This window comes from Arctopsyche grandis, chromosome 9 (assembly GCF_051622035.1).
Source record: "Arctopsyche grandis isolate Sample6627 chromosome 9, ASM5162203v2, whole genome shotgun sequence".
NCBI lineage: Eukaryota > Metazoa > Arthropoda > Insecta > Trichoptera > Hydropsychidae > Arctopsyche > Arctopsyche grandis.
Genome location: NC_135363.1, coordinates 4910501 through 5182500, shown reverse-complemented (window position 1 = coordinate 5182500; position 272000 = coordinate 4910501). Strand labels below are relative to the sequence as shown.

Sequence of the window (272000 nt, the reverse complement as noted above, 5' to 3'; positions counted from 1 at the left end):
AATAAAACCACAGAAACATGCCAATGGCAGATATCCATTGCATATTAAAAAATAATTTCTCTAGTGCCATTATTGAGAAAGAGAGAAGTGTAATACGTTTTTATGGACAAGGCGCTGGTGTACAGCCCTTCTTTGGAACCTTCTGGTATTTTGAAAATATAATTTTTTAGAGGAAAAAATGGCAGTTTCGTAAAGTTCGTAAAATATAGCAGATCCAAATAGATGCTCTCATTCCAAAATCAAGCCAAAAAGCCAAACACAGAGAGTTGAAAACAAAGATCGACTGGTTTGTGCAGAGACACGTCAAAGAAAGCGAGTTGGCCACAGCACGCATACCGATATACATTATAATAAATATGAATATATGTACATTTCACAATTAATTATATGTATAGTTAAAATATGTGAAGTTAAAATATACATGAGATATAATGAGAGCCTATAATGTAAATTTTATAAAATAACGTGAGAAAATGATACAGTTATAGGGGTTTAAGCAATTAAAATCTGACAATACGAGTGGGGGGGGGGGGGGGGGCGGAAATTCAAACAAACAAACAAAATTCTTAAAACGAGTTTATTACCATTATATTTCACCATAGAATTAGCAGAAATAATTGAAATCTCTAAAGGTGGCCAAACCTCGCAAAATGGCAAAGTTTCAAAACGATCGGAAGAATATAGGAAGTTCGTCAGACCGATTGGTGACGTGAAAAACAAGTCAGAAAAATCAGTTGTTCGTCGTTATAAATAGTCTACGAGCAACTAATTTCTCAAGAAATTGAACAATTTGCTTCGCAACAAATTGACAAATTGTTTCATTACCCTAGAAGTGTGTCTACTATATCTACTAAGCGTTAATTTTTCAGGAGGTCATCAAACTCCAATTAGCACTTCCGTGCCAAAGATAAAAAGGCTAACGATCACTGCACCAATAGTCATTTTCCCACGGTTCTAAGCAAAAATGCAACTGCACTAAAGGTCGGTTGAAACGGAAAGCCGCGGGGCTCGTGACCTCAAACAGTACCATTATTGAACTAAGCGATGCTTACAATATAATATATTAGACGTGGACAACTTCTGCTTAATTCAATCGATTACTACAGACAGCACTACTATTATTACTACTGCTGCCAGTTTTTACAAGTTTCGCAACTGTCGAACCTTGACATCTGGCGAATTTTAATTTAGGACGTTGGGTTTGATTGAACGAGCGTCAATCAACACATACCTCTACCGGTGATTAGTCATGATGCACCTGAGCATCCCATAGTCGTTGGCTCGAGAGGACCCCAGGTTTCGAAACTTCGCAGGTCACACGGCTCAGATCGTGATGGTGCAGACGCCATTATGGAAAACATGGCGTCTCGTATGGCACAACTAGGAGGACCCTAGCGGGATTGACCTGCGTCACTTTGAGTACCACTTGATTGACGATGACGGAAGGTTTTGAATATGTTATTCCATTTACAGTCAATTGGAAATAAACTTCGTATGTTAACATTGTTACATTGTTTGCATTGATTATTTTCATTAATGCGCATTTTGTCAAAGGATTTCAGTATTATACTAGAATTCAAATTGGAGTTTACATTAGTAGGTATGTATGTAGGTGGTATATGCACATGTATTACATAAACATTAAGGAATTTATAGTCTATGTACATGGTACACATAAAATGGTAGATTTATGCTTTCAACAGCTCGTTTTGTGGATGATTTTTTAGTAGGCAGTTGCTCATTTTGATCGTTCACATATGTATATTTAAACTACAGAGGTATGTTCTTAACTCGAAATTAATAAAATACTTAATTTTTAGGTGTATTAATGTTAAAGCGTATGGAGATTCCTGGATATAGAGTTTTTCTGGTAAGTGCTCTTATCGATTGAAGGGAATAAACCTGGATCAAAGAAAATATGAAAATGTCGTGGGTATCATGAATATTTGTCAGTTCAAATTTTTTAATAGAGTTGTGTGATATTTGAATATATAAATCGACAGTAATTAGTTGGTTGAACCTATATATCACCTAATTTGTATTAGTAAAAAAATATCCTACTCTTATTATCAGTCTGATAGAATTGATAGCAATCGAAATTCCAGCATAAAGAAAATGAGAACAAGTTCAAACATTAAAAAATATACATAATATTTCGTGATATCAGGATTTTAGACATAAATCTTTCATCGTGTCATCAAAAAATATCATCTTCATAATGAATAAATATTTGAAACCTAGTATGGAGAAAAAATAAAACTATCAAGACGAAGAATTATTGAATAGTCAGCATATAATAGTCCTATTCTTTATCTAATTGGAATATTTAATAAATTTCTGGATTGGACCATGATTAAAGCTTTTACCTAGTAATTTATATCTCTATGGCTTAACCCAAGGATATTCAATGAAAACACTAGCCTTCGGAAAGGAGGACAACTTTAAACCTGAGATCGAATAAATAGTAGAATATCTAATCATTGAGTCAATAGATTCTAATCAACATGCCAAGGGAACATTCAAAAACCAAACTTCTCGATTAGATTACATTTTTAGCTTCTTTTTTTGTTAGTTTAGTCAAATAAAGGACTGTCCTTCTGAAAGGAGGAGAGCTGAAAACTTGAACCAGAGTAAAAGGAGAATGATCAGATGAAGGAATCTGGGCGAATAATTTTTCGTTCGTATCAGGATTTTAATCTCAAATATTTCGCCGTGTCATCAAAAGATCTCAATCTTCTAAAGGAAAAAAAAACTAGAAATCCAGAATGGACTAAAAATAAATCTATCAAGATGAAGAATTCTTGAATAGTCAGCAGATGACAGTCTTATTCTTAAAGTAATAGGAATTTATTTTATTTTTACATAGATATATACCAGGAACCCTTGACAGGAAGACCCCAATGCGCCTTCCTGGGCAATTAATTATAAGCAATGCAACATTTTATTATTAGATAAATCACTGTACTTCCAGAAGCTGAAGAACACTAAATAACAATTAATTAATTAATCACAGAATTAATCCATTGAGACATCTATGGATTTAGATTTTGTACATAATTTTTACAAATTATACACACAATAAATACAGAAGATTTTTGACAACAGGAAAGATGATTTTTTCCAATTTTGAGGAACCATTTCAACAATGATCAAATAAAATTGGCAAACTCTGATAAGAAACGATCGATTTGGAGTTACAATAGCCCCCAAATCTAACCAGCAGTATGGGGGATCGAACCCACTGATCACTTGGTGCTTAAAATATACGCTACCATTAAGCCATACTGCTGACTATTTAATAAATTTCTCGATTGGACCATGATTTAAGCTTTTACCTAGTAATTTATATCTCTGTGGCTTAACCCAAGGATATTCAAAGAAAATACTGGCCTTTGGAAAGGAGGACAACTTTAAACCTGAGATCGAATAAATAGTAGAGCATCTAATCATTGAGTCAATAAATTCTAATCAGCATGCCAAGGGAACGTATAAAAATCAAACTTCTCGATTAGACTACGATTTTAACTTCCGTTTTTCTTAGTTTAGTCAAATAAAAGGCTGTCATTTTGAAAGGAGGACAGCTGAAAACAAGAGCCAGAGTAAAAGGGAAATGACCGGACGAAGGACAATGGGCGAGTCGATAATCCCTTTCGACAAGCAATCAGTGCATTGTTGCACGCTCACACGTTTCGTCACGCGTCATGTAATTCGAGTAAAAGTGTTCATTTATTTATTTACTTTTTGTCACCACAATTAGCAAGTCAAAATGCGAACGCGCACACCTATTTTAAATACCAAATTGGCGCGAAATGGGGTCGTACGTGTTCCGCGTCTAGAACTTTTCTTTCTTCACGGCGAGTCCATCTTCACGACATCTCCTCGGTGACATCTGACGACGTATCTGGGAACTCGCACACAGGAACTTACGCAATTCAAGACAATAATAATGGCATGCAACACACGTGTGTGGGACGTGGGATCGAACAACGACTTGGAGAAATGTATGTACATCTACGCTGTAATGGTGGTAGATTGAATTGTTTCTGCGTGGGTTGTATCTTGTATTATTAAGAGTGTATTGTAAAGAGGCATAAGCACGACGTGTGTAAATAGAGATGTCAAGTTGAAAGTGAAAGTGAAAGTGAAAGCCAAGTCAAGTAGATGTATTCGCGCGCTATATACTTGCACGTGACTCCCACTTTGAACTTGCAGAGCAGTTTTTTGTGCATGAAAGTTCAGTTTTGTAATCATACAAAATTCTCATTTTCATGATTTGAGCTCAGATTCTATCACTGATAACATTAACATGGTTTATACTCACACTGTAAATAATAAACCATTTTTTGTAATGACTTATGAATGTGAAACTTGGACATTCAACCCTAAGATGCTACACAAAGTCCAATACACTCAAAGAAGTATGCAATGCTGTACGCTTGGTATAACGAAGAAAGTAAGGAAGTATAATACGTGGGTGAGAAGTATGACAAGTTTAGTGAATATAGTGAATATATTGAATATATAGAAAGGTGGATGAAAAAAGTGATAGAATGGTACCCCAGAAAATGGGTAAAAGGGTAAAAAGAAGACCACAACGAAGATGACTAGACGAAATTAGGATAATGTGTGGGGTGAGATGAATGAAAGCGTGTTGGAAAGGCCTTCATCCAGCAGTGGATGGTGAATGGCTGTAAATCATGATGATGATGATATGTTCTGTAAATGCAGAATTAATATAATAGCCATTGTGTAAATTTTTCATGGATAACTGTTAATTTTGTTGATTTTTAGCGTATATGTTACATGTAATAATAGTAAATTAAATAATTAGTTGTAATAAATACATATCGTCTTTTGTTATCGAATTCATTTAATTTTTATTTGCCTATTTTATTTTATTAGCTAGTTATATATATTAAAGGCAACGGGAAATCAATATTGAAACCTTCCTCCATAGAACTTTATTATTTAGCAAAATGTAATGAAACAGCTCGAAACCCACCATGATTCTATAAAAAGAAGATTTTTCAGTGTTTGCGAAATCATGTTATAATAAGTTTCGGTAGTTTTCTATTGATTTTTAAAATAGCAGTAATTTGGTGATCTTAAATTTTGACCGGAACTGTATGAAATCTCTTTATTATAAGTCAAAATTCTTTTGTTATGATCTTATTAAGTAAAAATTTTTGAAAAGTATCTTTAGAATAAAATTAGGACATTATATTATACATGTGTACATTCCACATCTACATATTTATTATCTACTGTTAAAAAATATGAAATAAATTAAAACAATTATTCTCATAATATTTTACACTGAAAATCAGTATATATTTCCCAGCCCCATTCAGTTTATTAATTTTGTTACGAACAGTAAATATGTGGGTGTTATGGTTGCAGATTTAATCCACTAATGACTCGTAGATAATTTTGCTAATTGTCTTTATCAGTATTTCATTGTCTGGAATGGTTTTCAATGGTAATTGAGCACATGTTAAATCAAGAATGTTTTCAATAGTGTAATTATTACGTTTCATCATTGGCAATACATACAATAGTGTGATAGTGCAATTCATTATATTAGAAATTACAAATAGCGTGTGTGTGTATGTGAGCTTGTCGGAATTTAAAAGGTTAACAGTTTAAAATGCAATTTAAGTATATGTTTGGAATTTGATTTATGGTGGTAAGTAAATATAAACAGATTGGCGATTTGTAATTTTTGTCGATTCAAGGATTTTTTTGTATTGGTTTATGTGTCAAATAATGATTTTGTTTTTGGATGAATTTGATTTACTTTGTTGACCGATATTGTAGTGAATGAAATGCACATATTGTATAACAAAACGATTTTATTTATTTTCATAACAAACAAGTACAATATATAAAACAATACATAGAAATACGTATACAAAAGAATAAAAAAATGCATTACAAAAACTTCGATGCAAATTTTGTCGTTTTTTTAGGATCAAACAAAAAAAAATAGACAAAACTTTCCAATCGAAAATAATAACAATAAATTTCACCTTAAACATGTCAAGTATTTTTAAACGAATTTGAACAAATTGACATTTAAATTAAATTAGGTTATACGTATATAAAAATGTTTCGATCGAGCGATACGATCGATCGCACTAATGTCAGACATATTGAATGTATTTTATTGCCGAATTAAAAGGTCAACGTTTATAGAGCATACGATCAACTAGAATTTGGCAAAATGCAGCAGTCTCATTACTCAACTACAAAACTAATAACACGGACAGTTGCACCCGTCCAACTAGATTAAAAATTGACATGTTTAATAGTAAGCAGAAGGACCAAACTTGGCTACGGGTGCTCCCAGAGCTATCGGAGCTGGAGCTAAAACCTTAGCTATGGGTGAGGTGAAAGCAACTGGAGGAGGTAGTACTTTCGGAGCATAAGATACTGGAGCGACTTTGACAGTAAGTGGTTCTCGGCTTACTACTGCATTAAATCCGTTGACAGGATCTGCTGTGTAGTCGACAGTGCGTTTGACACCATCAGGATCTACAACGGTGTAAGATCCTTGGACCACATCTCCAGATCTGACCTCTTGTTGGCTCTTGGAGTCTCCTGTAAGGGTGTCTTGAACGTCATATGCAAAGGAGTATTGAGGATTTGGGTCATAGTCGTCGACTGCTTTGACTACTGGAGCAGCATAAGCTAACTTGGCTAAAGGAGCAGAGTAAGCTACGGGTGGTGCATAAGCAAGTTGTTGCCCGATGATTCCAGCTCTAGCTACAGCCACTAGACAGGTCAAGATCAAGAGCTGAAAATAATACAAGATAATACAGATCATTTGGAACTTTAATGCTTGTAATCCGAAACTACAAAAGGTTGACCCATCACATTTGCGACATGTTTGTTTTGGGATACAATACAAAGGGTATTTGCCTACCTTCATCGTCATGTCTTCAGCTGACTTTACTTCTTGTTCTTCTGTGTTTTACTGATGTAACTTTTTCGGCGTTTCGGCTATTTATATACCCCGTTGACTATGCAGAATAAGAAGACGCAACACTTGACATTGCTACTGATTGCATGTTGTGATGTAAATTGGTTGTAATTTGTCAATCGGCGAGTTCTTTCAGACAGAGTGAGTGCTTTCTCGGTCGCGTTCTTTTCTCATTTTGTTTGAATATTTCATGTGAAAATGCAACCGTGCTCCAAATCCTCTGTGTGGTGTTACCCAATTGCACATGAACTCGAAGTCTCGCAATTTTTTTCGGCATACTTTTAATTGTGATTAAAATCTTCGATGACGTCAGTCGCGCGATAGATAAATGGTTATAGAATAACGGATGTGTTTTAATACGTGTTGCTTAATTTGAATTTGCTTAGTATGTTTATTGTCAATTAGTTTTATAGTTTGTCGTTAGAAAGAGTGACTTTTTCTCAGCTTGTCGCCTTGTTTTCACTTTTGTATGTTGTGCAACTTTTTTTGGTGTTATCGAGCGATATTTATAACTTTTTAATGGCTCACGCGTTGTGTTTTATTGGAGAAGATTTCGGTGATTTTTTATTTGGCTGTGTGTGTTTAGGAATCCAAAAGAATGTACATATTCTGAAAAAGTATTAAATTTAATATCTAGGTGTCGAAGTTTAATGACAGCCCTTAGTTTGTTTAAATATAAGTATTAATCAAAATAGGCTTCAGTTCAATTGGGAAAGCATTCTAAAGATGGTTCAAGACATTCATACACACTAAGAAAATGTGACAGAACTACAAAACAGATCACACGAGACAATGAAAAATATTGGATGAGATGAGTGCCCATTATATACATATGTATATATTATGTATATTTCAAAAAGTTATGAATCAATTTCATATCATGCAAACTTCAAGATCTTGAGGAATAAAGTTATTCCTCAAGTTGCAGTCTTCTTCTATTTTTATTTATATTTAAATGATTATATTGCATTTTTCTTTTCATATATCATGAAAGCATTTTTTTTCTCTCTTGCTTTCAACTCAATTATGAGAAGCAAGCTAAAGTACATGCATATAATACGATTGTGTGGAATCCGCATGATGCAAATTACTCTCTAGTGCAAATTATTATTACTCTAAAAAGTGCCAAAAGCATTTCTTCGCTTCCTATATATGAAATAGTATGGGTATTATCCATATATCTACCATACTCCTTTCCTTTGGTGCATGCTTGAGTATAGTTCCCTTGAATTTTGGAGAAACTTCTCAATCATTCGTGTTGTCTTACAGCTTCTACGTGGTAATACGTCATGCCCATCGTTACTGGAACAGTTGGGAGTTTATGTTCCTAATAATTATGTGCGTGGTAGAAATCATCATTTGCTGGTTGTACCTCCTGCCCGCGCAGTTCTTTATCGGATGGTTCCTATTCCTAGACCTATCAGATTTTTTAATGAAATCGTTGCTGCCGTGCTGGAATGTGATAATTTTTAACCTCAGTGAGCGTAAATTATCGGAGATAATATAAGCATATTTGTCTGGTAGCCTGCGTTCATCATTATTTTCATAATTGAATGTGATGTATGAGTGGAATTTTGACTTTCTTTCTTCCATTTGGACCTCCCAGGGATGTTTTGTAATTGCGGCTGATTCTTATTTATTGGTGATGGCTAAAGATGCATGTCATTACTTACTATGAAATTTGTTATTTGATATTTTTAATTTATCTGCTTTTATTATAATGCTATTGTCTTTTTTATGATTTTGTATAAATTTATTATTTTTGTATATATCGGAATATATCGGAAATAAATAAATTATTTCCAATGCTGGTCAGGATGATTTTTTTATTTCTGTTATTCAGTTTTATCTTTAGTAATATCAGAATTAAAAATAGTTAACAATATACTCAGACGGAAACAAGTCAATGTGCTCATAAAGAACTCGGGTGTATATTGATATTTTTCTTGAATTTGATCACGGCGTGATTGATTTTAATGACTCTCAGAATGAGTCAGCATGTAATCATTTATCCATGTAGAAAAAGATTAAAAGAAAACTTAAATTTGTCAAATTTCCTCAGACGGTCATTGATCATAACAAGGTTGTCAGTACCAAGTTCAACGTATCTCAAGTCCTCTCGTTTTTTGTTCAATCAAGGTCTACCTATGTACTTCAAATGACATAAAATTTGAAATGGATCGTTTTTTGAGTACACGCACACCTTTTCCGTACGTCATTGACATATTATTGACGTGACTCAGCTCAAGAAACACACAAAGTGTTGAGATTCCCTAAAAGTTTGCAGTTTTAAGTGTTGAAATATATTGTTTTCTTACTATAACTAAAGCATTTAGAACCATATATATAGAATAAAATAGATAGGGCCTGACGCTCTAACTTTGTCTACCTGGTTTGGCATGCACACAAAAGAAATTGCATGCATGCTGTCAGTTAAGTAAGAAGGTTGATTGACATATTTCGAAAATGTCAACGTGTTCAATGAAATTGTGTTACAATTACTCAAGAAAACATAAAAAGGAGGTTGTCATTACATATCGATAAGAATAAATATATTTTATTCAATTATAATAGTATTTTGACATTATTGAATATCAAAATCTATCTATGATTTAGAACAGATTTAAACATGGCGATCTGAAATGTTCTGTAAAAAACGAAACTGAAATGTTCATATGACTACATACATGGCTTTGAGATAAATAGTGGAGGATCAGAAGGAATAGTTATTATCGAATCTAATCTTGATTTATTTATTTTTTTTATATATACCAGGAAAGCTTTACAAGTAAGCTCAATGCGCCTCCCTGGCCAATTACAAACATTGCAGCATTTTTTTTATTATACAAGTCGCTGAATTACGAGGCATTGAAAAACTGCGCGCGCACATTAATTCGGGAGGAAAAGCCTGTTCCTCTTGTTCCTGTTGTATCCTGCTCGCGCAAATTAAGTAAGGATGATTTTTTGATCTTTCGACTTAAGATCTTTCGATTTTCGATCTTTGCCTTCCGATATTTGTTTTTTCGTGCATTTCTAATTCGATCCCGTGGGGTAGACCCAGTATACATACAGTTTATTAAGGTGTAGAATATATGTATGTGCCAATAATAAATCAAACTAAGTGGTAGGATTTTCAATAATTTATTGCATCTTATAATCTAAGCATAAATTAATTTCGGGTGGTGTTTATTTAATAGTATGGAGATGCGATTTTGGCAATGGGAGCAGAGTAGCCCAATGGGGAGGCGATTCTGGCAACTGGAGCAGAGTAGGCCAAAGGAGAGGCATACTTGGCAATGGGGGCAGAATAGGCCAAGGGAGAGGCATACTTGGCAATGGGGGCAGAATAGGCAAGAGGAGCGGCGATCTTGGCAACTGGGGCAGCATAGGCAAGAGGAGCAGCTACTTTAACGGCCAAAGGTTCACGTCTTACGACGGCGTTGAATCCGTTGTGAGGATCAGCAGTGTAGTCGACGGTACGCCTGGTGCCATCAGGATCGACCAAGGAGTAAGATCCTTGAACTACGTCTCCGGAGCGAGATTCGTGTTGGCTCTTGGAGTCTCCGGTGAGTTGGTCTTGCACTTCGTAGGAGTAGCTGTATTGTGGGTTGGGGTCGTAGTCGGCATCGATGGATTTGACTACTGGGGAAGCATAGGCGAGGGGGGCGGCGATCTTAGCTACTGGGGCGGCATAGGCGAGGGGGGCGGCGATTTTGGCTACTGGAGCAGAGTAGGCCAAAGGAGAAGCGAGTCCGGAGTATCCAGAGTAGCCGGAGTAGGCAGGCTGGGCGATGAGTCCAGCTTGGGCTACAGCCACCACAGCGGCGAAGAACAAGAACTGAAAATCAAATATCGATTTTTAAACCACCATTTGTTAATTAATCTTAAGACCGTTTCAATTTACTCGTTTAAAATCAAAATGAACGTTGATGTTTATTGGGTTATGTGATTCAAAATTGCGACTCCAACTTATGTATACCTAAATTAATATGAGTATTTGGTGAATACTATCTCTTTTCTACGCATTTAACTATCATAGAAATTGGTCAAGGCATTATCAGGGGTACAGCAATATATGTAATGTGAATATAAATATGTATACAAATTATAATTATATAAAAAAAATACGTAAAAAAATCACACTAGCAGTTTTAATCGTAATATAAATTTAATATTTAATTAAAAAATTAAAATAAAATATACAAAATTTTTAATTAAATGGTGGAAAATAATTATATAATTGTCATTTTATGTTATTTTTTACGAATATGTATGTATGTAGAAGTAATACAAAAAACGAAATCGATGATTATAACTAAAAACCCAATTTTTTTCAGAAAGCTAATAAGAGGCTTGTAAAAAAATCGCTTAGTCTGGTTTGGATAACATTATTTTAAACACATCTCGCAAGTTTAATTAAAAAATATGTGGATGTATTTTCTATTTATCACTACTTCAATAACGAAATTTTATCAATAATCCAATAGAAAATAGAATCCAATCTTCGACATTCAGGATTACAAAAACTAAGTGGGACGTCTTTAAAATGGCTTATGAAATCTAGTATGTTATAGGTTCGTAAAATATCACAGTATAAATATACAAAATCAAGCTATAAATACGATATCAGTTCGAGCTGTCAGAATGAAGCTTTTAAAATTTGGCCATAACACGTACTATAATATAAACATTTTAACATTCATTATATAACCTATTAGTGAAGTAAAAGTATATATGATAATAAGAGCCTATAATGCAAATTTTATAATATGTAGTGTGAAAAAGATAATGTTATATGCATTTAATCAATTAAAATCTCACAAAACGAGTGGCGGGCGGAAAGTTAAACAAACAAGGCTACTGGACACGAAATGCCATCGTCTCCAAAATTTTTGCATTTTTAAACGTGTTTATTACGATTATTTTTCACCATCAAACTATCGGAATTGATTTAAATTTCTATTGGTGACCAAACCACGCAAAATGACAAAGTTTCAAATATGATAAATCATTGGCAAACTTCAATTGAAATAATTCAAATAAAAATTGTGTGGATTAAAACTGGAACTAAATACTGTTTTAATGTGGGAGCTCAGACTATCAGAAAATGTAAAAATTGATTGCATATTGTTAGATTTTAGTTCATAAAAAATAATAAATTTCAAATTGCTTATCAATTTGAATGTTCAATTAAAATTTAAAAGATAATCTAATTATTGTAATTTTAATATATCAGAAAAATATGGAATAATTGAGTACAAATACTGTAACAATAATTAGCTCAATACATACATACATAGTTATTAGTACAAAATCGTACGAGGAAATGCAATTTGCAAACTTTAATTGCAAAAGCTGAATTAAATATATATTAAATTTAAGAGTTGAAGCTATTATAAAATATAAAATTTAATTGTTTAATATTAAATTTTAATTAACAAAAAAATTAAAACAATCAAAATTTAATTTTTGACTTCGTACGACAACGACCACCTCAGGGGGGTGATTTTTGCTTACTTTGAATGCCATTTTGTTTTGCTAGGGCAGTCGACTTGGAACAACTGATATCCAATGGTTGACCACCACCAGTATTTATACGACTTGTCCTGTTGGCACCCGAAAACTTGACATTGTGTGCCACTGGACACTCGCTCGGTATAGCATGATGCAACTTTCGGCAAAACGTACGCATTCGCCAAATCGGTTCGAGGTTTCTCAATCTCAATTTATGTAGTGCAAAAATCGTTCAGTCAATATCATTGTCATACTGTGACGATTGCGAGAGCAGAAAACGGTCAGCTGAATGTGGCCAGCTTCTGATGTAATGTCATTCGGATTGATATAGTTTCAATCTATCCGTTCGAGTGGAAGCTTTCGTAAAGTGCCATGCTTAATGTTCAGTTTTGATTAGGAATTATGGCTGATGCAAGTTTTTCATTTTAGTTTAGAACTTTCTGGGTGGGTCGTTAGAAACGTGCCTTATTGCAGTCGTTATAAAATAAACTAGATTTTCCGTTATCAGTAATCTACGCCAATTTTATTCCTTTCTACAAGATTTTACATGGTTTTATTTAGCTTGACATTTATATTTGTGTAATTCAATTCATATAATCAATTGTTGACCTACATCTAAAGAACTGATTGTCTTGAAACTTTGCACTAATACACTCAGTATTTATTTTATTTTACATAGATATATGTATGTATATACCAGGAAGGCTTGACAGGAAGACCCATATGCGCCTTTCTGGACAATTAATTACAAACAATGCAGCATTTTTATTGAAGAACACTGAAGAGAAACTGAAGAACACGAAATAAAAAATTAATTAATTAATCCATTGAGACATCTATAGATTTAGATTTCTACATAATTTTTACAAATTGTATATACATTAAATACAGAAGATTTGTGACAGCAGGTAGGATGATTTTTTTTCCAATTTTGAGGAACCGTTTCAACAATGATCAGATAAAATTGGGAAATTCTGATAAGAAACGATCGACTTGGAGTCACAAATATCCAAGTTTAACCAGCAGTATAGCGGGATCGATTCCAATAATCACTTGGTGCTAAACATATACGCTACCACTTAGCCTAACAGGTAAACCCCAATGAGCCTTCCTGGCCAATTAAAAACATCGATATACAATTTTTAGAATAATTTTAATAAAGCATCATAGACACATCTATGAATAAATTTTGACATATTTTTGATAAACTTATTTTTCCGGAGCATTTTTTTTTATATAAATCATCAAATTACGAGGTGCTTAGAAAATTGAAAATTGCGAAACATTTATGGATAAATTTGCAGCATTTTTATATGAATCAGCGAAATTCTAAAAACTCTAAAATTGCGAGAAATGGGTAAAGGTAACCAATTTGTTGGAACATTTTCAATGAAAATCAGATAAATTGGCAAACTCTGATAGAAAACGATCGACCTGGAGTCACAAACCAAGATCTGTCTGCCAGCAGCAACCAGTGGGACTCGGACCCGTGACTACTATGTTCAAAAGCTTATATGCTAACCACCATTTCACACTGCGTTTAATTGATCAGTAATTGTAAATGATTTTCCTCAATAAATAAATGGTAAGTAGACTAAACAGTCAGTTTGGCTACGTGAAAACTGATATGACTGACTAATGAAATGATTTTATGAAAAGATGAACCGAATAAAAGTATTTGACTGATAAAATGACTGAAAAAAAGTTATCGAGCAACTGTGATAAATTGCCAAAATTTTAGTTGTCCAAATACTTAAGTAGCAATTTGGTTACCTTATCAATATCGTGTCCTTCCAATAGTCGAAAGATCGAAAATGAAACTATATAAACCATGTAGTTTAAAAAGTGTTTTTACACATGATTTTTTTTGTAAGTAAGGTTCACTGTTGGTTTACAATAGGATAAAATATTGTGTAAGTAAAGTTGTAAATCAATCAAGTTGCAATTTGTCAGTTAATTATATGAACTCGGATTTCCTGTTTTACAAAGATGGTTGTTTGATGAAAAAAATTGTATTCAATTATCTCTACGTTTCAATATAATTGGACAAAATATCGTACTAGTGCGAATTCCAAGCGCTTGTTAAAATATATATGTATGTATGTACAACCTAGCCCAAGGCAAGGCTGTACTATATTGCAATTAAACGTTACGAAATCAAGCATGGTCCATAATCAAGGTCGTACAACCTAAGATTTCAATAATTTTATCCGAAACCGATTTAGAGAAAAGTAGAAATATCCGCCTCTGTGGATAATTACTCATTTCCATGGGTCAATCGATTGTAATTAATTGTTTTCTTTGCCGTGCATGAACGTATTAAATGGTGTCAATATTTTTAGCATCGATTCCATTGATAAGGTTGAAATTTTAATCAATATTATTTAATATTAATTGAATAATATCTTTTGAATAGGTTGTTGTAGTTTTTAGAAAATATGGTAATACTACAGATAAACCCTTTGCTCAGCAGTAGCTTTCGCGGTGCTTTTTTTAGGAATTTGCAAATCGAAATTTCGATTATAAATATATATTGTAAAATAATCAAGTGACCGAATTTGTCAATTGACACCTCAATTGATTTAATTGAAGTATTTTTTTACACGGGGAATGACGTCATCCGCGGTACTGGCGTTTAAAGTATGACTCCTATACCAGTCATACGCGGAGAAAGGGCCAAAAAGATAACCGAATCATCATTGATCAATATCAAATTTATTTAGTTATTTATATTATAATAGCAATAAATTAATATAACCAAATAAATATTTTGTAAAAATATATTCCTTTTCTATTTTTTTTTACTTTTTCTACATTCTATCATTTCGATTTGTCTTTGTGCAAATAGTTTTTTGAGCTCTTTTTCCTATTATGCTGTACATTAACATTAGAATAATATAATACTATGATTACTAACAAAATTAAATTAAAATTGTAAAATAGAAAATGATCAGTAGATCAGTAGGTATTAAAATAGATATTAGATGTATTGTGAACACAATTTAGTAATAATAAAAAGCATTTAAAAATCAAAATCAATTTGTCTTTGCAATATTTTTTTTGCTCAAAGCTTATTTTATGAATCTTCATATTGTATTGATAACCTACATATATAATCCTTTTACCAATTATTTGTAGCTGAGAGAAATCAAAGATTTTAGTTCAAAGACTTCTTCATTTGTGTAGCCATGGTATGTCTTATTATGATTGTGTTGATATTATATAATTTTATAAATGAAATAATTGATTTTCCGCAAAAATCATTTCGTTTAACAATTCAAACGTATTGTATAATCCGGTAATAAAACAATATGAGTCAAAGGTATTGATTTTCTTTTCATCTAACGATTACGGCATAACATTATGTATTAATGTTTAGAAACGAATAGTAAATCAAACAATGGATTGTAATAGAATTTTTAACTATTTATTGCATCTTATTATATAAACATAAATACATTTTCGTTCGATCTTAACTTAATAGTAGGCGGGAGAGCCATAAGAGAGGGGAGATCCGTAAGAAAGGGGAGAGGCGATTTTGTTGATTTGGGAAGAGTAGCCCAATGGGGAAGAGTATGCCAAGGGAGAGGCAATCTTAGCAACTGGGGAAGCGTAAGCCAAAGGAGAGGCGATCTTGGCAATTGGGGCAGCATAGGCGACTGGGGCAGCTACTTTGTAACCCAAGGGTTCACGTCTTACGACGGCGTTGAATCCGTTGTGAGGATCAGCAGTGTAGTCAACGGTACGCCTGAGACCATCAGGATCGACCAAGGAGTAAGATCCTTGAACTACGTCTCCGGAGCGCGATTCGTGTTGGCTCTTGGAGTCTCCGGTGAGTTGGTCTTGCACGTCGTAGGAGTAGCTGTATTGTGGGTTGGGGTCGTAGTCGGCATCGATGGATTTAACCAATGGGGAAGCATAGGCGAGGGGGGCGGCGATCTTGGCTACTGGGGCGGCATATGCGAGGGGGGCGGCGTACTTGGCCACTGGTGCAGAGTAGGCCAATGGAGAACCGATTCCAGAGTAGCCTGAGAGTCCAGAGAGTCCAGAGTATCCGGAGATTCCAGAGTAGCCGGAGTAGGCAGGCTGGGCGATAAGTCCAGCTTGGGCTACGGCCACCACAGCGGCGAAGAACAGGAACTGAAAGTTTTAATTAATAATTAGTATTTAGTTTGTCGATAGACCATTGAATGAACAAATATACATTTATTTAATGAAAAGAAATTGAAATAAAAAATATGAGTTTTAAACAAGGAGGAAAAAGTATGGAACAGTTTTATATGAAGAAAGTATGTTATATGAAAAATTCGCCTTAAAAAGGTTACCCAGTAATTTAAAGGCGTTATAGGAGTGAGAGGCCTTCATATATTCGTTAAAAAGACTTTTTATGTAATAGGAACCCCTACTGTTCTGATATTGTAAGGAAAAATGCATTTGATTTTAACGAGTACAATAATTCTTTTCGATACTTAGTTTTGGATGAATAAATAAAGGATTTAAATTGAAACAATTGAAAAGTTTTGAAGTATTTTTTTTCCATAAGGGTTTGATGAAGTTAACTGGAATGATTAGCTGTTGGACTTAAAGCATCCATTGACATCATCTATTTTAAGTGGTGTGCTGTTTTGCTTACTTTGAATGCCATTTTCGATTAGCTAGAGCAGTGGACTTGAGACTACTGATATCCAGTGGTTGTCTTCCACCTGTATTTATACAACTTATTAAGATCTGAAAACGACATTTTGTGGCACTGTACTGGCTCGTGGTATAATATGAAGCTGACGCAACTTTCGCCAAAATATGCGAATTCTCTAACAGTGTCAAGTTTCCCAATTTAATCTACATAGTACAAAATCTGTTGAATCATTGTCACTGTATCAATAAAACAACGATACGTACTCCAACTATGTATGTATGTACATCAAAAACTAATATGAATATAGTAAAGTAAATAAATCTGGAAGATTTACTCCAATAAAATTATTTGATTCTATGCAGTCGAAATTATAATTTACTATTGAAATTAATTTCGGTATTTAATGCTCAATAAGTTATAGGGTGATAAATTACAGTTGCCGCTCGTGCCGAGGTCGTTGGCAACTCGAATACTAAAATTAAGAAATAAGTACCCAGTAATATTACTGAGTACCATGACTGTAGAGGTAGGACCGGAAGCGCGTCGTCTATTGTTCCATTATTGTAAATGCTTTGTAAAAAAGGTTCGGCAAACCGTTAGCAATGCATTTACAACATGTGAACAATGAACAGCGCGCTCTGGGTCCGCTCTTTGTCCATTAGTTCCCTCAATGGTTCCAATGTTTACAACTAACTAATAAAAGTATAAAGGAGTTTTAAGTCAATAGGTGTTTATGTTTTATTTAAATCCAAATTCCCAACGACTGCCATGTTTCTTCTAGTTACTTGAACAACATATGTATGTACATACGAGTATATGTATATGTAGGTATACAAAATTGTTAAACAATGTATATGTATGTACATCTAATATATAATTTCGAAAGAGACTTTGTATGTTAGTATGTATATATGTAAGTATCTTTAGTTGGGAACTTCGTAAGCAAAACAAAGTTTCTATGACGACAATTCAATTGGTCGAATATTATATTTTTTTCGATTCAATAAATTTAAAAAAAATCAAATAAAAAGTATATACAATTCATAGATGTCTCCTTAATTACGAGATTTCAGTGTCTCGTAATTCATTGACTTGTTTAATAAAAATGCTGCATTGTTTGTAATTGGCCAGGAAGGCGCATTGGGGCTTACCAACATATGTATAACGCCTTCCTGGTATATATGTATGTATGTATGTAAAAAAAAATATATTATATATTAGTTGTTTTACCCGGCTTCGCTCAGTATTTGTAATATAAACAGCTTAAACATGGCGAATCTAATAGTAAACATTTTATTAAATTTATTTGAAAAGTTTTATTTTATATAAATTTATTTGAATACTCATTTGTATTTTTATAAAATCGGTCTGTTCTTATCGCACAGCTTTACTTACTTGTTTGCAAGCAGGATTCAAGAGGACTCGGTATAAATTCACCATCTTCAAAGCTTGTTTTTTCAACCTTAATATTGATTGTAATTGAAATGTTAGACATGATGATCTTCTCTATCTTCATAATAATTTTACGTTATAGCCAATACAGAAATTATTTGTACCTTAAGGAAATCAAAGTCTTAAATCTTCTTCGTATTCATTTGTGTAGTCATCGCAAGATTTAGGTTATTTTGAGGTTAATTAATATATTATAAATAAACATATTAGTTTAATTGTAAGGCACAGTCCGAGGGTATATGGCGCCCCTAGGCAGATTGCTTCAAAAGTCACATTTTAGGTTCAATATTTCATATTTATGTAAATTAAAACAAAAAAAATTGCAAACAGAATATGTTATTCTAGAAAAAATAAAAAAAAAACATGAAATTAAATTTCTAAACTATCATTCATTCGATTTTAAGTTGAATTTTGATTTTTTACATTATGATACAGTATTAATGTGCATAATAATAAACATATATATGTATGTAGGTACATACTATACATATACATTTATAATAAAGAATTATATACATTTATAAGTAATAATAAATTATTATATTTATAATATATAATAATAATATATTTATATTATATGAGATAAACATTTATAATAAAGTACATGTATGTACATACATTTATATTAAGTAATAATAAAGTATTCAAAAACTATCAAAAAAGTTTTCCTGACTTTTGCTGATTAAAAATTTTCAATCAATTCTTCCATATCGAGTTGTTTAAAAAGGTCTCGTTCAATGGTTATCAATTATCATAGCCTAACCGTCTAATTGCTCTTGATTCATAAATGATCTTGGTGAACTTGGTGATGGACTGGTTTGTATTAACTTAATTCAGCAATTAAAACATTATTTAATATTCAACAATGAATTCACAAATACCATCGACTGACATATCTTCATTCAACTATGATTGGTTAAATATTTCAATAATTGGTTAAATATTTCAAACCGCTCGTTTACATACCTCTTCTTAGCTTGCAAACGATTTGGTCGTGTGACAAAGTTTGGGCTTTTATCCGATCGTTTTCAAACTTTTTTAAATTCTTTTTGGTGTCAATGTTAAATACGTTGTAATGCTGTTTATGTAAATAAGTAAAAGGTATGGATTTTCTTATTATATGAAATTTGTGACATAAGATTGTGTATTAATGTTTAGAAATTAAAAGTAAATCAAACAATGGATTGTAATAGAATTTTTAACTATTTATTGCATCTTATTATATAAACATAAATAAATATTCGCTCGATCTTAACTTAATAGTAGGCGGGAGAACCATAAGAGAGGGGAGATCCGTAAGAAAGGGGAGAGGCGATTTTGTTGATTTGGGAAGAGTAGCCCAATGGAGAAGAGTAAGCCAAGGGAGAGGCAATCTTGGCAATTGGGGAAGCGTAAGCCAAAGGAGAGGCGATCTTGGCAATTGGAGCAGCATAGGCGACTGGGGCAGCTACTTTGTAACCTAAGGGTTCACGTCTTACGACGGCGTTGAATCCGTTGTGAGGATCAGCAGTGTAGTCAACGGTACGTCTGAGACCATCAGGATCGACCAAGGAGTAAGATCCTTGAACTACGTCTCCGGAGCGCGATTCATGTTGGCTCTTGGAGTCTCCGGTGAGTTGGTCTTGCACGTCGTAGGAGTAGCTGTATTGTGGGTTGGGGTCGTAGTCGGCATCGATGGATTTAACCAATGGGGAAGCATAGGCGAGGGGGGTGGCGATTTTGGCTACTGGGGCGGCATATGCGAGGGGGGCGGCGTACTTGGCTACTGGAGCAGAGTAGGCCAATGGAGAACCGATTCCAGAGTAGCCTGAGAGTCCAGAGAGTCCAGAGTATCCGGAGATTCCAGAGTAGCCGGAGTAGGCAGGCTGGGCGATAAGTCCAGCTTGGGCTACAGCCACCACAGCGGCGAAGAACAGGAACTGAAAGTTGAAATTGATAATTAGTATGGAGTTTTTCGATAGACCATTGAATGAACTTACATACATAAATTTAATTAAAAGAAATTTAAATAAAAATGTGAAGTTCATACAAGGAGGAAAAAGTTTTAAAAACAGTTTTAAATGCTATATGAAAAATTCACCCAGTAATGTTTCGAAAAATGTAACCCAGTAATTTAATGACGTGATATGATGCCTTCATGTATTCGTTAAAATGACTTTTTTTTGTAATAGCATCCCTTACTTTTTTTTCGATCGTTAGTTTTCGATGAATAAATAAAGCATTTAAATTGAAACAATTGAAATGTCTTGAAGTATTTTTTTCCATAAAGGCTTGAATTTGATTGATTACGTTAGCTGGAATGATTAGCTGTAGGATTTAAAACATCCATTTCAAGTGGTGTGTTGTTTTGCTTACTTTGAATGCCATTTTCGATTAGCTAGAGCAGTGGACTTGAGACTACTGATATCCAGTGGTTGTCTACCACCTGTATTTATACAACTTATTAAGATCTGAAAACGACATTTTGTGGCAATGAACAGGCTCGTGGTATAATATAAAGCTGACGCAACTTTCGCCAAAATTTGCGAATTCGCTAACAGTGTCAGGTTTCCCAATTTTATCTACATAGTACAGAAATCTGCTTAGTTAAAGCATTTTCATTGTGTCAATAAAATTACGATTCATACTCTGTACTAACTAAATAATTGTGGAACATTTACTTCAATAAAATGATTTGATTCGATGCAGTCGAAATTATAACTTACGATTGAAAATAATTTTTATATTTAATGCTTAATAAGCTAGAGGTGGAAACACTATAGTGCTTGCTCCTGACGAAGTCGTTGGCGACTTGGGTCTACCTCACAGACCGAAAGTGAAAAGCCCGAAAACGCAAATATCGGAAGGCAAAGATCCAAAATCGAAAGATCTTAAGTCGAAAGATAAAAAAAGGGTGCATGGTAAACGGTAATATGTATATATAATATACATAGTACCGTTTACCATGCACCCTTTTTTTAATATATAATTTTTTATATATATATAATATACATACATAGTACCGTTTGTAATATACATAGAATGCCACTCATATATATATATATATATATATATATATATATATATATATATATATATATATACATATATATGAGTGGCATGCAGTGAAATTATCTCTCTTTTTGTCATACAGCCTTGTTTATGTGCGCGCGCAGAATACGGGAGGAAAAGCCTGTTCCTCTTGTTCCTGTTGTATCCTGCTCGCGTAAATTAAGTGAGGATGTACGACGGGGGGAGAGAGACTTTTACCGCACGCCACTGATATGTATACTAACCGTTTTTCATATGTATGCATGGTAAACGAACATTTTCGACTTTTTAACATTCGGTGCGGTGACGGTCACCACAGCCTAAATGCCGAGCCACTAGATCATAGCCTTGGTCAGCCCCACCCCCCTAAAGCAGGGACATGATAAAATGATATTTGGCTGATATTAATTTCACACTAATTGTTGTTTAAAATACATAATTCAAAACACTAGAATGTAAAATCGAATAACAAATATAAAAAAAGTATCAGGTATGTTAATATTTATTTATTTATTTATTTTATTCTAAACAGACCATTAACAGGAATTCCTAAAGCGCCACAATGGTCAAAAAATATAACACAAAAAAAAACAAAATAACAATTAAACATAAATTAATACATAATGAAAATAATATACTCATCAATTATACATAAAAAAATACATTTGAACATAAACATAAATACATCCATACATAAACATAAAAAATAGCATTTAATAATAACAGATAAAGTAAAAATATCAAAAAAAATATAGCATAAGGAATGCCTTGCACCTACAGCCAGTTTCAATAAATAGTATCCTACCATAAAAATACTCGGCTAACTATAAACCACACAAACTAGTGACGAGAAAACATTATTTTACTTTTGAAACGAAAATTCACGTGTTCATATTTGCCTTAGCGGAAATATTTCGGCGAGTGCTATTGTATTTAAGTTGAAGTTTCTACCTGTACGTACGCCCATTAGTGAGATGCTCAATCGCGACATATTCCAAGAGTGCAACTGTCCGCTGGAGGTATCCCCTCTCGGTATACCTCGCTTAGGCGAGTTTTGCTACAGTGCGTCACAATAGGAGACCTATCAAGGGTGCATACTAGGGTTTCTGATTTCCCGGACTTTTTCAATTCCCGGGACACGGGACGGAGCCCGGGATCGTTCCCGGGATTCCCGGGATCCCGGGACAAATGTAAAAAAACTTTTTTTTTTCAATTTAATATAATTCTTATTAATAAAAAAATATTTATTTATTTAAAAAACAATGCATAATATATCTATTAACTCGAAAAAATGTAATTATAATAGTAAACTTATTTAAAGTAGCTTCTTAAGAATACTAAAATATTTAAATGAGAATCCGAAAGTTTAATTCTAGATTACTAATTACTAAGTCTAATTCTAGGTACAAAAATTTCCAACAATGGAAAAAACTCTTTCAGTTTCGGTCGAAGTTGGTTTTATTGTTAAAAGGGACGAAAACATTTTTTTTAAATTAACAGTTTTTTCTCTTGTCAGTATGTATATTTTAATTTATTTTTTAAATTCGAGGCTATTTTTACATACCTCCTTTATTATTTACGTTATTTTGTATATTCGTCTTTGATAACTCCTTATTTAATTCTTCATTCATCGTCAAACACACAATTGTTTCATCTTCATCCGAATTTAAAAAAGTTTCTTCCATTGTGGAATCATCAATACAAGAAATATATAATCGCTTCATAATAGTTTCATTCGCTTTCATTACAATATTTAAAGAATGTTTTGTTTGGTAAAAAATCAGAATTATTTAAAATTTGTGTTAAAAAAATCAGTTTAAGCTTCTTCTTTCTTCTATTTTACGATTCTTTGTGTATTTGATTTATTATTTCCCTTCGTGCAGTCGTGAAAATGGTGTATATTTTCAAGATTTTTTTTAATCCAATTCCCGGGATTCGAGATAAAATTCCCGGGACACGGGACAACAAAAATTCCGTGAATTCCCGGGAATGTCTGTCCCGGGTCGACCCGGGTCAGAAACCCTAGTGCATACCTGGCTTAGGCCACCTTTCCGGTCACCACTTGCGTTAGCGTCGCGTGCTTGTGAAGAGTACATACATATATCCAAATATGTGTGCGGATATTCGGATATAATAACACGCACGACTTATTGTCTAATCGCTCTTGATTCATAGATGATCTTAAACTGGTATTTAATAACTTTATTTTAAAAACCTCCATTCCACACTCGCCACAGAAACGGGTAAGGTTAGAAAAATACGGATACCCATGAAGAAATTCGGCAATTAAGACATTCATTTATATTCAACAATCAATTGAAGAATATTATCGCGTCATGCGAATATATATATATATATATATATATATATATATATATATATATATATATTTTTTTTATTTCTTTAATTTATACCAGGAAGGCCTGACAGGTAACCCCAATGCGTCTTCCAGGCCAGAAACATTGTAAATTTGATACAAATACTATCACTGTCATAGAAAGTATATAAATACATATCAATTAATATCCAGAGAGGTCATCAAATTTGCATCGTTTTAAATAATTCAGTGAAATTCAGTAAATATACATACATATATCAATTAACATCCACAGAGACATTTATGGTCAAATTTGTAAATCTACAGCATTTTATACAATTCAGCGAAATTCGAGATCGCTGAAAACTCGAGATTTTGCGAGAAAATGGGTAAAGCTGCCAATTAGTTGGAACGGTTTCAATGAAAATCACATAAATTGGCAAACTCTGATAGGAAACGATCGACCTGCAGTCACAAATCCAAGGTCTGGACAGCAGAAACCAGTTAGATTTGAACCCATGACCGATCTCCTCAATGCATTTTATGCTAACCAATGGTCTATTCTGCTGGTAGATGATTGGTTACGCAAATCTATATTTAGTTATATTTTTATATATTTTTTAAGTAACCATTTGTACCGACGGCAGCATAGATCTAGAATAGACTAGATATGGCATTACAACAAATTTCGTTGGAGATCTTGTCGCTACTAACTGAGGGGTGCGGGGGGTTTAACTAGCGGGGGGGGAAGTTGGGAAAAAAAAGGTTTTTTTCCCTACGACGCAGCGGTCGGCGTTTTTTTCGCTTCCCCCCGCTAGTTAAACCCCCCGCACCTCCCAGTTACTGACGAAAAGATGAAAAAACCTCCGCATACCTATCGACAAGATCTCCGCAATCGACTTTTCCTATTTAGAAGCTACTAACCTACTGAGAGAAAAGTGTGCATGCGCCATGTATTTTGCATGCGCCAAAAGGGAGACCAGTATAAACCGTGAGGGCGGATCTATGTATTATACATCTATGGACGGCAGTTTAATGTGTATTCATGAGCCGTTGATATTTGACGTCCTGCGATCCTTTTTTATTATTATGTTTACAATCAGAATTGTAACTTTGAATAGAAAAATGATGTCGACTATAAAATGTTTTCGTATTTCCTTTTTTTTTAAATTTCATAATAAAAAAATATAATAAAATAGAGGCGACTCATGGCGCCCTTTCAATATAGCGTCTAGTCTTCTGCCTTTAGGAGACAGCCCTGATAATTGTATATATGTACATACATACATATGTGTATATTATATATAATTTTATGAATATAATATTAGATTTTCTGGAATTTCATCTAAAAATGCAAATGTATTGCATGTATATACTAGTAATAAATAATATAACTTCATTAAATATCTTTTTTTCATTTTTGTTATTAATCCTTAAAAACTTTTTTGGCGTCAATGTTAAATTCATTCTAATGATGTTTGTTTCTGTTTTTAAAATAAATAAATAAGTAGAACATATCGATTTTCTTATTATATGAGATTTGTGGCATAAAATTGTGTATTAATGTTTAGAAATGAAAAGTAAATCAAACAATGGATTGTAATAGAATTTTTAACTATTTATTGCATCTTATTATATAAACATAAATACATTATCGTTCGATCCTAACTTAATAGTAGGCGGGAGAGCCATAAGAGAGGGGAGATCCGTAAGAAAGGGGAGAGGCGATTTTGTTGATTTGGGAAGAGTAGCCCAATGGGGAAGAGTAAGCCAAGGGAGAGGCAATCTTGGCAATTGGGGAAGCGTAAGCCAAAGGAGAGGCGATCTTGGCAATTGGTGCAGCATAGGCGACTGGGGCAGCTACTTTGTAACCCAAGGGTTCACGTCTTACGACGGCGTTGAATCCGTTGTGAGGATCAGCAGTGTAGTCAACGGTACGCCTGAGACCATCAGGATCGACCAAGGAGTAAGATCCTTGAACTACGTCTCCGGAGCGCGATTCATGTTGGCTCTTGGAGTCTCCGGTGAGTTGGTCTTGCACGTCGTAGGAGTAGCTGTATTGTGGGTTGGGGTCGTAGTCGGCATCGATGGATTTAACCAATGGGGAAGCATAGGCGAGGGGGGCGGCGATCTTGGCTACTGGGGCGGCATATGCGAGGGGGGCGGCGTACTTGGCTACTGGAGCAGAGTAGCCCAATGGAGAACCGATTCCAGAGTAGCCTGAGAGTCCAGAGAGTCCAGAGTATCCGGAGATTCCAGAGTAGCCGGAGTAGGCAGGCTGGGCGATAAGTCCAGCTTGGGCTACGGCCACCACAGCGGCAAAGAACAGGAACTGAAAGTTGAAATTGATAATTAGTATGGATTTTGTTGATCGACGATTGAATAGAACATACATACATACATGCATATATTTAATTAAAAGAATTTGAAATAAAAATATGATTTATATACAAGAAGGAAAAAGTAAGGAACAGTTTAACGGCAAATGTTATATGAAAAATTCGCTCTAATGTGATTTAATGGCGTGATATAATGCCTTCATATGTATTCTTTGATGTATGTATGTATTCGTTAAACTGACTTTTTTATGTAATAGCAACCTCTACTGTTCTCGATTTCAACGAGTACAATTATTTTTTTCGAAAATTAGTTTTCGATGAATAAATAAAGCATTTAAATTTAAATAATAAAAAAGTTTTGAAATATTTTTTTTCCATAAGGGTTTGATGAAGTTAACTGGAATGATAAGCTGTTGGACTTAAAGCATCCATTGACATCATCTATTTCAAGTGGTGTGCTGTTTTGCTTACTTTGAATGCCATTTTCGATTAGCTAGAGCAGTGGACTTGAGACTACTGATATCCAGTGGTTGTCTACTACCTGTATTTATACAACTTATTAAGATCTGAAAACGACATTTTGTGGCAATGAACAGGCTCGTGGTATAATATAAAGCTGACGCAACTTTCGCCAAAATATGCGAATTCGCTAACAGTGTCAGGTTTCCCAATTTTATCTACATAGTACAGAAATCTGCTTAGTTGAAGCATTGTCACTGTATCAATAAAACAACGATACGTACTCCTACTATGTATGTATGTACATCAAAAACTAATATGAATATAGTAAAGTAAATAAATCTGGAAGATTTACTCCAATAAAATTATTTGATTCTATGCGGTCGAAATTATATTTTACTATTGAAATTAATTTCAGTATTTAATGCTCAATAAGTTATAGGGTGAAAAACAACAGTTGCCGCTCGTGCCAACTTGAATACTAAAATTAAGAAATAAGTACCCAGTAATATTACTGAGTACCCATAAGTTCCTTCAATGGTTCCACTGTTTACAACTAAGTAATATAAATGTATAGGAGTTTTAAATCAATATGTGTTTATGTTTTATTTACATCCAAATTCCCAACGACTGTCATGTTTCTTCTAGTTACTTGAACAACATATGTACATATATGTTTATGTATGTAGGTACAAAAATTCGTTTATTGTATCGAGGTAAGCCAGTTATCAATATAATATTTGTTATTAATCCACAAGAATAGTCGAAATATGATTTTTCTAAGTGGAATTTTATTTAATTCTCATATAAAGACAATTTAATATATTATCTCTATTAATTCAATTCAGGTTCGTGTAAATACGAGTAAATACTAGTACGAGCTTTTAGCTCGAAATTTTACCGATTTAAAATTCAGCACACTTCCAAATTAACTCTTTTAAACGAAAACAAAAAACAAACATGTTTCAATATAAAATAGTATTAAGAGGGCTGGACAGCAGCGCCTTGTCCATACAAACGTACTATACTTCTCCCTACCTCAATTATGGCACTAGAGAAATTATTTTTTAATATGCTATAATTAATTATTTTTTATAGGAGCTAGGAGCCGCCAAACATCTATAAAATCGCCTCTTTTTTACACCCACGAAAAGAGTCTAGCGTGGTTATTTAACGATGAGTCGATTTTTAAAAAAATACGCCAATAGATGCACATAAAATATCTTTCTCATACTGATGATGAAATTTTTTTAAAAATTGGTTCAGTTTTGGAGGAGAAAATAGTAGAATATGAACCCTCGATTTTGTCAATTTAAAACACGTTTTATCTGGTCAAAGCGCAACTGTCGCATTCACTCAATATATATATATATATATATTGATATATATTGTCGCATTCACTCAATATATACATACACTCAATATATATATCGAAGAAAGGAACGGTAACAAAATTAAGGTTTCGGGTGTACAGCCCTCTTAGCAGTGAGAAAAAATTCCAAGTGAAAATACGTACTTTGACTTTTGATTTGAACTGGACGACTACTTAGAGAGATTTGAAAGCTGAAAACTACTAAAAATGAAAGATAAAATACCCGACTATAGATTTCTATATTCATTTTGAACAGGAAATTGACAGATTTTGAGACATCGACAGAACAACACCAAGATATAGAAAAATCGCGCGATTTAAAAAACACATATACATATGTATCTCCGAATCTTGAGCCAATCAACATTTTTTATTACCTGATTTGTGTTTACTGGGCATAGATCTACAAGAAAAATCATATCTCGTCTCTGAACCATTTTTCGTGTCGATCAGTGTAATCGAACTCTAACGATATATTTTAATCAGTCTGGGTACACCCAGACACCCCAAATGCCGAGCCACTGGACCAGAGCCTTGGTCAGCCCCACCCCCCTAAAGGAGGGGCATGATAAGATGATATTTGGCTGATATTAATTTTACCACTAATTGTTGTTTAAAATACGAAATTGAAAATCGAATAACAAATATAAAAAATATAAGTATAAGTATAAGGTATGTGAATATTGGGTCTACGTGACGAGACAGAATGTTAAATTACAGAAAACGCAAATATCGGAAGGCAAAGATCAAAAAAAAATGGTGCATGATAAACGGTACATACTCACGTACATACTTACTTAATTTGCGCGAGCAGGATACAACAGGAACAAGAGGAACATGCTTTTCCTCCCGTATTCTGCGCGCGCACATTAATACGGGAGGAAAAGCCTGTTCCTCTTGTTCCTGTTGTATCCTGCTCGCGCAATTTAAGTGAGTATGTACCGTTTATCATGCACCATTTTTTTTTGATCTTTCGACTTAAGCTCATTCGATTTTCGATCTTTGCCTTCCGATATTTGCGTTTTCTGTAATTTAACATTCTGTCTCGTCACGGAGACCGGTTAATATTGTAGTATCCTACCATAAAAATACTCGGCTAACTATAAATCACTCGAACGAGTGACGAGAAAACATTATTTTATTTTTGAAACTCACGTGTTCATATTTGCCTTAGGGAAAAATTTCGGCGAGAGCTATTGTATTTAAGTTGAAGTTGTCTATTTTTGTTAATTGTTTACTAATTAAGTTTAAAACTGAATTATTAAACAATAAAGGCTGGAAATCCTTAATGTAGTTTTTATTTCCTACAACCATATTATTTCGACAAGTTTTGCTATATTTTTTTGTAAATATGGGATACACCGTTATCGATCACTGTCAAGCAATGATCCGGAGGGTCGAATTGGTATATATCACCGTCAAGCAAGGATAAACAATACTATAGAATTTCAACGAGACCGCTCCAATGAATAGACGGTCCCATGTATATACCACACGTTACCGCGTATATGACCGCCGTCTAACATATTTTTTCTGTATGTTTAAAACTATCTAAAAAAAATGTCCCTCGTACAACATCCCGCATCCCGCGCTGTGTGTTTGCGCCCTAACTGTCCGTTGGTGGTATCCGCTTGGGCGAGTTTTGCTACAGTGCGATCACAATAGGCGACCTATTGAGGGTGCATACCTGGCTTAGGCCACCTTTCCGGTCACCACTTTCGTTAGAGTCGCGTGTTTTCAAGAGTATATCCAAATATGTGTGCGGATATTCGGATATACTAACCCGCACGACTTACTGTCTAATTGCTCCTGATTCATAGATGATCATAAACAGGTTTTTAATAACTTTAGTTTAAAAAGCTCCTTTCCACGGGTAAGGTTAGAAAAATACGGATACCCATGAAGAAATTCGGCAATTAAGACATTAATTTATATTCAACAGTGAATTGATCGACTGATATAGCTTCATGCGAATATTTTGTTTTTTTATATCTTTAATTTATACCAGGAAGGCCTAACAGGTATCCCCAATGCGCCTTCCAGACCAGAAACATTGTAAATTTGATAAAAATATTATCACTGTCATAGAAAGTATGTATATAAATTTGTTGGAACCGTTTCAACGAAAATCACAATAAATTGGCAAACTCTGATAGGAAACGATCGACCTGGAGTCACAAATCCAAGGTCTGTCTAGAAGAAACCAGTGGGATTTGAACCTGTGACCACTGTTCAAAGCATTATATGCTAACCATTGGTCTATTCTGCTTGATTGGTTAAGTATTTTATATATTTTTTATAAAAATACAATTCCAAGAAACCATTTGTACCAACGACAGTTTATTGTTTATTCATAAGCGGTTGATATTTGACTTTGAATAGAAAAATTAAGTTGAATATAAAATGTTTTAAATTTCCTAATAAAATAATGGTGACTCGTGGCGCCCTTTCAATATAGCGCCCCTAGACACGGTCTTGTCTTCTGCCTTTAGGAGAACGCCCTGATAATTGTATATACATATGTACATATGTATGTGTATATAATATATAATTTTATGAATATAATATTAGATTTTCTGTAATTTCATCTAACAATGCAAACGTATTGTATAATCCAGTAATAAACAATTTATAATATAACTTCGTTATATATATATATATATATATATATATATATATATATATATATATATATATATATATATATATATATATATATATGTATATATATATATTTTTTTTTTTTTTAATTTTTGTTATTAATCATTAGAAACTTTTTTGGCGTCAATCTTAAATACGTTGTAATAAATAAATAGGTAAAAGGTATGAATTTTCTTATTAAATGAGATTTGTGACATAGGATTATGTATTAATGTTTAGAAATGAATAGTAAATCAAACAATGGATTGTAATAGAATTTTAACTATTTATTGCATCTTATTATATAAACATAAATAAATATTCGTTCGATCTTAACTTAATAGTAGGCGGGAGAGCCATAAGAGAGGGGAGATCCGTAAGAAAGGGGAGAGGCGATTTTGTTGATTTGGGAAGAGTAGCCCAATGGGGAAGAGTATGCCAAGGGAGAGGCAATCTTAGCAACTGGGGAAGCGTAAGCCAAAGGAGAGGCGATCTTAGCAATTGGGGCAGCATAGGCGACTGGGGCAGCTACTTTGTAACCCAAGGGTTCACGTCTTACGACGGCGTTGAATCCGTTGTGAGGATCAGCAGTGTAGTCAACGGTACGCCTGAGACCATCAGGATCGACCAAGGAGTAAGATCCTTGAACGACGTCTCCGGAGCGCGATTCGTGTTGGCTCTTGGAGTCTCCGGTGAGTTGGTCTTGCACGTCGTAGGAGTAGCTGTATTGTGGGTTGGGGTCGTAGTCGGCATCGATGGATTTAACCAATGGGGAAGCATAGGCGAGGGGGGCGGCGATTTTGGCTACTGGGGCGGCATATGCGAGGGGGGCGGCGTACTTGGCTACTGGAGCAGAGTAGCCTAATGGAGAACCGATTCCAGAGTAGCCTGAGAGTCCAGAGAGTCCAGAGTATCCGGAGATTCCAGAGTAGCCGGAGTAGGCAGGCTGGGCGATAAGTCCAGCTTGGGCTACGGCCACCACAGCGGCGAAGAACAGGAACTGAAAGTTGAAATTGATAATTAGTATGGAGTTTTTCGATGAACCATTGAATGAACATACATAAATGCATATATTTAATTAAAAGAATTTGAAATAAAAATATGATTTATATACAAGAAGGAAAAAGTAAGGAACAGTTTAACGGCAAATGTTATATGAAAAATTCGCCCTAAAAATGTGATCCAGTAATTTAAAGGCGTGATATAATGCCTTCATATGTATTCTTTGATGTATGTATGTATTCGTTAAACTGACTTTTTTATGTAATAGCAACCTCTACTGTTCTCGATTTCAACGAGTCCAATTATTTTTTTCGAAAATTAGTTTTCGATGAATAAATAAAGCATTTAAATTTAAATAATAAAAAAGTTTTGAAATATTTTTTTTCCATAAGGGTTTGATGAAGTTAACTGGAATGATAAGCTGTTGGACTTAAAGCATCCATTGACATCATCTATTTTAAGTGGTGTGCTGTTTTGCTTACTTTGAATGCCATTTTCGATTAGCTAGAGCAGTGGACTTGAGACTACTGATATCCAGTGGTTGTCTACCACTTGTATTTATACAACTTACTAAGATCTGAAAACGACATGTTGTGGCACTGTACAGGCTCGTGGTATAATATAAAGCTGACGCAACTTTCGCCAAAATGTGCGAATTCGCTAACAGTGTCAAGTTTCCCAATTAAATCTAGTACAAAAATCTGTACAGTCGAATCATTGTCACTGTTTCGATTACGATACGTACTCCTACGATCCATAAACGATTGTACATCCAAAACTAAACTGAATATATTAATTTTAATAGATCTCAGAGATTTACTTCAATAAAATGATTTTATTCGATACAGACGAAATTATAATTTACTAGCTATAGGATCAACACTACAGTTGTTGCTCGTGCCGAGGTCGCTTACAACTTGTGTTCTAAAGTTAAGAAATTAATACCCAGTGATATTACAGAGTGTTTTTTTTTTTTACCTCAATGGCTCTTTTCTTTACAACTTACCAATAAAAATATATAGTTGTTTTAAGTCGATAGGTGTTTAGCTATTATTTAGATTTAAATTCCCAACAACTGTAATGTATCTTCTTATTACTAGTCTTTTTTTTATGTATGTATATGTACACACATACATACGTATATAAAATTTGCCAAATGTACATATATTAGATGCCATTAGTAATTGGCGTTTGGAATTTAATCACTCAAATACTAATATTAATATTTAAGTATTAAAAATAAAATAAAAACCGGTTTCATTATTAAATTAATGCTTTCATCTCTCTCAATCACAATTATGTTTGTATTATTATATCAGGAATCTACTTCTTAAATCAAGTCTTTGCTTTTGAGCTTTTCTTCATTGCTTAGTAAATGCTCACTTTTCGGAAGTTGCATTGTTGTTATGTATGAGTATATGTATGTTTAGAAAAATTAAAAGCTTAAAATAAATTATTCTTATATTTAATAAATCAATATATTACCAACCATATTATTTCTGTCATTATCGAGAATCCAAAATTCTAAGTATAATGTACATATATAATGAATACATATTATGTAGTGAAAAATTTATGATAATTGATAGTCCTTATTTACTAAGCAAAATCCTATTCTAATGTCCAATCATATCCCATCGTAATTTTTTCTTTATTTCACTTTCATCCTCGTTCTACCAAATATTCCTGTATTTCATCTTGTTCTTCTTTTTACAATATTCCCCCTCATATTGATCCATTTTGTTGTTACTTTTTTTGCTTCAAATTTATATTATTTGCTCATTATTCTCAGTGTTCCATATATCCTATATCTCCCACTATTCAAATTTTTATTTTATTTCATAGCTACAATTTACTTTTAGAAACTTTTTAGGTATCAATGTGTACATTTACGTGTCAAAATTTGTTACATAAAAATAAAAAAGACATTCAGCAACTGTAATATATGGATCAATATTTTTTGTACAAAGAAGTTTACAGCAGATTTAAAATGTGATTTGCAAATGGTGGCTTCTATGTACTATACATATTTACATATATACTGCTTCTACATATGTTTATATTCCGTAAATTCTATTGAGAAATAAAGTGTATTTCTCTTTTTCAGGCAGTTTCTAAAGTTTTAAATTGGTGGACATGAAAAAATTTTCATGTAAAAATTAAAATCAAATTATATGTAAATATTTTATAAAGACATAAAATTGACATATTTTCATAACAATCAAAAACCAAAAGTAGTAACATATTATTTATACTTCATATATGTTTCCGAGTTCTTTTCAGACTCAAAATGATGTTTCAATCTGCCTTTTACACTAGTTATTATATTATGATAAAATTAATTTCAATGAATAATTATTATTAATAAGGCAATACCCTATCATTTATTGTTTATAATAATTTAAATAGGTAATTTTATTTATCATACGCCTTGTACATACCTATAATCCAGAGTGTGTATGTACATGAGTGTGTATGACCGGAAAAATGCACTCGAGATAGTTGAACTCTCGAGACATCTAAACGTTCAAAGTTGCTCAAGGAGAACTAACGCAATTCCACAAAAAAGCGTGAAGGGTGTATTTGTATGTTATCCGAGGGTGCTAGCCTTTTTTTGTGGAATTCTATTGCGTAAATACTTTTTGAGCCCCTTTGAGAAATAGTTCTTCTCGAAGCTGCGTTACTTTTCAGTGCAATTTAGTGCATCTTTCTGGGAGCCGTACATACATTCAGGTTTACTTGCGCCATACGAAGTGTTAAATGTTCAAAAATTTTTCAATATATGTTTGTACAAACATACATACTATAAATTGCTTTTGGTGTATAGTTTTTATCACACGAACAATTTGATTTGACTAAAATTATAACCCGAATTTCATAAAGGGATGTGTATGAATGCATATTTTTATAAGAATGTTGTATTTTATGTACATATATTATAATACTTAAAAATCAAACATGGAATAGGATTTTCAATAATTTATTGCTTCTTATAATCTAAATATAAATAAATTTTTGGCAGGTATTTACATAAGTATTCATTTAATAGTATGCGGAGGAGCTGTAAGAGAGGGGAGAAGCGATCTTGTTGATTTGGGAAGAGTAACCCAAAGGAGAAGCGATCCTGGCGACTGGGGAAGAGTAAGCTAAGGGAGAGGCAATCTTGGCAATGGGGGCAGAGTAAGCAAGAGGGGCAGCGATCTTGGCAACTGGGGCAGCATAAGCAAGAGGAGCAGCTACTTTGACGGCCAAGGGTTGTCTGCTTACTACAGCATTGAATCCATTGTGAGGATCAGCAGTGTATTCAACGATACGCTTGGTGCCATCAGGTTCGACCAAGGAGTAAGATCCTTGAACTACATCTCCAGAGCGAGTTTCCTGTTGGCTCTTGGAGTCACCGGTGAGTTGGTCTTGCACTTCGTAAGAGTAGCTGTATTGTGGGTTGGGGTCGTAGTCGGCATCGATGGATTTGACTACTGGGGAAGCATAGGCGAGGGGAGCGGCAATTTTGGCTACTGGAGCAGAGTAGGACAAAGGGGAGCCGATGCCAGAGTAGCCTGAAAGTCCAGAGAGTCCAGAGTAACCAGAGTAGGCAGGCTGGGCGATAAGTCCAGCTTGGGCTACAGCCACTACGGCGGCGAAGAACAGGAACTGGAAGCGGAAAATAAAATTTTACACTAAAGTATGCATGTTTAAAATTAGCATCTTCAAATAAAAAAAAACTATTTACATATATCGTTTAATGATAACCGCCAATCCTTAGACAAAGGGGTAGGTTTTTACTCACTTTGAATGCCATTTTTGTTTTGCTAGAGCAGTTGACTTGGAAGAACTGATATTCAGTAGTTGACTACCATCGATATTTATACAACTTGTCATGTTCGGACCAGAAAACTTTGACATTGTGGGTCACTACATTCTAGTGGTATAATAGCTGATGCAACTTTCGGCAAAATGTGCGTGTTCGCCTACGCGTGCGAAATTTCTTAATTGTAGATTATGAGATGCAAAAATCTTTCACTTAGTTCAATCAGACCATTGTCAGACTGCTTTTAATAAATTAGAGACACCTGCTCTTTTAACATGAATAATATAATATAAGGTAGCGCGTTTACATATTAATGGATATCATCTTAGATTTAATAATAACTTTTTTGTTTTATTTTTTTTTAAATACTACCTATGTACTTTAAATACTACTAATATTTTTTTACTATTCAACTTACCCAAAAGTGATGCAATGATTCGTTTTTCTATGGTCAGCGTTAAATAGAATATTAGAGAGTTTTTACATTAGGATGAGACAAATGTAACCAAAAATATGATAAAGTACAATATATGTATGTATATTGTGTATATTATTTTTTTTGGATTTAAATTAGTTTCCTCATTTGGATGTTTTTTATTGGCTTCCAATTTTTTCTTAAAGCATACCTTTTCAGCAACATTAGACCAACATTCGATATTACATTCAGACTTCGGGATTCTAACAAAAATTTTCTCCAAATATTGTGATAAATTTTAGAAAAAGAAACAGAAAAAAATATAAATTATTAAGACAAATAGTAATTGTTTTGGATTTCCATTGGTTTCTGATTTAAATAAATTTTATTGGCCTACAATTTTTTCTTAAAGGAAAATTGATATATTTACATATGTATGTGAATGAACCATTACGTTTTCAGCAGCATTAGACCAACATTACATATGACAATCAGACATTGGGATCCTAACAAAAGTTTTTTCCAAATATTGTGATAAATTTTAGAAAAAGAAACAGAAAAATTCCACAATTTTAATTGTGCCTCCTCTATATTTAACCTCAAACAAAATTCCATCTTAGAACAATAAAAAAGTGAACGGATATCATCTGTTTTAGGTATTACATCTGCATCACTAACAGGTGGTTGAATTCAGTCTTCTCTAAATAAGCTTTTCTTTAAATGGAATCAACATATTATAATCAATTCATTGTGATAATAATGTAAAAATAATAAATTTCATTACGATTCAGTTAGCGATTTGGGAGATAATTTAATTCAAAAACTTGAAAAAAAGAGGACACCTACATATAAGGGGACGTACCATTTCCGGTCAACTTAAAAATTTGAAAAAAAACTTACGTCCTGTCGATAAGAATTTCAGTAACCGATACTAAGTTTCAGTTCGATGGGACTAACGGTGTTCAAAAAATCCCCAAAATACACAGACACACACACATTTTTTCTAGATCATGTAATCGTGATCAGTAATCAATTCTGAGTTCCAATCAGTCAAAATCTCGAGTTCAAATTTTCGCATTATCACAAAATTTCATATATTGTTACGACTTCTTCTTCTTCTTCATGTGCCATGTCCTACTAGAACGTCGGCAACTAGATGTCCCATTCTTATTTTGTCCATTGCTGCCCGTAATAGAGCTCGGGTGCTTAGGCCGTACCACTGCCGAAGATTCTATGGCCATGATGTTTTCCGCCTGTTGTTATTGTTACTACGTACATAGGTAAAGTAAAAAGGACAAATTCAAAACAAATTATATGTAAATATTTTATTCAGACATAAAATTGACATATTTTCATAACAATCAAAGACGTAGCATATTATTTATACTTCATATATATATACATAACAAAAAAAGTAGTAGCATATTATTTATACTTCATATATTTTTCCTTCATATATTTCATATATAAGTTCTTTTCAGACTCAAAATGCTGTTTTAATCTGCCATCTACACTAGATATTATACTACGAGTGGGGTCATAGATTTTCCGATGAAGAGAAGAGAAAAAATCTATTTTGAAAAAAAAATTATTTAAAATTAATTTCATTGAATAAGTTTTTTTAATAAGGCAATACCCTATCATTTATTGTTTATAATGATTTAAATAGGTAATTTTATTTATCATAAGCCTTTTAAATACATATAATCTACTCTCTTCCATTTGGGCCTCGCTGTGATTTTATTTTTTATTCATATTTTGTTTTATTTATTTTACTTTTTCTTTTTCCTTTGTACATTTTTATGTACTATTTTAATTGTATTGTTATTTTTCTTTAGTTACTTTTTTATTATTATTTTATTTTACCATATTTTCTTCTTTTTAATTTTTCTGTTTTTTTACTAATTTTACTTGTATTTATATCTTTGTTAAATGTAGGCCATTGTGGCGCATTAGGTTCTTCCTGTAGTGCCACAATGGTCCAAAACTATTAATAAATAAATAATCCAGAGTGTGTATGTACATACATTCAGGTTTACTTGCACAATACGAAGTGCTTAATCTTCAAATATTTTTCAATATATATCTGTACAAACATACATACTATATGTATATTGCTTTTGGTGTATAGTTTTATCACACGAACAATTTGATTTGATAAAAATTATAAACTGAATTTCATAATCGGATGTGTATGTATGCATATTTTTATATGAATGTCGCATTTTATGTATATTATAATACTAAAAAATCAAACGGCGGAATAGGATTTTCAATCATTTATTGCATCTTATAATCTAAATATAAATTAATTTTCGGCAGGTATTTACATAAGTATTCATTTAATAGTAGGCGGAGGAGCTGTACGAGAGGGGAGAAGCTATCTTGTTGATTTGGGAAGAGTAACCCAAAGGAGAAGCGATCCTGGCGACTGGGGAAGAGTAAGCCAAAGGAGAAGCGATCCTGGCAACTGGGGAAGAGTAAGCTAAGGGAGAGGCAATCTTGGCAATGGGGGCAGAGTAAGCAAGAGGGGCAGCGATCTTGGCAACTGGGGCAGCATAAGCAAGAGGAGCAGCTACTTTGACGGCCAAGGGTTGTCTGCTTACTACAGCATTGAATCCATTCTGAGGATCAGCAGTGTATTCAACGATACGTTTGGTGCCATCAGGTTCGACCAAGGAGTAAGATCCTTGAACTACGTCTCCAGAGCGAGTTTCCTGTTGGCTCTTGGAGTCTCCTGTAAGTTGGTCTTGGACTTCGTAGGAGTAGCTGTATTGTGGGTTGGGGTCGTAGTCGGCATCGATGGATTTAACTAATGGGGAGGCATAGGCGAGGGGGGCGGCGATCTTGGCAACTGGGGCGGTATAAGCAAGGGGGGCGGCAATTTTGGCTACTGGAGTAGAGTAGGCCAAAGGGGAGCCGATGCTAGAGTAGCCTGAAAGTCCAGAGAGTCCAGAGTAACCAGAGTAGGCAGGCTGGGCGATAAGTCCAGCTTGGGCTACAGCCACTACGGCGGCGAAGAACAAGAACTGGAAGTGGAAAATAAAATTTTACACTAAAGTATACATGTTTAAAATTAACATCTTTAAATAAAAAAAAAACTATTTATATCGTTTAATGATAACCACCAACCCTTAGACAAAGGATTAGGATTTTACTCACTTTGAATGCCATTTTTGTTTTGCTAGAGCAGTTGACTTGGAAGAACTGATATTCAGTAGTTGAATACCATCGATATTTATACAACTTGTTATGTTCGGACCCGAAAACTTTGACATTGTGGGTCACTACATTCTAGTGGTATAATAGCTGATGCAACTTTCGGCAAAATGTGCGTGTTCGCTAACGCGTGCGAAATTTCTTAATTGTAGATTATGTGATACAAAAATCTTTCACTTCGTTCAGTCAGACCATTGTCAAACTGCTTTTAATAAATTAGAGACACCTGCCCTTTTATGAACATGAATAATATAATATAAGGTAGCGCGTTTACATATTAATGAATATCATCGTAGATTTAATATTAACTTTTTTGTTTTATTTTTTTTAAATACTACCTACTTTAAATACTACTAAATTTTTTTTACTATTCAACTTACCCAAAATTGATGCAATGATTTGTTTTTCTATGGTCAGCGTTAAATGGAATATTAGAGAGTTTTTACATTGGGATGAGACAAATGTAACCAAAAATATGATGAAGTACAATATATGTACCTATGAATATATGTATGTATGTATGTATGTTGTGTATAGTATTTTTTTTGGATTTCCTTTGTTTTCTTATTTAAATAAATTTTATTGGCCTACAATTTTTTCTTAAAGGAAAATTGATATATTTACATATGTGAATGAACCATTACGTTTTCAGCAGCATTAGACCAAAATTACATATGACACTCAGACATTGGGATCCTAACAAAAGTTTTTTCCAAATATTGTGATAAATTTTAGAAAAAGAAACAGAAAAATTCCACAATTTTAATTGTGCCTCCTCTATATTTAACCTCAAACAAAATTCTATCTTAGAACAATAAAAAAGTGAACGGATATCATCTGTTTTAGGTATTACATCTGCATCACTAACAGATGGTTGAATTCAGTCTTCTCTAAATAAGCTTTCAGTCTTCTCTTTCAATGGAATCAACATATCATAATCAATTCATTGTAATAATAATGTCGATCAACGATCGCATTGCGTAATTAAAATTGAGACACTTTGGACATGTTAGCGAACGCGTACATTTTGCCGAAAGTTGCATCAGAAATATACCACGAGCATTTCGAATGTCCAGTGGAATACAATGTCAAGTTTTCGGGTGAACAGGACAAGTTGTATATATACGGTAGTGGTCGACCACTGGATATCAGTTGTTTCAAGTCTTCTAATCAAGCAAAACAGAAATGGCATTCAAAGTAAGCTAAACCAACCCCTATCTAGAGGTTGTAGTTTTCTTTGCACAAAAAATAAAAATATATAATTTCAATATAAGTTATTATTTTTGGAAGATTTCTAATTTTATTTTTAACTTCTAGTTCTTGTTCTTCGCCGCTGTGGTGGTTGTAGCCCAAGCTGGACTCATCGCCCAGCCTGCCTACTCGGGCTACTCTGGAATCTCCGGATACTCCGGACTCTCTGGACTTTCAGGCTACTCTGGCATCGGCTCCTCATTGGCTTACTCTGCTCCAGTAGCCAAAATCGCCGCCCCTCTCGCCTATGCCGCCCCAGTTGCCAAGATTGCCGCCCCCCTCGCCTATGCCTCCCCATTAGTTAAGTCCATCGATGCCGACTACGACCCCAACCCACAATACAGCTTCGCCTACGAAGTCCAAGACCAACTTACTGGAGACTCCAAGAGCCAACAGGAAACTCGCTCAGGAGACGTAGTTCAAGGATCTTACTCCTTGGTCGAACCTGATGGCACCAAGCGTATCGTTGAATACACTGCTGATCCTCACAATGGATTCAATGCTGTAGTAAGCAGACAACCCTTGGCCGTCAAAGTAGCTGCTCCCCTTGCTTATGCTGCCCCAGTTGCCAAGATCGCTGCCCCTCTTGCCTACTCTGCCCCTATTGCCAAGATTGCCTCTCCTTTGGCTTACTCTTCCCCAGTCGCCAGGATCGCTTCTCCTTTGGGTTACTCTTCCCAAATCAACAAGATCGCTTCTCCCCTCTCTTACAGCTCCTCCGCATACTATTAAATGAATACCACCGGGATTAATTTATTATTAGATTATGAAATATTTATCGACAATTAATGTATAGGTATATTGTAAATATATATAATATGTATATTTAAGACATAATAAACAACTGAAAGTTAAAGTACTTTTTTAATTTCATTTTTAATAACAAGAAAGATATACATTTATTTATTATTAAAATAATTTTTTAACAAACATTTAAACAACAAAAAAATCATACGAAAAAGAAAAAATACGCAAATAAGAAAAAAAACATTTTTAAATTATAACAAATAATCAAATTTTAAAATTGGAAAGGTTAACTGAAAAGACGTCAACATGATTCGTTATTAGGTTGAGGCAGTGAGTAGCTCGAGCAGTGGATGTATCAGCCAGGATCCTAGTTCTGAACAGTACACGAAATTTAGATTTAATTAGTTGTTTACATTTGATACAATATATTATTTAATAGAATCTTACAATTCCTTACAACTAGCTGAATTATATTGCGTTGATCGGGAAAGAAAACAATTTTAAGTAAAAAAATGTACTTCTTTTGGAAATTTTGTGTGGGGCGTTTAGTCCCTTGGATCTGATCCCTTCCAAACATCTACATATATGGTTTAAGATTGAAAACTTTAAATTTGCCAAGTGTGAAGTTAATCAAACAAAAATATTGTAAAGTTGTTGTCCCGAAGCGGATGGACTGCTACTAATAGAAGTCCCCCAGTCACCGTTGCTAGTGAAATAAGGATTATATCATCATCATGATTAACGGCCTCTATAACACACATCTACTCGTCTCTGTTTTAGGGCCGGTCCGCACCGTGCGACTTGTGAGCGACTTGGTTGAGGGCGACCAGACCAATGCATGCAGGTAGATGGGACATGCCACACCCGTCAACTTGTTTGTCGCACACATTTCCATATATTTTTTCGTATCGCGCAACTAGTCGGCCGACAAAGTTGCACGGTGCGGCCCGGCCCTTATGCAACTCTAATCCATCTCCCCCAAATATTTTTCTAATTACTTCCATCCATTTTTCTTTCACCCATTTAAATTCTCTCGGGTACCATTCCAGCACTTATTTTGTCCGTCTTTCGTCTATTATTCTAGCCACGTCATCCATTATCATTTTAATCTTTTCACTCTTAAATAATAACGAATTAAGAATAGCATACTGATGATGATATCCTCTTTTTTTTATTATTTTTACCAATAAAGTAAATACATATAATGCAGAAAATAAAATAATAGTAGATTTTATATACATTTAAAAATTAACAACAATTATCCAAAAACAACAAAAATATATGTAAAATTATATTTATTTTGTTTTATGACTACAATTATTCGTTGTAGATTTTGAAAATAAATAAATATTTTCATAAATAGGAATTGCTATTTTTTTTCCAATACTTCAATATCCAACCAATAGTTTCTTAAACTTTTATGCTACATAGGTTTGCATATAAATAACGAGTACTTAAGAGGGCTGTACACCCGAAACCTTAATTTTGTTACCGTTCCTTTCTTCGATATATATATTGAGTGTATGTATATATTGAGTGAATGCGACAATATATATCAATATATATATTGAGTGATTGCGACAGTTGCGCTTCGACCAGATAAAACGTATTTTAAATTGACAAAATCGAGGTTTCGTATTCTCCTATTTTCTTCTCCAAAACTGGACCAATTTTTAAAAAAATTTCATCATCGGTATGAGAAAGATACTTTCTGTGCATGTATCTGCGTATTTTTTTTTAAATCGACCGTTAAACAAGCACGTTGGAGTCGTTTCGTGGGTGTAAAAAAGAGGCGATTTTATAGATGTTTGGCGGCTCTTAGCTCCTATAAAAAATAATTAATCAAAAAAATAAAACGATAGATGCACCCCGATGGTAGATATCCATACCATATTAAAAAATAATTTCTCTAGTGCCATAATTGAGGAAGGGAGAAGTATAGTACGTTTGTGTACGGCTGTGCTGTCCAGCCTTCTTAAGCAGGTGTCTTTTGAACCTTGATATTTATTCTAAAATCTATTTTATAATGTACTTACATTTCCTATTCATATGTACATACATATGTAAAATCTCTGCAGGAGTGATTTAGCCGTATTTAATTTCATGCTTTAATAATAATAGTCAGCTGTTTTTACAATATATAAGAATATCTTGAAAATTGCTTGGAATGAATTTGAATGATTTTAATGTTTACATATATGTATATCGATTCAAATTCGTATTAAATTAGATATATACATGTATAGTTTTGTATGGGAACAAATATGACCAATGAAATGAAAGGATTTGAATTTGGTGTGAATAATTTATTTTTTATTCATATTGCACATGATAAATAAGTGGTTTTATTATAAATTATTTAATGATAATAGGCGGGAGCGCTGTAGGCGACTGGGGCGGCGATTTTGGCAATTGGGGAAGCATAAGAGATGGGAGAAGAGTAGGCCAATGGGGAGGCGATCTTGGTGATTGGGGAAGCATAAGAGATGGGAGAAGAGTAGGCCAATGGGGAGGCGATCTTGGCAATTGGGGAAGCATAAGAGATGGGAGAAGAGTAGGCCAATGGGGAGGCGATCTTGGTGATTGGGGCAGCATAAGAGATGGGAGAAGAGTAGGCTACTGGAGCTGCGAACTTGGCAATTGGGGCAGCATAAGAGATAGGAGAAGAGTAGGCTACTGGAGCTGAGATCTTGGCGATTGGGGCAGCATAAGAGATGGGAGAAGAGTAGGCTACTGGGGCGGCGATCTTGGCAATTGGGGCAGCATAGGCAACTGGGGCAGCTACTTTAACGGCCAAGGGTTCTTTGCTCACGACGGCGTTGAATCCGTTGTGAGGATCAGCGGTGTAATCGACAGTACGCTTGGTGCCATCGGGGTCTACGAGGGAGTAAGATCCATGGACTACATCTCCGGAGCGAGTTTCGTGTTGGCTCTTGGAGTCTCCGGTGAGGTGGTCTTGGACATCGTAGGCGAAGCTGTATTGTGGGTTGGGGTCGTAGTCAGCATCGATGGATTTCACAATTGGGCTGGCATAGGCTACTGGGGCGGCAATCTTGGCGATTGGGGCGGCGTAGGCCAATGGAGCAGCGATCTTGGCTACTGGAGCGTAGGCCAAGGGAGATGAGTAAGCAGCGTAGGCGGGCTGGGCAATGATGCCAGCACGAGCTACGGCTACTACTGCGGCGAAGGTCAAAAACTGTAACAATTTAAACATGAAATGAAATCTGTTTTTTTTAAATCCTTTAATTTTGTACTTTTTAGTTTGGACCTCCTTCACTTTTTGGATAACTATTTCTGGGATACCTACAATTTATTTGGGTGCAAAAGGACTTTTATCTTTTAGATAACTATCATAGCATTTATTTGTATGTCTTAAAATCTATATAATAAGTATCAATATATAAAATAACTATGTACATATATGTTCCCATATATGAATATTTAGAAAATCAATTGAAAAATGCTTCAGCTATTATAATTTATTTTTACTTTGATCTCGAAAATTAATAAATATTATACTTTTTCTCCATACAATGCAAAATTTTATAAATTAATTTAAAAAATTGGATTTCGTACCAGATAAATGATTTGAAATATACTATTAAAAATAACATATTTACTGTAGCTTGTGTGTCTGAAACATTACTAATCAATATCAAAATAAGAATTTACATTAATAATCTTCAAAATTGCTAACTTCTATACTGTAAGTAGGCGAACTCCTATGACTTTTCCCCTAGTATTGTATAACATACTTTTCATATACAAAATTGGAATATTTAATATTGAAAGTTTTAGTCCAGAGTGGAAGGGTTTGAGAACCAAATATTTTACAAACTAATTTTAATACTGAGTAGTACATGATTTGTATAATTGGTGATTTATGTAAATCTTTAAAAAAATTGAATATTCAGAGTGTTTTACTGAAAAATGAACTATTGGAAAAACCAGGTTTACGTTTTGTATATTTAAATGATTAGTTATTAGGGGTGGGTGGTTGGTCAAGTGTGTAGGTATTTATACCTTGAAAGCCATGTCTGCTGCTTGTACTGTCTGGGTACCAACTGATGGTGACCAATCTTGGTTCCATCTATTTATACGCGTCCTGCTTTAGGACACTACCGGTACCGGTATCGAGTTTGACATTGCTCTCTGATTTAATTTCTTGCAATTAAATTACCAATTCGCGTCAGGGCTGTGCTATACGAAATTCACACTCGAGTGAGGCAATTTTTTTATGTACATTTCATACGTAGGTAGATGGATAATCGTCGTATGAGAATGTACATTTTTTTTAGATTGTTATAATTGGTGATTATGTGTCAATCATATTATTTTTTAATGTAAATTAAGACTTGTACATGGATTAGTTTATCCGTACTCTTTTTTTTTTTTAGTTTCCGAGTTTGTATTAAACTAAAACTTACTAAGTAACAGTTAATGAAATGTCTACGTTGTGTTTAATTTTTTTTAATATTATAAGTTGACCGGAAGTTGTACTTACCCTTATAGGTTTCTTCGAAAATGTTTGGATTCAATCATCTCTCAAACTGCTCGACGAATTGGACTGAAACTTTTTTACATGTCATAGGTATGAGGAACTTCATACATTATTTTTTTACCTCAACCAAAAGTAGTACTTTTAGTCTAAGATTTTTTGAGTTTTTCTCTGAAACCTTTCAGCGTATTTAATCGAAATTTCATAGTTAAAAGGTTTAAGTTAATAACAAGTAAAACTTTGTGAAGATCCGTTAACCGGATATGAAAGTTAAATTTTGTCCGCTATTTTTTCTACTACCATTTCAACTCTTTAAATATAGTGAGACAATAGTTTTGTCATTCAATACAGTATACTTTAAGAACTAAAATAGGATTTTAACTGAATACAGATAGTGGCAATCTGCACCTAACGTAATTTACAATAACTCCAAGAAACTTCCAAGCTATTTCTATGATAGAGGACTTATCGCTGATCAGCACATGCAAGTAAAAGAGGTAAAGCTATCAAAACTTTTATTAAAAAAATGTTAATTTTTCGTGCTTTTTTTATCGACAAATTTGTCATAAATCTGCATCACTAGAGACGAAATATGCGGTTGGAAAACTAAAAATTTCTATTAAAGAAAAAAAGTTGTACGATCAAAAATTTTATATACATAATATTCATCAATTAAACACTCATTCATTAGTTATTAACTATACTAGTTTTATGCTTGTTAAAATTTCAACGGGTGCTTTCGGATTGATACATGATTTAAAATAAAGTTACATTATGAATAGCAATAATTAATCGGCATCGGAACTGAAACAGAAATCGGGAATCAGTTATGCCAATTAAAATATGCAATAAAAAATAATAATAAAATTAAAAACCCGAAGTCAACATCAAATTCGAAATCGGAATCGGATAATATGAAAAGTACGTATTTTTAAATCGCGTGACGTAAGCAAAAATGTATCTTTAATTTACAAAACCCAATACCCACAATTATGTATAAACAAACACCGGTCATTGACCTCACAACCTTGAATCTTATAAATTTCATACTTAATTCACCCAAATTAATTTTTTATACATTTTATGTTTTGGTAAATTAACTAAATATTAAACAATCAAAATCTTTAGTGCTAAAACACTTAAATATTATATTAATCAATATAAAGTGCCTGAAAAAGGATTATTCTGATTTAATAAATTATATAAATTTCAAATTTATCTTAAATATATTAATATTTAAGTAAATTAAATCAATTTTAATCGAGAATATTAAACATTGAAATGTTAAACTTAAACATTGAACTGAAGCCCTAATTAAGAAAAAAGTCGGCGTGTAGATACAAAGTAGTTCTTAACTCGTTAACTTTGAAACGAATTAAAGGGCTGCAAATAAATATAAAAAAAATCAACCACCATTGTCCAGCACGGAAAGGGCAACATTTGCCATTTCAACAAAAAAAAGTGACCAAACAACCCTACCAGCATTGCTCTGCAAACGTCACGGCTAACATGTCTCGGGCACAATTCAAGGCGTGCAATTCGACAGCACTTCTTGCTCATCTTGCATTCAAAACGGACTCGATTCTTCGTCGAAACAGGAAACCGATTGACAATGATGCGATGGCGTTAGTGTCGACACCCAATATTGGGTAAGAGATCCATTTTCGATGGAAATTTCGACCCAATTTCGACCGAAATGCTGGGCCAATTTATGTACGTATGTATATGCGTCTCGGTAACTCGTTAAAATTAACGACTAATAAATATACATATTACTATTTACATATGGAAGTTAAGGACGACATTTGTCGTAATCTGGGTAGTATTGGTCTCGTTAAAGTTGATTGTGGCTCAATAATGCAAGTTCACGATACACTTAGCCACTGGCTATGTGTACATACATACATATGTATATGCGAGCTGTCGAATATTTCAAATCAAGGGAAATTTGTCATGTAAATTTTTCGTGTTCTTGAATGATTGGATTGTGATATTCAAATGTTTAAAATAAAACAAAATATTTTGATTTTTTATTAAATTGAAAATATAAGGAATCGATTCAAAAATGAAAATGATTGAAATTTTACAAATATATATATTTTTTTGAATATTTGAGAAGTGATAGCATATTTATAATTACAAAAAATGAATGTACATACGTATGTAAATTGTAAAACGTTTGCGTAATTTTAAAATATTATTTTAAAAATATTTCGAAACCAACTAATCAAGTCACAATCAACTAGCCAGCAGTATAGCTCAGTCGTTGCGATAATGATAACCACTGAGAGATTTCCGGGCTCAAGCCCTGGCTTGATGTCTACTGAAGAGAATCTATTTGGAGTATTTCTGCAGTGCTGCTAATCAGACTTGGATATATCTGTGACTCCAAGTCAATCGTTTCCTAGAAGAGTTTGCGAATTTATCTGATTTAATTGTCAAAACGGTTCCTCATCAAATTGGCAAAAACCATTTTACCTACTATTAGTCACCACTATTTGAATATGATTTCAAATTCATAATCTATAAATTTATTTATTTAAGTTTAAGTTTGGACTATTGCGACATTACAGGAGTCCCTAATGCGCCTAAAAATTCAGAGAGATGAGAAAAATAAAAATATATACAAACATATACACAGACAAAAATACATTTAAGCATAATCATAAAAAATAATAGCATAATAGTTGCAGATAAAGTAAAAATATCAAATAATAAAATACAAAGTTGGGAATGTTTTGCACCTACATATAGCCAGCACCAATATGTATATATGTAAGAACCAGCCGCAAATACAAAAAATCCCTGCGAGGCCCAAATGGAAGAGAGAAGATCAAAATTCCACTCATACATCACATTCAATTATGAAAATAATGATGAGCGCAGGCTACCAGGTTCAAATAATCTCTGATAGCAACGATTTCTGATCAACAACGATTTCATTGAGAAGTCGGATAGCTCTTGGAATAGGAGCCATTCGATAAAGAACTGTATATTTATATTGTAAAGAATTTATATATAGTTATAATATGTATGGACAAGTTTAATACTACAATTTAATACCTTTTGTAAATCCATACCGAGATGTCAACTGAAGGCTTCTGAAGGTCGTTTGAATTGTCAAAGTAATAAATAAGTTTAAGTCATAACTACACATCGGATAGTCATTAGAACATTTTGCGTTTGATTCGTTATGGTTAATATCAACTTTGTAGAAGAACTTTTTTTATTAATCTCTTGCATTCAAAACAGTTGAAACGTTTATTGATATTTTCCTATACCCTAATAACTATCCGTCCTGTAGTTATGACAGTCAATCACGGTTATTATATCTAGAAAAACAGCAAATGTTGAAAGGAAACTGAAGGTAGCTATAGTGTCAGCAATTATTTAGATATAACGGCAGATCATAACATTTCACACTGATTGAATTGCCAGGTGTTGCTCGGAAACGTGAAAGTTGAAATTTTTCAGTAAATTTAATAGTATACATACTTCGAGATAGTATACCAAATTTGATGCTGCTTAATTAATTTTTTTGAACAAACAAACAATTTATTTAAATATAAATTTAATATCAAGTAACCAATTATAAAATTCTACAATAATTAAAATAAATTCTTCAATAATGCCACACATTTATATTATCAATCAAATATTATCTCTCATTATACATATGTACATATATGTATATTTAACCTGCTATTTTTACAATAATTATGACAGATATTTAATACATCGGACGCGTTCAAGGGGATCTACTCTGAGCAAACCAAACACCCTGTACAATTTAAATAATCATATCCGTCGAATGACTATAAATTCCGCATTTTAACATTTCGAATATTAATTAACGTACTCATGCAGATCGAATGACGCGGAATCATTTTTTATCAGCACACACGCCCGAATATCTTTTTAAGATCTCATTAAGCAAAAGTACTTACTTGAATGACTGGTAAAAAATATGTAAGTAGTGTTCGCATTGAAAATTACCGGTTACCAGGCGGAAGATCGAAGCATCCGGTCGAGCTGGTAAGTGTATCGAGGTGAAGGTCACTCGGGGAAAATAAATTGCTCTGCGAGTCGATACGGTAACCTTTCTCTCTCGGTTTGTGTGCTCCACCTGTTTTCGGTCATGTGGTAATGTCGCGAATTACATAAATGAAATGTAAGTAATGTCAGGCCGATTGGGAATCGTTGATACGGGCCAGTTGCATCAGTCTTTATCGAACGCACGTGGTGCAATTATTTTTGGAACTGTATCATCGTTAAAATTATCCTTATTAAGGTAAATTATATCATGAAGTTATCTAATGTTGAAAAAAAATATGTCAATTGAGTTGTATTTGAAAGATTGTTCTACTATTATAAAAAGATTGCAAAGTAAGTAAGCTGGATGCAATCAAACGTTAAATGAAAAAAGATTCTGTTCTCAGTGGGATTCCCCAGGGATCAATCTTAGGTCAATTTTTTTCCTATTTGATTTTTATTTTGATCTCGCTATCACGAAAATGGAAAAGTCGTGTATGTACATATGTACATTAGATCAGAGTTAAAAATGCAAATTTTTGCGTCATATGACTTTTTAGACCTCCTTATATTTCATAAAATTCGTAAATTTTGTCGCTATTTTTTTGTAATTAAAATAAAGATAGGTACCCAATTAAGTTCTCAAAAACTTTTGTAATCAAAATATTGATGGATGCTGGACGATTTTCTGAAATTTCTGCTTCCGCCATACAAATGGCCGTTGCCAGCGAGGCGCGCTTCGTATAAGAGTTTCTGTCAAAACAGCGACTTTGAATTCTCGTTCGTCAGTCATATCTAATCATAATGATTCAAATAAACTGAAATAGGTAACTATTTAACTATTTAAAATTAGTATGAAAATCGAAACTTTTCTAAAAAAAAATACATGAAAAAAAATCAATTTTTAGAAACTTTTATCCGGATTAATAAATTGGTTGAAGGTACAGAACATTTTTTTAAAATTGATGAGCTTTTTTATTTAAAGTTCACTTGATACGACAGATATTGTCCACTAGGTTCATCTTGAGAGACCCAAATTTTTGCATTTTTTGCTCCCACCTATACATACATTCATATGTGTGTATGTACATCAGTAGCGTCTCGTCCATAAGGGCTGCGGATTGCAGCCCTCCCAATATAGTACATATGCATGCTATTTTTGTTTAAATTTGCTCACCGGTATGGTCATCAAGCTACTATGACCGATTCATCTCTGCAGCCCCCCACTGTGAATTTTCACGAGCCGCCACTGATGTACATAAATACATATAGAAACTATTGATATGTGGTGAAAAAGCAATTATAAGGATATATTGTACATATCTTTGATAAATGTAGAATCCTCCAAAATTACAAAATTTTATTAATAGCGTACGTACATATGCAGATTTGAAGTCCATACAAATTAGTAAATGCATAATTACAGAAAAAATATGGATTTTATTTAATAGAATGGAAGGGAATACGAATTATATCATTGCAGATCTTCAAATTTTGGAATGCAAGAAAAATGACCACCTTTTTGATCAATGTATAAAATTTTGTTCAAATTTCATATCTACATATATTTGGATCCATCGGCTTTGCCGCATTTCCCAAGTATTTTTAAATGAAAAAATATATCTCAATTTTACCATAAATAATTATGTATATGTCGTTTTAAAATTAGGTCCTTCCTGTAATCCCACAATGGTCCAAAACTATAAATGAATGAAATTCTAGAGTGACCTTGTGTGATATGTCCTATGACTGTAATTCGTATCGAATTCCAGTAATTCATTGTTCTAGATTAGTAGTATTTCGCGTGCACGAAATTAGCAATTTGCTCTAGCTCCACATTGGTATTCAGCGAACACAGAGCGTTCGAATCAGCATTAAAAAATGTGGAGAAATATCCGGTTTCTCAATTCAAAATTAGGCTATTTATATAATATACATAATATAACAAATGATACGGCATAGCTATATTATGCATAATCCTAGTCCTAGGAAGTGTTTTATATTATATTATAGTATTCTTGATTAGTTTCACACTGAATTCAGAATCAAAACAACTTATAATATATCATATTTATAGAAAACAAGTTTTTGCTGTACCAATATGTGTTATGTAATATACATATATATATATACATACATATATTAACACTTTATTGAAAATATTATTAGTTTGACCAAGTTAAAACAAGTCTGAGACATTAAACTTGCTTTAAAATATCGATTGTGTGTAAAAATCAACATATGTACTATAAATTATTAGACATTTCATAACGTCACAAGAAAAATGATCACAAAACTTCATCTACTAATACTTCGTACATATGTACATATGTATGTACATAAATAAAGTAAAAATGCAATCAATGAAAAATTATAAATAATACTACATTTAAAAATAAATTAAGAATTTGATAATCATGAAAACCAAACTAAGATATAAATACATATGTAGAAAAGCTTCATGGCATGTTATATTTATATAATACTGGGTCGTTTAAACAAGACATTAAATAAATTACAGCTTATTTTATAGACTTACACCCAGTATAATTTCCTTCTTAGACTTGCAAAAGTAAAAATTATGCATTTTTTACACCCCTCCACAATATTACGTACATGATCCGCATTACTAGCTTTTTATTAGTTTCAATGACTGTGTGTACATGGCGCAGTATTTGTGAGATGATTTTGAACTATTTTTTGATATTTCACCGACCTACGTTGATTATCTTGAATTAAAGAAAGCAAATGTTTCCAACATTGAGGAATTGAGGAACAACGCTTGAGGAATTTAATAATTAACGAAATCATCAAAATCGGTTGTCAGATCGAAGCGATGACAGCTGGCTATCAGAAGCTCTTGTTCACCGCCATTGGTTAGCTTCACAGGTTATATACAGTTATAAAAGTTACTTATCTTATTTAATACTTACAGTTTAGATGTTTTATTATTCTCATAAGTCCTGAAATTCACTGGAACACAAGTGAAGTCCTCAGTGCTGTTTTTCATTTAGCACCATGGTGCCAAAAACTTGCACTTATTTAATGATTTTCATTTATTAAGAGAAGCAATCAATAAAAATGTTCATCAACGTCCTGGGAGCACAATACATACAATGATATAATGTTGATTAATTAGTTTCCATTTAACTTGTAATTTTTAGTATTTTAATTTTTAAATAAATTTTCGTATTAAGCACAATTGTATGTCATGTAGTTTTCTTTGGAAATTTTTACCTCCAATTATTTCCCGTTGCCTTATGGACGGCAGATATACTGAAAAGTGTGAATGTAGAATTTTTGGCATGAATGAATTATAAGGTCAGTAAATCAGCAAACTCTGTAAAGAGTCTGTCATTTTTGGTTTGAATTTTATAATCATCTATATCTTGCCAGCAATTATAGATGTGTTCATGATTTTAGCTAGGATTTGACCTTTCAATTGGTAAGGGAATGTTTGTCAGTGAAAATTTTTGTTGTATGATTTTTTTTGTTAAACCATAGCATGTGTAATGTGGTGTAAAATATTGCATAAAATGAATTGAAACAAAGTCGAATTATTTTGAAAATAATTTATTCAATAAATTAATTTAAACAACTAGAGATGGGGGGTTTGACTACTTAATGGTAATAAGATGGGGCGCCATAGGCGAGGGGGGCGGCGATCTTGGCAACGGGGGCGGCATAGGCGAGGGGGGAGATGACTTTAGTGATTGGGGCGGCTACTTTGACGGCCAAAGGTTCACGACGGACTACGGCATTGAATCCATTGTGGGGATCAGCGGTGTAGTCTACGGTCCTCTTGGTGCCATCGGGGTCTACGACGGAGTAAGATCCTTGGACTACATCTCCGGAGCGAGTTTCGTGTTGGCTCTTGGAGTCTCCGGTGAGGTGGTCTTGGACATCATATCCGTAGCTGTATTGTGGGTTGGGGTCGTAGTCAGCATCGATGGAGGCTACCTTGGCGTAGGCTACTGGAGCGGCGATCTTGGCTACGGCTGGGGCGTAGGCGGAGTAGGCAGGTTGGGCATATCCGGAATATCCGGCATATCCGGTTTGGTAAGCAGGCTGGGCGATGAGTCCAGCGCTAGCTACGGCTACTACGGCAGCCAAGACGAAGAACTGTAATTAGAAAAGGGTGGATTTAGTATTTGGATTACGTTGGTCGGTTCGATTCGGTGGTTGTTGGTGGTATGTACTTTGAGAGCCATTTTTGAGTGGTTTCAGTGGAGCTGGCGAAGTGCAACTGTGCCTAATGCAGCCACCCCCTCGTGTATTTATGCGATTTTGGTTGTACGCTTATCACACTAAAATCACCTTGGCTATAATCTATCAATCAGTACCAGATTGGTCGTGGTCAAACCAGTTGTGTTTCGTTTCGTTTGTAGAATGAATGCTCAATGAAAGCTTTCGGTGAGGGGCGCACTGAAAGTGGAAAACAGTTTTATACGATTTTTATTTGATATTGAATAAATTTCAAATGGATATATTCTCTGCCTTTTGTTTTTGATTGTCTTTGTGTTTAGGTGAATTTTAATATTATCATTAGTTTGAGGAATCTTTAAATGTCTGCAAATAATAGTAAATTTCAAAACAGAACGTAGACACGTAAACACTTCTTATAGTCCATATAGTATGGCTTTTTTAAATTAAGACACATGGAGGCATAAGACGCGCGCGAAGACACATTAGACGTGTGAACAGACACACTGAGACACCCAGAGATATATACGGTAATTGGATTATTAGTCACATCACGATCGCCCAAAAGACAAGCCATGAAAATCGCGAATATGGAATATTTGGCACTCGAGTTCTCGTTAGTATGATAGTTATCATTAGTATGATGGACTTTTCAGCTGCCAGATGTTCCGTTATAGAGATTTTAGTGACTTTTGGGCGAGCACTTTGTGACCAATAATCACCGAACCGATATGTACATAGCGCTCATGGAGACACATGTATGTACATATGTACAACCAGCGGCGTGGACGAATAATTTAATGAAGTATGACATAATAAAATAAGATGATAAACATATATAACCATTGGCGTGGACTCTAGTGGTTAGCATATTATGCTTTCGAGCAGGGTAGTCACGGGTTCGAGTCCCACTTGAGTCCCGCTGCTGGCCAGCCCTTAGTTTGTGAATCCAGATCGATCGCTTCTCACCAAAGTTTGCCAATTTATCTGATTTTCATTGAAATGGTTCCTGTAAAATTGGCATCTCCTTTATTTATTCGGCGTCTTGAGGTTCGCCAATTTCTATAATAAAATGCTGCAAAAATGTCTCCATAGATATCACTGTGGATGATGTTTGAAGGAATTCGCATCGTATAAAAATGCTTGTATTGATTGTATAATTGTATTCTATCTGTACTAGTACACTCGTCGCTTTGGAGCAATCTATAAAGGCGAATGTATATGTTCGATTTTATTTAATTTAAATTGGTTGTGGCGCAACCATTATGGCGCATTAGGGACTCCTGTGATGCCACAACTGTACAAACTTAAACTTAAATAAATAAATATATTTATTAAATTAAATAAAAACTTTTGGAAGGAAATAACTGCAATGAATACTAGTGGTATTTTAGTACTTTCTCTGGCTGTTCATTGATACTATTTTTGTGTGAAATTACTGTTGAAAAAATACTTTTTCTCTAAGCGAGACATTATTTAGCTGCCAGCAGGGATGTTTATTTTATATAAAAATAATACTCTCAAATGAGTAGAATGCTTAAAAACAGGAAATAATGTTCATTACGGACTGACACACACACTGGATGAAATTGATAATCTATGTGTGCAAAAGTCCAAAACGAAGTAGATGTGTAAATCCCAATAATTGTTATATATCTCAGTATAGAATAAACAAGTGGTTCCTGAGAAAGCATAATTTTTATGTCTGCTCAATAAACAAAATACATATCGCTAACAAAAACAGTTTTTGTGACGGCAATATTTGTCACCTGAATTAGTCTCGTTTTAAACGTTAAAGTGAACGCATTGCTTTCAAAGTTCTTTATTATGTTTTTTTGTTTTAAAACTATGGAGTTTTCGTCTACAGGTATGTACTATTTTTTGCATAACTTTAGTTTAATATTAATACCTATTTAGTAGTAGTATTTTTACTACAAAGTTAGAGAGTCATTTTTATCAATAATTTTAGATATTTTGTATTTTATTAGGCCAAAACTTTCCAAATACACGTGTATGTCCGAGCTTGCATATTTTTTATATATTAATTATACATTAAAGTATACAACCCATACACAATTATTTTTAAAAAATCGCAACTTTGTAAAATATTTAATTATTTCAGGTGCTGTGTTTTGGACAAGTAAAACGATGACACGTTGTCCAATTTTAGGGCAACTTTGCTTTGGACCTTTTTCATTTCTTTGACATTCCTCATTGAGAAAATAAATCAATGAAAACGGTCATCAACGTTCTGGGAGTACAAAATATACAACGATAGAAAAGTTGATAATTATTTTCCACTTAAAATTTTAAGTATTTTGATTTTTTTATCCATCTGTTTCAAGCTTGAAACTTTATCATATTAAGTACAAATTTTTGCCATGTAGTTTTTGTAAGCTTTCTTTGGAAATTTTATCCTCCAATTATTTCCCGTTGCTTTATGGAAGGCAGATAGACTGGAACGTGTGAATGTTTTTCATGAATGAATTAATAAGTCAGTTTTAGTCAGAATTATTAAGTCAGTCTTTTATAATCAGCTTACCAGCAATTATAGATGTGTTCTTGATTTTAGCTAGGATTTGACCTTTCAACTGGTAAGGGAATGTTTGTCAGTGAAAATTTTTGTTGTATGATTTTTTTTTTGTTAAACCATAGCATGTGTAATGTGGTGTAAAATATTGCATAAAATGAATTGAAACAAAGTCGAATTATTTTGAAAATAATTTATTCAATAAATTAATTTAAACAACTAGAGATGGGAGGGTTGACTACTTAATGGTAATAAGATGGGGCGCCATAGGCGAGGGGGGCGGCGATCTTGGCAACGGGGGCGGCATAGGCGAGGGGGGAGATGACTTTAGTGATTGGGGCGGCTACTTTGACGGCCAAAGGTTCACGACGGACTACGGCATTGAATCCATTGTGGGGATCAGCGGTGTAGTCTACGGTCCTCCTGGTGCCATCGGGGTCTACGACGGAGTAAGATCCTTGGACTACATCTCCGGAGCGAGTTTCGTGTTGGCTCTTGGAGTCTCCGGTGAGGTGGTCTTGGACATCATATCCGTAGCTGTATTGTGGGTTGGGGTCGTAGTCGGCATCGATGGAGGCTACCTTGGCGTAGGCTACTGGAGCGGCGATCTTGGCTACGGCTGGGGCGTAGGCGGAGTAGGCAGGTTGGGCATATCCGGAATATCCGGCATATCCGGTTTGGTAAGCAGGCTGGGCGATGAGTCCAGCACTAGCTACGGCTACTACGGCAGCCAAGACGAAGAACTGTAAATAGAAAAGGGTGGATTTAGTATTTGGATTATGTTGGTCGGTTCGATTCGGTGGTTGTTGGTGGTATGTACTTTGAGAGCCATTTTTGAGTGGTTTCAGTGAAGCTGGCGAAGTGCAACTGTGCCTAATGCAGCCACCCCCTGGTGTATTTATGCGATTTTGGTCGTACACTTATCGCACCAAAATCAACTCGGCTATAGTCTATCAATCAGTACCCGATTGGTCGTGGTCAAACCAGTTGCGTTTCGTTTCGTATGTAAAATTAACGCTCAATGAAAGCTTTCGGCGAGGGGTGCACTGAAAGTCGAGAACAGTTTTCTACGATTTTTATTTATGTTTATCATATCACTATTATATGTGTCTGTGTGTATGTGTAATATAACGCTCGCTGTACTATAATAGTCGTTTAGATTCGACATACATACATATGTACGTCAAAACTAAAACACTGCGAACAAGACGTACGCACCTGATATACGAATATAATAACGAAAGAAAAAAACTTCCATTTATATGTACTGTTTGCTACCAATGTTAAGTCTCTGAGCATTTAGTGCCTATTGAAAATTTATTTGATTAACTAATTTTCTGTTGGTGTTTAATATTGTTTATATAAGGTATAAGTTATGAATAAAAAAAAGAAATAAAAGAAATGTGTCGGTCCAGTGTTCGATCCGAATTTTTTTCAGATACCTTATAAATATATATATATATATATATATATATATATATATATATATATATATATATATATATATATATATATATATATATATATATATATATATATATATATATAGTATTTAATTTATATTACATATTTAATTGTTTAATATGAATGAATGAATTAATTATTTAATTAAATAAATTTTCAATAAATGGCGGTAAATTCTCATAGATTTAGCGCTGTCTATTTGCCTAGTGGAAACATTGGTATTGAACAGTATACATGTAAGTTTTTTTCTTTTGTTATTATATTCGTATATACGTTTTGGCACTGGCTTAGCTGTGACGTACATATGGATGTCGAATCGAAACAACTATTATAGTACGGCGAGCGTTATCTCAGACAGACAGACAGAATAGCGATATTATTTTATTTATTTTTACATAGATATATACAAGGAAGGCTTGACAGGAAGACCCCAATGCGCCTTCCTGGACAATTAATTACAAACAATGCCGCATTTTTTTGGCAATTTTAAGGAACCGTTTCAACAATGATCAGATAAAATAAACTCTGATAAGAAACGATCGACTTGGACTCACAAACACCCAAGTCTGATTATACATATGTATGTATATAAATTTTTTTTCTGTGTAAAAATGTATGTATATATATATCGCTCTGTATTTTTTCGATTATTGTGGCACATTAGGGACTCCTGTAATGCCACAATTGTACATAATTTATTTTATTTTATTTTTACATAGATATGTATATACCAGGAAGGCTTGACAGGAAGACCCCAATGCGCCTTTCTGGACAATTAATTACAAACAATGCAGCATTTTATTACAGAAATCACTGTATTTGGAGAAACTGAAGAACACGAAATTAAAAATTAATTAATTAATCCATTGAGACATCTATGGATTTAGATTTTGTACATAATTTTTACAAATTATACCCACAATAAATACAGAAGATTTGTGACAACAGGAAAGACGATTTTTAGTCAATTTTGAGGATCCGTTTCAACAATGATCAGATAAAATTGGTAAACTCTTATAAGAAACGATCGATTTGGAGTCACAAATACCCCCAAATCTAACCAGCAGTATGGCGGATCGAACCCACTGATCACTTGGTGCTAAGCATACACACTACCAATAAGAGGGCTGGACCCCAGTGCCTTGTCCATACTAGGGTTTCTGACCCGGGTCGACCCGGGACAGACATTCCCGGGAATTCACTGAATTTTTGTTGTCCCGTGTCCCGGGAATTTTTATCTTGAATCCCGGGAATTGGTTTTAAAAAAATCTTGAAAACATACAACATTTTCACGACTGCACGAAGGGAAATAATAAATAAAGTACACAAAGAATCGTAAAAGATTCTCAAAAATTAAAATCGAAGAAAGAAGAAGCCTAAAACTGATTTTTTTATGACGAAATTTAAATAATTCTATACCGAACAAAACATTCTTTAAATGTTGTAATAAAAGCGAATGTATATCCTACGGTGAAACTATTATGAAACGAGTATATCCTTCTTGTATTGACGATTCCACAATGGAAGAAACACTTTTAAATTCGGATGAAGATGAAACAATTGTGTGTTTGATGATGAGTGAAGAATTAAATAAGGAGTTATCATACTTTAAAAAAGAAAATAAAATATACATGCCGACAGGAGAAAAAACCGTTAATTGTTTTCATCTCTTATAACAATAAAACAAACTTCGACCGAAACTGAAAGAGTTATTTCCATTGCTGGAAATTTTTGTACCAAATCTAGAATTAGACTTTCGAATTCTCATTTAAATATTTTAGTATTCTTAAGACGCTACTTTAAATAAGTTTAATTTTATAATTACCTTTTTTCGAGTTAATAGATATATTATGTATTGTTTTGTAAATAAATAAATATTTTTTTATTAATAAAAATATATTAAATTGAAAAAAAAAGTTTTTTTACATGTGTCTCGGGATCCCGGGAATCCCGGGAACGATCCCGGGCTCCATCCCGTGTCCCGGGAATTGAAAAAGTGCGGGAAATCAGAAACCCTAGTCCATACAAACGTATTAGACTTCTCCCTTCCTCAATTATGGCACTAGAGAAATTATTTTTTAATATGCTATTTATATCCACCATAGGCATGTTTCAATTTTTTTGATTTTTGATTTATTTGATTAATCAAAAAAATAAAAAATTTAAATATGCTTATGGTGGATATAAATAGCATATAAAAAAATAATTTCTCTAGTGCCATAATTGAGGAAGGGAGAAGTCTAATACGTTTGTATGGACAAGGCGCTGGGGTCCAGCCCTCTTAAGCCCCCACTAAGCCTTGCCAAGCTTAAGCTTAAATAAATGAATAAATATATTATATTATTAAATTTATGAATTCAAGATCAGGCTTGCATCACTAGATCAGACATTGAACTCGAGACCCATAGTGATTAGCATCATACGCTAGCCACTGTGTTGTATTGAGCTACATGTGTTGCTGATTATAAATCGTTTATTTCTTCAATAACTAACAAGGCGACCCTTGGATCATCTAGTGTGGCAAAGTGTCACCTTTCAGTCAGCGGCCACTTGATCATGACACGAGCGACTAAACTATTATTGGTGTCAGAGCAGGCGGTGTCTGTCTGTCTGTCGTTTTGCTGATATCACTGATGTAATTCAGATCGACCTTACGTGCCGCTGCGCTGTATGCAAATCGTGTGGGCTTTCTTACTCTGCTCGTAATTAATCCAATGTCGCCAACTGCCCAAAAATATTGACCCACTTTTTATTTGCCACCCATTTTTTTTCATTCAAACCTAATACCTAATGTCACAGCTATTGTAATCGAAATCTATCGATCAGTGCTTGACAAATTGATAGTGTGATTTCGCATTTTCGCAATGACTGATGTAATTGTGTACCTACGCCAAAATGTCATTCGCAGTTGGTGTGTTGCAGATAGTCATCATGATTGTTTGGATACGGTTAATTTGTTGAAGAAATTTGCCGAGTATTTTCGCCGGTATTGTGTTATATAACGCAATGTCGTTTTAACCGAAGTTTAATTTAATATCAAGATCGAGGTTATTCGGTTAAAATTTAAAGGCCTTGCTTCAAGGTGAAATATTTCGAATAATGATAATGCAATACGTTATATTTTGTGCTGAGCTGTCCTGACTGCTCCAATTCTTGACGAATGTTTCCAATTTACTGTTGGTAATGACCTAAAAATAATAAATCTCCAAATTCGAAATTCTAACGTATGCATATATGTAATGGACAAAAATATGTATCACAATTAGGGATTGTAATTTACAATCGAATTTCATAAACCGATAAACGGTAAATTATCGATTTAGATTTTAGATTTAGGTAGATTTTTCCTACTACTAGTATACCGGTACTGTATTTTATTTTAGTTTTTAATTTTAATCAATCATACACACTCACTATCACAGATCACTCCAATTTGACGAGTGTACCATACAGATCAAGAAACATCAATTAAAAATGCACAATTTGTATATATGTCACAGTGAAATTATACTTCAAGTGAAAATATATTTTCACTGACGTTTCAGTGAAATCGTAACCAGTACCATTTTCGGGGTTGGTTTTATTAATTTAAGATTGAATTGTTAGGGTTGATTTTGTTTAAGGGTTAGGATAGGTTGATGAAGTAAGGGTTGGCCTTATTCATTTAAGATTGTATTGTTAGGGTTAAATTTATAGAGTTAAACTTTGTACATTTTCACTGCTTGAATTGGTGACAATATATTTCCACTAGTAAAAATATATTTTCACTTGAAATATGCTTTCACTGTAACATATACATAGATATTTTATTTTAACATTAACTACGTCATATATGATCAAACATTGTACAGAAGCATTGTGAACATTATACAAAGCAAATTCAATCAACATCCACAGACACATCTATGGATGAATTTGCAGCATTTATATAAATCAAGAAAAACAAAGATACTGAATAACTCGAAATTTTTGTGAAATAGGACAGGGATGCCAATTTGCTGGAACCGTTTCAATGAAAATCGGATAAATTGGCAAATTTTGATAGGAAACGATCGACTTTGAAGTCACATATCCAAGGTCTGGCCAGCAGCAACCAGTGGGAATCGAACCCGTGACCACTTTGTTCGACAGCATTATATGATAACCACTAGTTCATGAAGCTTGTTACTTTTGTAACCAGTAACAAGTATGTATGTAGTAGCTTGTTACTTTTGTAACCAGTAACAAGTATGTATACTTTTTCTAAAAACGTTAATTTATATTGAATCGTAAATAATTAAAAATTAATTTCAAGCGAATAATATCATATATTAAATGCATTAAAATAAATTCGTAACGATAAATAGATTTTTTTTATTTTAACCAATAATATTATTATTATTTATTTATAGTTTGAACCAATTAAAAGTTTTGATCATAATTGAAACAACCGTTTGATCACATTTATTACGATTTAGTTAGTCTGTATTACCAGTGAATTTATCAATTTAAAATTACCACATTTAATAATGAAATAAACAAATTCCAGACAACCTAATCCGCAATACGGCATATATATATATATATATATATATATATATATATATATATATATATATATATATATATATATATATATATATATATATATATATATATATAAAAGTAAATGCGTGTATATGTACTTAATTTTACTAACGTACTTAGTTTCTGATAATTACCGGTAAATAAAAAAATATACTGATATTTACCGATGACGACATTTTGTCGATTTACCGGTAAACCGATATAGCAGTATACCGGCATTTGCAATCCCTAATCACAATTCAAAAGAAATAAAAAAAAAAATTACTATCACAAATTTATCACACACTTTATATAATTTGTGTGAACATTTCACGTTCAATTTGATTGCATATAAATATATTGTGTGTAAATAAATAAAAATATAAAAATGTGTCAAAGTTTAAACTATGATGAAAAAAGTCACCTGTAAATTTAAACATAAATTCTCCATATCAGTGCAAAAAATCTCAAAGCTAATCTAACCACGCCCAATTGCCAATATCATTATATTTATTAATCTGATATATTGTCCGCGTTTATGATCATTGGACAGGTGATAAATTTGACGCGAGCGTAGAGGTCAATTAAAACGCATATGTTGCAAGCTGTCAAAAGAAATTAAATTTTCGACATAAAAACGAGATGATATCTCCGCGAATTCCACCTAGGATTAAGTGGTTAGCATTCTACATAAAAAAAAAACACAAACCGAAGTTTAATTCGTATCGCATTCTTATGCAAATTCGCGATTGTTACGCGAAATGCGTAACCCGCAAAAATCCGTAATGATCTGGAGCAAAATATGTATGTGTATCTGCAGATGTCACAACATTTCTTTCGCATTGACATTGTGCAATTTCGACTTAATATTTACGGTGGCGTTAATGTCGCCTTGTGTCTGGTGCAAAGATGATGATGTCAACACGACCTGCCCACATGCAAGTCGAGATCTGAACTGAAAAAATAATTGCGTAAGTTGCGATATATTTGTAATTATAATTAACCCTAATTCGTGCTATGCGCGAAACGGGTCTCGTTTGACCGTATAGAGTACTGTGTCAACTGATATTGAATTCGACCAGTTCGGCACGTATATAAATGCACCCAAAGCTTCAGCTGCCTCACATTGACATTTAGTCTGTCCACTAGACAACAACAATCAACAAAATGGTGTCCAAGGTACTTTAATTATACGGTTTTGTTCATAGTGACGAAGTGCTACCCCGATTAGCATCTAATCAGTTCAAAAGTGCATCAATTTGTATAATATATAAGCTTCAGAACCTAAATCTATAAAAGCTCACTTTCAGGAACTTGAAATTTTACATTGTTTTATTCTTCTTCTAATTGATATGAATAGTTTTAATAGAAAATGTGCGACTTTAAGTACTTTTCAATTAAATATGAAATATTATGGAAGCATGAAATTCATATTTTGGAAATAATTTTTCATTCAAATTTCATTCTACATCTGTATGTGCATATGTACATACATATATAGGTACTTTGGGTAATATTTTTTGTGAATCTTAATTTAATTAGATCATAGTTTTCCAAACTAATTCTTCGCCGGACCAATTTAGTTACCTTGATAAGGTAACTAAATTGCTAATTCTGTATTTGGACAATCAAAATTTTGGTTATTTATCAATAATAGTTGCTCAATTACTTCTTTTCAGTAATTTTATCAGTCAAATACTTTTATTCGGTTCATATTTTCATAAAACCATTTCATTAGTCAGTCATATCAGTTTTCAAGTACCCAAACTGACTGTTAGTCTACTTACCATTTATTTATTGAGTAAAATTATTTAGAACTACTGATCAATTAAATGCTGTGTTAACTAGTTGTTAGCATATAAGCTTTTGAACATAGTAGTCACTGGTTGCTGCTGGCCAGACCTTGGTTTGTGACTCCAGGTCGATCATTACCTATCAATTTATCTGATTTTCATTGAAACGGTCTACTTATCATTTATTTATTGAGTAAAATCATTTACAATTACTAATCAATTAAACACAGTGTGGACTAGTTGTTAGCATATTATGCTTTCGTGCGGAGTGGTCACGCTTTGATTCCCACTAGTAGCTGTTGATCAGACCTTGGTTTGTGACTCCAGGTCGATCGTTTTCTTTCAGAGTTTGCCAATTTTTCTGATTTTCATTGAAATGGTTCCTGTAAATTAACATTTCCTTTCCAATTTCTCTTACAAATCTCAAATTATTCAGCGTCTTGATGTTCGCCATTTTCTATAATAAAATGCTGCAAAAATTTCTCCATAGATGTCACTGTGGATGATGTTTGTATGAATTTGCATTTTATAAAAATGCTTGTGTTATTGTACTGTATCTGTATTAGCACACTCATCGCTTTAGAGCGATCTGTAAAGGCGACGGTATATGTTCGATTGAAATAAAAATAAAAAGGCAGGTTGAATCTTTTTGAGTCACTGGATCGCAAATCAAATTTTGGCCATCTCGGGGGCTGCAAAATATTTTTTTTATTAGGGAGCAAGGGTTAGCTAATTTAATCTAAACAGGGACTATGGCTTATGGCTACTTATTGGTACTACTGGAATTTGAAAGAGTACTGCTTTCAATACATAAATTACGATAATCCGTGAAACGGACATTTTAAATTTCAAATAATAATAAATTGAAATTTTCTCAACCAGTGGTAGATCGTCAGATGCTGTATCTCTATCGCACAGTATATAGTTCTATGTGCGTGAGTGGTGTTTCCGAGAGGTGTTGGCATTTCTACAAAACACTCCTCGCACACACAAAAGATAATCTGTGTGATGGAGATCATCTGACGAGCACTGCTTCCAACTGAAGCCATGTATGTTCCTACATGACCCAAAACTTTAGTTCTAATATGATTCTTCTTCTCGTTGCAGTTCTTGTTCTTCGCCGCTGTAGTAGCTGTAGCACATGCTGGCCTCATCGCCCAGCCCACCTACTCCGCCTACTCAGCTCCCCTTTCTTATGCCGCCCCAGTGGCTAAGATCGCCGCCCCAATCGCCTATGCTGCTGGACCCGCCTACGCTAAAGTAGCCTCCATCGATGCCGACTACGACCCCAACCCACAATACAGCTTCGCCTACGATGTCCAAGACCACCTCACCGGAGACTCCAAGAGCCAACACGAAACTCGCTCCGGAGACGTAGTTCAAGGATCCTACTCCTTGGTCGACCCTGATGGTCACAAGCGTACCGTCGAATACACCGCTGATCCCCACAATGGTTTCAATGCCGTAGTCCACCGTGAACCTTTGGGCGTCAAAGTAGTCGCTCCAGTCGCTAAAGTCATCTCTCCTCTTGCCTACGCCGCCCCTGTTGCCAAGATCGGATATGCTGCCCCAGTTGCCAAACTTGCCTACTCTGCCCCCGCCTACTACCACTAAGAATGATAGACTTTTTAATTTAATAAATTATTTATTCTAGCATACTTTTTGCCTTTTTAATCAAACTTACCCCTTATATTCAAAAGTTTAAGATATGATGTAAACTACATGTGTTTAAAATTGGGTATTTACATACATACATATATCTAAAAAGCGGTTTATCTGGGGCAAACGAACATATGATCAAAAGGACAAAGCGAGGAAGAGGAATTATGTAGATCTTATGTACTACTGGTTACCAGATGCAGGAATTTGATAAAATGTCAAAAAAAACTGCACATTATCATTATATGAACAATTAGTGTGATGTTAATTGAGAGACTGCACATGTGCATTGACAGTGTAACGTCTGTTCGACCAGTGTGAAAAATTTACGTTTTATATATATTGATTATCATCATCTACAGCCACTAACTATCCACTATCGGATGAAGGCGTCTCCAATACACTTCCACTCGTCTCTGTTTTGCGCAACTCTCATCCATCTCACCCCACACATTTTCGTCTAACTTCGTCTACCTATCTTCCCTGCAGTCTTTCTTTCATCCTTTTGCAGTCTCTCGGGTACCTTTATAGCACTTCTTTTGTCCACCTTTCGTCCATTCTTCTAGACATGTGATCCGCCCATTGCCATTTCGATATCTTCACTTTACCCACTATATCCACAACACTCGTCATACTTCTCACCCACGTATTTTGATTCCTGCCCTTCCTCGTTATGACAAACATACAGCATTCCATACTTCTTTGAGTATATATTGATATAATGTAATGAAATTTCTTCCTTAGTGATACTTTGAAAGAATTTTTCAGATTAAGCTTTAGCTCATTTTAGATACCAAACTTGACACATTTTATATGGTTCGGTGATTACTGGTCACAAAATACTTGTCACAAAGTCACTAAAATCTCTATAACGGAACATCTGGCAGCCGAAAAGTCCATAATACTAACGATAACTATCATACTAATGAGAACTTGAGTGCCAAAGATTGTGTATTCGCGATTTTCAGGGCAAAAATTGTCTTTGTGACCACGGCAAAGTGACGAATAGTCCAATTACCATTTTATATACATGTAAGTATTATGTATGTATATCACATCCTTATATGATTTAAGTTTACTGCAATCGATTAAAAAGTCTTGACTTTGAAACCTGAGAATTTGAAGTGGTTTGCAAGACTATTTTCTGTCAAAATTTGCAGATTTATCTAGACCAATTTCTAGATACATATTTAAGATCGTTTGATATTAATCGCATTCATCATACTATGTACATGTGTATTGTCTTTTCATTATTTTTTTCCTATCCACTTCATAAGGCATAAGATGTTTTCTCAAAGAAAGCATTATTTTCAAGACATACTATTATCCCCTACTTAATATTATAATAGCAGCACGCAAAGTCCTCATATAAAAAATGAGTAAATATATAAGTTTCAAACACTGAATAAAATAAGACTAAACTTTTCAACTTTAACTTCGGTTAGAATATCGTTTTGAGTGGTGTCAATCAAGTCTGCATCAGCTGCAATAAATTACAATGTGTCTGCAATCCAATGAATGATAATTTAAGTGTTTGATTCGCCGATTGAATAAAACCACTCATGTATCATGATTGTATAATGTGTCAAACGTTGAATAGTATATATGTATGTAGTTTTTATGAATAATTTAATACGAAGTGAAGCGTGTAACAGACATATTGGCGTCCATTAATATCAAATAAGACAATCCTTTCGCTGGTATGATCGATAGTTTGAAACTTTATTTTGGGTCAAGACCTACCACAACACAGTAGTTTCATATGTAGACACTTTTGATAGACACTTTTATTAATTTCATCAAAACGACACTCCCAATGTAATACTGTCAACCTTGAATTAAAAAAAGTATTGAATTTATTCTATTAAAAGTAAACGTATTGATGACATCACATGAAAAATGAACTACTTAAGCTAATTGAAAATTAATATATACATAGGTAACTAAAAAGATTTTAGTAAAACTTGTGTATAAGATAACAACTTTAACTTTAACTTTAGCTACACTCAACATTAGAGTACAGCGACTATTGCTACACTCACTTAAGTGGCCTGAAACTTATTAATCCTCAATCTAAGTGACTTCCAACATTAAGGGTCTTCAACTACATGCATATTATGACACTTCAGTAACTTGAAACTAACAATTCTTCAACATTTCACATTAGTGACCCGGAACTCACTGACCTCCAACCATACATAGTAACATTTAACATTTATTTTCAGAATAGTTTCAATAACTTCAATCATTAAAAAGTATGGCAATCACATGAGAAATGAACTATTTAAGCTAAATGAAAACTAATATATACAAACTCGTATGTAGATAAAACTTGTGTATAAGATAAAAACTTACTTAAGTGACACTCAACATTAGAGTTCAGCAACTATTGTTACACTTACCTACATACATAAGTGTCTTGAAACTTATTAATCCTCAATCTAAGTGACTTTCAACATTAAGGATATATTACTACATACTTACTATGACATTTCAGTAGCTCGAAAGTATTCAGTTTCACATAAGTGACCCGAAACTCATTGACTGAGGGTCAATGAGTTTCGGGCCACTAACCCGAAACTCATTGACCCTCAACCATAAATTGACATGATATTTAACATTTATTTTGAGAATAGTTTTAGGGACTTCAATCATTAATTAAGATAATATATAAAAACAAACCTAATTAAGAAATCACCAATTCTCTCCGTAACTTTGATCATGAGTACGGCAAAGTGCTCAATATGCTATAGCGAGAGAGGGGCGAAAAGGGAAAAAATGATCAGAGCAGTGTGGACAAATGTGACAGTGTGGAAAAATGGGACAGTGTGGACAAATGGGACAGTGTGGACGACTGACGTCACCGTGAACGAAGATGCAGTATTTTAAAACGTGTCTATTACGATTATTTTTCACCATGGTAATGAGCGGACGTCATTTCCACTTATATTGATGACCAAACCGAGCAAAATGGCAAAGTTTGAAAACGATCAGATAAGAACCCAAACTTCGTCACACGACAAAATTGATTCTGAACTAAGAAGAGGTTAGTAATAATAATAAAAATTATGGTAATCCGTTATTTTTTAAATAAAATATCGCGACACTTTGCACTTGAGCCTTGAATAGTACAAGCTAGACTTAGTTAACTATCTTCTTCTTCTTATGGCATGTCCGATTCAAGCGTCAATTTTGGACAATTTGTTGAAATTCTTCCCGATTTCTTGAAACCTAAAATATCTTTTCCATACAAGCTACTCCTGTCCAGTTAATATGCCATATAGTTGGCTAGTATTGTCACCAAAAATGATCAAATTTGTATGTGTAAATCCTTCCAATAGTATATGAGTGAACTTATAAATTAAATAGGGCTCAAATTCAGAAAATAAAATTAAATAAAAATCGTATAGTTTTCAGTTCATGCCTTATATATTTAATAAAAAATAAATAATAATTCAAATTTATTTAAATGACTTAGTGGTAGTAGGATGGGGCGCTGTAGGCAACTGGGGCGGCGATCTTGGCAACTGGGGCGGCATAGGCAAGAGGGGCGGCAAACTTGGCAACAGGGGCGGCATAGGCGACTGGGGCAGCAGCGAATTTGGCAACTGGGGCAGCATAGGCGACTGGGGCAGCAGCATATTTGGCAACTGGGGCAGCATAGGCGACTGGAGCAGCAGCATATTTGGCAACTGGGGCAGCATAAGCTACTGGAGCAGCAGCGATGGCTTTGACGGCATGACCGATGGGTTCACGGTGGACTACGGCATTGAAACCATTGTGGGGATCAGCGGTGTATTCGACGGTACGCTTGACGCCATCAGGGTCGACAACAGAGTAAGATCCCTTGACTACGTCTCCTTCACGTACTTCAGATTGGCTCTTGGAGTCTCCGGTGAGGTGGTCTTGGATGTCGTAGGAGTAGCTGTATTGTGGGTTGGGGTCGTAGTCGGCATCTACGGTGGCTACTTTGGCGTAGGCGGGTCCAGCGGCATAAGCGGGTCCAGCGGCGTAGGCGACTGGGGCGGCGATTTTGGCTACTGGGGCGGCGTAAGCGAGAGGGGCGGCGATCTTGGCAACGGGGGCGGCATAAGCAAGAGGGGCGGCAATCTTAGCAACTGGGGCAGAGTAGGCCAATGGAGCGGCAGCATAAGCTGGGGCAGCAGCATAAGCTGGGGCGGCAGCATAAGCTGGTCCAGCAGAGTAGGCTGGTCCAGCAGCATATGCTGGTCCAGCAAGGATGCCAGCTCGGGCTACAGCCACGACAGCGGCAAAGATCAAGAACTGAAATATATTAAAATTTAAGATTTTATAAGCTAAATATAGAATATAATCTGATTAGAGGACTCAAATAAAGCTACCTATGTTACATATACAGTAGTTAAGCGCAAAGTATATATGTATATGTATATTGATTTGGAATGTCAATATTTAGCTGTCCGAAATATTTTAGTATAATACAACAAATATATGAAACATTTTCAGAATTCAATTAAAAAATACTATAAACTATAATATAATATAAATTTAACAGATATATATACCTGACTTATTCAATTACTATTCGTTAAGAAGTATATGTCAACTGCTTATAATCAAAATATAATACATACATATATAATAATGCCAAATGTAATATTTGAATAAAATATTATTTTATGCCATTATGTAACCTAATTTAATTTAAAATAATATAATATTTCAATTATTATTATTGTAGAGAAAGATTCAAATAAAATGTTTAAACCGTCATTTGTCATCGAAATAATCTATAAAGGCTGTATTGGAACACGTTCAAATTATTTTTAATTCGCATATTATAATCTGTATGTGAGTTTTTAAACTATAAATATTATTAAAATTAATATATTTTATATTACAATTTTTTTTCAAAGAAATACAAAGAAATAAAATTGGAGACTTTAATGCGTTAGGGTATACGAAACCCAGCACAGAAAAGTTAAAATGAATAAAAAAAACAAATGCATCGATTATTTAAATTTTATTTCAAACAAATTCGTTTTAAGCAAAAATTACATTTAGTATCAAAATTCAACCATTAAAAGATCGCATATAAAACTTTTGCTTTGAATTTAAATTCGAAAAAAATAATTAGCAACTACAGAGGGTATCTAAAGAGTGCGAGCGTACCTTGAAAGCCATTTCGGAGATCTTGGTGCTCGAATATCCACAAGTGAAATCCTAGTGTGTGGCTGTCGGCCGACTCTTTTTATACCGGGCGGCGTCCCGATACACTGACGTATGCATTGTTGGCGAAACTACTCAAGATGATTACTATTACTACCACAAAGACAGACCATGGTCGCCAAATGACGCCCCACGGCCAAAAACGAGAGCTCGCTCCTTTTCGCACACGCGAGTGCGCTTTCACGCCTGCGAAAGCGCCGTCTCGCTCGCACACTAGGTCAAAACTCGTATGAATTTATTTATTAGTAGTATATGTATGATATTACATATATGGAACATTACACATGCATTGCATAAAGCTGAAATTATAACCCCACTTACATAATGAGCCGCTAATAAATGGAAGCTGAATTTTTATGTGCATTTATTATATGCGCTTGACTTGGGTCGCTGGAAATTTAAAATATTAACTAAATTTTATTTATTGCTATTCTACAACACATTTCTGATGAAATTGCGTTTAATTTTTTTAAATACTAGCTGTATTACCGGCTTCACTCGGTATTTATAATATAAACCGCTTAAATACATATGACTAGTCTATGTATTTAATACTCATTTTTTTTTTATTAAATTGACTGTCACGAACAAACAAACATATATAGTAAGTCTCTTATAAAAAATTATATGTATACCAGAATCCGGCGCCTGCGCCCCCTAAGGCTCCCCCAGCACGAGGGGGGATTCGCCCTCGGCGCCCCCTTTGCCCCCGGCGCGAAGGGCTTCGTCCTCTGCGCCTTCGCCCCCGGGTACTTCGAATCTTTTCGAAAAAAATCGAATCGGCGCCTATGAATCGAAAAAAAAACTACGAACGAAGGTTACATACATACATATATGCAAAGTCTCTTTCCAAATTATATATTAGATTTGTAGTATAGAAATGAGAAATAATGTCACCAAAAATCGTCTTTGTATATATGTATGTATGTATATGTGAAAATATATTTTCACTGACGTTTCTTTGAAATCATAACCAGTTACATTTTCAGGGTTGGTTTTATTCATTTAAGATTAGCTTGTTAGGGTTGATATATTATTTAAGGGTTAGGATAGGTTAGGTTAAGTCAGTGTTGGCCTATTCATTTAAGATTGGGTTGTTAGGGTTAAGCTATAGAGTTAAACGTTGTAAATTCATTGTTTGATACATTTTCACTGCTTGAATTGGTGAAAATATATTTTCACTTGAAATATGCTTTCACTGTAACATATATTATATACTTTAGATGTGCTTTACTTTGGACTTAATTTTAATTAAAACTTATTTTTTTTCATTCCTGTACATATTCTTATATGCAACTAAGTATATCTATATTTATATAAATAAGTATACCTACATATATGTATATAGAATAATGTCCTGTTCTGTATTATCTTTATACTTTGAAACTATTTTGCCCGTAACACATAAAAGTTTTTTTTTTAATTATTGGAATATTATTATTAATAGTATTATTTAAATTAAATTTTTTTTAAATATTCAAAATAATTATAGTTTTTACATTATGAATATTTAGTCAAAAATTAGTCTATTCTATACTGGTACTCACATACACAATTTGACTATTTTTATTAATTATTTTAAATCAAAGGGTAGTAATAAAAAAAAAACATTAATTCTCATTCCGAGGTCGACTTGTTTGTGCTTTTATTTTAGTGATAAATTGTCCTTGCTCGGAGGGATCCAATCAGAAAATTATTGATCAACATCAGATAAGTGTTTGATCATGCATGTATTAGATTTCATAATCGTATACAGCACTATCAAAATTTCAACTTTTTTTTGTTGTAAAATACGTAGGATTGTATTAAAATTGGATCAGAATATGATACTGCAAAAAATATTGTGCGACCTTCTTGCTTAAAGTTCAAGAACTTAAGTAGATATCAATGTGAACGAAAGTTGCATTAATTAAAGAGCACGCGGGCTATAAACAATGGATGATAAATTATGAACTTTTTTATATATGAATAAAATATATTTTGAAAATCTACATATATTAAAAAATTAAATTAACTTTGTGCATGTTTGTTCAATTGTGAAATGAAGTTTGAATAATAGAAAAGAGAAAGTAAACATTAACATGAAATTAGAAAGGGTTAATATTGATTGTATTTTCTATTAATATCTTACTGCAAATTTTTTATTATCAAATGTGCTTGTAGTTACAACAAATGTTAAACTATAAAATACAACAGTATTGATTGATTTATCTGATTTAAAAATGAAACAATAAAATATCCTTAAATATCAAGTTCAACTGGCAACTATTCGACTGGTTCAATATTGAGCAAAGAGCACGTCACACGTCTCGGCAATCAAGTTCTATACCGAAAGTGAATTTTAAACTTTCGCTCCGACCTGTATACGAAACAATAATCATACTCTCGTGTTGTTTGATAGGTAAGAAAAAATAATGGATTAATCGCCCGCAGTGACGTTATAATTGTAACGAGTTTTATTAGCGAGAAATTAGGACAAAGTTTACACTCACACGGTCAATCAAATTTAGACACGTATGATTCTCAAGGTATATAAGAAAGTCGGTGGCCAAAACTCGAACTATTCGACGTTTGAGAAGCGAAAGGTTAACTAATCGTATTTGCCTTTTAAAAGCTTACAACTCCGACAGTTTAATTTTAAAAAATTGCGTACAATCTGTCAGATTTGGAAGCGTTAAAATTTGAGCAATTAGTCAATTCATAAAAACGCGGCAGAAAAATGTGATAATATATTGCATTTTTAGTATTTTTTAAATAATAATAATAGTATTAATTTAACTTGATTAAACATCTTTTTAAATATACACATGTTTTGATTTTTAAATGCTTTTTATTATTACAAAATTATGTTCACAGTACATCTTATATATATTTTAATAGCTACTGATCTACTGATCATTTTCTATTTTACAATTCTAATTTAATTTTGTTAGTAATCATAGTATTATATTATTTTAATGTTAATGTACAGCATAGTAGTAAAAGAGTTCAAAAACCTATTTACAATTCTAAATATGCATATGTATAAGGTTGAATCAATACTGAATTTATTTATTTATGTAGGAATATATAGAGAACTTACAGAAAAAAATCATACTTTGAAAAATTTTATAATATCGATCTAAAACGTAACCAAACTGAAATAAATCAACTTATTTGTAAGCTGCCAATTAAATACATATAATCAACTTTTTTAATAACATTCAATAAATCATATGTATCTTACAGATCGCTCCAATGTGACGAGTGTATGTACTATACATATGTATATACATAGATCAAGAAATATCAATTATAAATACATAATTATTATATATGTACATATTTTATATTTAAACACGACATTTATGATCAAACATTGCACAGAAGCATTGTTTGCATTATACAAGGCAAATACGATCAACATCCACATAGACAAAGTATTTGGATAAATTTGCAGTATTGATACAAATCGAATAATTCGAATTTTGTGGGAGAGATAGGACGGGTATGCCAATTTGTAGTTAACGTTCCAATGAAAATTAGTCAGCAGTATGGCTTAATGGTAGCGTGTTTAATGGTAGGTTAGCACCAAGTGATCAGTGGGTTCGATCCGCCATACTACTGCTTAGATTTGGGGGTATTTGTGACACCAAATCGATCGTTTTTTATCAGAGTTTGCCAATTTTATCTGATCATTGTTGAAACGGTTCCTCAAAATTGGCAAAAAATCATCTTTCCTGCCGTCACAAATCTTCTGTATTTATTGTGTGTATAATTTGTAAAAATTATGTACAAAATCTAAATCCATAGATGTCTCAATGGATTAATTCTGCTATTAATTAATTAATTAATTGTTATTTTGTGTTCTTCAGCTTCTGGAAATACAGTGATTTAAATAATAATGAAATGCTGCATTGTTTGCGATTAATTATCCAGGAAGGCGCATTGGGGTCTTCTTGTCAAGCCTTCCTGGTATATATCTATGTAAAAATAAAATAAAATAAAATAAATTGGCAAACTCTGATAGGAAACGATCGACCTGGTGTCTAACCAAGGTCTGGTCAGTAGCAACCAGTAGGATCGAACCCGTGACCAATTTGTTCGAAAGCATTATATGCTCATTACTAGTCTACGCTGCTGGTTATAATACATAATCCTTTGATTATAATAAACATCGACCTATATATCGAAATCGCCAATTTCTTGCAGCACTGCTTGTACGTACATATCTACATATATTGCGTCAAATTGCACGATGCCAATTTTTATTGCTTCTCCAAACTTTTTCTGCATTATAATTAAGGAAATCAATTTTATATTTAAAATAGACTACATTTTTATTGCACACATACATATATACATTAGTTTAGTTATTAAGGCCGAGCCGCGCCTTTGGCAGTGCAGCGAAGTCACGTAAAGTGACCGACTTTACGTGAGATAACCGGTGCGAGCTTCTGACACGTACAATACATCAAATAAATTTCTGATCTGATTTTAAAACGTCGATAAAAATTAATGACCACCATTCGCATTAATGGATTGCGGTATAACATGACCAGAGCGAAATCTATCTATAGTGCATCATAGGGCAAAGTTGAGCGAGTTTTACACAGAGCGCTAAAAGTCGAGCGATCGTTAATGACACTAAAAAGTATTTCAGTTTTTTTTAGATGCGTTCAGAAGATTCCGAGTGTCCTTCAGTATTATTTCGAGAAATAAAAGTTTGAATTATTCATTTCGTTGAATTTATTTCAGAGATATTGCTTGGAGGCGGCGTACTTTGAGATACACCGATAGCATTATTTGATACACTTACACTGGCCAACCTTTCACTTTCGTCTCGGAACAATGCAGACGTAAAGCACCGGTGTTTTACGACAATGCATGAACTCTGTCCGCCTGGGCTGGTCAGCCAGGAAAACCTTCGCAGCCTCCAAAGGGCCTCGAGTCGATAGGGCGGACAAAGACCTCTCGCCGGATCCTTAGAAAGTTGTGAAAGAAAATTCTACATGTAGCAAGTCGGTTCAAGGCTTCGATGACCATTATAAAATGAAATTAAAAAAAAAGAAAAACGAATGAAATAAATACGATAGCATTTGTACGACCTTTGACTTGCGAAATTAATTAATCGCGATATTGTAATTCGCTACGCTAAAAATGTAACGAGTTAGAAGCATTTAAAAAAAAAATAGCAAGTAGTTGGCCGTGAATGAATTTAGGACTTTGCGTACTTTGGGCAGTGGTTTTCAAGCTTCAACAAATAATATTTTAAGTGAAAAAACAGTTGATAATAGTTGCAGATCTATTCTACATACATATATATGTACACTATATTTTCACATACTTAAAAGTGTACAAAGTTTGTTTTGAAATAATATATTTAATTTTATGTGAAGCCGTTGAATGTATAATGTATATCCAATGTACCCCATTACTTCTAGGTAGAATGGAATCTGAAATTAAAATGTACATATATTGTTGATGGTTTAAGTACGTTAATATTTGATGGCCAGTTAAAAATATCTAAGTCAGATAAAATATATAATTTTGACAGAAAACTATTGATTTGGATCTACATACATATGTAGTGATGTATATGTAATATGATAATTCATATATTTCCAGATCGTATTAAACTACGCATGGAAAACTATTGATAAACTGAAATAAAGTTCTATGACTTGTACTAGGGTTTGAGCCAATCATAAATATGACTCACTTATAAATTAAACTTTGATTTAAATAAAATATGTACTATTATGTAATCGGAAAAATAAAAATATAGCTTTGAAAGCTCTTAGACCTTATTAAAGAGTTTTTCGGATAATGTATTGGGCAATTTTTTGCAAAAATGACTTACAAGGACTCAATATATAAATATATAAATAAATAAATAAATATATATTATATATGTCTAAACAACAAGCTATATGCTTAATTACTTTTAATCGACTACAATTTAAATGCGTATTTATCGTTAGCATGTCATAAAATTTGTGTCGATTAAAAAAATATTGTATCATTTAAAAATACAAATTTACAATTAAAAAATAATTTCTCATATCTATGTACATATATTAAAAAATAAGTAATAGAAAAAATATATAATTACGTTATAAAACAAAAGAACAAATAAAAGGTCTTATGTTTAAAAAATAAGCAATACACTTAAAAAAATAAAATAAGCAATACGATTAAATACCTCTAATGAATAAATAAAAAAATACTTGATTATTTGAAAAATTAAAAATCCACATATGTGTTAATAAGGTCAGTAATTTAATAGCAAATGCAAGCATGTGGTAAGTTACATTCACAATATAAAAAAAATATAAAGCAACCTAAAATGAATGAATTGCGCAATAACGCTGAGCATTAAATATACCACATATTAGATCGGCAACGTCTTAACCGGCAACCATCCAAGTTGCATTGTTTAATATTAACAACTTCCGAGTTAGCAATTTGTGAATTAAACTGTAAATTTTTTATAGAGTTTTTCAATTCCGCCTTTAACTGCACACTTTTTAATTGTTAAACGATCGAAACATTTTTTTTTATTTCTTACCAGAAATAAATATTGTTCAATGTTTTATTGATTAAAAATATATTTATTATATGCGCAATTTCGTTTTTTCAAATGCGCAAATGATTCGTTCTAATGATATATTTTATGCACTGTTAAGTCGTACCCCTTTACATATTCTGCTAATTTCCCAAGTTTTCGTTCGACAGGTATTCTCCGAAACCAAACCAAAAATCAGAATCACCATGCAAATATAGTAGGAAGCGATCTCTACGGCAGGCAAATGGTTCTCTTACATTATGTGAAGAAATATCACACTTCATTTGATGAGGACATAAATACACGCACTCTATTGAAAATCTTTATGAAAAGGAACAAAAGAACAATTCAAAAGACACCCAACTATTAACATAAACAAAATGAACTATTTCAAATGCAAATTTCAACATTGCCAACAATTGGAACGCGGAAAAATGCGTGTCACACTTGAACATCCCTGATTTGACACATCAAACGACTTAAACTAGACCTAGAGATTTTTTTCGATCACTCACTAATCATATGCATTTCCAATTCTATTATATTTGTTTTATAATAACGCTTCGAGCTAACTAACATACATACATACATACATATGTGAATACTCGCATTATTCAGTAACCAAAGGTGACCTAAAATTGTGACATGTAACTTTTTTTCTGCGGTGTAATTACCGCAAAAAATTGTTATGCTAACATCATCATAATATTTTATGGATCTCAATACATGTGACACTAATTTTCTATAATGATCGAATATATCGTACCACATTATATCACAACCGTAGAGCAAAGATGATAACTTCACAATTCTAACTTGCTAACCTTAATGTTATTAATGCAGTTTCGTTTCTGTTTTTATATTATATCTCAAAGATATTTAATGGGAAGATAATTGGCTGAAGTTAATTACGAAGATTTATCAATGTTGTATTCAATATCTCTGATTTATGACAATCTTAAGAAGTCTGTATAATTATGTAGTTCTTATGAACTCATCACCTTTAGGGCGAAAACACACTGAGTGGTACGTGGTACGTGTTTTTTTAGATACTTTTAAACGTGCAAAAGCACCCCTAGCCCATATACTTGATACACATTCCCAAAAACCACCCCCTGGAGTGTTTTCGGTGATATTTTATCCTTGTATTTATCCTTGCTTGATACTGATCGATGGCGGTGAATCCCATATTAAAAGAAATGTAGGAGAAACCTGGCGGTTGCATATGGATATGCATTAGGGATCCCAAATCCGAATATTCGAATACTTTTTATACGGACTTATTTTTAATCTACAGCACATTTAGTTCTATTTGATGTTACGGATAATGATTCTCTAAAAATTTTAATAATATCTTGAACCTCTTAAAACTACAAATAAATAATTCAAAGCTACTATTCGATATTCGATATTCGAATATATTTTAGAATATTTGGGATCCCTAATATGCATACACGTGCGACCTCCCAAATATATAGCCAGCAGTTTGGCTTAGTGGTAGCGTATATATTTAGCACCACTGAGGTCAAAGGTTCGAGTCCTCGCCACTGCTGGTTAGATTTGGGGGTTTTGTGACTCCAAATCGATCGTTTCTCTATCAGAGTTTGCCAGTTTTATCTGATAATTGCTGAAACGGTTCCTGAAAATTGGTATTAGATCTAATCCTGTTGTCACAAAATCTGCCTGTGTATAATTTGTAATATTTATACACAGTAATCTGAAATCTATAGATATCTCTATAGACATCTCTATAATTTCGTATTTATTATATGTATAAAAATTGTATACAAAAAAAAAAATCTAAAAATAATCCATAGATGTCTGTATGATTATTATTTCTGATTAATTGTTATATGCTATATATTCTGCTTGTATATGTATGTATTACTGTATTTCTGATTTCTGATTGTTTATGTATTCTGTATTTTCGTTAACGTACACCCGTCGCATTGGAGCAAATCTGTAATGGCGAGTGTGTATTGATTTGTAACAATAAAATAAAATAAATATATATGCATTCTGAACGTGCAACTACACCCGAATTCGGTTTGGGAAACATCCACTGTTTACTGTCACAGCGGGAAGCCAAGGAAACGTAACGTCCCATACCACTCAGTTAGTTTTTACCCTTATGCTCTAAGAATGTGATATTATCTGTGCAAATGGATGGATAATTAAATTGATTGATTTTTCGCGCATTGGATAGAATGTAAGGCGAGAAGATTTGTGTAGAATCCGAAGCATTTTGGCGGGAAAATCTATTAGAAATCAGTGCAAAATGGTGTGCAATGCGTACGAGGTCAACCTTCTTGTGTTTGAGATGCCGTTGTGCAACATATTATATTAGAAACGTGTGATGATTATCAGCGTCCGTATACGACCATTAATAAGCACTGTTTTATTCAAAACGGTCTATTCTAAATATACTCGACAATTATCCTGTGAGAATTTGTTTGATTTATGGGTGCAAGGGATATGGTGATGGGCTGGTGTGAATGGACCTTTGGTATTGTGGGTTGAACGGTTGATTGTTAGATGGATGATAAGACTGTGTGTGTGTGTGTGCACTACCTATAATGTTGTAAAAGTAGGTTAAGGTCTGGTTGAGACCTAAGAATAGTTCATTGAAGGTTTATGTTGTGTGGGGCGTGAGCAATCAATTCGGCGAGTGCAAAAGTCTGGCTGGCTTGTCTAGCTCGAAAGCAATGATAGTTGATTTTACGAATGAAAAAATTAGTTGAAAATTAATTTTAATATGTATAATAGTAGAAGATAAAATACGCATTAATAATTGTGTAATTCCAAGATTATATAATACTAGTGAATAGCCCGATGAAATATCATCGCATGGGTATAAAATCATATATATAAAGACGGTAATCTGTGTGTGTGTGTGTCCTAACTCTCGCCAAACATAATGAACGAATCGATAAAAATCGATAAGTTCATTTTTCGACGAGATGACTTTGTCGCGACTCAAACCGATCACCCCAAATAGCCTGAATATGGGTCTAAATTGAGCTAATGGTCACGTGCATCACGCCAAATCCAATTCTTCATTTCGCCTTTTTTTTTAAACATTAATTGAAATATTCCTTCTCGCCATATAAAATACGTAATTATAATAATTTTAATTTAGCGAGGTTTTGAACCATTTTTTATGTATTTATTTTCAATTAAATTATAATTTAAATTATTTATATTTTGACGATATTCGAGAAAAAAATTGATTTCATTCACCGCGGGCGCCGGGAATCGAACACACACACACACAGAATAACGTATGATTCCTAATTTTGAATTTAGTATTGGCATTAGTATCACTTAATTTAAAAAAAAATCCAATCAATTAAATCGTTTTTACCCCAATTTTTGGACATATTAAATACTTTCATAAACACAATAAACACACATTGTTTCTCTTTGGTGGACTTATCTATACAAAAAATGTAAATTGAAATCATGTTTTTGGCACATTATATACTCTATGGTGTTACTGATTTTAAAAATTGATTAGACTGAGCAACAAAAAAATTACTAGAGCGGAAATTTATCAATCTTTATTGAGTTTGACCCACTAAATTTGAATATGACAATGATTTTTGTTGGCTTTCTCTCGTTTAAGATATGATATGAGCATTAAAAAATGGGAAATTTAATTGAAAATCTAGTATTGCTGTGCCAAACATGAGTATTGAAATCAATAATTCAAGTTCAAATTCAATAAGTTCGAGACCCAGTGGAAAATTTTTTAATCATATATCATTTATTTTGTATCTCAAATTTTATTCCAATAATGCATATGATAATATTTCATCGAGTCTGTAAACTATAAATATAAATATTATGTAACGGTATTTTAACTGAAAAATTTTGTAGGACTCGTTAAATTCAAAATTCTGCTAATCAATTAGCACATTTTTTTGCAACAAATGTATTTTTATTCGTATTTAATTAATTAATTTAAGTTTTTAGCAGTTGTGTGAAGTTGAAAAAATTCAAGCAACTAAATTAAAATGTATTAACAGTACCCAAAAGTTCAATATAAAACAATAATAATAATAGTATGTATGTATATACAAAACTCATATAAAAAAATGTTTTACATGGTGAAATATTTATTTTACGCGATAGACATTAACTATTAAAAAATGTAGTAAGAATTGGTTTCTTTAAAATTTTTTAAAACATTTTAAAGGTGTGCTAATAACTTAAAAATCTACGAATGATCACAATATGTCTCTTATATTAAAGATATTACATATATGTATGTATAAAAAAAACATTTATGTGTAAAATATACAAACTCCTGTTTAAGCAGACGAAAAGTTGAGAAAACGAATCATCTCGATATTTTGCAAATTGGTAGAACGGAGGGCACCTTTCATTTTGTCCTTATTGCACAAAAGTTAAAAGATGTTTAACATTCTAATTAATGCAAACTAATTTTACATTTTAACAACAAAGTTGTCGTGTTATGCTTCGGCGCGTGACCAAAGCTCTGTATTTATTCACACATGCACGTCTAATTGTTCGCGGAAATTAAACAATACTATAAACGAATACAACATTAAAAAATAATAAAACAACAAAAACCTTCAAGTACGAAAGGAAATTGTTTGTGAATAATTGGTCTGCGATTTCAAACAGAATTACATACAAGTAAAAAAAGTAAGCATTACGCTATTACAGCGTTACCTATCACGCCCAGTTTATTATTTTGTTATCAATCACCGCATTAGCCTTATTTTTCATTGTTTCGATTGTTTGGGTATGGTATGATATAATACCTATATATCATTTTGATTCTTTTTTAATTCGCACGGTGTTGCGAGATGGTTCCCAATCAAGGGCATCACCTTTGCAGTGAGATCGGTTTCGATTTTCTTCTCGTACGTACATAATATTAGCTAACGAGTTCGATGACTCAATTATACGAGTTGACGATGAGGCAATCGCTCTTCAGGAAGACATAACAAATTAAATAAAATAAAGCAGCTCGTAGAACGAGAGAGCGAAAAAAAACGTGAGAAACAGTCGAACGCCGACGGGTAAGATAATTAAACGCATAATTTACTCGAGACGGACAGGTGAGGTGACCGATCGGAAAATGCGACCGCATTCTATTATACAATTTCACCTGTAGGCTGTTGGAAGCGTGCCCAAAAACGCTCACAGGTGAACGAAATCGTTCCTGGAATCGAACGAACCGACATCATAAATTACCGGTTAATTACCAACCCCAAATGCGTTTTCGTCGGTGGCTTTCTGGTGGAAAATTTCGAAATTGCACCTTTTAGAATGCACCTAGCAACCGCAATTATTAATATTAACACATATGTTGTGTAATTTTTTGAGTTTAAAATGAGTTACATACATCTCGTGAACAAATATATGCAAAAATGTACATACAAACACTTTGTATGATTATATTTTGAAGAAAAATCACGGTATACCTTTTGGTTATACTTAATTTTGACTTGTTTTGTCTATTTGTACATCATCACTGTTGCATGAAGGCCTCTCCAACTAGGGTTGCCAGATGGTATCCAAAAGGAGGACATATCCTCCTTTTCCATGTTTTGTCCTCCCGTCCTCCCTTACCTACTGTAAGTCCTCCTTTTTGCTAAACATCGGGCGGGACTGGCGGGAGGCAAAAAAGGGGACAGGGCATGATGATTTAGTTTCATGCATTGAGTTCTTGAGCATCAGAGGTGTAGAGATTGACGATGTTAAGCTACACGATCAATTTTGTAACTTGATTTAATTTCTTAAATCAAAATCAGATGAAGATGAAGCATATTATGATTTGAAGTTGCACGAACAGTGGACAATCTACTTCAAAAGTGTTAAAAACATTGAATGTTTCTCAGAGCTGCTCAAGATCTGCGAGTTTTATTTTTGTATAAGCGCACATAACGCAAATGTGGAAAGAGTTTTTTCACTGATTAATACTCAGTGGAGCAAAGAGAGGAATAGACTAAGTGTGCAGTCAGTTAAATCTTTAATTCTTACTCAATACAACTTTAAAAACATGACATGTGAAGATTTTTATAATTATTTGTTAAACAACCAAGAACTTCTTTCCAAAATTGGCAGCTCAGCTAAATATGATTAAAATAAAGTAAAATAATATAAAAAATTCGTTTAATTTCTGAATGTCCTCCTTTTTTACAGAAAATCCTCCTTTTTAGACCCATCTGCCCTCCTTTATCAAATTATCATCTGGCAACCCTATCTCCAACACGCTTCCACTCGTCTCTGTTTTGCGCAACTCTCATCCATCTCACTCCACACATTGTCCTAATTTCGTCTATTCATCTTTCCTGCTGTCTTCCTTTTACCCTTTTGCATTCTTTCAGGTACCGTTCTAGCACTTCTTTTTTCCACCTTTCGTTCATTCTTCTTGCCACGTGGCCCACCCATTGCCATTTCAATATCTTCACTCTATCCATTACTATATACTCTTCCTACCACTCTACTCTTGTCATACTACTCACCCACGTATTGCATTTCCTGTCTTTCCTCGTTATGCCAAACATACAAAGTTCCATATTTCTTTGAATGCATTGGACTTTGTGCTACAACTTGGCGTTCAATGTCCAAGTTTTACGTCCATACGTCATCACTGGCAAAACACATTGATCGAACATATTTTTTTTTTCTTCAGTCAAAGTGGCATTTTTTATTTAAAAACCGCATTAATTCGTCCAAATACACTCCATTTGTACATATTGGAAACTTATTTATATTGATTTTATTATTTATGTAATTACATAAATATTTTGCTATTTATTATGTTTATATTTTGAAGAAAAATCATAGTAGGTATACCTTAAAGTTAAACATAATTCCAATTTTATTTGTATATTTGTACATAATGAAAACTTGTTTAATTAAGATAACAAATAGACTTAATTTAGATATGGCGCTGAGATATTGTTGTTATTATTAATATCCTGAAAGAATAGATGAATCAAAATTTCTACCATTGGATAATTTTTATTTGGATGTTCCCTCAATCTTTGATTCTTTGGAATCCTTTAGATCCAGGGCGTTTTGCGATTTCTACGAAACCCGGGATTATTAAATGTAATCCCGAAAAACTCGGCATATTGAAATTGAAAAAATTCGTGACAATATTTTAAAGATCACCCACTAAAAATGATGCTAATCTACAAAAATATGCTAGAAACGAGCACGGAAAAGATCATTTACGAAGTGGAACAAATATCGTCGATAAACTTAAATGTCTATTAAATTCTAAATCATTTGATGACCATAAATCAGAGATAACGTCTTCGATAACCACTAGTAACACTATTAGAGAGACAATGTGAACCTAAAGTTCAAAATTGTACCGTCCATAATAAAAAAAAAATGGTGCTATATAAATTTATCTCTGTAAATTCTTAAGCTATTGAAAATAATCGCAATCCCAGAACTGGTTCCGGGATCCCGAAATCGTCTCATTGTAATCCCGAAATTCCGGGTTTGAAATTTTGGCTCCGAAATGGATTCCCTACTCTTGACTAAAAATCTGCTATTTTTATAGATGAGTATAAATGTATGTATGTAGGTGAAAACTGAGCTCTCAAATTTGGGATGCAAAATTACTCGACTTTTTTAGTAGGAGTACCTTCTACTGTAATACCAGGTACTAAAAAGTCCAGTAGTTTGGCATCCCTATCCCAATCCTAGTAGAGCTATTTTATACCAGTAGAGAGGTCGTGGGTTCAAATCCCAGCCAAATACGCTGCTGGCGAGATCTTGTAGTTATTGAAACAAAAGATCGACCGTCTCCTGTTGAAATTTTCCGAATTATCTAGCTTAATTATTGTGACGGATCCAATAAATCAGTATACTCCCCCTCAATCTCTAGTAAATTCGAGTTATTAGCATCTCTAATTTGTTTGATCTTATAAATGCTACCCACATAATGTATTTCTTGCAAATTTCCTGTATATCAACAAAAATTGTGGATTGTCCGTAGATGTAGATTCAATCAATGTGATACGAAATGTGGATTTGATATAATTCGATGAATGTATTTGATTTTGATTTTTAAATGCTTTTTATTATTACGAAATTATTTTCACAATACATTTTATATCTATTTTAATAGCTTCTGATCTACTGATCATTTTCTATTTTACAATTTTAATTTAATTTTGTCTAGTAGTCATAGTATTATATTATTCTAATGTATGTACAGCATATGTAATAGGAAAACAGGTCAAAAACCTATTTACAATTCTTATAAATGCTCATAATACATCTAATACATAATATTAATTAAAGACTCTATAAGGTCGATAACCTAAAGCAGATTGTGTTTAGGTAATCTGTGTGTTATATGTACCTGAAGGGTATAGACATTTTGTTGTAATCACCGAGACTCTTCACAAGTGTGTTAGTATGGTTATTAGTGATTCTGTCATAGAAACTACTGGTTAGTTTGCCAGTAATGTCTGTAACAAACAGAATATTATTTATGGCATGCAGTTTTTTCAAGTTAGTATATATGGGTGTATTATAAATTATTTTTAGGAATGCGATGAATGTATAAATAGTATGAAAGGTATGAAAGTTCGAAAAGTTTCTAAATGTGAGTCTCAAATTGATCGGAATAGTTCTAAATAATTGGGGATGAAAAGGAAATTTTCGTCTCTGTGTAGTGACAGCTGCTGTTACGTCAAAATCGCATCATTCAGAAAGACAGGATGATTAGATCAATTTTGTAAATATTTATTCAAGCCAAAGTGCGTCATTACAAAGTTATGCTGTTAAAATATTACTTCGTGATAGTTTTGCGTAACTACTTTCCCCTTCGATACTCACTTCACATACATACATAATATTAACGTACAAAGTTTATTATATTTGCGAAGAAAAATAATTCCGATCACGAAGTGGATTACATTAGCGGAACATGCCGTCAAATTTGAAAGCATTAAAAAATATTGTATAATTTCCAGAGCGAGTTCAATGCCGGCAACGCGTACACCAATAAAAGGGTAAAAACTCGTAGAGTTCGTGAAGGGGTGGTATAATTGCACTCGAAAAGTGCATGCATACGTTCGAAAATAAATTGTTACAGTTTTATTCGAATTTCGACACTCACGTCATATTCGAATTAAGCGGGTCAACCGCTTTTGCGAATTGTTATACGAGATTTTTTATATATATGTATGTACACTCCTTCTTTTCAACTTGCACATATATATTTATGTATTTACGCTGGTCCGATCGATTTCGACACTGTTGCGATATTAATTTGACGCAAATCTGAGAGATTCGGGATAACGAGGCATGGTCGTTAATGCGCGCGCTACGTTCCCGATCGGCCATTTGACGTTTGACGTTTGACGTTTGACATTAGCGCGGCCATTTGACACAGTGCGATCGTGCGATATTGTTGCGTTGCGCTATTTATTAGTACGATGCATCGTTTGCCTGCAGCTTTGAGCGAATCTCGAAACGATCCGATCTGATTAATGCCCGACTTTTCGTCGGTCTCACGGCCAAGGCGCGTCGTTCGCCGACCGCAAAAAATAAAGCGTCTCGTACACGGTGCGTACTTCTGTTTCACACTTTCAGCGCTGAAAAAATGATCGATAGTATAAGAGGCTATAATAATATGTATAAAAACGGACGCGATGTATGTATGTATGTGGCGAACGCGTGGACAAGTATGGAGATTTCAAAAAATACAAATTTTGTAATACCAGGAGTATACGTAGGGATGTGGATGCGCATAACATAGGGATGTGGCGGGAAAGTGGGGGTGGGAGGTGTGGAGCGTCTGACATATGCTCCTGATATTGAGCGAGTTGGAACGAGTGGCGTCAGCGTAGATGCGCGGGAGCATACGCACATACACACATCCACGAAGACACATGCACACATTCATTCATAATTTTGGACGAGTGAACAGGTTGGATAGGCGAGCATGTATGCATGTACTCAACTTTTTTACTTATGAATCCGTGCGCGCGGCTATAAATTACCTTACATTATATATGTATATTTATATATAACATACTTATATAAAAACTTTATTAATTCGTGTATCGATTCCTTTCCGAAATCAACGGGCACTAGTATAATATAAATAAAAACGGACGCGATGTATGTTTGTGGGTATGTGGCGGACGAGTCGACCAGTGTGGAGATTTCAAAAAAAAAAATTAGAATACCAGTATATGAGTACATGTTGTTCCTAGAGATATTTAATAAAATGAATACACGCGAACGAGGCGAACAACCAGTCAGCGTGAAGTGGTCCACGTGGACTAAAGCGTTTGACCAATTAGAGCAACGACGATACATTCTGATCAATGGGTGCATTTTGAGCATCCGATATACGCCACATGCGTGACGAGCGTGGAAGCGGGGTAGCGGGGACCTGAGTTTCTGACATGTGCTCCTGATATTGAGCACCGAGCGACGTCAGGCCGAGCGACGGGTGACGTCAGCGTTAGATGTGCATAAGCATAAGAATACACACATCTACGAAGACACACACACACACACACACACACACACATTAATTCATCATTTTGAGCAGGTGAACGAGTTGGATCGGTGAGGGTGTAATGCGCGCAGTTAACTTTTTCTATTATCTTAGATTATATTTATATATAAAACTAGTGGTTTTACCCGTTTTCGCTCGGTATTTGTAATACAATTTATAATATAATCCGCTTAAACATGGCTAATCTAACAGTAAACATTCATTTGTTTTTTTATTAAACTTATTTGAATCGAAAAAAAATAATATTCAACGATATCGATATCGTCGTCATAGAAACTTTTTTTTTGTACTTATTTGTTTTTGTTTTTATTTGTTTTCGATGCTCCCAACCAAACCTTACATATACATATACAAAGTCTATTTCGAAATTACATATTAGATAAAACTTTATTTTAATTCGTGTATCAATTCCTTTCCGAAACCACCCGTTGAAATCAACGGCCACAACACTAGTTAAGAAATAAAATAATATGGAAAAATTTTCCATTGTTTTTTTTTCTCTATAACGAATGTGCGACATTTGATTGATGTCCGAAATGAAATAAAATAATTCCGCACAATCGATTCGTTCACTTCAATGTTGCAAAATTGCAACATTGAAGTGAACGAGTCACTTCAATGTTCCAAATAAATAGCTAAATCGCAAAATAAAATGGCTAGGGTTACATAATTTGACAGGTTTATTTTAAATTGAAATTAGATTGGCAATGTGTGCCGTTTCGGTCATATCTCACTGTGAGGAATTTAAGCATTGAATGTATGTAGGTATAAAGTGGAAAATGCAGTTACACAGCTACACATGTCGTCTTATTTGCCACCGTTTAATTCAATGATTAATCATTTAAACATATAATGCAATATTTACAGTTGCAATATTGTATCACTCAGCGTATTGCTGATTCATCGAATGGTTTCTTTTACGCATTTTTACGAAGATCAAATTGAATGATTGAAAATAAAATGGACATTTAAAAAGAGCCCTAGTCCATTCGATTGATACATTTCATTTTGTATTAAAATGGGTCAAAATGTTTCATTGAAATTTACCATTATACTACATATTATTCCAGATTATTCCTGTTTGTGTGGGATGGTTAAAGGATTAATACTATGAAAATATAAAGCGAATGAATGTACATATGTTATTGCATATGAATTGATGTACATATGTTATTGCATATGAATTGATGTACATTATTATTGCATATGAAGGGATGTACATATGCGAAGGGGTGACCGTCACCGCACCGAATGTTAAAAAGTCGAAAATGTTCGTTTACCATGCATACATATGAAAAACGGTTAGTACATATATACATATATCAGTGGCGTGCGGTAAAAGTCTCTCTCCCCCTGTCGTACATCCTCACTTAATTTGCGCGAGCAGGATACAACAGGAACAAGAGGAACAGGCTTTTCCTCCCGAATCCTGCGCGCGCACATTAAACAAGGCTGTATGACAAAAAGAGAGATAGTACCGACTTAAGATCTTTCGATTTTCAAACTTTGCCTTCTGATATTTTCTTTTTCGGGCTTTTCACTTTCGGTCCCCTGAAATAGACCCATATACGAAGGAATGTATAGATTAACAAAATATAATTTGAATATAAGAATACTTGACATTTTTATATGTAACTAGAGGTTTTACACGGCTTCGCTCAGTGTCTGTAATATAAACCGCTTAAATATGGCTAATCTAATAGTAAACACGTAAATTAAAGTAAATCGAATTTATTTGAATGGTTTTATTGTATTTAAATTTATCTGTATATTTATTTGTTTTTTAATTAAATTTAACGTCACGGATTCTACGAACCAAAACTTACATATGTACATACAAAGTCTCTTCCGAAATTCTATATAAGATAGAAGATTAGTGGTTTAACCCGGCTTCGCTCGGTATTTGTAATATAAACCGCTTAAACAAGGCTAATCTAAAAGTAAACATTTTATTAAATTTATTTGAATATTCATTTGTTTTTTTATTAAATTTAACGTCACGGATTCTACTAACCAAAACTTACATGCATACAAAGTCTGTTTCGTGATTATATATTAGATTTTCTACGATATATACGACATTGTTCTAGCGATTCCTTTCGTTTCTACAAATATGAAATTCGAATAGCCTGTCGAATTTGCGAGGGGTACTTTTTTTCTATTTTTAATTGAGTGTCGATTCAAGGATACGATTAAAAAAACGGCGGGTAAGGGCACGGTGTGGTGTGCGTGCGCCGGCCTCCTTACTCTGATATAAGAGGAGTTCCCAACGAAAGTGAAAGGCCCCCGCCAGCTTTTGACCAATAAGTATAAAAGACAGCCGAAATCTGACCACTGCACAAGTTCACCAGCAGCATCAGCTAAACGAACACAATGGCATTCAAGGTACTATACCTTCACCTACCGCACAGCACCCAACAACCCCTGGGTAGACGCGAAACCGTTTAAGGGCCGGGAAACTCACAAATTTCCAACTTGGCAAAATTTTCAATTCCTTTTTCAAATCAGTAGTCTATAATCAACACAATGTAGAATTTTTGTAACTATATCACATATAATATTTAACTTTTTTGGTTAAAACGTGTATGGGTCAATTTTTTATTTTATACAAAAATTACATTTCTTCTTGATACTTTAAAGCATATAAAAGCCCTTCTATTTAGAATCATTTAACTTATGGTCTACCATTACAGTTCATTCTTAATGGTTATGTTTATTTTTAGTTTCATTTTTCTTGCTATACCTCTTTCCAATATTAAAAGTGTAATAATTTTAACCATAATATAATATAAAGTGAATCTAAAGAATTTAAATGTGCAAATCAGTGATCAGGATAGAAATTTTCTGTATAAGTTTGAAGTCCATGTTATGGCTTGTGAAAATAAAAAATTATAATACGCATAATAGTATTATGTACATTTAAATATTTCAAAAAAAGTTAAAAATTTAGTCAACAATATAATAGATTGAACTATAATCCTAAACAAAGGCAGTTACAAAAATAAAAACTATATATATTATATAAAACTTCAAAACCTAATATATATTAATATAAACATTTTAAATAGTTTTGGGTATAAAAATAATAAATCCTCAAAATTAGATTAAAAAATTTATTTAAACAAATAAAAACGGGTTCCGAAGAAAATTACTTTATATCAGATTATACCTTTTTTCAATTTCTTTTAACTAAATAATTTTATTAGAATGTAGAAGATCATTGTCGCGAAATTTGACCATATTGTAATAAATTTTCTCATGAATATGAAACTGTTTTAAAACTCTTAATCAAATCTTATATTCTCAATTGAAAATCAAAAATTATCATACTGATTAGAAACCTAGCATTCAAATGGTTCGTATTCGTAATTCATCTTCTCTCTTTACTATATTTTACCAAACCTATAATACTTCTCTCTAATCTAATCCTCTTCTAACCATCATAGTGATAACCCTTACCTATAGAAAAATATTACTCAGTTCATAGTATTTATACTACATATAACTTCTTCAATCGCTACTGATTTAATTTCACTTAATATATCGTCTTTATTAACAACACGTATTATTATTGAAAGTAGACGATCATCTATACATAGATGTATAATACTCAATTCCTACTACAACTCTCTATTTACTATCCCTCTTCAATAAATATAGCTTTAAATTGATTTTACACCCCCTCCTCCCTAACCATCTTCTCATTGAAAATACCTGTTCAACTTAACGATTACCTTCACTTTAAAAGCATAGTTTTCGCACTACAACTTATCTATATACTATCCTTCTTCAAACACTACACCATAAATTTGACTTTAGACATCCTCGTCTCAAAGCGTTTTCTCATTGGAAGAACCGGATCTTCTTACCGACTACCTTCACTTTAGAAGTACATATAGTATTCGTACTACAACTTATTTATTTACTATCTTTCTTCAAATACTACAGCATAAATTTAGCTTTAGATACCCTCGTCTCTAAGCGTTTTCTCATTGCCTTACCAACTACATTCACTAAGTATGGTATTCGTGCTACAACTTCTCTATTTACTATTCTTCTTTAAATACTACAGCATTAATTTGTCTTTAATCCTCCATTTAACGCTCTTCTTTAAGCGTTTTCTCTATTGAACACTACCAATCAATTTTTCTTTAGAAGCATATTACCCAACTCGTAGTATTCATACTGCAACTTCTCTCTAATTTTGGTATTATTCATAGTCTTTATTTACTTTTGTACAATTACTTAAACTTTTCCTCTTCCCTATACACCTTCTAAGAAGTCTCCTCCACTGAAAGCTGCCAATCAACATAATGATTGCCTTCGTTGAAATGTTTCTTAGCTACGAGTTTCTTCTTTCAAACTTTTTATTGGACCCAGAATTTTTCTCAAACCTCTACGAAGCTCTACGCCATACTAATAGTATCATTTTGTTCCAACAGTTCTTGACCTTCGCCGCCCTCGTGGCCGTAGCACACGCTGGAATCATCGCCCAGCCCGGACACTATGCCGGTTATGCATCAGCCCCATTGGCCTACGCAGCCCCAGTTGCCAAATACGCAGCAGCCCCCATCGCCTATGCTGCCCCAGTCGCCAAATACGCTGCTGCCCCATTAGCCTACGCCGCACCAGTCGCCAAATACGCCCAAGCTGTCGAAGAATACGATCCCCATCCCCAATACAACTTCGCTTATGATGTCCAAGACCATCTTACCGGAGACTCCAAGAGCCAACACGAAAGCCGCGACGGAGACGTAGTCCATGGATCTTACTCTTTGGTCGACCCTGATGGTCACAAGCGTACCGTAGAATACACCGCCGATCCCCATAATGGTTTCAATGCCGTAGTCCACCGTGAACCCATCGGTCATGCCATCAAAGCCATCGCTGCCCCAGTCGCCTATGCTGCCCCAATTGCCAAATATGCTGCTGCTCCAATCGCTTATGCTGCCCCAGTTGCCAAAGTAGCCTACGCTGCTGCCCCAGCCTACGCCACCGCCGCCTATGCTGCTCCAGCCTACGCCGGACACGGATACTCCGCCTACCATTAAGAATTTACTTTAAGAACTTGAGCCATTTAAGATAACAACTTATGAACGCAAAGTCGATTACATTCTACCGTTGTTGCGTATCTGACAACGGTTCAATGTGATGCCTCTTTGCGCCGTATGTAAATATTTTAATAAATTATAGTATTTATATAAATTACAAACCACATTTTTTTACCCCTATGTATGGACACCAAATTCGTCAAGGGACATCTTTACACCATGCTTATTTCTAGCAAACTGTCAATTGGTCACGGCATACCAACTTATCTAAACATACATACATACACTCGATCCAAATATTTATTTATTTATTGAAAAATAAACAGGCCTCAGATGTAGAAATTCATTATATATATATATATATATATATATATATATATATATATATATATATATATATATATATATATATATATATATATATATATATATATATATATATATATATATATATATATATATATATATATATATATATATATATATATATATATACATATATATGTATATATATATATATATATATATATATATATATATATATATATATATATATATATATATATATATAATGGAATGTTTGTCTGTCTATCTGTCTGTCTTGAATAGACTCCTAAACCAAAGAACCGATTACGATGGAACTTTCAGGATATTGTTGTATGCATGTCCGGGAAGATTACTGTGAAAAAAAAACCTCTTAACAATCATATTCGTAATTACGATTCATATTATCGACGCGAAAGTATGAAGCGCCATTGTGTAGTCAAGGAAATTTGTTTGTTGGCAATCACGATAACCAGTTGGTTTTTGACGACACGGCTTTGAAAAGACGTTGTTTGATCTCCAACCATCATTTGAAACGCGATATATGTACATACAAGTCCGTCAACTTCAACCGTTACTTGAAACGCGTCGTCTGCTAACTGAAGAAAGCAAATTCATATTAAGTCGCGTGCAACGGAAAGCTAGGAACATTAACAAATACAAAAACAAAGAAACATTTAAATTACCAGTGTTTTTATTGATAGGTAAAGTAGGAAACTACCATTTCATACATTTAAATAAAAGGCTCCTTAAACATTCAACCGATTACGATGTAATCTTCAGGATTTGTTGTATGCATGTCCGGGGAGCTGTAGCAGAACCAGATCAAATTAAATTAACAAGATACTTTGTAAAACTACATACACGCCACAAAAGAGATTCTGAAGGTTCCTTTATGACACTATTGGCGAAAGACATCAAGTCACTAGGCAAAACGAACATTTTGTCATTCGATCACAGTGCGGTGATAAGAGAAAATTATTTTATCTCTACCGCAAATTCTGCATATATTGGCGAAGCTATGGGAAGAGTATTGGCAGACATGTATTTCCGTGGGTGCAAATATTAAAGGTTACATTGTATTTACCTATTTACTTTAATTGGACATGTAACGAAAATTTAAGGTGGTGCTAGACATTTCCACTTGATTGGTAAAATAAAATTGTAAAATTGATTGGTAAAATAAAAAAGCGAACACGTTTGAAAAATTGTTGAATTATTTCAAATGTGTTCGCTGCCTGCGTTTTTCCGACAAATGGGATCGGGAACGAGAACGGGAACGGGAACGAGAACCGGAACTGGAACGGGAACGAGAACGGGAACGGGAATTGCAGGCATTGCAACGCATGCCGGGTTCAGCTAGTAAATAATAAATATAATAAAATAACATCTGAGCCCAATTATAGATTTTTGAAAAATATATAATATATGTATGTATCTAGTATGTACATGCATATAGACAAACAAATGAAAAAGAAAAGAGTAAAAACTAAAATATGACTAAATAGGACAATGTATAATTAAACATAAAGTGATATAATATGTATAATTGGATAAAGAATATATAATAGAAATAGAAATAGAATGGATCATTCAATCAAGACTCTCCTGATGGCAGTCCTGAACTGATGTAAAGAAATATCAGATACATAGATCAACCTCATTCAGCTCCCCGTTAAACATACGACAGACACGCTGTAGATAAGAATATTTTAGGGAATTGGTTTTGAAAGGATTAATTGAAAAGAGTGCAGCTTGTCTAGAATAACTAACTGGGATCTTGAAACCAACCTTACTCAGTAAATTGGAACAATCAAGGAAAACATTTACGTTTAGGAGTTTAAAAAAGAATGTAGCATCAGTTAGTCATCGCCTGACAGAAAGATTGTTAAAGGATAGGATTTTTAAAATATTGGGAACAATCGGGTAGCATAGGTAAATATGTCAACTTAATCACTATTTTGGGATTGAAAACTAAATTCTACACACATAGTATGTATGTATACATATACATAGGAATATACATTGTAGATACATGTATTTATACGGTTCCAATCTGGAAATCCGTTTTGTTTTTTGGAAAAATAATATGTCAAATATGTACATGCATACATAATATACATATACATACTGTATAATTATCCAGAAACCAGGTGCACGCATTCATGCACTTGATAAAATTAAAAAAAACTGCGCATTATCATTGTGACGTCTCTACGAACAAACAGTGATTTGCTTTGTGGGTACTGGAGAGGTCTATTGTTATTTTATGGCAGCATCCTCGGCCACCGATCTCTGGTTATAAGTAGTCTTCGGTGGTGGAGCGTGCTTTTTCCAGGAAAGAGGGCGTTTTAGGGCTATTTTCCATGAAGCAGGGCAAACTACAAAGCTAGAGAGTAAAAATAAAATGAACTATGGTGCGCAGGGTCGTGACGGCCTACGATTATAAGTTAAATAAGCCAGCAGTTTGGCTTAATGGTAGCGTGTATGTAAGGCACCGAGTGATCAGTGGGTTCGATCCGCTATACTGCTGGTTAGATTTGGAGGAATTTGTGACTCCAAATCGATCGTTTCTTATCAGAGTTTGCCAATTTTATCTTATCATTGTTGAAACGGTTCCTCAAATTAGCAAAAAATCATCTTTCCTGTTATCACAAATCTTCTGTATTAATTGTATGTACAATTTGTAAAAATTATGTACAAATCTAAATTCACAGATGTCTCAATGGTTTAATTCTTATTAATTAATTGCTATATCGTGTTTGTCAGCTTCTCGACATAGAGTGATTTATTTAATAATAAAATGCTGCATTGTTTGTAATTGATTGTCCAGGAAGGCGCATTGGGATCTTCCTGTCAAGCCTTCCTGGTATATATCTATGTAAAAATAAAATAAAATAAAAATAACCGTGTGATAAAAATAAAATAAAATATTTTTAATAATTAAGAGGGCTGTACACCTGAAACCTTAATTTTGTTACCGTTCCTTTCTTCGATATATATATTGAGTGTACGTATATATTGAGTGAATGCGACAATATATATCAATATATATATTGAGTGAATGCGACAGTTGCGCTTCGACCAGATAAAACGTATTTTAAATTGACAAAATCGAGGTTTCGTATTTTACTATTTTCTCCTCCAAAACTGGACCAATTTTTAAAAAAATTTCATCATTGGTATAAAAAAGATACTTTCTGTGCATCTATCGGCGTATTTTTTTTTAAATCGACCGTTAAATAAGCACGCTGGACTCGTTTCGTGGGTGTAAAAAAGAGGCGATTTTATAGATGTTTGGCGGCTCTTAGCTCATATAAAAAATAATTAATCAAAAAAATAAAACGATAGATGCACCTCAATGGTGGATATCCATAGCATATTAAAAAATAATTTCTCTAGTGCCATAATTGAGGAAGGGAGAAGTATAGTACGTTTGTATGGACAAGGCGCTGCTGTCAATTTTTGCAATTTTTTGCAAACATGCAATTTTTTTTAACGGTATATAATGTTTTCATAGCAAAAAAATCGATATATACGCGGCAGTAAGAACACAATTTGACGATACAAATACACGACGACGTAAGGAGGCACATGCACTTTTACAAACATCTACAACACGCTGCAACCTTTTGGTAGCTCAAAAAGAGTACGGTAGCAGTTGCTGTATTGTATCTTTATCCTCTTCATTGTCTCCTGCTTGTATCGTTATTACAAGGAAAATGCAGTTTTTTAAGCATTGAATGTAGGTATAAAGTGGAAAATGCAGTTACACAGCTACACATGTCGTCTTATTTGCCGTCGTTTAATTCAATGATTAATCATTTAAACATAGAATGCAATATTTACAGTTGCAATATTGTATCAGTCAACGTATTGCTGATTCGTCGAATAGTTAGCTTTATGCATTCTTACAGAGATCAAATTGAATCATTGAAAATAAAATGGAAATTTAAAAAAATCCCTAGTCCATTTGATTGATATATTTTAATTGTTATTAAAATGGGTCAAAATGTTTTATTGAAATTTACCATTTCACTACATATTATTCCAGATTATTCCTGTTTGTTGTTGGATGGGTAAAGGATTAATACTATGAAAAGATCAAGCGAAAGGATGTACATATGTTATAGCATATGAAGGGATGTACATTATTATTACATATGAAGGGATGTACATATGCGAAGGGATGTACAGATTAACAAAATATAATTTGAATATAAGAATACTTGACATTTTTATATGTAACTAGTAGTTTTACCCGGCTTCGCTTGGTATTTGGAATATAAACCGCTTAAACGTGGCTAATCTAATACTAAACACTTTAAAATGGGGTCAAAATGTTTTATTGAAATTTACCATTTTAGTATTATTCTAGATTATTCCTGTTTGTATGTGATAGTTAAAGGATTAATACTATGAAAATATAAAGCAAAGGGATGTACATACATATGTATAAACAAAATATAATTTGAATATAAGAATACTTGACATTTTTATATGTAACTCGTGGTTTTACCCGGCTTCGCTCGGTATTTGTAATATAAACCGCTTAAACATGACTCTTATAGTAAACATTTTATGAAATTTATTTGAATATTCATTTGTTTTTTTTTATTAAATTTAACGTCACGGATTCTACTAAACAAAACTTACATGCATACAAAGTCTGTTTCGAAATTATATATTAGATTTATACGACATTGTTCTAGCGATTCCTTTCGATTCTACAAATATGGAATTCGAGTAGCCTGTCGAATTAACGAGGGGTACTTTTTTTCCATTTTTAATTGTGTGCTGGTTCAAGGATACGATTCAAAAAACGGCGGGTAAGGGCACGGTGTGGTGTGCGTGCGCCGGCCTCCTTACTCTGATATAAGAGGAGTTCCCAACGAAAGTGAAAGGCCCCCGCCAGCTTTTGACCAATAAGTATAAAAGACAGCCGAAATCTGACCACTGCACAAGTTCACCAGCAGCATCAGCTAAACGAACACAATGGCATTCAAGGTACTATACCTTCACCTACCTTACCGCACCCAACAACCCCTGGGTAGACGCGAAACCATTTAAGGGCTGGGGAAACTCACAAATTTCCAACTTGGCAAAATTTTCAATTCATTTTTCAAATCAGTAGTCTATAATCAACACAATGTAGAATTTTTGTAACTATATCACATATAATATTTAACTTTTTTGGCTAAAACGTGTATGGGTCAATTTTTTATTTTATACAAAAATTACATTTCTTCTTGATACTTTAAAGTATATAAAAGCCCTTCTATTTAGAATCATTTAACTTATGGTCTACCATTACAGTTCATTCTTAATGGTTATGTTTATTTGTAGTTTCATTTTTCTTGCTATACCTCTTTCCGATATTAAAAGTGTAATAATTTTAACCATAAAATAATATAAAGTGAATCTAAAGTATTTAAATGTGTAAATAAGTGATTATAACAGATATTTTCTATATAAGTTTGAAGTCCATGTTATTGTTTGTGAAAATAAAAATCATAATACGCATAATATATATATATATATATATATATATATATATATATATATATATATATATATATATATATATATATATATATATATATATATATATATATATATATTAATATAAACATTTTAAATAGTTTTGGGTATAAAAATAATAAATCCTTAAAATTAAAGCAAAAAAATAAATTTAATAAAATAAAAACGGGTTTCGAAGAAAATTACATTATAGCAGATTATAATTTTTTTCAGTTTCTTTGTGACGAAACAATTTTATTAGACTTTAGAAGATCATTATTGCAAAATTTTACCATATTGTAGTAAATTTTCTCATGAATATGAAACTGTCCTAAAACTTCATCTTCTCAATTGACAATCAAAAAATATCATACTGATTAGAAACCTAGCATTCAAATCGTTCGTATTCGTAATACATCTTCTCTCTTTACTATATTTTTCCAATACTCTTATCCAAATCTCTAATCTAATCCTCTTCTCTAATCTAATCCTCTTCTCCACCATATTGTCTTGACAATCATCAGTGCCGGCTTTAATTTTTTTCTAAACGTCCTTAGAAAAATATTTAAAAATGGGGCTACCATCCTCCTTTTTCCGGGCTTGGGACCGGCAGAAAAGTGTTTCTCATCAAGGTTTCCAACCCCAGTGGTGGAGTTAAAAATAAATAGACTAATAAATAATATTAAATTTCATTAGTGAACTTTTCGAGCTATTTTTTCCGCAAAATCTTTAATTAAAGCTAAAAAATCGATTGAGTTCCCAAAATGAAAAGTCTATTTTGTGACATTGTAGACCGGGGATAAGTTTTAATAAATAAAAAAACTACGTTCACCACTTGCTACGGTTATAGGAAATGTCAACAAAATTCTCATACCCAAATATTCGGATATAATTCTTGCAAATGTAGTTTTATGAAATTTAATACAATGAGTGGATAAATTTTACCTTTTATTTGAAAGATAGGCTTTTTAACTAATAAGTTCATTAATAATGACCTCTAACTTTTTCTCAGGACAAATGATTAACTCGTTTTTTTTGTATTTTCGTCAAATTGCCGTTTCACTGTTTGATTGTTTAAATACCGACTCTATTTATAATGCCACTGCTAAATCTTTAGCTGAAACTTACTATTTTTGCTTCCCACCTTAATTATTTTTTTAAGGAATATAATTGCACGTGATCAGCTAGAATCTTCCAACGATATATTGAAGCTGAAAATAGGGTAAAAATCTTTAGAGAATACCGAATACGAGTCATATAGCACAAGATTTAAATTGTGGATGCCACAGTGAAATGTGAAACAATTTTTTTTTAATAAGCATAATATAATATGCGCCTTCGTTTGATAAGCATAATATATATAATATAAGGAATGCGCCTTCGCCCAATGAATAGAATTTCCTGAGTACAAATATTTGAACTTAGAACTTAGAGGCGCCTTTAGCACTCTGATCAAAAATTTTGCAGCGCCTCCGGAGCATGAAGTGGCGCCCTAAGTTACTCGGCGCTCTCGGGCGCCGCCCGACCCAGCCCCTAAAACCGACACTGACCATCAAAGTGACCCTTACCTATAGAAATATATTACTCGGTTCTTAGTATCTATACTAAATATTACTTCTTCTTCAATCACCACTAATTTAATATGACTCAATATATCGTCTTTATTAACAACCCATCTTATTATTGAAAGAAGACATCTTTAGATGTACATATAATACTCAATTCGTACTACAACTCTCTATTTTCTATACCCTTAACTTTAAAAGCATAGTATTCATACTACAACTTCTTTTTATACCTACATATATTATCCTTCTTCAAACACTACAGCATTAATATTCTCCTCTCTAAGCCTCTTCTCATTGGAAGAACCTTATATTTTCACCGATTACCTTCACTTCAAAAGTATAGTATTTGCACTACAAACTATTTATTTACTATCCTTCAAATACTACAGCATAAATTTGACTTTAAATATCCTCTTCTCTAAGCCTTTTCTCAATGGAAGAACCTTATCTTCTTACCGACTACCTTCACTTCAGAAGTATAGTATTCGTACTACAAATTCTTTATTTATGTACTATTTTTCTTAAAACACTACAGCATTAATTTGACTTAAGTCCTCTTCTTTAAGCGTTTTCTTTTTTGAACACTACCAATCATTTTTTCTTTAGACACCTATTACCCAACTCATAGTATTCATACTGCAACTTCTCTCTAATTTTAGTAGTATTCATAGTCTTTATTTACTTTTTTACAATTGCTCAAACTTTTCCTCTCCCCTATATACCTTCTAAGAAGTCTCCTCCACTGAAAGCTGCCAACCAACATAATGATTGCCTTCGTTGAAATGTTTCTTAGCTACGAGTTTCTTCTTTCAAACTTTTTATTGGACCCTGAACTTTTCTCAAACCTCTACGAAGCTCTACGCCATACTAATAGTATCAATTTGCTCCAACAGTTCTTGACCTTCGCCGCCCTCGTGGCCGTAGCACACGCTGGAATCATCGCCCAGCCCGGACACTATGCCGGTTATGCATCAGCCCCATTGGCCTACGCAGCCCCAGTTGCCAAATACGCAGCAGCCCCCATCGCCTATGCTGCCCCAGTCGCCAAATACGCTGCTGCCCCATTAGCCTATGCTGCACCAGTCGCCAAATACGCCCAAGCTGTCGAAGAATACGATCCCCATCCCCAATACAACTTCGCTTATGATGTCCAAGACCATCTTACCGGAGACTCCAAGAGCCAACACGAAAGCCGCGACGGAGATGTAGTCCATGGATCTTACTCTTTGGTCGACCCTGATGGTCACAAGCGTACCGTAGAATACACCGCCGATCCCCACAATGGTTTCAATGCCGTAGTCCACCGTGAACCCATCGGTCATGCCGTCAAAGCCATCGCTGCCCCAGTCGCCTATGCTGCCCCAATTGCCAAATATGCTGCTGCTCCAATCGCTTATGCTGCCCCAGTTGCCAAAGTAGCCTACGCTGCTGCCCCAGCCTACGCAACCGCCGCCTATGCTGCTCCAGCCTACGCCGGACACGGATACTCCGCCTACCATTAAGAATTTACGTTAAGAACTTGAGCCATTTAAGATAACAACTTATGAACGCAAAATCGATTACATTCTACCGTTGTTGCGTATCTGACAACGGTTCAATGTGATGCCTCTTTGCGCCGTATGTAAATATTTTAATAAATTATAGTATTTATATAAATTACAAACCATATTTTTTACCCCTATGTATGGACACTACATAAATTCGTGAAGGGACACGCAGTAAGGTGGCAGTGAGACTTGTCTAGCCTTTCCAACATGTTTATTTCAAGCAAACTGTCAATTGGTCACGGCATACCAACATAAACATACATACATACATACACTCGATCCAAATATTTATTTATTTATTGAAAAATCAACAGGCCTGAAATTCATAAAAAAATAAAGAATAAATATAAAAAAATAACATCTGAGCCCAATTATAGATTTTTACAAAATACATAATATATCTAGTACACATCGACAAACAAATGAAAAAGAAAAGAATTAAAAGTAAAAAATTAATAAATAGGACAATGCATAAATAAACATAAAGTGATATAATATAATTGGATAAAGAATATATAATAGAAATGGACTAATCAATCAAGACTCTGCTGATGGCAGTCCTAAATTGATGTAAGGAAATGCCGAATAGATCAATCTAATTCAGCTCCCCGTTAAGCATACGATAGAAACGCTGTAGATAGGAATATTTTAGAGAATTGGTTTTGAAAGAGTGAAACGTGTCTAGAATAACTAACTGGGGTCGTGAAATCAACCTTACTCAGTAAATCGGAACAATCAAGGAAACCATTTACGAGTAGGAGCTTAAAAAATAATGTAGCATCAGTGAATCGTCGCTTGATAGAAAGATTGTTAAAGGATAGCATTTTTAAAATGCACACATTCGCGCACTTTGATAAAATTAAAAAAAATTGCGCATTGTCATTGTGACGTCTCTACGAACAAACAGTGATGTTAGTTGACAAACTGCGCATGCGCATTGTCAACGTAACGTCTGTGCGAGCAGTTTAACGAAACAAACTCACGGGATCGAACTGGTGCTAGGCAAAAGCCCAACCACCGAGCCAAGCTGCTGGCTATGGCTAGAATTTAAGATATTTATGAAAAAATACAATTAATTATTGCAACAAGTTTTCAAATAATGAAATCTAATATATAATTTCGAAAGAGACTTTGTATGTACATAAGTAAATATTGTTGGTTGGAAAATGCTTGGGAACTTGCGAAAACAAATCAAAATTTCCATGACGACATGGGGACGGGGGATGGGGGGCGCCGGGGAGCCACCGGGTTCTGGTATAATATATAATACATCTAATATATAATTTCGAAAGAGACTTTGTAAGTTTGTAATGGTGACACGACAACTCGTTCACAGATTTTCCGTAAACCGAGGATGCGATCCAGGCATTACGTATACGGCCATCTCTTTCTTACCCCGTCTGTTCACCAAGATCTCGTTTACTCTGCCATTACGTATGCAGCCATCTCTTTCACAGACCGTCTGTTCACCGATAACCGTTTGTCAGGTAACCGTTTGTAACTACAGTTGGTTGGAAATCGAAAACAAGTCAGTTTATTTGACGATTCGATTGGTTGAATTTTTTTTTTCGATTAAAATAAATTAAATAAAAACACAAATGAATATTTTCTATTAGATTCGCCTTATTCCGCTAACTTTTTATTCCAGGCGAATAGTGCAATCCCCAACGCCCATATAAATAATATATAATATATACATATATAGATAATAAATACATTATTGAAAAATAGTTAAATAATAACAATGGTAATAAATGATAATAATAATAATAAGAATCAATTATCAATCAATCAATGTTTAAGCTGTTTATATTACAAACACTGAGCGAAGCCTGGTGAAACAACTAGTTGGATATAAACATGATAATAAAAATAAGGTACTGTTAAATTATACAAATAATTAATTTTCAATTGAATGGAATCAAAGAAAATAGTGACATCTATTGAAACATTTTCCAACTAATATGAAAAATTCAAATACGCCAACCATAATTTTCAATTGTTTTTTGCAAACATTAAGCACGAGTCATTCAATTTTAAATAAAAATCACCACTTTAAACCACCCAGCATAAGAACAAAATCCACCAACAAAGTCATACCATTCGAAACGAAAAGGTGTCGCACACTGCAAAGACATTCATTACATTTCACATTAGAAAATAAACAAACTAATCGAAACCAAATTCGAATTCAAACCATCGACCAAACAAAAGCACAATAAAAAGTAAACAACCCAATCAGCAGTCGCGCAAGATCAAAACGTGCACTCGCACTCACAGCTTTCGCCGTGTCATCTGGTGACATTGACCACAAAATCATCATATAATGATTGCGTGCCCGCACGTTATGGTTTGCCGTGGATGATGCGACACTAAACACAATGGTAAACGTAATGGACGGAACAGATCAGAAGTAAGTGGAAGACAGTGGATCGCCAACTAACCGTGACGGCAGTCGGGCCCGATCACGGCTATTATGGGCCCATATTTAATTAAAACATTACACACAAACAGACATATCATGATTATATCAATCACATGTTTGCATAATAATAGCTTGCACGTGAAAAAAAAAACGTTCGAAAGATTCCGAATTAATTTTCGTCGAGAATGTTGCGTGTTTTATATTAGTCTGTGGAGTAATTATCGAATTGATCTCATCTCATTCGTAATGATACGCTTCGTAGGAGTGCAGTGATTTGGTTAAATCGGCGTATGATTCGATTCAATTCCTAACCACAGTCCATTTATCAAAAATATACACATATCCATACTTTGAATATAAAGGTGATACTCATATTCTATCAGAGCACATTGGTAACTTTTCAAAATTAAGTCCCATTTTATTTTTATTGGTAATGACATGTACAAAAGTTAAGGGATTTAGCTTCACTTTTAAATCATTGATACACATAACCACATATATGTACATACATATACATATGTACTGATAAAAAAACAAGTATGTATAAAGACACAAAAAACAAGACATTGATTGAAAATCAAAATAAGAGATCTTAAGCTAATAACTAAACTAAATAACTAAAAAAAATAATCATTTTCATAAAATCATCATCTCTTACAGCTGTTTACCAACTACTGCTGGATGAAGGCCCCTCCGACACGATTCCATTCGTCTCTGTTTTCTCTCATCCATTTCATTCTACACACTTTTTTAATTTCATCCACCAATCTCCCTTACAAATATTATACATTCTCTTGGATGCCATTCGAGCACTTTTTTGGTCCTTTTTTTCCATTTTTACAAGGCTTTTACATGTTTCACTTCGATAATGTTTCAATCAATATTCCTACATTCTTCCGATCAGTTTGAAACTTTGCCATTTTGCGCGATTTGGTCAGCGATAGAAATTTAAATCGCTTCTGATAGTTCGATGGTGAAAAATAATCAGAATAAACACGTTTAAGAATGCAAAAACTTTGGAGACTTAACGTTTAGTGGTCAGTAGCCTTATACGCCTATAACTTTATATTTTTTTCACACTATATCAAATTCGTTACTCCCTGATGTTGGAACGAGTCCAAAGGAAATTCCTCAGATTTTTATATCTGAAGACATTCGGATTTTATCCATATATCTGTTCCCTAGTGCCTTTCTCTTGGGATCTTTGGGGTTCAACTCCTTGGCAAAGAGAAGAGATTTATTTCTTGGATAACATTTCGTAAAAGTATTAAGAGGAGAGATTCACAATCCCGCTATCCTGGAGAAGCTTAATTTTTGGACCCGGAAAATCATTGGGTATTGCGAAAGTAAGCTATATCGTTTTGCCAATTAGGGCTAAAACAAACGTGCTCATGAACTCCCTCTCTCGAAAGCTGTTCGACCCCTCAAATTATTATCACGCTCCTTGGATCTTTTCAATGCCAGTTATGTTGAGTTGGTCGAACACATTTTTCACATCTTTATTATTTATTTGTTTTTCACTTAACATACATATTTCTTAATTGCTTATTTTTTTACTATTTTTTTTATTCTTGTTTTATTTTTACTTATATTTGTAATGAAATCAGAGTGACACTTTGGGGCTACCTGTCAAGTCTCTGTTATAAAAGTCTCTGTCTTATTAAATTTGCATTATTAGCTCTCATTATCTCTTATATATTACATATATATTTTCATCTCACTCATAGGTTATTCTACATCATCTGCCCATTCCTATTTCAATATCTTTACTCTCTCCAATATACTAACTACCCTTGTCAAACTTCTCACCCACGAATTATGTATATATTTGTTTATATAGACGCATAGAGATTGTACTATCCTTCATTGATTGATTAATTTTCAACTAGTACTTTGCCCGTTGACATTTCAATAATGATATTAATAATATTTTTATTCCGGAAAATAGGAAGGACAGTACAATTTTTATGAGTATTATTTTATAAACAAATAAAAAAAATCACTGAAAAACGGCTCTTTGAAATAAAATACTTAAAATCACATAGTAACTAGGTGCACGCATTCGTGCGCTTGATAATAAGCGAGCACTGTTTAAGAAACTACGCATTGTCAATGTAACGTACATATGTACATATGTACGAACGATCAGTGTGACATTGTTGGTTTGGACTGTCATAAAAGTTGTAGATTACAATATATGACCTTGACTTACACTATCCTGAAAAATTTGGTTATGTAGAGTTATTACGTTTGTGCTCTGAGGATTTTACAAAAATTAATTAAATAAATACTAGTGGTTTTACCCGGCTTCGCTCAGTATTTGTAATATAAACCGCTTAAGCATGGCTAATCTAACAGTAACCATTTTATTACATTTATTTGATTTAATCTATTTGAATTTTCATGTGTTTTTTTATTAAATTTAACGTCACGGATTCTACGAACCAAAACTTACATACATACATAAATACAACGTCTCTATCAAAATTATATATTAGATAATACTATCACATATTTTTTTTTTTTTTTTTTTCTATAAAATAAATTATATGTGAAGTGCAACGGAGATATTTTTAATTTTAAAATTGAATATAATTAATATTATCGTATTTTTCTTTTGTTATAATTAAAATAATTACATATAGGTCAAGCGTAACAAAGATAATTTTTATTTTAAAATAATCTCCGTCTATATACTTTATGATAAAAATTGCATTTAAAAAAACGTCGCGGTAAATGTGATTGTGGACTATTAAAATTATAAATAAAATACTTTAAACAGTCGACTTTCGATTTTGTGACGTTTTGTTTACAACATTGGCAAATTTTTGTTCAAATAATTAAAATCAATGATGCTTTAATAAAATCTTTTGCCAAATGTATTTTTGGCCGCTGATTCTGTCTGACATTGAGCAGTGCAGAGATAAGTGTTGCATTAGTTTGTTTGTGAAAATCAATTAAATGCCGTTTAATGAAAGTTAAATAGCTTAAATTTTCGGATTTTATTTCGTTGGTCAAACTGTCAATGATTTTATTGTGTACCTACTTGATTTTTCGCCTAAAGTGATATAAATGATTGTGAAAATGAATAAACTCGCGCTATTTTCTGCTTGTATAGTGTAAATTCATATGTAAATCTTATCTTAAATCGACCGTAGAATTGACTATGTACTTATTTTTGATGATTTTTCAAAACCGAAGTAGTTTTAAAATATGCACGTTTATTTCGGAACGGCCTGTATATTAGAAGTCATGGGCGTCGCGTGGTGTTGTTACAGAAGCTTCAGTTGACAATCGGCATTTGTGGATTGCACGCCCTTTGCAAATGTACATTATATCATAAATTTTCGTGACTTTGTACAAACGGACTATTTCTTTATAGTTATATATAACTCGTTGTTGGCGATATAAACAAATTTAATATAAAAAGGTTTAAAAAATTACAGTTCTTTTCAATTGTATGCATATTTTTTTTCTTTTTTATACTTATGTATACACAATTGATTATGATAGTAGAGTGTATTAATGTGCATAGTATGTATACTTATATGTGTAATGAAAAATAGTAAAGTAAAGTGGATGAAAATCAAACGGAAATGTTTCCAGAATGAAACGCATTCTGGGATTTGTAAGTGCAAAAGTATCGTGGGTTGCGTTTCATATTGAACTGTGATGTTTACGGAAATAAAATCGGAAATTAAGTTTCTTCATGATTATTCAATTCGAGTCATGAACGATTTAAATCATAGGAGACAAAATTAATCGTCGTTATCTATATATGTATGTATGTATGTATGTATATATAAAATTGAATGTCTGTTTGTCTGTCTGTCTGTCTCGTATAGGCTCCTAAACCACTCAACTGATTACGATGGAACTTTCAGGATTTGTTGTATGTATGTCCGGGAAGATTACTGTGAAAAAAAATCGCCCAAAAATGGGAACGGAAACGGAAAAAAACGGGAATGAGTGTCATTGCAACGCAATAATTTCAAATGATTTCGCATCGCGGCCTGCGTTGTTAGGGTAAAATAAACAAACAATTGAATTATTTCAAATGTGTTCGCTGTCTGCGTTTTTCTAACAAATGGGAAAGGGAACGGGAACGGGAACGAGAACGGGAACGGGAACGGGAATTATAAACTAGTTATTATATAAAAAAAATGATTCCCATTGGCGAGCAATGTCCTTTAAAATTCAGAATTAATCGTAAAAATCGTCAATTCATTCAAAAAATTTAGTCAGAAAATGTTAAATACTATTACATATATATTAATATTATATCATACGTTAGCATTTTTATGTCCGGTTTAATTTTTTAAAAAGTCAAAATTTTGAAAAAAAATGTATTTTCAGGTAATGAAAACAACATCTGCAAAATTCAAATGAACGATCAATAAAATAGAAGATGTAGATTTTTATATGTGAAAAAATAAAACTGCAACTTTTATAACTTATTGTGATATTCAAAAAAAAAAAAAAAAACTGGTGTCAATTTTTTGATTGAAATATTTAAAAAAAATGGCAAACGTCGACATCGACACAATGCTGGAGAAGGCTGGAGATTTCGGACGCTACCAGGTGTTCCTCATGGTGCTCTTCTCGATCGTCAACCTGGTGTCAGCTTTCCATTACTTCTCGCAAACCTTCATCAGCGTCATACCGGAGCATTGGTGCAACATAACGGAATTGCAAGACTTCACCGAGATCAACGAAACCACCGCGATCGGCATCAGGGAGATGGTGATGCAGTTGAAAGATCCGAATTGCAACAGATTCGATCCATTTAACGAATCTATGAAATGCGACACCGGCTGGATATACAACAGGGACAATGGATTCGAGAGCATAGTAAGCGAGGTGAGTTTTTCAATTTAAAAAAATATAATCGTGCTGTGTTTAAACGTAGAACTATGTGCGTCCAGCTTTGGGTTTTGTGCAAAAATGAAAAAAAAAAAACAGTTTTTCTGTTTTCGAAAGATTCATTCGCTATTGCCTTGTAGGTAGGCACCTTTGATAAGTGAACATTATTGAAATTTATTGACTTAATTCAGAATTTCATACATTTTTGAAAGGCTTTGACGCAATGAGACATAATTTTTTTATCAACTATATATTATACATATGTACAGTACAAGTGTGAAATATTTGTCAATGTAAACACCCGCCGGTCAAAGTTTTAGTTAAAATTCACAACAGTAAATCTTAATTAGACAGTGTATGAATTAACTAGTAACCGTAAAATCCAGTATGAATAGTAAGTGCCCTATCAGCGTAATCGTGATTATTTTTATGTTCGTGAATACATTAACTACGTCTCGAAAATTATGCATTGACTCTTTTTCCCATGTAAATTCTAGCTGATAGTGTATATATTTACTAGCAAAAGTATAAATTTAAAAAATTCACACTTTTACTGTAACGTGTGCGTTATTAGATGTAAGATATGTCAAAATCGTAAAATCAATTGCATTATTATTAGAACAATCAGCTTTGTTAAAATCTTTGGAATTTCCATTATTATTTTAACCAGCAGCATGGACTAGTGGTTGGTAGATATTGCTTTCGAACATAGTGGTCACGGGTTTGAGTCCCACTGGTTACTGCTGGCCAGACTTTGGTTTTTGACTCCAGTTCGATCGTTTCCTATCAGAGTTTGCCAATTTATGTGATTTTCATTGAAACGGTTCCAACAAATTGGCAGCCTTTACCAATTTCTACTAATTTGCGAGTTTTCAGCATCTCAAATTTCACCGATTCGTATAAAAATGCTGCAAATTTTTCCATTAATGTCTCGCAGATTTCGAGTTTTTCAGCATTTCAAAATTTGACGATGTATGTACATACATATGTATATAAAAAAATACCCCGAGAAATGTAAGTTTATCAAATATTTATCAATAGATGTTTCTATGATGCTTTAAATTATTCTAAAAATTGTATGCGATGTTTGTAATTGGCCAGGAAGGCACATTGGCGTTTACCTGTAAGGCTTTCTTGGTATATGTATGTATGTAAAAATAACACATTCAATGCTAAGCCCAAATCTGTTGTTTTCGTACCTAAGAAGAGGCTAGTAAATAGCTCTGTCTTGCAAACATGTTTAATACCTGCGTACTTGCGTAAAGCAAGCTATACACTACATATACATATGTTTGTTTATTATTTTCGTAAAAAAAAATACTATTCGGTAATGCATATTCCCTCTAGAGTAGTATTCCCTCATGATCAATTTCTAAATTCCATGAATTTTTAGTATAACTTTGAAGCAATACTGCGGATTTACTATACATAAATCGCCGAACCAATTTACTATCAATCTTGCTCTATTCAAAGATTTAGGTATAATTTATTTTTTGGATTAAAGTTGATTTTAAAGGTGACAATTTTCGAGTTGTGGTTTTCTTCGATTATTTCATTACGTTTTTAGCGTCAGTATCAATGAAAGACAGCGTCTGAATATCATAAAATCATTTTTATTTAGTGCTTTGACGTGTTTGGTGGTTTCGTGATTGGCTTTTAAGTGAAATTGGTAGTTCCACGATATGACTATAAATTATAATGAACGTGCATATTACATATACATATGTATGTTCAAATACAATGATAAATTTGCAGTACGTGTGTGTATTTTGACAAATGCATAGTAATAATGTACGTTGTTGGTATTTATAATACATTATGCACATTTGTCGTCAACATTGATGTTATTATTTAATCATTTTCAAACAAACGGGCGATTATTGTTGAAATGGTCACGTTAGGGCTATTATTTATCATCACGTTCGGGGAGATGAGAGGAAAAAATCATTGTCAAGGTTTTCGAACGTGTTCTAGTGCTGCTTAAATTTGCTTTTTAGTTTGATAATTAATCATTTTATAATTAGTTAATGAGTAAACTTGCATATTTAAGCATACCTTTGTGTTAAATATACATATAAAATAAAATGAGTGTCAATTATGTAATGTATATGTATATACGTTGACCATAGGTCGTTTATTTAAGAGGACAGTCCTTTATTTCATCTCTGTGTCCTTAAGATTTTATTTTTACAATTTTCTCTTTTGTCCTTTATTTTGTAATATCGACTATGGCTAAGAATATTAGCGCCGAATTATTTAAAAATGTAATTTATAAATTTTATCAAACTTGTATTGATTTGATTACACTGAGAAATAAAAAAAAAGTACCGGAGCGAAGATCAATCTTTACCAAATTTGACCCACTAAATTCTAATATGACAATTATTTTTGTCGTTTTTTTATGAGATGTAAACGTTTAAAATAATGCCCAATTTTTGTAGTTTTTGTAGTTTCGGGTTTAACTAGAAATCTAGTATTGCTATGCTAAAAGTGAGTATTGAAATCAATAGTCATATGATCTTTTAAAAGTCAAAAATACACTTTTCCGTGAAGTAATGAGCTTATTTCGCTAATTTTTCATTTTCAAAAGCATTGGTTTTCTATCTTAATATTTTTTTATTAATACCTACTATTTCGAGCGGTAAATGTCTTTTAAATTTTAATAATGTGTAACAAATATGATTGTTTAAAATTCAAAATTTTGTGTGCTAATATGTTGTAATAAATGTTATAAAGCATTTTTAAAGTTCTAAAATGATTATTTACATGTCCTTCATTTTCTCCAAAATATGATCACCATATATATGTACATAATGTATGTACGTTGTATACAGGTACATACATATGCGTATGGAAAATTTTTAAATCATAGTTTATAATCTTTTTAATGAGTTTCGATAAGGTGTTGCACTGAATTATGAAGATGGGTATTAAAAAAAAGAAATGCTTTTAAATTATTACGAACAATGCGATTGATGTTCTTACATTACATACATTATTTGTACGGAAATACTTATTATAAGCGTTTTATTTCGTATCATCGCAATAATTATTGGTTTCAATGCACTTCGTGTTTCATTTGCTGGTATTAGATTTACTAATCTGCTTTTCATGGCTGATTAGTGTGTTTATGTAACACTTTTCCATACACGGAATCGTGAACGGTAACATGCCGAGGTATTTTTTTATATTGAACATATGTATATAGTACGAAAAAACAAAAAATAAAGTAGATTCCTTTTTATTAACATTTACATATGTATGTATGTATGTATGTATGTACATACACATATACATATGTACGGATAATAGCCTAATACGGAAATATGCCTAAGCACTTTCCTTTTAAACCTAAAAAATGAAAAGCATGAATATTATCAGAATAAACTTAAAATTTACGTTTATATGATCATATTTAAAACAACAATTAAAAAATGTTTTAAAAGAACATGAAAGCAAAAATGTTTAAAAGAGCATGTAAAATTAGATTAAGATTATGCACGTCCTCGGAAATTCCAGCTGGGAAGGGTGTTTCTTTAAGTCATTGTCAATTCTTTCGATCTCATTATTTCGGCAAGTTTCTCCTACATTTCTTCAAATATGGGAATCACCGTTGTGATCACTGTAAAATATACATATAAAATATCACCGAAAACACTCCAGGAGGTGATTTTTGGACTGAGTGCCATAGAAAAGATTATGCGTGCTAGAATTTTTTTTTCATGTGCAAATATATCTTTAAAAAAAGCGTTCTGCATGCTTCTCTGTGTGTTTTCGCCCTTACTCAACAGTAACGCGTTCGTGTTATCAGTAAGAGGCTCATGGGATGGAGACCCACTCAGCTGAATTTTTTTTTTCTGGTTTGTATTATATAAAACAATCATCATCATAAAAATCTCGTCTGTCTGCGATAACGCTCGCCGTACTGTAATGGTCCGTACGCACCAAACCAACGACGATTTTGGGCCAACTTTTAAAACCAGTAGCGTACAAAATATCGAAATAAAAAAATTGAAATTAAATATCAAAATTAAGCTAACGAGCGAGATTGAGCTAAAATTAGATCATCGTTGATGTTTTGAATTACAATAATGTTTTGAATTACGACGATGCGCATTACAACCAGAGAAATATTATAATTACGAGCGAAAAAACCTTGTTATTGTTTCTTTTAAGTCGTCACGATAACTACTGTGTTTCCCCCTTCGGAAATATTTAACCAACAACGATTTTGGGCCAACTTTTAAAACCAGTAGCGTACAAAATATCGAAATAAAAATTAAATAAAAAAATTGAAATTAAATATCAAAATTAAGCTAACGAGCGAGATTGAGCTAAAATTAGATCATCGTTGATGTTTTGAATTACAACAATGTTTTGAATTACGACGATATTTTTTTTATTTTTTATTTATTTATTTAACATATAAGCCACAGTGACATTACAGAGATCTCCAACGCGTCGCTGTGGCCGGTCATTCAGTAATAATAACATGATAACAGTAATAATAACTTATAATAATAACAATAGTAACACAACATCATTAAAATCATAAAATCATAAGAAAAAAGAAAAAACATAGATAAAGTAATAACAATCATTAATATTTATAATAGGCAAAATCAACCACTGGCATTCCTCAACAACCACTCAACCAGATTAGTATATTTTATATTGAAGAGGTCAATTTCACCAGAAATCCTGTTAAGCAGATATATCGCTCTAGATATAGGAGCCGTTGACAACATATTTGTGCGAGCCACAGAGGAACAAACAAATCACGATTTCTCAAGTCCCTGAATTTACAAGGTGCATTAAACCTAAATTCCTTTAGAACCTGAGGATTGTGTATTATCCCATTCAACAGCTTAAAAAAGTGTCTTCCCAGTAACATATTCCGACGAGACTCCAATGAGTTGAAACCTAACGCCCCTAATAGGAATGCACTAGGATATAGCCAAGGATAATAACCATACTGTTTCAGATAAAGATATCTGAAAAACCGTTTTTGGATTCTCTCAATCTTCAATGAATGAGTTATATGGGTAGGATTCCATATAATAGAAGAAAATTCTAGAATACTACGTACTAAAGATTCATAAAGAATTTTAAGCACCAACGTACTCTGGAAAGGTTTGCTAACTCATAGTAAGAATCCCAGCATTTTTGTTGCACGCAAACAAATATTGTCTATGTTTCGTTTAAATTGAAAATTATTCGAGAACAAGACCCCCAAATCACAATATTCATCTACAAACTTTAATTCAACACCACTTAGGCGATATGGATAAATCAAGCGATTTGAAGATCTTGTCACATTGAGAACACAGCATTTTTGAATGCTAAAATATAATTTATTATCGACAGACCAACTTGACAGCGCATCTAAGTCCAATTGGAGAAGGGCTGCGTCATTATGAGACTTAACTGTCTTAAAAAGCTAAAGGTCATCGGCGAATAAAAGATAGTCTGAATACTTAATTATTTTTGAGATGTCATTAATGTAAATTAAAAAGAATCATGCACAGAGTCGTCAAGCCAGGTTTCCGTTAGTACCAGGATGTCAGCACATTGAATAGCCGAGTTAGAACCTAATTCATCCAGTTTAGATTTAAGGCCTCGTACATTTTGATAGAAAATGCTTATATTATGCATTACAACCAGAGAAATATTATAATTACGAGCGAAAAAAACCTTGTTATTGTTTCTTATAAGTCGTCACGATACACCAATGTGTTTCGCCGTCGATGAAATATTTAACAAAAAAAATGTCGGTGATTTGTCAAAGGGTTTTTTTTTCTTTCGTCGAAATAAAATTAATAATCACACATTATCCGATAAATTTTACCTCTGAGATGGATTTAATTATTTGATTTATTTCGACGAGAGAAACAATTGAAGACATTATCCGATAAAATTTACCTCTGAAATGATTTAATTAATTGATTTATTTCGACGAGAGAAACAATTGAAGACAAAAAAATTTCCTTTGATAAAACCGACAACGTCTCGGGTTGAAACCATCACTCGGTCACCCATACTAACACATGATATATGCTCAGTAACTGCGCATTACGGGGAAGTAAAAATAATAATTCTTTGATTTTTTTTTCGATCTTAGTGCGTATCTAAGTCAAAACATCTTCGACAAACAAAAGTATGTGATTTTTGATGATCTAATTTTAGGTCAATCTCGAAAATTTATTTAAATTGGGCATGTTCTGTTTTAACTTTCAATATTTTATTTTAATTTTAATATATTGATTATAATTTTATTTTGATATTTGAATTTAATTTTTAAATTTAATTTGCTACTGGTTTATCCTGATGGTTAAATCGTTGGACCAAAATCGTCGTTGGTTTGGTCCGTACGCAGCATAATAGTCGTTTCGATTCGACATTCATATGTACGTCACAGCTAAGCCGCTGCGGACAAAACGTATACGAATATAATAACAAAAGAAAAAAACTTCTATATACATATACTATTCGATATAAATGTTTCCTCTAAGTAAATAGACGGCGCTAAATCTCTGAGAGTTTACCGCCCAATATTAAATCTAATATATAATTTCGAAATTTTTGTGTATATTTATAAACTAATGAGAAATGGAAACCAATTTATCACACCAAATTTTAAAACAACACAAATGCAAAACCATTATATTTTCCAAGCCATAAATAACTATAATAATCTCCCTTCTGAATTGCACTGTATCGTTAACCAAACAGAACAAGTAAAAAAAAATAAACACTTTTTCAAAAAAAACTTACACTGAAAAATTTTAATGTAATTTTTATATAAAAAATATTATAATAGATTTTAAGAATTTATAATAGAATCGTAGCTCCCTTATCAGGCACAAGAGCTACTCTTATCTGATAAGGAATACATGTCCAACTTTGAAATAAACATTATATCCTATAAATATATGTATATGAATAAATTAAATTAATAAAAAAAAATATATATATATTTATTTATATATATATATATATATATATATATATATATATATATATATATATATATATATATATATATATATATATATATATATATATATATATATATATATATATATATATATATATATATATATATATATATATATATATATATATATATATATATATATATATATATATGTATGTAACTGTCGTTGAGAACTTTGTAAATCCGTGACGTCGTCGAACAAATGATTCGATTTTTTCCAATTCAAAGGATTCGAAGTCCTCGGGGGCGAAAGCGCAGGCGCCGAGAGCAAAACCTTAGGGGTCGCAGGCGCAGAGGTCAAAGCCCTAGGGTCTGTGCCCCCGGGGGCGAATACATATAATTTCTAAAAAGACTTAGTATATACGTTTGTTTGTTCGTGACTGTTAATTTAATAAAAAAAAAAACAAATAAATATTCAAATAAATTAAATAAAATGTTTACTATTCGATTAGTCATGTTTAAGCGGTTTATATCATATACACCGAGCGAAGCCGGGTAATACAGTTCGACAGGACCGACACATTTCTTTTAATTTATTTATTTTATTTAATAACTTAATAACTAATCGCACTCATGCGATGCTATGTCATCGGGTACAACACTAGTATGTATATCATATATTATGTATTTATTTAATAGTGATACGACAAATCAACAAATAAACATACCGAGTTGGGCTAATCTAATATATAATTTCGAAAGATACTTTGTATGTTTGTATCTTTGGTTGGGAACTTTGGTTGAGCCGGGTAAAACAACTAGTATATTTATACATTTAAAAAAAGGTTCAACATATGGAACCAATCAAATGAAATATGCTTATGCATATTAAATTTAAATTTATTTAATTATTAATTAAAATACTGCATTTACGTTAGAAATGAAAATAATTAGAGGTATGTAAAAATAGTGGAAATCAATTTTAAGAAAATTATTGATTTAATCCTTGATTAAATTAACCTTTTAATCCTTGAGACTAAAAGTGTTAATGTCTGCTTTAAATATTTTTTATGTATAGTATTTATTTTTGACAATAAAAATTGTTCTTATAATATAACGAATTTGATTCATAAATACTTTTTATTATTACTAAATTATGTTCACAATACATCTTATATCTATTTTAATAGCTACTGATCGACTGATCATTTTCTATTTTACAATTTTAATTTTATTTTGTTAGTAATCATAGTATTATATTATTCTAATGTTAATGTACAGCATAATAGGAAAAAGAGCTGAAAAACCTATTTACAATTCTTAACAATATACCGAATACTTTTGTATGTAAATAAGAAATAAAAAAAATCATTAAGATATCCATAAAATATTATTCAAATTATGATTTTTTTTAGTTAAATTGGGTATGCGACGACGACTGGAAACCAGTGCTAGGCCAATCGACGTTCTTCATAGGATCAGTACTAGGTACTCTAGTACTAGGAGTACTTTCGGACAGGATAGGACGCCTTCCGGTACTGTGCATAGCAAACTTCTTGGCTCTGGTCGGAAACATCAGCACCATTTTCGCAGTATCTCTACCCACCTTCGCGACATTCCGATTCCTATCTGGACTGGCTACCGACAGCAACTTCGTCATGATGTACATCATCGGTAAGCTACAAGACCCAAAACTTCTTCGTCATGCAAAACCTACAGTTTTTAGTTTTAAAACCATAAAACTTTGTATACTACATATATCATTCTACTCCGACTTTGACACAAATTTTATTTATTTTAATTTTCACCATCCCAAACAATGCCATATACACTATATTCCATTGGATCCGTCTTGTTGAAGTGTGTGGAATCTATGGTCGATTTGGGTATCAGTTTTGATCCTCAAACTCACCTTTCACAACCACAAGATAGTCGCTGACTCGGATTTGTCTTGAGATATGCTAGGTAATTCTGCAACCCTTTGTCTTCTCGCTGGCTTTACAACTCGCTTGTTAGAAGCAAGCTAGAGTATAATGCGATTGTGTGAAATCCGCATGTAGCAAATTACTCTCTAATGATTGAGAAAGTGCATAAACCATTTCTTCGTTTCCTATATAGGAAATAGTATGGGTATAACCCATATCTCTACCCTGCTCCATTCCTTTAAGGCGTGTTTGGGTATAATTCCCTTGAACTTCAGAGAAACTTCTCATTAATTCGTTTTGTTCTCCAGCTTCTACGTGGTAATACGTCATGCCCGTCGTTGCTTGAACAGTTGGGACTTTATGTCCCTAATAATTATGTGCGTGGTAGACATCATCATTTGATGGCTGTACCTCCTTCTCGCACAGTTCTTTATCAAATGGCTCCTATTCCAAGAGCTATCCGACTTCTCAATGAAATCGTTGCTGCTGAACCTGAATGTTATATTTTCCACCTCACTGAACGTAGGTTATCGGAGATTATTTCAACCTATTTATCTGGTAGCCTGCGCTCATCATTATTTTCAGAATTGAAAATGATGTATGAGTTGAATTTTGATCTTCTCTCTTCGTTTTGGGCCTCGCAGAGAATTTTTGTATTTGCAACTGGTTCTTATTTATTGGTGCTCGCTGTAGGTGTAAGATAGTCCTACTTTGTATATTATCATTTCATATCTGCTTTTCTTAAAATGCTATTGTTCTTTTTATGATTAAATGTACTTTTTATCTGTGATTAAATACATACATGTGTATGTATGTATTTTTATTTGTCTCATCTTTCTTCCGTAATGCCACAATGGTCTAATTTTAAACATAAATAAATATATAAACAATATACTAAATAGCTCACGGTTTCCCTTACTTGAATCAAGTGGGGTTTTAGAGAGATTCGGAGCGCGGGACTGAAGGACTCCTATATAATATAACAGTTTTCTGGTACAAAGTACCACCAAATATGATATTTTATATTAAGGTACTCTAAATTAGACCTAATTATTAGGTCCTAATATGATTTTTTAGAGTGATTTATCTCAACTTCCATCTGCCCAATCAATACAGATTATTCGAGATAGTTAAATATTAATGCAAAGTTGATGTTTTTGTTGCAGTTATGGAATATGTACGTCCCAGTATGCGAACCATGGGGTTGAATTTGTGTATTGGTGTATTCTACTGTATCGGTTGTGTGGCGGTGCCTTTAGTAGCTATGGCTTTGGGTACTTGGAGACGCTTCCTCATGGCTACATCTCTTCCTATAACTGTCGTCTTGGGCTACTATTTCGTGGTGAGTGTTTTTTTTTTTATATTATATCGGTCAATTTTCCTCGATTCGACTCTACCGGTTATCGCTTGTTAAGTATGCGTATACAAATCAATCACGAACGTAGCGTGTAATTTGGCGAATGTTACGCCACGTGTTGTAGATACATATGTGTGCAAATATTTAGACCACAATTATCCGGTAATATGGATGAAAAATTAAAAAAAGTAATGAAAACAGCGTAATGTTGGTTGTGTAATGGTTTTTTGTCGTTGTTGCATACGTACATATACATATGTACATATGGGTGTATGCAAAGTGGTGTAATGGTTTTTTAATTGGTTTTGAGTATTAATTTGAAATATAAAGTAATGTTGTTCAGTAACGTAGTGTTGAAAGTAAGTTTCAGTTGAAACTTCTTAGAGATTGAGAACTGCTCTCTTTATTTAAGAAGCTATGTATTATATGTATTTTGTAGTTTCGATTTGAAACGTGTTTTATATAACATGTGTGTATGTATGTATACATTTTACTACAAATAGACTTATACATAGAATGTAGTTCTGCAAGTAAGATCCAACTCATTTGAGTAATATTTTCGAGAACTGTAACGTTCTAGATCTATATTTTGTTTACTATTTACTACATTTTGTAAAATTATGATTTCAAAATTGGTAATGATCAAATTTTGAATTGTTCTTGCATATCTATTTGAGAATTTTTTTATTTTTTTTATTTTTGAATATGAGGCAGTATTCTATATATTTGAGTCAACTATTCAAAAAAAGTTTAATTTTTAAGACTTGGATGGAAACTGGAAAAAAATCCATATAAATACACGTACAGGTAAAATTATATCATTGAACTTTTCATATACTCCTCCTATGCTATTTTTCGACATTTCCATTCAATGACTTCCTTTTTTGGTATGAATCAGTCGAGTTGTTCATTAGTCATTTTTGTGTATTTAAAAATGATAAATTGCTTAGTATTTTTACTCACCGCTGATGATATTTAGAAAAATGTGTAAAATTTGCATACCACTGATAAAGTTATCACTGAATTTGTTAACTATTACTGAGTAATTTTAATTCGTATAAAAAAGTAAAACGTTTGTTTGGAAATTTCGTTGATATTTCATACAAATTTATGCTTATATTTCATACGATCTTATTGTTAAAAAAAAACCGATGCATTCAGAGAGGAAACTCTGTTGAATAATTGTTCGATCGAACTGAATGCGAAGTGTACTGAATGTGTGAACACAAATCTAACAAACAACACCTTTTGTTCAGCGCAGAAATGTCACAAAAACACAAAATAAAAACAACGGATTTAAAAACAAATAAAAATATCCTATTTATTAAACAATAAACAAACGAATGAACAAAGTGAGCTAAACAGAGATGAGGATGAATTTAAGCCTTCCACTTCAAACTTAACGAAATAATTGAAGGAAGAATTAATGATGGTATTGGTATGGGGAAGGAGCGTGAATTGGAGCAGGAGCGCGGATTGGAGCGGGAGCGTGGATAGGTGCTGGGGCATAGATTGGAGCAGGAGCATAGATTGGAGCAGGAGCATGGATAGGAGCTGAAGCTCTGATCGGAACGGCCAACTTCACTGGAGCTATCTGGATAGGAGCCACTTTGATTGGAGCAGCGTGAGCCACTTGAGGTCTGGGCTGTACTGGAGCATGACCTGTGGGTTCCCTGGTGACCTTGGCTACGAATCCACTGTGTCCATCTACGGAGTATTCTACAAGACGTCTGTAACCGTCAGCGTCCAACAGCCAGTAGAATCCCTTGACTGAGTCTCCGTCTCTGGTCTCGTGCTGCTCTTTGTAGTCTCCGGTGTGCTCGTCTTCGACTTTGTAAGCGAATTCGTATTTGGGATGTTCGTCGTAGTGTTCAGGCTCGTGGTGGGATTGGTAGCGAGGTTGCTGCTGTTGGATTTGGTGTTGGGGTTGTTGGTATTGGATTTGGGGCTGGTGCTGCTGTTGATGACCCGACTGGTAGTGTTGGAGGCCGCCTTGGTGTTGGGCCAGGGTGGCTGTTGCCAGTAGGGCTATGGCGAATGTAATCTGAAATGGTAGATTAGTTTTTGATAAATAAATTTATAAGTAGGAACTTTTTGGTAGAAATACATATAATCAGGGCAGCTTTGCTCATCATTCTGAGTTTTGATGGCAAATAGTTTATTAGTATGATACTTTTTGCCTTAGCATCACTTGTGATCATAGCCGGATTTATGTACCTACATATAATATATACTAAAAAAGTTTTGGGCTTCTAAACGATATGTATCATCATTTTATATAAGGTAAATAAATATCCAAAAAGAAATAAATTTTGAATTCCGGATTTCCTTAAGTATGTACGTATATACTGGTGTTCCGCACGCGCTCAATTTTTTTTCAAATACCTTTTAAATATATTTAATTTACATTTAATTGTTTAATATGAAAAACAAATGGTAAAAACTACATATCTACCAAGGACATATAAATAATATATAAGCCCACTTTAGAGGTCAATAAAGCATGACATGAGGCCACCACCCCTCCAACGAATACAGTCTGAGAGACCCTTTCGTCGGAGAACGAGATGGTTGTCCGGCAATATACATGCGTATAAATAATATAAATAATATAAAACACCAATAGAAAAAATAGTTAATTAATTAAATAAATTTTCAATGCTGTAAATTCTCAGAGATTTAGTGCCGTCTATTTGTATAGATGAGACATTGGTATCGATCAGTATATATATATATATATATATATATATATATATATATATATATATATATATATATATATATATATATATATATAAGTTTTTTCTTTTGTTATTATATTCGTATTATAATATATTCGTATATACGTTTTGGCAATGGCTTAGCTGTGACGTACATATGTATGTTGAATCGACACGACTATTATAGCACGGCGAGCCTTATCTAAGACAAACAGACAGACAGACAAAATAGCAATATTATATATGCACATATGTACATATATGTATGATATGATACATACATACATATTCGCAAATTTGTCAACTATCGGTAACTAAAATTGGCTAGTTTTAAATTTTAAATTTAATTGACCGATTAAACATATGTATATAATTGGGATTTACATGGGAATTGTTTAAAAATATATGTTTAAAAATATATGACTAATTTACATTGAAAACTGAAGCTCAATTTGGCAAGATTGTGAATTGCTCACCAAACCATCCAGTGATTTATAGAAATGTTTTCCCAAATATACGTCGTAACTCGAGGAATTATGTGACCTTTATAGTCAATCCGATGTAGCATGCTGTCGCATTCGTGCAATGTATTGTAACATTGTAAGGACGTCAAGTTATTATTCTTATTTTTTTAATCATTTCTTATTTAACTATATAATATTATTACAATTTAATTCAATGCAAGGTCTTTAATAATATAACTGTATTTTTACTGTATATAACATGACGTTGAAAATTACTTTCATCGTCTAAAAATATTAATTTCCATTAATATAAAATATGTACGTATTCCATAAATAAATTAATATTATTAACAACAACTTACGTATTTTATATTAAAATTTTTTACAATATTTAAAATAAAAATGTAATAACTTACAATATTTAAAAGTCAAATTCTACCGACCGCTATATACACGGACAATGTTGTATTTCTTGACCAAAATGCAATGCGAAACTGAAACGAAATGTAATTGGCCAACGCGGATCGAGTTCAACGCGGATCGGTTCGACTATAGTATCAAAACCCAACAAATCTAATCACGAATAAAGCAAATTTTATACAATATAGAGTGAAGAAATAAAAAGTTATTTACACAATTAAAATCTGACATAGCGAGAGAAGTGAAAAGAGAGAAGAAGAGAGAAGAGAGGGTGGCGAAAAGGAAAAAAAACGACCGGAAGAGTGTGGATAAATACGGCAATGTGGATAATAGACGTCACCGAGAACGGGAATGGAGTACTTTCAAACGTGTCTATTACGACTGTTTTTCACCATCGGATAATGGCGGATTTGATTTCCACACATATTGATGACCAAACCGAGCAAAATGGCAAAGTTTGAAAACGATCGGATAAGAACCCAAATTTCGTCAAACGAAAAAATTGAAAGCGAGCTAAGAAGAGGCCAGCAATTAAAACGTTTTATCACATTAATTTTAAAACTACTATATGTAAAAACAAAAAATGCAGCCATACTAAAAGCTATCCTGTATATATTTGTCAAATATATATATTTGTCTGTTTTCCATTTATAAAGATTTTCAGACATTTAAAGCATCATTCTATACAAAAATTCAGCACGTATACACAACAAACAAACATGTTCATATTAATGAGCAATGATTTTACTTTATAGTTGAATTTAAATTTCATATAATATATATATGTATATGTATATATATATATATATATATATATATATATATATATATATATATATATATATATATATACATATATATTAATTAAATCTCAATGAGTGTAATATAACATTTCCGTTATGTAACGCTTTGCTACACGTCTACGGTTCAACGCTACGAAAGCTTACCTTGAAAGTCATCTCTGAAGCGAAAGAAAGATCAACGACAAGTCTTGATGAACGTTCGAGTGCGAATGATACATAATCAGGTGGACCGTTGATTATTTATACCTGGCCGAAAACTAGAGCACGGGCAGAGCCGATCGTTTTCCGATTTACCCTACCAGCCCGGAGCAAAAACAACCCTTGAGGCTACTCGCAGTGAGCTCACGCAAGCCCACGATTCGGTACGCTATTATTAAAATCTTAGTAATAATCGAACGAACGTACGAATGTGTGTATGTCTTTTTTGCGTGTCGCATATTGCAAATTTCGTTGGAAAAAATTGGCGATACGTTAATAATGGTCCGAGTACGCGTGGGCGTGTACGATGGAAATTTGCAATTAGATACTCGATGCGTTTGTATGAGCTTGATTTTAATTTCAATTTTTTGATTAGTAATTCATATGTATATGTAGTTGAAATATAGTGAGCATACATTGAATGCATTAGTTATTGCTTATGGTGATATATGTATGTATGTATGTATGTTTATTTTATTTTTTTAATTAAAATACTACATATTGTAGTAACCGGGTGCACGCATTCGTGCAATTGATCAATAGTGAACACAGCTTAAAAAACTGGGTATTGTTGTCGTTGTGACGTTAATTGTTGTTGTCGTTGTGTCATTATTGTCTTTGTGACTCTAACTAAAACCATTATAATAACTGAATTATTATAATGGTTTTAGTTAGATTTTAATATTTATATTTTTTCTGTTTTAATTGTTGAGATGGTTCTGATGGTATTTAAAAACAAAAATTAAACTTGATTTTTTTCGTGAAGAACACACATGTTTAAGGGGTTGAAAAAAATAAAGGGAGTAAACTGCCACTCCCGGTTGAAGGATGCTTACTAAATTTTATACAACACTTGCTATTACGCTTAAACTTCTAGATATGAAATTTCAGTTCAATAAACCAAAAGGTGTCTAAGAAAAACATTAAAAACCTCGATTCTCTAGAGTAAAATTACTACTTCCGGTTCAGATAAAAATATTTAAAAAATATAACGTTATAAAAATTATTATTTCTATTACACCTAAAAAAATTTCAGTCCGATTCAGTTAGCGGCTTGGGAGATAATTGAATTCAAAAACTTAAAAAAAGAGGAAACCTATAAGGGGAGGTACCATTTCCGGTCAACTTAAAAATTTGAAAAAAATTTACATCGTGTCTATAAGAATTTCAGTAACCGATATTAAGTTTCAGTTCGATAAGACTAACGGTGTTCAAAAAATCCCCAAAATACACAGACACACACACACACACACATTTTTTCTAGATCATGAAAACGTGATCAGTAAGCGATTCTGAGTTTGAATCAGTCAAATCTCGAGTTCGAATTTTCGCATGATCAAAAAACTTCATCTATTGTTACTACGTACAAATATATTTTTGTCACATTTTAACAATTATATCTTATCTAGAAGGCAAATACTACAAAATTTAAAAATTGTGACTATTCTAAAAAAAATGATTTATGTATAATTAAAAGTATGTAAAAGGAAAAAAAAATTTGATGCACAGTGCAATTTTTCGCCTGATTTGTCTGTCGTAGAGATTGTTGCATACGAAATTTATTATTATCTTATTATATAAATTAAAAATTTATTATGAAAATTATAAATTAATTATATTAAATATTACATACATATGTAAATTATAAATTTATTACAAACGATTTACTATGTCAAATTTCTCAAGTATATTTGAGTTATTTGTTTCGGGGAATATTTTTCCAAATACGATTTTGATGTAATAATACTGAATAAATATACTGATATTATACTAAAACAAGTGTTGGGCCCGATGACATATCATCGCATATTAAGTTGTAAAATAAAAAAAATAAAAAGAAATGTGTCGTCGTTCATGTATTCGATCCGCACGCGGTCGAATTTTTTTCAAATATCTTTTCAATATATTAAATTTAATATTTATATTTAATTATTTAATATGAAAAAAGGTAAAAATTACCTACCTACCCATGTAAACAATATAAAACACCAATAGAAAAATTAATTAATTAAATAAATTTTCAATAGATGGCGGTAAATTCTCTGACAAGCGGAAACATTAGTAGCGATCAGTATATATAGAAGATTTTTTTATTTTGTTATTGTATTCGTATATACGTTTTAGCAGTGATTTAGCTGTGTCGTACATATGCATTTAAAATCGAAACGCCTATTATAGTACGGTGAGCGTTATCTCAGACAGAGAGACACAGACGGAATAGTGATATTAAACGAGTATTATTTACTGTATCACCTACATATGTCTCTTGACAACAAGATCCTACATATATTTTAAGCTCTTATAAGACCAACTACTTAGTACCTACTACATGCATGCAGCACGTACATAAGTACATATATTGTATCTACGATAGATTGTACAACTGTTTGCAGCCTCGATATTTTTATTGCTATTATAATGAAACTTGCATACTTACGTATTGAAGATATTAATGATCAAAAGTTAAAAATTAGTTATAACAAATATAATGTATGTATGTATGTACTGTTCTAATCAATTTTAATGGTACGTTTACTCATAATTCACATTATATTTGTATAATTTATTTTTATTGACAAAAACAAAATATTCTACTTTCGCTCGAACATTTTACACTCGTATGTAGGTTTATTATATTTTGATCAAATTTCTTCATAATAAATTGCCTTTTATATGCAAATATGTGTTATATAAAAGTTGCGATGTATGGTAGTGTGTGGTGGAAAAAAAAACGTTGATAGCTTTTTCAACTGTCAAATAATGACAGTCCATATGGATTGTTCATTATCATTCCGCACAATCTAAAAGTTTAATCTACCATCGATCGATTCAAATACACACTGTGCAGCTAAAACTGAAATAAAAATAAATTTAATAATAATCATTATGTACATACATATGTATGAAAGATCGAAACACGCTGACCGGAACGTGTTCTAGATGAGTGATATGATAAAGAAATTTAAAAACACCCGGCACTGCCTAGGATTTTCATGATTCAACACGGTAGAATTACAAGTTCTTAATATAATATATTTTGTCTATTCGATTAATTTGGCTTTTTTTTAATATTTGTACATACATATTATATACGAGGAACCGTCTGAATGAATTGCCGTGAAGTTTTTCATACATATATATTTTTACTTTATTTGATCGAAATGCAATGTTATATCATTTTATGAAATATAATTTTATTTCCGATGAATTTCAAAATATTTATACAATATTCACAATTTAACTATTATTATATCTAATTTGTATAGTAATTTCAAACGACGTATAGCTGGATACTTTCGCTAGTAAAATATACAACTTTAAATTATGTAATCTGCTAAAATATGTACAGTGCTATATAATATAATCACCTTATATAGCTGTAATATTAAATATACAATTAATTGTAGATTATATATATAATCTTTGCAAACTTCTTTCTGTATGTTTCTTTCTCTTTCGCTATTATACTGTATACTTTTTTCTCCCCCAAATATGCACTCTGAAAATAAAATATATGAGCCGTTACATTCAAAAGTGGCATAAGTCCAATTTTCATCATTTCGAGAAATACATATCTCACAAAACATTAAATATAATGTTTTGCGTTTAACAATATTTAAAAATGCTGGTAGCCTTTAATACGTTTATTTTGCTTTTCCGAGATTCTGGACATATCGAATTAAATGAAGTAATAAAAATTTGTAAAAAATAAGTCAAACAGAAATAGTGTTTTTAGATCTGAAAAGTGGACTTCCACTACTTTCAAATATAACGGCTCAAATATGTATGTATGTATGTATGTATGTATACATATAACGAATTGGAAAATTTAGTATAGGTGAAAAATCTGCTAGTACATCGACGCCAACTTTTGTATATTATAGTCCAAGTGTTCCATGAACAAAGCATTCTCAATTGTTTCATTGATCCTCTTTGTATACATATATGTACATATGTATGTATATATGTATTCTAACTATAATTATTTAAAAAAAACAGAAACGGGAGTTATTCTGATGTTGCAATATGGTTTCCATACGATTTCCCTCTTAACCCTTCCTCACCGAAGTGGGGTATACAAGTGCCCCAATTTTTACGGTTTTCGTAATAACCATGTGGTTTTCAAAGCTATACACCCTATATTTCTTGTATTCCTAGAATTAATTATAACAAATTTATTTTAATAGATTTTGTATTATTTAGAAAAGGGGTACATCGTAAAAAATACATTTATACATTTATACGTTCCAAAGTATGATTTAAAGGCGTTAGCGATAAGTCATGTTTTTAACTGTTCGCTTGCATATTCTTGTTGATCGATAAATCAATGCGAGAGAAAGAGACAGCTATAATTTCGTAAGCTATTGTTTTCGTCGCTTTTGGCGCGTGGCTATTGAGTCATGCAGTCACCTGTTGGCCTTACCTATGTGCGTTTGCGTGTTGATGCTTGTCGTTATTTTTTAATATAAAAATAGTTAAAAACATGCTATAGGACTAAAACTTTTTTTTAAGTTGATGTATAAAATGATTAATAAGATATATATTGAACCCATTTGTATTGAGAAAAGCTGTATTTTGATTAAAAAATACTGGGGTCTTACTCGACCCCAGTTCGAGACACTCGATCGATCTCGTCGCTCCGTCTTTCAAAGGTAAATACTTGACGTTTTCGCATCTCAAAAGTTTTGACAGCTAAAAGTTTCATGCGACATCTGGACTATTTAAAGAAAGCCTTTGACTGATAGCACTAAAACCAATAGTTAATGTATGAATAAGCTAGTTCATGAATTAACCGGAGTGACCACTTGGACTATAACATATATATTTTTGAATAATATGTATAATAAATACAATTCAAATTAACTTGGGAACTATTTAAGTGAATTTGAACACAAACAGAACCAAATGCTTTCGCTAATAAATTATGCAAATTATACTATCTCATTTCGTTCATCTTTATAATTATATATTTATCTCATAAAATTTAATGATATCAACCTACATAAATAAATTTATTTTTGCAATGTTGAATACCGAACTGAATCGGTTACCAAAAGACAAAACCCAAACACAGCTAGTTTCTCATACATATTATATTTTGAAAGGAAATATATACATTACTAACAAACTAACTAAGAGATTCTATGACAAAATTACTAATAACTATACAAATTAATACACTTGTGAAGAGTCTCGGTGATCACAATAAGATATCTATCTATATATACAGGCACAAACACAATTACCTAAACACCGTTTGCTTTTCATAGATCGTAACTTTAAAGAGTTTTTAGTGAAAAATACTATATATGTACATATGTACATGCATATATATAAAATGTATTACAGATATTTATAAGAATTTTGCATAGGCTTTTGAGCTTTTTTTTATATTATGCTGTATCACTAAAAATAGGGTATATATACATATAAACGATTGAGAAAGTGCAAAAAGCATTCATTCGTTTTATTTTATTTTATTTATTGAAAAATCAACAGACAACAGGATGTAAATAGATCTGTATAAAAAACAAATAGTAAATATATAATATATGTAACATCCGAGCCCAATAACAGATTTTTACAAAGATTATAAAAAAAATGAAAAAGATAAATATAAGGAAAACAAATGAAAAAGAAAAGAATAAAGGCTATAACATGACAAAATATGTAGAACATTGCATAATTAAACTATAGTATTAAAATATTGGAAAAAGGTTGTTAAATAGAATATAAGAAGAAATTGAAATTTACAAATATAAAACAAATGAAAAAGGTATATACAAAATAAACAAATGAAAAGGAAAAGAATGAAAGCTATAACATGATTAAATAGCACATTACATAACTAAACTAAAGGATAAAAATATTGGAAAAAGGTTATAAAATAGAATAGGAGAAGAATTGAATCAATCGGTCGAGATTCTCTTGATGTTAGACCTGAATTGATGTAGGGAAATACCAAATACATAGATCAACCTCATTCAGCTCTCCCTTAAACATACGATAAACGCGCTGCAGATAAGAATATTTTTGGGAATTAGTATTGAAAGGATCAAGTGAAAAGAGTGCAACGTGTCTAGAGTACCGAACTGGGATTCTGAAATTAACCTTATTCAGTAAATCAGAAAAATCAAGGAAACAATTTATGAGCTTAAAGAAGAATATAGCATCAGTATGTCGTCGCCTGACAGAAAGATTTTTAAAAGATAGGATTTTTAAAATGTCGGAAACAGTAGAATGGGTATAGGTAGGAAAAAGGTGGCGTAAGGATTTAATAAATTTAAGTTGAACTTTCTCAATACAATTAATATGGGATAAATAAAAAGGTGACCAGATAATTGAGGCAAATTCAAGGTGAGACCTTACAAAGGAAAAATAAAGTAATTTTAGTACATAAGGATCATTAAAGGGTTTTGTTGAGCGGAGTAGGAATCCAAGAGATTTAAATGCTTTGTTGGTAATAAAAGAAATATGTTCAGAGAAATCTAGTTTATTATTGAGTATTACACCAAGATCTTTAATAGAAGATGACGTGTTAAGGATTGAATGATTTAATTGATATTGATTAGTAATAATTGACTTATTTCTAGTGAAATTTAAAATAGAGCATTTTTCTAGATTAATAAAAAGATCATTATTTAAACAATATATAGAGAATCTATCTAGATCTTCTTGTATCTTATGACAATCGTCTATGGTGTATATAGGTTTGTAAATTTTTAAATCATCAGCGTAAAGAAGTATAAAGGAATGTTTGAAGATGTATGAGATATCATTAATATAGAGTAAAAATAATAAGGGACCTAAATGTTCATTTCCTCTATTGGAAAGAGTATTACCCATATCTCTACCCAACTCCTTTCCTTTTGGTCATGCTCAGGTATATCTCCCTTGAACTTCAGTGATACTTCTCATTAATTATTTTTTTCTCCAGTTTCAACGTAGTATTACGTCATGCCCGTCGTTGATGGAACAATTAGAACTTTATGTCCCTAATAATTATGTGCATGGTATACATCATCAATTGATGGTTGTACCTCCTTCTCGCACAGTTCTTCATGGAATGGCTCCTATCCAAGAGCTATCCGAATGCTCAATGAAATCGTTGCTGCTCAGCCTGAACGTAATATTTTCCACCTCAGTGAGCGTAGGTTATCGGAGATTATTTTAACCTATTTGTCTGGTAGCCTGCGCTCATCATAATTTTCATAATTGAATGTGATGTATGAGTGGAATTTTGATCTCTTGCATTTGGGCCTCACATAGATGTTTTTGTATTTGCGGCTAGTTCTTATATATTGATGCTGGCTATATGTATGTATAGCAGAGAGCAGTTTGGGTTCAGACAAGGCTTGGGTACCCGAGAGGCCCTTTTCTGTATGAAAACACTACTCCAAAGATGCAGAGAAGTCCGTAAACCTGTGTACATCTGCTTTATAGACTTTGAAAAGGCCTTTGACCGTGTCCAACACGCTTGCCTGATGGAAACATTAAAAAATATTGGCCTGGATGACAGAAATGTCAGATTGCTACGAAATATTTATTGGAATCAGACTGCAGTAGTACGTGTCGATGATCAATTCATTGATGAGATTCCTATAGAACGGGGCGTCAGGCAAGGATGCATCCTATCACCTACTCTTTTTAACACCTACACCGAATCCATCTTCCACGATACTCTCCAAGAGGCGGAGGGCATCAAGGTGGGCGGCGAGACGATCACCAATATAAGATATGCTGATGACACGGCACTAATCGCTGAAAATTTAGCAGACCTGCAAAGATCTCTAGACCGTGTACATCAAGAAAGCAATCGAAGAGGTCTGCGCATAAATCTAAAGAAGACAAAATTTATGATAGTAGATAGAATGCAAACAGACACCGGTAATCTAACCTTGGATGGAGAGGTGATAGAAAGAGTAAAAAGATTCAAATACCTGGGTACCTGGCTGAATGAAGAGATGGACCCAGATGAAGATTTAAGAATCCGCATCGAGATGGCTAGAACAGCATTTGTAAAAATGAAGGCGGCGCTTACAAACAAGCATCTCAATCTTCATACGCGGTTGAGATTCGCGAAGAGCTACGTCTGGACAGTATTACTACACGGATGTGAGACGTGGACTCTGAAAACCAAGATGATCAGCCGCATTGAAGCTTTTGAGATGTGGGTCTATAGGCGTATGCTGAAGATTCCGTGGACCAAAAAGATATCAAACGAAGCTGTCCTCGGCATGATGGGGAGAGGCAGGGAACTTGTTTCTGTCATCAAGCGGAGAAAGATGGAGTACCTCGGACACATGATACGGGGTCCAAAATACGAATTTCTCCGTTTGATAACCATGGGGAAAATAGAAGGAAAAAAATTGATCGCTGAAGACCGATGCGGATATATTCAAATAATCGACGAGGTGGTCGCCAACGTCCGGATGCGGACAAGGCATTAACAAGAAGAAGATATGTATGTAGGTGCAATACATTCCCCACTTTGTATTTTATCATTTGATATTTTTACTTTATCTGCTATTGTTTTTTTTATGATTATGTATAAATGTATTTTTTTGTTTGTGTACATATGTATAATATATATTGTTATTTTTCTCTTCTCTCTGTAATTTTTCGAACATTGTGGCGCATTAGAGACTCGTGTAATGCCAAAATAAATAAATACTAACAACATTATGTGTACAAAAATAAATCACTGTATCAATAGCTATTAGGATATACCAATGATGTATTGTGAACATAATATATGAACAATTAGAAGTAATTTAAAAACAAACCAAAAAATATTATAGACGAAAAACACACATCAGATCTTTACATTGAGTTTATCGACAATATAAAGTACAAAGCCGTCTCAAAATGTCCTTTTCCGGAACGGAAACACTCAATGTAACATATTTAGACCAATCTAAAGTACCTACGTTACATGTGTACACAGTATAAAATTTAATTTAATAACCGTTTTATTTTTATTTTGTAAATAAACCAAGCGTGGTAATTGTGCACGCGTACGTCCGACACATGATTGATAAGCTCTTAAAAGTTTATTTAATTTCGCGGAAGCGACTCATTAACGCTATCTAATTAATTCGCATTACGCAACTAAACAGATCGTGTCCAATGTTTTAATAAATCAAAACTCTACTCTAACCCTTCAAACTCTATTTGCTTATTTTTTCATCCAACTTCAAATCGAACGGTTAATTACGGTGTAATTGTTTCTATCTATACATTTGGGTCATACATATACATATGTACGCTTGAATATCATTATTATTATATAATCTATTGCGGTTTGCAAGTCGCTCTCATTACGGACACAATGGCGAATTTGGGGCGCGTAAGGTGTTAAAAATAGTGAAAGTGGTGAAAAAAAAAATGGCAATGTTTATTTTTGCATCGCGTGCAATTTTCGTTTGGGTGTGAGTCCGCGGGAAATTTTAAATGATTTTACTGCTTGCGGTTTTGTTTGATGTCGAATTAATGACTCCGATATATCACTTGCGATTGCGATCTCAAGTGATAGTCATCGATTCTCGAAAATAGCCTGTCAATTATGTATGAATAAACAAACGGGTTTGTCGTGCGCAATTTTGATTTAATATGCAATGTTTTAAGTAAGAGCGAAAAGCTTACGCGCGAAGGTAAGAATGCAAGTTGAACTTTCACACGCGTCAATGAGCAAATATAAAAACATATACAGAAAATACGCAAACAGAATTGAAATTGAAAAAAAAATCGGATGTGAACAACCCACGACTTTATCTATGTATTTGAGGAATGCATGAAGTATAAAAAACGAAATTCGATAATTAAATATATATGTATACACACGCGTTCATACATAGCGGCTATGAAAGCATTTTCGATACAAATTGAGTTCAAAAATAGGGAAACTTAATTAGCCAGCAGCATAGCTCGGTCGTTAAGCTCCTGCTTAGCGTCGAGAGGCGCCGGGTTCGATCCCATGAGCTGACCTCGATTGAAAATAATTTTTCTGAGTATATCTGTAGTGCTACTGGTCAGACCTGGATATTTGTGACTCCAGGTCGATCGTTTCCTATCAGAGTTTGCCAATTTTCTCTGATTTCATTGTTGAAACGGTTCCCGGTAAAATTGGCTAAATATCCTTCCTACCTACTATGTCACAACTATTTGAGATTGATTAATGTACAATATAATGTATGTAAAATTCATATACATATGTCTCGTTAATTTGCGAGTTTTTCAGTGTCTCGTAATTCAGCAACTCGTAAGTATAATAAAAAAAAAATGCTGCAATGTTTGTAATTGGCCAGGAAGGCGCATTGGGGTTACCTGTAAAGCTTCCTGGTATATATGTAAAAAATAAATAATAGCCAGCAGTATGGCTTGATGGTCGCGTGTATTTTTAGCACCAAGTGATCAGTGGGTTCGATCTGTCATACTGCTGGTTAGATTTGGGGGTATTTGTGACTGCAAATCGATCGTTTCTTATCAGAGTTTGCCAATTTTATCTGATCATTGTTGAAACGGTTCCTCAAAATTGGCAAAAAATCATCTTTCCTGTTGTCACAAATCTTCTGTATTTATTGTGTGTATAATTTGGAAAAATTGTATACAAAATCTAAATTCATAGATGTCTCAATGGATTAATTATGTGATTAATTAATTAATTGTTATTTCATGTTCTTCACCTTCTGGAAATACAGTGATTTCTGTAATAATAAAATGCTGCATTGGGGTCTTCCTGTCAAGCCTTCCTGGTATATATCTATGTAAAATAAGACAAAAGTTCTACATTCGGTTGTCCGATTTTGTTCAAATTTTGTTTATATATACTTAAAATCACTATAAATATTATGAAGATGAAATATCAATAAAATATTAATAATTTAAAAGCTCAAAATAAAATAATAATATATTGTTTTAAAAAAAACTACTACTTCCGGTTTACGAGTTCTAGCCAAAAGCTTATCAACTCTAAGTTAGTACATAAAGAATACAAATATTAATTTTCAGCTTGATACGTTCAGCGGTGTGAACAAAATCGTGTGGTAACAAGATTTTTGACTTTTCTCAGAGGAAAAAATCCCACTTCCAGTTTATTAAATTTGATGATTTTTTATATTTTCATCACATTGATACAAGAATTATACTTGAATCTTCTCGTGAAGAGCACAAATATTTAAAGAATCGAAAAAAATAGTGGAAGAAAAATCGGACAAGAGTAAACTGCCATTTCCGGTTGACGGGTGTTCACTAAATTTTATATAAATATAACTTGGTATTCAGTCATGTTTGTAAAATAAAATAAAATGTATGTATGTACCTACATATGGATGGATGGCCCATTCGTAGACGTTTAGTGATATAAAAACGGAAATTTGCTATCAAATTTAGTGGCAATTTTGTGTTAATGACATGTTTTAAGTCTCATCATCTACTATTGCGTTAAATTGGAGTTAAATGAACGGAACGTGTCGTTTAGAAGATATATGTATGTATGTATGTACATAGTAGGTACATATCCAAGGGACTACTTTTAAGTGATTTGATTGTTATCAAATACTCTTCACTTCATATATGTATGTATGATACAGGACTTAAGACTAATAAGAACCTTCATATTTTATATCTACATATGCATACATGTACGTATATGTATGTAAATAAATACTAGTAATTTTACTTTTGGCATAGTTCAGTGTGGAAGATATTGTTTTAGTCTTGATAATTCCTACAGTATTTTGCTTCCTCCACTTTTTTTTCCTCATGATGTCATTACGGGTTGCCCCTGAGCGACATCTATGTTATAAAAAAATATAAATCATAAATTTTGAAATAATATTCAAATATTGATGAAATATTGGGTAGTATGATTTTTGCCAATTTGATGGAAGGACCGTTTCAACAATAAAATCAGATAAATTGGAAACTCTAATAGGAAATGATCGACTTGGAGTCTCAAATATCTAAGCCTGACCAGCAGCACTACAAATTATACTCGGAATAAATTCTTTTCAATCGAAGTCAACCCATGGGATTGAGCTCGACAACCTCTCGGTTTGTCTCTTTCTTTGTAATAACGATACAAGCAGGAGACAATGAAGAGGATAAAGATACAATACAGCAACTGCTACCGTACTCTTTTTGAGCTACCAAAAGGTTGCAGCGTGTTGTAGGTGTTTGTAAAAGTGCATGTGCCTCCTTACGTCGTCGTGTATTTGTATCGTCAAATTGTGTTCTTGCTGCCGCGTATATATCGATTTTTTTGCTATGAAAACATTATATACCGTTAAAAAAAAATTGCATGTTTAAGAGGGCTGGACAGCAGCGCCTTGTCCATACAAACGTACTATACTTCTCCCTTCCTCAATTATGGCACTAGAGAAATTATTTTTTAATATGCTATGGATATCCACCATTGGGGTGCATCTATCGTTTTATTTTTTTGATTAATTATTTTTTATATGAGCTAGGAGCCGCCAAACATCTATAAAATCGCCTCTTTTTTACACCCACGAAACGAGTCCAGCGTGCTTATTTAACGGTCGATTTAAAAAAAAATACGCCGATAGATGCACAGAAAGTATCTTTTTTATACCAATGATGAAATTTTTTTAAACATTGGTCCAGTTTTGGAGGAGAAAATAGTAAAATACGAAACCTCGATTTTGTCAATTTAAAATACGTTTTATCTGGTCGAAGCGCAACTGTCGCATTCACTCAATATATATATTGATATATATTGTCGCATTTACTCAATATATACATACACTCATTATATATATCGAAGAAAGGAACGGTAACAAAATTAAGGTTTCAGGTGTACAGCCCTCTTAATTTAAATTTCCCCTTTCCGTATATCAATTATGTATGTACATTATACATATAATTCATAGGAGCTCCTTCAACTCTGTTTAAATCTGTAGTATCCAAATATCAGTCATAATGTTCATTCGATATATAGAATTTTTATAGGAAGGGATTCTGCATATAATATACATCTATGTACACATATGGGGCCCCTAATATCAAATTGGAATTGTTGTAATATAATTTTAATTATTGGATTTAACCTTGTTAATAATTATCTATGTACATATGTCGTATCAATTAATACATAAAATAGTTATTTGAACACAACTAGTTATACATATTCTTGAGCATTAAATTCATTGGAAGAGCAAGGTCAAACTATGATTAGCTGTCAAACCACTCAAATTTCATTCGTTAGCAGATATACTAGTGCACAGCAGCAAGTGCATGAATTTGTGCGTCAATGCATTCTTTGTCTAGTATCTACGGAATCTAGCGACGTAAGCTTTAGCTAAAAACCAATACTTGAATAAACACCTACTAATGAGTGTATGGTGATTCGAGATTTGATGATCTTACTGTGACATATACCAACCAGCAGTGTGGCTTAATGGTAGCGTGTATGTTTAGCACCAAGTGATCAGTGGGTTCGATCCGCTATACTGCTGGTTAGATTTGGGGGTATTTGTGACTGCAAATCGATCGTTTATTATCAGAATTTGTCAATTTTATCTGATCATTGTCGAAACGGTTGCTCAAAATTGGCAAAAAATCATCTTTCCTGTTTGTCACAAATCTTCTCTATTTATTTCCATATGTATAATTTGTAAAAAATATGTACAAATCTAAAATCCATAAATGTCTCAATGAATTAATTCTGTAAATAATTAATTAATTCATTGTTATTTCGTGTTCTTCACCTTCTGAAAATACAGTGATCTATGTAATAATAAAATGCTGCATTGTTTGTAACTAATTGTCCAGGAAGGTGCATTGGGGTATTCCTGTCAAACCTTCCTGGTATATATCTATATAAAAAAATATCAAAAAAAAAATATATATATACTAAACCAGTGCTTCCCAATTACTTTCATGTCATGGCCCCCTAAATCTGAAAGAATCAATTCCCGGCCCCTAAAATTTTTTTTTCCAGTTAAAAGGTTTATTTGGCAGTACTTATTAGTAGAGGTAGGATAGTCACAGTGCTATCCATTGTTCCATTGTTCCATTGTTGTAAATCCTTTGTAAAAAAGGTTCGGTAAACCTTTAACAATGCATTTACAACCTTTGAACAATACGCGACACCTTCTGGGTCCGGTGTCTACTTATTACAATATGTATTCATAAATGAATATTTGTACTTTCTACTGAATATTTTCGCGGCCTATTTTTGCAAGAAATCCTACGGCCCCCAATTTGGGAAGCACTGTACTAAACTACCCACTAGGGATCCCAAATCCGAATGTTCAAATACTTTTTATAAGAACTTATCTTTATATTTTCAATTTAGAGCACATTTAGTTCTATTTGATGTTCCGGATAATGATTCTCTAAAAAATTTAACAATATCTTGAACTTCTTAAAATTACAAATAAATTATTTAAAGCTACCATTCGATATTCGATACTCGAATATATTGGAATATTTGGGATCCTTATTACCCACCTTCTAATGAATGATGAAAAAGCTCAATAATGTACGCAATATCTGAGATCAAACGTACGGTTCCACTCCTAAAACCATCCAAGATGTAATCTACGATACAAATTCTAACAGGAAGCCGCTAATCTGAATTTTAATACGATCCTAGCAACAGGTCATAAATCAGTCCGAGTTATATATGCATTCAATATTATACTAAACAGAGTGAGTTATCGTGGAAAACATTCAAATTTTGCTTCGATGTATCTGTTGATTAGATGCAGATCAAATTCGCCGAGAGCCAAAGCACCTGTCAAAAGTTGACGTGGTCCATTGCACAATTCGGCACGTAACTACATACATACATACATATGTAGAGTGAGAGGAGGACTTGATTTAATTCGTAAAACACACGTCCGAGTGTGATATCTTCTTCCGGCAGAGCAAAAAACTGGATGTCACGACTTTGATCTACAATTCCGGAGACTCGATCTGCCACAGTAGCCTCTCGTCGGATCGCTTCCTTTAATTTAAACTTTTTAACCGTTTTGCTGCCGCCATGTAACTATTTGGAGCACGCCTTAAACGCTCGTCGTTGCGCAACAATGTTTAATACTTGTATCGGTTGTAAATATTCGAATTCCATTTATTATCACTGTTTTCTCGCAACCGTTCCTATTAGCGCATTTTTGTATCGGTTTCATTTCCTCGAGGAATTTTCTTTGGAGAATTTTTGCTTTTTTAAATTGACATCATATTTTAAGACCGATTATTATTCGTATTCATGACCTACAAATATACAATGTGTGTGTGTACATATATATTCGTATGTATGCTCGTACGTTTTTATGTAATTTCTGCTCCACGTTATAATTGGAGCTTTATAAAAAGATTTTTTGTTGGAGGAATTCGAACGTGTTTTATTTGTACACCGAAATGTCACTCACGATTGCGTTTACTGCTGCTTTTTATGGTTAAAAAATTACGGTGTTGAGAGGACAGGTGATTCAAGGGTTGACCCTTTCACAGCTGGTGGTTGAATTTTAATGCGTTTTGTTTCGATTTAAATGATTACAGTGGTTGTTATGCAATATAAAAGAATGTATGAATTTCATTTATTTCAAGGACTATAAATGTATGTAGTTTCATTATATTATATTAAATTGATCTCTTATATGAGAAGATAGTTATATACATACATAGCGTAGCGTAGACTAGTGTTTAGCATATAATGCTTTCGAACGCCTAGCACACATCGTCCCAAAATCACCCCCTGGAGTATTTTCGGTAAAATTTTACCCTTGCTTGACAGTGTATCTTATATTTGAAGAAACGTAGGAGAACCCACACAGCGGGGAGCTAAGCACACGGCGTGCTGTTCTTCCCTGTGTGATTTCGCCCCAGCTTCAACGTATCCGGATCTGCTCTACATATGTAGAGTAACATACAATATGCTAACCAGCAATGTGGACTGGTGGTTAGCATATATGCTTTCGAACATAGTGGTCGCGGTTTGATTCCCACTAGTAGCTGTTGGCCAGACCTTGGTTTGTGACTCCAGGTCGCTTTTTTATGATTTTAATTGAAACGGTTCCTGTAAATTGGCATTTCCTTTCCAATTTCTCTAGAAAATCGCAAGCTATTCAGCGTCTTGACGTTGTTAGTTATCGGAAACTATTTTATCGCGAATTAAGTACATATACATACATACAGTGGATTTCTATGGTATGGTCCGCCGCGTCATTTGCTTGCATGGTCTTCGTTTAAGACAAAACGTTTTTTAATTCACTCTAATCTTCAAGCAGTTATGGAATTTTCAGAAGGAATATTTTGATTTGTGCAAATTCCACAGTTGCAGGTTTGTTTTAGACGTAACACTACAAACAAGTGCCCTAGTTGCATGTATTAGGAACGATAGTGAGCTTAAAAATTTAAAATCAAACCAGTAGAGTAGACTAGTGTTTAGAATATAATGATCCAGGTCAATCGTTTCCTTTCAGAGTTAACAAATTTTTCTGATTTTAATTGAAACCGTTCCTGTAAATTGCCATTTCCTTTCCAATTTCTCTAGCAAATCTCAAGTTATTAAGCGTCTTGAGGTTCGTCAATTTCTATAATGAAATGCTGCAAAAATTTCTCCATAGATTTCCCTGTGCTTGACATTTGTATGAACTTGCATCGTATAAAAAACTTGTATTTGATTGTATTGATCGTATTGTATCTGTATTAGTACACTCGTCGCTTTAGAGCGATCTGTAAAGGCGAGAGCGATTTAAATAGAAATAAAATAAAATATATATGTACATATTCGTAATGTGTGAGAATAAACGGAAACGTACCTATGTAATTCCAATAAATAATTGTTAATTTACTATGAAAAATGCAATGTTGATTTATATACAAAAATATAAATATGATATAGGTATAGTAAGTTGATTTGGTATCATTAATTCAATGTTTTATGCGAAAATCTTAGGTTTTTTTATGGAAAATTGGACATAAAATCATTTGAATTATGATAAATTTAATCTATTCGAAGTTAATTTGTCGTAACTTATTTTATATACATACATTTGGTAGTAGATCTGAATCTTTACAGTGTACATTGCATGCATGTGCACAAATCAAATGACTTCAGTTGATATAAAAACAGCTGATGAAATGAGTGAGATAATTTTATGAAGTATACTATTATATTGGTTGCAAAATAGCTCAGTATTTAGCGTATAATACTTTCAACTGAGGGGTCATGGGTCAATTTCTGGCTGGGGTTGCTGGCCAGACCTTGGATATATGTGACCCCAAGTCGATCGTTTTCTTTTAAAGTTTGCCATTTTATCTGATTTCATTGTTGAAAATATTCCAGCAAAATTGGCAACTTATCCCCGTTTCTTGCAAATTTGAGCAAAACTGAGACGAATAGAATCGTGTTGGAAAGACCTTCTTCCAACAGTGGATGGTGAATGGTTGTAAATGATGATTATGATTAAATAATTGTATAGTCTAATAGCATGGCAAAAATATGCGCATCTTCGGATACCTTCAGATGTCATCGATCAACATACAGACTAGTGGACTGAACTGACCTGTTTTCATTCGTATCTGATTTTAAAACAATCATGCATGTGTTATGCAAAGTACCGAAGCATTGATAGTAAACGTAAATAATTTTATAAGCATATCAAAGCATTTAATTATAATTAGCCAGTAGCATAGCTCGTTAATGCTTACCACCCAGAAGTTTCCGGATTTTCGAAAACCGGAGGTTTTCAATTGAAGAGAATTTATTCGGAGTATTTCTGCAGTGCTGCTGGTCAGACTAGAATATTTGTGACTCCAAGAGGATCGCTTCCTGTCAGAGTTTGCCAATTTATCATATTTTGTAGTTGAAACGGTTCCTTGACCGTTTTGGCAAACCCATCCTACCACTATTTGAATATGATTTCAAATTTCAAATTTATTTATGTACAAGTTTAATACCATATGCGTCGCTCAGGAGTAAGACCCGTAATGGCATCATGGTTGAGTATAGATTTTCAAAATAAAACAATAAATATTATATATGTAATATATTAAATGCATTGATAAAACACTTTCAACTGACGATATGAAGCAGTTTTTTCACATATTTTCTTGACCCACTGCGTTAACCCTTTCAAATCCGGCAAATACAATTATTTACATTAAATATTTCACATTCGAATTCAATTACGAACATATGCCATGAATTTTTCATCGATTAAATTTCACAATTTCATCTGATTGAGTGGAATTTTTTTTAATATTATTAATACAATATCATTTGCGTTAAATGGAGTAGGTAATAGGATTTGCGACGCGGTACATTTTTTAATTAATATATTCGTAATAAGCGCACTGACGTCGTTGTTGAAATACGTCATTTATTTCTTAATAATAAATAATGCCGCAGAAAAACGAACGCATGCGAAAACACTTATTATGTAACGATAAACATGTGTCGATTGATACATAATTCAATGCCTTCAAGGCACATCCAAAAATTGTATAAACAAAACTGATCTAAGGTACTCTGACTACTTCAATTACTTATTTAAAATGTGTAAACAATGAGTCCATCAGGCGTCATCAATCTCCAAAGGACCAAACAATACCGGTTGATTGGCACTGGAGTACGACACGTTGAGTTTTGGCTCATTATCATATTAATTGCGAAAGTGAATCAATCGATCCAATTTTTGTGTACTTGTGTTATGTGATTGAATCGTGTGGCAATGCGTGTAACGAGGGGGGCAAAAGAAATGCATGGAAAAAAAATGGTTGGTGGAAAATACACAGAGTGTCAGCTTGGACGGTCGGTAGCCCGAGGTGGTAGAGTGGTCTGTTATTCAATGTGAATTTGGGTATAAAACGGTCCAGAGTGGTGTGGTTCAGCATCAGTCGGGTGCATTCAGCTCAACAGCTCACAGAACTCGAAACAGCTCACAAAACAGCAAAAATGGCGTGCAAGGTATCCCCATAAGCATTTGCTTGGTTGCAGTGATTCTTCAGCTGGTCTACTTTCGACTTATCCTACCAAAACGGCGCTAAATGCATCTTGAAGAATAGTTTGACTATTGTCTGAAACTGAAAGAAGTTCATTGAGATTAATCTTCAGTACAGTGTTGACTGAAGTTTCAACCCATATTGCTCCAACCCACTTCTTTTTGCATCTTGATCTATTTTGGTCCTACAGCTTTGATTTTAATCTTCAGTTACAAATCGACATTTAAATAGAAAGCTCGTCTATTCTTTAATTTAATGCCTCTTCTCGAGTTTCATTTCTAATCATCTGATCATGATTTCTATTTCTATGTAGTAACAACTTTCCACAACTTCACACATTACTCAATATTATTATGTTTATCTTTCATTGCAAGCTTTTAGATTTGTTTTATTGAGCTATTATTTTTTGATGAATGTCAGTTTAAGCGGTCTTTTTCACTTTTCACTGTTTTATATTTAATTTCCAATCAATTTTCTAGCAGGAATATATCAGGATATGCTATTTTCCCTGGATCTATTCAAATTTTCAGTTCCCTAATCTACACTTTGATTCACACTAGAATAAATTCCCTCGTATAAAAATAGTATTCCATTTACACGGTACTATTGGCGGTGTTTAATTCAAAATTAGAAATCCAAACGTATCTCCATATACATTAATGTGTAGCTTTCCAATATGCCCCACGATATACACTAAAGACATTTTCCACTTTTCAGTCGTATAAAAATGGTATTCCTTTGATACGGTAGCCAATTTACAGCATATATGTAGAGATTAGTACATGTAATTACTGCTTTCTATGAATTGTCTAACTGTTTTATCGATTCAACTACATTTTATATCTACATTTACCATCTACCGGATGAACATCTTCAAACCATTCATATTTCTTTACTTAATATAATTATTATGTTAGCTCTATCTTGCTTCTTTTTTACATACTTTGAGTATTTTTGAGTTAATCGTTGAGTATTTTTGGAATAGCTATTAATCCGCATACATACACCTCCATTTTCCTAAATCTTCTGTCTTTCTATATTACTTCAATCATGTTGTACTAAATGCTTCATCGCCACATTTCATCAATAAATCATGTAATCATTTCATAGTTGGTGTTGATGATCGCGCTCTTCGCAGTACCTGCTCTTTGCCAGCATCAATATTACCAATCATCAGGACATCAACAATACCAGGCTCAACCAATCCAGGTGCAATACCAACGTCCTCAACAACATTCATACAGCCACGAGCCTGAACACTACGACGACCATCCCAAATACGAATACGCCTACAAAGTAGAAGATGAGCACACCGGAGACTACAAGGAACAACACGAGACCAGAGACGGAGACGTAGTCAAAGGATTCTACTGGTTGTTGGATGCTGACGGTTACAGGCGTCATGTCGAATATACTGTCGAAGGAAAGAGTGGTTTCCAAGCTAAGGTAACCAGAGAACCAACTGGTCATCCTCCAGTACCACCACGTGCTCCAGCTCACCAAGGTCCAGTGCACCATGCTTCAGCTCCAGTCAAATACGTAGTCCCAGCCCCGATCCACTCCTCAGGTCATCACTATTAAATTAAGTCAAATCTTTGTCGCATTCTTCGCTTCCCGTTGTTATTTGTTTAGATCAATAAATCACGTTTATATTTAATTATTAAAAATTGTATTTGATTTCGCCAAAACTTCCCCCCCACCTTCTCTAACTTGGGTCGATTCGTCGTACTCCAGTTTTCGTTGGGACATTTCGCAATGTGCGATTATTATATTATATTATGGTTGCATAAAATCGTAACGAGTAATCGATGATTAAAAAAGTGACGATATTAAAAAGTGTTTCGGCATGTGGTTGCCTAATTTTTTGAGTTCTCAATCATTGCATCGTTAGTATTGAAACTTGGGCGTGTGCAATGAAAACAATTCCAATTACGGATCATGTATTAATTGAATTTGATTAATTATGGTTGATTCGCCTACTTTGATCCTCTCGTTGAAGCAAGTGTATGATTAATTGATTATACTACACTGATGTTATTACATTGCACCGTTTTCAATTCAATGAAGTGAAATAATTGAGTAATTATGAAAAATGTAATGCCGCTAGCAATGAAAAAGTACTACACATACGTTTTATAGAATGATTGAATTGAATGATTAAGATTCCTTTACTTCCGTTTGAAAGTTTCAATTTCGTTTTAAATATCAATTTAAAAGTAGAAGCTTTGTTTGAGGTATTTGTGTATTATATATAAAGTAGAAGTATTACATATACTATTTCTTAGGAATCTTGAAGCTAGTGTTGCCATATTTATGTGTATAAATACTATACTTACATGGATTCTAAAACTAACTTTCAAACCCATCTTCCATCTTAATTAAAGTACCCCAGTGGAATAGATTATTTATTATATGTATTTAATAGTAAGTAATTTATTAAAATACTTTAGATTTTCAGAGTGGAAAAACTAAGAAACAAACATTCATTTTCATATAAATATGTTACAGTTCAAGTGTGCACTCCAGTTCGTTCACGAACATACCAGTTTGTTCATACACGAACTATTGGTTTTAGTTTGAATGCTAACAGTCAAAGGCTATCTTTATATAGACTCAACAGATGTTGCGTGAAACTTTTAATAATTTAATTGGAAATAATTGACTTGGAGTCACAAATATCCGAAGTCTGGCACTTCAGAAATAAATTCCGAATAAATTCTCGTTAATAGAGGTCAACCCAGGGCTTGAACCCATGAACGTCTTTGAATTAATAACCCCTGAATATGTAAATATATGTATATGTATGTATATGAGCCGTTATATTTAAGTTCCAAAAACACTATTTCCGTTTGATTTAATTCACAAATTCTTATCACTCTTTTTAATTCGATATGTTCAGAATCTCAGAAAAGCAGAATAAACGTTTTACCGACCACCATTATTTTTAAATATTGTTAAATGCAAAACATTTTAATTAATGTTTTGCGAAATATTTCAAGAAATGAATAAAAGTGAACTAATTTTCACTTTCAAACATAACGGCTCATATATTGATGATGTATGGATACATTAAAGTGAATTCTAATTCTAATTTTTTTTAATTTTTTAATAATGCAAATCGTCTTTATATTTTTAAGTGTATAAGTCTTGCAAAATACTATTGAATTTTGAATTGTGGCGTAAATTTCGCTATACGTATATATGTACACAGAAATTATTTATAAATTTATAAACGTAGCAAATTCTATCTGATTCGCAATATGATATAAACATACATACATATGTATGTATGTGTTTACACATATACTTGAAATAGCTGAATAAAGTAAATCACATTTGATGATTAATAAACAATAGTCAAAAATGAAAAAGCGGGGATGCACACATATTTGAATTAATTAAAAAGGCAAAATTTTAATAGCAATAATTGATATGAAAAATGATAATCTTAAAATACATACATATAATATATATATTTTAAGATATATTTATTACCAGCGGAAACCTATAATTGGTCTTTTGTTATGTATTTTATTATTTGTTCTGTTTTGAAATTAAGACAGTTGGTTTTTCTTAAATAAAATAAAATAAAATATGTATTTTATATAAAATTATCTACATAAATTGCAAGTTGCATTAAGTCAATACAAGTAATCAGAATTCAAATATATGTACGTCACATGAAAATAGCAATCAAAATTTAAATAAAGATAGTTTAATATCATACATACATTTGATATTACTATTTATATACATTTGATATTACTATTTACTTATTATATTTGCCGGTTAAATATTTATTTGAATCTTTGTCAATTTATCTGAAATTACACAAATTATGTAGACATCTATCTTCAGTTTGACGTATTCATAAATAAAAAAGTATACAATTTATTTAAAAAACCACAGATGGTACATGAATCATACACATACTTATATAATTTAAAATTGCATCGATATTTATGTATATGCAAATTTAAATAAATAATTAATATAATGAAAGTGATTTGCTCACGCGTATACAAGGAATGAGTAGTTTTAATAATACATGAGGCGTGCGTGAAACGTTTTAACGATATGCTAATTGCATTTCGTTTATCATAACGATTATACTCTATATAATATGTAATCTTTATAATTAAGCGCAACCGTGCATTTTATATTATTTAAACGATGCGTGACCCAGAAAGAACATTTGTATCTTTGGTGTAGTTTTCGAAGCGGGAAGTCTGCGTGATTAAATTTGATTGAAGAGTTCCGGACATCTTAAGTTTTTTTTTGTTGTTGTTTTTGTAATGCCAAACTTAAGTATTTTGTAATAAATAAACCTTTCTTTTTCTGCATATCGTATTTAGTCTTTGGTGTTACGTGCACTCGTCCACGGTGGACGAACCGTGCAATGATTACACATATTAGGTAGGCTTTCATCTCACGAAGACGGATTTTAGAAATTCGGTTTTGAACGTATGTATGTATATGATACAAATAAGTATTCATAGGAAATGTATTATTGATTGATAATTGTAAAAATCTTATATATTGGACACATTGATAGAGATTTTTCGAAGAATACCCCACTTTTACTTACTAGGAATAATTGGGAGTTGAAATACGCTGTCTTGAAATAAAAACATTGTACATTTTTGGTATATTGATCAATTCCAAATCAGGATTTGAATATTTTATCTCGCATATTCTTTAATAATTAATGTTAAAAAAATTAAAGAAAAATGAAGTGTAAGAAAAAAAAATATTTTTGACTTTTAAAATTCGCTAAATAATTAATTATAAATATTTTACTGCAACAAAAAATCAAATTTAATATAAAAACATTCACATATTGATTTTAATACTCACTTTTGGCGTAGCAATACTAGATTTTGACTTCAAAAGCTAAAAATCTGTAAAAACTGCGCAATTTTTTAAACGCTCGTAATAATCATTGTCGTATTCGAATTCAGTGCTACAGATTGAATAGTCTAAACTTATTTATTTTTTTGTTGCTCAGTGATGTAAAACCCGGGCAACACCGTGAAGTTTTGTCGGACGACTAGTTGCGCGACCAGAAAAAATGTATGGAAATGTGAGCGACAAAGAAGTTGGTGGGTGTGGCATACCCCATTTAACAGCATAAATTGGTCTGGTTGCCCTCAACCAAGTCGCTCGTAAGTCGCACGATGTGCCCCGGCTCTAATGTTGGTGGACTTCAAGTTCCATGGTTAATATTTAATTAGTAAAGTTACAAAATATGATAATCGGTGATTTAGTTTTACCCAATTTTAACTATTAAAGTCGTATTGTTTTTTCTTCAACCCTCAAAATGAGGCCACCAACCCTTTCAATGCAGCCTGAGAAAGTAAAGATTAAAAAAAAAGCTTAAAATGATAATATAATTGGAAATAGTATTGGAATCAAGATTTTAACTCTGACTAAGTAAGTCATCGCTATGAATATTTTTGAAATCTAAGGAAAAATTATTCAAAAATGCTTTCATAAGACATTTTATTTACATTCCGAAATCTTTCTATAAATTACCGATTTTAAGTGGAAAGTGGAAAATCATCGGCCATTTAACACAATTATCTCAGACTGCTCGATCATAAAACAAATTATATGTGTATATAATTTCGAAGAGCATATTTTCAATACAGAAACAACAACTAGATATTGAAAAGGCAACGGGCGAGTCACCTACATAGCTAGAAGAATGGACGAAAGAAGTGCTCGAACAGTACCTGAGGGATTGTTAAAGGGTGCAAGGAAGATCACAAGGGAGATAAAATTAGAAAAAAACGTATTTTTTGTGATAAATGAGATCTTTCCAATATAGAAACGAATGGAAGCATGTTGGAGAGGGCTTCATCCAGCAGTGGATGGTAAATAATGACGATAAAACAACGTTAAAATGTACAGCAAAAATCTGTTGGTGCACAGTATTTGCACGATGTGAACAAACTCTCTATAGTAGTACAAGTGTGTCACAGGATGTTCAAACCCCTTCTTTCAACGAGTCTAATTTAAGACATATGTAAGATAAAAAAATCATATCATTTACCTATATATACATGGAACGATCGAGTGAAAGTATCAATCGTTTACATCATCGGCCACTCGAAGAACGTGATCAAGATGATATCAAAGGTACAATACTAATTTGAAAATTTAATCAAAAACACGTAAATATATCACTTTTAAAATATGTTTTTGTTTAGTTTATATTAGTATCGGTGATCTTCACAATCGCTTTTGCCATTTACGTGCCCCAACAAGCCCAACATAATGAGATTGAAGAATACGATCCAAATCCACAGTATAATTTCGCATACGACATAGAAGACTCTCTGACCGGTGATTCTAAAAGTCAACACGAGACCAGACACGGTGATGTTGTCCAAGGATCTTATTCCCTGATTGATCCTGATGGTTATAAACGGATTGTGGAGTATACAGCTGATCCTAAAAACGGATTCCAAGCTACAGTTCGTAGGGAACCTTTAGGACATCATAATTGATTTATCGGTGATTTTTAGTTTAACTTTAGTTGCTAAGTACATATATTGTGATTTTTTCGATCTGAATTCGGTTCCTTTTTGTTTATAGTTTATTTTATGTTTGTAATAAATCAACATAATTTTTATATAATGGCTTTATTATTTTGATCTTACATGTAGTTTAGAGAGTTCAATGATTTATGGAGCGTTAATTAATGTCTATATTAATCTTTGGCGTTGATCGTTTAATATTAATTGTTATTTATTGTTTCATTGTTACGATCGTTAATAAATGAAAGTGAAAACAGAAGGTACAAAATATTTAAGCTGTTGTTTCAATTTTTCAATTTAATTATTTTCTATTGATACCTATTCATTAAATAAGTCAAAATTATTCTAGAGATTTTGTGGATTAAATTCCTCGTATTTTTTTATAAAATGTCTTTAGTACATAATTCCTAATTATAAATTAGTCAAAAATTATTACATATCATTTTTACTACTTGTATATGTTATAATTCATCATCATCATCATCATCGACTACAGCCATTCACCATCCACTGCTGGATGAAGGTCTCTCCAATATGCTTCCACTCTTCTCTGTTTTGCGCAACTCTCATCCATCTCACCCCACACATTTTCCCAATTTCGTCTACCCATCTTCCCTGCGGTCTGTATTTTACCCTTTATCATTCTCTCGGGTACCATTCTAGCACTTCTTTCGTCCATTCTTCTAGCCACGTGACCCACCCATTAACATTTCAATATCTTCACTTTATCCACTATATCTACTACCCTGTCATACTTCTCACCCACGTATTCCGTTCCCTGTCTTTCCTCGTTATGCCACGCATACAACATTCCATACTTCTTTAAGTGCATTGGACTTTTTTGTAGTAGCTTGTTATTCAATGTCATAGTTTCACATCCAAACGTCACCAAAAGTATTTAAATGTTTTGCGAATAGTATTTCTACAATGATCAACCACTTTCGTCTTGAAATAACAGAATGAAAAAAAGAAAAGGGCAATGTATTTTACTGACAACATTTAATTTGAGCTGTTTCAGCGTTAAGTAATTAATAATAATTATAATAATAAACTTCGATTTACACGGTTTCAGTTGTATAGTCTACATATATAGTTTTACACGGTAGAATGTGTTTTTTTTTATTGTAAAAAAGCGGTAACACGTCTGATCTATGCTTATTGATATGGAAATTCAGGCCAAAACTCACCCCTGGAGTGTTTTCGGTGATATTATATCCTTGTATTGACATAGGTTTGACAGTGATCGATAACGGTGATTTCCGTATTTAATGAAATTTAGGAGAAACTTGTTGAAACAATAAAATCATTCGGATTAACAACGACATGATGACACACCCATTCATAGCTGGAGTCTATCTAGGCGTGCCGTACCGTATGATTCTGTATGTCTGTGATTTTTACATACCTCCTTTACGTTTCACTTACAATTCACGAAATAAATTGCCTCTTATCCGATCGTTTTCATACTTTGCCATATTGCTCATTTTGGTCATCAATATAAGTAAATAGATCCTCCACCATTACGATAGTGCAAAAATATCGTGTAAGACGCGTTCGAAATTTGAATTTCTGAAAAGTGGGTGACGTTTATCCAGTTTTTAGTTTTAAACATATGTAGATGGCGGTAGTAATTAATCATTTGGTGATTCTTAAAAATCAGTCTGCCGTATAAATCTTGATATACATACATATGTAGGTTTACTAAAATAATACATCAAGCATTGAACCATGTAAATGGAATATAATACATTTGTAAACTATATATGTATGTGGTCTTTGTATTATACGCCTTTCTAAAATATTCATTGCTGTGTCCATATCGAAACGCTTTGGATCTTACTAAAGCTAAGAAAATCTTCATATATTATGTATATTTTTTTAAACTTTTTTATTTAATTATTATAAAGAATTTGGTAAAAAATAGATTACTTTCAACTATTTTCACAAGATTTTTGATAGTTTTTGCTAATTTATAGTCTGAATGTTCGAAATGAATACGAGTAGCTACTCAATGTGATTATACTTTCATATCACATATATCTTACTTATATAACATAATTGGTTTTATTTATTTATAGAAAGAAAAAAAAACACACTACAGAATCTAGACCCAATTCAAGACAAACATATTATTGTACAATAAAAACACACATATAAACATAAACATAAATTTTATTATATTTGCCAAATGTCACAATCAACAAACGATCAATAATACAACATACATATTATATTATTCACTACGATCAATTTACAAAATACAGTGATCGTAAACAATTCAGTCTTCGTGCATTTAACAGATCAATATTGGATGAAAAAAATCAATGATAAGAACCGTGACCTTCGTATGATTGTTGAGCCTCGAACCCTTGATGATCATCGTAGGATTGTTGTCCTGCATAAGCTTGGTGTCCTTCGAATCCCTGGTGTCCTTCGAAAGCCTGTTGAGCTTCAAAACCTTGATGTCCGTCGAAAGATTGGTAAGCGTCATGTCCTTGATAAGCAGAAGCGTCTAATGATTGTTGATGACCTCCGTAGGAAGCGGCATGTCCAGCGATTGGTTCCCTCCTGACTGTGGCTTTGAAACCATTGTGATCATCAGCAGTGTAGTCCACAGTGCGCTTGTGGCCATCAGGATCTACGACGGAGTAAGATCCATGGACGGTGTCTCCGTCTCTGGTCTCCTGCTGGCTCTTCACGTCTCCTGTATGCTCGTCCTTGACATCGTAAGAGAATTCGTATTTGGGATGGGAGTGGTAGTCTACTTCGGTGTGGTCTCCGTGTCCGAAATCATAGTTTGAGAGGTCCTCGTGGCCGTATGAAGAAGCGCCATGGTCGGCTATCACGCCAGCTTGAGCGGCCGCCACCAAGCAAGTCAAGAAGATCAACTGAAATCATGCCAAAAATTAGACAAATTGTACATTGAATTTTGGATTTTAAAAGTTGAAAGTATTTCAAATGATCGTAGACAGGTCGAAACATTCAAACATCACTGTGAGCACAAAAAATGGACTTTGAAAATAGTACTTTTTTTTACGTAAAATTGAATTTCATCGAAATATTCAACTAAAATATAACGAATTTCAATATATATTTTCATCGAAATATTCAACTAAAATATAACGAATTTCAATATATATTTTCATCGCAATTTTTAGTAACGTTCAAGCTATTTCAATGGCAACCCACTGAGAAATTCCTGTATTTCTGATGAACCAATCCGACATTCGTATCTTGGTCAACAGTAATGTCCTTTTTATATAAATGCTAATGAATGTAAATGAGCAATCATTTGAGCTGTTATTATTGAAAGTGGCATAAGTCGACTTTTCTTCATTTCGAGAAATATTTCGCAACACATTAAATATAGTGTTTTACGTTTAACAAAATTTAAAAATACTGGTGGAATTAAATAAGTGATTAAAGAGTCAAATATAAATAGTGTTTTTGGAACTGAAAATTGGACTACCACCACTTTCAAATATAACGGTTCATTTATTAATTAATCGAGCTCAAAATTATTCGTTATTATTTTTTGTTAAATTTTAAAATATATTTAAATTCAAACGAGTAGTTTGAATATATATTTGAGTAGCCGAAATTTTCAATGTAAATTTTTCATTAACTTATATTTAAAATCAACAATGTTACATTAATTATATTATTATATTTTGAATTGATGTACGTATTGATAATTAACAAGTTAAAGATGAATTATATTCAATGTAATATTATACAAGCCGTCAGTGAAATGGTACACTTTTAAAAATCATAATATTATCACATATTAATTGATTTAGTATAACAATGCGCTATACGCATCTTAATTTTTGCACTATTTACGATTTTTAGCCCGTTTGCGACCGATTTAAATTATTTTTTGTACACGTTTTCGGGTTATAAAACAAATACACAACGAGCTCGCACAAAACGCACACACACCTTTGAAGCCATTGTGTTTCGTCTGAAGGAAAATGAATTGTGATATTGTGACGATGATACTGCAGTGCTTTTATACTATCGCGGTGAATGTATTTTTTTAAAGCGAATCGAGTAGGAATTGTTTCCAAAATTTGTTGCAATACGAAAATGCAAACGAGCGGTCATATTAATTAATCGAGAGCAGAAGTCGCCAACCAAAATGCCAAAAATTCGACTCAAAACACGAACAAAAACAATCGCGTTAAACATTTCATATATGTATGTACATATCATAGTTGCATTAACATATACATATGTAGATATATGTTCATAGACTGGACCAACAGGTAGCCAGGAATTTCCAAGTTGATCGTCTTTGGAAATGGTTTAAAATTTCATTATAACTTTTCCGATGTATACATTTAGATTGATTAGATTAGAAATTCCTATGTTTTTGATGGCCCAGTGTGACTATAGTATAATGTATTGAAGTACAGCTTTGATGAATTTAACAAAAATGATCTTTTCTTACTTGAATTCGATTATACATTACTATTTGTACCCGTTGATATTTCAACGGGTGTTTTTGGAAAGGATTTGACACATGAATCACACCCGAGGCTATTGTCGCTAGTAGTTTCGGTACGCACAGCCCTTGTGGTCAATTCGCATTTTTCCCTCATACCACCCCCTGCACTGCCTCTTAATTCCATCCCCACATGCTCGCCCGTTCAAGCGCGTACAAATCAGCATGCGAATGTGTGTTCCTCAGTAGTAACAGCGTAATCTCCTGCATTATTATGTAACCGTGACACGACCAGCCGTCCACGTACAAATGAGCGTGTGCGTGTATACATATGTCTTCAGGTATGAGTATTCTTGTCAGTGTTCACGACGTGATCTTCTGAATTCTTGTGAATTATTTATTTTTTTAAATCTCCATGCAAAAAAACTGTTCGGTCATTATTCCGCAAAAAAGCGATCTCGCGCTCCTCACTAAAATCTAGATCACGGAACATCTGGCACCCAAAAAATCTATTAATCGAAAGCTATCTACGCGAAATATTGTACTAACGATAACTCGAATGCCAGATATTCCGTATACGTGGTTTTCGTGGTAACGATTGTCGTGAGCGCGATCTCAATTTGTGCAATAATCCGTTTACCAAAAAACAAAACATACATATGCCAGCAGTTTGGCTTAGTGATAGCGTATATATTTAGCATCACTGAGGTCATAGGTTCGTGTCCTCGCCACTGCTGGTTAGATTTGGGGGTTTTGTGACTCCAAATCGATCGTTTCTCTATCAGAGTTTGCCAATTTTATCTGATCATTGCTGAAACGGTTCCTGAAAATTGGTATTAAAAAATCTAATCCTGTTGTCACAAAAATCTGCCTGTGTATAATTTGTATTAATTATACACAGTAATCTGAAATCCATAGATGTCACTATGATTATTATTTATAGATGTCACTATGATTAATTGTTATATTCTATATATTCTGATTGTATATGTATGTATTACTGTATTTCTGATTTCTGATTGTTTATGTATTTCATTAACGTACACCCGTCGCATTGGAGCAAATCTGTAATGGCGAGTGTGTATTGATTTGTGACAATAAAATAAAATAAAATAAAAATATGTACATTCGTTTTTTATATATGTATTGTAAAGTAAGAATTCTGGACCAATGTTAAGTGTAGAATTCCGAATTTAAGGAATAACTTTTTTAGGGATTGCCGGGTCTGTTCGAACTAAGACATTTCCTAGCACTCGACTCCCTGCCTTTAAAAAAAAGGGACACACAGTGGACTGGACACTTTCAAATGAACGCCAGTTTCGTGTGGACCTCCAAAGTCGTAGAATAAATGCAGGGAAGTGACTTTAGCCTATCATTTGGATCCCTGAACCCATCCCTACGCAACAATATTATTATATTGCATATAAATCTAACGAATGCACCTTGCTTCACTTTGGTTAAAATTGTTTACATATGTATGTATTTGTTATAAATCAAATTTTAAAAAATGCGTTTGACAAATTTTGTGCTTATTTTTCGTTTCGTTGCTACGTAATCATATTTCACTGTGCGCAAATAATCGTTTTTCAAATATTATCAGTGATTGTTCGGAAATATTATACCTATGCTTATGCAAAACTGAACTGAGAATTTATGGCTTATACAGAATATCTGAAACAGATCGACTTTCGATTTATATGGTATGTAGATAGACACTGGTGAAAGGACCCAGCTCTGCACGACATTAAATCTCAATATGCAAATGCATATACAGTATGTAAGTACTCGTGAGTATTGAGGTTAGGTCTCACATATCAATCGCTAGTTTATATATTTGTACAAACTATGTATATTCGAGCAAAAACTCGATCGAGAGAGTGATTTTTCATTTCTTGACCGATATTTTTACTTTCTATATAGATATAATAATGTGTATTATTTTATTGGATGGGTGAAAGTTTGACTTGGTTGAAATGTTGACTTAGATTGTATTGTTTGGTCATCCGTCTCTCAGCTCGACGATATGGTCTTTCAAGTGCCATCGGTTGTCAACCTGCGACGACATGGCCGTTCTCTCGTTAATTGGGTTGAGAACGCGTGAGATTCGTACGAGGATTTCGCAAAATACACTGACTGACACTCAGTTTCATTAACAATTCGCATTGTTTCCGTCGAAATAGATGGATCAGTTTTTCATAATGCACGTATGAATAAAACTTCGTTTTTTCGTGGAAATTATCGAGCGCATCCATCTGAAGATCCACATCTCATCGTTTCGATGAGAGATTGTTAAATTATTGCAGATTTATACGGACCGGAAATGAACGAATTCTCGATTATAAAATCTTGACCGAGTTTATCTATGCATATGAGCTAAGGCTTCCAATCCTTATCAATTTTACAAAAATAATAAGGGAAAAACATAAAACAACATTATATAATGAACAATGGTGGGGTGAGCAATGACAGTCATAGTTTTCTCTGACCCGTTTTGACGCGGGCTTGTCGTTTCCAAGAAATAGTATAAACAGCCTGTATTGTGTCGCAGATTTTGTGCACAACTGCAATGATATTTGTAGCATATTTTGACTGATTCAAACTCAGAATCAATCGCTGATCACGTTTTCATGATCTAGAAAAATGTGTGTGTGCCTGTGTGAATGTCTGTATGTGAACTGTGTGTCTGCGTATTTTGGGGATTTTTTGAACACCGTTCGTTCTATCGAACTGAAACTTAGTATCGGTTACTAAAATTCTTATCGATACGACGTAATTTTTTTTTTCAAATTTGCAAGTTGACCGGAAATGGTACCTCCCATAATAGGTGTTATATTTTTTTTGTTTTTGAATTCAATCATCTCCCAAGCCGCTAATCGAATCGGCCTGTAAATTTTTTATATGTACATAATAGAAATTATTAATTTTATAACCCATTATTTTTAAAATATGTTTTTTTTTTATGTTTTTCTCTGAAACCCTTTGGTTTATTGAACTGAAATTTCATGTCTAAAATTTTGAGTTTAATACCAAGTTATGTATAAATTTTGTTTGATAAGCATCCGTCAACCGGAAGTGGCAGTTTACTCTTGCTCGATTTTTTTCGACCCCTTAAACATGTGATGTTTATTTATTCAAGTATAATTGTTGTATCAATATGATGAAAATAAAAAAAAATACTAACTATAATAAACCAGAAGTGGGATTTATTTTCTTAGAAAAGTCAAAAATGTTGTGACCACGATTCTTTCCACACCCCCGAAAATATTAAGTTGAAAATTTATATTTGTATTCTTTATGTAGAGTTGATTTATGTATGTAGGTTTTGGTCAGAATTCGTGAACCGGAAGTAATACTTTTATCTTGTGTAAGTTTCCCAACATTTGTGTTCAATTTGTATCGAAAATGCTTATCATCTTAATATATAATTTGGAAATAGACTTTGCATATATGTATGTATGTATCCTTGGTTGTTCGTTCGTAGATCCGTGACGTCATCGAAGAAATGATTCGATTTTTTTTTTTCAATTCATAGGCGCCGATTCGATTTTTTTCGATTCAAAGGATTCAAAGTCCCGCAGAGGGCGCAGTCCCATGAGGCCCCGCCGACCAACCGCATGGGGCCCCACAGGGGGCGTAGCCGTATCGAACAAATGATTCGATTTATTTTTTAAACGGCTCAGGGGGTCGCCGAGTCGAAGGCCTAGAAGGCATTTTAGGCCATTTATGTACAATTCATAGATGTCTCGCTAATTTGCGAGTTTTCACTGTCTCATAATTCAGCGACTTGTATAATAAAAACGCTGTATTGTTTGTAATTGGCCAGGAAGGCGCATTTGGGTTTACCTGTAAGGCCTACCTAACTGGTATAAATGTAAATGTAATAACTTTATTTTAATTCGTGCATCAATTCCTTTCCGAAACCACCCGTTGAAATCAATAGGCACAACACTAGTTTATTATAATAGGGACAATAAAAAAAATCTAAATCATGTTTTGAAAATTATCGAGCCGTTCCATTCGTGAAAATTACCATTCCGAGCTCTGCGTACAGTTAATTGCTCACCTAACAAACTCGCTATCTACATAGATATTCCATAAATTTTCCGAGATAAATATGCAAAAATGCCAAAAATTCTAATTGAAAAGTCCAACTCTGGAAATAGCGGTACTTGCGAAATATCATTGCCATAAAATAAATATGTAGTATTGTTTGACAATACATAGGTCATAAAAAAGCTGAACTATCTCATATGTAGACTACGGATATTCATCAGGGCAATTTGTTTTTGCTTTTGTTACTCCGTTATTTATTACGTGTTTTTTATTATTTTTATCGTTTAGGATTGCCCCAATGAGTATTTTGTGTGTACTCATCAGATACTATTGTACTATTGTCGTAGTAAACCTGTAAATTTTAACTTGTCAAACGGGGACGCTTTGGATTATGATATTTTTCTACAAATTCTCTTGAAAGGATTTCGATGAGATTAAAAGAAAAATTAAATGAATAAAAGTCGGAAAAGCATTATTTTATTTTATTTATTGAACAATCATGCAAACTCGTCTAACAGATTCAGAATTATTTTATAATCATTTAAACAGGTACAGGCACACACATTTATTAAACACGACATATATGATCAAAAGATTAACAGCCACAGAGACACCTATTGACAAAATTTTGCAATCTTTTCTAATCAGTGAAAATCGAGATACTGAAAAACTTGAAAGGGGTAGGACAGGGTTGCCAATTTGTTGGAATGGTTTCAATGAAATCAGATAAATTGGCAAACTTTGGTAGGATACGATCGACCTTGGAGTAGGTTCCCGGAAAAATGCACTAAATTGGCGCTCAAAAAGAACTTACGCAATAGAACTCCACAAAAATGACCACTAACACGAAAGCCATGTGAAACGTAAAGGAGGTATGTAAAAAAAGGTTAGCATCCTCGGATAACATGAAAAACCCCTTGACGTTTTTTTGTGGAATTCTATTGCGTTAGTTCTCCTTGAGCATCCTGGAAATTTTTGATGTCTCAAGAGTGCAACTATCTCGAGTGCATTTTTCCGGTCACCCTTGGAGTCGTCACATATCCAAGGTTTGGCCAGCAGTATATGGGATAGCACCCGTGACCACACAATTGAAAGAATTAGATAGTAATCATTGATCTATGCTGCTGGTTAATTCACATGGACACATTCATATATTCCATTGGCTCATGCACATTCACGCATTCATATGCGTCCGTATAGAATTGATTGAAGAATACTTACATACTATACTTGGTGGTTAGGTACAGTTTCCGGTGCGTTCTATGCTAATATGAATATACCTTAAATATTTGAAGATTTATAATTTTCGATATATACCGACGAATTGACTAAACTTTCTACTTTAATATATAAAATCAGTCAATATTATATCATAGATTTAACCACTGTGTAATTTTTTTTTGTAAAAGTTATTAAGCAATTGCCCATTTAATATAATATACATAAAAATAATCTTCCATTTCAAAAATCAATGTTTGTTTGTTTGTATGTCTGTGTCGTATGCGTTCCTATACCATTCCACCTATTGCGATGAAACTTACATGAGTTATTGTGTGCATGCCCACGATCATTTCTGTAAACAAATAAAATGGGAACGAGAAAACAGGAATGAGTGGCACTACATCGCATGCCGGGCTCAGTTAGTATATATTAAAACTGTAGTGAAGTATGTACGTATGCCCATTTGTACGCGGACGGCCAAGCAAGCTTGCTGGGATGAGAAGGGAAGGAATATGTATACATAAACCACTAGCGACAATAGCCTCAGTTGTGGCTTACGTGTCAATTGTTTTTCAATAAGCCAGCAGTCAGCAGCGTGGCGAGGTTGCGTTGATACTAAGCACCGAGAGGCCGCCGGGTTCGATACCTTGAGCTGACTTTGATTGAAAAGAATTTATTCTGAGTATTATCTTGAATGCTGCTGGTCAGACTTGAATATTTGTCGATCGTTTCCTATCAGAATTTGCCATTTTATCTGATTTCTTTATCGAAGCGGTTCCTCCATCAAATTGACAAAAACCATCCTACCCACTATATCACCACTATTTGAATATGATTACAAAAAATTATCTATTACATAGATGCCTCGATTATTGTATATAGTATTTGTATTATGCTTATATGTCAGGTCACAGTGACGCGTTAGAGTATTCTGTAATGTCACTGTGGCAAAAATATGTAAATAAATAAATAGTAAAACCACCCGTAGAAACATCAACGGGCACAACACTACTATAATATACTAGCTTTATTACCCGGCTTCACTCGGTATTTGTAATATACACCGCTTAAACATGACTTATATAATAGTAAACATTTTATTAAATTTTTATATAAATTTATTTGAATTTGTTTTTTTTATTAAACTGACTGTCACGAACAAACAAACATATTTATATAGTAAGTCTCTTATAAAAAAATATATGTACACCCCCGGGGTATGCACCCCTTTGGGCTCCGCCCTCGGTGTCTGCGACCCCTAGGGCTACGCCCTCGGCGCCTACGCCCCCGGGAATCCTTTGAATCGGAAAAAAGCGAATTATTTTTTCGATGACGTCAGAAAAATAGACTGTCGACTATTAATTAAATTGAAGAAAAATATGTAGGTACATATGTACATACTTACATACGAACAAACTTTAGTGTTTTATATGTAAGATGGTGTTACACTATTATTTTTAAACTATCTGAATGCGAAACGAATGTTTTCAACGAAGTCAAGGTCACAGTGTGGAAATTTTTGACGGTTTGCATGATAAATGATTTCCGACATTTAAATACATTCCATATCTAAACAATATAATCCATTAATCTCTAATCAGTATGCGCGGATCAAATCAAAATCCCATAGATAAATTCATTTATGTATTTATTTGGTTACGTAATTATTTTTCAAGGCGGCAGTGAACGTGTTAACGACTATAATTCACTCTCATATACATACGGGCATAAACTGAAAATGAAACAGTTCTTTGTGAAAGGTGGAAAACTTTCGTATAATTTGCATTTCGATTCAAAAACGTGCTTCGTTTTTGGTGCGCTTCGTTGAATTTACGGTCGCAACCAATCATTTTACGGCCATTCATTACATTCGTGCACGATTAACAAAAACAATGCGTTAAATATGTATTACAATTAAAATCAAACGCGGTGAATATGTAATATATTTATAATATTGGTACTTGCGTACGTATACATATGTATATATTGGAATTAATTTTTACGCAATTTATTGCCGGCATGTGGAAATTGTGCTTTCGAATTGGCATACTAATAACGTTCACGCAATCGTTATATTATATTATATTATAATTTTCAGAATCAAATTACGCTTGAGGACTGACGTGTCGAATTTGTAGCCATTTTGGCCAAAACTTGACACCGACCATTCATTCATTGATTGTTTGTTGTGAGAGTTTCTTTTCTCTTATCAATTTATTTCTTACTATCAGCAAATTCATTCGCTATTCGAATGAGGACTATAATATTAAAACTCTACATATGACGATAGATTAGAACCTCTTCTTACTTTCACTTACGATTTGTAGTCGGAAAAAATTTGGGCTATTTTCCACACTCTTCCGATCGTTTTCAAACTTTGCCATTTTGCTCGGTTTGGTCATCAATATATGTGGAAATCAAGTCCACCATTACCATGGTGAAAAATAATCGTAATAGACGTGTTTGAAAATACTGCATCTTCTTTCACGGTGACGTCTATCGTCCACACTGTAACATTTGTCCAGTGACCGGAAAAATGCACTCCAGATAGTTGCACTCTCGAGACATCCAAACTTTCAAAAATGCCCAAGGAGAACTATCGCAATAGAATTCCACAAAAAAGCGTCAAAGGGGGTATTTTTATGTTATACGATGGTGCCATCCTTTTTTGTGGAATTCTATTCCGTGATTTCTTTTTGAGCGCCTTTGAAAATTAAAACTGAGCCACTATTCAGTGCAATTTAGTGCATTTTTCCGGGAATCCATTTGTCCACACTGTTTTGATCGTTTTTTTCCCGGTTCGCCACCATCTTGCTATGTCAGATTTTTATAGTTTAAACGCCTATAACTTTTTCTTTTTTTCACTCTATATTTTTCATACTTAAAATAATATTATATACAAAACATAGAAGAGGCTGGTTTTTAAAAACTTTTTTTTTACTACAGTTTTTTGTAAGCTTTTTGACGACACGGCTATTCGCCGCCTGCATTTTTCCGACAAATTATCATTACTGTAATTTAATTTGATTATTAAGTATCAATTTGAAACCGAAACTTTCACTTATCGAAACACATCGAGAAACGGGAACGGGAATTGCATGCGTTATTGTGGAATTGCAACGCATGCCGGGTTCAGCTAGTCTATATATATATATATATATATATATATATATATATATATATATATATATATATATATATATATATATATATATATATATATATATACATATATAAAAAGTCAATGTTTATCTGTCTCGAATAGGCTCCTGAATCACTGAACCGATTACGATGGAACTTTCTGGCTTTGTTGTGTGCATGTCCGGGAAGAATACTGTGGAAAAAAAAACCTCTTAATAATAATATTCGTAATAACGATTTTAAAATGTGTACGTTGGTAACCAACTTGTGCGCACGCTTGCCAACCCTTACATTACGTACCACTCATAACAATCCTACGTATATGTATATAAAAATCAATGTTTGTCTGTTTGTCACGTATGCGTTCCTATACTTTACTATAATTTAATTTGATTATTACGTATTAATTTTAAACTGAAACATTCACTTATCGAAACGCATCGAGAAATGGGAACGGGAACGGGAATTGCATGCGTTATTGTACGATGGAACTTTCAGGATTTATTGTATGCATGTCCGGGAAGCTTACTGTGAAAAAAAATCGGCCAAAAACGGGAATGAGTGGCATTGAAACGCAATTATTTCAGATTTTATCGCGTCGCGACATGCGTTGTTAGGGTAAAATAAACAAATAATTGAATAATGTCCAATGTGTTCGCTGCCTGCGTTTATCCGACAAATGGGAACGGGAATTGCATGCGATTTTGTAGGATGGAACGATGGAACTTTCAGGATTTATTGTATGCATGTCCGGGAAGTAAAAAAAAATCGGCCAAAAACGGGAAAAACGGGAATGAGTGGCATTGCAACGCAATAATTTCAGATGTTTTCGCGTCGCGATATGCGTTGTTAGGGTAAAATAAACAAATAATTGAATAATGTCAAATGTGTTCGCTACCTGCGTTTTTCCGGCAAGTGGGAACGAGAATTGCATGCGTTATTGTGTAATTGCAACGCATGCGGGGTTCAGCTATTACCTTATATAATGTCAATTAAAACAAAATGTTAATAATAAAATAAATATTTATTAAACCTAATACGCTCTACGTACATACATAGTACCGTGATTCGCTTAAATTAGATGACTCTTGAGATAATTTTCAATATGAAAGATCAGTTTGAAGTCGTGCTTAGTGGTAGTAGGGGGCGGCTACTTTGGCAACTGGGGCAGCATAGGCGACTGGAGCAGCAGCAATGGCTTTGACAACATGACCGATGGGTTCACGATGGACTACGGCATTGAAACCATTGTGGGGATCAGCAGTGTATTCTACGGTACGCTTGTGGCCATCAGGGTCTACGACGGAGTAAGATCCATGGACTACGTCTCCGTCGCGGCTTTCGTGTTGGCTCTTGGAGTCTCCGGTGAGACCGTCTTGGATGTCGTAGGCGAAGTTGTATTGGGGATGAGGATCGTAGTCAGCATCCACTTTAGCCAATGGGGCAGCATAGGCTACTGGAGCAGCGATCTTGGCTACTGGGGCAGCATAGCCCAATGGGGCACCATAGCCTGGCTGGGCGAGGATGCCAGCGCGGGCTACGGCCACTACGGCAGCGAAGAACAAGAACTGTAATGGAAATTGTTTTAAATTAGTCATGTGCAACAATGTTGCCAATGAAGATGCTTTAATTAGATTTGAGAATAGTTGGAAATCATTCGATCGGTGGAAATTTTTGTGAAATATTTTTGTAAGAGTGTGATTTGCGTTTAATTAATTTTGCTGATGCGAGCTCAAGCTTGCTTAATTGGGTCAAGTTTCAGACGTGATATGTAAATTTAGCAATATAATAAAATTTCTGATCAAATTTTAAATGACGATAATTTATTAACGAGTTTTTTTCACAATTTTGATATTAGGAGAGGCCGTCACTATAAAAAGGCACTGAAAGCTAAGTAAAAATGTATCCTTTAGCTAATTTCAATCAATTTGATAGTTTGAATAAAAATATGCTTTTAACATGTTCTGATCTATAAGAAGCGCTTATGTTAAAAAATCATAAGAAATTTTATCAAATTTAAGTACTTACATAAGATCCTTCAATCGTTTGATGTTTTAGATCTAGACTGAATTATATGATTAATGTATGACTACATATGAACCATTCTGTGTGTGTGTGTGTGTGTGTGTGTGTGTGTGTGTGTGTGTGTGTGTGTGTGTGTGTGTGTGTGTGTGTGTGTGTGTGTGTGTGTGTGTGTGTGTGTGTGTGTGTGTGTGTGTGTGTGTGTGTGTGTGTGTGTGTGTGTGTGTGTGTGTGTGTGTGTGTGTGTGTGTGCGATAACGCTCGCCGTACTATAAAAGTACGTCACAATTAAAACACTGCCAACAAAACGTGTGAATATAATACGAACATAATATCAAATCAACAAAAACTTCTATATATACTGTTTGCTACCAATGTTTCCTTTAGAGAAATATGTGTCAGAGCATTTAGTGCCATCTAATGAAAATTTATTTTATTTATTTTTCTTTGTGTTTTATATTGTTTATATGTACATAGGTAGCTAGGTAGATTTCACCATATTTTTTGCATATTAAACAATTAAATATAAATATTAAATTAAATATATTTAAAAGGTATTTGAAAAAATACGAGCGCGTGCGGATCGAGCACAAGATAGACCCTTTTTTTATTAACTTAATATTCCCAAACCCATGCGATGATATTTCATCGGGCACAACACTAGTGACAGCATAATTACACACTGTATGTCTCAATAAGTGCTTAAATGATATAATGCTACTAGAAACGTAAAAGTACACGTCACAATCAACTAGTTTTTGTATAAGATTAAGAATGTATTGAAAATTTTCGAAAACGCAATCAAACTGTTCAAATAACTTTTTATTTAGGAAAAAAAATCAATTGTTTTTTAATTGAAAAAAATAAATCAACTGATAAGTGACATCTATTGATATATTTTCATACTAATTTTCAAATATCAAATACGTGAACCGGAATTTTCTTCATTAATTTTCCTGAATACTCGATTGTTTCAGCTGTTATATTTCAAATAGGTACGAATTATTCATTTTATGCTAACTTGAAGTTTATTGTTTTTTGAAGTTTATCATAATATGAACATATGACGGTATCATATTGAAAAGAAAATGCTTCGAATACATTTGAGATAAATATAATATGGGTCAATTTTAAAGGGAATTTTCATTAAAAGTATAATTTTTTTTTTTTTTTAATTCGTTGGATCGAAAAGTTTCAAGTTAATGCGAACGTGAATTTATAGGTATATTATAATAGGGGTCGTTAAAGGTGAGTCCTTCATACCTTGAATGCCATTGTATGTGAGTTAGCTGCGGACGTTGCGGGTCGTTTGGCTGACCAAGGAATGATAACGAGCGTATTTATACCCGGGCCGAGTTTTGTGGACGTCTTTGGAGGAGCAGGTCTGGACCCGTACCCATTGTAGACGAGACCTTTCACTTTCGGCAAGACCAGGTCGAATTTGGAGCAAGCGATCGAGATCGTTGTTATGTCAGGTGATGTCAGCCCCGGTGGCACAGTGGAATAGTGTGTCGAAAACCAGCTCGGTTCGAGTGAAACTGATCGTAGACTAATCAATACCAGAATTAAGGAACAAGTCTATACTTAATCCATAGGCATGATATACTACTAAAAAGATGAAATTAAATAATGGACACAGCAAAAACTTTAACCAAATTTGGTGAAAAATGGTACTTTCGGATAAAGCTTTCTAGCCACTAGGAAATTCTTTACTTCCCGCTAGCCTAGTTCATTTATTTTATATATATTTTATTTTATTTTACATATATACCAGGAAGGCCTTACAGGAAAATCCCAATGCGCCTTCCTGGCCAATTACAAATACAAATGCAGCATTTTTTATTATAATTCGTTGAATTGCGAGACACTGAAAAAACTCGCAAATTAACGAGACATCTATGAATTGTACATAAATTATTATTGTACATCCATCAAATTTCAAATAGTGGTGACATAGTAGGTAGGAAGGATTTTTAGCCAATTTTTTTTCCGGGAACCGTTTCAACAATGAAATCAGAGAAAATTGGCAAACTCTGATAGGAAACGATCAACCTGGAGTCACAAATCCAGGTCTGACCAACAGCATACTCTGAAAAATTCATTTTCATTCAGGGATAGAACCCGGCACCTTCTTGACGGTAAGCAGAAGCTTAACGTCCGAGCTATGCTGCTGGCTGAAAATTTGAAAGTTTGATGCTAAAACTTCAAGATTCTAAACTTAATCTATTTGTTTGTCCAATATTTAAATCTACAGTTTTCAATTTAGAACCAACAAATTTTATATACTATCTTTTTTGAAATAATATAAACATTTTTTCATTCATTATATAATCTATCAGTGAAGTAAAAATATATATATTTATGTACTAGCTGAACCCGGCATGCGTTGCAATGCCAGAATAAGGCATGCAATTCCCGTTCCCGTTCCCATTTCAAGTGATGGTTGGAGCTCTACTAACGTCTCTTCAACGCCAATCCAACTGGTAACGTGGTTGCCAACGAACACATTTCCTCGACTAAACAATGGTGCTTCAAACTTTCGCGTCGGTATAATCGTAATTACGAATTATTAAGAGGTTTTTACCCGTTTTTTTTCACAGTAAGATTCTCGGACATGCATACAACAAATCCTGAAAGTTCCATCGTAATCGGTTCAGTGGTTTAGGAGCCTATACGAGACACACACACACAGACATTAAATTATATATATATATATATATATATATATATATATATATATATATATATATATATATATATATATATATATATATATCCCAATGCGCCTTCCTAGACAATTAATTAAAAAAAATTGCAGCATTTTTATTACATATTTCACTGTATTTCGAGAGTCTGAAGAACACGAAATAACAATTAATTAATTAATTCATTATAGAATCAATAACAATTAATTAATTAATCCATAGATGCATATATGGATTTAGACTTGTACATAAATCTTTACAATATTGTACATAAATCAAATTTTGATATTTGTAAAATAGCGGGTAGAATGATTTTTGCCAATTTAATGGAGGAACCGTTTCAACAATGAAATCAGATAAATTGGCAAACTCTTGTAGGAAACGATCGACTTAGAGTCACAAATATCCAAGTCTGACCAGCAGTAATAAAGATTAGCACAGGATCGAACCCGGTAACCTCTCGGTGCTACATATAAACGCAACCACCAAGCCATACTGCTGGCTACATACATAGTTGAACAAACTTTGAAGCATATATAATATTTAAATTATAAAAACCTAATACCTAATACATGAACATAGATTTATGAAATTTATTTTTATATAATGCAATACTGAGAGTAGTGATTCTCAACATATACATATATATATAAAGACATTCATGGTTGTTTGATATACCTACATAATAGTTTTTTTTTCATTTCATTTAAAATTAGGTGCACACAGTGTATCGAACAGTGCTCATAAATGTCAGGTACGCCTTGGCCGTGAGTGGAGCAAAAAACCATTCGCTACCTCTACTTGTATATGTATGTACATAGGTGTGGTTGTTGGATCGCTTTTGCGCAATAAACCTTAAATTCAATATACCATTCTTCATTTTCAAACATCTCGAGCCCCAATTTACAACATAAAAATCGAGTTTTCACAGACCAAACTCATAATCGTAAATAATTCCGGTGCTATTTGAGCTATGACTCTTGATTTCGTTTTAAAAAATCGTTTGATTCCACACAAACTGCAAAAATTTGGCTGGGCTATTTTTTATTGTTGTATTTAGTATATATTATATTTTTTTTTTTTGCAAGCTCTCATTGTGCAACCGATCCGTTTTTTGACTGGACCGGTTCGTATGCGACCCGCAAATACTTTACGCAACGTCTCAAGTTCCAATCAATTAAACATATTTATATTACTGTTACGTACGCCGTGGATTGAGCGAATTGCACTTAGACCAACGGATATCTGTTATCGGGTTAACTAAGTGCATGCACTTACTTCCAAGGATTATATCTGGACTCTAAGTGCATTTAGGCTAAACAATGACCATTATTAGGCTTTTCTCAGAATCGGTACGGGGAGACCCAATGTCGTGGAAATACATATCCGAATACGTGACTATACAACAGGTAAACAGATTAGGCGTCCTGAGAGATCTACCCTTTATAAGGCGGTACGTAGGCGATATCATGTCATTCTGGACGGAGCACTGGCAATGCGTGTATCTCCTTAATCATCAATAAATGCTGTGAGACGACTGTTGGCCTTTTACTTGGATCCTCCACCCACCCGTACGCAACATTACGTTTTAATAAACTGAACTTTTTCATCTATGCCTCTGAAAGTTTAAAAACTTACATCCAACGAAAAATTCTCGGCTTCCCAATGGCCCAATCCACCATTAGAGGTCAGCCATGGCTCCTGTGCAAAAATAATTGAATACTACAATTAATTATCTGGATAATTAGTCTCAGTTCGAGCTCCAAACGACCGGTTGCTGTCGAGAATAAATGAGATTTGCATAATCGCCGATAGGCGTTATTTATTGCCAGTCGATGGTAATTGTTATTTGGCAATTTGGACACGATGTAATTAATGATTTTGGTCTGATTGATTTGAATCTCGTTTCAGGTTCCAGAGAGTGCTCAGTGGCTTGTGAGCAGAGGACGAGCTGAAGAAGCTGCGCAGTGTTTCAAAACTATAGCTAAAATAAATGGACGACAATTGTCTTCGTCCACATTGGACGCCTTCATAGAGTCGTCCAAGGAAACCAAGTCTTCGAATAAATCGCCTTCTCTGCTGGGTCTCTTCGCCACTCCTAGGCTTCGAAAGAAGACTTGCATCCTTATCTTCAAATCGTAAGCATTGAACGTAATCCATTGAACATCCTATCATTGTTGCCAAGAGAGTCAACCATAATTGGAACACAATTGTTCACATTGTGTATAGATTCACGGTTTCAGTTAGTAGTCAAGACTTATTTTTGACTTTTTTACTGCTAAACGTTTAATAAATATTTTGTTAAAGTTATTCTTATTATTAGTGTGACCATACGTCCCGTTTTGAGCGGGACTGTCCCTATATTTACGTGATTTTCGTTCGTCCCGTCGTTTTCGTAAAATTGTTTGATTTGTCCCGTTATGTTAACATTTAAATATTTTGTTACATGATTCATTTTACGTATTTCTGAATAAAAATCGCTTTGTGCTACTATTTAATGTAAAATTCAATATTAAATTTAAATTTCATTTTGTTTTATTTTATTATTTTAAAGGAATGAACGTTCCGATAAAAAATGTATTACTTATACATTTTATAAATTTTGCAATGAAAAAAAGCCGAGAATATCATTTTGGAAAATTTATAGTTTTATTTGTTGATTTTACACGTTTCGAAAAAAAATCTGCCTGCGGCGCATGAACCCTATCGTTTCATGGTTTGATCAGAGAAATGTAATAACAATAACATTTCTCTTTTTTCGATCTCATTTATGTATCTTTGTTTTCGATTTTTTTGATTGATTTTGGACTGAGAGCGTCTCTTCCGAACTACGATATTTTACTAGATTTTACAAGCCATTTTCATCCCACATTCGAAGGTTACAACTGTTAAAACTTCGTTGTTGAAATAATGAAATAGAAAATAGAAAGTGCATCCACACATTTTATAATAACACTTACAAGGTACATATGTACAAAAAAATGTTATCCAAACTAGACTCAGATTGTGTCATCGATTTTGTTTGACAGTCATCGGCGAATACATACATTCCCTCAAATCTGTTTCTACAGTTTCCGATTTTTTTTATCAGTTTCAGTTGAACCAGAAATTAGTTTTAGTATTAAAATATTTTTAGTATTAATTTAATTTCTATTTTCCTTGTACATTCTGAAAAAAAAAATATTAATGGTTGTTAGGGGGGAAAGTTTTAAAATTTTTGGATGTGCAACACATACTAAGTTCTGGGAAATCTATATTATCAGCCTACTTATAATATACTACTCAACTTCTTATACTAAATGAACCAAAACCCAATCACTGTACATTTGTGGTACCATTTATTTAATTGAAAGAACTAGGTAAAGGTGGGTTTTGTAGAAATTTGTTTGTCTTAGCTATTTCTTGGAGACTAGTTTGCCAATCGATAAGTTCAAACAAAATAAAATTATCACAACACGACGTAGCATTATAAACATGTACCTCTTATTTATCTATGTACATATAATACTTAACTATGTCAAAAAATCCAATCGCCAAGTACCGTGGATTTTATCCATGACACGAAATAGCTAAAATATTTCAAAAATTTGAGACAGCTTGTAGAAATATGATGTAAAATAAAATTAATTATATATTTTCGGTGTTTTCTATTGTAGTATGGTGCTGACGCTGTGCTATGATGCCATATCTCGCAACATCAACGGCCTCGGTTTCTCTCCATTCCTCGTGTTCAGCCTCAGCTCTCTCACGATCCTTCCTTCCTGCATCATCATCCTGCTGCTGCAAGACAAGATCGGCCGGAAGGCGATGGCGTCATCATCTTTACTCATCAGCGGTCTCTTCACGGCCATCGCCGGGGTGCTTCTCAGCCTGAACGGAAAAGCTGGTACTGGAAAAAAATCAAAAGTCCAATAAAATTTCATTAACATTTCAATCACTGATAACGCTCACTAATGGTCAACTTTGAACAGAAAAAATAAAGGCCCAGAATGGCCGTTTTCGAATTTTGGTCAAGGCTGACGGTGCACATACTGCATCAACCGCTGTGCTAGACACAGTCATGAATTCCTAATATCGTTTTGTTTAAGTAATTTGGCATCAAATTTCCCATGCGAAAATCTCTCAGCCTTGTTATTACATATTTACAATTAAATAATCGGTCTATAATTATGTAACATAAACACAAGTTGTATTCTTAAGAATGATTGCCACTTTTTCTGTCACTCATATTAACAAGTCGCATTGAAATGAAACAATCTTGATAGTGAAAGTGACCTAATTATAAACAAACAATAGACTCAGTGTATACAATAATGATTTTAAGATACATGAAAATTTGTGAGTATTTAATCATCGGAATAAGATACAATTTCATATATGTATGTATGTACATTATAAGTGACAAATTATATATGTTTTATAATCTTATAATACTTATATATGATCCAGATCCATTATTGACGGCCAGTATTGCTGCTTTGGGTCGTTTAGGAGTGAACGTAGCCTACAATTCGGGTGCTCAGTATGCTGCCGAGCTTATCCCGACAGAAGTCCGAGGACAAGGAGTGGCAGCCGTGCACGTTGCGGGATATGCGGCGACATTTTTCAGCTCATACATACTATACCTGGTATTTAGTGCACAAATTTAAGGAAATTCACCTTTGAAATGTAATACTTAAGCAAAAAATATGTTTCAGGGGACGTTTTCTTTAGCAATTCCACCACTTCTACTCGGAAGCTTGTCGGTGTTATGCGCTGCTTTGTGTCTGTTGCTGCCTGAAACATTAGGCAGGTCATTACCAACCACTCTGGAAGACGGGGAAGAGTTTGGAGAAGGTGAAAGAATATGGGATTTCGCTTGCTGTAAAGGGAACAGCATATCCACATCGGAATTGATTGCTAGAAGTGGCTGACTTTCATTTTGTTCAGTATTTTCTATATTTAAATTTACATATAGTATTGGTCTAATACTGTAATTAATGTCACAAATATTTATACCAAAGATTTGTATTTTTCCAATAGTAAAACCAAAGTATATTTATTGTATTTGTTTTACATTTTTGTGTATCCTCAACATACATTATTCCAGCTGTCCATCATTCGATTTTGGATAAAAGCCTCTACAATACATTTCCATTCTAATCTGTTCTGATCAACACTCATAAATCCAACTCCACACCTTTTCCATTTTCAACACTTCCCTTGTGATTATTCTAAACATTCTTGGGTACCAATCAGGCATTTGCTTCGTCATGTGATCCAGCCAATAAAACTATCAAAAACTTTTACAGGCATACAATGTATATTTTAGATTGATACTAGTTAGATAGTTTATAGATTGATACTAGTTAGATAGTTTATAGATTGATACTAGTTAGATAGAGATTGATAGTTAGTTTATTTTAGATCAACATAATAAATAAAAATGACCACTAACACGAAAGCCATGTGAAACGTAAAGGAGGCAAGTAAAAAATAGTATTAGTTCAAATAAAGATAAAAAAAAAGAAAGAGGGGAGGTTCTGTCAAACTGAGCCCCATTAAGTTACAGGAACATCGAAGTTCTTGTTCAAACATTATCTGTGCTTTGACCAACACCCATCATCCGACAAGCCAGGATCACCAAGAAGGATCTCTTCCAAAGACTCGCCAGTTGAGGCTTATGACCTTAGGTCACGGCACTTTCTGCCACGGGTCCGGGGACTTTCCTCAGGATGAAAAGTGGTCACAGAGACCAGTACGTAATCCCGAAAGTTTGAATTGATAGAACCGTAGAATTGTCATCGCAGTTCCAATGGTATATATCGTAAAAATACTGAAGTAATCTCTTGGCTGGATTTTACCGCCATTTACCGCCATCTAATGATACACTATAAAAGTTTTTCATATTTTATTTATTTTATAACATAACATAAAAAAATGAATTATTTTATTTAAAGTAATTATGAAATTATTCAAAAATATATTTAACTAGTGAATTTGTAACATGGCTAATCTAATAGTAAACATTTTATTAAATTTATTTGAATATTCATTTGTTTTTTTATTAAATTTAACGTCACGGATTCTACCAATCAAAACTTACAAACATACAAAGTCTCTTTCGAAATTATATATTAAATTTGAAAAATGATAGATGTCACATGAATGAAGAATCATAGATGTCACTTTTTATTAGAAAACATAATATGTACTTTGTTTCTAGATTGTGTACAGCGAAGCCTTTATTGACATTTTTTTTTTTTGTTTGACAGAAAGTGAAATGCAAATAACCGTTTGATACGTCATATATTTTTAACAAGCACGCAATTCTATTGAACCGGTTGACATTGTTTTGGATGTTTCCTTGGCGATGCTTCAATTGACTCGTCAGCATTAGGCGATAAATGCGTTCAATAGAAGTTCAATGTCGGAAATGATGAACCATACAACGATATGATATCTGCTCATCGAATATGTGATAGATACATATATCAAAAAAAGCTGATTTTTATGACAGTAAAAAGTATATCATACTAATCAATAACCATTATTCAAGAGATTAAATTTATTAATATTATTCTAACCACCTGGATTTTTAAATAAAAAAATATAACTTGGTTCCTTTAATCTTCTGTATCCTCGACCGTGGTCCTATTCACTACTAACGCATAGCGGTATAATTTAATTGAGGTTAATGTATTGTTTTAGTTCAATTGGCTGATATCTTTACACTGGTCAAAAGTCATTTGTAAAAAAATATGTACATATAATTTTTACGAAAACATGAATTATCATTAGTAAAATGTTCTAACTTTCAATTTCGTTCGATTTAAAACAAACTATGTAAAACGATTTTACAACCAATTACAATTGCCAAAGGAGAAATCGTTCATGATCAAATGCACAAATAGATTTATTTGTTTATTACAAGGCTGTTTCGGGTAGATACAATTTTATATAAATTTCAGCAATCAACCAAGCAATAACGAAAAATAAGATAATGAATTTCTCTCGTTTTTTAATACACAACAGAAAACTTTATTACAAAAATAGTCAAAAACATGCTATAGGACTAAAACTTTTTTATGTTGATGTATAAAATGATTAATAAGATATATATGAATATTAAACTCATTTGTATTGAGAAAAGCTGTATTTTGATTAAAAAATACTGGGGTCTTACTCGACCCCGGTTCGGGACACTCGTTCGACCTCGACACTCCGTCCTTCAAAGGTTAAAGAGTAACATTATTGATAATCAACTACTGGTGTGATTCTGATTGATACTGTTGCGTATCAATCAGATCCAAATGAAAGGCCAAAGTCGCTTCATAGCATTTATTTAACGATTCAGGAGATCCACACGAGATCACCGCTCGCTCCAGAATAAATTGATCCATCGTGTCTACCTCCTTATAAAAGGCAAGTTGCACAGCATAGCTTCCCCGGTCCATTAATGTGTCTAGGCACGTAGTCTACCCTGGCGAGTTTTTTGTTTACGCATGCACTCGCCCAGGTCAGTGAGAACTCACTTACTGAGTCCCGTTAGCCTAATCCGGGGTCTCTATTGTTCACCCACGAATGCACTTAGACAGTGGATACTCTCTCTCATGTTCCCACGTTACAGTATAAAGAAATTATATACAGTCCATCACAACTACATACGTCATATACCGCTGTTGATCAACAGTGAACAAGAGCTCCATTGTGGACACGCCATGCTAAAAAATATATTATGCAATAATAGGATTAAAAGTCTCTCCCCTATTTGTTCTTTTTTTATTTTATTGTACATTAAGACATGTGTATGTACATAATATCGTCATAATGAAATGTTTAGCGCAGTTGATTTTCCATGCCTTTAGATACGGCAATAATAAAATGCAATTCAAAACCAACCAACATACATACGTAAGTATGTAAATAGTTATTACATTTCGAACGATCAAACTTTGTTTCTTTTCTTCTTAAAGCAGAAAGATATTGATTTCTAACACATGTTCGATTTAATCAATGTTGTATGCGCACTAAGAATACACAGTAATTTACCTGACCTTTTTGCTTTCAAATGAACTTACTTATCAATGCAAGCTGATGCTTCTCAATAATGTAGTCGTATATTTTTTTACGTTGAGTCATTTTAGTACTTTTAAAATTTTATCTTTGACGTAAGAAATTCGCATATCACAAACGAAAAACAGCACTAAAAGCACGTGACTCGCCATTTTTACGATATGTTGAATTAGAACGTAAGACTGTAAGATATATTATCATAGAGAAAAAAAATTATTTCTTATAGCCGGACCGATCTAGTATGAGACTTACTTAAAATGGACATGCTATTGCATTCAACCCCCACTCGACCCGCTTTGTCCAATCACATTTCGTTTCAGTTTCGCATTGCATTTTGGTCAAGAAATTTAACATTGGTCGGTAGAATTTGACTTTAATTTTTTATAAGTTTTGAGTTCGTGTTTCGTGTTTTGAAATATTTACATATATAAAATTTTAATATTAAATGCGTAAGTTGTTGATATTATTAATTTATTTATGGAATGAGTGTGTATTTAATATGAATGGAAATTAATATTATTAAGACGAAAAAAGTAATTGTCAACGTCATGTTATGGACAGCAAAAACTTACAGTAATATTATTAAATACCTTGCATTGAATTATATTGTAATAATACTACATATATAGTTAAATAAGAAAATATTTAATAAAAATAAAGAAATTATTTTACGTCCTTACAATTTTAAAACACATTGAACGAATGCGACAGCATGTTCGGTTCTCGTAAGTCTTACGCTACATTGGATCGACTATAGTGGTTAGCAGCAGCATGGACCAGTGGTAAGCATATAATGCTTTCGAACAGAGTGGTCACGGGTTCGAGTCCCACTGATGGCAAGTGGTCAAACTTTGGTTTGTGACTCCAAATCAATCGTTTCCGATCACAATTTGCCAATTTATCTTATTTTCAGCCTTTAGATTTGAAAGTGGCAGAAGTCCAATTTTCAGGTACAAAAACATTATTCACTAATTATTATCACTTATTTTGATTCGATATGTTCACCGCCAGACCACCAGTATTTGTAACCGAACCAAGACCTATGAGTGAATATAAATCTCGGTTCGGTGATTATTCCGCAAAAAGGTTCTGCAATTATTCCCAAAAACTCCATCAATCGAAACTACTAACGAAACTACTAGCTAGTTGTACTAACGAGAACTCGAGTGCCAGATCGGTCTCCGTGACGAGCCAGAATGTTAAATTACAGAAAATGCAAATATCGGAAGGCAAAGATCGAAAATCGAAAGATCTTAAGTCGAAAGATCAAAAAAAAAGGGTGCATGGTAAACGGTACATTCTCACTTAATTTGCGCAAGCAGGATACAACAGGAACAGGCTTTTCCTCCCGTATTAATGTGCGCGCGCAGAATACGGGAGGAAAAGCCTGTTCCTCTTGTTCCTGTTGTACCCTGCTCGCGCAAATTAAGTGACTAAGTACCGTTTACCATACACCCTTTTTTTTTGATCCTTCGACTTAAGATCTTTCGATTTTCGATCTTTGCCTTCCGATATTTGTGTTTTCTGTAATTTAACATTCTGGCTCGTCACGTAGACCCATATATAATATAATATCAGTGGCATGCGGTGAAATTATCTCTCTTTTTGTCATACAGCCTTGTTTAATGTGCGCGGGCAGGATACGGGAGGAAAAGCCTGTTGCTCTTGTTCCTGTTGTATTATGCTCGCGCAAATTAAGTGAGGATGTACGACGGGGGGAGAGAGAGTTTTACCGCACACCACTGATATACATATAAATATATACTAACCGTTTTTCATATGTATGCATGGTAAACGAACATTTTCGACTTTTTTACGGTCACCTGCTGGAAAGATGTAACGATATTAGTACATTTAAATTAAAAACAAAAGAATATTGGAATTAAAATCTATTATCAAATGCCAAACTTGGCGAAACAAAATGGCGGAAAATTTTAGCGTCGAAATAAACTTCCGTCGCACTTGAGTATATGTATTGCAAAAAAGAAATTGGCGCGAATGCAAAAGATTCAAAGTAGCCTGTCCTCGTGCGGCGAGATTCGCGAGCTGTCACGATTCACGAAGCTATAGCGAAAACGATTTAGCATTAGCAGTAGTGTGCGAACGGTTGCGCGGACAACATGTCGGCCATATATCGTGCGGTTATCAAAGCTGCTGATCCCGCCGTCCCTCAGGCGCTCCGACCATTCTGGCAGCATCCGGCCGGTGAGGACAACCTCCCCTAGCCCTTCCACACACTTTCTCCCCGACAAACTTCCACTTCCGGTCAACAGCCAATCAACAAACCGGCTTGTAGCGGTAAAAGCGACACGCGCGCGCGTTCCGATGACATTGACGTCGATTCGAATTTAAATATAAACCGAACCGCCTTGGCCTTGGTGTGGCGGGGACACAGCCTTGACCTCGGCGTTCCCTTAAATTTCCCCCTCGATGATAACGGCGCGTGCGATATAGGCTCACTTTCCCATTTTTTTCCAATTAGATTCCATTGCGGGCGGTGTAAATAAAATTGACTGTGATTTTAAGTTATCTGCTGACAGTGATTTATCGCTCGAAAAGAGTTTTATCAAACGATCGATTCTTGCGCTAATACCCTATCGATTCGATGGAGTTCGTTTAATTCGTATTTAATCTCAAACTCATCGCGTGCAATCATTGAACAGACGGTGAATTTAATTAATAAGTAAATAAGGTAAAACAAAATAATATTTGGCCTATACGTATGTACCATATTCTTAATAAATAACTTCAATATGATATTTATTTACTTGATTATATTACGTATATAAGACTAGTGTTGTACCCGAAGTAATATCATAGCTTGGGTGTTGGCATATTAAGTTATTAAATTTAAAAAAATTAAAAGAAATGTGTCGATCCTGTGTTCGATCCGCACGCGGTAAAATTTTTTTCAAATACCTTTTAATTTAAGTTAATTTAATTTATTTAATTAGCATTTTGGACCATTGTGGCATTACAGGAAGAATCTAATGCGCCACAATGGCCTACATAATAAAATAAAGTAAGAGGGAGAAAACAAAAAATAATAGCAATTAATAATAAAAAGCAAAGATATAAAAAATTACAAAAACAAAAAAAAAGAAAAGTTAAATAATATACAGCATATAACACAATCATAAAAAACTTTTAAATATGTATATTTAAATTTAATTGTTTAATATTAAAAAAATGTTAAACTACCTACCAGTGGCGTGCGGTGAAATTCTTTCTCTTTTTGTCGTACAGCCTTATTTAATGTGCGCGAGCAGGATACAAGTGGAACAGGCTGTACCCCTTGTATCCTGCTCGCGCACATTAAATAAGACTGTACAGTAAAAAAGAGAGAGAATTTCACCGCACGCCACTGCTACCTACATATAAAACACCAATGGAAAAAATAATTAATTAAATAATTTTTCAGTAGATTGTGCTAAATGCTCAGAGCCTTATTTTCCTAGAGGAAACATTGGTAGCAAACAGTATATATATAAGTTTTTGTTGGCAGTGTTTTAGCTGTGACCTACATATGTATGTCAAATCGAAACGACTATTATAGTACATAGTATGGCGAGCGTTATCGCAGATACACAGACACACAGACAGAATAGCGATGTTACATATATGATTTTGATACGTATTGAATACTGATTTTGCATAGCAAATACGATACAAATTCCTTAAATATACAAGCAAAATTTAACTCTTATAAAAACGACATACATATAAGAATGAAATTCCTTGCAGTAATTGTCTGCTTGGATTGAGAAGTTGAGAGTAGTCATTGCTTACGACTAGTAGTGTAAAAAGAGAACCATTTAAAGGCCTACAAGGTTCCCATCGTACGTTTATTGAACACTCAATTAAAAATAATACATGAAAAGTAATATATTGCTATCAGTAAGTGTGTTATAAACAGGATTACTTTCAAGAATACAAAAATTAGTTTTGTCATGATTTTACTTATAATTTTTTAATTTTAAAAATCCAATGACTTACAACTGTAGAATTCCCTGTATTATATCAATTATGATCTCAAATATTTAATTGCAATTAAACCTATTTGTAAATACATGTTTTTAAAATCTTATAAGATGTCAACAATGACACTTATTTTATTATATAATATTTGCTTGGTTTTTAGTTTCAATTCATCCTCATTTTTTTTACTTCATATAATGTTTTTCAATTCATTCTTCAAATGTTGATTGCAAAATTGAGTACTGATGCACTTCAATGTAAAATAACTTAATCAGATAATCAAAACATAATCGCAAATCACATCGCTTCCTTGAACAGTCCCAATCTATGTGTGATAAATTAATTATTATAATCGAATATGATAATCATTCATTCAGTATACTTGATATACATGAGTAATGTTTTAATTCAAATAAAATTTAATAATTTTATGTTTCAATTTCAGGGCCAAAAACAATATTCTTTTGGGCGCCAGCATTCAAATGGGTAAATATGTGCAAATGCTAATCTTCTCATTAACATCATCTTATCAACTCACTCAATAGCTCTTATCAGCTAGTGTGCACGCATATATTTTCGAGTGTCTGATAGTCATATCAAGCACATATGTATACAGATTTATTGATTCAAACGATTGCAAAAAGTAGAATACTATATGAAGTACACGGGCAACATAATAACAACTATTTGTATTTTGTTTTCAGGGTTTGGTCATAGCGGGAATCGGTGACTTGCAACGACCAGCTGAGAAACTGTCCTTGTCACAATCAGGCTCTCTGGCCGCTACCGGCTTGATCTGGTCAAGATACTCCTTGGTAATCGTCCCCAAGAACTACAGTCTCTTCGCGGTGAACGTCTTCGTCGCAGCTACCCAATGCTATCAATTTTACAGGGCGATAGCATATGCTCAGTCACAGAAAGTGGTTGAGAAGATATAAACGAACGATATGCAAACGATACATTGTCGAATTTGATTTAGCACAATTTTATATAAATTATTATGTACGTATGTATGTATGCTTAGCATCGAAAGCTCTAATCGAACATGTGATATGTTAATAATTCCTCTAGCGTGCGTTTAAATTGTACGCTGGTCGTGTATATTTTGTTAGATAATTATATCCGATGAAGTAACTTATATATTTAATGAAGTATATTTTTTATAATGTAATATATTATACTGTTGATATATTTATAAAATGTACTGAAAGTACTTTCGCAAAATACTATTTATTTTTATGTACTGTTTAATGTTGTTATAAATTCATAATAAAATGTTTTATTGAGGTATTTTACTTTTATATTACACATGCCATGTTTTACATATGTAGTTTATTGTGTTCCGATACGAGGATATGTGCTGTCCAATATATAGATAATGCATCGGATGTGTGTGTGAATGTGTAAATATGTAAAACCCTTGCCCTTTTGATGAACAATGTAAGGTCAAGCTCATGATTAATGCCAACCCAGGAAGAAATGAAATTTCAATGGCAAGATTTTTGGCCGTTTGCCACACCCATTCACCCGGCTAAATATATATATAACGTTGTTGACACTGAATCGGATCTTGCGTATTGTATTATGAATATTTTATTATGTAATATGTAGTTTATACAGGTAATCTTTTGATAATTGAAAGCAAACTTATTCAAAATATTGTTCCTGTGGGTTGAATATCTTTTGCAGAGCTGTATATATAATATCAAGTTCATTTGTATGTACAAAATAGAGATGGGGTTAATTTTGAGTCATGCCACTCCCTTGTTCGTCACCCTTTTTCTATCAATAGGTATTGATTATACTTGAGAACTATAAATAGACTCAAACTAACTCATATTTGTATTACAATTTTTCCTGGAAATTTGCTGGTTAGAGATATGAATGAAATCATAGAAGATGTATTATATTAGAAACACACTTTGTATTAAAATGTTTCGTCGGTGAATGTTTTGGACTGGATGTATGAAATGGTTGTTGAAAAGCATCAGTGATTAAATTTTCGGCAACCATGTGCATTATAACGTAAAAAGGGCTGTGGAGTCGGAGTCTTTTTTATTATTTTCTTTATTTATTTGAAATATAAATATGTATATGCATATATTACAAATTTTTTGCATTAAAAATTTTTGTATAGTATAGTATTTATAGTAAAAAAATTTAGTATAGTATTGTATTTATATTAAAATACTTGCTATGCACGTATAGCTGAAAATAATAAAGATGAATAAAAATAAATAAACCCTTCAGAAATGATAAATTACCTCAATAAATCCAAACCAAGAGTCGACTTTCATCTTCATCTTAAGAGTTTTGCTCACTCAAAAAAATTTTTCGTATGAAAAGGTCCCAGTCCAAAAAGTTATTATATTTCAAATTTTGTAATAATTTTTAGCATAATGCCGATAGGAATATTTTAACATTGTTTTGTCGATTGCAAAATTTGTCGTATAAAAAAATGCTGGTTACCCTAGTCAAAAATTTATTTTAAAATAATTCATAGCATTTAGACGATGGAAATATTTTTAGATTTTTTCTCACAGTCGGAGAGCATGGATACAAATGGAGATCACAGTCTCCCACTGGCAAGCAGCAAGACTTTAAAGACTGTAATCTACGTTTCCCGCATACAATGTTTTAATACCACAATACTTATTATTATAAAACAAATTTTAATCAAGCTAGACATCTTATTTTCCAATTTCTTGACACATGTTGTGCAGACTGTCAGCATAGGGTTGTTCGCGGACTACCACTTTGGATAGCACTGCACTAGAGTCTCTAATTTTATTGAAGTAAATTGGCTAATTAATTGAAATTTAATAATTTCTTTATAAAAATCATGAATTTAAATTGCATTATAAATAAAATCGTCGTATTGCTCCTATTTTTTATAATTATAAGCCTCATATCAGCTTGCTTTCGATTTTTTCGACTGACGAAATTTGGGTTCTTATCCACACTCTTCCAATCGTTTTCAAACTTTTTTGATATGTTTTGAATACCGATTGTTTCTTTTGTATCAAACTATTTTTTATTAAATTGATTTGTTTTTGTATGAAATTCATTACACTATGAACGTACTTACTTTTTATTTCCACCTATTTCATTAGTGATTTTTTTAACTCCTATAATTTTTAATATTTCTAAAATCGCTATTATTTTTGGCTCGGTGATTACTGGTCACAAAGTACTCGTCACAAATTCATTAAAATCTCTATATCGGAACATCTGGCAGCCGAAAAGTCCATCATAATAACGAGAACTTGAGTGCCAAATATTGTGTATTCGCGATTTTCATGGCAAATATTGTCTTTGTGACCACCGCAATGTGACGAATAGTCCAATTACCATTGTTTTTATTGCGAACAATTTTATACGTTGGCAAGAAAAATAAAAAAGTCGGAGTCAGAGTCGAATCATAAGGTAAACCTAAAGTCGGAGTCGATAAATCTTTCAGCGACTTCACTGCCCCGAGCGTAAGTTACGATAAATATTATCTGCTATGGGGAAAACCACAATAATTATTCTGATGTATATAGTAATTGGCCGCCTAGATTTTAGAGTTAAAAAATAATGATAGTAGGAATTGTGTGTGCTCAAAATAATTTGATATCTAATTTAATAACTAACTACTTTGATTTCTGATTCTCTTTGTTGGTATTATTTCTGTGGTATAAGATTACACTGGCATCTTGTGGGCTAGCAGTACATGTGGACGTATATTTTTACATATTTATTAATAACAAAAATAAATCATTAATATGTAATTCGTTGCATGTTATGAAAAAAATTGTTGAAAGTTATCGTTTGATAGCACTTATTTGTAGTACTTTAATTTTTAATTCGGTCAATAGATGACACTATATTTTTGGTTTGAAACTTAGCTAAATCTCAAACAATGGCTAACCACCCGAATTCATGGGTTTTTAAAATACCATTTAAAAAACTTTTTCCGGATTGTGTTCAGATGTCTGGTCGCCATTTTGTGGCTAAATTGGAATGTTGGACAGACTTCATATAGATATATGTACCAGTGGCGTGCCGTGGAAATCTGTTAGTCGCACATACTTGCTTACGTGTGCGCGAGGACAAAAAGGGACTCAGGGCGAGAACACACCGAGTGGTGCGTTTTTTCTTTTTAGATACTTGTAAACGGTAATTGGATTATTAGTCACAAACGTAATTTTTGCCATTAAAATCGCGAATACGCAATATTTGGCACTCAAGTTCTCGTTAGTATGATGGACTTTTCGGCTGCCAGATGTTCCGTTATAGAGATTTTAGTGACTTTGTGACCAGTAATCACCGAACCCTTTTAAACATGCGTAAAAACCGCGGCACATATACATGGTACACAGTTCCAAAAATCACCCCCTGAAGGTTTTCGGTGATATTTTATCCTTGCTTGACAGTGATCGATAACGGTGAATACCATATTCGAAGAAATGTGGGAGAAACTTATCGGTTGCATATGGATATGCAAACACGCGCGACCTCCCAAACATATGCATTCTGCACGTGCAACTACACCCGAATTCGATTTGGGGAACACCCCTGTTTACGGTCACAGCGGGAAGCCAAGGATACGTGACGTCCCATACCACACAGCGTGTTTTCGTCCTTAGGACGTCATACCGAGTCCTCTTTGTCTCGATGCATCCTGCTCGCACACAAGGCTGTGCGACAAAAATAGGGAGATTTTCACGCCACTGATATGTACATACGGTAAACGGACTACTAGTCATATGTGAACCGGTCGCTCTAGATCGGTCACACGTGATCACCCGTCACACTAAAACTGGTCACACCCTAAAATCGGTCACGAGAAAACTGGTTGCCTGATTTTAGGATGTGACCAGTTTTGACGGGTGATCACGTGTGACCGATCTAGAGCGACCGGTTGTTCTGTGACTGGTTCACATTTGACTAGTAATCACTGAACCGTACATACATATAGAGGCTGGATCTTTTATGCAATATTAGATATAAATATCTACATGTACTAATTACTTACCAATTAAAAAGTAGATCAAAACAAACCAGTAACAGCATCGGCTCTCTTACCATATTAGAAAAAAAAATCCAAAGAATGTCGAGTTAACGAAAGGAATTTCGGAATAGTACAAAAATATACATAATATTCCGCGACAAGTATTTAAATTGCCAATATTGAATACGAATGGGTAAAAAATAATACAAAAGTGGTTACCAAATATGGAATTAATTTATTTGCTGATAAATATAAAACTTACAAACAACGCCAGAGAATTAAGTACTTTTATTTTTTTAATTCAGTCAGATAAATTGGTACAATATGAATATAGAAGCTTCAGCCATCATCATTATTACTATTATGTTATACAGTTACAGTCGGAAGCGTTAAAAACATTTGTTCATTATGTGTATACAATATATCGTTAAAAAAGATTAGTAAAACTTTAGACATGTACGGAATGCCTTAAAAAGAGTATGGAATATCTCTACAAAATTTATTTTAAATTCAAAAAATTTGTGACACTACGGCCGTTAAAAAATTGTAGCCGTCATATACATACGATACATACTAAGATAAAATCACAATTCCGTTTCAAATCAGATATACAATTTATATATATATATTTTTATATTATAAAAAGCTAGCCATTTTTTTTTAATAACAAATAACGCGAACAATTAGATAAATGCAAAAAATTTTCGATAGATCCATTTTATTTTTATTTCTCGTTTATCAAAAGCACCGATTGACCTTCGTGCGAACACGTTTGACGTGTATCGGACGGGCAACGGCGGGCTCCACACGCTAGAAATCATACTGACAATATACTCATGGCACGTTTACACCGACGAGCAAGAACAGGAAGGTATTTTAACGGTTGATTAGCATTCGTACAAGTCGGCGGACCAGCCCCTTTAGAAATATTGTCCAAAAGTGGTAAAAAAAAAAGAGTTTAAACACTAGCAAAAACGAACCGATAACAATTTAAAACCATATTGCTATCTTTGGTTGTTTTTTCGACAAAGCAATAAGCGATGCCAAAATCATCATGTCAAATCATAATCAAAAAATAAAAATTTATTGTTATCAATTAAAAAAATCCAACGCCGGCCTTCTTCGGCGTCCAAAATGCAGCATAACCTTCCATCATTTCCCAAACGATCGGTTATTGAATTTTCATTCAGCCGCTCTCCGAAAAAAACAAGCTTCCGAGATGTTAAAAAATATTAAAATAAAAAAAAAACTTAATACATAATTAGTGTAGGAGCTTAAATGTGATAATGAATTAAAAAATGGGACTTTGGAAGCGCAATGCGTTCGACGATTCACCAGAATCCCGAGGAGAAACCGCCTGGGGGTACTTTGGTTCTGGCCGGACACGAGTCGGTCTTTTCGGCCGGAGCCGGCCTCGTCGACTCCTGCGCCGGCTTTGGGTCGGCCATCTGCACGTTCCTCGGCGCGTTCTCCTGCGACGGAGACGGCTCGTTGCTGAAGTTCTTCTCGGCGGGGGGCGCCACCGGCTTGCCCATGATCTCGCACATCATCGACGAGTTCTGCTGGTTGTTCTTGGGCCGCTGAGGGCGAGACTCCTCTTCGGGCGGGCCGAAGATGTTCGAGTGTCCGCCACCAGGTGGTTTCAACACCCGGCTGGACATTTTTTCAGAGGAGAGACCCACACTGATTGTTGACGAGGACAAAGACATCAGAACTGAAATTTTCAACGATACACATACAATTAAGACCGAGACTCGACTTCGACGACGGTGATAATTCAATTTGTTATTAGTGCATTAAAAGGTAGTAATACATGTATTTTATCGTCGAGGTTTATCAGTGACTGTTCTCGTTGCCAGTTTACCGCACATTATCTACATTTTTATAAATAAAAACGTCAATGTTTAGCAAAATTTGTAATATATATACCAGTGGCGGCTCGTACATATGTGCTGCGGGCTGCAGTCCCCCCAGTAGAGTACAAATTCATGCTATCTTTGTCGTCCACATGGGCTGTGGGCTGCAGCCCTCCCAGTATAGTACATATGCATGCTATGTTTGGTTAACGAGCTACTATAGCCTGATTAATCTCTGCACCCCCCCCCCCACTATGAATCTCACAAGCCGCTACTGGTAAATACCATTTGAAGAAAAAAGAGACGTATGAAATCAGGATGGAGTGCATTTGGACGAATGAATATTGTTTTTAAATCAAAAATGCCACTCTGCTTGAAGAAAATGATCTTTGATCAATGCAGTTTGCCAGTGATGATGTATGGATGTGAAACTTGGACATTGAACGCCAATGTGCTACACAAAGTCCAATGCACTCAAAGAAGTATGGAACGCAGTAGGTATAACGAGGAAAGACAGGAAGCGGAACACGTGGTTGATAAGTATGACAAGGGTAGTGGACATAGTGGATAGAGTAGATTGAAATGGCCATGGGCGGGGCACGTGGCTAGAAGAATGGACGAAAGGTGGACAAAAGAAGTGCTAAAATGGTACCTGATAGAATGCTTAAGGTAAAAGGAAGAGCGCAGGGAAGATGGGTAGACGAAATTAGGAAAATGCGTGGGAAGAGATGGATGAGAGTTGCGCAAAACGGAAACTAGTGGAAGCGTGTTGGAGAGGCCCTCATCCAGCAAAGCATGGTAGCTGTAGATGATGATGATATACCATTGTTGACTGTATGAGCGCTTTTATATTGTATGGAAAAATATAAGTGAAATTTTGAACAAGGATGATATTTTAGCCTTATGCAGGAGGGGTAAAAGTTGTCGAATTTGTGTTTTTTTTTTAAGAAGAAGAAGCTTCTGATCTACATATATATGTTTAAACTTGATGCAGTTTCTGCTGGCCTAAACTTTTAGTAACGAATAATCGATTAGATTAAGATTCATAGTATGTTTCATCATATGACATGCATGTTCCTAGCCCCACCCTGCCCCTCCCTAAATGACGTCCCTGGTTATGAATGTAGTAAAATTATTCGTTTATAAGTTCAAATGTCATTATATACAAATAGATTATATTTGTAACAACAAAATTTGTTACAAATATGTATATTTGTTAACCCGTATCGGTCAAATAAACTTTTTTTTTCAACTTAAATTTTACCATGATGCCATCACGGGTTTTACCCCTGAGCGACACCTATGACATTAAACTTGTACATGTATAAATGTATGGATTTTAAATTTATGGTGGTGGTGACATAGTGGGTAGGATGTTTTTGCCAATTTGATGAGTCAATCAGATAAATTAGCAATCTCGAATAGGAAACGATCGACTGCAGGTCACAAAGTGTGACCAACAGCACTGCAGAAATACTCCAAATAAAGTCTCTTCAATCGATATCACCCCAGGGCTTGAACCGGGAACCTCTCAGTGGTTAGCATTAACGCAACCACTGAGCTATACTGTATATATTATTTTTAATACTGAATATATTATTTTTAATACTGGATGTATTATTTTTAATACATTTAATAAATTTCAGGTTGTTTTTTAACTATGCTGATTTTCAATAATGCGATAATTGGTTTTTTCTTAGAATAGTTAATAATCTTACTTTTTAAGTAGTAAATGGGAATAAAATCGATGATAATTGAAAAAATGTGGGCGAATTTTTTACAACTCCGCTTAATTTTTATCAAAGATTATTATTGGAAAAGCTATATAATCAATAAATGTTTGGAAAATAATAATATATTTCATAGATGGAATCCAGATTTTAAAATATTCAATTGAAAGTGTCGTTGAACTGTGTATTGTACTGGAAAGTTCCACGAAGGACATGAATGTTGTGTGGGCTGAAGATGAAAACTTGTTTAAAATATACCATTTTTGATGAAAAAAAAAACAAAAAAATACTATTTCTCCTTTCAAATACATGGAAAGAGTGTTTTAAATTTATATTAGTCATCTTGATCATTGTTAAAATCGAAGCTTACAGACAGGAAAGTGACTCACTGTAGATTCCAATTACGATTGTATCGATTATTGAACCATCTCATTACCAAACAATCAAACCGCAGCTCTAGAAGGATTAAAATTAAAAATCTAGCTCAAGAGAAATCCGAGCTACAACATTTGGTGAAAGTTTCCATCTCGAACAATACAAACGAGACCATTCGGCTCGATCAATATAAAATCAATATATCTCTCGCCCACCGTACAAGTGCGAAAATAAAATAATAAGAAGAGTCGACGCCTAAGGGTTCATTGACCACCATTGCGCCTCGAGACTATCAATTAGCTCGGCAATCTTCTCCAACAGTACTCCGAATCGGTCCAGTGACTTTGCGCAATAATTCCGACCGATTCGGCACACACGGCACGCGAAGAGCGAGATGGCGGGATTAATTGCGTCATCGTCTAGTTCACCTCGGGCCAATCACCCGCGGGACAAAGGGAAGGGCGAGTACAAAGGGTTAGAAATTGCCGACACGGCCCATCACAGCATGTGGTTCCCGATCGATTAAACGGCGTGTCGCTATAGAAGGCGATGACGCATGGGAGAGAACAATACGTGCAATTATAGGATGGGTGCAGCCTAGGGATAATTTAGAAAAAAGGGCGTTGTCTCTACGCCTGCGTAGAGCTTCGAGATCTGCCGTAGAGCTGTGGAAGATGAATAAATGTGCAATGCAATTTACCGTTAGTGAGGTGAGCGGGGAGCGACTAATGGCGAGCGTGCGAACAGTTCGAGCAACCGCTAACGTTTGAATCGGCAGTTCAACCGTCTCGTTGTGGCTTTTGCTTCGACGAACGAAACCGGTTCTGGGTGCCGGTGTTGCCACTCGGCTAAACTGTCTGAAGTCTATTTTTATTGATTGTGAAGCGTGAAGGTGGTTTGAAAATTTATTCCCCATTTTTTTATTAGTGTGCGTTCAAATTGGGGCTGTGCAGTGAAGCGAAGTCGTAATTTCAACAACCAATGCGACAAATGGGCTGATTTCACTGTTCGACACGAAAAATGGTTCAGAGGCGAGATATGACTTTTCTTATAGATCTATGCCCAGTAAACACGAATCTGGTAATAAAAAATGTTGATTAGCTCGAGATTCGGAGATATGTGTTTTTTAAATCGTTTTTTAATTAACCCTTTATAGGACGGGTGGTCGGTGGTCACCAGTTATAGGACGAGTGAAAGGTGTAGGAATCTCGTCGTCGTCATCGTCATCGAAACCTTCGAGAATATTCCGCAACAACAAACTACATTCCCGAAACCCAGACGATATGCACCTGCAGTCGTTATATTAAACTCAGGCGGAACGCCCCTACCAGTCGAGTGGAACCAAACCGGTCGAAACACGCCGCCACCATTAAACTACATCGAGCGGAACACCGCCCAGCATTCCAGAAAATTCGACGCCTCGACGAAAACAAAATTCCTCTCGTACGCGTCAATAACCACTTCCATCAAGCATTCCAGAAAATTCGACGCCTCGACGAAAACAAAATTCCTTTCGTACGCATCAATAAACTAAATGCTCGTACGACCACTTCCATCAAGCATTCCAGAAAATTCGACGCCTCGACGAAAACAAAATTCCTCTCGTACGCGTCAATAACCACTTCCACCAAGCATTCCAAAAACACTATAAAAGGAGGTACAACCCAAACCACGCCAGTCGACCCACAACAGCAAGCGTCGACACACAGCACCAGACCAGTCGACCCACAACAGCAAGCGTCGACACACAGCACCAGACCAGTCGACCCAGAGCAGCAAGCGTCGACACACAGCAGCAGACCAGTCAACATACAGCTCCTGACCAGCCACCACTACACTACGCGGACTTGGAAGATCAACCAGCCGGACGAGCCAGCAACACACTGCCGTATCCAGAGACCTTCCGTACATAGCTGAATGCTGAGCCAGCGACACTCTACCATATCCAGAGACCGCTGAACGACATACTTTTGCCCACAAATACCATACCTTTGTACAACCATAGGCAAACAATAAAACTTTATAAAACTAGCACAACAGTGTTTCGTTAGGCCGGGATACGGTCAACACACATGTAACCCGCCTACATTGGTACTAATCCGACGTGATCTACGCAACCTTCTGATCATCCAACAGCGCTGTCAACACACATCGCTACCCCGCCTACATTGGTGACCCCATCTTTGAACCACACAACAGTGTTTCGTTAGGCCGGGATACGGTCAACACATCGTACCCCGCCTACATTGGTGACCCCATCTTTGAACCACACAACAGTGTTTCGTTAGGCCGGGATACGGTCAACACATCGTACCCCGCCTACATTGGTGACCCCATCTTTGAACTACGCAGCCTTCATAGCAGTCAACAGCGCAGTCAACACGGCAGCCCACAGTGCAGCCTCCACAACAACCAACAGCCGCCACGACAGCAGCCCACAGCGCAGCCTACATAGCAGCCTACATCGCAGCCCACATAGCAGCCCACATTGCAGCCTACATAGCAGCCCACATCGCAGCCTACATAGCAGCCCACATCGCAGCCTACATAGCAGCCTACATAGCAACCGCAGACTTCACGCAACCGCAGCCTTCAACGCAGTCTACAACGCAACCCTCAACGCAGACTTCAAACGCAGTCCGCTACATGTCCCCACAACTAGTGACCATGTCAAACAACTCCGCAGCTTTCGCCACAACAAAACGCAACCCGGAGACAACAACCAAATGGATCCACTACTGTTGATCCGCCAGCACCGCTCATCACACCTTCGATGATTCATCACCTCGATGAGCCCATGCAGGACGCCGCAGCCTGCACAACAGCACCGTCCAGACCGTCACAAACCTTCACTACCATTGTAACGACCGCAACAGTAACATGGTGTGAAAGTACATATGGACCAGCTACCAACACAACCCGCTGTTGAGTCAACCCACTCCAGCACAACCGGCGAAACAAATCGCCACTGAGCCAACTAGCTCCAACACAACACAGCCGCTGTCGAGACAACTAACTCCAGCACAATCAGCACAACGCCTGCACAACAACATCGTCCAGACCACCAACCTTCACTATCAACGTAGCCTAGACAGAATAAGCAACATGGTAGAAAAGAACAACTCGGACTGGTACGCAAAACGAGACCCGCTGTCGAGACAACCGACTCCAGCACAACCAACGAAGACCAGCACTCAACGTACTTCGCTAACCAACAGTCTCCACACAAATCCCGCTGTCGAGACAACTAACTCCAGCACAACCAACGAAGACCAGCACTCAACGCACTTCGTCAACCAACGTTCTTCACGCAAGATCCGCTGTCGAGACAACTAACTCCAGCACAACCAACGAAGACCAGCACTCAACGCACTTCGTCAAACAACGTTCTTCACGCAAGACCCGCTGTCGAGACAACTAACTCCAGCACAACCAACGAAGATCAGCACTCAACGCACTTCGTCAACCAACGTTCTTCACGCAAGACCCGCTGCCGAGACAACTAACTCCAGCACAACCAACGAAGACCAGCACTCAACGCACTTCGTCAACCAACGTTCTTCACGCAAGATCCGCTGTCGAGACAACTAACTCCAGCACAACCAACGAAGACCAGCACTCAACGCACTTCGTCAACCAACGTTCTTCACGCAAGATCCGCTGTCGAGACAACTAACTCCAGCACAACCAACGAAGACCAGCACTCAACGCACTTCGTCAACCAACGTTCTTCACGCAAGACCCGCTGCCGAGACAACTAACTCCAGCACAACCAGCAAAACAGTCACGCGAATGACTCCACGCAGAACACAGCAGCCTGCACAACAGCACCATCCAAGCCATCGCAAACCTTCACTACCAACGCAGCTCGCCCAAAATAAGCAACCTGGTAGAGAACAAGACTTGGACCGGCATGCAACACAAGACCCGCTGTCGAGACAACTTTCTCCAGCACAACCGGACAAACAACGACGCCATCGAGTCAATAGACTCCAACACATCAAGATTCCCACAAAATCACACACATCGTTAACACTCACCGGAGAGCCATGTAGGAATCTCGTCGTCGTCATCGTCATCGAAACCTTCGAGAATATTCCGCAACAACAAACTACATTCCCGAAACCCAGACGATATGCACCTGCAGTCGTTATATTAAACTCAGGCGGAACGCCCCTACCAGTCGAGTGGAACCAAACCGGTCGAAACACGCCGCCACCATTAAACTACATCGAGCGGAACACCGCCCAGCATTCCAGAAAATTCGACGCCTCGACGAAAACAAAATTCCTCTCGTACGCGTCAATAACCACTTCCATCAAGCATTCCAGAAAATTCGACGCCTCGACGAAAACAAAATTCCTTTCGTACGCATCAATAAACTAAATGCTCGTACGACCACTTCCATCAAGCATTCCAGAAAATTCGACGCCTCGACGAAAACAAAATTCCTCTCGTACGCGTCAATAACCACTTCCACCAAGCATTCCAAAAACACTATAAAAGGAGGTACAACCCAAACCACGCCAGTCGACCCACAACAGCAAGCGTCGACACACAGCACCAGACCAGTCGACCCACAACAGCAAGCGTCGACACACAGCACCAGACCAGTCGACCCAGAGCAGCAAGCGTCGACACACAGCAGCAGACCAGTCAACATACAGCTCCTGACCAGCCACCACTACACTACGCGGACTTGGAAGATCAACCAGCCGGACGAGCCAGCAACACACTGCCGTATCCAGAGACCTTCCGTACATAGCTGAATGCTGAGCCAGCGACACTCTACCATATCCAGAGACCGCTGAACGACATACTTTTGCCCACAAATACCATACCTTTGTACAACCATAGGCAAACAATAAAACTTTATAAAACTAGCACAACAGTGTTTCGTTAGGCCGGGATACGGTCAACACACATGTAACCCGCCTACATTGGTACTAATCCGACGTGATCTACGCAACCTTCTGATCATCCAACAGCGCTGTCAACACACATCGCTACCCCGCCTACATTGGTGACCCCATCTTTGAACCACACAACAGTGTTTCGTTAGGCCGGGATACGGTCAACACATCGTACCCCGCCTACAAAGGTTTCGACCGTTTCCCGGCCTATGGAAATTCAGTTGAGTTTGAAAGAGGATCGTTTATTTTCGTTCAATTTGGTACAATGGTTATTGTATGCAGTGGCGGACTGGCAATACAAGCGAACATGCCCGATGGCATGTGGGCCCTCAGTAAAATTAAATAACTTTTTAACTATTTATAGGATATTGCAACTTTGGGACCTAAAGTTTGGGTATTTCAACAAAACAAATTTCTTACGATATACACAAACAACTAATACCTGCTTTAACAGCCCAAGGATCGGTTAACTTTTTTTATTAGGCTCGAAATGTAAGTTTCAACATTTGCGTGGGCCCTTTTGCCGGGCCCATTTCCAACGTCAATATTATGTATATACCAATACCTATGTAACAACTAACTACTGAAATAAAAATGGGAATAAACAAATTTTCGTGAAAAATATAAACATAATTGCTTAAAACAATTTTGATAGGACGATTCATCATCAACCAGCGATTTAAATTTACTTCATACTTTAAAAATAACATTTGATTATACTCCGATGATATAGTAAGATTTAAATACACAATTTTAAACAGTTTCCGAATATAAAATCTATTCCTAATTTAGACACATCCATGTAAATAGAAATATAGGATAGGGGCCCCCTCCCCAAAATCCCGATTTTCGATTAACATTGATTGAAAATATTATGCATTTTTTTCAGGGACGTAATTTGGGGGGGCCATAGGGGGGCACTCGCCCCTCTAAACTAAGGAATAGTGTGAATTTAGAAAATATTATGAATTTAATGATTAATGAGATACTACGGATCTATGAATGCTACGTTTATTTCTTATGTATGTTACTTTTGGGTAACTAATAAAATAATCGCTGCTATGTGCTTTAAAGAGAAACAAAACAAAACTTTATCTATTGTTATTACGTACATGTACATAGATAAAGTGAAAAGACAGTTGGTAGAAATAAAGTTAATTGATAGTTTTTTGATGACTCAGTTTGATAGTCAATTAATGTTGACCATGTGAAGATTTGTGGAAAAAAATTTTCGCCTGCGGCGCTTTTTTCTCTTTACATAATATTTTTATATAATTACTTTTTCAAAAATAAGCTTATTTTTTTCATATTTTATAACTCAATAAGGTGTATACAAAGAATATTTTCCATTTTTATTCCGATATAAAAAAGATTTTTTGAAAAAAAATTCAATTTGACCAATCTTTACCTGCCCCCCCCCCAAGAAAAAGCTGAAATGACGTCCCTGACGTGGTGGAAAGAAGAAGATTTTGTTATATGGGGGGGGGGACGACAAATTTTTTTAACCCTGGAGGGGCCCCCTTTGACTCCTGGCATGCACTGATTTCAGTCCCAGTCCGCCACTGATTGTATGTACGAAGAGGTTTCTTCGGAGAAGTGATCTGTTTGAACTCCAGAGGCTCACTCTGCCGGTGGAGGTTGCTGTGTTGCTTTATAAACGTTTTGGGTTGGAGTGTGTCGTGCGCACTATCCTTTGTTCTTGGTACTCGCGCTGACCTAGTTATGCTGCGAGCGTGGTTTTATGGGTTCATACGCCTGGACGTAGTTCGTGGTTTTTATGGGTTCAGTGTGTTCTTCCTTTGTTTCCAAGACACGTGTATAGAAACACGTGTCGACCTTTTTACGAGGCGAGCGTGTGCCATGCGTTAATGACTTTCCTGGATATGGGTCGCAGTGACCTGATGAGATCATTTAAGTTGTACTATATGCCTACACCTTTTAAACGAAAACAAAAAATAGTGTGGTCAGAGTACTATCCCAATAAACATGTTTCTATAGAAAATACTCAATATAAAATAGTGTTAACAGTGGGAAAAAGTCCCAAGTGAAAATACATACTTTTGACTTTTGATTTCAACTGGACGACTACTTAGAGAGATTTGAAAGCTGAAAATTACTACAAATGAAAGATAAAATACCCGATTATAGATTTCAATATTCATTTTGAACAGGAAATTGACAGATTTTGAGACATCGTCCGAACAACAGCAAGATATAGAAAAATCGCGCGATTTAATCTCGAGCCAATCGACATTTTTAATTACCAGATTCGTGTTTACTGGGCATGGATCTATAAGAAAAGTTATATTTTGTCTCAGAACCAAAAAAAAGTAATCATTTGTCGAAAAGTGTTTTCAATGATCGCATATACAATGGGTAATTGGATTATTAGTCACATTGCGGTCGCCTAAAAGACAATTTTTGCCATGAAAATCACGAATACGGAATATTTGGCACTCGAGTTCTCGTTAGTATGATGGACTTTTCGGCTACCAGATGTTCCGTTCTAGAGATTTTAGTGACTTTTGGGCGAGAGCTTTGTGATCAATAATTACCGAACCATACAATAAATTGACGTAAATCACTTGTAGGGAATCATAAAAAAAAAATCATCCTACCTGCTGTCACAAATCTTCTGTATTATGTATGTACAATTTGTAAAAAATTATGTACAAGTCTAAAATCCATTGATATCTCAATGGATTAATTCTTTAATTAATTAATTAATTGTTAAATTCATGTTCTTCATCTTCTCGAAATACAGTGATTTATGTAATAACAATGCTGCATTGTTTGTAATTCATTTTCCAGGAAGACGTAATTAGGGTCTTCCTGTCAAGCTTTCCTATATCTATGTAAAACAAAATAAAATAAATATCAAAGCTTACCACGTACACAAATCGGTAAACGGATTATTCCGCAAATTGCGATCGGGCACACGACAATCGTTGCCACAAAAATCGCGAATACGGAATATCTGGAACTCGAGTTCTCGTTAGTACAATATTTCGCGTGGATAGCTTTCCATTGATCGAGTTTTTGGGTGCCAGATGATCCGTGGTTGAGACTTAAGCCATTTGCACATTTTTTTGTCTGGAACAAAAATTATTATTATTTTTCAACCTAATATTTACAAAACTACACGACTTCAGTACAAAAAATTTTTGATTCCAAGTCGGCCGTTTACTACCAGAGTTTGCCAATTTATATGATTTCATTGTTGAAACGGTTTCTCATCAAATTTGCAAAACTGTTCGTGTCTCAAGTACATACATATAATAAATAAATTTAAAAAATATAGTTTTTTAAAATCCTAACGAAAAACCATATACTGAAAAGCATGGTAAAAAGTGATAGCATTTTTTTTTTACTGAAGTGGGGGCCTCAAATTTCAAATGTGCCTGGAGCCTTTCATTTACTTGATCCGTCACTGCTTACACGGCAGACGTACTCTTCAGTCAGTTTATCTAGCTACTCCAAAGAATTCGAGCAATCCATTCGCACTGCGCTTCTTCACCAAATCTATACTTTTACTTATTACAAATAAATAGATTCGTTAAATTAAACTGATTTTATTATTGGCAACAGAACCTCCCCAATATGCATGCATCCTCTTTCTTTTATCGGCAGCATAATTTCTACACTTTATTTAACACGCGGAGTGTTCAATAAAATAAAGTTATAAATAAAATAAAACTTCAGTGCATATACATATACATAAACTGTACAAAAATTGGTTGCTGACCACTGCTGACCGCTGCGTCCTTCACCACTTCCCCGCTAGTTAAACCCCCCACACCCCTCAAAAAAATACTTCTGAGAACATCGACAATATTGGCTACTATATTATAATTGTATGATATATGTACTTTCAAATAAATTTTAAAATATATACCTAAATCTAAATTACAGGGACAAAATTAAAAAAAAACCTTTTATGCACAGTACATACAATGATTTATTATGTTTTCAACACATTATATATAAACATATTCTTGAATATATATTATTTGGTTTGATTTTTAAATGCATTTTATTATTACGAAATTATGTTCACAATACATATTATATCTATTTTAATAGCTACTGATCTACTGATCATTTTCTATTTTACAATTTTATTTTATTTTGTTAGTAATCATAGAATTATATTATTCTAATGTTAATGCACAGCATAGACGATTCACTTTTAGATACCGTCCATATTAAAGATGAAGACGATGGCAACGTCCCATTGGCTCCGAAGCTGAGAAACGAAAACGACCTTCTTTTTTTACATATAATTACTATTGTAACAAGTGAACATAAATAAAGGATTTTCTTAGTGTTAGTTCACAATCAGTTTTTTCATAGACCTCCCCGCGGTACATTTACCGCGGTGAATTAAGATTTGTGATTTGACATACGAACTGTCAAAGTGAAATGAACGCAAAAACGATTGCCAACCTTCTCGGCGTGGCTGGAGGCTAGAGAGCGTCAGATGAGCTGACAGATACCCGCGAACTCTTCGCGAAGACCACAAACAACGGCCACGGCCACGGCCACGAGGGCCTTTGGCTCGAACATATGTCTAGTCGATAATAATAAAAATTTCGTAAATGAAAAGTATTTGAGAATATTTTTGTTTGTGTGACCAATTTTAAATTTTTGGGTGTGACCAGTTTTCTCGTGACCAGTTTTAGCGTGTGACCAGTTTTCTCGTGACCAGTTTTAGCGTGTGACTAGTTTTCTCGTGACCAGTTTTAGCGTGACGGATGATCACGGGTGACCGATCTAGAGCGACCAGTTTTTTTGCAGATACAGGTTGTCCCTTATATTTAGATATGTTTTTCTGAATTTGTCCCTTATATTTAGATATGAATTTCTCTAGTCCACCGTATTCGCTTTCCTGGTCTTCTTTTAAGTACTTTTACAACATTTTCACTGTTCTGGTAGGATAAACAATCTGCAGTATTATTAATGGTATCTTGATCTAAAACAATACAACATTATAAATAATTGTACTAGTTCAAGAACGTATTATTTACACAGTTTCATTATGATTTTATTGATGTGAATAATTTATCTCCTGAGTGATATCACATTCATAATAATATAACTCAGGTTAAGGTATTTTAGTTTTAAGTTAAAATATTGTAATCGACATACATATTTTTTTCATTAAAAGTATAAACGAAATAGTCATATTATATAGAATAAGGGAATATCTTCTCAAATTTACAAAGCAAGACATTTCAGCACAATCAACTTCAGTGACATCTTTGATATCCACGTGGTGGTGACAACTGTGGTGCAGACGTCCTCGGGGATCTGTGGTGCGGATGTCCTCGGAGAAGAGTAGCACAGCACAGATGACATCATCAGTTTGATCACTCGTCAACTTTTATTTTGATCCGCATCCCTATGCTATGACTTCGAATCAGCTAACAAGTGCCAGTTCGTAAGCAGGCACTTTTCGTTGTTTCGTTGTTAGAGTTGCCATCACAATTTTTTTATGCAGTACGCATGGTGACAGCTGACAGTTGATAGAACTGCCATATTTCGTTCACAAATATAAAGTAAAAATTCTGATGTGAGCAACCCATGACTTCATCTAATTTTTTTCGATAAGAGTAGACATTTAATTAAGAAGTCCAAAAAATAGTGTAAGTTTGAGCGTACAAGTTAATACAAGTTACAAATATAAAATTTCAGTTCGATACGCGGTCTAGGATATATAATAATTCAAAGAAAAATAATGCTACTTCCGGCAGATTTGAAAATGAAAAAAAAAAATTACAGCGCAACGATTAAAATTTTATTACGCAGTAAAAAGTTTCAGTGTTTCAGTTTCAAAGATATTTAATGGTGTTTGAATTATCACTAAAATACACAGACAAACACGCACATTTTTTAAAAACAATAAATACGTGCCAGTGATCGACTCCATCTATTAATAAAATATAAATTTTTAAATACAACTTAATATATTAATTTGTTTTAAATAATCTTGAAATTATCAATGCAAAAGTGCCATCTATTATCCGTCAACGTAAAACAACCTTCATTCGACCAATTTGTATTTCGACAAACTGAGGTTAGGTAAATATGAAATTAGGTATGGTCGTCGTTCGGTATGTTGATATTCGACCTACTCGCTTAGGTATATTCGAATTCGGCGAATTGCATTAGGCGAATTTAAAGTGAATCGACTAATCGACTTATCGAGGAGTTAGAGAAGCTCTACCTCTCAAGTAGCGATGGAATGCAGACTTTGTCTCTGCCAGCAGGGTCCAGCAGGGTCCTTCGTCTCTATCCATGACGACCCTCATTCACCGCCTTTGGTGCAACGCATTTGGACCTGCTGTCAGCTGCGGGTCAGTCGCCGTCACTTACCAAGTGTAAGCCATTGCTATTGTTAATTCGCCACTCCTCGTAATCGCCAATACCTTTCACATCTGCAGGTTAGGAAAGGTGACCATCTGCCAGATATTATATGCCTTTCTTGTCTCAACAATCTGGAATTGCTCGACAGCTTTCGAAAATCTTGTTTTCTGAATGACACGACGTCGAGGGTGGAATTAGGCAAGTGTTTGAAAGTCAAGCCGGAGGAGGTTTTGCTGGAAGATTTAATATGGGAAGATGAGTTGGGTGCTGATTGGCCACCCAACATTTCTAGTTCACCCGACGATGGCCAGGTAAGTCAATAGGTTTCTAGTGCTTTAGATCGATTCTAAACAAATTGACATGTAAAATGACATCTAATCACACTATAAATATACATACATGTTTAATTGAATAACGTTCGGTTTATATTTTAGACACCTGGAAGAAAAAATACTTCGAGAGATAATGTGGCAGCAATAATAGATACCAATACACACATTCCAGTAGAAGAATTAACATTTCGAAATGCTTTAGATGAGATGTGCTCTACAAATTCTGAATTGGATCATAAAATCAATAGTGTGACACAAAAACACTCGGATACTCGACGAAAGCTGCATTATTGTGACATTTGTTCAAAATCATTTACTACGAAACACAGTCTTAGTACACATATAGGTATTCATGCTGGGGTAAAGCCATACGAATGTGACATTTGTTCAAAATCATTTACTATCAAATATCAGCTTAGTAGACATATGGGTATTCATGCTGGGGTAAAACCACACATATGTGGCATTTGTTCAAAATCATTTACTACGAAACAAATTCTTAGTGTACATATGGGTATTCATGCTGGGGTAAAACCACACAAATGTGACATTTGTTCAAAATCATTTACTACGAAACAACATCTTAGTTCACATATAGGTATTCATGCTGGAGTAAAACCACACAAATGTGACATTTGTTCAAAATCATTTACTACGAAACACATTCTTAGTACACATATAGGTATTCATGCTGGGGTAAAGCCATACGAATGTGACATTTGTTCAAAATCATTTACTAGGAAATATCAGCTTAGTAGACATATGGGTATTCATGCTGGGGTAAAACCACACATATGTGGCATTTGTTCAAAATCATTTACTACGAAACAAATTCTTAGTGTACATATGGGTATTCATGCTGGGGTAAAACCACACAAATGTGACATTTGTTCAAAATCATTTACTACGAAACACATTCTTAATACACATATAGGTATTCATGCTGGGGTAAAACCACACAAATGTGACATTTGTTCAAAATCATTTACTACGAAACACATTCTTAGTACACATATAGGTATTCATGCTGGGGTAAAACCACACAAATGTGACATTTGTTCAAAATCATTTACTACGAAACAACATCTTAGTTCACATATAGGTATTCATACTGGGGTAAAGCCACACAAATGTGACATTTGTTCAAAATCATTTACTACGAAACAACATCTTAGTGAACATATAGTTATTCATACTGGGTTAAAGCCATACAAATGTGACATTTGTTCAAAATCATTTACTTTGAAACAATATCTTAGTGCACATATAGTTATTCATACTGGGTTAAAACCACACAAATGTGACATTTGTTCAAAATCATTTAGCTCGAAACGAAATCTTAGTGCACATATAGGTATTCATACTGGGGTAAAGCCACACAAATGTGACATTTGTTCAAAATCATTTACTTCGAAACGAAATCTTAGTGCACATATAGGTATTCATACTGGGGTAAAGCCACACAAATGTGACATTTGTTCAAAATCATTTACTACGAAAAATCAGCTTAGTAGACATATGGGTATTCATACTGGGGTAAAACCACACAAATGTGAAATTTGTTCAAAATCATTTACTACGAAACAACATCTTAGTTCACATATGGGTATTCATGTTGGGGTAAAACCAGTGGCGGCTCGTGGATAAGATATCTGGGGGTGCTGCGGTTGATTAAAAATAAAAAAAATGTTTATTTGGATTATATTTTACTATTTACATCAAAATTATACATTATATGTATTTTATTTCATTAAAAAATTAATTCTTCTGTCTTTTTGCCTTTTCCTTGAAAAAAGTTCTATCACCTATTCGTTAAATTTTTAACTGTTCAAAATCATTTTTTTCAATTGACAGCATAGACAAAGCCGTCAATCTTTCCTGAACCATTGTGTTTCTTATATATGTATGTCTTTATTCTATTTATTGATGAAAAACACTGTTCTGGCTCTGAGGTAGTTGAAGTTGTAAGCAGAATTTGGATAAGTTTTTTATTTCCACACGAACTTTACATAAATTGATTGCAAAAATAAGTTTTAAAAATATTAATAAATCATTAATACTGTAACGTACGCCGCGGAGTAAGCAAATAGAATCCCAGAGACTGACCGTTCAAAGATTATCTGTAACGGATATCTGTTAACGGATTAACTAAATGCATACCGTGCGACTGGTATAAGTGGGTTTTAAGGATTAGCGACAAACTAAGTGCATGAAACAATGATTGCACTTCTCATACCGTGGGAATACATATCCGAATACGTGACTATACAGTAGGTAAACAGATTAGACGTCCTGAGAGACCGTGAGACCGGTGTAAGTGGTTTTAGGGATTAGCGACGAGCTAAGTGCATGAAAGCTAAACATTGATTGCACTTCTCATACCGTGGGAATACATATCCGAATACGTGACTATACTGTAGGTAAACAGATTAGACGTCCTGAGAGATCTACCCCTTATAAGGCGGTACGTAGGCGATATCATGTCATTCTGGATTGAACACTAGCAATACGTGTAACTCCTTAATCATCAATAAATGCTGTGAAACGACTGTTGGCCTTTTCTTGGATCCTCCACCCACCCCGACGCAACACTGGTCGTCAGAAGTGGGATCCAAGATGGGCCGTGGAACAAAGTCACCAGCGAAGGAAGAGAAGCTACAGCGAAGCCATCCTCGGGAGCTGTAGGAGAGAGTTCGAGCCATGGAGACACGAAATAAAAAAATGCAGTTTTCACTGCAACACACAGAATCGGTCATCACATATTCGGTTGTCGAATTGCAGTTATCACTGCAACTCGACTTTGACATTATCGGCGGTGGCCGCCGAGAATTCATCGGGATGACGGAAGGAGGTTACGAAACGGGAGGTTTCGTACAAGTGCTGCCGGGAGAGGACAACTTGGGGCGCTGTCAAGGGCAACATCGAGGAGCAGCATCCGGCAATTGCAGAGTCATCCAAAGGGCGACCGGGGCGAGTGCAGTTCGCCAGTCTACTTACGCCGCAAGTAGCAAGAATTAGCGGCTGTAGGTGACGACGATCCACGGGAAAGCATCGTCGTCAGAAGAGGAGCGGAGATCGACTACAACTGAGAGATGTCGATTACAAGCCACTATTCCCTTCAACTGTTTGTTGACGGCAGTTGTCAACAAACTGGAAAAAAATCTAATTGGAAACTAGTCGAGTCTAATTGGAAACTAGTTAACCACCTGTTAGGTCACAGGTGTCATCTCGCAAAGAGTCGGAAAGTAAACGGATTGAAATGGAATTCAATCGGAACCATGCAACGGCAGAGAGGCACATTTATCAGATTGGATAAATGTTGGTTGGTCAGTCGGCGGAGTCAATCAAGTCACTTTTGGGAGGATAGAGGCACCGTTTCAGAGGGAATGGCAACGGAAGCACGTTCTGGGTGGAACGTTGGTCTGCAGCAGGATGCTGGGCCACATGAGAGGAAGACGGGGCCACCGCAACAAATTTGGACGTTGGGGAAACGAGCGACTTGGATCAACCACGTGAGGGCATTTGAAACCGAAGAAACGTCAGATCGCGACTTCAACGAGAGAGAGCGGAACAATTGATATACGTCAACATCGAAAAAAAATCTAGTTGGAAACTAGTGGAAACACGAGTACCTGAAAAAATACATGGACAGTTGCAGCAGTGTTTAGATCATCTCGCAGATGTAACGGGAAAATACATCAGAAAGAAATGGATTTCAGTTGGGTCAATGGAACGGAAAAGAAGCACATTCAACAGAGTGGCAGACTGTTGGGTGCATATTTACCAAGGTCAATGGAACGGAAAAGAAACACAACCAGCAGAGTGGCAGACTGAGGTGTGCACATTTTCCAGGGTCAAGGGAACGGAAAAGAAGCACCACCAGCAGAGTGGCAGACTGAGGGGTGCACATTTTCCAGGGTCAACCGTCATTTTTGTGAGGATGGTGGCAGTTCTTGTGGGACATGGCTTTGGAGCACGTTCTGGGTTGAACGTTGGTCTGCATCAGGATGCTGGGCCACATGACATAGGAACACTGGGCCACCGTAGCAAATTTGGACGATGGTGACACGAGAGACATGGACCAAGTCACTTTTGTGAAGATGGGAGCGATTCTTGTGGGACATGGCTTTGGAGCACGTTCTGGGTTGAACGTTGGTCTGCAGCAGGATGCTGGGCCACATGACAGGAATACGGGGCTGCCATAGCAAATTTGGACTTTGGTGATACGAGCAACATGGACCAAACACGTGAGAAGTTTTGGACCGAAGAGCTAACAAATAATGATTTCCAAATGTAGAACATCGGATGACTAATTTTAGGGGATTAGAAATATAACTGTAATTGTTTCCATTGTAAAGGTGACGTAAAGTGAAGTGTAATGAAAGTTTTATGTAATTGTTTCCATTGTAAAGGTGACGTAAATTGAAGTTTAACGAAAGTTAATGTAATTGTTTCCATTGTAAAGGTGACGTAAAGTGAAGTGTAACGAAAGTTTTCATGTAATTGTTTCCATTGTAAAGGTGACGTAAATCGTAGTGTAACGAAATTTTAAATGTTTTTGTTTACATTGTAAAGGTGACGTAAATTGAAATGTAACGAAAGTTCAATGTAATTGTTTCCATTGTAAAGGTGTCGTAAATTGAAGGGTAACGAAAGTTTAATGTAATTGTCTACATTGTAAAGGTGTCGTAAATTGAAATGTAACGAAAGTTTAATGCAATTGTTTCCATTGTAAAGATGACGTTAATCTAACTGTTACAGAATTTAAATTGTAAAGGTAACGTTAATGTAACGGTAGTAGAAATTAAATGTCATTGTTTCCATTGTAACTGTAAAGATCACGACTGTAATTGTAAATGTAACTGTGACTGATATCAGAGATAAATGTAACTACTGTAGATTTATCAGTTCGGATTTGTTGGTCAATCGGGACGATTTGACCTAAGAGGGAGGCAATGTAACGTACGCCACGGAGTAAGCAAATAGAATCCCAGAGACTGACCGTTCAAAGATTATCTGTAACGGATATCTGTTAACGGATTAACTAAATGCATACCGTGCGACTGGTATAAGTGGGTTTTAAGGATTAGCGACAAACTAAGTGCATGAAACAATGATTGCACTTCTCATACCGTGGGAATACATATCCGAATACGTGACTATACAGTAGGTAAACAGATTAGACGTCCTGAGAGACCGTGAGACCGGTGTAAGTGGTTTTAGGGATTAGCGACGAGCTAAGTGCATGAAAGCTAAACATTGATTGCACTTCTCATACCGTGGGAATACATATCCGAATACGTGACTATACTGTAGGTAAACAGATTAGACGTCCTGAGAGATCTACCCCTTATAAGGCGGTACGTAGGCGATATCATGTCATTCTGGATTGAACACTAGCAATACGTGTAACTCCTTAATCATCAATAAATGCTGTGAAACGACTGTTGGCCTTTTCTTGGATCCTCCACCCACCCCTACGCAACAATACTATGCATTTCTTTCCTTGAGTAAAACACTTCTAATTCAGTTTGAAGTTTTTCTTTATCTAGCATTGGATATGATTCAACGGTTAGTAGTACATACATCTTTCATTGGCATTTTCTTTCAGTACTTTTCAAAATTTTCTTTATTAAATAATTTCACAGCTATAATCGATTAGCAAAAGTATATTTCTCTTTTATATCCTTAATAATAACATCGCACATATTTTTGGCTTCTTGAGACAGAGATGAAGACAATTCGCTGTAATAATCTCGTATTTGTATAATGGCATTAGTAAAGCATTTTGAATAAAAAAAAATTTAAATTCAAAATGCATCGATATTACTAGATTGCATTTGGTTGTAAATAATTTCTACATGCGGTATTAATTTGTGAAAAAGTTCTAACCAAAATAAAAAATTGTCATCATTTAATGTATTCAGTAAATTGGTAGAATCTGTTATTGTTTTATCGGCATTTTCGGAAAAAGATTTAAGGTCTTGAAAATATTGCCTCAACTTCTCTTGATTTTGATACACATAATTAACAGTTAGAGCCATGATTCTGTTACGAAAATAGGTGCAAATATCGCTTTTAAAAAAATTAGTTTGCCAAATAAATTAGAAGAAATAAAACTGTTACAGTGAGGTTTAGAAGGAAGAGTGGAAATGTAGAAAGCGTAAGAGGTGTAGAAGGAAAGACGAAAGCAGAATAAATGACGAAAAGTGAGAGGTGTCGGGCGCGCGCATACGACGCAAAATACGTCTCGTACAGCCGGGAGTGGCAGTACGAGACCAAGCTTCTAGCGCGAGCTCCCTCCCCGCGCCCCTCCTTCGCCCACTCGGTATATTCCAACGAAAACCGTACTGCACAAAATCATAAACGATGCCTCACTTTCTGATATTAGTACTGCGATGTATGATCATTATTGGATGTATCAGTGTGCGGGCGAGCTTAATACACGCTTAAATAATATTGATATTTTCATATAATATACATACATTTATGTATATAATATTAATTTTTTCTCAATTTCCTTGGGGGTGCTGCAGTACCGCAGTGCGTGTGGACGAGTCGCCACTGGGTAAAACCATACAAATGTGACATTTGTTCAAAATCTTTTAACAGGAAACAACACCTTACTGACCATATGGGTATTCATACTAGGGTAAAACCACACAAATGTGACATTTGTTCAAAATCATTTACTATGAAATATCAGCTTAGTAGACATATGGGTATTCATACTGGGGTAAAACCACACAAATGTGACATTTGTTCAAAATCATTGACTACGAAATATCAGATTAGTAGTCATATGGGTATTCATGCTGAGGTAAAATCACACAAATGTGACCATTGTTCAAAAACATTTACTAGGAAACATAATCTTAGTACACATATGGGTATTCATGCTGGGGTCACGTGTTGAGCTGGAATGTAGAGCTACTGCGGCACTTCTCCATCTAGACGATTGGGCCATAATTAACAAAATTTCTTTCTCGCCCTCTAAGTCCAAGTGCTTACTAATAAAGGGTTCTCTTGTTAGAGCCCCTAAACTCAGAGACTGTAATATCAAATTTTTCAACGAGTCCACTTATATGGGTGCTGTTCTCGATGTCAGGCTTACATTCAATGGTCATATTGGGAGAGCATTAGATAATGCTAAGGTTTACTTTGGTCGTATTGGTCGCCTTTGTGGTCGCTCATGGGGTTTGGGTTTCCATGAAAAACGCTTGGTATACGATGCTGTATTTGTGAACTCTTTGACGTATGTGGAGTGAGTGAGCACCACCATGTAGTGGTGCTCACTCTCACTCGTTTTAAATTTAATTTTTATTTCGATATTTTGTACGCTACTGGTTTTATCCTGCTGGTTAAAACGTTGGACCAAAATCGTCGTTGGTTTGGTCCGTACGCAGCATAAAACGCCGAGCTATGCCAAACCGAATGCCGACAAAAGGCAAAAATAAAACTTTCGAGACTGTCATTATATAAATCATGACGTTATGGTAAACGGACTACTAGTCATATGTAAACCAGTCACAGGACAACCGGTCGCGCTAGATCGGTCACACGTGATCACCCGTCACACTAAAACATCGGTCATGAGAAAACTGATTGACCGATTTTAGGGTGTGACCAGTTTTCTCGTGACCAATTTTAGGGTGTGACCAGTTTTAGTGTGACGGGTGATCACGTGTGACCGATCTAGAGCGACCGGTTGTCTTGTGACCGGTTCACATTTGACTAGTAATCACCGAACCGATGTTATAGTTTGGCATTTTTGATCCCTTTGAAATAAATTCTTTACAAATATTTTCGTATTACATTGGATTATTAAATTATTTGCTTTTGAAATGCATATAAAATTGGCGAGTCACTTTTGTCGCAAACGTGAGCCTTGCGTTAATTATTAATTCTAAATTTAAATGCATTGTTTTCTAAAAATCAAAATAGAAATATAATAATTTAAATGCGAAGTTTGAATCGCTATATTTTTAAACGACTCCGACTCTGCCTCCAAATCAATAAGTTACTGTTGGTTTTTGGTGTCATTGATGTTTGTTTGTTTGGTGTTGCTAAAAATGATGATTGGGTCGATAGTGGCAATACTGTCACACAGGGTGCGGCCAATGTATTAACCTTCATTTCTACGACCATTGACACTTTCTTTATCAAGTTTTATGCCTATTTTTCACGTTGATTGAGTAATGAAGAATATCTTCGATACAAAACATTGAAACCTGCTCTTATAGGTCACAGCCATACTGCTTCAACACAAACGGACTTTTTGTTTTTGTTGTGCACGGAAAGTTTTTTTCACGAAGTGAAACCAAAGTGAATAGTGGGCATTAAATTTCACTCATAAAGGTCTGTTCATACTTAGTCAGCGCGTACCGACTTCAGCAGGTATCCGGCCGTACGAAAAGTATTCTTTGGTACATTTTGTATGGGTATATTCATACCAACCGTCACGTTTACGCCACGGCAGGTTTACAGCAGTACCCGACATTTCCTGTTCATACCTTACAATACGACGTAAGCAATATTGCGCCGTATCGTCATGGCCTGTAATATATAAGTAAGCCGATTTTCCCTTGCACTCGGCCAAAGTGCTGTAAACGTGACGTGACCGCGACGTGTAGGTAGATATGAATAGAAATGTAATAAAATGACATATTTGAAACGGAGTCGTGCAGTGCTGAAGCCGTGCAGTGCTATTAAGTATGAACAGACCTTAATATGTATGCATTTGATAATCAGCTGATGGCTTGAATTCTTTAGTTAGAATTTTTAAACTTTTAATTAGAATTTGGTCTGTTAAATATATGACAAATGAACATTTCAAAACCAATCGAATCCGTCATGCAGTCATGCCACATCGATTTATTTCATTTCAAAAGCTAAATTTATTTATTCGTCTTCTTTGATAAGGCTGGCCTTTACATAGCTACGACCAAAACAGCATGTGTTTGGCGTTTGACATTTAGCCGAGTTTCACCGCAAATTTAATACAATCATTTTTTAATTCTTATTAAATAAACCATGAACATTATAAAGGTATCATTCAATTAAAATTGATGTATTTTATTGCCACATAAGTTTATCAAAAATAATCAATTCTGAAAATAGCCTAACCTCAAAGTTACTTATGTCATTTTTGTATTTCAGAATTCGATATCTCGAATTGGGCGATTGCAAGTTTTTATACCAAGATTGTTGATAAATGAGGCATCATATTGTACAGCTGCCGAAAATGCATCATTGGCCAACGTCAGCTCTGCCTTACCTCCGGTATCCGAACCCGACAAACTATACAAAAGGGTAGAGCTGGAAATAAGGTCGAACGAACCTGCCGTTCTTAAAAGTTATTCCTGGTTTGCTAAGACATCAGCTGAACATCTGGGAATCGAAGTTGGCGAAAAGTAATAATTTTTTGCATCCTTATATCGAAATATGTGTGATTTTATTTAACGGAAGTAAAAATGTATGTTTATATTTTGAATTACAGTCGAACCCAGAGAATAGCCCACAAAGAACGATATACGCTACTCAAATCCGTGCATGTTCACAAGAAGCACAGGGTACAGTACGAAATTAGGACACATTTTCACTTTTTACATTTGCACCGAATCACCGGTTCAACGTGTGATACGTTGCTCGAGTACATTGAGAGAAACTTACCTGAAGGTGTAGCTATGAAAATTACAAAAATTGAAATGCAAAGACTCCCAGAGTACTTGTCTACTCCTCCGACTACCAACAAAGAAAATTAAGTTAGATTATTTACTGTTAAATTTCATTACTACGTAGAAATAAATTGATTAATTTTAAAATATCTTTTTTATTGAATCGTTTGTTAAGTTCTGGATAAGTTTTGATTTCAGAGTGTGCAAATTTGTACATCATATGTACTATTCGATATTGTAAAAGCACTGGCAAGCTTTATTGATCATTGGTTTTCTGCAATGCCACCTAATGCTACCTAAAAAAATGATCTTCAACTTATTGAATGGAGAACCGTCATGATAATTTTTTGACCCATAACAAAATAAATAAGTATAAGGGCGAAATTACACAGGAAAGAATGCGGCACGTGGTTTTTTTTAGATACTTATAACCTTTCCACCGCGTACGACTACTATACATGTCCTAGCGAACATGCCCTCAGCGCGCGAGACACGCATAGATGTCTTGGAAGTTCCAACCTGTATAAGAGCCGTCTATTGTGTTAAAATTTTATAACTTGGTTGAAAATATTACTAAATGTATACTTTACCAAATTCAATAGATGGCAGTAGTCAAAAAAAATAAATATAGGTTGTAAAATTCAAAAAAATATTACAACCTATATTTATAGTCGAAAACGCGATAACAAAATCCGCAAAAAGCAGCCGCGTACAGGGCATGTTCGCTAAATTTGGTGACGCGGGCAAAGGGTTAAACATGCGAAAAATATGTGGCATGCCCAGCACATATTTAAGGCACGCCTAGCACACATCGTCCCAAAATCACCCCCTGGAGTGTTTTCGGTAAAATTTTATCCTTTCAGTGATCGATAACGGTGTATCCAATATTTGAAGAAATGTAGGAGAACCCCCACAGCGTGGAGCTAAGCACATGGCGTGCCGTTCTTCCCTGTGTGATTTCGCCCTAACTTGAACGTATCCGGATCCGCTCTAAATATGTATAATACATATGTAGAGTAGCATATATGCTAACCAGCGGCGTGGACTGGTGGTTAGCATATATGCTTTCGAACGGTTCGGTGATTACTGGTCACAAATTACTCGTCACAAAGTCACTAAAATCTCTATAACGGAACATCTGGCAGCCGAAAAGTCCATCATACTAACGATAACTATCATAGTAACGAGAACTTGAGTGCTAAATATTGTGTATTCGCGATTTTCATGGCAAAAATTGTCTTTGTGACCACCCCAATGTGACGAATAGTCCAATTACCCTTTCGAACATAGGGTTAGGGTCCCACTGGTTTGTGGCTCCATGTCGATCGTTTCCTATCAGAATTTGCCAATTTGTCTAATTTTAATTGAAACGGTTCCAAAAAATTGGCAACCTTTACCCATTTCTCGCAATTTTCGAGTTTTTAGCATCTTGAATTTCGCTGATTCCAATAAAAATGCTGCATATTTTTCCATAAATGTCTCGAAAATTTCGAGTTCCTAAGCATCTCGAAATTTGACGATTTATATAAAAATGCTCCGAATATATAAGTTTATCAAATATTTGTCAAAATTTATCCATAGATGTCTCTATGATGCTTTGTTAAATTATTCAAAAAAAATTATATAGATATTTGTAATTGGTCAGGAAGGCGGATTGGGATTTACCTGTTAGGCCTTCCTAAAAATAAAATATATCCACAAGTAAGCTCACTAAACTTGCATCACTAATAAAATTATTGTTAGGTAAAACGCTATAGTTGTTGGCCACTTGAATCAAAACCAGCAGTGTGGTCTAGTGGTAAGTGTTGTATTCTATCGTGCTATAGGTTAGGAGTTCGCTTCCCGCTGGAGTCTCATTGCTGGCCAGACCTTGGTTTGACGAGGTTGGTCGTTTCATATCAGAATTTGTCAATCTTTCTGATTTGAAACGATTCCTGTGAAATTGGCATTATTATCCAATTTTCTGTTGCGAAAAAATCTCGAGTTAATATTATTATCTCTTAGGTTTCGCCAGATTTTCTCCATAGATGTCTCTATGGATGATTATTGAGTATTGTTCATAGATGTATAATACATAGATCCGCCCTCACGGTTTATACTGGTCTCCCTTTTGGCGCATGCAAAATACATGGCGCATGCACACTTTTCTCTCAGTAGGTTAGTAGCTTCTAAGTAGGAAAGGTCGATTGCGGAGACCTTGTCGATAGATATGCGGAGATCTTTTCATCTTTTCGTCACTAACTGAGGGGTGCGGGGGGTTTACTAGCGGGGAAGTAAAAAAAACGCCGACCGCTGCGTCGTAGGGAAAAAAACCTTTTTTTTCCCAACTTCCCCCCGCTAGTTAAACCCCCCGCACCCCTCAGTTAGTGGCGACAAGATCTCCAACGAAATTTGTATGTAATGCCATATCTAGGTTATTCTAGATCTATGGTATTGTTACATGAATAAGTTATTCATTATTATTTATCGTACGATGTTTGTAATATCTGACCATAGATGTCAGATATTGTTCAGATTTACATGTATTAATCAATATGTGAACCAGGAAGGCGCATTTGGGGTTTACCTGTTAAGCCTTCCTGGTATATGTTTGTATATATGTATGTAAAAAACAAAAAAACTAAAATCTAATTTGATAAAAGTGGATCCACCAGTGTACCATCGACGACATAAAAAAATCACAAGATTAATATTCTCTATATTTATAATCCAATGATCAAAAAGTGTACATTGATCAAGAGCTATGTACATAATATGTATGTATGTCGTTTCGGTGATTATTCCGCAAAAAGCGATCTCGCGCAAGTCACTAAAATCTCGGTCACGGAATATATCGTTCCTTTATATTATTTTCCAGATGCTTTGAGTCGGTAGTAATTCAAAGCCTATATAAGTGAGTTTTGAATTTTGGCCTATCTTTAAAATGTTGCCATTCTAAAATAAGGGAGACGGCGTTGAAAATATTCAAATATTGCGCGAAGGCAGTGCTGCCAGTATGCGAAAAGGGCGACGAATACACTGCATCCCTTTTCGCCGCGTGCAGATTTGCGCTCAAACGAAAGAGACGGAGAGATGAGCACGCTATAAATAAATGCGAGTGGCACATGGCGATGGTGGGGTGAGGCGGATGGCGGTATTTTCATAAATAGTCGAGTTAGGGCGGGGGGCCTGGCGAGGGGTGGGAGGGGGAGGGGAAGGGGTTTCGCAGGGCCTGCGGTATCGCGAGGGACAGTCGGCCGCCAGCACTCGCCCTCGTATTTATTTATAAGCGGGAGGTGGGTCTCCAGGCTAGAAATAGGTGCGCGTCGCGTTCTCCAGGCCCTGGTAAAAATAAATCAGCCTGGATTTATTCCCCAGGCGCGAGCCACTGCGTAATACCGATAGCGATAGCGATAGCGCCCCCCTCATTATGTCATTGTAGACATGACACCGACCTGACTCCACCACCCTAAAACCCAGTCGTCCCTGTCGTCGCACACAAACGTTTGTATATAAACTAACTGCTCCTACTAAAACTGCTATTTTTACCCTTTATCGTTCCAATTTTTTTTCATACCAAATGCATTTTTGAACTATCAGTGAAAAGTGTTGCAATAGTTAAAAATAAACCTAAAAAAAACAAGGAGCGTTCTTTTATCGCTCTTCCCACTGCACGCTTTTGATTGGTGGGAAAAGTCCATATAAAAAATACATAATTATTCAAATACTAAAAGAAATAATGATAGCTAAAATCGTCCTAAGCCAATTTAAACAAGTTTCATATTTTTTCTAGATTAAAAACACTATTGAAATGCTTCAAAAACTGAAAATTGTATATTTGACTATACATAAATGCAGGGGCGTTATTTTGGGGGGGGGGGGATAGGCAGCCGCCCCCCTAGATTTGAACTGGACTATCCACGTTGTTTAATGTATTATTATGAATTTGAATTAAAATACTAAAAACCAATAAAAATAGAATATTGCAATCCTTTAGAACACTTGTCAGATATAAACACGTCGATTTTTCCAGAAAAAATATGTTAACTCCCAAATATATTTTGTTTTTCTTGCTTTGAAAGATATTTGTAAAGCACGTTTATCCTACGAAACAAATTATTGAATAAGAAATAGCTAAAATTCATATATACACTCATTTTTTAAATATATGTAATACCCCCCCCCCCCCTAGAAAGTCATTCCTTACTGGTCAAAAGTTTTGCCACCCCCCTGGGAAAAGTTGAAATGACGCCCCTGCATAAATGATAATAATAAATAAGTAGAGGTAGGACCTTAAATGCTTTGTAAAAAAGGTTCGGCAAACCTTTAGCAATGCATTTACAACATTTGAACAATAAACGGCCCCCTCAGGGTCCGGGCTTTATAAATAAGCATATCAACGAACAAGTGATATCACTTCTGACACTAAACATAATTGATGACAATTTTAGTAAATAAATAAGTTTTCATTGATTTTTCTGTTATATTCGCTGATAGTATGCCTAGGTAGGAGATAATTTTTGGCAATTGTCTGGTCTATACATAGTGTATATTAAAAAATAGCATTATCTAGGAACCTTGAGTACCTATGTATAATGGTTCTCTCTACATGTTATTTGATAGTATACAACTGCATATTTATTTATTTAATTTAATTTATTGTTTTAAAACAATAATAACAATAAAATGACCAGTGTGACCTGACAGGTTGCCCCAAGACTTTAAATTTAAAATATAATTTAAACATACTTAAACTACATACATAAAATGGCTAATCACTGCAGTCTCTTCCTTATGTATGTTCTATTCCGTTCGAATGAATCATTTGTGTTGTAATCCTAATAAATTAATACAAATGACTAACCGACTGAAATAACACTAGACACTCAATAGAGCATATCCAAGATGGCCGAATCCCCACAACTAATCATTGCACATTGCATACGTACATATTTACATTTAAAATAATACAATATACAAAATACGTTAAAATTCTTCATACGCAATAAAATCTAAAATTTAAGCACACACCATATAATTAATTAACTTGTTCACAGATGGAATCTGAAGCATCCCAACAGTTTTGCCTGAGATGGCACAACCACCAGGTCGTTAAAAATCAAACTTTTAATCATCTTCAATGAATAAAGTGAACATGAATAATAATTATTAATGTCGTACATATACAGAGTAGTGTTCTCGGTGGACTACCAGCACTTTTGGACTCGGGAAGATTGACCGATGTGACTTTGTGCGCCGGAGGACGATCGATGAGAGCCCATCGCATAGTTTTATCCACGTGCAGTCCCTATTTTATGGATATATTTAAGGTTTTAATTGGGAATATATTCGTAATATATATACAAAAGTGCTCGGATCTGCTTAGGTTAAAATTCTCATTGGTATAATGAGTGGAAGTAGTCATATGAACGTTGTTTTAGGATTTGCCGGCAACACAACAGCCTGTCGTCGTGATATTAGGCGGGGGCTGGGCCGAACTGTGCTGCTTGGTAGCTTTCATGTATGCCGGAGAAGTCACACTGCCGCGTAATTTACTGCCAGGACTTTTGAGACTTGCGAGGGCTTTAAGGATCACCGGACTGACTGATCTCAATGGGGTCTCTTTAATAATATAATTATTGTCATAATATAATGCTCATTTCAATTCATTTACACTAATATAAATTTTGCGTATGTATCTTCATAGTGCTTTGGTAAATGAAATGAAAGTGTAGAAGAGATTTGAAATTTATCTCCGTTTTAATTGTATTGTGATAAAATTCCAGAATATCCCGGACGTGCCGTTGCAGCCGGAATTCGACGATTCATTCAATACGAAATTCGAATCGACTTTTTCGACGACTTTCGAAGAAATGAAACTATCACGACAGAACAGCGACAGTGCCAGTTGCGCTGAGAGCGTTTCCCCTTTTCATAAATCGTTCGAGGGACACAAGAGATGCGACATGCTCGGTACTCCGAACGACCACAACGTACCGGGTGCGATGATGCATGAAAATGCGTACCAAGAGTTGCAACTGCTCAAGCAGTTGTCGAAGACTTACTCCGACAACGAGAAGAGTGTTCACTTGAAAGAGGAATTGTTAGGTGATGGAGACACAACCTTTACCGCTGCTTCGGGCATGCTGACGCGGGCTAAGAAAAGTACAAAGATAAACAAATCTAGTAAATATATGACTCCAGTGCTCAACGAGATAGAACCCAAAAATAGGAAGATAGATAAAATAGTTGAAAATTTAAAATGCAACCAATTGAGGACTCAAGACATGAACTTTTCGCCAACTCTAGACGTTTCTCACACGATTGGTTAGTATGTGAAGTTTATTCAACTTAAAAGAGTTACATTTCTTCTCCAACAGTAGACGAAAACATGTCGAATCGGTCTCAAATATGCAATTCATAAAACCCTACTTAGAGAGCTGTCACTATCAAACACATCTACTAATCACACTTGTCAAACTACCAGCCGATTGGCACATGTTACAAGTATGTTAAAAATTGTGAATGTGTTACTACTATAAAGCTACCATAGACTATTGAATGTGTAATGACACTTGACAATCAATTGAGTCCGATTTGAATAGACGATCTCCTTGTTGAAGGAAAATAAGAGAATTGTTACTCGGTTACCGGTACGGCCTCTTGTAGATTCTATTTCTTTTATATGAAAGTCTTATCTCATAAAGTGTTTCAACCATAGATGTAGAATAACCTAGATATGCCATTACATACAAATTTCGTTGGAGATCTTATCGCCACTAACTGAGGGGTGTGGGGGGTTTAACTAGCGGGGAAGTGGTGTAAAAAAAGGAAGGACGCAGCGGTCGGCAGTGGTCAGCAACCAGTTTATGTATATGTACATGCACTAAAGTTTTAGTTTATTGGACACTCCGCGTGACAGTAAACCAAACTAATAAAGCCATATTAAGAAAAAAATATTTAGCTATACACACTATATTAAACTACAAATGTATGTTACTATAATAAAATCACCATCAACTATTACAATATTTAAACATTAGTAACTTCCACAAGGATCAATTTTAAAGCTGACACTTTAATATTTAGTTCATTGTTTTTAGTTTTAAACTTAATGTCGATTTCTGAATTTCCTTCAGTGCCAACAAGGTATACGCGTGCATTTAGTGACACCTGTGGCAGAGGTTGTCGACCGCTGTTCCATCACTGCATACAACACTACATACATCGCGCCGATATTTCATTATATTTTAAAATACTACTATAATTGAAGACATTATATATTAATTCTTACTTATGATATGTGATGCCATCCGTCTTTTTATGTTTTCTTGAGTAATTGTAACAAAATTTCACTGAACACGTTGGCATTTTCGAAAAATGTCAATCGACCTTCCTACTTAGAAGCTAACTAGCTACTGAGAGAGAGAGTGTGCATGTTCTGTACTTTTTTTTGTGTGTGCATGGTCCAACAGGGTGATCGGCTTAGAGCGTATCTATGGTATTCTATATCTATGGTTTCAACTCAAATTAATTTCCTCGTTCATCAAATGATTGTAATTTAACTACAAATATAATTCCTTTCAGACAATCAAAGCGATTACTTCAATATAAATCCAAAACTGAATATGTCAGAAAAGCTGATGCACCCTAACAAGATTCAAACTACAGAGATGGCATCACCATCATGCAGCAGTAAAGTAGCTGACATCTTCGCCAGCAACAACATATTCATGGAGACGGAGCCAGAGCGCGAGCCATCTCCGGAAACGTCGGCAGCCGCGGCCATTAAAAGCGAACCCGACTCGAGCCCGGAAATACTACCCGATCTCAAATACGTCCCACTATCACCGGGCACACACGCGGCAACGACAAACACTGCAAAACTATACGCGACATGCTACGTCTGTCACAAACGACTCAGCAACCAATACAACCTGAGGGTACACCTCGAAACACACCAGAACGCTCGGCACGCTTGCGTAGCATGCAACCACGTCTCGAGAAGCCGAGACGCCCTGAGGAAGCACGTTTCGTACCGACACCCACAGTTAAATGCGTCGCATGGCGTCGGAAGACCGTGCAAGTCCAATCAGAACAATCAGATCACCACCAGTCCTAGCATAATCAATCCGTTGAGTGTTCAGAACTTGTTGACTTCTCCGTCTAGCGTGTTCAATTTTAGCAATCTGGGCAACGTCGGCGAAACGTTGTCGAAGAACAGTAAGGGCAGTGGTAATAGTACGTACAGCAGTAGTTTAGATCAAACGACTAGTTCACAGGGGAACGGATCGTCGAATAAGAACGACGACGCGAAGAAAAGTAATGTGGATCAAAATTTTTGATGTTTGCTTTGTATAGGATTATAGAGCAATTTTTAGGTTTATTTGACTTTTGTTTTACATGTGAAATTTGTTCCTGTTTTTATTATTTTTTACGGAAGAAAGCTTGAAATTGATATCATTACATACAAACAGTAGATGAATTCATTATAAAATGAAAAAATTGGGGTTATGTATGTTTTTAACAATAGATGAAGTTTTGTGATCATACGAAAATTCGAACTCGAGATTTTGACTGATTCGAACTCAAAATCGATCACTAATCACGTTTTCATGATCTACTTTTTTTGTTTTTGTTTTGAGAACTGCTCTTTCGTTTGTTTATATTGATACGTTGAAGCAAAGCGACCAGTGCGGGAGTAATATTTAAATATTGCGTTTAGTTTAGTTAACGGAATTATATCACATGCAGTACTTATACGATAGGCTGGTGCATGTCGTAATAGATATGCCTTTCCCCCCCCCGCCACGTTGTTTATTTCCTACAATGGAAGTTGCAAATTGTATCTAGTAAGCCTGGCTTTACACGGGAAGCATGGATTAAACCGTCACCGTGCCTGCGCCGGTTACTAGGTGCTGTATTGTATGGGTGGGCATGTACTATTTCAGAGTCCCGGATGAATCCACCAGTTGTGGATCATCCGGGACGTCTGAAATAGTACATACCCACCCATACAACACAGCACCTAGTACCCGGCGCAGGCGCGTTGCCGGTCTAATCCATCTTTCCCGTGTAAAGCCGGGCTAAGGGATCACATTCACATTAATTTTTGAGGTAAATTAAAGTATGTATTGCTATCGAAAGGTAGTTAAAGCCTGCTTTAAAGGTCAAAGAATTCGAACCTTAAAGCCCTCAACATGAGGCCCCCTCCAACGAATGCGATAGGTAGTAAACAAAAGAATTATTGTGCTATTTATTACTAAAAGTTTAAGTTTACTACTAAAAGCTAATTATTGTGGTCTTTCTCTTGATATATTTGCCGTTGCAACAATATGCATAGTTTCACGAGAAAATTATGGCATTTACAAAAACACTATGGAGATACATAAGCTTTTTCTTTCAGGTCAACTCATTACTCAGGTCATTCATTATTCAGGATTCGTGAAAAAAGCCTTAAACACCATTAATAGATAGGAATATGCACGATATTGATCAATGATGTAAAGCTTTATAGTGTCTTTGTAAATGAAATTATAAACTATAGGTAGAAACAATTCCTTTTTCTAAATGCGTCATAAGGTGACGTTTAACATACTATAATATTCTATGCATTTTCCTATCGTAAGAGAACTGCTAGAGAAACATTTGCTACAATTATGTATTTAAGATTTTATAGGTTATGATAAATATTTCCGTCTCCCCTTCCTATCTTTTCAAATCACACTTCTGTCTTCCATTTATATCCCTTCAATTAACATACCAAAACTAAACAATACAAGACTATTAAAAAATGACCAAATATAAATACGCATCAAAGCTAAATTAAGAACATAAAACCGAGCGGTAAACTCATCTCTATATATTTTTCAGCTGTGCCGGTTAGCGAAAACAAAATTCGCAATTTAAACGAGATTTATTATCCACGAATTGATTACTTGGCCATGTAACGAAGCGGACAAGCCAACTTTTGTTTTCATTAGCGGCAGCATTAGACGACTCCTCTTTAAATTGAACCTTTGAAAATAAGTAATTAACGTTCGCTCACACACACACATATGCTTTAAAGACAGAAAAAAAACGTGCTTCTTCAATCGAAAATCCAAAATTCATACGCACTGTTTCATATATACACATATATATATATATATATATAAAAGACATTTTTCTAAGTACAATTCATTTCATTACGTTTTTTAGTATTAATTATTGTTATAAGCTTACGAGTATAAAAACAAATGGGACTGTTACTTTACTCATAGATGTAAGTTATATGTGTAATCGTTATTTTTTAAAATGTATACAAATATAATACACAAAACTGAAACAGGGTGAGATATCTAGTCAAAAGTCGGCTCAAACGGTCGCCAAATACTGTTATATAAATATATTAATTTGTTAACTAGTTTTAGGTTTGTTTTATCAGTTTCTCTGTGATAAATTTGAAACTTTTCTCAATTTTATTATATCACCTGTTTACTCATTGAAAAATATATACATACAAACATACATACATACGTAATAAAAGAAATATACATATCATATATGATTTCCATTGTTTTTTTTTTATTATTATTTATTTTGTATACGTATATATATTATATATTTATAAAAAAACACATTTTTCTCATTCTCACAATACAAAATTTTGTTACAAAAGTATGTTTGCATAAATTACGAAGAGTCTAAAACTATTTATTTGTGATGGAAACATAATAATCTCAATTGTTCTATTTATTGCATTTAGTAAGTATAGTTTTGAATTTTTTTAATATATATTTAGATATATAATAAAAATCAAAGACGGATTAGTTTCAAAAAATGGTATGCTAACTCTACAATTACATATAAAAATATAATTTTAAAATAATTTATAAACACACATATAATATAATCCGTTACAAGTTATGTATTTGGCAGTTGTGTTATTATATTGTATGTATTTTTTTTTTTTTTTGAATAAATAAATAAAACAAAAAGAATATAGCAATACGAATATTAAAAAACGGTTAATATTTTTAGGATAAAAAAACAAGCAATTTAAGTACACAATAGGAAAGTTTAATTGACATTTTCTCAATTAAAAACAATAAATAATGTATTATGAAAAACGAAGATCACTATTGCAAGGTTATTCAAGCTAGTTAACATTATATCAGATATGCGATTCAAATTCGGCACAAATTCGATCCCGATGAAGGTGAAATAATGAAACCAAGGTAAAAATAACACTATCAAGGTCATAGCATGGAGCTGTTATCGGACCTGAATATCAGCAGCTCATGGATGAGCACTGGTTAAATATACAGTAGAACCACGATTATCCAGGCTAATTGGGGATGAAGGTAGTCCGGATAATCGAAAAAATCACAATTGACGGGGAAAGACATGTACATTCAGTATGAATAATTTTTATTTGTCTACATTTACATACATATATAATAACGTGAAGATCAATATTAAATTATTCTTTATTAAGAAATTCAATTATAGATTTTTGCTCAAAGTTAGCCGTTCTATTTGAAGCTGCAAAATTGCTAATACCTTTCATACAACAATGGCCCAGATATTGGCTGTCCAAACGATCGTTTTTGAATCAATCAGATAAAAATACACTCTTCGACTTCTTCACTTCCTGATTTTTTCATAACCTTACACTCTGAGCTTCCATCTTGTGACATTAAAGAATCAAGTCAACTTCATAATTTTTCACTTTTTTTTCTATATCTGAGATCGTTGATGTTTCAACACCATATTTATTTGACAAAAAATGTCCCAAGACACCCCTTTTTTAAGCATTGATTATATTGTAACGTAGAGATTACTAGCGCAGATCACCTGATCTCTCGTTCCCGCTAAAATGGCCTCTACATATGAATGAGCTGTATGCAACGGCCAATGGGATCGTTAGACTCATCGACCAATAGTTGTTGAGCCCAAATATGTATAAATATGGGGCGCTCTCGAATTGGAAACCATTCCGACCTGGAGCGCTGACGAGAGCAGACGAATAAACCGCTTCTACAACTTCCTGCGTCTTTCTCTCCGATCCTGGAAGCCCCCTCTTCACGTCCACGTGAAGAGTGGTAATATTTTCTTTTCCATATTGGTAATATTAAAAATAATGATTGAAATCGCGATCAAATCATCAAGAAACAAACTTCCTTTGAGTATTGAATTTTGAACACAACTGACTCATTTCTCCGTCTTATTTTCGAATTTTTATGTTATGAATTTCAAAGCAGCAAAATGGTAAAATTTTTATTTGTTTTTAACAATCCGGATAATCGAGGTTCTACTGTATATAAATTTTCTGATTCGTTGTAAATGAAGACCGGAATAAGTTTAAGATTATGTAAACAATTTGGAGGTTAGGTTTTGGTTAATTGTAAAATTGTGTACAAATATAATATAGGATACGTCGACTCTTTGGCGTTTACGCATACTACAACTTATGGGTAAAACATTAATTAATTGAAACAACGTTGGCAAGACCACATCCTTATATCAAAAAGAAAATAATTGGAAGTATACATTTAATAAACGGATAAGGGTCGCTATATAGAATCGTATGAAAATACATTTACAAAATATTATATAGTATTGTATATAAAGATTAAAAAAAAAATGCTGTATAAATTAAATTTACAAACACACACACGTCGAAAGTGCATGTAAAGCTATTCATCATGTACGTATAATTTAATTAGAAATTTCATATACGCTGTGCAAGCGTAATATTCCTCGTACGATACACGATAGTATAACATATATATAAATTTTTTAATTAATACTGAGAGAATATAATTTTCGACTTTTAAATGCGCAGCGCCCACTTTGACTTAACGATTACGATATAAAAAGTATAAATATACACTCGGATCGAATGCAGTTTTATGCGGTGGGGACAGTCCACAATTTAGTGTTGCAATCTTGGCCCGTAGACACGATGGTTTCGTTGTCTAACCAATCCAGAGAGGTGATCTGACTCTGGGGATGAGCGTCTGAAAACATTAATCAACGGTGGTTAGGTTCAAACAAAATTCAAAACTGCACTAAAGTGACACTAATATAATCATACTTTTGATGACGAGATGCTTAGCTGGCTGAGCGAGGTTCCAGATAATGATGCAAGTATCGAGGGAGCCGCTGGCTACTCGTTGACCGTCCGGAGACCATCCGACACAGTTCACGCGAGCAGTATGGAAGCCCCACTCTTTGTTATGAGCTAACTGTGAAGTGAAACAACATATTTAAAACAAAATCCATCAGCAGAAACAAAGTATATAATGAAAATAATTACCATCTGACATTCCAAATAAAATGTTAGCATGAAAATGTATTTATTTTTTGTTATTGTAAGTATATATGTATATAATAAATATGTTTAAGAAGTACAAAGCTCACCTTATATTCTTCAGTGGAGTATAAAATAACTTTGCGATTGGAGTCACAAGCGACGAGATACTTTCCGTCAGGACTATATTTACAATCGGTGATAGCGCCCAAGTGCTCCAATTCAGCTCCAGGAGTTAGGGAGGTTCCTTCCCATTTGTAAATGTGAACCTAGTACATACATGATAAGTTGCATTACAATGGTAATAATAAGTATAGGATAACATTTTCCAAGACTATTTCGATAATATCAGTGTCATCGTCAATTTGAGGCACGGTGTAAGAAATTTCTATAGATAAAAGGATCTTAGTAACTTTTTCTACTTAGCCCTTTGAATGCTGACCAACGCCAATCGGCATTTTGCCAACAAGTCCATGGGTCTGAAAAACACCAATAGACGTTGTATTTTGATCGTGTACAAAGTAAACAAGAATACTAACAGCTAAGCCTTTCCAGGTAGCATTGAAAAAAAATCTCGAGTTCGAATTTTCGCATGATCACAAAACTTCATCTATTGTTACTACGTACATAGATAAAGTAAAAATGCATTGAACGTGGGTAGTGTAATCCGTGTCATTCATGGTTCGGTGATTACTGGTCACAAATTACTCGTCACAAAGTCACTAAAATCTCTATAACGGAAAATCTGGCAGCCGAAAAGTCCATCATACTAACGATAACTATCATAGTAACGAGAACTTGAGTGCCAAATATTGTGTATTCGCGATTTTCATGGCAAAAATTGTCTTTGTGACCACCCCAATGTGACGAATAGTCCAATTACCGTCATTCATTTGTCAATGTTTATTAAGACTGGTGGCGGGCTTTCAACAGAAAATACATCATCAGCATTCAAAGGGTTAAGCAATTTGAGTCCAGGTCGCAACAGTGCTGGCTCAACGGTGCAGCAGACTAGGCACGTGCCTGGGGCGCCATAGACAAGGGGCGCTGCGAAGCGCATCCATTTTTATTTTTTTGATTATTAAATTGAAAAAATAAAAAAAATAATTTGGCTTTCTTTGAACTTATAAAACATTCTATGTATATTCAACGTAATTTTTCTACTCGAAGTAACAATACTGATTGTAAAATATTATAATTTACGAGGAACGCAGGAAGTTGAATGTCAAATATCAACGACTCACAAATAAAACTTGTAAAACAGCAAACTGTCCTTGGTAAAAAAAGGTAATTTGGAATTGTATTTTATATAAAATAAAGCTGAAACATATGTATGTACATATATATCAGGGATGGATTTGCTTCACGACATTAAATATCTTAACCAATCATATTCTAAAGAAGAAACGTCACTATAAAACTCTTCAATTCATTGTTGAATATAAATTAATGTTTTCATTACCGAATTTATTCATAGATATCCGTATTTTATTTTATTTTATTAATTTTTGTACATAAAACGTACCTATTTTGAATAAAAAAAATTGTTTTTGTCTTAATATATTTTTCTTCAACATGAAATTTCAAAAACTTTCATGAAATTTAATCTTTAAAAATTTAAGAGGGGGGGGGGCTGAAACTAATCTACCTAGGGGTGCCATATACCCTCAGGCCAGACCTGGGTCTCAACCTTTACTATTTATGACTGATTAAAATCGGTAAATAAGTAAAATAAGCCGACGGAATACAGTCTCATTTGAAGTTAACAATAAAATAAGTAATATTATAATACGTTAAATCAAACTAAACAACTACTAGACTATTATGGAGGAATGAACACTATTTCATACTGTCAAACTTCAGTTTAATATATGTACCTTATTATCACCAGTTCCACCGATAGCCACATCACCAGTGTGCTGATTGACCGACACAGAGCTCGGTTCGTAGCTGACTGCCTGTGACGACACTTTCTTATCACCAGATAAAACTAATAACTGAAAACGTCACACCGAAATAAACTCACACATCATACAGAAACGATAGTATTAGTAAATATACAATAAAATCCAACTGACTTCCTTAACAGTAGGGACGACGATCAAAGACTTTTCCTTATAAATATCCATAGCACGCGGTTGAGATCCTAAAGCAATAGTCACATTCTCATAAGAACCAGCCGCGTCTCCATCACCATGGCCGGCCTTTCTAAAAGTGTCATCAATTCCGGAAGAGTAGACACTATTGACATCGCAAACCAATCCATTGATTTGATTGCCATGTCCATTACCACCGATCCTATCATTGACACCTGGAAAAAGACAACATTTGTCAAAAATTCAATACACGTACACAACAAATCTGTGCACGATACAACGTACCAGTCTTAGCGTCCCATTTAGTGACGAAACCGTCATGGCTGGCCGTATAAACTTTGTCTTTATCTTCATTCAAAGCCAGCTTTGTGATGGGTTTGTTGTGACCCTTGAGAATTCGATGAGGCTTAGATGGATTGTTCACATCCAGGTAGTTTATGAAGCCGCTCAATGAGACGGTGAGCAGATGAGGACCTTGCCACAAACAGGACACCTGTTGATCGTCAACGGTCGTGCCCATGGCGAATTCGGAGACCATTTGAGACGTTTCTACGTCCCACAAGCGGCATGTCTTATCGCCGGAGCAGCTAAGGAGTTGCTTGCCGTCCGGAGACCAGGCGACTCCGTATACACCGCCCTTGTGTGCGGGTCCGCCGATCTGAAGTTTTAAGTAATTATTATAGATTTGCATACGTTTGATATGATTTTATTGTTATATCATATATTTTTGAGCTCTTTTTCCTATTATGCTGTACATTAACATTAGAATAATATAATACTATGATTACTAACAACATTAAATTAAAATTGTAAAATAAAAAACGATCAGTAGATCAGTAGCTATTAAAATAGATATAAGATGTATTGTGAACATAATTTAGTAATAATAAAAAGCATTTAAAAATCAAATATTGTTAAATCGACGCATTGACTTTGAAAATTATACTTTATTCTGAAGTTTTAAGTAATTACACTGAGCAACAAAAAATCACGTTTTTGAGTTATCAGAGCAGAGACTAACCAATCTTTACTAAGACTCTGACCCACTGAATTCGAATATGATAATGATTTTTGTGTTTTGGGTCTCTTTTACGAGATATGAGCGTTTAAAAAAATGCGCACATTTTACACATTTTTGGCTCTTGCGGTCTTTAATTCAAAATCTAGTATTGCTGTGCTCAGAGTGAGTATTGGAATCAATAGTCAGATGTTTTTTTCTATTGATTGTGATTTTTTATTGTTTTAAAATACTTATAATTAATTTTCTAGCGAATTTTAAAAGTCAAAAATATATATATTTTTTACGGATTTTTTATCTGTACTATTTTGCATTATAATAATCAGATAAATTGACAAATTCTGATAGTAAACGATCGACCTGGAGTCACAAACCAAGGTCTGGCCAACAGCAACCAGTGGGACTCGAACCCGTGACCATTTTAGAAAAAAAGATTCATGAAGGTCAAAACATTACTCATGTAATTTCAAATACTCACTTCTCCTTTAAGCTCAGAGCTGGTTCCATCGTAGAGGAATATTTTACCGTCAAAGCCGGCCGAAGCAAATAAGCTTCCGCTCGGTGAATAACGCACGGCTTGAGCAAATCTGGTGTGTTCCTAAAATATATACAACAATATTTGATTATTGTAATCTGACATAACATTTGATAAGAATATAAAACACATATTTTATCAGTAATCATATTTTATCACTCTATATATTGAGCTTCTATTTGCAAACTAAAAAAAAAATGCAACAGTGATAGATAGGTATTATTATTTGAAATGCCATTGGAGTTTACTGACCAGTTTATTATTATATGTAGAGAGTTGCTAAATCACCACTTAAGATATTACTTATTACTTTTTTTAGATGACAGTATTTTATTTTATTTTTATTTTTACATAGATATGTATATACCAGGAAGGCCTAACTGGTAAACCCCAATGCGCCTTCCTAGACAATTAATTATAAACATTTATTACATAAATCTCTGTATTTCGATAGGACGAAGAACACGAAATTAACAATTAATTATTATTTTTTTTTACGTGGTGACATAGTAGGTAAGAAGGATTTATAGCCAATTTTTAAACGGGAATCATTTCAACAATGAAATCAGATAAAATTGGCAAACTCTGATAGGAAACGATCGACCTGGAGTCACAATATCTAAGTCTGACCAGCAGCACTACAGATGTACTCAGAAAAAGTCTTTTCCAATCGAGGTCAGCTCATGGGATCGAACCCGGCACCTCTCGGTGTTAAGCAGAAGCTCAACGACCGAGCTATGCTGCTGGCTTAATGAATCAATCCATAGAAAAATCTATGGAATTAGACTTGTACATATTGTACGTAAACCAAATTCAGATATTTGTGACATAGTGGGTAGGATGATTGTTGCCAATTTGATGGAGGAACCGTTTCAACAATGAAATCAGATAAATTGGCAAACTTTGATAGGAAACGATCGACTTGGAGTCACAAATATCCAAGTCTGACCAGCAGCATTAAAGGTTAGCATGGAATCGAACCCGGTAACCTCTTGGTGCTAAACATAAACGCAACCACTGAGTCATACTGCTTGTTGATGTATGTAGATCTATATTTATTTATTTTATTAATTACAGGTAACCCCAATGAATAAAAAATGCTGCAATTACAAATATTGCAGCATTTTTTATTCATTTTATAAGTCACTGAATTACGAGACGCTGAAAAACTCGCAAATCAATGAGACATCTATCAAATTGTACACAAACTTATTTATTGCACATTAATTATAGGTGACATATTGTATATAGGAAGGATTTTAGCCATTTTTTACCGGGAACCGTTTCAACAATGAAATCAGAGAAAACTGGCAAACTCTGATAGGAAAAGATCAACCTGGAGTCACAAATCCATGTCTGACCAAGAGCATACTCTGAAAAAATCATTTTCACTCGAGGCCCGGCCCTGGGATCGAACCCGGCACCTCACGACGCTAAGCAAAAGTTTAACAACCGAGCTATATATTTATGTATATACATATGGTATTGAAACTATACCTGCTTAGTGCACTTGAACTTGAATGGTGGACCTTCGAAAACGGCTACAGTGTTGTCTTCAGACGCAGTTATGATGCGGAAAGGTCGAGTCGGACGGAAATCTACGGAATTCATAGGTTTGGCTTGGCCACTGATCTCGCCCACGGACGTTCCGGTTTCCGACATGAACACATGACCGAATCTGAATATGACAAACGTTCAAAGATGAATTTTCAACATTGCTACTACAGCTTTTGCTTCTTTTTGTTTAACGTATTATTAGTTACATAGAAACCTTTCACGTCCGTCGCCGACGACACACATACGCTGGCTGTCAGCACTCCACGCTATGTCCTTGATCGGTCCTCCGAGGGGTTGAAATTCATTCTTCAAGATGTGCTCCTTGTTTACCGTATCCCAAATACGCACCTTTCCGGACACATCTGTTAAAATATTCAATTAAATTAATATACAGTGTTTATTCAATGCACTTATCATCATATATCCATCGATACGTATCCAACACACATACACATGCAATCCATAAATGTTAAACTTCATTTGATTTAAGATATGACACTCAAAATTGTTCAAAAGTTAATCAGTCAGACTCTTCATATATTTATCTTTTGTACTTTGTTAAAAAATATATATATCAAAACGTTGAAAATGATTACACGAATACATGAAAGCTTCAAGATTACACGAATACACGTCAATTTTTCAACATGTGTTACCGGAATGAAGTCATTTCCCATTTCTAGCTAACGTCATGCTGGATCCACACCAATGACATGAACTAGGATTAATCACAAGTGAAAATCTGGTATAACGAACAAACGCTCTTGGGCAAAACGCTCACCGACATAATGTACCCGATAGAAGGTTCACACATAAGAATGTTCACACGAACAATGCGCCTTCCCGGCCAATTAAAACATCGATATACAATTTTTAAAATAATCTTAACAAAGTATCATAGAGGCATATATGGATTTTGATAAACATTTTTGGAGCATTTTTTTATTATATAAATCGTCAAATTTCGAGTTGCTGGAAAACTCGAAATTTATTTGCAAATTTGGAGCATTTTTATATGAATCAGCGAAAATTAAGATGCTGAAAACTCGAAAATTGACAATTTTTTGGAACCGATACGATGAAAATCAGATAAATTAGAAAAATCTGATAGGAGACGATCAACCCGGAGTCACAAACTGGCCAGCAGCAACCAATGGGAATCGAACCCGTGGCCACTATGTTCGAAAGCATATATGCTAACCACTAGTCTACGCTGCTAGTTAAATTTTATTTGTGGGTGAACATTTTATGGTTGTACGTTCTTTCGTGTGAACCTTCTATTGGGTACATTATGTCGGTGAGCGTTTTGCCCATGAATGTTTGTTCACGGAACCGGAAATTTGGCTGAAAAAAAATGGCATCCATTGCAATCGGTCTTTCACTTACAACCATTTCTAAACCATCCCATCATATATGTCTTTTTAACACTATGGCGGCCGCTGATTCATATTTGTATCATGTTGGGTGCACAACGCTTACTGGCCGCTGACACATATATGATTCACGACTGCGCGAATATATTTGACGAAAAAGTGATACAAAACTGTATCATCGGCCACAAATGATTGACGAAAACGCAGTTTTCGAAAATGCGTAGTCGTATATCATATACCAGCGGCCACTAAGCGTTATGCACCCAACATGATACAAATATGAGTCAGCCACCGCCATAGTGTTAATGAAACTCATACAAATTATCCACATTTCGTTAAAAATTAATGATCTGTTGAAAAATTCACATCATCACATTAAACGTTCACGTGGAAAGACGATGTCTGATTTGAAAGATTGTCGGAAAAAAGTTGGCAAAAAAAGTGGAATCGGCGACGCCCAGCTGTAGATTGAAAGCGACTAATGCATACATTAAAAAGACACAGCAGCTCTCAAACAACATAAATCCTGAAACCAATATATATATGTATGTATGTACTGACCAAATCTTGGAACGTTTTCGTATATTGTTTCGGAGTGAAACAATGCACGAAGAAAGTTTGCAAATTATATATAATATATAATATATAATAAAAAAGAATCGGTGTAAACATTTTTACGGCACCGCATTTATTATGTCATAACACGTTCGGCAGTTTTGGCGTACGGTAAACATGGAAAATGCCACTGAACTGGACTGATTGGCAATCAGCCAATGGACAAGATTATATTAAGGAAACGTTCATAAGATTATCTAGCTTCACACTTATTTTGAATCTAGAACTTTCACATCATCAAATAGCGGCCGATGTCACTGCAATAATCAAACGAATATATACCTCCTGACGAGATGTAAAATCCGCTCGGCGAATATTTGGCGACGTTCACGGCGCACGAATGCTCCGTGTAAACGTCGGCTATCTCGGGCTGGTCGATGTTGCGAATTATCACAGAGTTTCCGTTGGTGTACAGGAAATTCTTTCCTTTGGGATCGCCGCCGAGCACCAGAGGAGTGCCTCGTTGGGTGCGAGGCAATGCTGCGAAAATATACTCTGAAAGAAATATAACATAACATTGATTAGATTTTCAGGCAGAGAGTGCATGTTATGTACATGAATTGAGGTGAAGTATGATATTAATGTAAAAATATTCGGAAGACTTTATCTATATATTTGAGGAATAAAAGAGGGTCACAAAACAAAATTCAACATACATAGCAGTTATGAGAGCATTTTCGATACAAATTGAGTGCAAATGTAGAGAAACTTCTACTTCCGATTGTCGGATTTTGTTCGAAATTTTTTTATTACTTAAAATCACTAACAGTATTATACACAATAAATATCAATAAAGTAAAAATAATTTTAAAGGCCAAAATAAAATAATGAAATATTGTTTAAAAAAAAAATACCACTTCCGGTTTACGAATTCTGGCCAAAACCTTATCAGCTCTAAGTTAGTGCATAAAGAATACAAATATAAATTTTCAGCTTGATACGTTCAGGGGTGTGGAAAGAATCGTAGTCGGAACATTTTTGACTTTTCTAAGAGGAAAAATCCCACTTCCGGTTTATTAAATTAAGTGATTTTTTTTTATTTTCATCACATTGATACAATAATTATACTTGAATTTTTTCGTGAAGAGCACACATGTTAAAGGGGTCGAAAAAAATAGTGGAAGAAAAATGGAACAAGAGTAAACTGCCACTTCCGGTTGATGGATGCTTACCAAATTTTATACATAGCATGGTATCAAGCTTAAACTTCTATATATGAAATTTCGGTTCAATAAACCAAAAGGTTTCTGAGAAAATAAAAAAAAACCTTGATTCTATAGAGTAAAAGTACTACTTCCGGTTCAGGTAAAAATATTAGGGTATACAATTTATAATTTCTATTACATGTAAGAACATTTCAGTATGATTCGTTTAGCGGTTTGGGAGATAATTGAATTCAAAAACTTAAAAAAAAGAGGACACCTATAAGGAGAGGTACCATTTCCAGTCAACTTAAAAATTTGAAAAAAATTTACGTCGTATCGATTAGAAATTCAGTAACCGATACTAAGTTTCAGCTCGATAGGATTAACGGCGTTCAAAATATCCCCAAAATACACTGACAAACACACACACACACATTTTTCTATATCATGAAAACGTGATCAGTGATCGATTCTGAATTCGAATCATTCAAAATCTCGAGTTCGAATTTTCGCATGATCACAAAACTTCATCTATTGTTACTAAAAAAAATTCCATCTAACAGTAATTGAAAGAGGTCATATATTTATAATACTATCGAAGCGAGTCATATGATTATAAAAACAAACTCATTTAATCGTGTACATATATATTAGGGTACAAGTCATTAAAGTACGTGAATAAACAGTATTTGGCATTGGGTTATGTGCTGTAAATATGATGAAACCAGTAGTTGGCCACCACCACAAAACGGAGACGTTATGTTTCTGTACTATATTATTGAAATCAAGAAACATAGCATTATTTACAATACATTGGTTGTATTTCGTGTGGAATCTGAATAGTTTACATTCAAAATTAAAAGTAGTATATTTCTGTTGATTAGTTGCGAATGTACCACAAAGAGCAAAAAATTATATGAAAAACTTTTAAAATCAAACCATGATGATGTATTTTAGTTGATCCGAAAAAGTGTTGGTTTTAATTAATGACAATTTTGTATAACTTTTCATACAAAAAAAAAAACATCAAAAAATTTACTTTGAGGTTGTATGAAATATTAATAGAAAAAAATAGCATTGAAATGACATAAATTCAATAAAACATAACCTACTGGTGAATTTCCATTTGAACGAGCGCGGAATAAATACAAGATTCTTATAAGAAAAAAAAATTGCGCGAAATTTGACATTCAATTATTCATGAACGATATGCAAATGCCATATATGGAGATTGCAACGAAAGTGTGACGAGTCGGTTCGGCGACGAAAGGTTATTAGACCGGCATAAACCGGATATCGCAAAAATCGGTATGTTCGCATACGAAACGATGTCAATTGTTGTAATATTTAATTTGATAGCGTTTTGAAGGGGAAACGACAATGGTGGGGGGGTTCGGTGAGTAATGCAAAAGGATGTCCATATATGGATAGCGGGTGTTCTCAGATGTCCAGCTCCGAAATATCCGGTCTTGGAAGTTCCGGTCGTCGGTGTACTTACTGTTGCTGTAAGCCATTGTGAAATGATCGGTTGAGGGTAGTTTTCCTGTCAGACAGAACAGACGAGAGATAAGAGAGACGCTCGACTGGTGGAGTGGCAGATACACCCCGCTCCGGTCGACTGACACCGGTTCAGTGCTACCATGCGCTGTTCGATCCTGTGGTGCCAGACGAAAAAAATGTTTGATGCCTCTTTGGTAATTGGATTATTTGTCACATTGCGGTGGTCACAAATACAGTTTTTGCCATGAAAATCGCGAAAACATAATATTCGGCACTCAAGTTCTCGTTAGTATGATGGACTTTTCGGCTGCCAGATGTTCCGTTTTAAGGTCTGTTCATACTTAACAGAACTGCACGACTCCGTTTCAAATATGTCATTTTATTACATTTCTATTCATATCTACCTACACGTCGCGGTCACGTCACGCTAACAGCACTTTGGAATGCACATCAAAACGCCTCCGTGCTTTTTTATTGCCTTCTTGAGCTTCTTCTTCCAACAATAACGCGATTATACATAATTTTTCGTTCGATAAACGCCGAAAAATTTTTGCTGACTTGTATTCTGATGCGTAGCTACGAATTTACGTGTATGCAGTCATATTGTATGAACTCGACAATACGACGTAAGCAATATTGCGCCGTATCGTCATGGCCTGTAATGTATAAGTAGGCCAATTTTGCCTTGCGATTAATTTTTCCTTTCAAAATAGCAACAAACCCTTTTCTTACGCTGTTCATACTTATCGCCCCATCTGTTGAAATTGCTACAATTTTAGAGCACTTTGGCCGAAGAGCCGCGGTTTGCCGACCCCTGGTTTAAGATGATGGAGAATGCTTACCAAAATTATTTCAATTTCTTCCAATAAATAAAAATCATAAAAATTAAAATAAATAAAACAAGTAAGCCAACTAAAAGATCTGTGTATTTAATTTTCATTTCTCTTAAAATTGCAATGTGAAGAAATGTCACGAGAGGGCGGCACGATAGACACCGATTCGGTGAGTACTAGTCAAATGTGAACCGGTCACAGGACAACCGGTCGCTCTAGATCGGTCAGACTAAAACTGGTCACGAGAAAATTGGTCACACCCAAAAATTAAAAATTGGTCGAATTTTTGGGTGTGACCAGTTTTTTCGTGACTAATTTTCGCCACTTTTATTTTATTTTATTGGTGCCACTTATTCACTCATTTCGGAGTTATTTTATTTCTTTGTATCTAATTATTAAAAAAAATGGTGGAAAATAGTGTCAACCCACAATTTTTGATATGCACCATTTTATGTTTAATATATTGTATAATATATATGTTTTCATTTTTTTATGTTACTAGTATTATTAAGGATGTCATTTAAGCAAATACAAATAAAAAGTTTTCAAAAAAGTATGTGTTTTGATTTATGAACAAAGTTTAAAATTGATTTACATATCTCAAAACTACCAAAATGAGGGTTGGCACTAAATTGCCCCGAGGCCTTCATTTGTGTGGTTTTATACCAGCATGCAATTTTTTATGTTCCTCGAGGTTAGACTTTTTAAAAAATGATTTTAAACAAATGTCACATTTGTGTGGTTTTATCCCAGCATGCAAATTTTTATGTTGCTTGAGGTTAGATTTTTCAGAAAATGATTTTAAACAAATATCACACTTGTAAGGCTTTTCACCCATATGAGTTTTTAAATGTCTGACAAGTGTATTTTTTCGAATAAATGATTTTAAACAAATGTGACATTTGTGTAGTATCCCAGAATGCAAGGTTTTATGTTTGTCGAGACTAGATTTTTGAGTAAATGATTTTAGACAAATTTCACACTTGTAAGGCTTTTCCCCCGTGTGAGATCTCAAATGTGACACAAGATCATATTTACGAATATATGATTTTAAACAAATGTCACATTTGTATAGTTTTAAACCAGAATGTATTGTTTTATGTTGCTCGAGGTAAGATTTGTGAGAAAATGATTTTAAACAAAAATCACATTTGTGTGGTTTTATCCCAGCATGCATTTTTTTATGTTTGTCGAGACTAGATTTTTGAGTAAATTGTTTTAGACAAATTTCACACTTGTAAGGCGTTTCCCCCGTGTGAGTTCTTAAATGTTGGACAAGTGTATCTTTTCGAATAAATAATTTTAAACAAATTTCACACTTGTAAGGCTTTTCCCCCGTGTGTGATCTTGAATGTATCATAAGTAAATTTTTATGAATAAATGATTTTAAACAAATGTCACATTTGTGTGATTTTATCTCAGCATGAAATTTTTTATGTGACACGAGGTAAAATTTTCGAGAAAATGATTTTAAACAAATTTCACACTTGTAAGGCTTTTCCCCCGTGTGAGATCTCAAATGTGACACAAGATCATATTTACGAACATATGATTTTAAACAAATGTCACATTTGTGTGGTTTTATCTCAGCATGCAATTTTTTATGTTGCTTGAGGTAAGATTTTTCAGAAAATGATTTTAAACAAATTGCACACTTGTGAGGCTTTTCCCCCCTGTGAGATCTCAAATGTGACACAAGATCATGTTTCCGAACATATGATTTTAAACAAATGTCACATTTGTGTGGTTTTATCCCAGCATGCAAATTTTTATGTTGCTTGAGGTTAGATTTTTCAGAAAATGATTTTAAACAAATTTCACACTTGTAAGGCTTTACATCCGTGTGAGTTCTAAAATGTTTGACAAGTGTATTTTTTCGAATAAATGATTTTAAACAAATGTGACATTTGTGTAGCATCCCAGAATGCAATGTTTTATGGTTCTCGAGACTCGATTTTTGAGTAAATGATTTTAGACAAATTTCACACTTGTAAGGCTTTTCCCCCGTGTGAGATCTCAAATGTGACACAAGATCATATTTACGAACATATGATTTTAAACAAATGTCACATTTGTGTAGTTTTAAACCAGAATGCATTGTTTTATGTTGCTCGAGGTAAGATTTGTTAGAAAATGACAACTTTTTTGGCTTTAAACAAATTTCACTATTCTTTCGGTGAATTGTTGCTAGTGAAGGCTCATCGTCCCATATTACATCTTCCAATAAAACTTCTTCAGTCTTGATCTTCAAGCAATCATCTAACCTCAGTTGAGACGTTTCGTTGCTTCGAAAACAAGCCTTTCGAAAGCTGATCAATAATTCCAGATTGTTCTTACACGAAAGACACACTGTGTCTGGCAACCCATCGCCTCTTTTAACCTGCAAATGAAAGAAGTAGGATTGAGCGGTGAGAAGAGTTGGGAGAACCAATTGGGTCCACGACAATTGTAACCTGTAACCTACATAAATTTGACAGCAGGTCCGAATGCGTTGCTCCAGATGCTCTGGATGAGGATCGCCGAAGATGGAGACGGAAGATTCGGCCGGAGTTAATCCAAGACAAAGCCTGCACTCCATCGTTCCTGTATCGAACTCTGACAGCAACCGGACGACTCGCCTTCGCCCTGCAATTTTTTTTTGGTCTAAATTTGGAACTAGTTATACCAGAGAAATGTTGGGCAAAAAATTATTTGGTTATTTTATAATTCCATGTGGTCTGTAAAAAAATTAAAAATTTATCAGTAATTAATTATAAAATTGATCAGTTACTTTATCCAAATGATCAGTAGAATATAATAAACGAACAGTAATTTATTCATTTTTATTCAGTAAATAACACTGTTGTCGACAAATGACGACTTTTTTTTGGGTTCAGAGACGAGATATGACTTTTCTTATAGACATATGCCCAGTAAATACTAATCTGGTAATAAAAAATGTTGATTGGCTCGAGATTCGGAGATATATGTGTTTTTTAAATCGCGCGATTTTTCTATATCTTGGTGTTGTTAGGTCGATGTCTCAAAATATGTTAATTTTCTGTTCAAAATGATTATTGGAATCTATAGTCGGGTATTTTATCTTTCATTTGTAGTAGTTTTCAGCTTTCAAATCTCTCGTCGTCCAGTTCAAATCAAAAGTACGTATTTTTACTTGAGATTTTTTCCCACTATTAATACTATTTTATATCGAGTTTTTTCTATAAAAACATGTTTATTGGCATAGTGTTCTGAGCACACTATTTTTGTTTTCGTTTAAAAGGGTTAATTGGAAGTGTGCTTAACTTTGAATCGGTAAAATTAAATAAAATTGCACTTAGAAAAATCATATTTCGACTATTCTTGTGGATTAATAACAAAAATTCTATTGATAACTAGCTTACCTAATTTTTGTTATTAATCCACAAGAATAGTGGAAATATGATTTTTCTAAGTGGAATTTTATTTAATTCTCATATAAAGATAATTTAATATATTATCCCTATAAATTCAATTCAGATTCGTATAAATACTAGTAAGAGCTTTTTGCTCGCAATTTTACCGATTTAAAGTTCAGCACACCACCAATTAACCCTTTTAAACGAAAAAAAAAAATAGTGATTTATAAATCCTTTTTAATCAGTATTTTATTTAAATTTCTTTTTCAGTTCCGGATTCCTGATTCAAATAAATTATTACTACATGTCTACATGTATTGTAACTTTATTTTAAATCATGCATCAATTTGTTTCCGACACAAAATTGTGGTACTTCGAACATCTAATGTTTTTAAAAGATGATGCAGAATCATTCTTCAGCAAAATTAAAAATTAGCAAAAATGTTTCGGCGTTTATCGAACGAAAAATTATGTATAATCGCGTTGTTGTTGGAAGAAGAAGCTCAAGAAGGCAATAAAAAAGCACGGAGGCGTTTTGATGTGCATCCCATGTTAAATAAAGTAAAAATAGAAAAAAACCGAAGAAGAGTTTTGGACACTGTATAAGGAGCTTGTGGATGATGGACAATTTTTTTTTAAATATTTCCGTAAAATTTTTTTTTATTATTTTTTAAATATTTGCGCCGAAACCATGTCGAAAGATTGAACAGCTGTCAACTGTCACTATTGATAATTGGTTCAAAACAGCAAAGCGGTAGACTTATGGCACGTAATTCGCGTGTATATCTCCACGATGGCCAAAAAGACGGATACGATACGTTGACGGATGTTGCTGTATGAACAGGAAATGAACAGGAAATGTCGGGTACTGCTGTAAGCCTACCGTGGCGTAAACGTGACCAAACCAAATGTACTATGGAGGATGAACGAATGAGACGACTGGCATGTTAATGCACGTGTTTATTATATGACAGCTGAAGACAGAGTGAGTAGTGGCTCTCCGAACCCAGCCGGGTTGGTCCCCACTCGCAGGAAGGCAACCAAACTCGACCATGTCGTATAAGCGAGCCGCCACATCACTCCCCCCCCCAGCATCAGCGATACCAAAATTACAAAGAAACAAATTTTACAATAGAAAAAAATTATTGTTACACAAAGAAAGAGAAAAAAATTATTGAGTGGGGAGAAAAAAAAATGTTGACGTGGGTCATCCGCTGTGTAGGTGTACCGCCCTGAATGGTCGGTAGATTCGAGGGCGGTGACGTCGCGAGCAGGACGGTGGCTGGTCCGATGGTCGCGCCGATGCGATGCTGCGGCGGCGCCGCTCTTCCGAGGCTGATGTCGGTTGGTGAGGCGGCGGGGGCGGCAGGGGCATCGATGTGGTTGATGATACTCCGAGCTGGACTGTGAGTCGTTGTGGTTCGTGGAGGTGTTGTAGCGCTACCGCCCGTCTCGGCGTGACGACGCTCGTGGGGACGGACGGGGCCTTGATGATGATGATGATGATGGTGCTGAGGTGGTGTATGTCTTGTGGTGCTGGATGACCGTTCTATGTGTAGTGGATCGCGCATGACTCCACATCCAGCTGTCAAGATCGTCGTCTCATTCGCTCCCCCATTTTTTGCACCTGTCATCGACGTTGTGGCTGGACTCCAAGTAGGTAGGTAGGTAGGTAGCCGTGTCTGCTCGTTTATTGTCACCCGCGGGCCGCGGCGTGCTGTGTTGATGGCGATGGGGGCGCGGCGGGTAGCTGGTAGCGGGTAGCCTGGCTCATCGAGGCAGGGATGAGCGGCATGTTGAAATTGATCGAGGCTGCGTGGCTCGATGTCGGGGGTCACCAGTATGGAGGATGAACGAATGAGACGACTGGCATGTTAATGCACGTGTTTATTATATGACAGCTGAAGACAGAGTGAGTAGTGGCTCTCCGAACCCAGTCGGGTTGGTCCCCACTCGCAGGAAGGCAACCAAACTCGACCATGTCGTATAAGCGAGCCGCCACAGTACCAAAGAATACTTTTCGTACGGCCGGATACATGCTGAAGTCGGTTCGTGCCGACTAGGTATGAACAGACCTTTAGAGATTTTAGTGACGTTGTGACGAGTCCTTTGTGACCAGTAATCACCGAAACGCTTCTTTGGAGGTTCGGTGATTATTGGATTTCCAATATTCCATATTCGCGATTTTCATGGCAAAAATTGTCTTTTGGGCGATCGTGATGTGACGCATAATCAAATTACCCTCTTTGGAGACTGGTAAACGGTTTATTTAGCACATTGTGATGGCGCTCACGACAATCGTTGCCGCGAAAAACGTAAATATGGAATATCTGGCACTCGGGTTCTCGTTAGTATGATAGCTTGGTACATTCTATATGGATGCGCATGAATGCGTAAATGCGCGAATGGAGTATGTACCAAAGAATACTATTCGCACTTGCATGACACCTGCCGGATATGGGTCGTACTGGATAGGTATGAACAGATCTTTAATCACCGATTCCATTACTTTGCAATTTTTTTCTGGAAATGTCTGCACACAAAGCGATTCTTGATGAATGACGCAATTGTAAGCAAGTACCTCGAGATTAATTTTTCCTTTCAAAATAGCAACAAACCCTTTTCATACGCTGGTCATACTTATCACCCCATCTGTTGAAATTGCTACAATTTCAGAGCACTTTGGCCGAAGAGCCGCGGTTTGCCGACCTCTGGTTTAAGATGATGGAGAATGCTTACCAAAATTATTTCAATTTCGTCCAATAAATAAAAATCATAAAAATTAAAATAAATAAAACAAGTAAGCCAACTAAAAGATCTGTGTATTTAATTTTCATTTCTCTTAAAATTGCAATGAGAAGAAATGTCACGAGAGGGCGGCACCATAGACACCGGTTCGGTGAGTACTAGTCAAATGTGAACCGGTCACAGGACAACCGGTCGCTCTAGATCGGTCAGACTAAAACTGGTCACACCCAAAAATTAAAAATTGGTCGAATTTTTGGGTGTGACCAGTTTTTTCGTGACTAATTTTCGCCACTTTAATTTTATTTTATTGGTGCCACTTAGTCACTCATTTCGGAGTTATTTTATTTCTTTGTATCTAATTATTAAAAAAAAATGGTGGAAAATAGTGTCAACCCACAATTTTTGATATGCACCATTTTATGTTTAATATATTGTATAATATATAGGTTTTCATTTATTTATGTTACTAGTATTATTAAGGATGTCATTTAAGCAAATACAAATAAAAAGTTTTCAAAAAAGTACGTGTTTTGATTTATGAACAAAGTTTAAAATTGATTTACATATCTCAAAACTACCAAAATGAGGGTTGGCACTAAATTGCCCCGAGGCCTTCATTTGTGTGGTTTTATACCAGCATGCAATTTTTTATGTTGCTTGAGGTTAGATTTTTCAGAAAATGATTTTAAACAAATATCACACTTGTAAGGCTTTTCACCCATATGAGTTTTTAAATGTCTGACAAGTGTATTTTTTCGAATAAATGATTTTAAACAAATGTGACATTTGTGTAGTTTTAAACCAGAATGTATTGTTTTATGTTGCTCGAGGTAAGATTTGTGAGAAAATGATTTTAAACAAAAATCACATTTGTGTGATTTTATCCCAGCATGCATTTTTTTATGTTTGTTGAGACTAGATTTTTGAGTAAATTGTTTTAGACAAATTTCACACTTGTAAGGCGTTTCCCCCGTGTGAGTTCTTAAATGTTGGGCAAGTGTATCTTTTCGAATAAATAATTTTAAACAAATTTCACACTTGTAAGGCTTTTCTCCCGTGTGTGATCTTGAATGTATCATAAGTAAATTTTTATGAATAAATGATTTTAAACAAATGTCACATTTGTGTGATTTTATCTCAGCATGAAATTTTTTATGTGATACGAGGTGAAATTTTCGAGAAAATGATTTTAAACAAATTTCACACTCGTAAGGCTTTTCCCCCGTGTGAGATCTCAAATGTGACACAAAATCATATTTACGAACATATGATTTTAAACAAATGTCACATTTGTGTGGTTTTATCTCAGCATGCAATTTTTTATGTTGCTTGAGGTAAGATTTTTCAGAAAATGATTTTAAACAAATTGCACACTTGTAAGGCTTTTCCCCCGTGTGAGATCTCAAATGTGACACAAGATCATATTTACGAATATATGATTTTAAACAAATGTCACATTTGTGTAGTTTTAAACCAGAATGTATTGTTTTATGTTGCTCGAGGTAAGATTTGTGAGAAAATGATTTTAAACAAAAATCACATTTGTGTGGTTTTATCCCAGCATGCATTTTTTTATGTTTGTCGAGACTAGATTTTTGACTAAATTGTTTTAGACAGATTTCACACTTGTAAGGCGTTTCCCCCGTGTGAGTTCTTAAATGTTGGACAAGTGTATCTTTTCGAATAAATAATTTTAAACAAATTTCACACTTGTAAGGCTTTTCCCCCGTGTGTGATCTTGAATGTATCATAAGTAAATTTTTATGAATAAATGATTTTAAACAAATATCACATTTGTGTGATTTTATCTCGGCATGAAATTTTTTATGTGACACGAGGTAAAATTTTCGAGAAAATGATTTTAGACAAATTTCACACTTGTAAGGCTTTTCCCCCGTGTGAGATCTCAAATGTGACACAAGATCATATTTACGAACATATGATTTTAAACAAATGTCACATTTGTGTAGTTTTAAACCAGAATACATTGTTTTATGTTGCTCGAGGTAAGATCTGTAAGAACATGACAACTTTTTTGGCTTTAAACAAATTTCACTATTCTTTCGGTGAATTGTTGCTAGTGAAGGCTCATCGTCCCATATTACATCTTCCAATAAAACTTCTTCAGTCTTGATCTTTAAGCAATCATCTAACCTCAGTTGAGACGTTTCGTTGCTTCGAAAACAAGCCTTTCGAAAGCTGATCAATAATTCCAGATTGTTCTTACACGAAAGACACACTGTGTCTGGCAACCCATCGCCTCTTTTAACCTGCAAATGAAAGAAGTAGGATTGAGCGGTGAGAAGAGTTGGGAGAACCAATTGGGTCCACGACAATTGTAACCTGTAACCTACATAAATTTGACAGCAGGTCCGAATGCGTTGCTCCAGATGCTCTGGATGAGGATCGCCGAAGATGGAGACGGAAGATTCGGCCGGAGCTAATCCAAGACAAAGCCTGCACTCCATCGTTCCTGTATCGAACTCTGACAGCAACCGGACGACTCGCCTTCGCCCTGCAATTTTTTTTTGGTCTAAATTTGGAACTAGTTATACCAGAGAAATGTTGGGCAAAAAATTATTTGGTTATTTTATAATTCCAAGTGGTCTGTAAAAAAATTAAAAATTTATCAGTAATTAATTATAAAATTGATCAGTTACTTTATCCAAATGATCAGTAGAATATAATAAACGAACAGTAATTTATTCATTTTTGTTCAGTAAATAACACTTGTCGACAAATGACGACTTTTTTTTTGGTTCTGGTAATAAAAAATATTGATTGGCTCGAGATTCGGAGATATATGTGTTTTTTAAATCGCGCGATTTCTCTATATCTTGGTGTTGTTAGGTCGATGTCTCAAAATATGTCAATTTTCTGTTCAAAATGATTATTGGAATCTATAGTCGGGTATTTTATCTTTCATTTGTAGTTGTTTTCAGCTTTCAAATCTCTCGTCGTCCAGTTCAAATCAAAAGTCAAAAGTACGTATTTTTACTTGAGATTTTTTCCCACTATTAATACTATTTTATATCGAGTTTTTTCTATAAAAACATGTTTATTGGCATAGTGTTCTGAGCACACTATTTTTGTTTTCGTTTAAAAGGGTTAATTGGAAGTGTGCTTAACTTTGAATCGGTAAAATTAAATAAAATTGCACTTAGAAAAATCATATTTCGACTATTCTTGTGGATTAATAACAAAAATTCTATTGATAACTAGCTTACCTAATTTTTGTTATTAATCCACAACAATAGTCAAAATATGATTTTTCTAAGTGGAATTTTATTTAATTCTCATATAAAGATAATTTAATATATTGTGGCGGCTCGCTTATACGAGATGGTCGAGTTTGATTGCCTTCCTGCGAGTGGGGACCAACCCGGCTGGGTTCGGAGAGCCACTACTCACTCTGTCTTCAGCTGTCATATAATAAACACGTGCATTAACATGCCAGTCGTCTCATTCGTTCATCCTCCATACTGGTGACCCCCGACATCGAGCCACGCAGCCTCGATCAATTTCAACATGCCGCTCATCCCTGCCTCGCTGAGCCAGGCTACCCGCTACCAGCTACCCGCCGCGCCCCCATCGCCATCAACACAGCACGCCGCGGCCCGCGGGTGACAATAAACGAGCAGACACGGCTACCTACCTACCTACCTACCTGGAGTCCAGCCACAACGTCGATGACAGGTGCAAAAAAATGGGGGAGCGAATGAGACGACGATCTTGACAGCTGGATGTGGAATCATGCGCGATCCACTACACATAGAACGGTCATCCAGCACCACAAGATTCATCACACACCACCTCAGCACCATCATCATCATCAAGGCCCCGTCCGTCCCCACGAGCGTCGTCACGCCGAGACGGGCGGTAGCGCTACAACACCTCCACGAGCCACAACGACTCACAGTCCAGCTCGGAGTATCATCAACCACATCGATGCCCCTGCCGCCCCCGCCGCCCCACCAACCGACATCAGCCTCGGAAGAGCGGCGCCGCCGCAGCATCGCATCGGCGCGACCATCGGACCAGCCACCGTCCTGCTCGCGACGTCACCGCCCTCGAATCTACCGACCATTCAGGGCGGTACACCTACACAGCGGATGACCCACGTCAACAATTTTTTTCTCCCTACTCAATAATTTTTTTCTCTTTCTTTGTGTAACAATAATTTTTTTTCTATTGTAAAATTTGTTTCTTTGTAATTTTGGTATCGCTGATGCTGGGGGGGGGAGTGATGTGGCGGCTCGCTTATACGAGATGGTCGAGTTTGGTTGCCTTCCTGCGAGTGGGGACCAACCCGGCTGGGTTCGGAGAGCCACTACTCACTCTGTCTTCAGCTGTCATATAATAAACACGTGCATTAACATGCCAGTCGTCTCATTCGTTCATCCTCCATAGTACATTTGGTTTGGTCACGTTTACGCCACGGTAGGCTTACAGCAGTACCCGACATTTCCTGTTCATACCTTACAGCAACATCCGTCAACGTATCGTATCCGTCTTTGGGTGGTCCGTGGGTGGTCCGATGGTCGCGCCGATGCGATGCGATGCTGCGGCGGCGCCGCTCTTCCGAGGCTGATGTCGGTTGGTGGGGCGGCGGGGGCGGCAGGGGCATCGATGTGGTTGATGATACTCCGAGCTGGACTGTGAGTCGTTGTGGCTCGTGGAGGTGTTGTAGCGCTACCGCCCGTCTCGGCGTGACGACGCTCGTGGGGACGGACGGGGCCTTGATGATGATGATGATGATGGTGCTGAGGTGGTGTATGTCTTGTGGTGCTGGATGACCGTTCTATGTGTAGTGGATCGCGCATGACTCCACATCCAGCTGTCAAGATTGTCGTCTCATTCGCTCCCCCATTTTTTTAAAGCACCTGTAGGAATCTCGTCGTCGTCATCGTCATCGAAACCTTCGAGAATATTCCGCAACAACAAAATACATCGAGCGGAACAGCATCAAGCATTCCAGAAAATTCTACGCCTCGACGAAAGCAAATTCCTCTCGTACGCATCAATAACCACTTCCATCAAGCATTCCAGAAAATTCTACGCCTCGACGAAAGCAAATTCCTTTCGTACGCATCAACAACTAAATGCTTGCACGCATCAATAACCACTTCCATCAAGCGTTCCAGAAAATTCTACGCCTCGACAAAAGTGCATTCCTTTTTACGCATCAACAAACCACCACCATCGGTCAGGCGATTCCAGAAACACTATAAAAGGAGGTACAACCCAAACAACGCCAGTCGACCCAAAGCAGCAAGCGTCGACACACAGCAGCAGACCAATCAACATACAGCTCCTGACCAGCCACCACTACACTACGCGGACTTGGAAGATCAACCAGCCGGACGAGCCAGCAACACACTGCCGTATCCAGAGACCTTCCGAACATAGCCGAACAACGAGCCAGCAACACACTGCCGCATCCAGAGACCTTCTGAACATAGCTGAATGCCGAGCCAGCGACACTCTACCATATCCAGAGACCGCTGAACGACATACTTTTGCCCACAAATACCATACCTTTGTACAACCATAGGCAAACAATAAAACTTTATAAAACTAGCACAACAGTGTTTCGTTAGGCCGGGATACGGTCAACACAATAGTACCCCGCCTACATTGGTACTACCCCGACGTGATCTACGCAACCTTCTGATCATCCAACAGCGCTGTCAACACATCGCTACCCCGCCTACATTGGTGACCCCATCTTTGAACTACGCAGCCTTCATAGCATTCAACAGCGCGGTCAACACATTAGTACCCCGCCTACACACCTGTCATCGACGTTGTGGCTGGACGTCGGTAGGTAGGTAGGTAGCCGTGTCTGCTTGTTTATTGTCACCCGCGGGCCGCGACGCGTGTTGATGGCGATGGGGGCGCGGCGGGCAGCTTTCCCGCCTGGCTCGGCGAGGCAGGGATGAGCGGCATGTTGAAATTGATCGAGGCTGCATGGCTCGATGTCGGGGGTCACCAGTATGGAGGATGAACGAATGAGACGACTGGCATGTTAATGCACGTGTTTATTATATGACAGCTGAAGACAGAGTGGGTAGCGGCTCTCCGAACCCAGCCGGGTTGGTCCCCACTCGCAGGAAGGCAACCAAACTCGACAATGTCGTATAAGCGAGCCGCCACAGTATAAACAGATATTAATCACCAATTCCATTACTTTGCAATTTTTTTATGGAAATGTCTGCACACAAAGCGATTCTTGATGAATGACGCAATTGTAAGCAAGTACCTCGAGATTAATTTTTCCTTTTAAAATAGCAACAAACCCTTTTCTTACGCTGGTCATACTTATCACCCCATCTGTTGAAATTGCTACAATTTTAGAGCACTTTGGCCGAAGAGCCGCGGTTTGCCGACCTCTGGTTTAAGATGATGGAGAATGCTTACCAAAATTATTTCAATTTCGTCCAATAAATAAAAATCATAAAAATTAAAATAAATAAAACAAGTAAGCCAACTAAAAGATCTGTGTATTTAATTTTCATTTCTCTTAAAATTGCAATGAGAAGAAATGTCACGAGAGGGCGGCACCATAGACACCGGTTCGGTGAGTACTAGTCAAATGTGAACCGGTCACAGGACAACCGGTCGCTCTAGATCGGTCAGACTAAAACTGGTCACACCCAAAAATTAAAAATTGGTCGAATTTTTGGGTGTGACCAGTTTTTTCGTGACTAATTTTCGCCACTTTTATTTTATTTTATTGGTGCCACTTAGTCACTCATTTCGGAGTTATTTTATTTCTTTGTATCTAATTATTAAAAAAAAAATGGTGGAAAATATTGTCAACCCACAATTTTTGATATGCACCATTTTATGTTTAATATATTGTATAATATATATGTTTTCATTTTTTTATGTTACTAGTATTATTAAGGATGTCATTTAAGCAAATACAAATAAAAAGTTTTCAAAAAAGTACGTGTTTTGATTTATGAACAAAGTTTAAAATTGATTTACATATCTCAAAACTACCAAAATGAGGGTTGGCACTAAATTGCCCTGAGGCCTTCATTTGTGTGGTTTTATACCAGCATGCAATTTTTTATGTTCCTCGAGGTTAGACTTTTTAAAAAATGATTTTAAACAAATGTCACATTTGTGTGGTTTTATCCCAGCATGTAAATTTTTATGTTGCTTGAGGTTAGATTTTTCAGAAAATGATTTTAAACAAATATCACACTTGTAAGGCTTTTCACCCATATGAGTTTTTAAATGTCTGACAAGTGTATTTTTTCGAATAAATGATTTTAAACAAATGTGACATTTGTGTAGTATCCCAGAATGCAAGGTTTTATGTTTGTCGAGACTAGATTTTTGAGTAAATGATTTTAGACAAATTTCACACTTGTAAGGCTTTTCCCCCGTGTGAGATCTCAAATGTGACACAAGATCATATTTACGAATATATGATTTTAAACAAATGTCACATTTGTGTAGTTTTAAACCAGAATGTATTGTTTTATGTTGCTCGAGGTAATATTTGTGAGAAAATGATTTTAAACAAAAATCACATTTATGTGGTTTTATCCCAGCATGCATTTTTTTATGTTTGTCGAGACTAGATTTTCGAGTAAATTGTTTTAGACAAATTTCACACTTGTAAGGCTTTTCCCCCGTGTGAGATCTCAAATGTGACACAAGATCATATTTACGAATATATGATTTTAAACAAATGTCACATTTGTGTAGTTTTAAACCAGAATGTATTGTTTTATGTTGCTCGAGGTAAGATTTGTGAGAAAATGATTTTAAACAAAAATCACATTTGTGTGGTTTTATCCCAGCATGCATTTTTTTATGTTTGTCGAGACTAGATCTTTGAGTAAATTGTTTTAGACAAATTTCACACTTGTAAGGCGTTTCCCCCGTGTGAGTTCTTAAATGTTGAACAAGTGTATCTTTTCGAATAAATAATTTTAAACAAATTTCACACTTGTAAGGCTTTTCCCCCGTGTGTGATCTTGAATGTATCATAAGTAAATTTTTATGAATAAATGATTTTAAACAAATGTCACATTTGTGTGATTTTATCTCAGCATGAAATTTTTTATGTGACACGAGGTAAAATTTTCGAGAAAAGGATTTTAGACAAATTTCACATTTGTAAGGCTTTTCCCCCGTGTGAGATCTCAAATGTGACACAAGATCATATTTACGAACATATGATTTTAAACAAATGTCACATTTGTGTAGTTTTAAACCAGAATACATTGTTTTATGTTGCTCGAGGTAAGATCTGTAAGAACATGACAACTTTTTTGGCTTTAAACAAATTTTACTATTCTTTCGGTGAATTGTTGCTAGTGAAGGCTCATCGTCCCATATTACATCTTCCAATAAAACTTCTTCAGTCTTGATCTTCAAGCAATCATCTAACCTCAGTTGAGACGTTTCGTTGCTTCGAAAACAAGCCTTTCGAAAGCTGATCAATAATTCCAGATTGTTCTTACACGAAAGACACACTGTGTCTGGCAACCCATCGCCTCTTTTAACCTGCAAATGAAAGAAGTAGGATTGAGCGGTGAGAAGAGTTGGGAGAACCAATTGGGTCCACGACAATTGTAACCTGTAACCTACATAAATTTGACAGCAGGTCCGAATGCGTTGCTCCAGATGCTCTGGATGAGGATCGCCGAAGATGGAGACGGAAGATTCGGCCGGAGCTAATCCAAGACAAAGCCTGCACTCCATCGTTCCTGTATCGAACTCTGACAGCAACCGGACGACTCGCCTTCGCCCTGCAATTTTTTTTTGGTCTAAATTTGGAACTAGTTATACCAGAGAAATGTTGGGCAAAAAATTATTTGGTTATTTTATAATTCCAAGTGGTCTGTAAAAAAATTAAAAATTTATCAGTAAATAATTATAAAATTGATCAGTAACTTTATCCAAATGATCAGTAGAATATAATAAACTAACAGTAGTTTATTCATTTTTGTTCAGTAAATAACACTTGTCGACAAATGACGACTTTTTTTTTGGTTTAGAGACGAGATATGACTTTTCTTATAGACATGTGCCCAGTAAACACTAATCTGGTAATAAAAAATATTGATTGGCTCGAGATTCGGAGATATATGTGTTTTTTAAATCGCGCAATTTTTGGTGTTGTTAGGTCGATGTCTCAAAATATGTCAATTTTCTGTTCAAAATGATTATTGGAATCTATAGTCGGGTATTTTATCTTTCATTTGTAGTAATTTTCAGCTTTCAAATCTCTCGTCGACCAGTTTAGATCAAAAGTCAAAAGTACGTATTTTTACTTGAGATTTTTTCCCACTATTAATACTATTTTATATCGAGTTTTTTCTATAAAAACATGTTTATTGGCATAGTGTTCTGACCACACTATTTTTTGTTTTCGTTTAAAAGGGTTAATTGGAAGTGTGCTTAACTTTGAATCGGTAAAATTAAATAAAATTGCACTAAGAAAAATCATATTTCGACTATTCTTGTGGATTAATAACAAAAATTCTATTGATAACTAGCTTACCTAATTTTTGTTATTAATCCACAAGAATAGTCGAAATATGATTTTTCTAAGTGTAATTTTATTTAATTCTCATATAAAGATAATTTAATATATTATCCCTATAAATTCAATTCAGATTCGTGTAAATACTAGTACGAGCTTTTTGCTCGCAATTTTACCGATTTAAAGTTCAGCACACCACCAATTAACCCTTGTGGCGGCTCGCTTATACGACATGGTCGAGTTTGGTTGCCTTCCTGCGAGTGGGGACCAACCCGGCTGGTTTCGGAGAGCCACTACTCACTCTGTCTTCAGCTGTCATATAATATACACGCGCATTAACATGCCAGTCGTCTCATTCGTTCATCTTCCATACCCTTTTAAACGAAAACAAAAATAGTGATTTATAAATCCTTTTTGATCAGTATTTTATTTAAATTTATTTTTCAGTTTCGGATCCGGATTCACGTTACAGTTCCGGGTCCGGATTCCTGATTCAAATAAATTATTACTACATGTCTACATGTATTGTAACTTTATTTTAAATCACGCATTAATTTGTTTCCGACACAAAATTGTGGTACTTCGAACATCTAATGTTTTTAAAAGATGATGCAGAATCATTTTTCAGCAAAATTAAAAATTAGCAAAAATGTTTCGGCGTTTATCGAACGAAAAATTATGTATAATCGCGTTGTTATTGGAAGAAGAAGCTCAAGAAGGCATTAAAAAGCACGGAGGCTTTTGATGTGCATCCCATGTTAATAAATAGAAAAACGGAAGGAGAGTTTTAGACACTGTATAAGGAGCTCACAAAAGGCAAATAATTTAATCGTCAATATAAGACAGCTAACTAAAGTTCAACGAGTTTCAAAATTCTCAAATCATTTAAAGGGATTTAAGCCAATCGAACAATCAAGAAAGCGCGAAGAGTTTCAAACGAATATCATATTACAGCCAGTCACTTGTCGCGAAGAAAAACTTTGTTACGGCCAAAAACAAAAATTAAGACGAGCGAAGGTTACGCTATAAATAGCAGCCACGTGTTACGTACGGCAGTGTGCGAATAGCTTGCGGTGTGGATAGTCGTGTGTCGGTCGTCGAACGCGGTGGTGTCCACGTGTGTTGAGGCGCGGGCGGTGGGGGCAGCAGCCGCTCCGCGCCCCCTCGGCCTACGCCCTCCGCGACGGACGATGCGTGACTTTCCCCTCATCCGAAGCGCACATTCAAAAAACTCGCGCCAAAACAGACCAACTTTAGTGGTTTCCGCCAACACGACCGCCACCACCAGCTCTACTTCTTCCCGAAACCCCCCGAGACTCCTCGCGCGAGATGGCTTCGAACGAGCCGTGGAATCCGTGGCTGGTCGATCCCACGTGGGCATATGGATTCAACGCAGATCCTCTCCATCGAGTGGTATGTTCTCACCGATTTACGTTTAATCAAACCATGTTCCTAATTACTTCCCACCACCACCACCACCACTTACTCTGTGTTCCTGGGATTTTTGCAGCCCTCCTGCGGCGGTGATGATTGGCTCAAAGACTACGACAAGTGCTTTCTGGAAGTGTTGCGAAAGAAGGAGTCGGAGAAGCTGCCTATCAAATTGTCGTCGCCTCAGGTATTGCAATATCAGACTGCTATCACTGCATGCATTTTAACTTTATATCGGCTTTATCATAAGTTTGCACATGACATTAAAGTTCGTATATACATATATGAATTTGCCACGTTTGTTTTTTTATCACTTTTGTAAACTACATTAATTGCTTTACATGTAGTTTCATGCTATGATTAGTGAATGTATGCAACTATGACATTATAGTTTGAACGCAGAACGAAGATCTTGTCAAGTATAAAACTAGATCTTTTCAAGTATAAATAGTATACTTGCTTAAACAAATCATTATTTAATAATTTACATCTAGTATATATTTAAGTTCTTTCCGGGTTCATCAGTGGATGTTTTAATGTAAAATAGGTATATTTCACATGCGTAGGACAGTTCTTCAAATCTGTTGATGCTTTTGTATATGCATAAGCAACAATGTCTTAACTTAATTGCTTTCTAGTTGTAACATGCTGAATTGAATAAAATTGGTTTTTCATAGAAGTATGATGAATGGATTAATTCGAGTAGTTTGTAGAAGTGAAACATAGAATAGCCTTGTAAAAAGTTTTTAATAAATAACTTTAGTCCATCCGCTGTAGGAAGACAATTAGGTAAAACGCACCTACTGTCCCCTTCACCCCATCTCGACCAATAGTAGTTCGCATGTACAATGTTCTATTGTCTATACGAAATGCTATTGGTCGAGAGGCAGTGTAAGGGATAGCACATACGTTTTTCCCAAATGTCTTCCTACAGCGGACCAACTATAGTATTGAAATTGACTTTATAGAGAACTTTCTTATTTTTCAAACAAAAAATGTTAACCAATTGATCTACTTAGTTTTTGAATAATTTTTAAATTACTGCAACCAGTGGCTTGTCTTTAAGGGCAACCAGGGCACTGACCCATATACATTTCACCTAACCAAAAAATAAAAGAAATTTTGTAAACACATTGTTGTTGAATCGTTAAGAATCAACATAAGTTTCTTGGGTCCACTCTACGGCACAAACTTAAAGTTGATGAAGACCCGAAAAATGAACTCGTCGTCAATATGTTTCCTTGAAATGACTGAGTGTGTACAAGTCCTAAGATTAGGAGTGGGGGTAGATGGCCCTTCCTATGAATCTCATGGGAAGGGCCGACAAATTTCAAGTTCAAACAAAGTTCATTTTTCGGGTCTTCTGCAACTCGGAGTTAATGCCGTAGGGGCCACCGAAGTTTCTCTATCTCGTTCATCACACAGTGATCAGAACCGGTTTGTAATTCAGTTCGGGGCTTATCTGCTGTGGTCCCCGGCTTCAGATTATCTGCCACTCTGGCACCGTTGAGTGTAGACAGTCAGTTAACCCTTTGTGTCCCAGTGGTGCCGTGGAATGACCACAATTGCATTATTTTTCCCTAGTGTCCCAGTGGTTCCATTTCGACACCACTTCGATTTTAGCGTTACCAAAGAAAAAAGAGGTTGGGCCACAAAGGGTTAAGGCAGACAAAAAAAATCCGTATTTCCGCCTACAGAAGGTCGTTTTTAGTTGGTCACATAAAGGTCTCTTTGCGCCAGCCTCGGTCACCTATGGAAAAATACTCCGTCATCGTTTTTCGACTAAGTACGGTTCGGTGATTACATCCCAAATGGTGAATCGCTACCAGGATAACCGCCGCTATGAAAATCGCTCGCGCGGATCTTCTGTCACACAACATTCGTCGCACAAGAAAATTGCCGTACAGAAAACTGCTCAAAACTGCCTTAATCTCGTAAAAAAAAAGCATTTGCTGAGAGATATGAGAGAGTTTAGACTCTCCAATATATATCTTGCAACGATATAAAATAAACGAAAAGAAATCTATTAATAAATGTATTTTACCAAAACTAATTCCGTCTTCTTCACTGTTGTCAAAATTTAATGCTCACAATTTAAATGCCAAGCCACAATCTCAAATACTCAGCAGATAGGGTTTTCCATCAGGTAATTCTGCTATGGTTATTAATTCAGAAATTCTGGTTTAAACGAGTCTTTATAAACGTTGACTAATGAAAGACACGGATTACACAACCCATGTTCATTGCATTTTTTTCAATACTACCTGGAAAGGCTTAGCGGGGTAGTATTCTTGTTTACTTTGTACATGTTCAATATACAACGCCTATCGTCATGGACTTTTCGGCAAAACGCCGATTGGCGTTGGGCAGCATTCAAAGGTTTAAGTAGAAAAAGCTACTAAGATCCTTTTATGTATAGAAATTTCTTACAACGTGCTTCAAATTGACGATGACACTGATGTTATCGAAATTTAGTCAGAAACAAAGAAAGTTTCTTTCGATGTTGAAGCTTTAAACAATGTAAATCCAAAATTCGACATATTTTCCTAATTTACCTGCTTCAAATGTTGACTCATTTTGCTTTGATATGACCTTGGCATTCAATATTGATCTAAACATAGTTACGCAAAATTTGCATCAGCCGTTCTCAAAACTATTGTCACATATGCAACATGTGTTGCACCATACATATGTTACAGCATGAAAATTAGATAAAATCAATACAATGAACAATTGAAATTTCAAGACATCGTTGTGGTTGATAAAGTTGGTCATCTAGCTTCTGCGGCGTAATATTCAAATACAAACTTATTATAATCAAAACAATGGTTGTCTTATCACTCGGTCGGTGATAAGTGGCTTCGATTGTGACCAGACGACGATGCGGTGTAATTATCTACATAATGTAACATGTGGCATTGAACATTTCAGCTGCAATATCGAGGCTATCTAATACTGCAAATCACGAACGTGTCCGAAGAGTTGGAGCTCGGCTCGAACATCCTGCACGGTGCGATCCAACTGCTGGACCATTTCATGGACACTCACGACATAAAGCTCGACCGACTTCTCTCCGTCACTTTCACTTGCCTGTTCATATCCTGTGAGTGTTTCTTTGAAGATGCTTGTGATGTGGTTTGATGTCGGCGATGTGTTTCATGTTTGTGGTGTTTTGTTTCAGGTAAATTTGAGCTTGAAGGTCGTAATTTGCCGCAATTCAAGCAGATATGCGAGACTGCGAAGATCGAACCGATTCCGAATACGTTGCTTTTGAACTTGGAGCTGTCCATTTTGCGTAACAACAAGTGGGACTTGTGCTCACCGAATATTTCCACGTTTTTAAACTTTTTCTCACAGTTTACTATCTCGACTAACGATCAGGAGTGTTGGAATAAGCAAATTTCGAACTGGTGGACTCCGAAATGGACGCCTGATAGGTGTCTTCGACTTCAGCTGAAGAAAAAGTTGAATGCTTATCTCTCTGTTACTTTATTAGGTTTGTAATCATAATAAACATGCTTATTATGTACATATATATATGTTGCAGTTGAAGTGTATCTTACAGTTGTAATATTTTATTTTATTTTTAATCTATACTAGGAAGGCATAATAGGTAACAACAATGCGCCTTCCTGGCCAGAAACATTGTACATTTGATTATTATACAAAGTAAATACATATCAATTAACATTCACAGATACATACATTAATGGTCAGATTTGTAAATTTGCAGCATTTTAAACAATTCAGCGAAATTCGTGATTGTTGAAAACTCGAGATTTGCGAGAAAATGGATAAGGTTGCCAATTTTTTGGAACCGTTTCAACAAAAATCAAATAATTGGTCAACTTTGATAAAAAAAGATCGACATGGAGCACAAATCCAAGGTCTGGCCAGCAGAAACCAGTGGGATTTGAACCTGTGACCACTCTGTTCAAAGGATTATATGCTAACCATTAGTCTATTCTGCTGGTTATATATTTTGACTAGTTGGTTTTATATTTTGACTAGTTGGAGTATATTCCATCTTATCTGGTACTACCGTTATAGTTGAAGTGTATTTATAATTGTAATATATTTGGAATATATTCAGTTCAACCCACTAGTTGATTCATATGGCGAATTATATTCCAACTAATCAAAATATATTACAACTGAAAATAGAGTTGAACACATTCTTAGAGTTGTTGAAATACGGTACTCATTACCTTTATTTGTAATATCTAGTAAATATGAACGCATTATTGAATTCTTAACCCTTTGCCCGCGGCATTAAAGCCCTGTACGCGGCACCTTTTTCGCGAATTTGGCAATCGAGTTTTCGACCTTAAATACAGATTTTATTATTTACTCAAGTAACCAGATATGTTAATTAACACATAAAGTATTATTTTAAACAATAAAATACATAATATATCTCGTAGTTTTGGTTTAATTGTCAAATAATCATTTTTCATACAATTGAGACGTATCGTCGCCATTGTTCAACAGACGTGACGTCACATAAACGAGGTTTCAGTATGGTTCCACAAAAAACTAATTTTGACTGGTATATATTCATTTTAAGCAAATTGAATAGATGGCATTCAACTCTCAGTAATATATTCAACCAATTTTGAACCTTAAAACAGTTGAAATAGGCGCATATAAGGCTCAAAATCCTGTGCAAAGTTCAAAAATTCTATGGAAGACAGCCGCGCTACAGCCTTGTCGCGCAAAACTTCCATAGAAGACTGACGCGGGCAAACGGTTAAGCATTCGTAAAAACATCGGAGCTGTCAAAACTCAACTGTTATATTAAAACTGGCGCACATTGTTGAAAGTGTAGAGATATAATTTACTAATTGAATTGTATTCGAATATGAATGACCTAAAACGCCAATCGGAATATATTACAACTGAATATACACTTCGACCGTAACATATACACTCTTTACTTTACAAATGTCTAATGTTTTTCTTTCAATTGTATTATAGATGTTAAGCTTACCCAAATTACGCCATCGTTAGTCGCAGCTGCTTGTATATTATCGTCTCGCCGAGCTTTGGGTCTCGATTCTTGGCCCTCTCATATGCAGTATCTCACTACGTATTCCGTTACTCAAATTGAATCAATCGCAATGCGATTGCAAAAGTAAGTATGACGTTAAATAATGTATTCCCAAATTTTTATCAATTACTACGTTTAATTTGTTTATCTTGTATGAATAATAAGTAGCTCTTCAGTAAAATATAGATATATGAATTAGTGAGTCGTATATCATACTAACGTTTTATGATAATATATCTTGGGAATCATATCTGTATGTATGACTTATTTGGAAAAGGCAAATGTTTACCATTGGCGCCCAAAATCGAACGTATGATCGACATATTCATTCATTCTTTGTATGATTAGACGACTCGAATTGTTACAATCTGATTGATATAGTCCGGTAAATGTATAAATATGTAGATTACATAATTCGATGATGATGAATTATCCTTTATCTTGAGGAATTACCAAAGGTTGGAACTATAGTTTATTATATATAAAATAAATTGTTGAGATTCAAAACATTTCGACGTACTTATATTAACACAAACAAGTAAAACTACCTTGTATTTTCGTTCCCCGATGAAAGAGTCTTTCAGACTGTTTATTCGTTGGGGAGGGGGGGGGGGTGGCCTAATGTTGAGGGTTTTATAGCTTGACGGCTGCTGCTCGTGAAATATGTATTTGATATTTACCTCCACGCCAGAAATTTTTAAATTACTTTAACATAGAATACCAAAAAATTAAAATTATCGGTTTTTTTTTATTTTTGTAACCAAGTTCGTCCAAAGATGGTGCTTATAAATTCATTTTTAAACGATAAATATTGTAATAGACTGTGAAACGCTTATTAGAATATTAGTTGGTTAGTGAATGCGCGACTCACGGGTGAGTCACTGGCAAAGTCACTCGACCTTTAAACCTTTGTGAGTGACTCACGGGTGAGTCACTCACAAAGGGTTAAAAAACCTCAATCGGAATTTAAAAATTACTCGTTCGTATTATGTTTATTTCAACTATAAATATGTATGTATGTATGTATATATGTATGTATGTATGTATGCACAGACATGTCTACAGACAGACGCATGGAAGGACAAACAAATCTATGGATGGACGGACACACGATCATGGATTGTTATGTTAGTAATGTTGCGTAGGGATGGGTTCAGGATCCAAATGAAAGGCCTAAGTCGCTTCATAGCATTTATTCAACGATCCCAGAGGTCCACACGGTACCACCGCTCACTCAAGAATATTCTGATCTATCGTGTGTACCTCTTTATAAAGAACAAGTTGCACAGCACAGCTTCCCCAATCCATTAACACAATGGTGGCCGCTGACTCATATCTGTTTCATTCCGCTGATATATTTTTGTATCACGTTTGTGGTCGATGATACAATTATTTATCATGTTTTCCGTGATAAAAATAAATTTCAGCGGTCTGAAAAATATATTCTGCACGAAAAATATATTCGCGCAGTCTTGAATCATATATGTATGTATCAGCGGCCAATAAGCGTTGTGCACCCAACACGATACAAATATGAGTCAGCGGCCGCCATAGTGTTAATGTATCCATTGTCTAGGCACTTAAAGGTCTACCCTGGCAAGTCTTTTGTTTACGCACGCACTCGCCCAGGTCTGTGAGAACTCTAGCGTATCCTTTGTTCAGGCACTTACTGAGTCTCGTTAGCCTAATCCGGGGTCCCTATTGTTCACCCACGAATGCGCTTATAGACGGTGGATACTCTCATGTTACAGTAATAATGACAAATATAAAATCATATTTACCCAATTTAGCGTGTAAAGATGAATATTTGTTTTTACAAACCTCCTTTACGTTTCACTTACGATTACAATTCAGGAAAAAAATTGCCTCTTATCCGATCGTTTACATACTTTGCCATATTGCTCATTTTGGTCATCAATATAAGTAAATGGATCCTCCGCCATTACGATAGATAAAATATCGTTTAAGACGCGTTTGAAGATTGCAAATTTGAAATCTGGGTGACGTCTATGTAGTCTTTAGTTTTATACATAGATGGCGGTAGTAAAATTAAATTATTGGTATTTTTATTCAAAAATCTACTGTTTTCGATTTAAATAAAACTATAAATGAAAATATTAAAAATAAAACAGCAAAATCATAAAAAAAATTAGATAAAGAAGTTCATTTACCTCTCTTAGTTTATAGATAACTTAGTTTATGTAACACTATCAGAAAGAACATTGTGAAATTATTGTTTGAATGTTTCATTTAGCTAATTGTTTGCTTGTTGATATGGAAGTGAAAGTTTGGACGTACATACATAGATAATATTTGTGATTAAGATTAAACATGAAATTGACCGTTTTGTAATTATTTTTCAGAATGTTAGAGAAACAGACTACCTTGTGCAAAAGGCGGCATTCCAACATTTCGGTGTACGATGACGAAGATCAAGGTTATGCAACGGGAAAGAGCTCATCCGAAGGAAGCGTGGGAAAACGTCGAAAATGGGACAGTGTCGATACGTCATAGCGTAACATCGATTTGTTTATTCCAAAAAAAATAACAATTGTTAGTAATATTATTTATTACAATCTATCATTTCGATTGTGATGTTTAGTCACGCAATTGTGTCCCAATCGAAATTGTTTTTTGTAAATACTCATGCCTTAAATAGTCACTACTATGTACTACCAAAGCAATATGTTTTTTTTTTTTTTGCTCGTACAACATCAATCATACGAGAGGTCATTTTTTAAGTAAAAATACAATGTTGATGCTTCGGAATGCAACCGGTTTCCGATATCTTGGGTGCCTCAGATCCTATTTTTTGTTAGTATTTCATTAATTCTACCAGTTGATTCAAGATTTCAAAGCCTATATTGCTGATATTCAGCATGTCGTGATGACATACAGACCTCCTCCAGACCTTTTCATATTGCTCTCTCCCTTCTGCCATCCTTGTCCATAAAGGGCCTGCACCTTGTTTCAGGTCGTCTGACCATCTTTTCCTCTGTCGGCCTCTTTTTCTTTTCGCTGTATAGCGTGGGTTCCATTCTGTTATAGCTGTTGACCATTTCTATTTCTTCTTGTGACCAGTCCATTTTAATGTTTTGGTTTTTATACTAACATCTTCAACTTTGGTCATTTTTCTGAGATCTACTGCTCTTTCCTTATATTTTATAGTATACCCTAGCATATTTTTTTCCATGTTCCTCTGGCATGTTATAAGTTTCTGGAAGTTTTTTTGTGTAGTATCCCAAGTTTGACATCCATAGGTCATGATTGGAAGTATGTAGGTGTTGAATATTTTCCTTTTGATTGCATTGGCATGTTGTTTGCCCTTCATTATGTCTTTCAGGGACTAGTATCTTTTCCACGCTTTAGAGATTCTCTTTTCTATTTCTGCTTCCATATGGTCATTGAAAGACACAATCTGCCCGAGGTATACAGGACTCTACATACTCGATAGGCTCACTGTCTACCTCGATGCTACTCTTGGCTTGGTTTGTCATAGCCTTTGTTTGTGTTTTGCTCAATGTAAAACAAAAACTGCTCTACCAGTTGATTATATGCTCAAAAATGGCAGGATGTTTGCAAAAGTTTCCAAACTATCACTGATCGGTTCTTGGAACCGACGGTGTAGTTCATTAAGGTCGTCTTTTGGTCTCAAAAATGCTTCTATGTTAACGGGGATTGCGTTAAAAAACAGTCGAGATGTATTTTCATTATTAAAATAGTAACAATAAATTTTTATTACAAAATGGCGCTTATAAAATGACCTTCGTACATACCTATTTTCAAAGTAAAGTAGTGTCAGATTATTGTTAACTCTTTGCAAATTTTTATTGGTTAAAATAACCAAATTATACACTTTTACTAGCTATTTTTTGTTTTTGTGATTTTTAAACGGTAATATGAAAGGTTCAGTTCTGCGGTGAGCCTTAATAGAATGAGATCGCATCAATTCCTTAAAAGTCTTCCTGAATATTTCGCTCCTGTGAGGTGCCGATCTCGTATAATTGCCGTGAATTGAACCTTTGATTTATTACTTTTGCTTTATATATATATATATGTAATTGGTCATAATTGTATTTGCTCAAGTCTACTTTTTATACCATTATTTGTAAATAGTACTGCGCTAGAACTTGTGGAGATTTCAGGAGTCATTCCTTTTCTTTTTTTTATTGTAATATCATTGTTAAGTTTGATACGTAAAGAAATGGATTGTTAGTCTCTTCGGTTAGTGTTGTTGTTCTCGATGGAGATTCTCATACACATTTCCAAGACGTAAAAGTCTGCCTTTCCAAACGGAGTATGTTTCCTAGTACTTAATTATATTGAATTCGGCGCACCGCCGAATCGTAAAGTCATTAATTTTAATCTCGGTGTGAAAATCTCCATCGTTGACGTTCATATCTTTATTTAACTGCATCGTTGATATTATACTTTAGCTAATTTTGTGCTTCATATGATTGTCGTCGACATTTGGGCATTTATCATATCATTATATTGAATCGACTTGTAAATTTTTATATTGTATGTATTTGTATTTTTTTATTGTGATTGTACTATCGAATAATAAATATATCGAATAAAATGAGATATACGAAAAGTTTGTGATCAAATATATATAAAATAATCCAAAAAAGACGGAACAAGTGCCAGAAAAATGAATAAAATGTTTAGATATGAATAGGATCGTCGTCTTTATGATGATAGACTTGCTCGACTGATAGTCTTAAAAAAATGAAGAATTCTATATAATGTTTATATATATTATATATTTACACTCGCAATTTTGTACCGAGCATACGAAGACAGACGCACTTGTCTGAAATGTTACGCTTATTTATTAATTTATGTGTAAATAAATATTTAATAGTGATTAAATGTTACCTAAAGACGGTTAAATAGCGTTCTTTATTTTTGTATTTTGTGTCACACACGATTAGACCTAGATATACTGACCCAATGTTAATGAAACCACACTAATGGACCACTTCAAGTCCAAGTGTATACCGAATATGGCGAATTAGATTTCAATATCGGATAAAAAAACAGTTGTCTTATATAGTAGATAAACGTTTAAAGTAAACAAGTCGACAATCGATGTAATCGGCGAAGGTTAAAGCATATTATACTGCTATTGATTAGTTCCGTAGCATTGTAGGCACACAATGTAAATTTTTAACTCAAATTTGACATGTTTTCAATGTTGGGTTAGTTTCTCTTATGCCTTTAGATAAATGTTAAAACTGGAAAATATATAAATTCATTTACATTTCCCTATTTAACTCTTATTAAATATATACACAGATAGTATAGTGGACTTTCGGTTAACGTTTCTATTTAGTTTTCCATAAACTACATACTACATATATACTGGTTTTAAATATTGACTTATACATATGTATACAATTACATTTTGAAATGGCTTTATTAAGGTTACACTGAACGTTGACTGATAGGTCGCTCTGTAATTGAATTGAGTAAGATTTGCTCATATGACCTGCTGATTTCAAGTCTCAGACGTGGAATCGGACCGATGTAAAGATCTTATATCGCTCGTTTAAAGCGAGGGACCAAATTTAGCGGGGAGCTTAAATCAATTTCCTTTCATTCACTAGTCATTATTTAATTTTAAACGAACGACCGACTTGCGAGCTTCTCACAAACTATGTAACGTGGCGTTAATTTAAGCTCATGCATTTTTATTGATTTTAAATTATATGAATTTTAGCTTTTTACATCGGTGACGAGTCAAATGTTGTGAATTTATGAACTTTTATTATCATTACACATTTTGTATTTTTTTTTAATAGTATGTTTTGTATCCGGCTGGACAATAAAAATGTAATTGAATCTTATCTATGTTGTTTTTATTTATTAAATGTAAGATTTATGGATAAGTGTATTTTTATGGAGTTTGGTTGCACATGTCGGTTCACGGCGAAAGAATTGTGTGAAATGGATTTAGCTTAGATTGTGGGTTTCACGAGACAAAACTTTTATGTACACAAGTTGGATTTTAGTTGGAACTGCTCGGATAACCACTTTGAAAAGTTTGTCGCAGTTTTGCAACTGGATACTGTTCGTATATAAATGCATAGAAGCAGTTAGGACGTTCTGTATTTATACTGCTCTGTATAAATAACTTTGGTTTTTAAATTTCAACATCTAAAACCGTGGTTAATTTAAGTTATAAATTAACACCAATTGACAGTATTGCTTTTAGTCTGTCGGGAATAGGACTACTATTGAGGATACAAAAGGTTTTCAGCAATGTTATGGAACTTTATGATCCAAGTGGTACATGAACTGATCATTGTCTGTAGCATTTCTCATTCGAGGTATTTGGTGCTTTAATTTGAGTTGCTATGACATTTATTTCTAGACGTGAAAGAGCTCCTCCATTCTGGTCCTGCTAATTTTTTTTTGACATTTTTAAAGTCGTCTCATATAAGGGATTTTATGGATCAACTTCATTATTGACCTTTAAAATGGTTTGAATAATAGTAATTTAATCAAATAACAGTTAAACCGCACTAAATTAACCAAATTTGATGAATTTTGTATAAAATAATGCAGAATAAAATAAGATTTTAAAATTTCAAAAAATGAGCAGTAAAGGCTTTTTAGAACTAGACTCAATTTAGAGTTTTTTAGTACAGCGTTTTCTAACTTTATTAACTTACGTACCCAATTACCCATTTATTCCATTTCTCCCAGAAAATTCAGCTGATCAAGTGATACATCATGCAGGGTAAACGGATTATTCCGCAAAAAGCGATCTCTTGCAAGTCGCTAAAATCTTGATCACGGAACATCTGGCATTCGAGCTCTCATTAGTACAATGTTCCGTGCAGACCGTTATGTATACCAATATCTTTGTTTTGTTTTTGAAAAATATTACTGAAAAGACTAGCCGTTAATCGATATTCTCGACTTTCAATTAGGCATCTGTCTGGCCTCTGGCCTACACATTTGCATCGATCAAGTGCACCACGTGATTACGGAAATCGAACAATTGTTAGAAGAAAATAAATATTGTCCGTCTGTATTTCTTAGATATACAAAAGGCCTTAGACAGGGTATGGTATGTTATCTGGAAATTATTACAGATTACTTGAGTCATACCTATCTGGAGGGAAATTCAAAGTCGTCCACGAGGAGGCATATTCTGACTTTTTTACAGCCACAGCTAGAGTACCGCAGGGATGTGTGATAGGACCTATCCTGTACAAAACTCACCAGCTAAGACGTTTAAAGAGGAAAAAGCCTCACGAATTGGTAGACAGAATGTGAGAGATTTAGAAGACCAATTCACAATCTTAGGGGTTGGAATTTTGATTTCGTAGTGCCCGGTCATGACCGGAAGAACAGCGATATCATGATAATTTATCAAGAATTAATAAGATGACACCATTCTGAAAAATGAAAATTCTCCATTTCTCACATACTCATAGTCGTGGTTCGGTGATTACTGGTCACAAATTACTCGTCACAAAGTCACTAAAATCTCTATAACGGAACATCTGGCAGCCGAAAAGTCCATCATACTAACGATAACTATCATAGTAACGAGAACTTGAGTGCCAAATATTGTGTATTCGCGATTTTCATGGCAAAAATTGTCTTTGTGACCACCCCAATGTGACGAATAGTCCATTTACCCATAGTCGTAATCCATTTTCGCAAATTATACTCATCATGTTTGTAAATTGTTTATTTGCCGAAACGGTATAGTCATCGGTTGTACCCTCCATTTATCATCACTATCTGATTGAATATAATTTCATTTAATATGACGGGAAGGAAGTAAAGTGAAACCACCAACATGGTCGAATCGGTCCCAACTCGCAGGATGGCAACCCAGACTCGACCTGGGGATACGACTACTTCCGGTTAGGAATCACTGCTATAGAGTTTTTAGTATGATCTAGAAGTGGGAAAAATATATGTACATAGAATTCACGATTACAACTAGCGTTTACTTTCATACTTCAATGACTAGGTACTCCAAATATACTGTAACGTGGGGGCATGAGAGAGAGAATATCCACTGTCTAAGTGGATTCGTGGGTTAATAATAGAGACCCCGGATTAGGCTAACGGGACTCAGTAAGTACCCGGACAAAGGATACGCTGGAGTTTTCACAGACCTGGTCGATTTCGTGCGTAAATAATAGATTCGCCAGGGTAGACATTTACGTGTCTAGATAATAAACATACCAACGGATCGGGAATGCTGTGCTTGTCGTTTATAAGAGCCGGGCCACACCGTGAGACTTGCGAGCGACTTTGATGAGGGCGACCAGATGAATGTATGCAGTTGGATGGTTCATGCCACACCCGTCAACTTCTTTGTCGCTCACATTTCCATAATTTTTTTCTGGTCACGCAACTAGTCGGCCGACAAAGTTGCACGTTGTGGCCCGGGTCTAAGGAGGTACACACGGTAGATCAGATTATTCTGGAGTGAGCGGTGGATCCGTGTGGACCTCCCGAATCGTTGAATAAATGCTGTTAAGCTACTTTGGTCTTTCATTTGGATCCTGAAACTACCCTTTCGTAATAATATAATATTTTTGTTATGGTTAGAGGTGGTAAAATATGAGGAAAGTAACTGTTAGGTGCTATAACATGATGTTGATATAAGTTTATAAAAAATGCATTTTCAAGTATTGGGTAGAATTCCTTTCAGAAGTGGTGGAAATGTATACAATTTGCTTCGCAATGAAATTATCGGATGAAGTACGCAGCACAGCACACTCATTGAAATGAAAAATAATAAACGTTAGCTCGGTCGTGTACAGCGGGCTTCAGAGTGTTCTTAACGAGTGAAAAGAACTTAAGCTGATGATGCTTCATGAGCACAACGAGCTGAGACAAGAATAAACGACGTTCATTCCGCGTTGGAAAAAATTCAAGTGCGCCATTTGCAATGCATCGTTTCACATAATCTTTCTGTTTACTCGAATTTACACAAAAAAAAACCTTTAGCATTTAATTTCTTCTCCCGAGAGAGATTTCTATTTTAACGGTTGGTGCTCATGCTCAGTATAGATCAGTGGTTCTCAAGTGCGACCACGGTGGCCGCATGCGGCCACTTGAGGATTTTACTGCGGCCACCAGCGACTTAATAGTAAATAATACTAATATTTTAAAAAAATATATATATATATTTTAAAATTTTTTTGCAAAATTAAAAATATTTTGAATTTTGTTGAATACATCTGACTTGTATTCAACAAAAAACAAGCACCTCAAAATTCTTTCCACGCGAATATGATCCGTAGTGTGTTTTCAATAGTATGCAGAACAATAAGAAATTGACTTGCACACATGGGAGTGAGGTCATTCGAGTCACAATAAGGTTGTATTAAATTTATTTAACGAAGACTGTGAAAACGAAATATTTCGTATGCATTGAATTGTGCATCAAGAAGTGCTAGTTAGTAAATCTGTTACTAAATGCATGGAAGATGTGGAGTTAACTGTGAGAAAAGTATTAAATGCAATTAATACCAGTAGTAAATTGTCGAACATGTTTAGTTCTATATGAGAAATCAACGGTGAAAAACACAATATATTGCTCAATTACAATCATATTAGATGGCTATGTTTTGATAACAGTGTTCAACGTCTTTGTGAATTAAATGATTATGTTATATCTGCTTTGGCCGTAAATCATAATGATTTAAGTGAAAAGCTTCAAAGTAATTATATAAAAGGGTCGATTTTATTCCTAAAGGATTTTTTGCCGCACATTAGTTCGATTAATAAACAACTACAAAAAAGTAACTTAACAATAATAGAAACCATGCTCATCATTGACAAACTAAAAAAAAAATATAGCGAAAAGCCTTGTGACAGAAGTTGAAAATGACAATTTTTCAATTTTATCTTCTGTTAGTGATTTCATAGATAAGATGACAGAAACAACTTCAAAATTACAATTAAAACTTAAAGTAATAGAGTGACTTAAATCTCTGAATCTGGAACTTGATAAAAGGTTCGAAGAATTGAATTTTTTTAAAACTGTTTCTTTTGTATCTTCCCCTTTTATTATGATGAAAAATGAAAATTTCCTAGTACTACAAAATAGATTAAAATCATTTTCAGTATTGAGATTAATTAACTGGGCTAACGTAAAATATGCATTATTAGAAATTAGTCACGATCAAGTACTCAATAACCATTTTAATAATATTTCGGTTCAAAAATTTTGGTCGGAAATATACGTTGACAATGAAACCGATATAAAGATTTGGCAACAATTGTTTTATTAATATTGTCTATTTTTCCCCACTACCGTATATTGCGAAAGATCATTCAGTGTAATGCACTTTATTAAAAACAAATTTAGAAACCAGCTGATAGACGCAAACTTAGAAGCGGCAATGCGGCTTGCACTGGAAGAATGGAGTATTGAGCAACTTCCATTGCATTATTATTAAATAAATAGATACCAAAATGTTAAAATTTCTTTTATTTTATGAATAAATTGATCCATTTTTTTGTAACTTTAATTTATTTGATTAAATTTGGTGCGGCCACCAGACATTTCCATGGGACTACTATTATCACCTGTGCGGCCACGGTAAAATTTCGCCTGAGAACCACTGGTATAGATACATATGCGAGTAAAGTACGACAGATATGTATATCGTGGCGATAGACTAGGGCTGCCATACGTCTCGGCAGACCGGGTAATGTTCCGGTTTATAGATCTGTGTCCCCGTGTCCCGGTCCATGAGTCAGTTGTCCCGGGTTTATATCTAGCAGTCAGTAAGCCAGACAAAAAAAAAACTAAAGAAAAGCAGTTAAATATGAGAATGAAAGGTGTAAGAGCGACAAGGGACCAACTAATCATAGCCAGAACTAATCATATCCTCGACCATTTCACCGTGGGACCAATTCACCGGGTGGCTTACAATAACTTAATCGTATACACAGAGCTGTGCGAAGGGGGCGAAGGTCCCGGGCTTCAAAATCTGGGGGTGCCAAAACCATCATCACACCTTTATTTATCCATCCACCTTACCTCAGACAATTTTATAATTTTGTCTACCCATCTTCCTTGCGGCCTTCCTTTCACCATTTTATATTTTCCAGCACTCCCTATACCACTTCCTTTCCTTATGATTAGAGGTAGGATAGTCACAGTGCTATCAATTGTTCCATTGTTGTAAATCCTTTGTAAAAAAGGTTCGGCAAACCTTTAACAATGCATTTACAACCTTTGAACAATACACGGCCCCCTCAGGCTCCGGTGACTACTTATGATAGTCTAAATAGCTCGCGAGCTAAGAATATTGAAATAAAAATGCAAGTTTGTTGATTGTAGTTTTTCAATTCTAACTTCTATCATTCAGTTTTAAAACGTCCCGGTTGGCACCTCGACAATAAAATATGACAGTACTACGCTAAACTTTGAAATATTTATACTGGAACTATTCCCACACGTACTGACGATCATGTGGTAAATATTTAATAGTACCTCTTTATGACACGCACATAATATATCTGAATGCAAATATTTCAAAAGGATATAGGCGAAAGGAATAAATTCGGAATAAGTCATTACACATTATTTGAAAGATGTATAAGTGCACTTCGACGAACTTTATTGAGGTCTAACTAGTATTTCATTATTTGGTTATATCAAGATTTACAAATACATATATTGAATACAAATAAGGATATGACCGGTATTTCCAATTGAAATGTTTTGTCCGACTTCATCACGAAGTAATTCCGGCAAACATTGCGCTTCGGCGAGCTCCGTCGACGATCAAGGGGGGTTATTCAGCGTCAATCTCGGCGAGCTCCGTCAACGATCAAGGGTGGTTATTTAGTGTCGATTTCGGCGAGCTCCGGCATAGGTCAACGGAGGGCTGCATTTTTCATCAAATATCAATCTACTCTTCTTAAGCTTTTTAGAAACTATTCAAGTTCTTAGCTGAGATGGAATACTTTTTTTCGATCCTGCCAGTTTTCTGCATGGATTCTTCCAATGATAGGGATGTGCTTAAGGGCCTCCCAGTCGAAATCGTCTGCGTCATATTCAGGTATGTATCTATTGATATTAATTTAATGTTTTTTTTATTTAATTTTATTGTGTTACATTGATTCTAATGAATATTTTTTTTGTTTTGTTACAGATTGCTCGACGGACGATCCCTATATACTGCTTCGATTGTTGATTCGTATTGGGCAGAAATAATCAACGGCGATCAAATCTTGCGACGAAGACTTAGGAAGCACATCAAGATGGCCAAACTTGATCCTTTGATTGTGAAACGTATGGAAACTACGAATGGAAAGCGCAAACATGTAGTACGTGGAGTCGAGGATAAGAAGTACTTCTTTAATGCAAAATCTTTCTGCTCTTCTGGAAATGAAAGACCCGCCAAACGACAAAGATTAGATGATAGTTTTGACAATGTTAATAATAAAAAACGCAAATTGTATATATTTTAATTATTTTTTAAATTAGACTAATATTTTCTAGGTTAAGTTATAAAGACTGACAATACAATAAATGTGCCTAAGTTATAAAACAAATCTTTTATTTAAAAAATACTTCTACCACCCATATATAAACACACAATCCCACAAATATATTAAATGTATAAATTAAAGCTAAGGCTGAACCAAGTTTCAATTACTCGTCAATCTATTGACGTATAAATTCAACACCGAAACTGAAATTCACATTTAATTCAACACACAATTAAGAATACTAGTTTTTAGTTTCAAATACTAAGTTGACTCAACTAGCACCGGGATCCCGGGATCGAAAATTCCCAGCACCGCAATCCCGGTGCTGAAGTAACCGGTGAAGGATTGGAAGCACTAAATTCGAGACGTTTTCAGAAATTTTTGATTGGCTGAACTTGGGCAATATAGAAATGACTTGGAAATATTTGAAAATGATCGATTACCGAACGTAATTTAACGAAATGCAGAAGAAGGAATACGAAAAACTTGGAATAACATTCCAGAAACTGTTACTGTTTGAAAAAGCTAGTGAAAGCAATACTAACAATTTTCTCTTTCACGTACGCTTGTGTCTCGTTATTTTCTGAAATGAACTTTAAAAAGTCCAGTTTCAGAAATTCATTGACGAATCTATGTAGTTGGGCGGGTACATACATGTATATGTATATTGTTGAAAGTTAATTAAAAACTTAAAAGTAAAAAAAAAAATTGGCTCCAAATAGAAACAAAGATCTCATTAATAATTTTTTTTATTTTTATTTTATTTTATTTTATTAATTGAAAAATCAACAGACAGGATGTACATAGATATGTATAAAAAAACAAATAGTAAATAAATAATATATGTAACATCCGAGTCCAATAATAGATTTTTACAAAAATGAAAAAGATAAATATAAGGAAAACAAATTAAAAAGTAAAGAATAAAGGCATGAAAAAATATGTAGAACATTGCATAATTAAACTATAATATTAAAATATTTGGAAAAGGCTATAAAATAGAATATAAGAAGAAATTGAAATTTACAAATATAAAACAAATGAAAAAGGTAAATACAAAATAAACAAATGAAAAGGAAAAGAATGAAAGCTATAATATGATTAAATAGCACATTACATAACTAAAGTATAAAAATATTGGAAAAATAGAATAGGAGAAGAAATGAATCAATCGGTCAAGATTCTCTTGATGTTAGACCTGAATTGATGTAGGGAAATACCAAATAGATCAACCTCATTCAGCTCTCCGTTAAACATACGATAAACGCGCTGCAGATAAAAATATTTTTGGGAATTAGTATTGAAAGGATCAAGTGAAAAGAGTGCAACGCGTCTAGAGTACCGAACTGGGATTCTGAAATTAACCTTATTCAGTAAATCAGAACTATCAAGGAAACCATTTATGAGCTTAAAGAAGAATATAGCATCAGTATGTCGTCGCCTGACAGAAAGATTGTTAAAAGAAAGGATTTTTAAAATGTCGGAAACAGTAGAATGGGTATAGGTAGGAAAAAGGTAGCGTAAGGATTTAATAAATTTAAGTAGAACTTTCTCAATACAATTAATATGGGATAAATAAAAAGGTGACCAGATAATTGAGGCAAATTCAAGGTGAGACCTTACAAAGGAAAAATAAAGTAATTTTAGTACATAAGGATCATTAAAGGGTTTTGTTGAGCGGAGTAGGAATCCAAGATATTTAAATGCTTTGTTGGTAATAAAAGAAATATGTTCAGAGAAATCTAGTTTATTATTGAGTATTACACCAAGATCCTTAATAGAAGATGACGTGTTAAGGATTGAATGATTTAATTGATATTGATTGGTAATAATTGACTTATTTCTAGTGAAATTTAAAATAGAGCATTTTTCTAGATTAATAAAAAGATCATTATTTAAACAATATATAGAGAATCTATCTAGATCTTCTTGTATCTTATGACAATCGTCTATGGTGTATATTGGTTTGTAAATTTTTAAATCATCAGCGTAAAGAAGTATAAAGGAATGTTTGAAGATGTATGAGATATCAATATAGAGTAAAAAGAATAAGGGACCTAAATGCGACCCTTGTGGGACACCGGAAGGAATATGTCTAAGTGATGATCTAAAACCATTGAGAATTATGATTTGGTGACGATTTAGTATATACGAAGAGATACAACGAAATAAATTTCCTCGGATTCCGAGGGACCAAAGTTTATTGAGTAATAGGTTGTGATTGATTTTATCAAAAGCTTTAGAGAAATCCGTATAAACGACGTCTATTTGGATTCGTTTGTCCATATAAGATGTGAGAGTACTAGTGAAATTAAGCAGATTAGTCTCTACCGATCTCCCCTTAAAAAAACCATGTTGTTCAGGTATAATGTAGTTTTTGAAATTGGAGAAAAGGAACTTTTAGATAATTTTTTCAAAGATTTTACTAATGACAGATAGTTTAGATATAGGACGGTAATTCTCAATAAGATTCTTATCACCTTTTTTAAAAATAGGGGTGATGTAAGATAATTTCCAATAGTCAGGAAATTTACCGTTAGACATAGAAAGATTGAAAAGGATTGTTATGGGAAGAGATAATGGGACAGCACATTTAACAAGGAAAAAAGAAGGCAAACCATCACAACCCGCACCAAGATTAACATTGAGAGAGTTGATGTGACTGAGTACAGTAGATATGTCAAAATGAAAAGTAGATAAGTTACATGAAGAAGTATCTGTATTAGAGATAGAAAGGTTAATGGTAGAATTACTATTGAAAGTGGAGTCAAAATAGTCAGCAAAAATGGTACAGATTTCAGAACCATGTGAAGCCGACTTAACCCGTTCCCGATCCCATTTGTCGGAAAATCGCAGACAGCGAACACATTTGAAATTATTGCATTGCAATGACACTCATTCCTGTTTTTCCCGTTTTATCCCGTTTTTTTTCACAGTAATCTTTCCGGAATCCCGAAAGTTCAATCGTAATCGGTTGAGTGGTTTAGGAGCTTATACGAGACAGATAAACAAACAAGCAGGCATTCAATTTTATATATACATATATAGTTATCCATGTGTACTATTATATATTTTTTATTCCACGAATCTTTATAAATTTGTTTAAATTTTTTCGTCATTTTTTTCATTAAAAGTTTCTTGGCACGCCGTAATAAATAAATATTTTGAAATTTTGGCACGCGACCGTAAAAAGGTTTCACCACCCCTGGTCTATTGTTATTTGAAAAGTATCCATCCAACGCCGACCTGTAGTCAGAACTAGAGGTAGGACCGGAAGCGTGCTTTTTCTAGGAAACGGGGCGTTTTGGGTCTATTTTCCAGGAAACAGGGCAACTACAAAGTTAGAGAGCATAAAAAAAAGGTTAATCATAAAAATGAACAAAGCACGACGAACAATGAACGGCGCAAAGTTGGTCCGCTCTTTAGTCATAACCATTGATGTATAATACACTAGATCCGCCCTCACGTCTTATACTGGTCTCCCTTTTGGCGCATGCAAAATACATGGCGCATGCACAGTTTCTCTTAGTAGGTAGGTAGGTACCGCTGCGTCGTAGTTTAACGGGTTTAACTAGCGGGGAAGTTGGGAAAAAAAAAACATTTTTTCCCAACTTCCCCGCTAGTTAAACCCCCCGCACCCCTCAGTTAGTGAAGACAAGATCTCCGACAAAAATCACACGTCAGGGTCCATATGTATATTATACATCAATGGTCATAACTTAACGTTTTGTAAATATGGAC

At 34.5% G+C, this 272000-nt stretch overlaps 24 protein-coding genes and 3 pseudogenes across 28 annotated transcripts; 9 read left to right on the top strand and 18 right to left on the bottom strand.

Annotated features, from left to right (window-relative positions):
* Positions 1-6304: 6304 nt before the first annotated feature.
* On the bottom strand, positions 6305-10853 carry LOC143916802 (uncharacterized). Its single transcript, XM_077438046.1, is given in 2 exon segments — positions 6305-6666; positions 10217-10853. Coding segments are annotated over 2 exon segments (999 nt in total).
* Positions 10854-15973: 5120 nt separating this feature from the next.
* On the bottom strand, positions 15974-17141 carry LOC143916801 (larval cuticle protein A3A pseudogene; annotated as a pseudogene).
* Positions 17142-19840: 2699 nt separating this feature from the next.
* On the bottom strand, positions 19841-20951 carry LOC143916799 (larval cuticle protein A3A pseudogene; annotated as a pseudogene).
* Positions 20952-25600: 4649 nt separating this feature from the next.
* Positions 25601-26981, bottom strand: LOC143916798 (cuticle protein-like). Its single transcript, XM_077438045.1, has 2 exons — positions 26925-26981; positions 25601-26263 (listed from the first exon to the last, which is right to left on the bottom strand). Exons 1-2 carry the CDS (start codon positions 26979-26981, stop codon positions 25601-25603), a joined length of 720 nt encoding a protein of 239 aa, XP_077294171.1.
* Positions 26982-31078: 4097 nt separating this feature from the next.
* LOC143916797 (larval cuticle protein A3A pseudogene) lies at positions 31079-32237 on the bottom strand (annotated as a pseudogene).
* Positions 32238-34785: 2548 nt separating this feature from the next.
* LOC143916796 (cuticle protein-like) lies at positions 34786-38246 on the bottom strand. Its single transcript, XM_077438044.1, has 4 exons — positions 38224-38246; positions 36630-36680; positions 36178-36229; positions 34786-35394 (listed from the first exon to the last, which is right to left on the bottom strand). Exons 1-4 carry the CDS (start codon positions 38244-38246, stop codon positions 34786-34788), a joined length of 735 nt encoding a protein of 244 aa, XP_077294170.1.
* A 62-nt stretch (positions 38247-38308) lies between these two features.
* On the bottom strand, positions 38309-39140 carry LOC143916795 (cuticle protein-like). The gene is made up of 2 exons (XM_077438043.1): positions 39129-39140; positions 38309-38995 (listed from the first exon to the last, which is right to left on the bottom strand). Exons 1-2 carry the CDS (start codon positions 39138-39140, stop codon positions 38309-38311), a joined length of 699 nt encoding a protein of 232 aa, XP_077294169.1.
* A 1230-nt stretch (positions 39141-40370) lies between these two features.
* Positions 40371-93250, top strand: LOC143916793 (uncharacterized). Its single transcript, XM_077438042.1, has 4 exons — positions 40371-40382; positions 40503-41115; positions 65432-65848; positions 92730-93250. Exons 1-4 carry the CDS (start codon positions 40371-40373, stop codon positions 93248-93250), a joined length of 1563 nt encoding a protein of 520 aa, XP_077294168.1.
* LOC143917129 (cuticle protein-like) lies at positions 43543-45218 on the bottom strand. Its single transcript, XM_077438542.1, has 2 exons — positions 45207-45218; positions 43543-44379 (listed from the first exon to the last, which is right to left on the bottom strand). Exons 1-2 carry the CDS (start codon positions 45216-45218, stop codon positions 43543-43545), a joined length of 849 nt encoding a protein of 282 aa, XP_077294668.1.
* LOC143917138 (larval cuticle protein A2B-like) lies at positions 53335-54259 on the bottom strand. Its single transcript, XM_077438551.1, is given in 2 exon segments — positions 53335-53851; positions 54246-54259. Coding segments are annotated over 2 exon segments (531 nt in total).
* LOC143917130 (cuticle protein-like) lies at positions 69322-71105 on the bottom strand. The gene is made up of 2 exons (XM_077438543.1): positions 71059-71105; positions 69322-70191 (listed from the first exon to the last, which is right to left on the bottom strand). Exons 1-2 carry the CDS (start codon positions 71068-71070, stop codon positions 69382-69384), a joined length of 822 nt encoding a protein of 273 aa, XP_077294669.1. The 5' UTR covers positions 71071-71105; the 3' UTR covers positions 69322-69381.
* A 5319-nt stretch (positions 93251-98569) lies between the features above and the next one.
* On the top strand, positions 98570-102164 carry LOC143917134 (cuticle protein-like). Its single transcript, XM_077438546.1, has 2 exons — positions 98570-98581; positions 101556-102164. The coding sequence occupies exons 1-2, from the start codon at positions 98570-98572 to the stop codon at positions 102162-102164; spliced, it is 621 nt and encodes a 206-aa protein (XP_077294672.1).
* Positions 102165-104635: 2471 nt separating this feature from the next.
* Positions 104636-172481, top strand: LOC143917122 (solute carrier family 22 member 13-like). Of its 5 annotated transcripts, none has more exons than XM_077438531.1 (8): positions 104636-104679; positions 108991-109494; positions 117850-118108; positions 119526-119701; positions 169339-169565; positions 171084-171313; positions 171877-172055; positions 172125-172481. In XM_077438531.1, the coding sequence occupies exons 2-8, from the start codon at positions 109156-109158 to the stop codon at positions 172338-172340; spliced, it is 1626 nt and encodes a 541-aa protein (XP_077294657.1). In that variant the 5' UTR covers positions 104636-104679; positions 108991-109155; the 3' UTR covers positions 172341-172481. The 5 variants fall into 5 exon arrangements, with proteins under 5 accessions (XP_077294657.1, XP_077294656.1, XP_077294654.1 ...); XM_077438530.1 differs by lacking the exon at positions 104636-104679 and adding an exon at positions 107549-107961; XM_077438528.1 differs by lacking the exon at positions 104636-104679 and adding an exon at positions 107917-108092.
* LOC143916792 (uncharacterized) lies at positions 121140-123004 on the bottom strand. The gene is made up of 3 exons (XM_077438041.1): positions 122918-123004; positions 121379-121760; positions 121140-121270 (listed from the first exon to the last, which is right to left on the bottom strand). Exons 1-3 carry the CDS (start codon positions 123002-123004, stop codon positions 121140-121142), a joined length of 600 nt encoding a protein of 199 aa, XP_077294167.1.
* Positions 143201-144907, top strand: LOC143917140 (cuticle protein 7-like). Its single transcript, XM_077438553.1, has 2 exons — positions 143201-143261; positions 144407-144907. Exons 1-2 carry the CDS (start codon positions 143250-143252, stop codon positions 144875-144877), a joined length of 483 nt encoding a protein of 160 aa, XP_077294679.1. The 5' UTR covers positions 143201-143249; the 3' UTR covers positions 144878-144907.
* On the bottom strand, positions 151995-153818 carry LOC143917135 (pupal cuticle protein Edg-84A-like). Its single transcript, XM_077438547.1, has 2 exons — positions 153781-153818; positions 151995-152726 (listed from the first exon to the last, which is right to left on the bottom strand). Exons 1-2 carry the CDS (start codon positions 153790-153792, stop codon positions 152160-152162), a joined length of 579 nt encoding a protein of 192 aa, XP_077294673.1. The 5' UTR covers positions 153793-153818; the 3' UTR covers positions 151995-152159.
* Positions 163831-165997, bottom strand: LOC143917141 (larval cuticle protein A2B-like). The gene is made up of 2 exons (XM_077438554.1): positions 165986-165997; positions 163831-164268 (listed from the first exon to the last, which is right to left on the bottom strand). Exons 1-2 carry the CDS (start codon positions 165995-165997, stop codon positions 163831-163833), a joined length of 450 nt encoding a protein of 149 aa, XP_077294680.1.
* Positions 172482-177503: 5022 nt separating the features above from the next.
* LOC143916606 (mitochondrial pyruvate carrier 2-like) lies at positions 177504-180749 on the top strand. The gene is made up of 3 exons (XM_077437787.1): positions 177504-177687; positions 179906-179946; positions 180165-180749. The coding sequence occupies exons 1-3, from the start codon at positions 177603-177605 to the stop codon at positions 180396-180398; spliced, it is 360 nt and encodes a 119-aa protein (XP_077293913.1). The 5' UTR covers positions 177504-177602; the 3' UTR covers positions 180399-180749.
* A 3921-nt stretch (positions 180750-184670) lies between these two features.
* Positions 184671-189279, bottom strand: LOC143917142 (uncharacterized). Its single transcript, XM_077438555.1, has 2 exons — positions 189115-189279; positions 184671-186167 (listed from the first exon to the last, which is right to left on the bottom strand). Exon 2 carries the CDS (start codon positions 186160-186162, stop codon positions 185785-185787), a length of 378 nt encoding a protein of 125 aa, XP_077294681.1. The 5' UTR covers positions 186163-186167; positions 189115-189279; the 3' UTR covers positions 184671-185784.
* A 10180-nt stretch (positions 189280-199459) lies between these two features.
* Positions 199460-201797, top strand: LOC143917119 (uncharacterized). Its single transcript, XM_077438524.1, has 3 exons — positions 199460-199683; positions 199771-200004; positions 200128-201797. The coding sequence occupies exons 1-3, from the start codon at positions 199567-199569 to the stop codon at positions 201670-201672; spliced, it is 1896 nt and encodes a 631-aa protein (XP_077294650.1). The 5' UTR covers positions 199460-199566; the 3' UTR covers positions 201673-201797.
* A 7153-nt stretch (positions 201798-208950) lies between these two features.
* mRpS10 (mitochondrial ribosomal protein S10) lies at positions 208951-209994 on the top strand. The gene is made up of 3 exons (XM_077438548.1): positions 208951-209073; positions 209185-209438; positions 209525-209994. Exons 1-3 carry the CDS (start codon positions 209059-209061, stop codon positions 209787-209789), a joined length of 534 nt encoding a protein of 177 aa, XP_077294674.1. The 5' UTR covers positions 208951-209058; the 3' UTR covers positions 209790-209994.
* A 2855-nt stretch (positions 209995-212849) lies between these two features.
* LOC143916617 (uncharacterized) lies at positions 212850-219746 on the top strand. The gene is made up of 6 exons (XM_077437801.1): positions 212850-213185; positions 214739-214789; positions 214871-215011; positions 215123-215299; positions 215468-216008; positions 217269-219746. The coding sequence occupies exons 2-6, from the start codon at positions 214739-214741 to the stop codon at positions 218024-218026; spliced, it is 1668 nt and encodes a 555-aa protein (XP_077293927.1). The 5' UTR covers positions 212850-213185; the 3' UTR covers positions 218027-219746.
* Positions 219747-220606: 860 nt separating this feature from the next.
* Positions 220607-232948, bottom strand: flr (actin-interacting protein 1 flr). The gene is made up of 11 exons (XM_077438526.1): positions 232816-232948; positions 230455-230667; positions 228399-228546; positions 228125-228305; positions 226571-226690; positions 225360-225732; positions 225057-225289; positions 224856-224975; positions 223089-223247; positions 222763-222913; positions 220607-222685 (listed from the first exon to the last, which is right to left on the bottom strand). The coding sequence occupies exons 1-11, from the start codon at positions 232829-232831 to the stop codon at positions 222576-222578; spliced, it is 1824 nt and encodes a 607-aa protein (XP_077294652.1). The 5' UTR covers positions 232832-232948; the 3' UTR covers positions 220607-222575.
* Positions 232949-233724: 776 nt separating this feature from the next.
* On the bottom strand, positions 233725-236289 carry LOC143916503 (uncharacterized). The gene is made up of 2 exons (XM_077437637.1): positions 236115-236289; positions 233725-236030 (listed from the first exon to the last, which is right to left on the bottom strand). Exons 1-2 carry the CDS (start codon positions 236226-236228, stop codon positions 234297-234299), a joined length of 1848 nt encoding a protein of 615 aa, XP_077293763.1. The 5' UTR covers positions 236229-236289; the 3' UTR covers positions 233725-234296.
* A 3543-nt stretch (positions 236290-239832) lies between these two features.
* LOC143917121 (uncharacterized) lies at positions 239833-242304 on the bottom strand. The gene is made up of 2 exons (XM_077438527.1): positions 242130-242304; positions 239833-242045 (listed from the first exon to the last, which is right to left on the bottom strand). Exons 1-2 carry the CDS (start codon positions 242241-242243, stop codon positions 240390-240392), a joined length of 1770 nt encoding a protein of 589 aa, XP_077294653.1. The 5' UTR covers positions 242244-242304; the 3' UTR covers positions 239833-240389.
* A 3957-nt stretch (positions 242305-246261) lies between these two features.
* Positions 246262-248563, bottom strand: LOC143916495 (uncharacterized). The gene is made up of 2 exons (XM_077437629.1): positions 248389-248563; positions 246262-248304 (listed from the first exon to the last, which is right to left on the bottom strand). The coding sequence occupies exons 1-2, from the start codon at positions 248500-248502 to the stop codon at positions 246820-246822; spliced, it is 1599 nt and encodes a 532-aa protein (XP_077293755.1). The 5' UTR covers positions 248503-248563; the 3' UTR covers positions 246262-246819.
* A 1738-nt stretch (positions 248564-250301) lies between these two features.
* LOC143916484 (cyclin-J-like) lies at positions 250302-261618 on the top strand. The gene is made up of 6 exons (XM_077437616.1): positions 250302-250699; positions 250797-250904; positions 253649-253820; positions 253899-254213; positions 255695-255851; positions 258131-261618. Exons 1-6 carry the CDS (start codon positions 250616-250618, stop codon positions 258279-258281), a joined length of 987 nt encoding a protein of 328 aa, XP_077293742.1. The 5' UTR covers positions 250302-250615; the 3' UTR covers positions 258282-261618.
* The last annotated feature ends 10382 nt before the right edge of the window (positions 261619-272000 follow it).

Coding starts and splice junctions, on each gene's coding strand:
- LOC143916798 (XM_077438045.1), bottom strand. CDS start 26,981: ATGCTTCAACTAAGCAGATTTCTGTACTATGTAGATAAAATTGGGAAA. Junction 26,264..26,924: donor AAATTGGGAAACCTGACACT/GTTAGCGAATTC, acceptor TTCAACTTTCAG/TTCCTGTTCTTTGCCGCTGT.
- LOC143916796 (XM_077438044.1), bottom strand. CDS start 38,246: ATGATTGAAAATCCTATTCCGCC. Junction 36,681..38,223: donor ATTGAAAATCCTATTCCGCC/GTTTGATTTTTT, acceptor TTCCATTTAAAG/AAAAGCTTATTTAGAGAAGA. Junction 35,395..36,177: donor GGTCTAATGTTGCTGAAAAG/GTATGCTTTAAG, acceptor TTCCGCTTCCAG/TTCCTGTTCTTCGCCGCCGT.
- LOC143916793 (XM_077438042.1), top strand. Junction 41,116..65,431: donor TCCTTTGGGTTACTCTTCCC/AAATCAACAAGA, acceptor CCGCCTACTCAG/CTCCCCTTTCTTATGCCGCC. Junction 65,849..92,729: donor ACTTGCCTACTCTGCCCCCG/CCTACTACCACT, acceptor CATCAGCCCCAT/TGGCCTACGCAGCCCCAGTT.
- LOC143917122 (XM_077438531.1), top strand. CDS start 109,156: ATGGCAAACGTCGACATCGACACAATGCTGGAGAAGGCTGGAGATTTC. Junction 169,566..171,083: donor TGCATCCTTATCTTCAAATC/GTAAGCATTGAA, acceptor TTTCTATTGTAG/TATGGTGCTGACGCTGTGCT. Junction 172,056..172,124: donor GCTCATACATACTATACCTG/GTATTTAGTGCA, acceptor AATATGTTTCAG/GGGACGTTTTCTTTAGCAAT.
- LOC143916792 (XM_077438041.1), bottom strand. CDS start 123,004: ATGCTACATCGGATTGACTATAAAGGTCACATAATTCCTCGAGTTACG. Junction 121,761..122,917: donor TTTCTATAAATCACTGGATG/GTTTGGTGAGCA, acceptor CTACCATTTCAG/ATTACATTCGCCATAGCCCT. Junction 121,271..121,378: donor GGTCACCAGGGAACCCACAG/GTCATGCTCCAG, acceptor TCAGAGCTTCAG/CTCCTATCCATGCTCCTGCT.
- LOC143916606 (XM_077437787.1), top strand. CDS start 177,603: ATGTCGGCCATATATCGTGCGGTTATCAAAGCTGCTGATCCCGCCGTC. Junction 177,688..179,905: donor ATTCTGGCAGCATCCGGCCG/GTGAGGACAACC, acceptor TTTCAATTTCAG/GGCCAAAAACAATATTCTTT. Junction 179,947..180,164: donor GGGCGCCAGCATTCAAATGG/GTAAATATGTGC, acceptor TTTTGTTTTCAG/GGTTTGGTCATAGCGGGAAT.
- LOC143917142 (XM_077438555.1), bottom strand. CDS start 186,162: ATGTCTTTGTCCTCGTCAACAATCAGTGTGGGTCTCTCCTCTGAAAAA.
- LOC143917119 (XM_077438524.1), top strand. CDS start 199,567: ATGGAATGCAGACTTTGTCTCTGCCAGCAGGGTCCAGCAGGGTCCTTC. Junction 199,684..199,770: donor GGACCTGCTGTCAGCTGCGG/GTCAGTCGCCGT, acceptor TCACATCTGCAG/GTTAGGAAAGGTGACCATCT. Junction 200,005..200,127: donor GTTCACCCGACGATGGCCAG/GTAAGTCAATAG, acceptor TTTATATTTTAG/ACACCTGGAAGAAAAAATAC.
- mRpS10 (XM_077438548.1), top strand. Junction 209,439..209,524: donor GGAATCGAAGTTGGCGAAAA/GTAATAATTTTT, acceptor TTTGAATTACAG/TCGAACCCAGAGAATAGCCC.
- LOC143916617 (XM_077437801.1), top strand. CDS start 214,739: ATGGAATCTGAAGCATCCCAACAGTTTTGCCTGAGATGGCACAACCAC. Junction 215,012..215,122: donor ATTTTATGGATATATTTAAG/GTTTTAATTGGG, acceptor ACGTTGTTTTAG/GATTTGCCGGCAACACAACA. Junction 215,300..215,467: donor GACTGACTGATCTCAATGGG/GTCTCTTTAATA, acceptor ATAAAATTCCAG/AATATCCCGGACGTGCCGTT.
- flr (XM_077438526.1), bottom strand. Junction 225,733..226,570: donor GCTCTGAGCTTAAAGGAGAA/GTGAGTATTTGA, acceptor TTAAAACTTCAG/ATCGGCGGACCCGCACACAA. Junction 222,914..223,088: donor ACTCCACTGAAGAATATAAG/GTGAGCTTTGTA, acceptor TTCACTTCACAG/TTAGCTCATAACAAAGAGTG.
- LOC143916503 (XM_077437637.1), bottom strand. CDS start 236,228: ATGGAGTGCAGGCTTTGTCTTGGATTAACTCCGGCCGAATCTTCCGTC. Junction 236,031..236,114: donor GGACCTGCTGTCAAATTTAT/GTAGGTTACAGG, acceptor TTTCATTTGCAG/GTTAAAAGAGGCGATGGGTT.
- LOC143917121 (XM_077438527.1), bottom strand. CDS start 242,243: ATGGAGTGCAGGCTTTGTCTTGGATTAGCTCCGGCCGAATCTTCCGTC. Junction 242,046..242,129: donor GGACCTGCTGTCAAATTTAT/GTAGGTTACAGG, acceptor TTTCATTTGCAG/GTTAAAAGAGGCGATGGGTT.
- LOC143916495 (XM_077437629.1), bottom strand. CDS start 248,502: ATGGAGTGCAGGCTTTGTCTTGGATTAGCTCCGGCCGAATCTTCCGTC. Junction 248,305..248,388: donor GGACCTGCTGTCAAATTTAT/GTAGGTTACAGG, acceptor TTTCATTTGCAG/GTTAAAAGAGGCGATGGGTT.
- LOC143916484 (XM_077437616.1), top strand. CDS start 250,616: ATGGCTTCGAACGAGCCGTGGAATCCGTGGCTGGTCGATCCCACGTGG. Junction 250,700..250,796: donor CAGATCCTCTCCATCGAGTG/GTATGTTCTCAC, acceptor GGATTTTTGCAG/CCCTCCTGCGGCGGTGATGA. Junction 250,905..253,648: donor TCAAATTGTCGTCGCCTCAG/GTATTGCAATAT, acceptor TGAACATTTCAG/CTGCAATATCGAGGCTATCT.